The sequence below is a fragment of the Anastrepha ludens genome, chromosome 4, assembly GCF_028408465.1.
Source record: "Anastrepha ludens isolate Willacy chromosome 4, idAnaLude1.1, whole genome shotgun sequence".
Lineage (NCBI taxonomy): Eukaryota > Metazoa > Arthropoda > Insecta > Diptera > Tephritidae > Anastrepha > Anastrepha ludens.
The window spans coordinates 29,057,221-29,345,578 of NC_071500.1; the positions used below are offsets into that span (position 1 = coordinate 29,057,221).

At 36.9% G+C, this 288,358-nt stretch overlaps 3 protein-coding genes across 3 annotated transcripts in view; 1 reads left to right on the forward strand and 2 right to left on the reverse strand.

The window, feature by feature from the left end:
* The first annotated feature begins 26,457 nt into the window (after positions 1–26,457).
* LOC128861391 (neuropeptides capa receptor) lies at positions 26,458–177,520 on the forward strand. Its single transcript, XM_054099510.1, has 11 exons — positions 26,458–26,511; positions 34,172–35,107; positions 83,955–84,105; positions 108,834–108,924; positions 109,169–109,368; positions 109,553–109,723; positions 111,444–111,488; positions 134,402–134,546; positions 148,265–148,457; positions 150,954–151,064; positions 176,640–177,520. Exons 2-11 carry the CDS (start codon positions 34,412–34,414, stop codon positions 176,781–176,783), a joined length of 1,947 nt encoding a protein of 648 aa, XP_053955485.1. The 5' UTR covers positions 26,458–26,511; positions 34,172–34,411; the 3' UTR covers positions 176,784–177,520.
* A 50,782-nt stretch (positions 177,521–228,302) lies between these two features.
* Positions 228,303–236,587, reverse strand: LOC128861395 (gustatory receptor 5a for trehalose-like). The gene is made up of 6 exons (XM_054099515.1): positions 236,410–236,587; positions 236,102–236,296; positions 235,761–236,032; positions 232,465–232,619; positions 228,519–228,771; positions 228,303–228,406 (listed from the first exon to the last, which is right to left on the reverse strand). Exons 1-6 carry the CDS (start codon positions 236,570–236,572, stop codon positions 228,329–228,331), a joined length of 1,116 nt encoding a protein of 371 aa, XP_053955490.1. The 5' UTR covers positions 236,573–236,587; the 3' UTR covers positions 228,303–228,328.
* A 38,445-nt stretch (positions 236,588–275,032) lies between these two features.
* The window catches only part of LOC128861392 (gustatory receptor for sugar taste 64f-like), a 14,928-nt gene continuing 1,602 nt past the window's right edge, over positions 275,033–288,358 (reverse strand). The window contains exons 4-10 of the mRNA XM_054099511.1: positions 283,072–283,140; positions 279,342–279,533; positions 278,756–278,950; positions 276,360–276,631; positions 276,140–276,294; positions 275,764–276,016; positions 275,033–275,378 (exon numbers count right to left, since the gene is read on the reverse strand). Of these exons, the coding sequence (XP_053955486.1) occupies positions 275,256–275,378; positions 275,764–276,016; positions 276,140–276,294; positions 276,360–276,631; positions 278,756–278,950; positions 279,342–279,533; positions 283,072–283,140 (1,259 nt within the window). The 3' untranslated portion in view covers positions 275,033–275,255. The remainder of the gene's footprint in view (positions 275,379–275,763; positions 276,017–276,139; positions 276,295–276,359; positions 276,632–278,755; positions 278,951–279,341; positions 279,534–283,071; positions 283,141–288,358) is intronic.

Consider the following 288,358-nt stretch of genomic DNA (forward strand, 5'->3'; position numbering starts at 1 on the left):
CCTGAAGAAACTTCAGAATATTTTAATTTGAAAATTTTTGGCGGTTATAAAAGCGTCCTTCAAGAACGTAACAAAATTTTTTATTTATGAAAATGTTGATTATAGAGCGCGCTGCAGGCGATTTCTGGAACCTCCTTTAAAAAAAGACGATTTACGGTGTACATCGTAACTCAGGATTGGATTATCTGAAATCAAAAAACCAAACAAATTTTGTTAATATATCAGATTATCTAGTAATTAATCGTTCGGCTAATCAAAATAGTGAATTTTCACAAAATGGCAGCTTTTAAGAGGAATGATTTCGATTTTTACGTTAAAATTTGGCCGTAAATTGATTATAAAATGGAAAATAAGTATCAGATTTACAAAAGGAACGATTAATTACTAGAAAATGTATCTTTAAAGATTGAGTTAAAACGGTTGACCGATCAAACAAGCCATTTTCGAGATATCGTGTACACCGACTTGAAAAATGCCATTTTGAAAAAACACGTTTAAAGTTTCAATACCTACCTTAAAACGTGCCGAGGCATCTCTACATATTTAGGTATAACTCCGAAAGTATTGCTTAGATCTACTTCAAATTTCGTGCGTATACTTTTGAATATATGTACATTACAAAAATGCAATAAAAAAATCGATTTTTTTGAAAGTCATAACTGCGTATAACCCCTTAATCATTTCAAAAAGCGTTTGAACTTCAATACCAACAGAGCAAAATCTGGTCTAACCCTTAATAAAAAAGGTTGTAAAAAACACTTTAACACAATAAAGTTATCTAGTACAAGATCATGCAGGTTCTACTGTGATGAAGAGGAGTCTATGGGACACTTAATCACTAATTGTGAAGTCACAGGAGACTCAGAATCCTGGATTCGTAACTACTAGAGGAGGAAGAGCTACAATTGCTTCCCCCTAAGGAGCTGGTTCGATTCGTCGGTATACTAAATAATTATAATTAATTAATTAGGGGCGCACAATAGATCAATCTGGTCGCCCAACCACAACCGAACAACCATTAGCAATATTTTTTCGTCTTCTTAGAATCGCATCTCCTTAGGGTTTTGTAGGAACAAAATCAGGTTAATTTCAGGAAAAATAAAATTTTTATATTTTGGGCTTTGTTTTATGATAGTAAAATAGCCTTCAGGGATATTCGATACTTTCAGAATCGGTATCATATGATAGGTAAGAGTGCCCAGAATATAAAAATTTAATTTAAAGTAATTTTATCTATAATTTAAATAACAAACCAATAAGCCAGGTTAAACTAAATTCACTAAATTAACTTTAAGACTTAAGAAAATAAGGAAATTGAAACTCTTACAATTCTTTCCCATTTTAAGAAATATCTAAATAAACTGTGCCTCATAAAAAGTTTGAATGCAAACACAAGCCACGTCTATGAAAAATGACATATATATTTAATTATTTTATTTATTTAATACTTAAGCTCAAAATACACACAATTTTTCTTATTGCCTTTTACGAATCGAGGAACTGAGTAATGTTACTAATTTTTTGGAAACTCTATTTTAAAGAAATTTAATTTTAAAGAATTTGAAGAAAATTTGTGCACTGCATTGCCATCACAAATTCAGGAAGATATGCAATCAAACTGTATTGGCACCAGGTAATTCTTTGAATACTCAAGCGTACGAGTAGCTTTCCACTTAACTAAGGGGGCACGCCGAGTCTCCCGCCAGCCATTGTGAAAGAGTATTTTATCGTCCAACCCCTCGAATACACCCACATTCGCACTCACGTATTAATTGTTCAAATTTGTATATAAATTTCTACTTTTTGTGTATTTTGCAACATAACTTTAATAACACTGCCCTGCAAATTTCAATTTTTCTGATGCGAATAAGATGTGACCTAGTGTTCCCGAAGGGAATTTTCGCGCTGAGCACGAATCCGAGTTCAAAAATTTTCCATCACGTCAGGTTTTCAAAAAAAAGGGGGTTGAAACCCCTAAAAATAGCGTATTTGGCCATTTTTCAAAAATTGTGGAGCAGAACCCTGACGTGCTACGATCTTCGTTATTGTCAGTAATTGAAGGTTGAACTTTGCTCTTTGAAATAAGCCCAAACCCAAATTGTTCGCATGCACCCTTAGAGTAGGGGGTGTACTTATGTTAGGTCGTGTGTCAGACGATGTATTAGATTTGAAAATTTGAATTTGATTTTTTTTATTTCTTTTTAAATGGAATGTTTGACTTCAGATTTGTAATCAGCGACACTAAATACCTTAGGAACACTGCACTTTTCATTATATCTTATCTTGGGTGTAGATAAGTTCCTATGTTCATTTTTTTCTCTACCCCCGTAGACATAAGTACACCCCCTACTCTAAGGGTGCATGCGAACAATTTGGGTTTGGGCTTATTTCAAAGAGCAAAGTTCAACCTTCAATTACTGATAATAACGAAGATCGTAGCACGTTAGGGTTCTGCTCCACAATTTTTGAAAAATGGCCAAATACGCTATTTTTAGGGGTTTCAACCCCCTTTTTCTCGAAAACCTGACGTGATGGAAAATTTTTGAGCTCGGATTCGTGCTTAGCGCGAAAATTCCCTTCGGGATCACTAGGTCCCATCTTATTCGCAAAACCGAAGCAGGGCAGTGTAATTTGTCGTTTGTGAGCTCATCTGTGCGTATCGGCTCTTTGCGCTACTTTGTCTTATCAGTTTTTATAAATACCAACTAAAAGTTTGACATATTTGCAGAGAACTGCGCCGTAATCCGGTCATCCGTAAACACCATTTTGAATGACTCACTGGAGGAGTCCGACCGGTATTTCCTGAATAACTTTAGTAATGTTGGTTGCCAATGCCTTAATCGAAGCAACTCGAATTTACACTCCCCCACAAATGAAACTCCAAAGGTGTGATATCATACGATCTTATCTTGGTGGTCAATCCACTGGACTGAGACGAGGCATGAATAAGTCACCGAAATGATCGCGCAGTAAATTCATTGCTTCACGAGCTTTATGCTAGTAGCACCATCTTGTTGGAATCAAATGCTGTGGAGATCAACGGAGGGCTTCAATTTCCGTTTATCCGGCATCAAAGAGTCGTTTATCATGGCGCGATGCTACATTGGTATCAGCCTTATTTTGTGAAGAAATATTGGCCGATGATTCCTCCAGCCCATAGGCTGCACCAAAAGCTTGATTCAATGGACGTAATGGCTGTTCTTGAGTGGCTTCGGGTTGCTATTCAGCCCAATTATGGCAATTTTGCTTATTGACGTAGTCATTAAGCCAGAAAGGGGCGTTATCGCGCGATGAACACTTTTCACAGAACGCCGATTTTCGTAATAGAATTGTACAAATTGTTTACATTGTGGAGTCGTAAGTCTTTTCATGATGAAATGTCAATGAATACTAAAAAAATCATGTATTTAGTTTGACAATAGTCACGCGAGATAACTATTGGAAAAAGTACTTCCAATCTGATCACCCTTTATATTCCTGAAGTTCCTCATTCTCACCAATATCTTCAACCAATTTGCTTCTTCACCATAGATAGTTTTTCGCTCCCTCACAAAAATGGTACACAGATGTTTCCAAACCACTCCAAGGAGTAGGAGAAGGAATAGTGGGGCGTAGAGTAAACAAATCCCTAACGATTTTCCATGCGGGGCTCTTCGCCATAACGGAAACAGCGGAAATCATACCCAAAACAGCGTTCGAGAAAGTAAAAATTAAAATACTTTCGGACAGGCAATCGGTTCTCAAAGCCTTGAATAGCTTCACATTTGAGTCAAAAGTCCTAATGGAGTGTAACAATACACTCAACAAACTGGCCCCTCATAACCAGGTCTCACTCATTTGGGTACCTGGACATGAGGGACATGCCAAAAAAAGGACAGAGGGGCTATTTATTGGACCAACCCCATTCTTCGGATTTAACAAAAACAATATAAAACAGGAAGCCAAAAAATGGATCCAAACTAAAGCCCGAGAACACTGCAACGGCGCAAGCCACCTTAAGGGGTTATACGCAGTTATGAAGCAAATAAAAGACGGGTTGTCAAGGATTTATCCTGAAGAAACTTCAGAATATTTTAATTTGAAAATTTTTGGCGGTTATAAAAGCGTCCTTCAAGAACGTAACAAAATTTTTTATTTATGAAAATGTTGATTATAGAGCGCGCTGCAGGCGATTTCTGGAACCTCCTTTAAAAAAAGACGATTTACGGTGTACATCGTAACTCAGGATTGGATTATCTGAAATCAAAAAACCAAACAAATTTTGTTAATATATCAGATTATCTAGTAATTAATCGTTCGGCTAATCAAAATAGTGAATTTTCACAAAATGGCAGCTTTTAAGAGAAATGATTTCGATTTTTACGTTAAAATTTGGCCGTAAATTGATTATAAAATGGAAAATAAGTATCAGATTTACAAAAGGAACGATTAATTACTAGAAAATGTATCTTTAAAGATTGAGTTAAAACGGTTGACCGATCAAACAAGCCGTTTTCGAGATATCGTGTACACCGACTTGAAAAATGCCATTTTGAAAAAACACGTTTAAAGTTTCAATACCTACCTTAAAACGTGCCGAGGCATCTCTACATATTTAGGTATAACTCCGAAAGTATTGCTTAGATCTACTTCAAATTTCGTGCGTATACTTTTGAATATATGTACATTACAAAAATGCAATAAAAAAATCGATTTTTTTGAAAGTCATAACTGCGTATAACCCCTTAATCATTTCAAAAAGCGTTTGAACTTCAATACCAACAGAGCAAAATCTGGTCTAACCCTTAATAAAAAAGGTTGTAAAAAACACTTTAACACAATAAAGTTATCTAGTACAAGATCATGCAGGTTCTACTGTGATGAAGAGGAGTCTATGGGACACTTAATCACTAATTGTGAAGTCACAGGAGACTCAGAATCCTGGATTCGTAACTACTAGAGGAGGAAGAGCTACAATTGCTTCCCCCTAAGGAGCTGGTTCGATTCGTCGGTATACTAAATAATTATAATTAATTAATTAGGGGCGCACAATAGATCAATCTGGTCGCCCAACCACAACCGAACAACCATTAGCAATATTTTTTCGTCTTCTTAGAATCGCATCTCCTTAGGGTTTTGTAGGAACAAAATCAGGTTAATTTCAGGAAAAATAAAATTTTTATATTTTGGGCTTTGTTTTATGATAGTAAAATAGCCTTCAGGGACATTCGATACTTTCAGAATCGGTATCATATGATAGGTAAGAGTGCCCAGAATATAAAAATTTAATTTAAAGTAATTTTATCTATAATTTAAATAATTAATTTTAATATGATTTCTACCTCGTTCTTGGGGGACTGAACAACTTTAACCCACATTAAAGCCAAATTCAAATTTCTATCGTTTCCAGTGCGCAAATTGTTGTAGGCGATGCTTCAAGCAACAAGAAGAAATTTCTTGGGCACCCCTGCATGACTTTAATTCTATAATAAACAGAGAAACACAGAAATTCCGGGAACTTATAAAACGGTTTATATCATCTAGAATGATATAAAAATGCACTAAAGAAACCGTGTAGTATATATTTTTTATATATAAATAAAGTGAACTTACCCCATTTTCAAATATATATAATTAGTTACAAATTTAAGTTAAGTATGCAAATTTGAGATGATAAAAGCAATGAATATTTGAACATATTTTTTTGCAATGATAAATTTGTAATAAGAAATTTGTTATGATAAAAACAATGAACATTTTAATAGATTATATAAATAAAAAGTTCATATTAATTTGTATCCATTTATATAACGAAATTTTGTTTTGTGAAAGTGGACTTACACCACTTTCAAAGAAAAAGCTCAATTAATTACGTGAAATTATTAAGAGCATAAATAAAAGTTTAAAAACGACGCCCTCATGACAGATGGAACTAAAAAGTAAAGAGTAATCTTGAATATATTTAATTATACTGATTCTTTTATTCTGTTAAATGCAACCGTAATGTGACCAAAGTTTCAAAACTCTTGAGCTGAAGCGCACACAACTTGACGCACACCAGTGTATGGTTTGAACAATGGATTATAATAAATTGTATCGCAATCGACAGCTGTAAAAAACGATTTCCCACTTTTTGCAAGTGTTTAAGGCGACTTTAAGAACATACGCCAAAATAATGTGAAGCCATTAAACAAACAACTAACGTAACACATACATCACTTGTTCCACAGCACACAAAAAATATGTGCATAACTACAGTATATCGAAGTACATATGGACATACACATACTAGGTTGTTCAATAAGCTTTGCGGTTCGATAATAAAAACACAATTTTATGATTTCAAATACACTTTATTATACACTTCAATACACTTGCTGCAACGAGATTCCATTTTATGAATTCCTTCCCTGAGGCGAGAATTTAGATGTGGTGCAAAATACGCTTCCACTGCTGCAATGACCTCATCAATTCATAGAAAATGCTTTCAAAGCATTAATTTTTTTCGGGCTGGAAGCAAGTGGAAGTCGCTAGGGTCCAAATCTGTTGTTGCTCCAACAATTCGAACTTTAATTCCTGGATTTTAGCCATTATCCAAATGCGCTTGTAACACGGTGCATTGTACTGATGAAAAAGAATTTGTTTCTTTTGCGAACGGGGTCTTGTTTAACGAATTTTTTACTTCAACTTATCTCAAAAGCTTATAGTAATGTTCCAAAGTTATTGTTTTGCCAATTTGCAAGTAATTTACAAGCAAAATTCTTTTCGCAGTCCAGAAAACTGATGCTAATACCTTCTTAGCCGATTTCAGGTTCAGAATCAGGTTATCACCACTCTTTAACCTCTTGTTTTGATTTATGATCATGGTGATAGACTCGAGCGTTATTCATAGTGATGAATCGATGCACAAAATCCCTATCCTTTCGCAAATTCTCTAAGTGTTGCTGAGAAAATCGCTTTCGAATGTGCTTTTGTTCCATTACTAGCCAATGTGTCATTCATTGTGCACGCAGCCTTCTGAACTGTGTACCAACATAACAAAGAAAATTTAGTCTAGCAGCAACGCTTTCTCTTATCGAACCGCAAAACTTAAACTTACAACCTAGTATGTACATGCATACACATTAAAAATAACACTTGTTTTTTTAGATTGGTGCAAAAAATTTATTATTGTTATTATTGTTATTAGTGTTATTACAGAATCGTGTAAAAAACCATATACAAAGCAATTGGGTGTACGTTTAAATACAGATATACCCCAGCATCACGAGGTGTTGAAGTATGAATATTTCACAAAGTGAAAACCAGAGAGCTTTATTTTTAACTTTTAATTTAATTATTTATAGCATGTCATTTCCATTCTCTACGTACATAAGTCCAAATGCAAACGAAATGAGTTATGCAAATATTATAAAAATGATCACAAAAAAATTTAAAAAATTAAAAAAAAATTTAAAGATAGAATATTTTCATGCCCTCTCCGAGTCGTAACTATAAGTATACAAACAAAACATAAAGCCACAAATCTCGGCCTTTTTTCCTCGGCAGAGAAACTTCAATGTAAATTTTTGCATTGGCAAATAGTTTAAAAACCAATTGCAGTTCGAACATCTTATTAAATTGTACGGGTTTAGCCTTCCATTTGTAGGATTACATCAAAACAGAGCTTGACCTAAATACCATTCATAAGAGCACAAAACATGCCCTGAGTAGGGAAAACTTTCTACATTTCTCAGCTTTCGTTTTAAGTACCCACTTTGAGATAGATGAGCAAAGGGCCGAATAGATTCGACAATCGTAACCTAAGTGTGAACTCCAGTGCTGATGCTCTCATAACCCATTTCGACTTGATTTTATATTACAGTATCATATTGGGCCGAAATAATAACGAGTATAGAGTATAGTGGTCAATTTTTCAAAATAGAATTTCATTTATAATAAAAAAGTATTTTATGTTTATAGTTCCATATGTAGAAGTCTACGCAAGTGCAGAAAGTTACTGATCGCCATTCACTTGGGAGTGGCCAGGACGATTCTTCTGCATACCGTTCAAGCAGCTCACAACTTCCGGAATTAGCCCAAGTATCCTCTGCGTGGCTTCGGAAGACCCGTTCGGGAGTGATCTAACGTGAGAAGGCGAAGCATTCCAGGATAGCTGGTTGTGCGCTGGGTTTGGGACTCGCCATTTAACAATCCCCCCCAATGAAAACATACACAATTAGTAATTATTCATTTTAATTTAATGCTGAAGGCTTAATGTTTGCTTAATTATATGAACAGCGCAACAGATGGACTCTGGTCAATGGTAACGCCCAAGAAAGACAGTTCGCTTGGCCTTTTGGCTGCCAGTTACAAGTCTACCTGGCCAAGTACATTGATCAGGCACATGCGGGCCTGCGGCAATGTAGATTGCAGCAGTTCTTGCAAGTTTTCTATAGTAACCATGGCCGTGGTATTTGGATGTCTCGGTTGAAGTTGCAATAGTTGATGATGCGTCTGTTGATGATGAGTCTGTTGAGGATGCATCTGTTGGGAATGCTTTGGTTTAGGATGCATTAGTTGAGGACGCATCCGTTGAGGATGTTTTAAGTTGAGGAGGCATCAGTTGAGGGGTTTGCATTTCAGGCTTAAATTTTCGGTTTTAAAGTGTTTGGTGTTTGCATTATAAGTTTTAAGTTTTAAGTCCGAAATTTTGAATTCATATTTGACTTTTGAGTTATGAGTTTTCGAACTTTCAGTTTTGAATTTTGATTCTTGATTTTTGAGTTTGAATGTCGAGTTTTGAGTTTATGAGTGTTCGAACCTTTCTTATTTTTGTTTTGAGTTTGAGTTGTATTGGTTTTGACGCTTGATTTTTGAGCTTTGAGTATCGAATTTTGAATTTATGAGTGTTCGAAAGTTTCTAATTTTAGCTTTTGTTTTAGCTTTTGTTTTTGGTTTTTTTTTGTTAGTTTGCAGTTTGAGTTGTATTGGGTTTTGAGTCTTGATTTTAGGGTTTTGCGTTCTGAGGTCATGAGAGTTCGAACCTTTTTATTTTTATTTTGTTTTTGAGATATGAGTTTTTGAATTTTCAGTTTTGAGTTTTGATTCGAGATTTTAGAATTTTGAATGTCGAGTTTATGAGTGTTTGAACCTTTCTTATTTTGTTGAGTTTTGATTCTTGGTTTGGGAGTTTTGTGTGTCGAGTTTTGTGTTTATGAGTTTTAATATTTTTTTTTTAGTGTGAGTTTTGATTCTTGATTTTAGGGTTCTGACTGTCGAGTGTGAGTTTATGAGTGTTCGATAATTTTTTTTTGTTTTAGTTTCGAGTTAATATTTTTTGTTTGCTTAAACGTAGTTTTTTTGTTTTATTTGTTAACAACTATTAAACAGTAATTCAATTTTTGTGTCTATTAGTAGTAGTTTTGTGTTTGCCTTGTTATTTTACTTAACAAAAACGAAATTTGAAAATAACAACTAAGTTGAATTTCAGACTGTGTTTGCTTTGTCACCGTTATTGTTTCACTTCCTAATTTGTTGTTCTGATTAGTTTTTGTCCTGTTGTTTCATAATCCTATATAAAAAAAAGTTTGTTACTTTGTAATCAGTTTGCTAATTGTTGGGTTTTGTATTTTGTTTTTTGGAATGCGTTAAAGAGGAGTAGTTGTTTATTTGTTCTACACTACATCCTATTTATTTTTAATTTCATTAATTATTTGTTTAGTACTCTTGCATGGCTACTGAGTTGCTGATTTTTATTTTTTTTCATTTGAAAATTTTAAATTGCGCAATTTCTTTGTTTTCAAGTTGTCGAGTTTTCCTTTTTACTTTTTATTTTCTTTTGTTTTTTTAATCTTCCTTTTTTCTATTTTAATTGCACTGTTTGTATAATAGAAAACAGTTTGCAAATATTATTTAAATATATTTAAAGCGTGCGTGAAAGCAAACCATACATGCAAAATAAGTACTCAAATACGAAAGAGTAAGTCATATGCATAATAAAATTCCATCAATCCCCATTTGAACATGCAGTATGTCGAGAATGACGCTTGACATAGAAAACAAATTTAATTTTTCAACTTCAACTTTGACTTCTTTTTTGTGCTGATGCATATTTATTCACAGCATTTAAAGGGCATTAATAAAAAAATTAAAATTCTTTGATAAAACAACAGCTAACAACAAGAACAAATTCCACACTATATCCACACAGTCAATAAATTGTTTTTACTAACTCTAATATAGGCATTTTATTAATTACATAATGTGAATACGTAATTTTTTGATTAATTTAAAAATTGGTATGACAATCATTAGCTTCAATAACATTTTGCAGGCGCTTTTTCATGGAATGGAACAGTTTTGTATACGTATACGTTGGGGTCTTTTTTTCGTTAATTCCTTTCAAAGGCTGTGAATAGATATGAATCAGTATAAAAAAGAAGTCAAAGATTAATTTGCTTTTGAAGTTGTAAAATTAAATTTATTTTCTATATCAAAACCTATTCTTGACAAACTGTATAAGTATTTATGCTGCATTGGTTTGAAAGGTGGCATTGAACAGAACATGGCCTGGGCTATTTTATATCGTTGGTTTTATGCACTACATTCACCCTTGCCCACCTCCTTTCTTAGGTGTTTGGTTGAGCTCTTTCTTATGCTCGTATTTGTGGTGTGCGTTTTGATATTTTTCCTCCGAATGGCCGATGGTTTCTTTTATAAGGAACTTTTTCATGACAGGAATATTCTCAGCGGTCTGATGCATCGGCAGACCCATAAATCTATTATTTCTTATGCTAGAAAATAAAATAATGCGCATTTGTAATGCCAAGAAAAACAAAAATTAATAATAATTTCATTCCTCAACCCCAACAACCTTATCCTTCCAATCCTTACTTCCGCACCATGGTCAGCGCATTATTTGCATTGTGGCTGCTAAAACAAGCAAGAAAACCAAAGAAATACACACAGTTACATATTGCAACAGTGGCGCCAGCAAGAGGAAGCAAGCACACCAAATTTAGCGAAGTCCTCAACCATCTGTGTGATCCTTCTGTCAGCAAACTGTGACACACAGATGGCGCTTCAAGCAGTAAACTGAGTTTGTCGAGGACCTATGCTTCCGAGTGGGGTGTATAAGGAAAAAAAAGAAACAGTTTTAAGCTTAGTAGTGCGATTTATTATATAAAATTTGGTATGTTAATGTATTTGTACAATATGAGTAATTATTTTAGTTTCAGAGCAAAATAATAAACTTTATAGCTTACACTAAATTACAACGTTGCTAACTGGGGAATAAAAAAAATTAAGGCTTAGATTTTGTAGTGGTTATGCAACCTGTCTGGGAGCTATTACTCCACATAATGAGCGCTTGCATTATTTGTCGGTTGTTTGGCTGAGCGTCTCTTCCTATTTGTGGCATGCGTCTTGATGTCGTTTGACAAATGGAATATCATAGAGTTTTAAGCCGCCTCCGCACGGAAGATGGTTATTTTTGACTTTGACCTTTTTCATATTATTTGAAATATAACAGTTTACAAAAAATACTCGCAAATACTACGAGAATACTTGTAAGTCGCATTTGATATGAAAAACTAAGAAAACTTTGCACAAAAAGAGGGGAAACTGTAATAAGATTGTCTGCATTGCTATCTGGCTGATTTGCAAGGTATTCGTGATTTTGAAATATAAATGAAGATTGTAATGTTTATAGAAGCAGTCACCTTTCAATGCGGTAATAGTATTTAGTATACGTTTTTATGGCTTAAGAATTTTTCATAAGTCAAATAGTTGATACTGATCTTTTTCTTCTTGCGCGATAACCGCTTACGTGATTTTGGCCGAGTTTAGTAAAGCTCATGCAGGTCCAAACATCTTACGCAGAATCTTTCTCTCAAACACTCCACGCGTCGCTTCATCGGATGTTGTCATCGTCCAAGCTTCTGCGCCATACGTTGGGACGGGCATGATGAGAGCCTTGTAGAGTGTTAGTTTTGTTCGTCGAGGGAGGACTTTACTGCTCAGTTGCCTACTTAGTGAAAGGTAGCACTTGTTGGCAAGAGAGATTCTAAGTTGGATTTCAAGGCTGACATTGTTATCGGTGTTAATGCTGGTTCCTAAATAAACGAAGTCTTTCACAACCTCGAAATTATAACTGTCTACAGTGACGATACGCGAGTGCGCCGACTATTTGTTTGAAGACAGGAGGTACTTCGTGTTGCCCTCCTTCACCTCCAGACCCATTCGCTTTGCCTCTTTATCCTGTTTGGAGAAGGCAGAACAAAGAGGTATTTAAGGCCGATGATATTCGGCATACGCCAAAAATTGTACGCTCTTATAAAAAAAATATTGTTCCTGAGCGATTAAGTTCTGCGGCTCGTACGATGCTCTCCAACATCAGGTTAAAGAAGTCACACGACAGCGAGTCACCCTGTCTGAAACCTCGTTTGGTATCAAACGGCTCGGAGAGGTCCTTCCCAATTCTGACGGCGCTGCTGGTGTTGAGCAACGTCATCTTGCAAAGCCGTATTAGTTTTTTGGGGATACCAAATTCAGACATCGCGGCATACAGATAACTCCTTTTCGTACTGTCGAATGCAGCTTTGAAATCGAGGAAAAGATGGTGTGTGTCGATTCTCCTTTCGTGGGTCTTTTCCAAGATTTGGCGTATTGTAAATATTTGGTCGATGGTAGACTTTCCAGGTCTAAGGCCACACTGATAAGGTCCAATCAGTTGGTTGACGGTAGGCTTCAGCCTTTCACACAATACGCTCGCAAGTACCTTATAGGCAATATTTAGAAGCTAATTCCGCGGTAATTGGCACAGATTGCAGGATCGCCCTTCTTATGGATTGGGCAGAGCACACTTAAATTCCAATAGGTAGGCATGCTTTCCTCAGACCATATTTTGCATAGAAGCTGATGCATGCACCTTACCAGCTCCTCACCGCCATGTTTGAATAGCTCAGCCGGCAGTCCGTCGGCGCCCGCGGTTTTATTGTTCCACTCTATATGGTTCAAGCAGCTCATAACGTCCGGGATTAGCCCACGTATCCTCTGGGTAGCTTCCGAACAGTGAGCTCCGGGAGTGAGCTAACGTGAGAAGGCGAAGCACTCCAGGATAGCTGGTTGTGCACTGGGATTGAGACCCGCCACTTAAAAATCCTCCCCAATGAAAATAATTGCAAAGCCTCGGATGAGTTGATATTGATCACTTGACTCTAAATGTCTAGGATCTTTAAAGCTGCTACGAACTATCAAAATAGGAGTAAAGAGTTTTGGGTGTTTGACTGTGCCCCTCCTCTTATTTACATTGTGCGTCTTTACGTTGCCTACAGTTTTAAGCCGACTCCGAACGGCAGAGTTTTACCATTGCCTGTCGAGGGTCGACCGCTATTAGAAAATAACTTTCTATCACTTTGCTGTTTCATGCACGGAGATTCGAACCTATGTACTTCCAAATGGTAGTCAAAGCATTTGGTTTCGGCGGTCGTCGTTTTGAACATAAATCCAGGATAAAAATATCGATCCATGGCGTATGAGTAACATTTCTACTAATTGACTGAAAAATGGCAGATTTCAATTGCTCTCTAAAGAACAACAAAACCTGTAAGAGTGTTTTCACTCTGTAGAGCAATAAATTAAATAAAAAAAATTTTTTCTTAAAAGCTTATAAAATTTTAAACTAAATACATTTGCATTTACAGTTGCCTCATTTCATAATAAAATAAAAAAATAATTTGTCCTTCTCATTTATCTCATAAAAAGAGGTCATGTAAAAATATTATTTAGATGAGCTGAAACTGTTCACCATTCACATTCAAAATACGAATAGGGGCAAAAGGTGAAACAGCTGCAACTGATAAAAATTGGTATGCATCAGCAATTCGTAAGCGCAAAAACAACAACTTTTATGTGTATATGCACGTTTATGCTTAAAGTGAAATGCGTCGACTGCAAACAACTTCCAGAAATGTTGACACGTCACGCCGCTGTTGAATTTATTGCTCATTGCGGCAGTTGCAGATAAGTCGAATAGTGCGACACTTTCAAACAACAGTGACAGTCAGATTAGATAAGGGAAAGCAGTCGATAGTGCCAGCTATGGTAAAAATAACTACAACTGGCTCAGAAGCCAACAAAAAAAGCCAAAAAATTAGCTCATGCTTGCACACACACCCACACTGATACACATGCACATAAATTCATCTTTATAATCCGGCAAGAAAACCGTGGGATGAAATCACTTCAACCACTCACTGGCAATGCGAAAGAGTACAGAAGTTTTCGATGTGCGTCAGCGCAAAGTCGTAAGACTCGTAGCGTGTAGTGTGTGCTGGACTTTTCATACACAACATATGTATGTATGTGATGGTGATAATAAATGTCATAATTACGGTATTTACATTAGTTATAGAAATAATTTTACTTTTAGCATTTATGGAAAACAGAAGCAATTTAAGGAGAGAATTTTAGAGAAGTATGTAAATGTACAAATGGTTTATATTATTTTTATTATGAGGAAATTTAACACTGTGAACTGAAAGGTGAGTTATGTATGCCCTCTTTATGGATTCAGAGTATTTTTCTGAGCCATACTTCCGTAATCTTTAACAACTCCTACACAGATTTGAATATAAGTCCGTATGTACCATATAAGAAACTAGAAAGATTTGGGAGAAAAATGCAGAATTTAGATTGAATTCAGTTCAAATTATCTGTTAAGCATTAAGGTTATATACAGATAGAAGGCCGAAAAATCGAATTTTTTAGAATTTTTCTGCGAAAACTTTTTACTTAAAAGATCTTTTGAATTGACCACTATGTCTCTGAGCTGGATCGTCTGAAATTGAAAAAACCAAACAGATTTCGTTAAAGTAATGTTAAATCTCGTAATTAAATAAAGGAATAGACAAAATAAATTTTTGGGCAAAATGGCGGAATAACAAAATTAAAAAATCGATTTGTGAGCCAAATTTTCACCCTAAATTGTTTAGAAAAAAATATTTATCGGAAAAATAAAATCTTCGATTAGTTATTAAAAAATATATTATATTTAAGAAGCTCGTGTTAAAATTTGAGACTAATTGGTTTAGCCGTTTTCGAGTAATGTTGGTCATCGACTTTGAAAACACCATTTTGAGAAAAACGCGTCTAAAGTTCGACTTGTACTTTCAAGCACTCTTTCCAGCACTCTTTCAAGCATGCCTTTTCTAATTTGTGTGTAAATTCGAAAATATTCACCGGAACGATATTAAATTTTCTGTACGTATTCTTAAATACAATATATGTATATTAAGAAAAAAAATAATAAAAGAAAAATCGATTTTTTTTAAATTCGAACTGTACATAAACCCATAATTTTTTTTTATTATTATTATAAACATTTAAATATATACACGAGGTGTGCTAAAAGAAAGGTGAATTTTAGTTTTTCTCAAAAGATATTTTTTATTCATCAAATTGCATTTGATCTCCTTGAAAATAGTCCGCCTCAGATATAATACCCTTGTGCCAGTGTTTTTTACAATCCTCGAAACAGATCTGATATGCGCTTCATGGTATGTTCTTGAGCTCTCAGCAATTCGGTTTTTATGTCCCGTCCTTTCTTGGGTCTCTTCAATCTTGGGAACATGAAAAAGTCACAGGGGGCCAGATCCGATGAATGCGGTGGTTGAGGCATGATAACGGCGTTGTTTTTGGCCAAATAATCTCTCACAAGCAAAGCCGAGTGAACAGGTGCATTATCATGATGCAAAAGCCACGCATTTTTTGTCCCCAATACCGTGTTATTTTCGAGGTATTGCTTCACGCAAACGGCGCATAACTTCAATGTACTACTTCTTATTTACCGTGCGACCTTCTGGTAAGAACTCCTGATGCACTACGCCATGGTAATGACATGGAAGAAAACATTGAACAAAACCTTAACAGTTGACTCTACTGGACTCTTCCAATGGGACGATTGGGCTTTGGTTTCGATGTCATAACCATATATCCATGATTCGTCACCAGTTATGAGCCTTTCAAGCAAATCTGGATCATCGTTGACGTCATTCAACAATCCCTGAGCGATGCTCATGCGACGTTGGTTTTGGTCAAAATTCAGCAATTTCGGCATGAACTTTGCTGGTACACGCCTCATGCCCAAAATTTCCGAAAAGTTTGCATGACATGAGCCAACCGACACGCCGATATGCCGACATCCTCAGAAACTTCCCTCATTGTGACTCAATGATTCTCCATAACAATTTTCTTCACTTTCTTAACAGTTTCATCGGTTGTTGATGGTATGGGCCGTCCAGAGCGAGCGTCGTCATTCGCATCATCCCGACCCTCTGTGAAAAGCTTTTACCACTTGTAAACATTTGTTTGAATCGAAGTACTCTCACCGTATGCTACTGTCAATATTTCAAGTGTTTTTGAGCACTTAATTCCATTTTTTACACAAAATTTGATGCAGCTTCTTTGATCAATTTTTTTCGACAGCAGAAAATCGCTGAACACGTAAAACACTGGTTTTATTTATGCCTCTTACAAACTAACTAAGCCGGCAGTATTGCTAAACCATAAACATACATATCTTCGAGGCGAGTGTACCAATATAAGCGACATTTGAAAATTCACCTTATGTTTTGAACACTTCTCGTAAGTGTTGTAAAAGTGCAAGTAAGTTTTACGATTTGTTTAAAAATCTGTATATTTCGAGAATTATTAAAAATATTAACGACAGATGCAAGTAGCTACTTCGATAGCACGCGGTCGACGGCCATGAGAATATTCTTTTCACAGATGAGAAAATTTTTAGCGTTAAAGAAGTTTTTAATTCTACCATCGCGCCTATGTAATGATTTGATGGGGAGTATTTTGTAAAGGCGTTACATCTCTTCATTTATGCAAAAAAGGAGTTAAGATCGGAGCAAAAGTGTACCAGGAGGATGGCTTAGAAGGCGTGGTGATGCAGTTGAGCAGTATTCTCTTCAGCCGATGAGGCTAAAACCACCCAGCAGTGGCTAAAAAAACGATATTCGTGGTTTCATAACCGCGAGAGTTCATAACCGCAGAATCTACTGAATTTATTGGACTACAGTTTGTGGTCAGAATTGGAGAACATGGCTTGGCGAAGGCCTCAAACAAACATTGATTCGAGCAACGACGTCAATATTGATAAAAAAAATTCCTAAAAAATATCTATAAAAAAGGGTATTTGACGAGACTACTACCATAAAATAAATATATGACAGCACAGTTTTCGTCGTACTAAAAGCTAAAACAATTCAGGTCCAGCAGTTTTATTATAAAATGCAAATATAGCTACTTAATACTGCCGTAAGTTCTGTTACAGTTTAAGTCCGTTACAGATATGAATTTATAATACTTTTTTTAATGAAGATAGTTTTATTTAATGATGTAAATATTAAAAAAAAAACATATAAGCGATTAGGTCATTCAGCTATTGCAGCACGCACGGCTTGTATCGATATTGACGTCGCTGCTCGAATCAAAGTTTGGTGGAGCGAAAAAGGGGTTTTCTATTTGAATCGCAGCTATAAATATTAGCTAGCTTGAAATATTGCAAACGCTTTACACGCAACATATATCCTTGTAAGTTCGCTCTCGGTAGCTAACTTTGCATTAAGTAAACTAAATGATTTATTATTTTGATTTTAAGCTTTTAAGGGCTCCATTCGTCGACTTCGATTAACCGAAGATATGAAATTCGTTGAAAAACTAGTTAGCTAATTAAAAATAGTTGCATCCTGATGCTTATGTGCTCACAAAAAAAAAAAACAAAAAACGTTATCAAGTTTAATTTTAGCAAACAAACTCAAGGTATTTCTAAATTGTATTACAGCAGTAGTTATCTTTTCATATCAAGCGCGCTAAAGTATTCAAGTGCTCTTATAAAAAAAGCGGTACATAAATACTCGTAGCCATAGATACTCATACAGAGTGCATATTTACAGTGGTCACACAATTTATTCGTACACTCAGAGTTTATAAACAGATAGCACGATTTATATAAAAGAAAACTATTTGGATATATTCGTAGAAAATAACATATTTATTGAATATTTAAGAAACAAAAACTTCCTAATTCATTTCTGGAATTAGAGAACTTAAGGCAACAACGAAAAAAGGCACAGTTATATGCAAAAATATTATTCGTACATAGGCTTATAAAGAATATTTTATTAAGAAAATAATACAAAAAACGAGTATTCAGTACTTTGTTGGGCCGCCTTTAGCTTTAATAACTGCTTCCAGACGTCGGTGCTTACTTTTTACCAATTCTTTGATTTCATTAGCTGGAATTTTCTTCCCTTCAACACTTAAAGCTGCGTTTAATGACACCTTGATATTTTGTGCTTTCTAATTCTTTTTCTTAAGAGCTCCCAGATATGCTCAATTGGGTTCAAATGCGGTGATTGAGGTGGATTTTTAAGCTGCTTACAGTGGTAAATAAGCCATTCTTGCACGAGGTAAAATGAGTGTTTTGGGTCATTGTGTTGTTTGAACAAGAACCCTCTAGCATTCAGTCCAAGTTTAACGGCACTAGCATGCAAATTATTCTTCAAAATGCTTAAATACAGATGTTTGTCCATTTTATTATCAATAAAAACCATTTTTCCTACTCCAGATGCAACTATGCACCCCCAAACCACTGCATTTCCTCCTCAATGCTTACCGGTAGGAATACTATTTTTTCCATTCAGTTCTGTATTTTCTTTTCGCCAAACTTTTGGGAGGCCATCTGATCCGGAAACATTAAATTTTGACACATCACTGAATATGACGTTTTCCCAAAAAGAATCTGCCTCATTTACCTATGTATAATATATAGCGGTTGGTGAACTGCAATGTCTTCTTTTTATTAATATCTGAAATGTAGGTCTTGAGGCGTGCCACTCTGGTTTGATAACTACCGTTTTGCAGGCAACTACGAATTTATTTATTTTGAATATTTCGGCATAGTATCGCGGATGTTATTTTTGGATTTTGCGTGACTGATGCTACTTTGTTGCGTTCCTCATGTGGAGTCAATAGTTTTCGCCTTGCGGCTTGGTGGTGATTAGCTTCCAATTTACCAATATTCGCGTAATTAACAATAACATTTTGCACCGTAGAATACGTTTTTCCAATTGTTTTGCCGACACATGCAATGTTGCAGAATTATGGGATACAGATATAATTTAATATCTTTTGAGTAATGCAGTTGCGAAAACAAAAATATACAAAATATTGTATGATCGGTATACATTTGTAAACGAATAAGCAATAAAGAAGAAAAGAAGAAGAAACTAAAGTACTCATTGGCATAACCGGAGCATGTAAAGGGTGATTTTTTAAGAGCTATAAGAAAGTTTTTCAAAAAAACACACGTAAAATTCAGAAAAATTCATGAAATGTTTATTTAAATCGATAGTACAGTCCATATAATTTATTGTTTGAAGATTATTTAATGCAAATGTTGACCGCGACTGCGCTTCAAATGGTCCATCCGTTTAGTCCAATTTTGGCATACTCTTTCCAAATGCTTTAACGTTGTCTTCCAATGCGTTAATTGAAGCAGGCTTGTCTGAATAGACATAAGTTTTAACATAGCACCACAAAAAATAATCTAAAGGCGTTATATCGCACGATCTGGGTGGCCAATTAACAGGTCCCGAACGTGAAATAAAATGTTCACCGAACTCGCCTCTTAACAAGTCCATTGTTACGCGTGCTGTGTGGCATGTGGCACCGTCTTGCTGAAACCACATGTCATGCAAGTCAAGCTCTTGCATTTTGGGCAAAAAAAAGTTGGATATCATTTCGCGGTAGCGCTCACCATTCACAGTTACGTTACGATTCGCAGCATCTTTGAAGAAGTCCGGTCCAATGATACCTCCAGTCCATAAACCGCACCAAACTGTGACGTTTTCTAGATACATTGGTAGCTCTTGCAATTCTTCTGGCTGATCTTCACTCCAAAATCGACAATTCTGCTTATTTACATACCCATTGATTCAAAAATGAGCTTCGACGCTGAACACAATTTTTCGATAAAAAAGTGGATCTTCGGCCAACTTTCCAAGAGCCCATTCACCAAAAATTCTGCGTTGCGGTAGGTCGTTCGTTTTCAATTCTTGCACCAGCTGCATTTTGAAAGGCTTCACACCTAAATCCTTTAGCAACATTTTCCACGTTGTTGAGTAACAGAGGCCCAATTGCTGCGAACGGCGACGAATCGATAATTGATGGTCATCAATTATAACACTGGCCGATACAGCTGCGATATTTTCTTCAGTTCGCACTCTACGTAAGCGTGTTTGTGATTTGATGTCCAATAATGTAAATTTGGTTCTAAATTTAGTCACAGTAGCTCGAATAGCTGCTTCAGTGGGTCGATTATACTGACCATAAAATGGAAGAAGCGCGCGATAAACTTTCTTAACAGAACACGCATTTTTATAATAAAATTCGATGATTTGCAAGCGTTGTTCGTTTGTAAGACGATTCATGGTTAAATTAAAGACCAAACTGAAGATGTTTGACAGTGAAACAAAACACGAAACGTGCGTCAGCTGTTTAAACCAACTGTTTAAAAGGATAATAGCTGCCCTGAATGCCATTTTGCACTTATTTCCCATCAACTTTTGCGTTATTTCCATTGCTGCTCAAAGTCCATTTTTTTATTGCTTCAAAAATTCATTTATAACCTACAGAATATCTATCAAAATGATTAAAATTAAAGAATTAATGACTAAAAACTCTCTATAACGTCAATGAAGTGGTGAGCGTCGAACGAAAGCTTTAATTGTGTTTTTCTTGAAATACTCTTTTTCGGCGCTATCGAATATAACTGAAAAAGTAATCCAGATATCAAAATAAATATTTACAGGGATATTCCGCCCTTTGCATGTACTTCAAATTTTATATTAATTATCATTAAAAAGTGAAATTTTTTTATTTCTCACTTCCAATTTTCATTTTTTTGCTTTTTCGTTAAAAAGAGGTAAGTGCAAAGCGGGACCACTTATTTGAGTGAAAAATTTTTGTCTGGTAGATTTCAGTTGATTACACAAAGCTGCAAATTCCATGACGCAAATTAAAGCAGCCATGTTTAAGCAACAGTAGTGCCGCCATTTTTTGTTGTTTTTTCTTATTTCAAAAAAAAATTTTGTATACTTATTTTAAGATAATAAGCTCTTTTATTTCGAAAAAAAAAAGATTGAAAAATCTCGTTGATTTATTTATTTGAAGCTCTCACAGACATCTCTATCGCAAACTGGAGTTTTGGGGCCGTGCCAAAGCAATCTTGCGATGTAGACAGGATTGGAAGGAGGGAGGAATCTGTACCGAAGCTGGCACCTCTGCTGCAAAATGGAGTCGAAGTAGGATTTATCTCTAAATTAGCCAATTTATCTATGTTTCCTTAAAACTAACAAATACTGCTAGTGGTTTTCACGCAGAAGTCTTCGCAATTCTGCAGACATTCAAATGCTTAGGGAACGTGGGCACGAGGAAAAATGTTTCCGATAGCCAACATTTTTTTCAATAGCCGAGTCGCGATCAAGATGGAAGCGCAGGAAATATGGATCTCCATTTCTGAATGTGCCCAAGTGTACTAGACGGAGGACTCTAAAAGTTCTGGGACGCCAATTGTTTCGCTACCCGATCAAAGTCGCAGGCGTCGACGGACTGCCGGCTGAGTTATTCAAATAAGGCAGCCACGAGCTGGCAAGGGGCATGCATCAGCTTCTATGCAAAATACGGTCGGATGAAAGCATGCCTGCCGATTGTTTTCTAAATAACGCCTATAAGGGTCTAGCGAGCGTATTGTGTGATCGACTGAAGCCCACCATCAACCAACTGATTGGACTAAGTCTTGGAGAAACCCCATGGAAGGAGAATCGACACCCACCAGGACAGTTAATTTTGTTTTTGAAAGCGTAAATGAATTTATATATTTGGGATTCATTCTATCGGCGAATAAAGACTCATCAATTGGTATAGATGAAATCACTAAAGCGGCCCACAAGGCGTAGTATGGAAATACTTGTATTTAACCATATTTGACCTGGAGTTCAACCCTCTGCAACTCCTCATCAAACTATTTGATGGAACTCCATACGTTGTCCATACCCATTAAGCAGTGCCGGTGATGATAGCAACCACTGTACTAATGGAAAACTGGTTTAGATTGATAAGGAACCTACTTCTATGCTCATTTCTTCCAGGCATAATATGCCTAGTTACCTTTTAAGTGGACTTCTCGACCCATCTATTGTCCACCTATCGTCCACAAAGCGTATTTAAAGATAAAGAAATGGACACATTTGGGAAGAATTGATTGATTTAAGATCAGTCCCCTCTTAGCCGGCTCGTCAGCTGTGCAATCTCTTGTAATAATTATGTGGCAAAAGGAACTCAGACAACGTACGTGATGCACTGCATAGCCAGCTCATCAAGAATAGTATAAATTTAGACACTTTATGGCAACAGGCCAGTTCCTTACCCACAGCGCAGTCTCCTTTATAGCTATATAACTCAGTTGACGCTGCAATAGTCAGGCACTGCCTAGGTTAAGCTGTAGCATTTCTGCGTGGGAGCCACTAAAAAAAAAAATAAATAAATAACTGGCGCGTACACTGCTGTTAGGTGTTTGGCCGAGCTCCTCCTCCTATTTGTGGTGTGCGTCTTGGTGTTGTTCCACAAATGGAGGGACCTACAGTTTCAAGCCCACTCCGAACGGCAGATATTTGTATGAGGAGCTTTTTCATGGCAGAAATACACTCGGATGTTTGCCATTGCCTGCCGAGGGGCGACCGCTTTTAGGAAAATGTTTTTATTAATTTTGCTTTCACCGGGATTCGAACCCACGACCTTTCTGTGAATTCTGAATGGTAATCACGCACCAACCCATTCGGCTACGGCGGCCGCCTGGGAGCCACTACCGACCTTATTATTTAATGTTGAGCCATTATTGAAGTTAGCCACTGTCTCTAACATTAACCTTTTCACAACTTTATGGAATTCATTTGGGAAAACTATTTTCAAAACAGATTTGTGAATCAGTGTAATCTAGCTTCCTACATGTTTCCGCAAGAGTTCCGAGAAGGAAGTTTCGAGTGCCCAAATCTGAAAATTTCCAGTGTAGGCATACATTTTGCCTGAAATTTGCCATATATACCCATAGGAAAAAGAACTCTTAAAATCTCAAGACGATTGGCCTCACGCTCAGAGTATACAGCCAGGGTACTGTGCGAAGTTTGAAGCCTCATCTTTTACATATAGCCGTTTTGAATTCATAAAGCATAGTGACCGCTTTTATTTTATTCTTCGATATTCCGGTTGAATTTACGGTTTAAAATAATCCCAAAGTACTTTACCTCGATAGCAAGTGTAAGTCCCATACATCTGGCACTAGTTTATGCAGGTTCTGAGGAAGAGTTCATTCTCGCTGCGTACCAAGTAGCATTCACCCCCACCTTCTCTGAGGTTATTTACTCAAGGAGTAAGCAAAGCCCGATACAAGTGTCAGGGTAGTTGTTATTGACATTAAATCATCACATTTTAATCATTTAAAATAAGAAGTGCAGCCGGTAATTGAGACGATTTCTATTAAAAAAAGGCCGTTTACTTGGGCGTGAGTATTCCTGTTTGTATGTATGTACGTATGAGTATTTAACAAACACCAACGCCACGTAGCACGAGCTTTTAGCCGCAAGAGTATTCATTTTCATATTTATGATGCAAATATTTTTACGTACGTACGGACATACCTACAGTATGTCGCGCCCTAGTGGGCTACTGTACAATTTAAAATAAGTGCGCCAACATACAATTAAAATAATTAATGTACTGAGGGACACGAGGGTTTTTATCGCAATCCAATCTTTTTCAGATACTGAAAGTCGATTCCCAGTTTCGGAGGGCTTGCGTGGAAGAACAAAAAGAAGATGATGAAAATGTGATAAGATTGATTTAACTTCAATTCAATAAATTTTTCAAAATTAAAATTAATTTATTAAAACATAAACATTAATTAATAAATATTCCTCTAAAGTAAAACAGAAAAAAATTAAAAAATTAACAATTTTCTGTAGATATAACAACAATAAAAGTATTCTAACATAAATAACCTTCATAAAAATTACAACTTAAGAAACAGGCATGAAAATCAGCCTTTAACTCTTCTTCTGAGTTTTGTAAAGCTAGAATTCTCATTTTCCTTCATAGAGCTGGTGTAGCATTACTATCCAAGTCACTAACAGAAAAAATTATCAATGTTTTCCACAAGTGCAGTTTCACTAATTCAGATGTTGACACGAAATTAGTGATTAACATTTGCTTACTTTGGGGGTTACTCTTATAAATTGTTCTTGAAAATTCAAGAGAGTGCAGTAGCAGTAACTCTGTCCAAAAATAAGTTTGCGGTTCTCTTCCTAGTCGAAGCCATTCAGCAATACTTATCCCGCAAATTGTCCAGCTTCATTATTGTCACCATTAGAACTGCTACTTAAATGGTCTTCGGGAACGTTTTCCATTACTAATTCTACGAGATCCGCATCCGAAATTTCCTCATCGTCAAATAACTTTTGAATGTCTAGAATATTCAAATCACTAAATCTTTCGCCACCAATAGAATGAACTAAATCTAAAATATTCACATAAATATTTACAGTTGAAGTCGCGTTTCTTTCGACTATTCCTTCAGTCCATATGACTTTGCAGCAAGAATTTATTGTGGACGCCGACGGCTGATGCAAAATTCGTTATACAATTGAAAATAGGTTAGACTGTAATTCAGGTAGAGCGAATGAAGGATTTTCATCTATTTTTCTCAAAACATCTGCAAAGCTTCTTCTGCTAAAGTAAGCCTTAAACATAGAAATTATCCCTTGTTCTTGAGGTTTAATTACTGAAGTTGTATTGGGAGGCAAGAACTCAAGAAAAAGTGATTCTGCAGCATGACACCTGTTATTGCTTGCACTAAATTCTGTAGTAGATGTTGTTTGTTGCTTTTCTTTTAAAAAGCTAAAAATGTTAGGCACTTTTTATCTTCTCGAATTAGAATCTACCGGTGCTTTTTTTACTATAGTTCTCCATCCAAATTACCCGATCATTTTCTCGTGCTCCTATTAAATCATCTCGATGATATGTGCAACATATTGCGCTTAGAGTAATTCCCCTGGCTACACTTTTTCGAATAAAAGCTTCCATTCGCTATATTGTCCTAACAGTCGCCTCATTCATTTCATATTTTTTTGCTATGGATGTTGAGCCTTGTTTCATTTCAGTTTGCCTAAAACTTAATTTTTTCCAAACTGACTGTTTTCCCTTCCTTGGGTCTTATTTTTGCTTACATGATAGGTCTCTAATTAAGTCGAATCACTATTACGAAATATAAATATTTTTAATACTAAAAAACTGTCTTTTTCCGCTTGTTATTAGAATTCAATCAGAACAAGACTATGAAGTTTCTTTTTCTTCACGAACAATGCTTCCATATTAATTGCTGTTTTGAAAAAGTGTGCGTTTGGTAACTTTGGAAGGGCTTTCAAAAAAGTGCGTTCATCAATATGGTACTGATAAATTGCACAATGCAAAAGTATAAGAATAAGACCAATAACAATTTTTTGGTTGTGATTTAAAAATTATGTATTATTATGTAAATTATTAAAGGATGGGATAATTCGGCGCATTAACGGCATAGAACCTCAATTATGCCTCAGCGTCATCGAAAATTTGGACCATCGAATGGAGGAGTGCCGCCGTTGCCGCGGCGGCCATTTGGCCAATATTTTATTCCATTCGTAGTTGAGCCATACCAATATTATCATAATAAAGAGAAATGACAATAATTTCTTAAAAAAATTCTCTTTTATTCAAAATCAACACCGGCCCTTGAAACTTAACCACTCTTTAAAAGCGGAATCGTGCAATTCGAAAACCGTGCAAATCGAGGCACTGGTGTATACATAAAGACCAACGAATATCTATTATTCGAAAGTTCGCTTCTGTTTAGCCGGCAACTACTGTATCTGTCTGCCGCATATCTGTGTATTATACGGGAAAACTCACTGCTACGACACTTTAATTACATTTTAATATTTACATAGCAAGCGTACGACATTCTGCGGATTTTTTTATGACTCTTCAAAAAATAAACCTAAATAGAACAAAGCAGTTACTTAAAATGCGATAACCATTTATCATAGCCAACTTTTTTATCTCCGCACTTTTAATAGCTTCTTAATTGTTTCGACTCTCGGTAGCTGCGGCTGTGAAACTTGTGAAAATACTTGCGCATACTGAGGTATGTGCGCACATCTACTTGTTCCATATACATATATGTTTACATACAACAACAACAAACGTTTATCTCATCCAAAGCCAAAGTTAAGCGTCTTTAGATGCCGTAGACTGCATAACAATTTCTATTTGGTAAGATTTTTACAATCGAAAAGTATCCCTGAGAAATTCGCATGTACGCTTTTGCATTAGATGGTGCGCTAGCGTGGGCACGTACATATAATTTGCTCGTATGTTGGCGCTGAAAATTATGTTCGTGTACTTAAGTTTATAGTTAAATATTTTATTATGGATATTCGAAATGATTGTTAATGGTTCAATTGCACACAGCTGAGTTAGTGATTGAGTGGTGTGCGAGACTTGCAAGTTTGTCGATAATTCCACGCGCAGTGGCAGATAATACGGAAATTATTTTCTAAAAACTGTGAAGTGAAGTGTTTACTTTCTTATATACGAGTGCTGATACTCAAAGTGTATTCGTGTATGATGAATTTGCAGTAAAAAAAATACCAGAATTTATTGGTGGATAATTTTTTTCAAGAAAGTGGAAAAAGGAGAACGGCAAATTTTATATAATTAAATAATCAATACAAATCCTACATAAATTATATAAAATCCTTTGAATTCAGGTGGAGCGACAGTATATGGACATTTTTTATATTTTTTTATAACGGCATTTCAGTGTAATAATAAGAAATAGTAAGAGTTAATACAAATTATTAAAAATATTAACATTTTGACGTACGCCCAGCCTAGTCAAATTAAGAAAACTGAACGAAAAATTTAACATAGCTTAAAGAAAATTTCATATATAAAAGAAAGAAGGTTTTACGTCTTTAATAATAATAAACATTTAAATTATAAACAATAAGAACCAGCATAACTTATCACCAAAGCTCGTCACTGAATGTCACTTAACGCCACGAAATACATCAACAATACTAAACAGCGTTAAAAGTTACCTTAGAAGGTCATGCAGATGCTTTGAAATCAATCCAAACACTACCAACAACAAGTGAATACAAGTGTATGAATATATGTATGCATGTATGTTCGTATACAATTTTTGGAATTGAAAATGATAAGACTGTATTTAGTGTTTTTCAAAAACTAATGGTGTCGCGAGTCACCTTTTGGCATGCAAGGATGCAAATGAAATTTTGCGACCTTATTTCTGAACCGATTAAAAACAAAAAATGGACTCCTTCCTAATGTGCAAAAACTATGTCATCACATTATCTATTTTAAAAAGATTACAAAATGCCAATTGCAAAGAAAACAAATGTGCCTGAAAATGTGTAAAGCTAATACTACAGGTTCTTTCATGTTGGCTGCAGAATTCACGCAATAAATTACATATAAAAATGTATAGTGTACAAATATGTGTGTGCTACGAAACCCTTAAGAGGGAGCGTGCAAATCTTTGAAATAATTACCAAAAAATTTAAATGTTAAATTGCAATTATGAAAACCCGTATTCGCTTTTGCAAAATCAAAAATCATCTTTGTGCTAGCTATTAGATTTAGATTTGTGGGAGGGGGCTGGACAAGTTCAAGCCCTCAGTCAGGAGACCATTGTACTACAATAATATTAAAAAAAAATAGAAATTTCCCGCTCATAGATTTCCTTGTTTTATAAAAGCTTATATTGACAAGTGATACCACATCAGAAAATAGAATATTCGCTACTTATCTGCTCGCTATCTCTCTGCTCGGCTCACTTGAAAATTTGCATGCGAAAGCAAGAACAAATCTAACGATTGAAATTCGCCACTAGCAGGCGAATTATACCTCATAAAATTAGTATAAATCACTATCTTTATTATTATTATTAGTATTAGGCTACTGCACACTGCGACCAAAATAGATGTATTGTGCAAGGACACCCTATATTTTAAAGCTTTTTAAAAATTGTTAAGTCATTCTGGAGTTTCTTTTCCCATAGTTTATATGGAGGCACGGCAGTACCACCAAGGGGCTATAGCTGTTTTCTGCCTAGTGCAGGAAATTTACAAAAAATGTTCTCTGAATTTTCAGTGCCCATTTCACAGAATCGGCAGTTGATGATGGCCTTAGAGAGCCAATTTCGTTTAAGGGGTCCCGGTGGTCTAGATATTTCGATAATATTTCGAAAGTATAGGCTTTTAAGAATATACTGTTAAATTTTTGGAAGGATATTCCCAGTATTTTCGATTCTACAGCCGTTTTAGCAGGTAGAGTCAGATACGTCACGCGGCCACTCTCAAAACTTTAATCTCAATTATCTCAAAACTACTTTTTTCGGCTTGGTGTTGTCAAAAAAAGAAAACAACTATTCAACCAAATCGTCTGAAATTTTAATATGTTGTTCACAATCATATTATTATTTCAATTATTTATAATAGTATTTTTTTGGGTAAGAAACTGAAAAGACCCGATTTTTAGAGTGTCAAATTCAAAGCCGTACCATTTTGGCAATTTTTTTTTTATCCGAGTACGGGACATAGCTACATTAATAATTTTTTCGGTTTTTGTGTTTCAGATAAATAAAAGAGCCAAAATGGACAACACCATCCAATTTTTCGGGGGGTCAATTTCAACGCCATTTTTAAAATAAGAAAAACATTTTTTGCTTTCATTTTTGTATATAAAAGAAGTTTAATAAAAAGCCTAAAAAACTTAAATATCGTTTTTTTTCATTTTATATTGTAAAAAAATTCTTGCAAATACACTAAATTTTCGAGCTCTAGACAACCGGGCCCCTTAAGTGATATCTCAGGAAGAGAAAGCCCTACTCTGGGTTAGAAAGGTCATGTGATGAGGGACTTGGCTTCACTTGGTGTGACCAACTGGTGTCGGTTAGCACGAGAAAAAAATGACTGGTGCGTTTTCTTAAACTCGGCGAAAATCGCGTAAGTGATTATCGTGCTATTAAGAAGAAGATATCTCAGTCTACAGTGACCTGTAAAGTAACCGTTTAAAGGTCTTAAGTCTACTTTGCTAGGGGAAAGTGTAGCTAAAAAGGAATTCCTCTGTCCGGCGTTAGGAATTGTTTCGATTATCGCTGACTAATAGAGTTTCGCCCTCCCACCTCCTGAGATTTTCATTGATGTGACCCTTTGTAATTCCACAGAAAGTTTCAGGATCAATTAGAGGCATGTATGCCCCTGTTTTAGCTAGATGGTTTGCTATTTCATATCCCTCGTGTCCCAGTTTCATAGTTTAAATTTTGTTTTAAAACCATTTTATGGTCGATTTTTAACTCTTCAGCCATGCTACGACTACTAACGTGCCGGTCAACTGTGATTATTTCTGTGATTTTATCGACATTTTCGGTTGCGTGCCTGTCTGTGCGACGTACATTTTTAACATCAACGTACAATGCCTGAACGGAATCGACGAAACGAAAGTTGCACATCCTTAGCTGTTGCAGTATCGACACCATAAACATCATTCACAACTTCAGAGGTTTGGCTTGTATTTTCGCCTTGATCAAAGAAAAACTGTAAAACGTACCAAATTTTCTCTTTGTTGGTCTCCAACTCTCTTTGTTAACACACTGTAACTTACAACCGAGTGGAACGAACAAAAAACAGGAGAACAATGTTTTAGTGTGAAATGTCACGTTGTCGACGAGGATAAACTTTAAATTGTAATTGTAATTCAATTCGGTTGTAAACAAAAATAAACGGCAAATCCGTTTTCGGAGAAGCAGGTTGAAACACGAACCTTAATTGGATGCTTAACAATTCGTACCAGCAGAACACCAAGACTGACGTAAGCAACAATTCGCCCAAAAGGAAGATTATTCCGCGTATATTACGTTAGCCCAATTCCTTTCTGAAATTGCCTTAGCTCATGCAAGTCGTTTTTCGTTGTGTGATTATGAAAGCAGCGTTTTTTTTTTAATCCGTTTCAGAAGGTCTTCTGCATATTAACTTTCTCGAATCCTGTGTTTGGATACATTAGCCCTACTTTTCCTTAAAACTGCTTCAGCTTCACGCAACGACAAGTCGGCTTTGTCACAGGCAAAACAAAGATCTTCCAATATTGCGTTGGAGAGGTAAATTTTTCAAATATTTTACTTCAAATGCACATGACCTGTTTGGAGTTCTAGGGTGGTCAGCAGTGTTCTTCTTTCAAATCGTTTTCCATGGGCGGAACTCACTTTCTAAAAACAATGTATGCGTTCTAAATTTCTCACAAAAGTGACAAATTGCAGAGCGCGTATTGCGAAAAAGACACGCCAATTTTGAAGCATTTAAATTGCTTATAATGGAACTTTTAGTTTAAAACTTGTCGGTTTTCTTAGACAAATTGTGGATGGATGCTCGGTGAGACAATCCCGAGAGGAGTGAAAAATGTATTTTCCCAAAAGGCCAAGTAAAGTATTTCATCCGTTTCACACCAGTGGACTCAGTGCTTGCTAAAATTTTTTAATTCTCCGTCTATAGTATTTTTTAACACAAATAATAGGTTAGGTTAGGTTAGCTTGAAGCGGTTGTTCATTGTATGCTGCGTGGGGAACTAGCCCCTATTCCTTCCTGAAACTAATGTGTGCTATTAAAAAATTTCTCAAGATCGTTAATTTCGACAGAGCCGAGGTCTTCTAATTCGTTGAAGAAATGTCCGCCCCAAATGGCGAGTCTATGCCTGGATAGAGCAGGACAGTGACACAGAAGGTGCAGGATCGTTTCTTCCTCTTCCTCGTCTAGACAACTTCTGTAGAAGTCATGCGTTTGCACACCCATTCTCTGGGCGTGCCTACCGATTAGGCAATGCCCCGTAATAACTGAAATCAGTGTGCTAAGACTATGCTTATCTCGTCTTAGTAGAAGTTCTGTGCGTTTAGCATTGAGAGTCGGCCACATCTGTCGGGCTATTTTGCAGGTGGCTTCGTTACGCCATCTTTCATTCGATGCTCTTACAATTTCCTCGCGGATACGTAGTCCACATGTTTGCAAGGGTATACCTATATCATTGTCTTTGTACTCTCAATTTGGTACCGTCTCGTTAAGAGATGCGCGGCATTTCATGGCTACCTTGGAGGTTGTCGCCTGTTTTGTGAGGGATTTTATCGCCGCTTGGCTATCAGCGAAAATGTACCTGTTGATATCATCTCCACGTATCGCATCACACTGTACCAGTGTCACGGCTTTCATTATTGCCATCATTTCAGCCTGAAAGACACTACAGTAGTCGGGGAGCCGAAAACTGACACACCTCCGCCCACTCTGTCATCGAGCTTTGAACTATCGGTGTATACATGGATGGCCTCGCCCTGGCTTATGTTACACAAATAATAACATTAAAATATAATTAGGCTCTTAACTTGGCCTGCCTCATAAATGTCGTGGACTAGTAAAATTTATGAATTTTTCAAAGATCTGCACAAAACTTCACTTTTTTCGATGAAAAAGTACGCAACTTCTCTGTAAAATTGAAGCATAGTAAAATTTCTGCTTTCTTTACCTCTCCACCTTCCTTATAACTTACAACTACAACTCCGCACGTATTTGGTCCAAATTAAATTTATAAAAAATATCTCAACTTGCTTGCAAGTCTCAATTTCACAAGCAACAAGTTGATCTTAGAATGGCAGAAAGTTGAGAAGCAGTGGTATTTTATTTATCCAATTAACTGATTTTCCAATAAGGAGAAAGAAACGCACAATCGACTAATAATGGTCATATTTTCAGAGGTAAAAAAATATATAAAAGAAAAAAAACGGATACATAAAAAATTCAACCCACATGAAAAATTGATGTCGCAGGATATGAAACGGAAATGCGAATTTGTATTAGCAAGAGAAAACGCTGCGGGCGGTTAAGAATTAAATAATATTACTTTTAATGATGCGTACGTGAGCTGCCACTTATGCTTTGCGCCCAATTACACAGTAAAGTAATAATGAAAATGACTTTATTGTTTTTCAAAATTTTCTCCTTGGCAGTCAAAAAATTTCTGCATTCGCTTGAATTAATTTTCAAAAATTTTTTGCTACTCAGAAGGGAATACCCCTAAAACAAGCTGTTTAAAGGCATCAACAGCTTATTCAGCCGCTGAAAAACGTTCATCTCGCATTCGGTCTTTGGTGTTCAATTTGCTTTGAGGTGCTTTGAGTGCCTCGAACACCTTTTTTTTATTAAACTCTTCTTTGCTCACCCATAGCGTCGATTGCTGTTTTATTTCCTACTCAGGGCTCCAGGATTCGTCACCAGTTACGATGTCATAGAAGTGTTTTGAATCACCGCGGTTGAATTTCTTCAACATTTCCGTACACCAATCGGCAAGTGCCCTATTTTGGGCAATTGTCAAATTATGCGGTATCCAACGAAAACAAATTTTCTTCACGTCCAAATGTTTATGCAATATTGAATGTATGCTGGTTACACTAATGCCCAAGGATGTCTCTATCTCGCGTTATGGAACATGACGATCTTGCTTATCAATGGACGCACAGCTGCGACTGTTTCTGGCATAACAATCATTTTTGCACGGCCTTGAAAGTCGAAATTCACCTGCAAGGATCGACGCCACTTGTTTTAGCTGCGTTTCACATTGGCTAGATGTGATGCTTCAATGTTAAAAGTCTTGGAGCTCGGCCAAAAACCCAAAACGGGTGTAAGCGCCACATACAATATATACATACTCTATTTCCCTTCCGACTATAAGCCCTTTATCAAGCATATACAACTTCGATCATTATTCAACCAGCATCAGAAAAAGCATGTCAAAATATTGAAATCAGAACTGCTACGGGATGTCTCCCGATATCCCCCTGGGCTCACCTCCCAGGCACGTCAGGAGGCATCTCTTCAATTACACTAGCGAGATGTAGGACAAAATACAAACCAGCTACTGGGCCGGACAGTATACAGATAAATACTAAACGAAATTCATCGGGAGACCCATACCCCCTTCCTAAGCTGTCGACTCCTGAATGCTGTAATTGCAGTCACCTATTGCAGACGAAGAGCTTCAGCTGGCTCACGAGATTCGCGAAACTTTGGCCCAATTGTGTTCTGGATGTTAAACTCGTACTTAACTAGAATCGACCCCGACATACCCAATATATGTCCAGTATGTGAAGGCGCACTTCACAAAACTAACGGCCTATTCACATGCCCTATCAAACTCACCTAACACCACTCTCCCTTTGGATCCAACCTGTCGAAACAGCACGTTTTCTGGGTCTACCGTTAGATGAGTTATACGAAGACGACCGGTGACTACATCGCACTGACAGGGCTTAGAAAGTTGTTACAACAACAACACAAAATTTTAACTTAATGTTACTGAACTTCAACTTTACTGGCATCTACTTTACAACATCTAAGGAAACTTTTCGAAAGCAAACAGCACCATGACTGGAACTCTGCTAATGACTGGTACCAACAAGTAACCCATACAAAAACCCATAAACAGACTTTATAAAGAAGAAAAAAAAATAAGTTTACTCGATTTGCCGTCATAAATTTCGGATGACTTCATCTTGGGTAAGCAAAAACTACACACGGACTTATCAGGACCAACACCAACCCAACCATATGCATCCTCCTTTTTCGCCCAACACAAAGATAAGACAAATCTTGAGCAACTCAAAACCAATGGTCCACCTATTTTCCCCAACTTCCGGTTCAATATCTTTAATAAGCAAATTCCTTAGTATTTAAAAATCAACCTATACCATAGAATTTAATATAAAAAAGTCCACTATACACGCACTTTAAGTGAAAGGTTTCGATGCTATTGTTTTTTATTATAATTGGCTTATAAGATTTGCTCTTTTTTTATAAATAAAAAGTAAGTTTTGATAGACAATCGGAATGAGTTCCGTATTTTAAACTATCGGTTGGAGTAAAAAAGTTTGAAATAATGGAGTTCTCATAATATTATTATGTATTATTAATTTATTATAATACACGGATAGAGGTACTAAAGCAAAAAAAACTGTTTAAAGTCAGCCAACAATACATTTTTGGAAACAATATAAAAAAATAATGAGACAAGAGGTGCAACAATAGAACGCAAAGAAGAGTTAAGTGAAAAACCTTGTGAAATAAATTTCATTTTAATACTCACAGCGAAAAATAATAACCAAAATAAAATAGTGAAAATGAAAGACATAGGAAAAATTGTCAAGCAACTGAAAACCTAAAAATCGGCCGAAATGAATCTGTTTGCCCCAGTCGATACAAATTTAACCACCGATCTCCCCACCATCCATGTAAATGGAAGCAACTTTGCCCTCTCTAGTAATTTAATCAACGAACATCTCAACAACAGCAGTCTATTTACAGGCGGCGCTTTTTTGGGTAAACCCATTGTAAATAGTACAGATGCTGGCTTCTTCGACAACTACACATACATCAGCAATACCGATGAAAATACCTTCAACGAACTGATCAACAATTTCACCACCATCGCATATGACTTCGGCAAACAACTGCTAACCACATTCATCGATGCAAATACTAACAGTGCACCCGCCGCCAACACAACACACATCCCACCGTCACCAGTGTCTTCAGCGACTGGGCAAAATGCTGGTGATATATTTAGGGGTAACATAGAATGGCTGTTTAATGCCACAAATTCATCGTCACTGGATATAAATGAAGGTGAGCGTAGAGTTGGCAGTGATGTGATTAATGTGGCTTTAGTGAATGTAAAAAACACCAGTACCAGTACAAATGCTGATAACTGGGTGCCCAACACACAAAAAATATTTAATAATTTTGATGAAGCAGATGATGACGAATTTGGACCATGCCATCCAGAAAATCCGAATTTCAATTGCAGCCAGACTGATTTTGTGAAATTTTTGCTTGGACCGCAAACATTGCCGCTTTTTAAGGTGTTGCTGGTAAGTAGAAATTATTTTGATTATTGAGTAAAGATATAAGTACATACATGCCTATTTACATATGAATGGGTGCAAGTTGTGCAAGTAAAATCGCGAGATTTTATGAAAATTTTTTGCATCTCTTTCTGGGAATTTTAGTTTGATATTTTATCTGTACGTTGGGAAATTTTATCGGTACTGCGATTAAAATATGAAACGTCTGCTACTCTGTGTCTAATAACACTACGTATATCGTAATTTATTTAAAAGAGAACTGCTTGTATATTTATGGAATTCTTCTTTTTCACTTTGAAATAAACGAAAATACCGAAATAGTATCGTTTGGTTTGTTTTTCCCTTCTCTCCTCATGCATTTGTAAGCAAAAATGCAAATTTTGAAGTTGGGAACATCAATTAGAACTTCAACCACTTGCTTGAAGCGTGCATAAATTGTTTAAAGGACTTCCACTTGATTTCCTTTCCGCTTGTAGGTATGCAACAAGTTGAGTTTTTGTTTACCGTCGCATCTCTCAAATGTCTTATGAAATGCGTGAGAAAAATAAAATCAAGCAAAACTAAACATATTAATTGAAAATTTTTCGAAAATAAATTTCATGATAAACAGCAATAAATAAGGCACTTCTGCATTTTTGTTTATCATCATTATCATCATCGTCATAGCATCCCAGTTCGGGGTGAACCATTGCTTCCGTTACAATTCGCCTCCAAGTCACTCGGTCATCAGCCCAGATATGCCCATAGCTCCAAAGTCGCCTTCGATATCATCTCTCCATCGTTTTCGCCACCGACCTCCTCTTCTGTCGCCTTGTGGATTTGTTTCGCAGATCTTTTTTAGAGTGCTATCGTTGCTCATTCGTAAGATGTGACCGTACCATCCAATCCGTTGCTCTTTGACGTACCTGATTACATTTTCTACCTGATAAATGGGTTTAATTCGTCGTAGTACCGAATGCAGTAAGTACCGTCTTCAAGTCGTACAGGTCCATATATTTTTCTGAAAATCTTTCATTCAAAACAATTTAACTAATCGATTTTAGAACAAAGACTTCGAACCCGTATGTGAGTGTAAGCCTTATGACAGTTTTGTAAATCGTGGTTTGTGATTCCTGCAAAGTAATTTCGACTTCATCAACTTTGTATGTGCGAAGTAAGACGTATTTGCGCTTGTATCCTGGCAGTTCTGTTTATACAACTTTTTGAATATGCCATTAGCCCACTTGAATAGTGCACTGATTGTTCTAATTCCATTCCTCAACATTCTCTCGAATTTCTTATCTCGATCTAATAACCATGGCATTTAGTCAACATTCTTCAATTTTCGCATTTCCTTTACACTTTCTGGATTCAAAACGTTCTGCTGCAGTATTGGAAAACATAGTAATACCGTTGTCAATTTTGCCATGCTGGTCCGCTCGTTCGTGCGTACGATAACTCGAGCAAAAACCTGCGCACCTAAAGCCCTCACCTTATTTGAAATGGTGTTTTTTGGGTGTTTCTTTAAAAGCTTGTAAAACGAAAACGAAAAAAGGTTTTTTTTATTTTTGATTTGAGTATTTTATTTGCTGATCCATTATTAAAAAATAAAATTTTTTTTAAGCGTACGAGGTTCGTTCAAAAAGTTGTCAGCCTTCAAAAAATGGTCTTGAAAAAAAAGTTAGGTCGCTGGCGACACGAATTCCCGGACTCGCAGGTGTCTGAAATCAAAAAGACAAAAAGGATGTTGTTCAGTATGAATGTCGTATCGTGTGAACTTCGATCTTTAAAAGAAAAAAAATTCACAAAATGGCGGACGTTCAAAGATGTGAAACCGTTTTCTGACCCGAAAGGTCAGAAAAAACCACTAAAATATCTTTTTTTCAAATGATCGTAGTTCCCACGATAACAACATCAATTCTAAGTCATTTAAATTTTATTTTTTCACAATCAGTTCAGTAGAACCGGCTATATCTGTGATCATTGTCCATGTGAAGACCATTTCAAAAAGTTGGAAGGAATCTCGCATGACTAAACAATGGAATAAAAAATAAAATACTCAAAAAACATGAAAAAAAATAAACAACCATTTTTCCTCTCTGTTTTACACGCTTTCAAAGAAACATCCAAAACACCCCATTTCAAATGAGGCGAGGGCCCAAAGACGCCGCGTTTTATATTGTGCAATTTTTATCTCATTCCCGAGGAGAAACCTTACTCCATTCTGGGTGAAGGAGAAAACGACAGCCGCTGATAGAGGAAGACTGCAGTTGGTATTAGGTGAACAAATGAAAATGAGATGTTGTAAGATGGATGGATGGCGTATAAGTATGGATGGCGATAATATATATGGAACAAAAATGAAATGCCTTACAACCTCTTCTTTCAACAGTCACATCTCATACAGCCCAATCACAAAATACAATTCTTGGTTCACAAGTAAATAGACTATTTTCATACGCATACACTAACAGTTAACTAAAGAAAATTTTTTACAAGTTTAAACCAATAAACTACTTTGTTTACAAGCCATTTCGTATCGACTTGCCATAGTATTTTCGGCAATGGAAAAAATCAAGTATCGTGGGGTGATTGAATTTTTATTTTTGTATTTTTGGAAGGTTTAAACGCAACGGAAATTTTTAAAGGAATGTTGAAAGTATTTTAGGACTTTTCGCCATTAATTAGTACAGTAGAAAGTTGGGTTGCTGATTTGAAGTGTGGTCGCAAAAGCCTTGCAGATGATCCACGCCAATGATGTCCACCAACAGCAACAGCATCAGAAATTTAGTAGAAGCCCTAGGCATCTCGTTGGGTAGTGCCAGCAATATTTCGACTGAAGTATTGGGTTTCAGAAAACTATGTGCGCACTGGGTGCCACATTCGCCAACAGTGGAACAAAACCACATTCGAATGTGACTCACAACATTCCTCAGCAACATCTAGAGCGTTTACGAAAGGATGAAGTCAATTCATCACTATACATAGATGAGACTTGGGTCTATGCTAAATCAAAACAGGAGGCTAAGAATGGTGGGAATCTGGTTCTTCGGCTCCGAAATGACTTCATGTCCAGAAAACTAAGAAGGTGTTAGCGTCAGTTTTCTGTGATATGAAAGGAATTTGTTTGTGGATTACTTGCAAAATGGTAAACTAATAATTTTAGCGCTGCACTACTTTCAGTTTGTATAATAATTTTATTGTTATGTAAACCTTTATAAAATCAAATAAAAAAAGTAAAAAAAAAATAATTTCGGAATATTATTGTAACCTTTTAGACTAACTGAAGGGAAAAGTTTAGAGCATCCACCGTTTTCACCAGATTTGGACCCTAGCGGCTTCCATCTGCTTCTAGCCCGAAGGAAATGAATGCCTTGAAAGCATTTTCCATCAAGTAATGAGGTCATAAGAGCTGTGGAAGCGTATTGTGCACCACTTCCAAATTCTCACTTCAGGGATGGATTTCATAACTTCACATCTCGTTTTATCAAGTGTATTCATGCTCAGGGAGACTATATTATACTATTGAGTGTATTTCAAACCATAAAATTGTGTTTTTCTTATCGAACCGCAAAACTTATTCAACAACCTAGTAAGTTTATATGCACTCCCACTGAAAACTATCAATGATATGTAATTGATATGCAGTGAATAATTCATAAAATTTTATTTTCATTCATAAAATCGTCTGCAACCTTTTTAACACATTGAGTCACCAATTTGTAATTTTACCCTTTTCAACAATTAACTCTGAAGGGCAGTTCACAAGTTGTTGCACACTCAAGCTAAAATCAATTGCTGTGCTTGCAGGTGAGAAGTTTACAGACAGCAAATAGTTTTCGCAGACATTTGATTAAGATAAACGCTATTTATTACGTTTGTATGCAGGTATAGAGTTTTAAATTAAAAATGAAAACATAATAAAAATATAAAACAAAAATTGCTTTATTACTTTATTGAAAAATGAAATAGTTGTACTCAACCTGATGGCTGAAAATGATTGGATGTGCACAAAAACCAGTTTGCTAAAAATGTAATATAGAGGATTTGGATCTCTTCGTGAATAAAGTTTTTATATAATATTTATTATTTCTCAATAAACTAACTCATAAGGCAGATAAATTTTACCTACTTAAAAGTATAGGGTCGGGCACACGAAGAGTAACCAATTAAAAAGGCAGGCCATAAACTTAGTTTGAAAAATTACTTTTATTCAATTCAAAGTAAAAAATTTGTAAAAACAAGTGCAAAATTAAGAATTAATTTACTTGTGCTCGATATGACCAACTTTTGCCTTGAATATGCCCTTCAGACGGACCAGAAAAGAACCGCAAGCTGCCCGAATGTAACGTGCAGGTATTTCGGTCCACTCGCGGACAATGACTTTTTTCAGCACCTCGAGACTGTTGAATCTTTTAGATCGGACCTTACACTGCAAAATTTCCTAAATAGAATAATCGATCGGATTTGCGTCTGGTGAATTTGAGAGCCATTGTGTGGTCGTTATGAAGTTCGGAACGGTATTTTTACCCATTCTTGGTTCACTCGAACTTTGTGAGACGGTGCCGAGTACTGTTGAAACGTCCCTGGTCTCCCACCGAAATGTTTGGTTGCCCACGGCTTCAAAGCAACCTCCAGAATACTTTCCCGATAATATTTCGTATTTACCTTGACGCGAGGCTCGACGAAAACGATTGGAGAGCGCCCATCTACGGTTACAGCGGCCCAAATCATTACCTGTGGCGGGTGCTGCCTCCAGGTGACCAATCGATGACTTAAATTCTCGTATGAATGGTCGGTCAAATAAACCTTATAGTTTTTGGTGTTTACGAATTGCTCAATATGAAAAATTTTCTCCTCAGAAAACACAATGTTCGGGCATTGACCGCTTTCGGCCAAGCGAATCAACTCCTTCGCTCGCTCAAGTCTGACTTGTTGCTGCTTTGGTGTGAGATCATGCGCCTTTTGGATCTTGTAAGGCTTGACTTTGAGATAATTTTTCAGTATGCGGCGGATGCTACTGTCAGATATTTTCAGTTCTTTCGCCATTTGATTGGTACTTCGTCGGGGATTTCGCTCAAGTAACTTCCTCACTTTTTGAACCATTTCTCGTGACGTTGCAATCTTTTGATGACCACCTGCATGACGTTTCTCTATGCTACCAGTAACATTGTAACGAGTAATTGAGCGATGAATAAAAGCTTTATTTACTTTAAGGTGCTCGACCTCACGAACAATCGCTGGTTGTGATTTTCCAGCCAAATATAAAGCAATCACACCATTACATTTGAAATCCATTACTGATTTTCTTTTCTCGCGCATACTCCGCAAAATGTTTTCGCGCGCTTGTGCAGAATACTCTGGACTATCATTAGCCAACTAACAGACAGTTGATGTCCGCGCATCAGCTGCGCGATCGGTCTGAAGTTAGTTACACTTTGAATGCCGGACTCTGTATATTGAACTATCTTGAAAGCTACCAGTGCAAGGGAAGGAATCCGAAAACTTTCTTAAAAATTTTATTTTATCCCGTTTGCAAGTTAAATTTAGTTGCAAAGACTTTCTTGAATAGTCCTTGTTTGCTTTTAGCGCGCAATTTTCATACTAGAAATATAATAATCGCCTGGAAAGTTTCAGTTCAAACATTAGTATCCTTATCTGTCCGTTTTCAAAGGCATGGAAGAAAGTTTGGGGTTGGCGCGCGCACAACAGACGCCTACGATACCACCTAAAGCAACTTACACTGCGTTGAAAAGCAAATATTTACCTATTTATTTTCTCTGATATACTTTATTCAATTTCCCTACAACGGTTTGTTAGTATGCAAGCACATATATCTGTATTTGTAGGTATGTACATATGGTACATAAGCAGTTTAGTTTACCTAAGCAATTGTTAGCCGGCGAAACGTACGGTTAACTGTCGCAGGTAGGTGACACTTACAGTAATTAATTCAGTATACCAACTGCTGCATGTATGTATGTATACTCGTATGTATGTATGTACTACACATTGACTTAATTACTAAAAAGTGAAATAAATATTTGCATAAATGCTACGGAAACCGATGTCCACACCTTTTCCTTTTAAGAACCAATTTAGGTGAGATGTAAATGGAAAGGCTTATTAACTGCGTTGGTGTATGCATGAAAGTGTCTATGCATGTACCAATTTACTATATTTCACATTATAACCCTAATAAAACAGGCCGAAGAGGTCTCAACACTTCTACATTCAACCGGAATATTTCGTAATTCACGTGCAAGCAACTGAAAGGCAGCAATTTATGCCCGTTTCTGGAGATTGGGTACTTTCATTTGCCTACAGATAAAGCATTCACAATTTTCTTTTCATTCATAAAATCGTCTGCAACCTTTTTAACACATTGAGTCACAAATTTGTAGTTTTACCTTTTTCAACAATTAACTCTGAAGGGCAGTTCACAAGTTGCTTCACATTGAAGCTAAAATCAATTGTTGTGCTTGCAGGCGAGAAGTTTACATACAGAAAATAGTTTTCGCAGACATTTGATAGTGTTAAGATAAACGCTATTTATTACTTTTGTATGCAGGTACGAGTATAAATTTTTAAATTAAAAATGAAAACATAATAAAACCATAAAACAAAAATTGCTTTATTATTTTATTGAAAAATTAAATAGTTGTATGCCACTTGATGGCTGAAAATGATTGGATGTGCTTAAAAACTAGTTTACTAAAATATAATATAAAGAATTTGGATCTCTTCACGATAACTCTCGACACTAAAGCATTTGCGTTCACTCGATAACCTAAAACTCTGATCTTTATTACCTGCATTATGTCTAAGTCGTTGTTAAGCTCATACAGCTTATCTTCAAACTCTCAACAGCCGCTGTTGTCGCCATGCAAGCTGCTGTGACATGCAATAGGCCAGGTGGCTTATAAAGTGCATTTTTGTTTATAGACAGTAGAATTTACTCCTCAGATGCCTACACAACCTTTTGGAAGAGAAATTCCCTAGAACTTCAAAGTTCACAAAAAGTGCTTAAAGTGGTTGCCAAAAGAACAAAAGTCTCTTCGACTTTAAAATTATAGCTGCTGACAGTGCAGTGTGCGCCAAGACTCGAGCACGCCGACTATTTATTTCATGACCGAAATTGCTTTTCAAGGAGAGGTGTGCAAATAACTGCGAAACCTGCAATGGACTGTGAGAGTGTCCGTGAGCATTCTCAATTAACCCTTAGGAACGGTTATGACTTTCGCAAGCCTCTTTTAATTGTACTCCTCTAGTAAGGATTTCGCTTGGGGCCAGCCAACCTTCCTTAGCTTTAGCTCTGGTGTGTTGTCCCATAGCTAAGAATGCTGTAGCCTCTCTTGCCAATGTTTCCACTACTTCCCAGTTATGCTCCAGTATCCTGATGCATCCTCCAAATTCAGTTTCTCGATACATTCAAGTACTGGTAGGGACTAAAACTTACAGGATGATAGAGCCTTGAGTATCACCTGACTGTCGCCTGATTGAATGGTAATTCGCTCATTCTGGAGATTCCTGCCGACATTGATATCTGCCCGTAAACAGATAGCAAACATCGCCGCTTGGAAGATGACTGGAAAACTACCCGTCGGCACAGAAAGCTGGATATATTCCAGCGTCTTTGCCTTCTGGTGTCTTCAAACCATCTGTATATTAGTGCAGGATACACTTCTGGAGTTTCCTTTCACATGTGTGTGTACTCCTGTTTATCGTTCAGTTCAATTCTGAATTTCTTCTCAAATTTAAGTGCTACAGCTCAAAAAATCCTTACCAGCTTCAGGCTAAACAAGTCACACTGTAAGGAGTCATCCTGTCAGAAACGTCGTACGGTATGAATGGATCTATTGGTAAGTCCTTCCAATTATTGACGAAGCTGTTGGTATTAGCCAACGTTATTTTAAACAGCTGGCTGACTCTTTTTTGTATTAACGAAAGACTTGACTTAATGTGCCAGAAATGCTTGACACATCTGTTCGAAGGTAGTCTTACTAGATCTGTAGCTTCATTGGAATAAACTCACTGGCCCTCACATAAAACGATAGATATAATAAAATACGCAAAATCAAGATTATTAATTACACGGCACCCACTCATGGACTGGGTAGAGAAGACTTAAATGCCACTTCGAAGAAAATACTAATCACAAAAAAGCGTTTATGGAATGTCATTTTAGAGCAAACATTAGAGCAGATTTGCAAGCAAATGAGATCAATAATAGCTGGACTGTGCATTCCGCTCACATTACTCAAAATAAAGTGCAAATTTGGGTTACGTCGGTTGCTAATGAGTCACTCGGGAATTAGTGAAATTCCAAATGCTACAAATTCTGCTCTGTGAACATTGCCTATTTAGCATTGATTTAGGAAATACATTAACTTACTTGGAAGTAAAAATCGTCTTTACTAGTAAAATTAACTGAGATTACTGAGTCTATTCTCATTAAAAAAACGCAATTTAATACATGGGCTGGAAAGTCCCGGGCTTTCCTAATCAACGTGATTTGCATCAAAAATAACGCAATCATTCCAGAGCAGTTCCAATATTTCAATACCACTTTTTTAGAACGATGTATCTTTTGCCTCAGTTTCAACGATAACTTCTACATACGAGTGAAATTTCTTATCGGCGAGCATTTGTTTTAGGCTGCAAGCCAGTAGCCGCTGAGAGCCAAATCTGGCGAACACGATGGATGTGGGAGCATTTCGAGGTTCAATTAATGTAGTTTTGCCACCATTTTGAATCATCAACACCTTCTTGTTTTTGGTGAATAATAAGCAAACGGACACCCACTTTGTACAGAGCATTACTCACGCAATTTTCCTTTTCGCTTCTATAAAACGATTTTGTGGATTGCTTTGATGTTTTTGATTTTTTCTGGCATTACCACCTCATTTGGACGTCTACTGCGTTGTGCATCATCGCGTCTCTAAGACCTGTCTACGTTTGAAGCCAGGAAACCATCGTTTTATTGCTGTTTTCGATGGAGCGGAGTCCCCCATTACACGTTTCAAGCCTTTGCTTCGCTTGAACGGTATTTTTCCCATCAAGAAGCAGTGCAATATTAAAGCACGAATATCTTTTTGATTCATTGTTTTGAGAATAAAAAAAGTGGCGCCACTCTTAGCACTACAACTCACGAAGTAATGAATAGAGTATCATGAAATGTTCGCAGCCGTCTTTCTTAGGTTATTACTAACTGGAAAACAGGTGAATGTAAAAAACTAGTGCCATCCATGTGTTAGGCCCGGGACTTTTCAGCCCATGTGTTATATGTATCCGAATTTCTGCTAAACATCTCTAATTTGGGGCCAGTGTGCACTTATTAACTTAGGAAATTTATTGTTTTTCTTGTCTTGTTTTTTGTAATGGAACAACTGAACCGCACCTTCTTTGTAAACTTTTCTGTGAACTCAACCAGAAAGCGAATTTATTTTCAATATTTGAAGTTTGAGGCGAAGGTGCGAATTTCGTTTTGTGACCAAAGGCTACCTTTTTTTGTCTGCTTGTTGAAAGAAAATGAATTTCCATAAGCTAATTCATAGCATTTTGCCTCTTAAGGGGAAGAATATAGTTGTCATTGCTAAAAAGTAGAAAAACAATTTTTTTGTTTTTTTGCGTGATGGGTAGTGAAGAACTTAAGTGGTCGTACCGAAAGAAAATTGAAGGATTGGTTAGTTTGTTTGGAATGGTTTGTTTGTTAAGGTAAATTTAAAATGAATTTATGTCTCTACATTTACCCAATTTCTTTCTTTCATATAAAATTCTAGCGCTTTCTTTTTTTTTGGAATAAAATTTACACAATCAAAGAAATCAATATTGACTGTAGGTACATCATAATTATCAAAAAAAGAGTTAGAAGGAACCTCAGTTTTCTTTAGTTTATTCTATTCTTGTTTATTTAATTATTATTTGAATTATTTAATTAATATTTGAATACTACTTTTATATATTCGGTGCATCGATTATTTTAATTTTTTTGAGCGCAGTGGAATAGTGAGATTGTGTGTGCGAGGGCACTTTATGTTAGTGATGACGATTAGTGAGGGTTCTAAAAATTTCTCAAATTTTAACTTATATGAAATTTTAGGAACACAAACTAGTCATGCTCCAAAAGTCGTTGGAAGTAAACCAGTTTGGTACTAGCAAGTCTTTCTAAACGTTTAATTATACCACACTGTCTCGTCCTCGATATCAATACTTGTAGTAACGTCAGTTGCCAGATCTAATCACAACATTTCACAATTCTAAAAGAATTTTTCAAAATTTCGCGCCAGATGGCCGCCCTGTATTCAACCGCCCTCATGTTTCTCTTCATTACGTTTTGTTGTGCAGATCAGATCACACGTGCTTTTTTTTATTACTCAAGTGATAATTAAAACTTTATTAAATTTTTCATAAAAAATTGTTTGTGGAAAAGAAAATGGATGCTTCACAAGCAATTTTAGATGATGCTCTGCGTAGAATTGCGCAATTAGAGAGAGACGTGGAAAGTCGTAGAAACGATTTCCATGAAAAGCGTCGAAGCCATCAAACGAAGCGGCAAAATCGGCGTTCCGTTATTCGAGACTACAGTTCAAGCAGTCGCTATACGATGCAGCAGGCAAGCCGAGATTCTCGGTATAGAGGCTATGTACGTAGGCGTTATTCATCATCATCCTCTAGCACGGATACTACCCGTTCTTCACGTTCAAGAAGTGGCGAAAAGTCTATTAGAAATTCTGAGCATAATGACGGTGAGCGTATCGCGAGACGAACGACACGTCAAGAAACTAATCCCGGCGAGCGTCACCCGCGAGGTACGACACGGGAGTCAGGCAACTCACCTGACAATATTAATAAAAGCTCAAATTTACCGAACGAGTCACCAAGCGGCGCAGGCGTACAGCACGGATACTCGGGTACATCGCCAATGTCTCCAGGCCCAGAAGAAGGGTTCCCTGATTCTATGTTAGCGTACATTGGGCCAAACATTACAGCACTTAGTCAAGGGTTAAAAATAGGTCAACCAATTGCTGATAATTGGCTGGCGCTTGCAAGATCAGGACTGTCAAAAGAAGACGTTGATGAACTTTTAGGAAAATATCCAATACCAGAGAACTGTCCTGGTTTGGGCGGTCCAGCATTGAATCCGGAACTGAAATTAACCTTGGCAGCTCAGGCTATCAAAAAAGATAGCTATCAATTAGCGCTTCAAAATCAACTGGGGGCAGCATTGAGTGCTTTGGGTCAAGCATTTTCGAAAACATTGAAACAAAACCCAGAAGACGAAACAAGCAAAGCCATCAATGCAGCTCTTGGAGACACTGGCAGAATTTTAACGGATTTACATTATAAATTATCCACAACCAGACGCTCCTTTATCTTACCTGGCCTAAATTTGCTATCAAAAAACGTTGCAGCAGAGGGTCCAGTTGACACGCTACTATTTGGCGAATCGTTTACTGAACGAGTCAAGACAGCGTCAACGTTAGAGAAGGCAGGCAAAGATATGCTAAGACCGGCTTCAGGTAGCACAAAATCAGTAGTTCCGAAAGCAGTGTCGGGGTATACTCAGAAGCAATATTTAAACTCGAAACCCCCTGTCAAGAAGTACAACCAGAAGAAGAGTTACCAGACAGGGGGCAATTTGCCTCGGAACAAACTAAGTTACCATCGGGACAGCAAACACCGCAGCAATCACCGGCGCTAGATAAGGTAAGCAATACGGCAGGACGACTTAGATTTTTTATAAACCAATGGAGGCAACTCACCTCAGACGAGGCGATACTCCAAGTCATAGCTGGATATAAAATTCCATTCTCCTCACCAGTAAAACAAGAACAGGCACCCAAAGTACCTGATGTTAAGAGTGAGGAAATTTCTGACTATGAAGCAGAAATTAAACGTCTTCTTAAAAAAAAAGGCAATAAGTGAGTGTATTCCAAGTGAAGGCCAATTTGTTTCACCGTATTTTTTAATTGCAAAACCAAACGGGGGAAAAAGGTTTATTTTAAACTTGAAAAAGCTGAATGAATTTATGGTTGCTCCTCATTTTAAGCTTGAGGACTGGAAAACGGTAACACAGATAGTATCAAGAAATGCCTTTTTAGCTTCAGTCGACCTTGAAGATGCATATTTTCTGATACCGATTCATAAAGATTTCCGTAAATTTTTGAGATTTATTTTCGCAGGGCGACTGTTCGAATTCAATTGTTTGCCATTTGGCTTATCAGTGGCTCCTTATATATTTACCATGGTGATGAAGCCAGTCGTCAAAGAATTACGATCGAGAGGTTGGCAGTCAGTAGTGTATCTCGATGATATGCTGCTGTTAGGTAATTCAGAGGTGCACTGTAGGGACAACATTGCAGAGACGACATCACTCTTGCAGTGGTTAGGTTTCAAAATAAATTGGCAAAAATCTCAATTGACACCGTCCCCAACCTGCAAATTTTTAGGCTTTATAGTAAATACAGGCAACTTTTGTATAAGTCTTCCACTGGAAAAGCGTGAGAAAATCAAAAAGGCAGCGGAAAAATTAAAAATGATGCCTAAGGTGAAAATTCAATTTCTGGCCCAGTTTGTAGGTTATCTTGTTGCAGCTTGTCCTGCAGTTCAGTATGGAATGCTTTATACCAAACAGATGGAGAGACAAAAATTTTTGGCGCTCAGAAAAAGCGGTGGAGATTACCACCATGAGGTGCATATTGATTCGTATATACAAGTAGACCTAGATTGGTGGATAAAGAGTATTGATACAGCTTATAATCCTATCAGAGAAGGAAAGTTTGCCTTAGAAATTTTCTCCGATGCGTCGCTTTCTGGCTGGGGAATCGCGTGCGGTGGAAAACGTTCACATGGTTGGTGGAATGGCAGGGAAAAAGAAAGCCACATTAACCTGCTTGAGTTAAGGGCTGCCTTCTACGGGTTAAAATGTTTCGCAAAGGAGAGCCGGTCCGCTGAAATATTACTCAGAGTAGACAATTCAACAGCGATAAGTTATATAAATAAGATGGGTAGTATACAATACCCAAAGCTCTCGGCACTTAGTAAGGAAATCTGGCAGTGGTGTGAAGAAAGAAGGCTGTGGATCCAAGCAACGTACATAAAGTCATCGCAAAATGTTGAGGCAGATGAAGAGTCGCGCATAAAGTCAGATGAAACAGAATGGGAGCTTGCGGATTATGCCTTTAATGAAATTGTATTGAGGTTGGGTCAGCCAAGGGTCGATTTATTCGCAACTAATGTTAACACCAAATGTTCAAATTTTTTTTCATGGTTTCCAGACCCGGAGGCTTCCAAGATAGATGCCTTTACAGTAGATTGGGCTAATCTTGAATTTTATGCGTTTCCTCCGTTTGCGCTAATTCTACGAGTCATTAGAAAAATAATTACCGACAAAGCTGAGGGTATCTTGGTAGTACCAAATTGGCCATCACGACCGTGGTTTCCACTTTTCAATGAGTTGCTTATAAAAGAGCCAATCTGCTTTGAAAGAAAGATTAATCTTCTACGTTCTCCTTTCAGGGAATACCATCCCTCGTGGAAATCACTAAACCTAATTGCAGGCAGATTATCAGGGAAGCTTTTATCAAAAAACAAGCACCAATAGAGTCTTTATCATATATTTTAGCATCGCTGTCTGAAGGCACTCTGAAGCAATACAATAAACCAATACTAGCATGGTATGAATTTTGTCAAGTTAAAAACGTTTCCCCTTTTGACCCAACCGTGGCGGCTGTGTTGGAATTTTTATCACCGCTTGCAACAGGGGAGAATAAATATGGAACTCTTAATAGCTATAGATCGGCTATCTCATTATTGTCAACGTGGGATATTGGCAAAGATCCTACAATAAAAAGGTTTTTCAAAGGGGTATCAGTGCTCAAACCGCAACGTCCCAAATACAATCAGACTTGGGATCCTAATATTGTTTTAAAGCGCTTAACAAGTATGGGACTAAATGAGGAGTTGGACCTTGAAAATCTATCAAAGAAGCTGGCTATCTTGTTCGCATTAGTGACAGCACAAAGAGTTCAAACCTTATCAAAAATAAAAATTTCCAATATAAATGTTAAAACTGGTTTATTAGAGATAAAGATTCCAGATAGAATTAAAACCTCGTCGGTTGGCGGCATGCAACCTAATTTAGTCATTCCGTCGTTCACAGAAAATGAGAAAATATGCCCGGTAAGGACTCTGCAAACATACCTAGGAAAAACTAAGAGCTTGAGAAGTCATGGTGAAGATAGCCTGTTCATAACGTTAAAGGACTCGGAGACTTTTGCCCGTTTTTATCAGCGACCAATAGTGGAGGAAGCTAACTTTGCATTTTCCATTGTTAATGTAAAAATGAATAACTAGTTTGGAGTTTAATAAAAAAAAAAAAAAAAGCTAAGACAAATCGCTAGTGTTTGTAAATAACTACAAGTATTGATATCGAGGACGAGACAGTGTGGTATAATTGTACGATCAAACGAACTTACCTGAGTGAAGTTCGATCGTAATTATACTAGCTGCCTCGTCCGAAGATATCAAACCCTCCCGCCCTAAAATTCGTAACGAGGAAATGTTACTCCTTTGTAATTTTAGTAAGCCCCTGGTCGATTTGTCGTAAATTGTAAAATTAATGAAGAGAAACATGAGGGCGGTTGAATACAGGGCGGCCATCTGGCGCGAAATTTTGAAAAATTCATTTAGAATTGTGAAATGTTGTGATTAGATCTGGCAACTGACGTTACTACAAGTATTGATATCTTCGGACGAGACAGCTAGTATAATTACGATCGAACTTCACTCAGGTAAGTTCGTTTGATCGTACAATTTATCATCCCTACAAAACTCAAAAAAAATATTGTATTATTTAATGTCTTGAAAATTTTCAGAAAAATTTTCTACAGTTTTTCTGTAGGTGGCAATGAGGCTTGACGAGTCTCACTTGTGCAAAAACTATCACGGAATCAAATATCTACTCAGACAACCTAGTGGCAATCAGGGTCTTGGGATCGATGGTGGAGCACTTGAAATTAGTCGTGAAATACCTGACTTCACTTTCGAACGCATTTGAATTCTTTGATAAAAGGTTCATTGGTGTATCTGGGCGCAGCGACGTTGGGGGAAACTGTGAGGTAGATGAGCTGACTAGACAGAGGAACTGTGAGGTAGTTTCCCTCCGAAAGGAGAGTATTGGGATCTTCTTGACTACGTGCGACCTCCTCTTGGAAGGGTGGGCTTCGCGTTGATTGAACAAGCGCCCTGCAAGTGCACAAACTTGCAAGGTTGAGGCATGTAGATAGGTAGCGTTCGAAGGATCTTCAAAGTTTAACAAAGTCTCTGCACTCCAGTTTCGTTGGTGCATGGTATGCTTATTGTGAGAGTTGGCATTACTTCGAGTCCTTTTTGCGTCAGCTGTATGTAGAATTGGGTAGAATCACCTTCTCCTTAGCTTCCCAGTTCTCGCGGGTCTAAGATTGATGAATTTCATCAGCAGCATGAAGCGGCCATCCCGTCATATCCGTAACTCAGTCATCTTTCACTTGCCACAAATGACCAAGGCACAAATGACTTCTCCTTTTAGATCTTTAAATATTTCTTAGTTTCTCTTCAATGGTTTCACAAAGGATGAATATGATTTCTTCGTCGAAGTTTGCCTTCACTATGGTCAACCATTTAACCAATTTAAGCCCCATGTGCTCCGTAGTAGTAAAACTGTTGATCCCTCCATTTGTATCATCAAATACCCAGCAACCACCATGGCTTACCAACGGTAACTATTAGGTTGAGGAATAAGTTCGTAGAGCTTTTACCGAATACTTTTATTTAACCAAAAAAATGAATAATTATATCAATAAGTTAATCTATTATGTATTCGCCGTTACTGTTTATGACCATCCTCGACGAATTTGTTGAAATCGCCTGGTCTGGTGTCAAAGAAGTTGTTGAACCAGCTTTTAAGGACTTCTTTGTTATCGCAGGTAACGCCCTTCATATGGTTTGACAGGAATTGGTCGGTGCAAGGTCCGAAGCATACGGTGTATGCTGAATGACTTCCCATTTGAGCTCTTGGAGTGCCGCTTTGATGACTTGTGCAACGTGGGGCCTGGCGTTGTCGAGAAGGAGTATGGTTTGATCATGTCGATCAAGTCCTTTCAGTCGAATGTCCTCATTCACGCGGGCAATGTAGAGTTCCTCTTTGACCGTGGCATTCTTTTCGAACTTTTCCGTCGCACACCATGCCCTCCCAGTCCAACCAAATATATAACATGACCTTCTTTGGATGAAGATCCGGCTTGACTCTCAGCTTTGGCCTTTCTTCTGGAGCCACCCACTGATGTATAGGCCCCATTTCTTATCTCCCGTGACGATTCGATACGAAAAGCGGTGTTTATGACCACGTGTTGGTTGATGACGGGCGAGGCGCTGAGAAGTACATAGTTTGAAGACGACTTTCTTTGTTTTTTTTTTTTTGAGGTCGTGAGGCTAAATTTTTCGGTAAATGCCATTGAATGAGGGTGATTGGGAGTCGTTTTATGATAGCAGTTCATTCCGCATTCATTTCCTCCAATTCACGACTGGTTTGGCTAGCATTCTCCTTCAAAAGTGATTTGAGACGTGCCATCGACGTCGAAGCTCCCATTTTTGAATTTTGCAAACCATTTCCGTGCTGTGGACTCGGCTATGACACTTTTCCATACGCGTCGCAAATATCCTGGGCTGGTTCGGCAGCTTTTAGACTTCGATGAAAAGCAAAGAAGAACAGGTGTCGAAAATGTTGATTTTTGCCTCCTTTGAAATGGAATACCATTCTAAGCCTCAAAACTAAAAAAAAATAAGATGACTCAAAAATACAATTAACATAGTTTTGTAGAGGAGAAAGAGTTCTATCGAATGAATACTAACCCTTTGCGAAACAGCAAACAAATAGTTGTAAAATAAAAGAAAATGTATAAACGCTATGAACTTATTCCCCAACCCAATATAAAAAGAAACTGAAAAACGTTATTTATGAGTGAAAAAGAAAGCATATTTATTAAAGTTTGTATTTTTACTTTTCTGTGATGCACACATTTTAATTAAAATTAAATAAGTAATTACATTTCACTTCCTTCTTTCACTTTAAATCAAGAAAAAAAATTTATTGTAGCTCGTTGTGTTTTCAGACAGAATTAATTACAAATAATCTTCTGAAGAAAAATCTATGTACATTTAGACTTTGTGAAAACACGAGTAACAATTTTTTCTACAAGCTATGAATAGGTGAATATTGGAGCACATTGAATAGGTGCGTCCTTTTCATTTAAAATTCTTACACCCTATCGGTTGATTTTTATCGTCATGTATTTTGTCATTCAGAAAATATCTTCATTTGCAACCCTTGTAGACCTTTGTTAAATATATTTGTCTGAACCATTGAGGGAAAATATATTACTTTGGATATACTGTTTTAAATTGTGTAAAGGTTCTGAAATGAACAATGAATATTTAATATTTTCCACTTCTGTTCAATAAGAAGCTTTTACTTAGGTGGTTTTTCTCGCCCACAATCACTGCCACTTGCTTTGCAAGGGAGTCTGAGAAAGTGACTGTTTGCAAAAAGAGCTGCAAAAGTATACAGCAGGCTTTTTATGGCCAAAAGTAGAAGCTGCCAAAAATACTCAATTTAAATGTGCAATATATTGTGCAAATTTGTGTAAAAGGTAACGTAAACTACAATATTATTTGGGCTGTTAATTTTTTAAATCTAACTAACTAAGGAGCTATGGCAAATAAAAACATTTTCCTATTGTAATATTTATTAAACGCGGCGCGGCCATAATAAACAAATTTAATTAATATGTCCACGGGTATTAAAAGTTCAATACCAATTGAATTTAGCACACACAACATTACTTGTTAATGTTGAAATTCTCGGAAGGACAACAAGCAAACGTTTTTTTCTGGTTTTCTATTCTCTTCATTGTAATATGGACATCACAAACCTCTCAAACAGCCCGCACATCGTACTCTTTGAACTGTTTTTTTTTTTTTTTTTGTGTGCAAAAGGCTTTCTAATTATGTAGATTGGGCGATATTGAAATGGGGGTAATAACAAAATTATTTTCTTATTTATTTTTCCATGTGTCAGGGTAAATGACGTCATTTAAACAACCGCTGCGGAGTCGCCTGGTGGCAATAGACTGAAGGTCCAATTCTGCTCTGCTGCATAGAACAGCTGAATTTGAGCAACAATCTGGTTTTGCTTATTTTGGGCGTTTGGAAATCCTTCCACTTGCGCCATAAGCAATTGGTTACCCTTCATTAATAGTGCTTGCCTGTGACTTCATCTCCAGTTCTACCCGACTCATCCGACGCTTATCTCTGCCAAGGCTCGGAATGTTAGATTAGAAATCCCCGTATCTGCGCAAATGTTTTGTCCGTATTCCATTAGCACAGCACCAAGTGTCAATCATATCAGAGTTTTCTGCACTTTTGTACAGCTGTTCTTAAGCGAAGGCAAAGTCGTCCGCATATGCTTCTGTGTAGACTCCCGCATCATTTAAAGTGATGAGTAGATGAAAGATCACCATGCATCAGAGCAATGGAAACAGCACACCGCCTTGGGGGCAACCGCTATTAACCCCGGATGACACCAACAGATCTTCCTCACCTTGCACCGTAAAGATTCTTTGGGCCAGCATCGAACGAATCCAATTCACTAACACTCAGTCTACGCCGTGCCTACTAGCAGAGCAGCACATAAATACTATCAAAAGTGGCATTTTCAAACGCCCCTTCAATGTCCAAAAAGATGCCGATAGCGTAGTCCCTCCTGTAGATGGCTGGCTTTACTCTAGCAACAAGCTTTTGCAGAGCCGACTCGCTTCAGTCTTTCTTTTCATTCACTTCACTATCCGATCGGTTAGAGCTGAAGCTTCGATATTAACTTGGGGAGAGTGCCCGTTTCATGTGCGATATGGCATACTTTTGGATTAGCGCAGCAACTGGCCTAATACCAAGATCACGTTTGAGATCGTTACTGCGTCGGTACCAAGGCGCATCTCAGTACTTTGTTTTGAAACCAAGGTATTGCTGGTACTTGAGTAACCTCTTAGTTGCTTTCATATTGGTTTGAACATCTGATTATATAGCAGTACTTTATTGCATGTAGAAAAAGTAGATCGCTTGCTCGAAAAATGTACGCAAAACACAAACCAAAGGTATCATCGGCTTCTAACTTCAACTGAAATCAAAGGAAGGTCTCCTCTTTCCAAGCCTGAATATATTTGCGAACAGTGGTTGTGCTAAGTGAACTCGCGAAACTTAATTGCTACACCTCGCATACTTGTCTCTACTTGCTTGTATCTCAACATTTAAAAAATAAAATTCACTAAAAGCAGCTTCGGTTCATCACTGGTGGCCCCCAAACCGCTATTAGTTTGTTATAAAATTTTGCAGGCATAATATTTAGATATTTTCAATTAATTTCTTTTAAGGAGTTCGATTTTTGTTTTGTTTTTTGTATTCTTACCGTAAAATGTAAATATTTATTGTTTAGTCAGGACCACGGTTCGGAAGGTTCGTTTGTTTTTGTTTAGAAAACTTTTTAATTGCTACAATAGGCTGCTAAAAGCTTAGAGTATTATTTTTTCCTTTATTTTATTTTTTGCTTCAGGTGAGTTCAAAGCTTTTGGGAAGCACTGAGTATCCCGCAACAGAATTCATAGGAAAATTAAATTTGCAAGTTTTTTTGTGTTGATGTGAAGTGAACTTTTTGCTTTAGCTCAAGTTGGGTAGCGCACTAAAATTTCATTTTGCTTAACTTCAGCATAGATAAATGTATACCAATATGTGTGTGTAAGTAGGCATAATTACTCGTATTAAAGGAAGTATTTTCTTATAGTTCTTGCTCAACCTGCTTAGATAAAAGTATGAGAGATCTGTTTGAACACACATTTTTTTGGACATATTCGCATATTCTACTTCAGTTAAGATTGTATCTTGCTTTTTTATAACCGATAAAAATATGCATATTAAAATATAACATAAAATGTCATTTTGACAAAGAACATAAACTTTTAATTGTTTGGCCGATACTTTACGAGATATTTACCGAGAAAATAATGGATTTCTTTTTCACCCAAACTATAATAATATAAGGGTTTTCCAATAAGAGGTGTTATTTTGATATTCAAAGAAAAAAGCTATTTTTTAATATAAATGATCGGATGTTTATTTCATTATAAAGATGAAGGTATGCCGTTAATAGTGGAAAATAACATCAGACAAATGACCACCACGATCACGCTTACAGGACAATATCCTTTTCATGAAATTTTCCATAACCGAATTGCAAATTGGCTGCCCTATGTCCTCGATAGGCTCACGAATTCCATCTTTGAGGTCTTGAATTGACCCTGGACTATTGGCGTAGACCTTCTCTTTCGCGTGGCCACAAAGAAAAAAGTCACAAGGTATTAAATCACATGATCTCGGTGGCCAATTGTGATCACCTCTTCGAGAGATAACACAGTCCGGAAACTTTTCCCGTAAAAGATCAATGGTTTCGTTGCTTGTGTGGCACGTAGCGCCGTCTTGTTAAAAATAAACGTTGTCCAGATCAATACCATCCAATTTCGGCCTTAAAAAATTGCTAATCATCTCTCGATAGCGATAGATATCACCTGTTATTGGAAAACTCTTTACTTAGTCCTGTTATAAATTCTGTTGCAAGTTAAGCCCGTTATAGATATGAAATTACAATACTTTTTTACTGAACTCAGTTTTATTCAATCATGTAAATTAAATAAATTTAATTTTCCTTTGCTATTACACAAACCTTTAAACGATTAGGCCATTCAGTTATTGCAGCACGCGTGACTTCCATGGATATTGGCGTCACTGCTCGAACTAAAGAGTTGTTTGAGACTCTCCAAATTTCTATAAGATCTTCGACAGGCCATGTCTCCTATACTGACCACAAACTATAGTCCAATGGATTCAGATCTGCACTTTCCGACGGCCAATCTTCTGCGGCTGTAAACTCAGGTATATTGTTTTTTAGCCACTGCTGGGTGGTGTTTCCTCATCGGCTGAAGAGAATACTGCTCAATTGCATCACCACGCCTTCTAAGATATCCTCCTTGTACACTTTTGTCCCGTTCTTAACCTCCTTTCTGCAGAAATGAAGAGATGTAACGAATTTGGTTTTTATGGCTGCACTGGTTCGAACCACGCGACGACGACCACTTCTTTTTCTGTCTGCCACTTCAGACGTTTGGGAAAAACCATTGATCGAAATATTAGGATTTTTCAGTTGTTTGTAAACCTTAATTGCACTTTTGTCACTGCATTGCTATTTTCCATAGTTCCTCTCTTTATTGTTAACAAGCGAAATTTGCCACGAAACTGATAATGATTTAGGGGTAGATAATGCATCCGAACAAAAGCTGCAATAACGGAACTTTTTTCTGGTAATTTGTTTTCACTGTATGCCTTGTAAAATTTATCACAGAATTTATGGCAAGACTTAGTCTATATAAATATAATGGCTTTAGTCATTCTACGATTTCGATATCCATCATTCGCACCATCGCTTAGGCGGATGTTTGCTAGCAGCCTTCCATCCATTGCAACTCTAACCATTTGGTTAGCTCTCATTCATTTAATCTATTTGTGCCATTCTCTCCTCGTATTTCTTCGTTTCTTCTGTGATCGAGACTTATGTGTCCGCATGTTTATCTGAGCATCTGCGTTTTGGTAGTAGTAAGAGGAAGTTGGTTAGCTGCGGTGTCTGTGCGGGCCTCGATAGCGTGGGATTCTTCCCACTATGTCCCTTAAAGACAGAGACAGATATTAGCAAGATCCCTTTGCGATGTTATAGTAGTTCCCGAATATTGAATACTCATGACTTGACCACACTCCGTTCATACATAGCAAATTTGCACCTAAGATTATATTTTGATGTGGTCATGGATTTTGTTTTTATATCAGAGAAATCTACTCACTAACACCAATCTTATTCTAAACAGATGAGTAGAGTACTTTGATGAGCATCTCAATGGAAGCAACAAATCTGTAGATGTACATATTTGAGTTCTCAATTCCTGAACGCGATCCTGACTTAGACGAATTGATTTTTGATGATTCTGAAAGAGTTATAACCTACCTTAAAAATTGCAAGGCTCCAGGGGTGGATAAATTACCAACAGATATTTTTAAAAATATGTGCCAAACATCCCTGAGCAAAATATTCTACGTATTTAAAAAACTTGGTAGGATGAGCGTATGGCAGAACAAGAACACTCCACAAGAAGGGAGCCAAATTTAAGTGTGAAAATAATAGACCGATAACATTCCTTAATATTTGCGATAAAATATTCTCTAGCATGGCGACTCAAGCCACAGGTCGTGCTGTGGATGTATAACGTAGAGGTTCTGCCAATTTGAATGTATGGGAAGCTCTTCGGAAGGGCTATAATGTCACTAAACTGCGGAGAGTGCAAAGGGCTGCATGTATTGGCACCACCCTAGCTCTGCTCTGAATGTCGTTTCAATCGCTGCTCAAAGTGCAATCACATTACAGGAGATTGGCATCTGGAGGCAACCTCTCAAGGGACTTGGTAACATTTTTGGGCAGTTAACACCGTATTTCTATGACGAAGCAGATCAAATATTGTGGGTGTGCAGGTCACATTACACTGATCTGGATTCCAGGGCATGCAAACATAGGGCCAAATGAAATTGCTGATAAGTTTGCCAGGCAGGGGACAACTGAATTGGTCTCAGAGACGTCTTATTCCGACATCGGCATCATCCTGACTGTTGTTAAAAGGGAATTGCACAACTTATTGCTCAGGAAAGCGCAGACAAGATTCAGTCCCGTTTTTTCATGTGCTTCGAAACCCTTTGGCCCCAGTACGATAGAAGGAGGGCTCAGAAAGTTCTGGGGAATCCACGTTATTGAATTTCCAAACTTATCGATCATTAGACGATCGACACACACGCGCGGAAATGATAGGTTTGCCATTTAATACCATTACAGAGGCTGTGAGGACTTTTCAGATAGGGAGATTGTTGAGCATTTTCTCTGTAAATGTCCGAGTTTGGCAGTTAGACGGTTAAAATCACTGGCACTCCTATCTTCGTCAGCTTGGGGCAGTGCGCCAAACTAAATTCCGTCAAAAGCCCTGGTTGGCTATAGATATCTGTCGGTTGAAGGTCTCATGACAGTTTTTTTCGTGGGGAGTGCCAGACTGTTCCAAAATGGTAGGAATCAATCAGACTGATTAGAAATCAGCAAGGTGCACTACAGGCAAAAGTTTCGCACATTTCTAATATACTTTAAGCCAAATACTTGGAAAAATCCCACGAAAACAACAACGTAACGTCTATTGACTTCAAAGCTACATATGATAATATTATACGTACCCATCTCTTCGCTGCTGTGGACGAATTTGGAATGCCACAAAAACTTATTCGACATAGGAATTCATAACAAGACACGGCCTCGGACAAATTGTTATATCTCCTTGAAAAAGTAATAAGGGAAGCAGGCGTAACCATAGATTTTTCAAATCGGTAGAAACCCCGTCGTATGCAGATGACTTAGACATTATATCGACATCCCTTGATGACCTTAAGATTCCTTTATAGAAATGTATAGAGCCGCAAGAAGAATGAGATTATCACTTAACGCAGACAAAACGAAAGCAATGGGGTCAGCACCACAAGAACAAACCAAAGTCTTACATCAAGTCTCTATATTTTCGAAATTGTTCAAGAATTCAAATATCTCAGTGTCAAAACCGTCAATAAAAAAAAATTACGACTGAAATTGATCGAAAAGTTAACCATAAAAAAGGGCAATATTTTAGTAATGCGCTCATTTATGTGTAATAGAGATAAAGCGATAGCCCTAATTTCTAAGTTATGGATCCAATAAATCAAATTGGAATAGTGCAGCACGGGAGTGCACACAAACTTGTTTTCTTCACTCTGTTGGCGTCAACAAATCAATAAATTACTTACTTTTATATGCATACAAATTTAAGTGCAAATATTTTTCCTCTAAAAAGTTCTAATATATTATATTTATGTTGAAAACCACTTCTACTTGATTGGCAATTTCAAGTCGTTCATATTAAGCTTTCCACAAATAAAACTCAAACTTTTGCAATTGTACGAAATTTCCTTAAAGCATCTTAACAAATTTTTTATGGCGCACAAGTAGTTTGCATTTGCAGTGAAATCATTGGCAGTCAAATCATTCCAAGCAGACATGGCGATATGATAATGGCATCATGCTTTTATGCCACAAAATGGGAAAAACGAAAAATACATACCTTTTCCGAAATGGTCGAAAAGTTAGCCATTACTGGCGCGTAATATTCGTGACTTTTTTGCAGTAGTTTCATCTTAAGAAGAGCGAAATATGAAGAGCTACTTAAAAATTTACACGGTCGATCAATGTTTCCGAGCATGCTTTCTACCCTCCTACGGGGATGGCATCTTAAATTGTTCTAATTTTACAAATTTTTTAGCGCATTATTTTACTCTGGCTATTTTTGTGGCAGAATAAATTTGTTTTCATCAGCAATGGAGAAAAATATTAGAAAAATAATAAGCCAGACAACGCGAGGTCCGGTGGCTATGTAGTACAAATGTATGTATGTATGAAAGTAACTGACGTAGTGAAGAAAATCAGATATGTCGGTTCGTATACATTTACATTAGGGTGTGCTTATATTGTGCCATAGTTTATAGATATTCTGAACCGAAACTCAAATTATATTGTAAATGAACTTAATGTGTTTAAAGATTAAAGGAGTAACATAAATGAGGATTTTTGATGCTTTTGTAAAATCAGTTCTCTTGTATGGCAGTGAAACGTGGCACTTAAAGAAAACATCGGCAAGAAAACTGCAGCCATTTGTCTATACAAACACGGATTTGATTGAGAAAAAGTTAATGTAATAAAAAATGCTATTCCAAGGAACATAAACAAATTTATTGTATACTTACGAGGAAGGTTCTAGAAGTACCCTTGTTAGAAGTGATTTAAAAAAATTTTAATTTAATAAACAAATTTTTTATTTTATTTTTTCAATATTTCAGAAAGATACACTTCTCCCAACGCTCCGGCCATTTTTTAACCCCAAAAAAAAAAAATAGGATTTGTCGAAATCTCTAAAATACACCTCTGTGCGAGCCATTTCTTCATGTCAGGGAACAAGAAAAAGTCATAGGGAGCCAGATGCGAGTTACGGCAGCAATTCATAACGCAATTCATGTAGTTTGCTGGCGACAACTCCGGATGACTGTGCTGGTGCGTAATCGTAGTGAAACAGCACCTTCTTTTTCGCCAAATGCGCCTGGATCCCCTTCAATTTTTTATGAAAGCGATCCAATAACTCACTCTTTGAAAGAAGTTTTCAAAAATTTTCGTGCATTCACACCATGACTTTGTTTGCGAATTTCCTTCCCTATTTCTGACATTTAAGGGAATAATTTTCTTTGGCCATTCGTACGTTGAGCGCGAGCCCAAACCAAAGGGCATTTGAATAAAAGTACAAAAATGTAAATACGATGAACGCAAAATGTCAAAAAACCCTCGGTATCGCTGACCGTGTGATCATGCCTCCCCCAGTGATCATTCTTCCTTTTTCGAAAAAATCTATGACGCCGTCCGCAACCCAAAAAACCGTTTCTATAACCTTTCCGGCCGGTGGGACTGTCTGCGCCTTCTTTGAAGCAAATTCACCGGGAGAAATCCATTGTTTTGATTGTTGCTTAGTTTTTGGTGTGTTAAGATGAATCCAGGTTTCATCAATGGCGACAACTCGACGTTAACATTCCTTTGAAGCTCACTTAAAATGCTCCAAACACTGCTTCGGAGTTGTCCACCGCGAGCAATTGCGACACCTATCGGCCCGACTATTCTTTCATCACCAACTTATCATATAAAATATTAATTGCGGTTCCGGTTTGTCGATCAGCGAGAGTCATGTCGTGGACATTTTGAATGATTTCCTCGGTAACCACGTCTGTCAGACGTCCTGGTCTCACCTCATCAAAAACGGATGTTCGCCCACGTTTAAATTCGTTGAACCAATATCTAACTGTGGTCACATATGGCTGAGCATCCCCATAGACAGCATCCAACTTTGCTTTTATCTCCTCGCATTTTTTCACATCCAAATCCAAAAAGCGAATTACTGAACGAGTCTGTTCTTTCTCCATTTTAGCGAAAATCACGAAACATGTCTTACTCGATTGTCCAACTTCCCTCAGGAACGCCCACTGTTATCAAACAGAGGTACTTACTGAACCGCCTTCGTAAAATATGTAGGAAGAAACTGTCATTTACGGAAATCTTTTGTAGATAGACTAAGTTCTTAGTTACGATGTGGATGGAAATATTGGAAGATACCAATAATAATATGTACATATACATATATGTATGACTCATTAGATTTATAAGTCTGAAGTCTTCACATATTTTGCATTGGTTTTCTTAGGAAAGGTTATAAACGTCGATCGTAACCACTTTCCGGAAATTCGTTCGAATTATCTATATATGTAATTCAACAACACAAAGTCAAAGACTTTACCTGTACGTACTATTTTGAAGAAATTGAAAAGAACTTTGCTTTCGTTTCATCCTTAATATTGAGGAAAAACCCGACATTGCGTAATAACAAAGATTTTGGCAAGTAAGAATTTTAAGAAATGTACATACACACATACCACATATTTATGTACATATTATATTATATGTAGGTGAGATTGTGAAGGTTTATGAAGGTTATGTGAAACTTGCTTGCTTACTTTTGGGTGCGCCGCTCAGCATGCACAAGCGGTACACACACGTGTCTCGGACACTGTTTTGTTTTTTCAAGAAATCGGTAAGCGCCTAAACTTACAAATTTACATCACTAATGGCTAAATTTATTGTTTTACTTGTGCATTGATTTGCAAAAATATTCAGCAAAAGATCTTAAAAACACTCAAGGACCACAGCAATGGACCCAGCGGGTATACATACTTTTAGTTGAGTTTAGCTGTTCGTGTTTTGTTGCAGCTCAATAACGGCCAACGGGAGCAATTCTTATTAATTTTGTAATGGCCTTGTACAGAACTCTTTATGTATAAGTACATATGTGTGTATGTGTATTGAAATACATATTTTTAAGTACGTTTTTTGTTTCACTTAAGCTTATGATTATTTGGTTGGCCCTATACAGAATGAAACTACATACATAATATACATACATAATATACATATGTGCATAGGGCTATGACGCGCCGTCGTTTACGGTCATCTTCCAGGCACTGGTGTGCAAATACTTGGAAGTATTATTTTAACAGCAGGCAAATTCAATTGTTTAAAAAGAGCTTGGAACTTTCGCAGTAAAATTTAACAATTTTTGTTTCTCGAGTTGGGATACGCATACTTTCTTTTTTTGCTTGTGACATTAGCGAACTGAAATCGTAGTAGTATAATGTTCTTTATTTGATATATTTACAATAAATTACATAGTTTTCCAGTATTAATGTTGAAATTAAATACATTGAGTAACAGGAAATTATGTAAGATCTACTTGTATATGCGTCTGCAGCGACAGCAAAGCTGCGCTCATGGCCTTAGGCAGCCCTCCAATCACTTCAAGGGTAGTTGAGTCCCATAAATCAAGCCTGAACTATGTCGATACACAGGATATTGCTAACATGGATCCCAGGACACGTGGATATCGCGGAAAACGTGACATTTGACTCTTCAGCTAGGATGAGGTCAACTTCCTTGACACGGAGCACATTCTGCCACTCCTTTCTGCAACATGATGGTTAGCAAACGGGTTACTTCAACCCACAAGCAAGCTTGGCAGGCTGAGATAGGCTGCAAATGGGCAAAACTGATGTTTCCTGCCATGTCCGATCGACTGTCATAGATCCTCCTGTCGATAAGCAGAAGGGACTGTAGGCAGCTGGTTGGACTGATGACGTGTCACTTTCATCTCAGACAGTGCACCCTGCCCAACATGTGGAGAGGAGGATGACATGGCGGCCCACTTTCTGTGCCTCTGCTCAGCCTGTGACAACTTCAAAACCTACGCCTAGCCCTGTTTTCATTGCGTGCATGAGACGAGTTTCCACTGCACCAACAAGTAAGTTCAGAGTAATTTTAATTTAAGAAGAATATTTACAACAAAAACTAAGGATGAGAACTTGAGAAAAAAAATAAATTTTGGCTCACGTAAGAAAGTTTGACCTTTTCAGCTCAGACAGCAAAAGTTTTGTTTGGAGCAAACCGCATGCAGAGCTGCAACCACTAAATATGCGCTGCACAAGCAAACAAGGTAGAATACGCGTAATAATATGAGGACGCATATTATCTGAAGCAGCCGCAAATTAAACTTTTATTGAAGGAATATGGATACGCATAAATATTTGGATATCTTAAAGCGAAATTTGCTACAAAGTGTCAAAAAATTTAACATTCGGAATAATTTTCGCGTCTATCAGGATAAGACACGAAACAAAAAAGGGGCGATTGTACAGAATTGGCTCATTTGGAATTGCCCGCATATTGATCGAGCACCAGCGCAAAAGCCACATTTGAATAATATTGAGAACCTGCGGTCGATTCCAGATGAGAAGATTCGAAAACCAGAGACATTCTGTCACCGAACAGGCTTTAAATGAGGGATAGCAAAACATTTTTTCTGAATGTGTGAAATCGGTTCGAACTGTGTGTGTGTCTAGTAAATATTAATTTAATTTAATATTAGTTTAACGTTTTTATTGCTGTAATTGTTATGAGCTATGTTTTGTAGCACTGCACTATTTGGGTTACTCTGTTAGTTTGTGCTATGTTATGTTATGTTGTGTTATGTTATTATAAATCGTGAATATGCAAAATTATGTTTTTATTGTAAACAAAAGCATGTCATATTCTCAATTGATTTTGTTAAAAATGTGTTTTATTTTCCGTTAAACTCAATATTGTTTTCACAAATTTTACTGCATCGTTTGACTTTAGGCCACCGTTCGTGCAGAAAAAAAACGCGTAGGAACTTAATTTTTTTTATGCGGTAAAAGTCAGAAAAAACATTTAATAACACAAATATTTTTAATTCATAAAAAGGGATTACATACAATAAAAGGTGTTCAGATTGGAGGTACTTTTTCCAATAGGGGTTTTTTGACAGATCACGAATGACTTCTGTCAAACTAAATATGTACATAATTTTTTTTTTGGTATTCATTGACACTTCACTATAGAAAGACTTATCCCTCAACAATGTTTACAAATCGTACAATTCCATTACGAAAATCAAAACTCTGTAGAAAGTGTTTATTGTGCGTTTAGGCCAGCTTATTGTGTGCAGCGGTGAGGCCCTTTTTGGCTTAACCCTAGAAAACTAAACCCCGCCTCTGAGGCGCAAAGATTGTTATTTTTACGTATTTCATTATGATTGAATGCAAGTGGCAGCACGAGCTTTCAAACCATTGTAGTAGTGTCTTGTGTGAGTTTGTGGGCGAACATTCATTGCACAAAGTTTTTTTGTTACAGAGATATATTAATTCGTGTTGCCTGAGAGGCGAGGTTTAGTATTAAAGGTATTTTTCTGACTACATATTATTTGTAAATATTTCCTTTTTTTTTGCGATAGTAGCTATAATGTTAATGGCTTTTTCGTTTAGAAATGTGTACTTCTGACTCCCAAATAGAAAAATGGCTGGAGGAGCTGTCGCTAAATAGAAGCGAAATAGAGGACAATTTAGAAAAGGATTTTGATTCAGACGATAGTCTAATTGATCCAAACTTTCAAATTGAATCTGAAGATGAAATTGAAAATATAATTGTAGGCAATCAAGAATTGACTCCTGTTGCAGTTTCACCTATAGACGTACCACAAAGTAATGACCAGCCTAATGACTCTTTAATAATCAAGCCTTCCGAAGCTATTGTAAGAGGTAAGAACAATTTCATTTGGTCGACTGAACCGTCTTCTTCAAAACAAAGCTCAAGTAGAACTCCAGCGAGGAATATTGTTCATATTTTACCGGGATCAAAGAGAGAATTTAGGGATGTAACAAAGCTTTTAGAAAATTTTTCACACCAAATATAATTGAAGAAATTCTTCTGCATACCAACGAAGACATTAAAGTTAAATGCAATAATTACAAAAAACAAACCACAACCACATCATTAACTAGAACAGAAGAACTTCGTGCTCTCCTTGGAATTTTGGTTTTAAGTGGTGCGCTAAAGAACAACCATTTGTCAACTAAAGAGCTTTTTGATCCTTTGCTCTGCGGATCTAAAAATGTTGCTACAATGAGTATGGAACGTTTCAGATTTCTTATAAATTACCTTCATTTTGATGATCGGAACTTCTCGTGTGTTCCGATCATCAAAGAAAGACCGATAAATTTGCTCCTATTAGAAACATATGGGAGATTTTTATTCAGCAATGTAGAGATAACTTTAAACCGGGGTCATATGTGACAATAGACGAACAGATACTAGCATTTAGAGGTCGATGTCCATTCCGAATGTACATACCAAACAAACCAGCTAAATACGGAATAAAAATTGTGTTAGTCTGCGATGTCAGAACTAAATATTATATATGTTTCATGCTTCACTATATTTGGGAAAAAATTTTAATACAGTAGCTGGCGAACCGTTAGGTTCTTATTGTTGTAAGCTTCTCACTAGAACTATACATGGAACAAATAGAAACATAACTGTAGACAATTGGTTCACTTCCATACCATTAGCAGAACAGCTATTAGCGGATCCTTATAAGTTAACTTTAATTGAAACAATCAAAACTAACAAAAAAGAAATTCCAGATGAGTTCATGCATAATACATCCCGTCGTATTGGAACATCCATGTTCGGTTTCCATGATAAGTTAAGTCTTGTTAGCTATAAAGCAAAGCCTCATAAAACTGTTTTTTTAATATCAACTATGCACGACGAACCCACACTTAACTCACTATCAAAAAAACCTCTAATTATTGAATCCTATAATGCAACGAAAGGTGCTGTTGACACTTTTGATCAGATGTGTTGTCATGCCAGCTGCAGCCGCAAAACCAGGCGTTGGCCAATATGTATGTTTTACGGTATGATAAATATGGCAGTATTGAATAGTTATATTCTCTATGTTTCAAACTGTGACCAAAAACAAATAAAGCCAATGAGCAGAAGGGATTTCATGAAGGATCTTAGTAAGGATTTGTGCTGTGACTGGCTCTCAATGAGACTTCAAGAAAGACCATCTATGCAAAAACGAGTTCGTGAAGCAATAACCGACTCCATTCATAGCTCCGAAGAGCAGCAAGAAAAGTCTGAACCACAAAGAAAGAAAGCGAAAAGATCAATGTGGAATTACTGTCCATCAAGCAAGAAACGTATGAGTGTTTATTATTGTGCAAAATGCAATAGAACATACTGCCTGGAACATAGATCCCCAAATTGCTATACATGTGATATAAGAAAAGAGGTCTGAATTAATTTTTATGTATTGTACAAAACAAAATGTTAATAATATATTTGAAATTCTTTATTTTTATGAAACTTAGTACAAATAGCTATAAGAAAAATAAAAAAATAAAAAATTTAAAGAAAAAAAAATTATAAAATTTTTTCTAAATGATATCCTTGCAAAAAAAAAAAATTAAGTGTTAATTTAGTAAGTACATAATTGGCTTATAAAAACAATTTGATGAAACATTTTTTTTATATTATAGTTAAATACTCCAATTCTCAAGAAATAAAAAAGTTTTTCAATACAAAAACTTAACAAAAATTATAGAAGAATTTTGTTTTTTAAAATGTAGCCTGATAGGCGAGCTTTAGCACTAAGCGTTTAAAAAAAGGTTTAGTTTTCTAGCGTTAATGGCTACTTCAATAAGCAAAATTGCCATATTTGGAGTGAAGAGCAACCCGAAGCCATTCCAGAACAGCCATTACATCCATTGACCGTTTGGTGCGGAGTATGGGATGGAGGAATCATCGGTCGAGACGAGACTGAGGCTAATGTTATAGTAAATGGTGAAAGCTATCACGCCATGGTAAACGACTTTCTGATGTCGGTAATTGAAGCCCGTGATTTTCACACCAGTTGGTGCCAACAAGACGGCGAACGGCGCTACTTGCCATACAGCCTGTGAAACAATGGATTTACTACACCGTCGTTCCGGTGAGCAATTTAATATATCTCTCGTCTCGGACCAGTCGATTGACTATACACATCGTATGCTATCACTTCTTCGGACTTTTATTTGTGGAGTATGCAAAGTCTCAATGCTTTGTGGATAAACCAGTTTGAGGCATTGGAAGCCAACATTACTAAAGTTATTTACGAAATACCGACCGCAGTCCTTCTGCGAGTCATTCAGGTGTTTACGGGGGGCGAATTACTGCGCAGTTTCAGTCAACATTTGAAAGGAATTATCTTTAAAAAATAAATGGCATGAATAGTTCAATACAAGAATAATGAACGTTGCCCAATCAATTTAAATTTTCGTTGTTTTATTTCAATTTAAAATTCTATACCTCCTTTATGAACATATCTATAATATGTATGATTTTCCAATAAGAGGTGTTATTGGAGGTCTTTCTCCGTAAAATATCAATGGTTTCGTTGCTTGTGTGGCACTTAGTGCAGTCTTGTTGAAAACAAACGTTGCCAGATCAATACCACCCAATTCCGGCCATAAAAAATCGTTAATGACTCCGCCGGACCATGAACCGCACCAAACAGTAACACGTTGAGGATAGAGAGGCTTTTCAACAATAACTCTTGGACTTTCTGAGCCCAAGATCCGACAATTTTGCTTGTTAGCAAAGCCACCGAAGTGAAAATGAGCCTCATCACTCAAGATGATTTTTCGATGGAATTCCGGATCATTTTCATGCATTTCAACGACCCAGTCAGCAAAGACACGAGGTTGTTGATGATCGGCCGGCTTGAGTTCTTGTGTTAACTGGACTTTATAAGCCTTAAGACCCAAATCTTTATGCAAAATATGTTGTAATGACGTTTGTGGAATGCCTAATTCCAAAGAACGACGAGGAATGGACAAGTCTGCGTTTTCTTCAACTCTTTCGGCCACAACAGCAATATTTTCGCCTGTTCTTGAGCGACGCGCACGAGTTTTATTCTTCACATCACTAACTTGTCCTAACAGCTCGAATTTTTCCAATAATTTCTGTATTACGGTCCGACAAGGTGCTTCACGATGACCCAAAAATGTTCGAGTTTTACAAACAGTCTCTGCCAAATTTTCATCATTTTTATAGTGAATTTTAATAATTTCAATGCGTTGCTTAAGCGTGTATCGTTCAATTTTTATCAATGACTTAGTTTCTACTTGTCAAATATTAAAAAATGGCAGCTTCAAAAACAACATCTACTGAAATAGCGGGCTATTCAAAATAAGGTCTATTATTGGAAAAACCTTTATTTATGGTAATTTTTGTAACGCACACATTTTTAAATCAACTTAACTAATATGTCTCCTTCCCCGGTTTTTGCAGGTGATGGCAAATTTATCGTTCGTTAATGTTTATTTGCTGCTGCTTCTATTTACATATATACTTGGGAGAGAATTTTCGCTTACATTCTTAAATTGCATTGATGGCAGGTGATGGCTAATTTCATTTTTGTATACTGAATATTTTCTCTGCCATTAATTAGAGGTTTCACATGACGTACCACTATTTGACAGAATCGCTGTGTGTGTGACGTCGCATTTCTGCAATTTATTCATATGTTGGTTGTGCAATTTCTTCTTCTTCTGGCATTCTTGTTCGCATTTTCACATTTCTCTCACGCAACTGGGGAGTTTCGTAATCAAATTTCGTTTGGAATTTTAATAATAATAATTAGTACACACCCCATTCAATATTTTTTGGCATAATTTTTTGTTCAAAACAATTGGTTCATGTCGTAGGAGGGGTTTTTTGACTAATAAAAATATATCCTTACTTATATATGTTACTTGGAAGGAAATACCTAAGAATGCCGCTTGTGAGTTGTGAGTGGCTAAAACAAACTTGCTTGAGTATCAGTTCCTTCACATACAAATGTTTCGTTGGGCAACCAGCGGAGTTCTCTACGGAGAAGAGAAGTGGTGAATCGAAAGCTGCGTCTTTGAAAAGACGCGCCTAGATGTTCTTTCAAAATAAAACATGCAAAAATTTAGATTCTTTCAGGTTTCACTTTTTGTATTCAAAATACGGCTTTTAATAATTACATTTGAAACATGACATCATTTAAACGTTCACCATAAGCACGGCTACAGGTGAAATCCGCCAAACAGTCGATGCATGAATACCGAATTGTTGAGAACGTGGAGATATCGCTGTTGAATGTTGTTCAGCAACACTTTGCGCTGCAACAGCAATATTCTCAACAGAACGTTTAGTTTTTGATCTTTGGTCTGTCAGTCCTTTTTATATACTCGACAGAACCAGTTTCTTGAAATTTTTGCACAACCCTTTGAATTGTTGACTGATTCGGAAAAATCACAAATTTCGCGATATGTTGTTTCTAAAAATCGACACTTAAAAAGAACAGGCATTTATTTTTTGTACCACATATTTTATAAAAACGAGTTTTTTCTTTGGCTAGAAAGCGTGTAACATTTATTTGCTCAAATGCAAGTTCCATACAAAAATTTATACTTCTACCCACAGATAATTAATTCGTTGGCAGATGGTGACAGGTGACGACAGGTGGGAAAGGTACGTTTGTGGCATGCACATTTGTTGGCGTTTGGATGCAATGGCCACATCAGTTGGAGATTTTTTCTCTTCAATAGAGGTGCCACCAACGGGTGACACATAAAATTAAGAATTAACCTCAGAAGTGCATAGGTTCGAATCTCTGTATAACCAAAATGATAAAACAAGTTTTTTCTAATACCGGTCACCCATCCTTTATGCTGTTATGTAGAGTGTTTTTTTAGGCGTTTTGCAACTATGGTTTGACAGCTAAGAATGGCGAACTGTGTTTATATTTCCAGTCAATAAGGTTTGACAAGTCATCCTGAGTCGCTTAACGCCAAAACAACACATCCAAATTGTGGGAATTTATTTTCAAAGATATAAATCTGTTCGCGAAGCTCAAAGAGCGCTGGTGGCCCTTATTTCTTTCGAAATGAGGAAGGAGCTGCCGTTACGGTGAATGGCGAGCGCAATCGAGTGCTCAATTTTGATTCCAAAATTTAATCAGCTAAACATCAACTACATTTGGTTCCAACAAAACGGCGCAACTTGACATACAACGCGCCCGACAGTTAGTTTATAGCAAAATCGATTAATTTTTGTTCCTGTGATTCAATGTCTTTGGATGATAATTTATGGGGATATGTTAAGCCATGGGTTTACGCGCGCAAACCAGTAACTCTTGAGGCATTTGAAAACGCCATGCAGTCAGATTTATTGGAAAAAGTAGTCAAAAATTTGAATTTTCGAATCGACCATGCAACTCGTAGCTGCGGCGAACAAATGCCGGATATCGTATTCAAATAATAAATGCCAGAAATTATCTACCAGATTATAATAAATAAAAATGCATGCCAACAATATTTCTTTTTTGTATTATAATTTTAAGTTCTCAAGCTATTTAAAAACACCAGATACATGTAACCATCACATGAACATTCTTGTACTTAGGCCATCCTTAAAGTATGAAAAGTATGAAAAGAAAGCGGCGATGCATAAAATCATCGGAAAATACATTTTGTTACAGTAAAAGTAATAACTGAGGAATACCTTTTGTAAACGACAACAATAACCTAAGCGCAAACTGACAAGGAAACAATTATACTTGTAAGGCTTTCTATTGAAATCAGCATAAAGAATAATTGCAATTGTGAAAAATAAGGTATGCGTTAAAATGGTACTTTCAGCGGAAGCTCTACTATACTAAATATTTTTTTCTTTTCACAATTTTTGTTGTGAAAAGTATCTTCTACATGAATTGTATGCTTTCTTGAACACAATTATGTGTGTGGGTAAGCAACGGTGTATTCAGTATGTATTCATACCAATGGTTAACACAATGGAAGAAGAAAAGTTCCGACATTTATCTTTGCCACTACTGTGGCATTGATACTCATCGAGCAGGAAATGCTGCAGAGCCCGATTTATTGTGGGAAGAGCCAAATAAAAAAATGCCGCATATGTACCTAATGTGTTTGGTGTACTCGCATAAGCTGTACCTGCTGTTATCGCTAATCAGCACAGCCATTATTAGAGCATCACAAAATACATGAATTACTTATAAGAATTTTTCGCAGGAAAACGAAATGGTGATTTTTGGGTCTTTATTTAAAAGCGTGTAAGGCGGAAATGAAAAAAAGATTTTTTATTTTTGTTTTCAGTATTTTATTTCTTGATTCAATTTCAAAAAATAATTTTTGGTTTTGGCCGTACAAGGTTTGTTCAAAAAGTTGACAGTCTTCAAAACAGGTCTGCCAACATGACTGACAACTTTTTGAACGAACCTCGTACGCTTAAAAAAAAATTCATGTTTTAACAATGGAATAAAAAATAAAATACTGAAAGCAGAAATAAAAAATCTTTTTTTGTTTCCATTTTACGCGCTTTTAAAGAAACACCGACATTACATTCATTCATAACACCTGTTATTGGTTAAATTTTCATCTAAAAGAAGGAAGTTATTTACAAAAATTTCGCAGTTTGGTTTCTCTTGATCGAATACCTGTGGACTCCTCATCGAGTTCGAGAAATGAAGTATTTGCCCTTATGGAAGGCCGCAATTACTTTCTTCCCCTACGGGTTGTCTTTTAAACTTCAGATCATATCCTTTGACTTTATCTGCGCCATCATTTCCAGTGTATGACCGAGCACTTTCCAAGACATTGCAAAATTTTAATTTGATTATTATGCAATAAGTGTCACCCAGGTGTCAGGATGCAAGCGAAAGTATTTTTCAAACCTTTGCAGTAACTTTGATTGTATTTGAATACTAATTTCCGAAAGAAATTTTATGTTTTCGGAAGCGGGAATAAAATTACCAAAGAATATATTTTGTCCTCTTTGCCTTTAGAATTTCGAGATTGCCAAATGAATGAGTCTGCTGTTAACACCAAGAAGTCGTGTTTTAATATTTCGCTAGCTTGGCTTAATGGCATCGCTTAATTAAACCGCCTACCCCAAAAAGCACTTTTATTAACAAACTAGTTGATAACTAATAATAATATGAATTCAAAGTAAATTATATTTGTTTCTGATGAAGCAGTGAAAAATTAAAACACGAAATTATAATGCACGATAAGGATCGGAAATCGACTTCGGTCAAATCAGGATATTAAATTTTTCAGCAGTTTTTAATAAAGTTTGTTTGCTCATACTGTAACCTGTGTAGATAAAGAAAGTATATATATTTCTATACACATACATGTATTTCTATATATAAGTGCATATGTATGTGTGTCAGTGTATCAAAATGCACACTTATCTTTTGTGCTTGTGCAGAGAAGAGATTTCTTTTTGTTTGATATCCTAAACAAAGAATACAATCGAATACAATAATTTTGACTCACTCTTCTTCATGAGTAAGCACGCTAATTATTCGATTAAAATTTTGTTAGTGCATTGAATAATGATGCAGTTGTCTCTTCTTATAATACGAGTTTTGAAAGTATTAGTCCTTTTATTAAAAAAAAATAATAATATGTAATTTACTTTCTGCTCTGTTGTGGATACTGGCAATGAATCGGTTGTTAAAGAATCTAGAGGAGAGGGGGATACACAGATGATGTTGCAATACTAATAAGAGCGAAATTCCCAATAAGAGCGAAATTCTACAATACAATGCAAAACGCTTTGAACGATATAAACCGATGGGGCTGAATCGAGTGGTCTTGGGGTAAATCCCAACAAAACAGACCTAATCATGTTCACCAGAAAACACAGAATACCTGTTCTAAGCCCTTGGTGGAATCACACTGTCATTCGGGGAGGAAGCAAGCAATCTAGCTCTAGTATTAAATAGGAAGCTTTCGTGGAAAGAAACGATAAATGATAGGGTAAAGAAAGCAGCCACCGTATTCCATACATGCAAAAGGATTGTGGGATCAAAATAGGGCTTAACCCCGAAAATAATACACTGGCTATATACAGCAGTGGTAAGACCTATCAAGACATACGATGTCTTAGTTTGGTGGCCAACACTTGAAAAAAAAAACCAATGATGAAACGTTTAGAAAGTATTCAAAGGGGAGCTTATCTCTACATAAGCGGGGCACTAAAGACTACGCCCACGGTAACGAAGAAAGCCATGCTGCACCTATTACCGATTGTGGCCTACGGCAAACAACTAGCGGCGAAATCGGCACTTAGGTTAAAAGAATCTTCTTACCTAGCCACTAACAGGAAGGGTCACACAAGAATACTAGACGAATACCCCTTCTTACATCAAACGACAGATTTTTGTGAGTCAGTAGAGCTGCACTTTAGTACATCCTTTACCACAACTTTCCCAACGAGAGAAGATTGGGACAATGGGGTAATGGACAATAGATGTGGAATCAGTCTCTATACAGATGGTGCCAAGCTCAATGAACAAGTAGGCGGAGCCCTTCACTCTGAGGAAATTAGTGCCAACATTTCATTCCGGCTACCGGATCACTGGTAAAACTCTATCAGCTATCAGGGAAAGCCTGTTGGTCTTAGAGAAAAGTCTTCATACCTCAAGAAAAATAAATATATTATATTCAGATAGCCAATCGGCCCTGAAATTATTTCAATCACCTAATATAAACTCGAAGACAGTAAAAATTGTATCTCCGTTTTGACGGAACCATCATAGTACTGTACAATAAACCTGCTCTGGGCGCTGGGTCACAGCGACATAGTAGGCAACTGCAAAGCAGATGAACTAACGAGATAGGGTACCACAATGCCGATCTAACCAGATAAAGCGAATATACCTATATCTTTAGCAACTTGTAAGCTGCCAATAGGTAATCATACCATCAAAGCTGCCAACGTGCTATGGACTCAGTCCCTGACCAGTGCAACAAGTAGGATGACGTGGCCAGAATGGAACATGGGTCGTACAAACCGACTGTTGAAACTGAACAGGAAGAAAATGAGAAATCTTCTTGAGGTTCTAACAAGGCACTGTCTTATAGGGAGGCATGCGAGTAGACTGGAAGCACCCTATAACAAGTATTGCAGATGTTTAACGACATTGAAGAAGAGACTATAGAAGAAGAGAGACTGGGTAGAAGAAAGTTTAATATTCTAGGAAAAAGTTCTTTGAATAACTTTGCAGAAGTAGCCAATTTAAAAATAGCAAGTCTTGTTAGATACATCAAAGCCACAGGTTGGTTCAATGATTACAATGTAGAGAGAAGAGAGGGGGCAACCCTGGTGGTATCATAATGGACCTACATACAACAGGATTAGGTGTGTCAATTGACAACCACTATACCTACCTACCTACCTGTTTACCTAGAACTCATATATAATACTCAAACTAAAAAAAGTTTACTTCTTATTTATTTAGGTATTTGCCATGCAGATTCGTGTACTCACGGTATTAAATATGAGCCTACATATACAAGGTGATGTCCAAAATAAACAAGTCTGGTGTCATAAAAATGTTTTTGATGGCGCCATCTTTTTAATGAGTTAATGTGTTGAAAGTTTCATTCATAGCTGACTTTCAGTGAAAGTTTGGTGACATTCGGTTCAGTGGAAGCGAAGTGATTGCTTTTAAAGTGTCACTATGTTTGTGTTATCGGTACAAAAATGAGTTTCGAACAAAGAGCTAATATCAAATTTTGTTTTAAAATCGGGAAAATGTTTACCGAAACATTTGAATTGATGAAAAAAGTGTATGGCGATGATTGTCTATCTCATGCGAGAGCTTATGAGTGGTTTAAATGTTTCAGAGATGGTTGTGGGGACATAAATGACAATGAAGATACGGGCCGCCCAAAATCAGTAATCACCGAAAACTCCATCAAAATCATTGGTAATTTTATCAAAAATGTTGTGTATCGTTTGTTTTTACGATTCCAAGGGAATTGTCCCCAAGGAGTCATGCCAATGGACCAAACCGTTAATATAATTTTTTATCTTGGCGCTTTGAAGCGTTTGTTGCATCGCATTCGAAGAGTTCGCCCTGAATACTGCGAAAGAGGAAGCTGGCGCTTAAAAAAATAAATAAATAATTGGCGCGTACACTTCTGTTAGGTGTTTGGCCGAGCTCCTCCTCCTATTTGTGGTGTGCGTCTTGATGTTGTTCCACAAATGGAGGGACCTACAGTTTCAAGTCGACTCCGAACGGCAGATATTTTTATGAGGAGCTTTTTCATGGCAGAAATACACTCGGAGATTTGCCATTGCCTGCCGAGGGGCAGGAATGGAAAATGTTTTTATTAATTTTGCTTTCACCGAGATTCGAACCAACGACCTCTCTGTGAATTCCGAATGGTAATCACGCACCAACCCATTCGGCTACGGCGGCCGCCAGAAGGCATAGGCGTTGGAATATATGGCCCCAGAACAAGGCGTTCTGTGCTAATGGGTAGTCTTTGTGCTGAAATTAACTTAGGCATGAATCTCTAGAATGAACAAATTGCCATTCTGAGTGTCAGGCAGACGACACAAAAGGATTTGTCATCCAGTGAAATTAAGTCCTCACTGGTGCTTTATTGTATCGAGAAACGGAACGCACAATCGCAATCGGCTAATTTGTATCCCAGGACAAAGGAGTATAACTGGGAACAAAATAACGAACGCATTGTCAAGAGTACGAACATTAAAAATATAGGAAAATAATGTAATTGAAATAGCTTTTAATATTTTGGCTGCAGTGTCGCTTCTGGTGGAAATGCCCATACCGTGGTATAGTAAACTATTCACAGTAAGCGCTTTTCCAGCTACGTTTTCGTAGACAAATGACACCATCAGATAGATATGAATACAGCTGCAAGAAATTCGAATTTGCTGGCAATGAGAAAACTACGCTTTCGCTTTCATTTCCAACCATGGCTGTGAAATGCACGAATATCAAAGAAATACATAAAAATACATACGAGTGTGGGCTCCTGTATATTTATAAGTGTGTATTCAAGATATTATTAAATATAAAGCAGTCTTAACAAACGAACAAAAACAAACATTCGCATTGTAATATTGTACATACATATATAGGTACATATTTCCTTTACTCCCTGCAAACTGTGGTCTAACACAACACACTCAATAACTATTCCCAGCTGCTTAAGATACGAGTCGACATTCTCAAAAAAGAATCTCTACTTATTCCAGCTAATAGGGCATACCTAGGGGATCCATTATGGTTTTACAAGTAGGCAATTATTTAAATTTAGCCACTCAGACAATACTTGGAATGGATATTATTGCCATAACAGCAAAATGTTGCAAGTGTAGTGGCACGCTGATTGCGGTTGAGGAAACGTTTAGACGCCTCCCCAACCAAACGACTAGTTTTCACTCTTTATTATGACTTTGCGCAGTGGGAATGTTATTCCCCTAAAATTAATAGGGTGGAGTCTATGACATTAGTAGGATTATTCTTTAAGTGCTAACGGTGGCGATTAGGGAGAAGTAGTGTGTATTGTCTGTGTTATGCGCTAGAGTACATTTTCAAGTGTACAGGCTGTATTGCATTTTATATGTACCTTATGATCAGAAAGTACTGGGAATGTTTAATTTAAACGAACCGCGCACGTGGGAACCGGTCCATATTTTTTTCTTATGCTGGTAGGACTGTAAGACACACATCTGTCACTAATCACTTTTTAGCGCCAGCGGACCAATAGTGTCTGCCTGGCCGCCCGGAAATGTGGGCAAACAATTCTTGGATTTTGCATGATGATATCGCGCTATCGCACCGAGCCCAAATTGTGCTGGATTATTTGACCAAACACCAAGTAAATACCATCGTGCAAGCGCCGTACTCGCCTAATATGGCCCCGTGCAACATTTTTTGTTTCTCAAGTTAAAGTTACCACTTCGTGGAAGGAGATTTAAGTCGATATAACAGATCAAAGAGAATGCGACGAAGGAGCTGAAGGCCATGCTTCAGACGGGTAATATTTTGAAGGAGATAAAATAAATTTTCCTGAAATTTTACTCTGCTTTGTTATATTTAAACATTCCCGGTACTTTCAGATTATAGGTAAGTCGAAAGCCTTGGTAGTCCGGCTCTGTAACAAATTATAAATTAGAAATAAAATTTGTATTTAATCCTCAGATGTAGGATATAAACGTATCTGATGTGGTAATGGTATAAAACGGTATCACCAAAAAAATGTTTCAGTGTTGCCAAACAAAATTATTACATGTAAGGAGGCGCAAAATTCACTACTATTACTTTTGATTACTTTTTTGTATAACTGTTTTACTACACAAAAAATAATAATTTCGAGTGATGGTAATCTTTATTTTGACCTTTACCCACTCTATTGCTTGACTCTTTGCCTACTGCAGCTGTCTAGTTCACAAGTGTCAAATAAGAGAGTGATTAGAGTTATTAATTTGCATCTCTTTGTATAAACTATCTTATGTCGTACGCTTTATTGGTACAACTGTTGACAGTAGGTACTCATTTTTTTAAAGTAACGAAAAATCTTTAAATAATGTAAAATTATCCTATGAAGCAATATTTATTTCAATTTGATAGCTTTGATGACGAATTGCTAATATCTTTTATAAGCAGATGCAGGCTAGGTAAGGTTAGCCAGGTTGCTTGATACTCGGTGGCATTAAGGGGTTATATACCTTGTGTTTTTCAAAAAAATCAAAATAAATTTTATTTCTTTATCGTAAAGTACAATCCCTTGAGAACATTTTCCAAAAATTTCATAGAGATCTGAGCAATAGATCGAAAGTTACAGCGTTTTAAATTGTGCGTCGTCACGTCCTGAGCGTACAGCCTCATGCGGCGCTTGAAACTTTAAACGCGATTATCTCAAAAACGTGTTTTTCCAAAAATGCTTTTGCGGTGGACGCGATTGCAAAAAAAGTATTCAACCGATTTTTATAATTTTTTTTTTAAATTGTTCGTAATTGATGTCGCCTCTTAGTGAACGATCAACTTTTTATGTATAAATTTTTATTTTGCAGATATGAATTTTTTAATGCCAATTTTAGGACTGTAGAAGTGGAGTTTTTTAAAAACATGTTCCTATTTTCACAAAAATCAAAATATTTAATATATTGATCGTTCACTAAGAAGATATAACCCTATACTAATGAAATCTTTTCGATTTTTTGATTTCAGTTGACTTGGTGGACTTGAATCGCGTCCACCGCAAGCCTCTTCCAAAAAAAGGGTCTTGGGGGAAAACGCCATAACTCCGCCATTTTTAAATATTTTTACACAAGCAAAGCCTTTTTTTTTTCTTTAAACATTGTAATATCCAATAATAAAAACTTTTATACAATAAAATTATTGCTACATATCTTTAAAAAAAACCCAACTTTCGCTAATTTCACCGGACCACAAGGTATATAACCCCTTAAGGCTCATTGTGATATCTGCATCTGATTTTCATCCCCTAACTAAATTGCTTAAGCCATTAAGATCTTTTTAAGAAGAAAATCGCGTAAGCGGTTATCGCACGAATCAGGAAAAAGAAGAACTTGTCGCCCCAGTGGGTCATTTTGCAAATTTCCCAGGTCTTCAAAGAAATAATCGGCAAGGTATTCGGCACGGCTTCTTTGAAGTGCAGGACATTCACAGAGGTGGTGTTGTACCAACTCAATTTCTGCTTCATCTACACAACTCCTGCAGAAGTCGTTGGGCACCTATTCTACTAGCTCCAATTGCGTAGTGATCCGTTATAACACCTGTGAGGACGTTGGTAGTTGATCTATTGAATCCCAGCAGACATTTTATACTTTTAAGATTCAGTTTTGACCAGAGCGCTTTAATGACCTTGCAGTTAGTATAGTCAGATACCACCTTCTATAGAGGTGTAATCGTTTCCTCCGGCCATCAATCCTTAGTGGGACATAGGGCATCAAGATGTATATTCGTTGTAAAAAAAAACCACAAAATACTAAATAAACCATACTGACATTTTTACAGAAAGAGTACCTTATCTAGTTACATAACCTCAAATATAGCAAAAAAGTCTCGCTTAACAAAAAAAAACTCATAAATTAAATTGTACATAAGCATAACACATTTATTTAAAAAAAAAACGCACATTCTAAAGACAATTTGTCACGAATACAAAGTTCTTTAAGTAATTCAATAAGAATTTGGTGTCTTATTTTCTTTAAATGGGCAGTTTAGTGCGTTTTTATATCCAAAGCCAGGCAACACTGCAGTTGCGAGAGAGAGATTTGACTGCCGAAGGCAGAAGAACACCAACAACAACTGCAATCGCGGGCAATGCTTCCGTATGTTAAAAAAAAGTAAAGCTAAATAACACTGAGTGAATTATTGAACTTATTTTTAAAAAATGTATATTTTACAAAATTATAAACATAACATTTTAATTAAAACAGGCTAGAAATATGCCATGAAGGAAGAACTAAAACTCCGAGACTAAATAACAAAAAAAAAACGCTAAATCAAGTTACAAAAATGGTAATCTGGCCATACTGAAGCTAAAATCACGTAACTCATTGTCAAGTTCGCTGAGCGCAAAGTAACGGCACCACGATAGGCGCTATCTCATTATTATTTCCATCATGGCACCGCGATAGGCGCCATCTCATTATTCTCTCCATCATGGTATACAGTTCGTTTCGGAACGATTATGTTCTCTACCACTCGCAGAAGGTCGAGCTTTCCCTTGCACACTCATCCGCTCTTTCATTTCTCTTCACTACAAAGTGGGTGGGGCTCAAAAAAGTGTGGTGTTGTGTTGCTGGATGAGCGAGAGCGACCTCCTGCATTCTTTAACATATCTTGAATTGAGGCCAGTGCGTTATTTGCTGCTAGAATATCAGGGAGTCGAAATGAGTAATTTAGGGATAACTGTTCGGGGTACACTCCCCATCCATTGCCATTGTCCACCTTTGAGCCGTCAGTATAAATATGGGGACCACTGCCATTTGATTTGACTCTGGTCCGTCCATCTTTTTTGTCGCATATTCGTTTTTTGTAGACTTTGTTCAGATATGTCTTGTGAACCAGATAGTTTGTTTTCGATGCGTCTTGCAAGTGTTTCTCAGATAGTAGATGCAACTTTTACTGAAAAAGTCACTCATACCGTGAGGTCACTTGATCTTGCTGAAATATAGTTTGTGACCGCAGCGTATCGACTCGGTAGTATCGCATCAATTTGAGCGCTCCCATATACGGCAATGTTTTGTATTGGTCGCATATAGTACACTTTTAAACCGCTCCCATTTGAGGATAACTTTACTCCTTCAAGAAGAAAACTATTATTTGTTAAAAAATCAATGGTCAAGCACGGTGATGGATCAAATCAATTTATAGTCGTTATTATTGCCAAGTGTATTTCTATCGTGAAAAACTCCTTATAAAATGCCAACTGCCGGGCGGCATAAAGCTCTGTAGGATCCTCTATTAACGGAATAATTTCAAGGCGTGTAACACAAATTGCAGAAGAAGCTCGGCCAAGTAACACCCACCCAACAAATGTGTAGGCGCCAATTGTATTGTTTTGTGTGTCTGAGAAAATCGAGAAAAAGCAAAAACTCTGGGTCGAAAAATGCAATTCAATGACTCAATTAATTTAATTCCATTTATTTTTTGCATTTAAGATGGCATTCTACATAGTGTAGAATTTTGAAAAAATCGATTCTTTTCATATTTTCAAAGTTCAGATATTTAAGAATATGACATTAAGAAGATTTTTTAAAATTCCTATTATTTCATGAGTTATAGCCTTTTTCGTGATATGGCTTTGGTTCTGATCCGTCTTGTCTGAAAACTTTGAACACGTTTTTCTCAAAACTACTTTTCTGAACTGGCGGTGAGGATATCTAGTTCTAATAGGCCGATTTACTTAAATTTGGGGGGATGTTCTTTATAAAGGATGGTTAAATTTCAAGGGCCGATGTTGAATGTGAACCACACCTAAACGTCAATGGCACCGTTGGACTTCTTCCTTTTGGGTTATTTGAAAGAAAAGGTGTACGTTGATAAAACAGCAACAATTCAAGAGCTAAAGGTCGAGATAATTTGGCACATTAACCGCATAGAACCTCAATTATGCCTCAGCGTCATCGAAAATTTAGACCATTAGATGGAGGTATGCCGCCGAGAGCGCTGCGGCCATTTGGCCAATACTTTGACCCATACGTAATTGAGCCATACCAATATTATCATAATAAAGAGAAATGATAATAATTTCTTAAACACATTGTATTTTATTCAAAGTCAACACCGGCCCTTGAAACTTAACCACCCTTTATATTCGGATGACCCTAGCTCGAAGCTATAACTTTTCATTTAGTATTTAAAAAGTCGGAATTGTTAAAAAAATATGCAAAAAAATTGTTTTTTCAAATAGCCGTCATATTGTGAAACATTTTTTTTTAATTTGTCCAAGGCTCATTCGATAGCGGCATATATAATAATAAGAATCCGTTTGGTTTTTATTTTTCAGATCACCAAGAGGGTGTTTTTGTTTTGACCCCCTACTTTGACTGTGCATAATTTTGTCAATTCTAATTTTTTTTTGGGTTCACTTTTAATTAATAATCAATAGACAAATGATAAAAAAAGTGATAGTAAAATTTGTTTTATTTCCTTTGTACAGCGCTTCAAACACCGGACGAAATGCATGCCTCTACACTAGAATACCACCTTGATTTGATATAATAAAAAACTCCATCGATACAAATTTGCCATTTTCGCCGCTCTGCCATATGACAAAAGTATAAAGTTGGCAGTTTTTTTTTTGCATTCCGCCATGGCGTACGGCACGTATGTGGCGCCTTCGAGTCAAATATAATTTGTTTTGCTGTCGGTCAAATTTGTTGCCGCAACGGGCGCTACGGAACCACTGTGACGGGCCTAACGCTTCCCCAGACCAGTATTTTGCATTGATTTTTCACTGGTCCGCTGTATGAACTTGAAAATGGTATAGCTCAAGAATGCTAAGTTATGGGAATGCTACTATGAAGCTTTCACAGATTACTGAACACAGTTCAGCTATTAATGGCAAAAACAAGAAAACAGAGTTTTCCAAAAAAAAAATTAATTATTTCCAAAAAAAAAAAAGATTTTTTTAAATATATTTTATTCTAAAATATTAGGAAAAAATAAAAACTTTAAAAATATGAAGAATAAACGAAGATATTTGTCTTTAAAAACTCTTAAAAACTTACCAAACTTTCAACATTATTTCCGGCGGAAAATGCTGTTATCAATTCTGACGTGTTCATGAAGTTCTTCCGTTAAAAAATCCTTGTGAAATTGGTATTATTATTTCCGCATGCAATGCAATTTGGAAAGTTTCTTCTGAGAAATTGATACGAATACTTCATTTTATCGGAGGAAAGCATAAACTAAACATAAATAATTAAAGCGTATTATTAAATTGTTTTAAAAGAAAAATATAAGGAAAATGGGTACAGGGTCCGGCAATCGAAGTGTAGCCATACATTTAGTTTGGAAAATTACTTTTATTCAAACTAAAAAAACACAAAATGAAGAATCAATTAACTTTGCTCGATATGGCCACCAAGGAATCGCAAGCTGCCCGAATGTGACTTGCAGGTATTTTGGCCCACTCGCGGACAATGGTTTTTCTCAGCGCCTCGAGACTGGTGTATATTTTCCTTCGGACCTTGCTCTCCCAAATGGTCCAAAGAGAATAATCCATCGGATTCACATCTGGTGAATTTGAGAGCCATTGCTCCATGAAAACGATTGGAGAGCGCCCATCTGTGGTTACAGCGCCTCAAACCTGTGACGAGTGCTGCCTCCTGGTGACCAATCGATGACTCAAATTCTCTAATGAACAGTCGGTCAAATAAACCTTATCGTTTTGGGAGTTCACGAATTGCTCAGTTTGAAAAATGTTCTCCTCCGAAAATACAATGTTCGAAAGTTGACTGCTTCTGGGCTAGCGAAGCAACTCCTTCGCTCCCTCAAGTCTGACTGGTTGCTGTTTTAGGGTGAGATCATGTGCCTTTTAGATCCCGTAAGGCTTGAATTTGAGATCATTTTTCAGTATGCGGCGGATGCTACGGTCAGATATTTTCAGTTCTTTCGCCATTTGATTGGTACTTCGTCGGGGATTTCGCTCAAGTCGTTTCTTCTATTTTTGAACCATTTCACGAGACGTTGCAGTCTTTTGATGACCACCTCCATGACGTTTCGCGAATGCTTTCATTGTAACGGGTAATTGTGCGATAAACAGAAACTTTATTTACTTTAAGGTGCTCGAGCTCACGAACAATCGCTGGCTGTGGTTTTCCAGCCAAATATAATGCAATCACACTATTATGTTTCAAATCCATTATTGAATGAAAGTAAATTTTATATCTGTACTTATTAAAAAGAAACGAATTTCTTTACATATTCTTATTGAAAAGATGAGATTGAACGCCCACCAAGTGCATCCTCCGCCACATCACTTACGTATTAAACCACGCATTTGTACAATCAAAAGCTCGTAATGAAACTTAAAAAAAGTTGTGAATTCGATATTGGATTTGTTTTTAAAACTACTTAAATCGAATCGTCCAAATTAAAGGACGATTGCTAGGATTTACTACAGCAATGGAGTTCAGCTCGTTTTAAATATCGCTTTTTATTGAGTCCTTTCGTAATATAGCACATAACAGGGCTGCACAATTTTTTCAATTTTTTATACATACATATGCATGTATACTCTTGTAAGTACTCAGTCTCACTTTCTCTTATTTCATTTTCAGCTCACAATAATTTTCGGTGTCATTTTTATTACCGGAATGCTGGGGAATATTTTGGTGTGCGTTGTTATTATACGCCATCGCACTATGCACACAGCCACAAACTATTATCTATTCAGTCTGGCAGTGTCGGATTTAATTTATCTACTCTTTGGTAAGTGAAGCTTTCAATTTTTTCATATTTCAATTAATTGTGTAAGAGTGAAGCGGAAAAATATAAAATAAATTGAAATTTTACTTTAACTTTAGCGCAATTTATTTTAAATATATCAAAGTGATGTTAACGTGAATGATGACTTAATGAATGCTAGCAACTTGCGCAGAAATATTTAGCCAAATAATTTTAAGACTGAATATGCATTTCTTCTGTGTAGGTGTAAGCAATAGTCGTTATTTATATAAACTATCCCTTTATTGGAAAAAATCGTTCACCAGATATGTGAAACAAATTCTTCGTAGAAATTGATTAATGTACCCTACAACTTCCTTAGCTCTAGAGCTCTTACAGAGATCGTGATGTAGAGCTTTGCACTTTGGAGACACATGAGACCTCATAATTTAATGAAAAACACTTTACTCGCGTGCCCGGAAAGTTTTTGTGCGTTATGCTTTGTGTTCTTTGAATTTCACTAATCAAATTACAATTCCATCCTATAAAAGTCGATGCTTACTAATTAATCTAAAAAGGCTAGATATTCGAAGGAGTATTCTCTCCACCCATTTTGCTTTTCGATTTGATAAGTGCGGCAATTAACTCCTCATCGCTACTCGAGAAAATTAATTTCAATATTCCTCAGCGAAATTTATGGAGATATGATATTTTCTGATTAGGAGTGTTTAGAATTAATTCTGCTTCCAATGCTCCTACAGGGTGGGCCATATAGCGTTTGCTTTTTGAACCACTTAACTTTTTGAGAAAGGTAACACAAATGACATGTCAAATATGTCCATAATTTACTTAAAGGTTTGACATTTACGAAATGGGACGATATATGCTTGAACAAAATTGGGAAATATTGAAAACCTATTTCCAAAGTGGTGAGTCTTCTTCTTCTTCCGCGGTTACAGTAAATGGCGAGCGTTACCGTGACATGCTCAACGAATTTTTGTTTCCAAAAATTTAAGAGGATGACATGGACGACATTTGGTTTCAACAGGACGGTGCAACTTGTCACACTGCCAAAGTTACACTCGAACTTTTGGCTACCGTTTTTGAACTCCGATATCAATTGGCCGCTTCGGAGCTGTGATTTATGCTGTGATTGTGGGGAGCCGTTAAGGACAAATGCTATGCGAACCATTCAGAGACGATTGATGCTTTAAAACACGAAATCGAAGTTGCCATTCCTGAAATTGGAGCCCAAACAATCGAAAATGTGCTTAAAAATTGGGTTGATCGAATGGTCATTTGACTAGTTTTTTTTATAGCCGATTCAAAAAGCAAATTTTACATGGGCCACCCTATATTTGTAGAATTCTGAGATAATCTATTTCGCTTTCAAATCATATTGCCCTAGATTTTCGTTCAACAAAGAACCACTTCAAATTGTTATAAATGCATTGTTGAACTAAATTCTTAGTATTACGTAAAAATCTTCCTCTGTAAATTATAAGAAATATTACCTTTGTTTTCATTCATTACAATGAAACTAGTAAATTATAATTTTAATTTATTTTTTATTAAATTATTTTGCATTAAGCTGTTTTTCATAGCCTGTAAGAAATATTGTATTTTTAAGACTACCAATTGAATTAATAAATAAATCATAGCAATCGGTGGAAATTTCAAGGGATCGACGTTTGTGGCCCGTTTTAGTGAAGAGAAGTCAATTGAAAGTAAAACCAAAACGAAAGTGGTGCAGAAAATTGGGTTACCTAATTACGTACGCATTTATGTAAACTGTTTATGCAAATATTGAAACAAATAAACAACAGCAGCACAACATGCTAATGAAACAATAAATAATAAAATTAGCATAGCATAATAACAGGACTTGTAACTTTAGGCAGTAGACAGTGGAGGCTGCTCAAGACAGTAGATATTGTGGCAACATCCATTCATTCACCAACATTCTACTAATCAACACACACGTCATTTACAACAAAAATACACCAAGTTTAGCAGAAGAAATATAATCCCACATGGTAACGAGTGTACGACTAAAGGTGCGGGCGGGAGCAATTAGACACCTACACTCATATATTTGCGCCTTCTTCCTGCTAAATGTGAACTGACGTACTCGTACACTCAATTCCATTCACGTGTGCACATACAATACATTCACACATGTAATACAAATAATGGCTTACAAAAGTGGCATATTATTCGTAGAGTACACCGCTGCGACTTGTACTTGTTGTTGTTTCGGTATTTATGCTAATTGTTTCTATTTTTGAATAATCTGAATTTCACTGAATTTAGAATGGTAAATTTGCTCTGACAGCAATTTGCACCTTTGCATTATGTAAATTGAAAGTTATATTAATTTAAATGTAAATTGAAAATAATAAACAGAAATAAAGAACTCATATTGAGTTTTAAGAACACATGCATATGAAACGAGATGCCATTGGGGACTAGGGTTTCTCATTTCCCGCCACATAATGATTCCCGGGAAACGAGAATATTTCGAAAATATTCCCGGGATTCCCGGGAAAATCGAGTTTTTATATTTACTAATTAAAATAAATTTATTAATTTAAAAACAATTAAAAAATTCATTTTCACATATTTTATTCATATTCACAAAACAAAAAAATTCATATTTATTCAAATTCATAAAACAAAAAAAAAAGTTATTTATTAGAAGAGTTTTTAAAATGAGTTCTGAGACAAACTAGCGCATTAACTGAATTGTCGTTGAGTCTTGTCCTAATTTTGGTGACAAAAAGGCCAGCAGTCGAAAATACTCTTTCACTTTCCACTGAAGTTGGTTTAATGCAAAGAAGAGCATCTAAGAGCATTTTCAAATTTTTGGTTAACTTTCCACTAGCTTCAAATAAATTAAATTCTTTTAATATAGTCTTATATTCTGTATCTCCAGTACTTTGTTTTTTGGCGCTCATACTATTTATAGCACTTTCAAGCTTTCGTTTCAAAACATTCGCGGGCATTTCTGCTTCTATATTGTTTTCCGTTTCGGAAATCAATACGCTTTCTTCATTTTCAAGTACAGTGGTGTCTTCAAGGATATTAACTGGGAATAGGCGGTGTAACAATTCTTTAGATAATTTAACCATTTCAGACTTCGACGACATTTCAAAAAACATATCATCTTGATTGGAGTACAATAAACTTGAATTATTTAGGTACTTTACCAATGAAATTAAAATTTTGGATCTTCGAGTTGTCATACGGAATTTAAAATTTTGTAATAATTCTCGAGATATTGAATTATCTAACGCATTTAACGTTTATATTAGGAACGATAGTATTCCCTCACTCTTTATTAAATCCATATCACGTCGACATAATGCATCGGACGCTAATTTTACTGGACGTAAACAAGTAATTAATGTGCTTACAATTTGGAACAGCTGATCTTCCTTTTCAAGTAGATGTGTAGCATTAACTTCGCATAGACTTTTTTTAATCGGAATTCTTATTTGCTCAAATCTTTCCAACATATCTAATAAGCTATTCCACCTTGTCGTACAGTCTAATGATAGGTTTAATTCTTTACCATATTCTAATTTGACATTTTGCTGAAGAATTGTGTTACGTACTGGCGATTTTCTGAAAAATGATGCTATCTTGCGGATTTGTTTTATTGCATCCTGGATATGAGGTTTTAGATCTTTGAATTTAAGGTCACTTATATTTGTATCATGTTCATATGACATCCCTTCAAATGTTGTATTTTCGTTTTTGTCAAGACAATCATAATTATCAATGTCGCTATCATCATCTGAATCTAATAATTGGTCTACTTGGTGCTGCTGATTTTTTTGCAATAATAATTCTGTCTTAGTAGAACCAAAAAGGGTATCCAGAACAGCCAAATGAATCCCATGTGTGTAGCATTGTAAATGGAAGGCAGGAGCTAACTTTCCAAATTTCACCATAACGGCTGCTCCATCAGTTATGATTGCAATAATATCTGTAGATAAATTCAAGTTAAATTCCTTTAACCGCTCATTAACTAAATCTAATGTTTTTTCAGCTCCACAACTTCCTTCAATTCTTATTAATCCCAAATTTTCAAATATCCCACCATTGGACATAACATTGATATTCATGTATCTACGATTACGGCTGCTTGTCCACTCATCTACAGTTAAGCAAAATTTTTGATTTGCATTTAGAATAGTTGAAAATCTATATTTAAGTTTTGATTTAACTTCGGCATAATAGTTGAATATAAGATTCATTATGTGTGAAGGATTTTTAGGAAGAAAATATCCTTTCGCACAAATAGATTCACGAATGAACGTACTTTTCGAAATAACATTGATGGAAATTCCATCTACAGCTGCTAGTTTTGCAAGAATTTCTTCCAATGATTGTTTCTTTACATATTTTAAAATGGAATTTTGATTTCCTGAAATTGATTTATCAGATTTGTCCGGCGATGAAGTACTTGGAGCGTCGAATTTATTGTTCTTGGTAACCAAATCTATTCCATGTTGGATTTGCATATGACGATTTATTCCACTTGTGGAACCTCCCTTTCTCATAATCACTTGATTACATTTATTGCATTTTGCTTTGTCCTTATTAGTAGAATCAATGGTAAAATAAAATCTCCAATTTCTTTCTGACGACATTCGTATTTTTTAATAACCCTTTAATTTTAATATTTAAAATATCAGTGGAATAATAACTAATTGGTATTAAAATTCAATTAAACTTACTTTAATTCACAAAGAAATCTTTTAACCACTTTTAATATATAACTTTTTAAAATATAAAAAGTAAAGACACCCAAACGCTATGACTTTTCAAATATTTGTGTTGCACAGCTGTATAATCACGAAAACAAGAAAGTCAATGCTTGCTTAGCTTACTTTGTTTTTGAATATTTTTAAATAAAAAAAGTTATTTGAATTTTTCATTTTAAATGATAATAAATGTTAAATAATCCCGGGAATTTACGTTTTTTTTCGGGAAATCGGGAATAGATATTTTTGCGGATTACGCGGGATATCGTGAACGGGAAATCCCGGGAGAGAAACCCTATTGAGGACCTTCAGATTCATTTTTTTATATAAAGCCTTACACCTAAAAATGTTCTAATATTATTATCGGGAAGTTTGTAACACATGGGTTGAAAATTCCCGAGGCTAACACATCGATGCCACTAATTTTATTGCATTCACCTCTTCTCAGTTTGTACTAACCTTAAACAGACAGCTCTTAAAATCTCATGGTATTCTATTCATTAGTTCGTGAGTTATTGTGCTGAGAGTGGCGCTACTTTTATTATTTTCAAAACAATGAATCAAAAAGATATTCGAGCTTTAATTTTACACTGCTTCTTGGTGGGGAAAAGTATCGTTCAAGCCAAGCAATGGCTTCAAAAGTGTTGTGTGTTATGGGGACTCCGCCCCGCCAGAAACAACAATGAAACGATGGTTTGCTGACTTCAAAAGTGATCGTAGAGACACTGTTACACAACGCAGTAGACGTCCAAATGAGACGGTAACGCCAGAAAACATAAAAAATCCTTAAAATCATTTGAATGATCGGAAAGTGAAAAGCGTGAGTTAGATGACATCGTAAAGATATCAAAAGAATGAGTTTGGAAGTGGGTGTCACGCTCGCTCACTGTTAATCAAAAACCAAAAGGGGTTCAAGATTCAAAACAATGGCAAATATACATGAATTGAACTTTGAATTGCACCCACATCCAACCTATTTGCCAGATTTGGCTCCCAGTGACTACTGGCTGTTCGCAGATTTAAAAACAACTCTTGCCGGTAAAAAATTTCCCTCCAATGAAGAGGTTATCGGCGAAACTGAGGCATATTTCGAGGCAAAAGATAAATCGTTCTACAAAAGTGGCATTGAAATGTTAGACCGGCGCTGGAATGCTTGCATTGTTCTTGACGAAAATTACATTGACGAATAAAGCTAATTTAGGAAAACAAACCTATTTTCTTTGTTAGCTTCGTGACTTTTTAGCCCATGTGTTTAAGTGCTTGATTTTCATAAACCTGAAAGTTTTTATGTATTCTGCAACTCAAAATGAACTTCTAAGCAGAACTATAAATTATTACTTATAACTGTATAACTTTTCTTGGCAACTTCGAGAACATTTGAGCAGGTCTATAACAAAGTTGAATAAATCAAATTTAAAATTTTTTTGTATTTTTGTCTAATTTTAATTTTAAATACACCCAACTCTCTATTTTTCGCGATAATTTTTTACACGATTTTGAAATAACACGGCTCACTAATAATTTTTTTTACACGAAATTTTTGTTCTTGAACGAATCTCAAAAAACAAAAAAAATGCCTTATTATATAAAAAGTTTTGGTGTAGGATTAAGGGGTTATATACAGTTAGAAGGCCGAAAAAAGCTAATTTTAAAGAATGTTTTCCGAGAAAACTTTTAAATTTATTGATCTAAAACTTTGTACATATATTATGTTATCTTTTAACTGTGTTTTAAGACTAAGTATTAGTAAAAATATTTATTTGGAAAGGAGCTACAGCTGAGCTCCGGGAGCTCATCTCAAAAAAATACTTTTTGCAGTGACCAGGAGTATCTCTGAGTTGGATCCTCTGAAAAAACCAAACAGATTTCGTTAAAGTAATGTAATGCGGCCGCCGTAGCCGAATGGCACCAACCATTCGGAATTCACAGAGAGAACGTTGGTTCGAATCTCGGTGAAACACCAAAATTAAGAAAAACATTTTTCTATTAGCGGTCGCCCCTCGGCAGGCAATGGCAAACCTCCGAGTGCATTTCTGCCATGAAAAAGCTCCTCATAAACTGAAACTGTAGGTCCCTCCATTTGTGGAACAACATCAAGACGCACACCACAAATAGGAGGAGGAGCTCGGCCAAACACCTAACAGAAGTGTACGCCCCAATTATTTATTTTTTTTTTTTATTCTCAAATATATGTACATTAAGGAAATAAAATAGAAAAACTGATTTTTTGAAAATTCTTACTGTATATGTAAAACCCCTTAAGTAAAGATGCTTGCATACATACATACATACATAAATTCCTTCAAAAGGGATGCAATAAGCACATTTTAGAACTAACCAAGTTCGACTGTGCATTAAAATTTCAACGTAATCTGTAGGTTGCGTGTAACATAGCTGGATAACAAGTGTTGTACAAGGTGGCCCAAAATTAAGCAACAATTGTGTTTTTGAATACCTTTTTTACTATATAAAAAAATGTATATTTTGCCGGGTAGACATCTTTAGTCTGTTTGCTTAGCATGACAGTCTTGGGTGGACCGCTACTTTCTATTTTAACCTTAACGAGCTCTATTTCTTGTCTGTTTGTATCCTGCAGCCGTCTAGTTAACAAGTGTCAAAATTGATTAACGTACGACGCCATTTGCAAAAGTTATAAATGGCATCCAAAAAAAGCTATTGTAAGTGTTAAAAAATCAGAAGATAGAATGAAGAATAGAATGAATAAATGGGGATCATACTTTAAAAAATTATACAAAAATGACAGCACAATGATACCGAGCGCGCCATTCTATGATTATGTATCTATGTATGTAGAGATGTAAATATAATTTCTAAGAAGGTTGAACTTGCAATAAAAATGCTCAAGAATAAAAAAGCCCCTGGTCTTGACGGTATTGCAAATGAAATGCTTAAATATGGTGGAGAGTATCTTCATCAAGAGTTTGCACATCTTTTTAACATATCATTGAGAAATGAAAAAATACCACAGAAGAGGAAATCCAGCGTTATGAAACCAATTTTTAAAATAGGCAAGAAAGATGATCCACATAATTATCGGGATATAACCCTGCTAAGCTCAGTTAAAAAGCTTTTCAATAAGATTTTGTTGTCGCAACTCCGTTCTTACTTACAAGAACAAGAGGAGCAGTAAGGCGTTCATCAAAACAGGTCTACAAAACAATTGTAAGGCCGATATTGACTTATGTAACAAAAGCTCGTCCAGAAAACTTGAAAACGAAACAATTGCTGCTTACTACTGAAATGGGTGCCCTTAGGGCTATAGCTGGAAAAATTTGACTATACCACATAAGAAACGAGGAGATACCAACACAGACAGGAGTGACCGATATTGTAAAATTCGTAAGAGCCAGAAGACGAGCATGGAACGAACATGTGACACAAGCCCCTAGAAATCGGTTGAAAAAAAATAGCTAGAGATGGGATACCAGCAGGAAGAAGACGACCAGGAAGACCACCAAAACGATGGCCAGGAAATTGAATATCTACCTCAACAGAAAATTAATCACAACAATGATTTGAGATTTATGCATTAAATTGTACAGGAATGTACAACAATTGTGATTTCTCTAAATATTAAATTGTATCAATGCACGAGTATAATCGACGTAAACTTTGCATAAATATGTATGTATGTATTCTAATTTTTGTGTAAAGAAAAAGTTGCAAAGCCTATAATAAAAGATTTAGAAGAAAAAAATAAATCTTCTGATGGGGTGATTAATTTTGCACCCCTTCTAGATTCACACTATATACATTCTGCTACCTCAAGAATATTTTTCATTAGAGCTGTGCCGTTGCCAACAAATCTATAGCGTCTCAAATGGTTTTTCTATCTTATCATACTAAGCTTCTACAATTCTACGTTTTTTTATTCACTTTTCTTTCTTTACATATTTTTTCTTACCTGATCCCATTGGTCCTCTTAATGTACTTAAGTGACTTCTGCACTTAAGTCATTTAAATACAACAATTGTGCGTTCAAAGACTATGCCTTGCTTGTGTCTAGAGTATTATATAAAAAATAATTAAATAAACAAAATATTCTGCCACAAAAGCTTTCATCATCTCAATTTCCAGTTTTCACTCTCATAATGATTTCAAGGCAGCAGATAACTTTTCGCTATTTGTGTAAAATTTTCTCTGAACTAGCCGTGAGCCAACTGTAAAAGAACAGCTGTTGCAAAGAGAAAGAAGAAATATACTTTTCTGGCCGTGACGTAAAACTTTTCACATCTTGTTTTTTCGCCGTCAAATCAATTAAAATGTAAAGAAGGAAAGTAAATTCTTAGTTCTGGCATTGACAATTTTGAAATTCATAAACAGGGGAAATGAACGGAACTGTAATATGTAAAATCTGTATTTGTAGAAATAAAGAGATAATAAAATATATGCATGTAGCTGTAGTAAAAGGAAAAACAAGCTCAATTAAATAGAACAGAAAAGCAAGGGAAAACAAACTACGCTTTGAGCACAAAAGAGCGCTCACAACTTACAGAGATTTTACTTCTTCGTTCTCCATTCAACGGAAACTTCATTTTAATTCTTATTCATTCTGCTTGAAACTTTAGCATTCAAAATACCAAATTGCAAAACAAAATACATGTAATATTGTTGTTGATCTAGTAACAACACCTTGTATGAACTCCATTTTATAAGATTGGGAGATGAGAAACTCTAATGATATGAGAAAACGAACTGTAATTGAGATATACATACATATATATGTATATAGATGTGAAATCGTTCCAACTGCTGAATCAACTCTTTTTTTAATAAATAGTAAGAAGCTATTCACAACAAAAATGCATGATTAATTTTATGCCACCTAGTAAAGAGTGATCAATTTAGAGGTACCGGATTTCAAATTGAAATAAAACAATGAGAATTCAAATTGATCTTTATTATTTTTTTTTTGTAGAACCATTCATGACATTTATGTTTTGAAAATAATTCCTTTTCAATCTTGGCCGAATGGCTCATTCGAAGCTAATTTATCCACAAAGCATTTACACCTTACATGCTCCCACAAATTTCAAAGGTGTGATATCACACGATCCAGACGGGCAATCCACTTGACCGATACGAAAGATAAATTGCGCACCGAAACGACGACACAGTAAATTCGGGCTGTATGACAAGTAGTGCCGTCTTGTTGGAACCAAATATTGTGGAGGTCGCGGGCTTAAATTTTCGGTATCAAAAAGTCTTTTATCATAGCGCGTTATCATCCGCCATTAACTGTTACATTGGCGCTAGCTTCGTCTTTGAAGAAATTCTTCCAGCCCATCGGCCGCACCAAACGGTTGTTTTTAATGGATGTGATGGCTGTTCTTAAATGGCTTCGGGTGGCTCTTCAACCCAAATACGGCAAGGTTGCTTATTCACGTAGCCATTAAGCTAAAAATGACCTCATCACTGAACAAAATCCGCATCTTCGGACAGTTTTTTAAGAGCCCAAAGAGACCATTTGGATGATTGGCCGGCATCAAATCTTAGACTAGCTATGTATATTTTATACGCTTTATAAACAAGATCTTAGCGTATAATCGGCCAAGTAGTGCCAAAAGATAGGCGAAGTTGGTGAAATCGGTGCTGAATCTATTCTTCCGGGTCTTCGGTAAAACTCTCATTTACAGCCTCAATATTATCTTCTCTTCGGCCTGTACGTGGTCTGACAGGTCGAGTATCATTCAGTATTTTAAATTTTGCCGATGGTTTGCCGAATAGTGCGTTGGGTAAAAGGGTTATGTACACCATAAGTTGGCCTGAGCGAGCGCTGAACACTTTTCACAGAGCGTCTGTTTTCGTAATAGAATTGTACGATTTGTAAACGTTGTTGGTTCGTAAGTCTATTCCTGATGAAATGTCAATGAATACTTAAAAAAATTATGTATTTTGCTTGAATTATGTCTTTTTTAGTTTTGAGTCACGCGTGATCTGACCAAAAAACGCTATTGAAAAAATGTCTTCCAATCTGATAATCAGTTACATAAAAAAAAAGATCTACTTCAGTGTGAAATTTCAACTACATATTAGAAAAATGCGGCTTGAATGCAGATTTCTTGAAAAAAATTTCTCCGCTTAAGCACACGCAACTTATTGCACTAAAAACTAGGCTTAAAACTATAAAATCATGTATTTTATACATATATTCCCCACACTATTACTCTTATTGATAGACTGTACATACATACATATTTTCTGTGCTTTCTTTTATCCGAATTTAACCTGCCGTACTTATTTTGTCGTGAACTAAAATAAAAATTATTTTGAGTTGTGAAACGCTTGAGACTTTTTTTGTCTAGATGTGTGTACTCGAGTTTCCGTCTGCATACTTTCATGCATATTTGTGTATATATGTATGTGTGTACAAAAGGTTACCTAAGTGCTCACGTGCTGATGTGAGATTTATTCGCAACGTGGCGCAAAACGCAAACGAAAAACGCAATTTAAGAGATGTAAACAAATCATTAAATTCAGCGAAAAGCTAGCAAAGAAGCATGCACAATACAAATAAATAAATATGTACACATGTGTGTGCGATTCTACAAGCAGCAACAATAACGGCTGCAACGGTTACACTCATAAAAGCAAATGGTAGCAAATGTGGCCGTAAGCCGGCGGATAAGAGAAATAAATGCAGACTAAGCGTCGGTTTTCAATGGCTGCATTCACATATTCACATTTACATACGTACGCACATATATAAATCATACAAATATTTATTTTTATACCCGCGCACTTGTGCACTTGTGTTCACACAACTGTTGGATGTAACAGCACAAAAGAATCGATATACATATGTAAGCAAATACATACATATATAGCCGTGCATACGAGTATACATATATGCAAATGCTAGGCAAATATTAAAAAAAGGCTGTGCTAGTCATGATTTGACAATTAACAAAGGGCGCTCGGGCGCTCCGGATATCGATAACAAAACTTTAAATGCGTTTTCTCAAAACTATATTTTTTAAACTGGTGATCAGTGTAACTTAAAAACCGCTTGGAAGATTTCAATAAATTTTATACTGCTTTTGAAAAACGTAAAAAACTCGTGCCTGGTAGAAGGATTTTTTCTTTTTAATTTCGATTTTTTTAAACAACTAATTGTCGGTTTGTTTCTCGAAAATCTGAAAAATGTTTTCTGAGGCCGCCATACAGTTAATTTTGAGAAAAAAAAACTTCGATCAGACACCAGGTTATCTATTAATAAAACTAATTTCTCTTGTCCGATTGATTTAAGATGAATCTCTAAGAACTTGTGATGATCACCGCAAGGAACCTCTGGAGAAACGGGCTCCACACAAACAGCGTTAACTTTTACAATTATTAATTTTTTTTCGAAATTTTGGTAAAGTCAAGTCGAAACAAGCTGTATTAATGCAATGTTTTTATTTATGTAAAATAAAGCAATTGACTAGCAAAAAAAGTATTGAAAATCGTGATTCTTTTGAGCCTCTGACTACCCCTAACCCTTTAATAAAACTCACCCAAACTTGGGGCGTTCTGCATTGAATTGTTCTGATTTCAATATTTTATAACTTCGGAATGGTTGAATCTACTTTTAAAAGTATGAAGTACTCAATTCAGTGATTTTTTTATGAAAAAAAATATATAATATAATACAATTTATAAATTACTTGGAAGCTTTCCAATTAAAAAAATCCCTAACTTACAATAATTTTTCAACTCAGACATAAATTGGGACAGTAATGAAAATATGGAAATGAAGGAAAATTGATGAATTAATAGTGTATGCACTAATTAATGCTCCCAGACGTCGTTGCATGATTTTTGCTAAGTTTTATTGACATCTGTTCGCATATTTTTCCACACTGTTCCCTGTCCAGCGGACAGATATCTGTAAAATTTCGAAAAAAAATTTTTTTTTCATAAAATGTTAATATAAGAATATGTCAAAAAAAATTTAGAACGTAAATTTAAGTATTTTTTGTATTCCGTGACGACTCTATTCTTTGCGTTCGAGCGCTGGGAGAGGTATAGTTGCGTTGTATTCAAACTTTAGACGCGTTTTTCTCAAAACTAATATATATTTTTCGAATTGGCGTACACGATAACTCGAAAAGTTGTTGACCGATCCCCCGAAAGTTTTGCACATATCCTTTTAATGATATTACTTTCTATGTGAATTTAGAAGATTTTGAAAAATTTTCAAAAACTAATTTTTTCGAAGCAAAAATAGTAGGAAATTCGTCCCAAAATCCATTTTTTTTTTTTGAACCATTTTGTTCCGCGAATTTTTTTCCCCGCTTTTTGTGTAATTCATATGGAAATTATGACATTAATAAACAACAAAATTTTTGGATTTTTGAATTCACTGACGCCGATGCCCACCGATTGAGAAGTCCCGCTGCGTCCTTTCTGGAAGAATTAAGTGTACATCCGCCATTTTAAATGATTAAAATAAAATAAAAATTATATTATTTTAATGTATAAATAAACCGTATGCCAATTTCGAAAAAAAAATATAGACTTCTTCATTGTAAATAATTTTAACGAAAATCAGGGAAGGCCGTTTACTGGTATCTGTCCCTTTAATGACTGATTTTGGGGAATTTTCACCACTAATCTACCGTTTACGCAATTCTCTTTCAATTCGGGCTCACAAGCCCTCAATGGGATTGAAATGTGGGCTCTAAGAAGAATGGGGCTTTATCCATTGTAAAGTCACCATTTGGGTCGTTGTCGTGCATGAAGGTGAACCTTAGGTTAGGTTAGACTTGGTTGATCCTCTAGATCGCACATAGCCCACAAATTGATTCATAGTGATACCAAGTGTTAGTATGGATAGTATAGGTATTTTATATTTTTTGTGTAATACACAGTTTGGATAATTTAAGTAGGCTGCTAATTTTTCGAACTGCCACATTTTCTAATTTTGAAAATGATGTAGAACCTAAGCATTTATTCGTGTTTTGCCAAGTGTAGAGTAGGTGTTCCAGAGTTCCTCTCGCGTTGACTTCGTTACATATTGCGCATGCATCGCTCTGCATTAGCTTCAGTTTGGCCACATATGAAGGAGTAAGACAGTGTCCCGTCAGTATCCCCACTTTTAACCACCAAGTTTACACTCTCTCCTGGCAAGAGATAAAATATATTTTGTAGACCTGACGTTGTGTTTGTGCAGCATGATTTCCGCGACCCTGCACGCGTTTGCTCTTTCCCATCTTGATTTCGCTTCTTGAATCATTTGCTGCAGACTTCTTCGGAGAACTTTTTGCTACTAAATCTATTGGGTAAAGGTCGAGTATCTTGTTCAGTGCTGCTGTAGGAGTGGTGCCCATTGCACTCGTTATGCACAGCTCTGAAACTCTTTGTACTTTCTCCAATTTGTTAGCGAATGTCTTCTTTTTCAAACTTGACCACCATACTAGAACGCCATAGAGCATTATTGGTCTTACTACCGCCGTATAAATCCAAGGTGAACTTCGCTGGTAGCTGTAATTATTCGACAGTTTTCAATATTTTTTTATAACTCAGTTTAGTCATAGTGCCACTCGAAGTGTAACCAACCTCAGACCGCTCGTGCAGCTGATGCATGGATCTCAGCTGTCTCTTAGTTAGCTAAATGACAGTCCAGAGTATTCTGCATAAGCGCGCGGAAGCATTTTGCAGAGAGTAAACGCGAAAAAAGAAAACCAGTAAGGGATTTTGAACGTAACGGTGTGATTGCATTTTATTTGGCTGGCATTCACCACCAGCGATTGTTCGTGAGCTCAAGCACCTTAAAGTTAATAAAGCTTTTGTTTATTGCACCACTACTCGTTACAATGATACTGGTGGCATCGCGAAGCGTCACGGAGGTGGTCATCAATAGACTGGAACGTCACGTGAAATGGTTCAAAAAGTGTGGAAGCGACTTGAGCGAAATCCCCAACAAAGTGCCAATCAAATGGCGAAAAAACTGAAAATATCTAACCGTAGCATCCGCCACATACTGAAAAATGATCTCAAAGTATTTTCTGACGACAGAATTTTTCAAATTTAGCAATTCGAAAACCCCCAAACCAGGAGGGCTTATTTGACCTACCGTTCATATGAGAATTTGAGTCATCGATTGGCCACCAGGAGGCAGCACTTGTCACAGGTAATGGTTTGGGTCGCTGTAACCGTAGATGGGCGCTCTCCAATCGTTTTCACCGATCCTGGCGTCAGGGTAAATGCGAAATGTTATCGGGAAGGTATTCTGGAGGTTGCTTTGAAGCAGGACTCGGCACCATCTCACGAAGCTCAAGTGAACCAAGAATGGCTAAAAAACATCGTTCCGAACTTCATAGCGTCCACACAATGGCTCTCAAATTCACCAGACGCGAATTCGATGTATTATTCTCTTTAGGTTATTTTGGAGAGCAAGGTCTGAACTAAAAGATTCACCAGTCTCGAGGCTCTGAAAACAGCCAATGCCCGCGGGTGGTCTAAAATACCTGCAAGTCACATACAGGCAGCTTGCGATTCGTTTCTGGACCTCTCAAGGTCATAGTCAAGGCAAAAGGTGGTCATATCGAACAAAAGTAAATTTATTCGTAATTTTGTATTATTTTCACACATTTTTTACTTGGAATTGAATAAAAGTAATTGTCTAACCTAAATTTATGGGTTTTTTTAATTGGCTACACTTCGAGTGCTGGACCCTGCAGACGGATTGAGAGCTGCACCTTCCCTTCTCTAGAAAAAACTGCGACTATCTGACCCAAATATGTTGAGTTGCGATTCGTCGGTGCAAATTATGTTGCTCCAAAATTCATTCGGCTTAGTGACGTATCCGTTAGTATAATTCAACCTTTTACACGCATTTATCCTTGAAAGAAAGAGCTTTTTTTCTAGGAGTGTACACTCTGTGTTCTTAACTATGCGGAAACATTCTGATAGTTTGTGGTTGTATGTCCACAATTCACGAATTTTTGTGTGATTTAGCAAGTTTAGTTCCAGAAATTTTCGAGTTCATGTTTATTAAATTTATATTTATTCTCTTGGGCACATTTGAATTAACTATGCAGACTTTTCTAGTACCACTTTTTCTAAGAAAATAATGGTTTTCACTATATTTTTTCCGTATATCAAATACTGTCAAATTCTCTTTTTTCAAAATTTTCTGCGATTTACGCACACTTTTCCCTTCGGAATCGTATTTCGCCATAGTTCTTCTAATCACTCGAAGTTTGCTTATTCATCTTCACTCTTGAAAACTGACGTTGCAAAATGTGAGAAATAAAACTAAGTTCTGCAGTTCCATTATGTTAAAATAACGAAATACACATAGCTTACTTACATGTGCTAAAGGGTGTTCCCTTTTTTGTGTGACTTTGAAAAATTATACTATTGCGATTATTACTTAAATAAACGGAGTTACGCTAATATTAAAAGAACAAATCTGCATATTGAATACTTAAAAATTACATTTAATTCAACACAAATGATTTCTTAGAAAACTGTAAATAATTTCCTTATTACATATATTTGAAATTTTGAATATCAGTGCCGCAGTTTCTTTTTGGCTCACTGTACCTCATTTCGGCTACTGCAGAAGTTGCAAGAATGTGGAGGAGGAAAATTCTGTGAGACATCTTCTCTGTCACTGTCCCGCGTGGCATGCCACTAGGCTTAGATACTTCAGCTCATCATTCCTGAATGATATTTACTAGTTTTTTTTTTTTTTTGGTAGGTGGGAAGGTAGGGTTGAAAATGACTTCGCTCTTACAGTAACCGTCGTCTACTGCGTCGAGTGGTGTGGCCACTAAAGCAATCTCTCCTCTCCTTCTGGGGAGACACCCTTCCCGGGACTGCTTTTCGCATTACTTCGAGGGGGACCTGAACGGTATCGATAAAGACCCACGTCAGGGTCCACCATATTTGTAGTCCTGGCTCGTCTTCTTGTGCCTCTATCTGTGTGGCTTTGCTTTGTTGCACTGTGTCGGGGTCTATCTTTTTTTTTTCATAGAGCGTCCTCGATGTATTTCTTTACCGCGCTCCAGCTGTTTTCGCGTTCGGGCATTTTGCTGATTATGTTGCTTAGTGCGATGCCGCCAATCTGCTTCCTCAGTGCAGCTCTTTCCGCGAGCTATCTTTCATAACTATTTGGTAAAAAACGTGTGGTCAACGTCATCGCTCGGCACTTCGCAGTATATGCACTTGAGATCGATTGCCTTGCATGTGGTAGAGGTATATCCGGAAGTGCCCTTGGCCCGAGAGGAACTGAGTTAAGAAATAGTTCACTTCCCCGAAGTTCTTTTGGATCCACTTGCCTATTGATGGAATAAGTTTCGCCGCCCAACTACCACTCGGTTCAGTGTCTCATCGGCTTTGCCACCGCAGCTTAGTTTGGCATCTCCGTTCCGCTAGTGATGACGGGTCTCTTCTTGCAGTCCCCCACATCCATTCGTTCCCGAGCCATGAGGCCGACGGGTATCTTCCACCGCAAAGACCGCAGCGCCAGACGCTGAGTGCCGCTGTTCATTGCATAGCCTCCAGTGATTTGCGCTTGGCTTTGAAGTTTAGCACGATTCTTTATACTTCGCTGCCGTACAGGGGAATTGAGTTTGGCCCACTTAATCTACTTAGCGTTCCCGAGCCCTTTGCTGCTTTGTTAGCTGAATGCCGTATCTGGGCCCAGAGAGTAAGCCTGCAGTCAATTTGAATATGTAGTTATTTTACTACTTTTTGGGTCACTAAAGACGTGTCACCTATTTGCATGAATGATACTAATGACCTTAGGGATATACTCGTATAGTATGTAAGTGTCAGCCTGATCAATGGGTTTGCCTTAAAACAAAATGGTTTAACGAAGAGTAGCAGATAAACTGCTACTGTGGTATCACAATGGATCGACAACGGTCGAAGTGAATTAGTTTAAAGACGGACTGTCACTTCTACCTACTTACCCACCAACCTACCCTCCTACCTACCTACCTACCTGGTACATGTATTGCCTCCCATCTCATTTCAGTTCGACAAAAATATTATCGAGGTCGGATAAAACCGCACTCACTTTTTTGTGTGTTAAGACTAAAATTTTGTTCGTTTCTACAATGCTGCCGGCTATAAATTTCATGTGTTTGAGTTTATTTGATTCTAAAAGTTAACAACCAACGCAAATTACATTTTCCTAAAATATTCGCAGGTGTGCCATAAGTAAAGGGTTTTCCAATAAGGGCTGGTGGATGTTGAAATGGAATAAAATGGCGTTTGCTGTGTGGCACGTAGCGCCGTCCTGCTGGAACCACATGTCGTCTAGGTCCATATGGTTCAATATGGGTCATAAGAAATTGGAAGGACCACCACGTCTACCGAAAAATGGGCGCAATGCGCGCAACGTTTGCGTTAATGAACACTCCTTTTGATAATAAATTTTTATCGTTTGAACGTGCTTTTCAATCGTGGAACTCGCCATGATGATTTGGCATAAAAAACTGAATAATAAACAAAAGATTTGACAGATGTCACCAAAACAAAATCGACCCGCGCCAATTGAAAAACCCTTTATAAAGTTCGGCCCGGACCGAATTAGCCTTCCTTACTTGTTTATAGTACATTTTGCAAATCTGTCGCTGTTTTCCATTTGATGTACTACTTGCATAGTTTTTATATACAGCTGAGTACTTGTAAGCGCGTAAAATTTTTCACTTTACTTTACTTTCTAAAGCCGTTTTGCCTGTAGGGCGCCGGGTGACATTCAGTTTGAACACATACAAATACAGTATAAGTGTGGCTTAATGTAAAGAAAATAAGGAAAAAGAAGTTAGCTACATTTCTAGTATAAAAAATATATTAAAAGCAAAAAGTTAGAAGCTGAGTTTTATGTATTTGCGCGTGGGTCAACGACGTGTAAAAGTAAATGGCTGATAGATTTAAGTTCGGATTGAACCGGGTTTATCCTTCAGTAAAAGTTAAGAGAACTAAGAAAATAAACTTTTTTGTGCAAATTTAGCTTACATAACCAAATTCAGTCATTTTTGAGATGTCACCTTTATTAAATATTTATTTATTTATTCATTTAGTAAATCTAGAAATGCAAGGTTTCTTACAGACTACATAGAACTAAACACTGTTAGTTAGAGTTATACATATTTCGCTACTATTTAAACAATTCATTGAGTGATAATTTGAACTTAAATTTAGATAGCCATAAATCAAAAGCCAAAGAACTTCAACGCCAACTTCATTCAATGTTCTAATCAAAGGGGAAAACAGTTCTAACCCGCTCTGGGAAGAATAAACCATTACTCCTGAGTTTTTTTCGAGGTATTTTGAAACTGAATGCGCTCGAAGAGTAAAGTCGCATTTATGCAATCGAAAGCAAAATAGAGTGGAAAGTATACTTCTTCTACTTTGTAACGATTTTAAATTTAGTAATGAAAAGTATTCATTATATGAAGGAATCGGATCAGTGAAGTGTAAAGATCTGAGTGCAAAACGAAGATATTTCTTTGGAATGCGTTCACGTATGTTGATGTGTCACTGCTGATTTGACCTCCAGTTAAGTAAGTAGTGACTTCTAAGTGTAAGGATTAGTAAAATCGGACGCCGAATGGAGGCAAGTGTAGAATACGAATGACTAAGAAACTTAAAAGTGGAGTCAAAGATTACTCTCAAATTAGTAATTTTTCAAACTGCTCCGAAATATTTATTTAATACATTTAATACAATTTCGAAAGTGATAGTGCAAAGAATTCCATGTCTTGTCCAGCTTGTCTTGTTTTTCTCTTTAAAAGTTGCATTATATTTTATTCACAATAGAAATTAGCTATCGGCAATGTTGCCATAGAAAATTCCCCTAATCCGCTTAATTACACTTGATTCCTAAATAGTTAATCCACTTTAATTACACTTAATCCCTGAGATAATTCCGAATTAAGTCGTGAATCCCGATTAACGCCGCCGTCTGTCTACCCTATAAGCCAAGATCCTTACGTAAACTGCTCAACGTAGTCGGAGTACAGAGGCCAACAAGTTGAGAATGATGGCGAATTGACATTTTGGCGCTTCCTTCATGACTTCGCTTTACGATGTTTGCAAACTTTTTTTTTCAAATTAATTTCCACAACTTGGAAGCATTTTTCTAGCGTTACTGAGCAGAAATGTCAACCAATTTTGCCATTCTTAACTATCGAACTACAGTTATCGACATCGATAGTTTATATGCAGCTAGAAAACACCCGATGCAATGAAGTGTAACTTTGAAGTCGCTCAAAAATCGCGATGATTTTTGACATTTTTTTCTCATACGATGCTAAGTTTTTTCGGCTATTTGAATCATACCATAGGTTTAAAAATCTTTTAGTATGAAGAAAAAAATAATATAATATTTCTACTGGCTCTGATTAAAAAATTTAAATTTGTTTTTCTAAACTGGAAACATTTTTGTGAATTTTGGGTAACGTTTGGAATTTTGATTATAACCCTACAAGACGGTGCTGAGCACTTTCGACAAAATTTCAACACATTTACAAGTATTTTATTAGTCTTTAATACATGCGCATTATCAGAATAGCATATAGAACATTTTTTAATGGGGAAATCAAACATTTCATTTGAAAGAAAAAGGTCTCTCTTTTACCAATAGCAATTTCATATAAGTGAAAAATATATCCACTGTACTTTAAACGCCAAGGCAACTCATTTGTATGCTTATAATGTGGCTGCTCTGAAAAAAATTCTAGTGTGAGTAGATGCTTGGCTAACATTTGAAAATTCGTGAGTTTTAATCTGCGTGGATAAAACACCAATTGGTATGTAAAAGTTTTCTAATGAAAACAAAAAAATATAAATTTTATATATTTTTAAATAAAATATTTTATGACGACAAAAGCTCCTCAGTCTGAATCATTTTAACGAAAATGAGGAGTTTGTGCTGATTACTTTTTGCTAAGAAAATGAGTAGTTTGGCCCATCAGTGCTGATTACTTTTTGAGAACAAAAATGAGAAGTATGATTATTAGTGCTGAGAAGTTGTGATGACGACAATGAGGAGTTCAGTTGTCAGCAGTTATTACATTGTAAGAATAAAAATAATTAGTTGGCTTGCCTTTAGAGCATAGTAGATATATTTTTCAGTTATAAGAAATTGCTATTGGTAAAAAAGAGATAGAATATCACACTGACAAGGGGAAACTATCAGAACTTTCCCATGGCTAGAACGAAAATGTGTAATTGGATGAGGACAGTGATATTATCCTCATGAGTGCTTATATGATAGTCAGCTGTCTTATAGGGATGGTTTTCGTATACACTAAATTACATTGATATAAGAAATCAAAGAAAAAATTATCATAAAAAAAAATATGTATACATATCCCTATATTGTAATTATGTGAACACATACATATGTATGTACACACGAAGTTATGTCAACAAGTGTGGGTATGAAAGAAATAATAAAATATCAGGTAAGTCCATAAGTTCGTGCGTATTTTACCCATAATTTCACTTTTGTACGATTTTTGCATACAAAAAATTATTCGCGGAATATAACGGAACTATTTATATTTTCTTTGATATATTGCGCATTCAACAAGTGATTTTAATCGCGGATAGAAGCACGTGTTGTTAAAAAATAAAATGGAATCTTCGAACGCGTATAACAGGTATATTTTGTATTCTTTTATAAAAGTGGTAAAAACGCAACAACTGCTACTGCAGAAATAAACACTGTTCACGGAGAGGATACCGTGAGTGTAAGGACTCCGCAAAAGTGGTTTTCAAAATTCCGAAGTGGTAACTGCGTCGTGGAGAATGCCCCGCGCGCTGATCGTCCTGAAGTTTTTAACTCCGGCGCCTTGCTCAAACTCGTGGAAGCTGAACCAAATTTGACAGTCGATATGATAGCTCAGAGGTTAAATTCATCGCATGGAACAGTTCACAGGTACCTGGTTCAATTGGAAAAGGTTTCAAAGCTGGGAAAATGGGTTCCGCATAGACTTTCCGTCGCCAACCTTGAGCAGAGAGTGGATGTGTGTTCTCAGCTGTTGCAACGGCTTGAAAATGAAAGTTTTTCGAACCGTATCGTTACTGGTAATAAAAAATGGATCCTTTACAACAATCCTGTTCGCAAACTCCAATGGAACACCAGAACCGACCTCTAGAGATGGCCTTCAGCCCAAGAAGCTTCTCCTGTCTATTTGGTGTGATATGACCGGTATTGTTTATTATAAACTTCTGGAACCAAGACAGACGATAACTGTTGATTATTATTCCCATCAGCTAATGGCGCATCCACCATACTCTCCGGATATTGCACCTTGTGATTATCACCTTCTCCGTGGACTTCAATCCCATATGAGTAACAAGAACTACTCCTCAAAAGAAGCTATAAAAAGGGATATCGAAGCGTATTTTGGCTCCAAGGACAAATATTTTTTTGAGCAGGGAATTACAAATTTGCCTAAAGGTTGGGAAGACATTGTAAGTATTGAAGGAAAATATATTATTGATTAATAAATACTTTAAACATCTTTTTTATTAATTTTAAAACCACCTTTAAAAAACGCACGAACTTGTGGACTGACCGATACTTTTGAGCTTTTGTTTGATTCATTTGATGATATTTTCACATAAAAAATAATTTTTAATGAGCAAACGAAATTCGCTTATTTCCATTTCCACGAAAATCCTCGTAAGCGTGTTTCAGGTGGGTATCACAATAAAACTGTCAAATAAAAAATCGGTCAGAAAAATAGGCTGAGTTCCTTTGAAATATGCCGCTTGGATATAAGTAATCGCTGAGACGGAGGCGTATTTTGGAGAGTACGATAAATCATATTTTTTGCAGGGGTTAAAAAAATGGCCAGAGTATTGGGAGAAGTGTATCTTGCCACAAGGGGACTAAGTTGAAAAATAAAATTTTTTTTTGAAAACTGATGCCTTCATTTCTAACACGGGTACTTTTTAAACCCTCCTCGTATAGTATAATTTTCTTGGACTTGTTCACCCGCACTTTTACATTTGTGCGTAAAATTAATATTTCATTTTATTTTACTTTGCATTTTTTCCACTAGAGAGCTAAATATCTTAGTATTATCCTGCTTATGCTGTAACATTTCCTCAATGAGCCATCTACTATCTACTGGCAAAAGTGGGCAGCCAAAAGGTGTAACGTACTTTTCAAAAAAAAAAAAAAAAAAAAAAGAATACAATGAAAATATGCGTTTCTATTACACAAAATGAAAACAGTACCTAATTATTGACAAAGTTTCGTTGCTGCAGTGAAAAGCTTTGTTCACTTTGAGTAAATTCTCAAGTGGCCGCTAAAGTGTAGTTGTTGCTAATTAGTATATTCATATTTACAGCATTCTTTTGTTACATTTGCAATACTCGATTAGGTGAGACTGGCTGTATTTCTCTGTAAATGGAAACATCGTAATATTTCATGTATTTTTTTTTTTGTTCTTCTTTCTTTGTTTCTAACTTGATTGTTATCTTCGATAGTAAAAGTACTCGCTTTACGTTGAAAATAAATAAATAGAAGCGAAGGAGAAAATGATTTAACAAAAACGAAAAACAGTTCCACCCATACTTTCACGTTTCAATATTTCCCATAAGCCGATTTTGTAAATTTTTTCAACTTTTTCTGCGAATTTTCATTTTCTGCTTTACCTTAATGGCCTCAAAATGCTTTTCGCAAAATGGCACCTTAAATAGTGGGGGCAGCAAAAAATCTCACTGGATTCGTATCAAGTGAATAGCGTACGGAATGATATTTTTGAACAAATAATAGCTTACAAGATGAGTTGTGGGAGCACTCCAAATGTTGCACACCGCCCACTCCTGCCTTAAGTGAATATGAATGGAAAACATTATGATCGGACCAAGCGAGGGTGTACAACGATTCAGCACGACGAGGATATAAATATTAGAGTGTCCATAACTTAAGTCTAGGTTTTTGCCCGGATATATCAATCAGTTTTTCCTGCAATGTCCACGGGTGTCACATTTAGCATAGCGTTGAGTGCTAGAGTAGGAGTGATCCACTGATTCCAATGAGATCAGATCTTTGAACCCTGCAGCGAGTTCCACCATACAAGGACTCTGCATAACAAAGCTGGATTTATAATTGTGAAGTGATCGATGAAGTCGTTGCATTTACAACAACAACATCATTGCTAGCAACGTTAGAAGAGAGGGAGGCAGCATCAGCTTCTATGTTAGAATCATAAAAAATAAGCTGCGGCTTTCGAAAGTATTGTATAAAGTGGATTTTGTGCATCGACTCATCACTATGAATAACACACGAGTCTATCACCGTGATCCTAAATCAAAACAAGAGGTTAAAGAGTGGTGCGAACCTGGTTCTTCGGCTCTGAAACGAGTTCGTGCCTAGAAATCGGCTAAGAAGGTAATAGCATCAGTTTTTGGGGCTGCGAAAGGAATTTTGCTTGTGAATTACTTGCAAATTGGCAAAACAATAAATTCTGAATATTATTATAATCTTTTGAGAATAGCTGAATTAAAAAATTCGTGAAAAAAGACGCAGTTTGCAAAAGAAAAAAATTATTTTTCATCAGGACAATCCACCTGGTCACAAGTGCTTTTTGACAGTGGCTAAAATCTATGAATTGGAGTTCGAGTTGGAGCATCCATCGCATTCACCTGATTTGGCACCTGATGAAAGTCGCATCTGTTTCCTAAACTAAACAAAAAAAAAAACATGCGTGGAAAGCATTTTCCATTAAATGATGAGGCCATAGCAGCTGTCGAAGCGTATTTTGCAGCCCTTCCAGATTCTCACTTCATTGATAAAATTCATAAATTGGAATCTCGTTGGAATAAGTGTTTGAATGTTCAGGGAGACTATACCGAATAATAAAGTTTGTTTCAAATCATAAAATTGTGTGTTTCTTATCGAACCGCAAAACTTATTGAACAACCTAGTATTCAAATAAACTATACTTGCACACACCTACAGCTACAGAATGTTAAAACGAAGATTTAATTTTTTTTATTCTCATCCTCATAAATCAGGTTTGCCTGCGGAAATATTCTTATATTGGCACCAATATCCGTACTTGTTTGGATTGCCCTTCTGTAAGATGCGCGCTTATATTTCAGAAGCGTAAGTACTTAAAAATAATCACGTTACATCTGCATATACATATATACGATTACATCCGCCCCATACGCACCTTCACTTGCTTGCATGCACTTCCACTCATAAATGCACGCGGAAAGTAAATATAATTCATTCACAAATTAACAGTTGTTAATATGATGTTGTTTTTATTGTTAAAACATTATTTTTGTACTTTTTGAGATGTGCAGTTGCTATTTGTGTAACTTCTTTTTGTATTTGTTTTCAGTTCGACGTACGTCTCCGTACTCACCATAGTCGCGTTCTCTATGGAACGGTTTCTCGCCATTTGCCATCCGTTGCATTTGCATGCGATGATCGGATTAAAGCGCGCTGCTCGCTTAATTGCCGCCCTTTGGGTTGTCAGTATGATAAGCGCCATTCCATTTGGTATACTCACGGACATTCAGTACTTGGTTTATCCCTTAAGTAAGTATATATAAATAAATAAATGCAACTGCCTCAGCTACCATAGCCGATAATCCGATTTTCTTTAGATTAGACTTTACAAATTTATTGCTGAATATTTATATTAAATTATTTTTTAAGTATTAAGGATTAAATCTGCCATATTTATGTGTATAAGTAAGTTTCTCTTTTTTTCTCCAAACAGCTAATGACACAATACCAGAGTCCGCCTTTTGTAATATGGTCCATTATCCTAATAATTTTCCATTATTCGAGCTATCGTTCTGTGTATTCTTTGCCATACCGATGTTAATCATAATGATCTTGTATCACATGATGGGCGCGCAGATACGGTTTAGTGCAACGCTGCAATTGGGTGAGTAGATCAACTAAATATTTACTGAAATATATGTAGGTAAATCGGCCATCATTTCCAAATACCAGTACACGAGCAACAATTAAGCAATCGGCTTAATTGCATGAGAAAATTTTTATATGAAATAAACCTATAATCTTTACATCCGAGGCTTTGTTGGATTTTATGATGGGGAAGGAGTTTAACGTGGGGAGTCTCAAGCCTAGCGCACATTCAGATATCCTGTGTTGATTCGCCTTCTCTCACTAGCTCGCTCCCAAACGGATGTTCGGGAGTTATACAAAGGATACTTGGGAGAAGCCGGTAAGTTGTGGGCTGCTTGAACTGTATACAGAAGAATCGTTCTTGTTACTCCCAAGGGCATGTCAATGTGGGACTTTCGCCAATTGCGTGGACTTCATCCGTAGACTTGAAAACCAACGGATAATCTCTCTTGCCAGCAAGTGTTACTTTGGACTAAGCAAGCAATTGAGTAGTAAAGACCTCTAGCGACGAATAAGACTAACACTTTATAAGTGTCTCATTATCTCTGTTCTATTGTTTGCGCAGAAGCTTGAGGTATCCCTTAGACTGTTTAAGAGAAAGATTTTTTAAACCAAAGCACCTTGGTAACTGCGAGTATCGTAGGCGATGGAACAATGAACTGTATGAGCTTTACGACGAAATAGACATAACGCAGCGAATAAAGATCCAGTGGCTACGCTGGCTGGGTCATGTCGTCCGCTCTGGCTCTGAAAGATTTCGATGCGGTACCAGCTGTTGATAGCTGAGCAAGAGGAAGGCCTCCTCTGAGAAGGACTGACCTCTGAAGAAGGGCTTGGCTTCACTTGGTGTGTCCAACTAGCGTCGGTTAATACGAGAAAGAAACGACTTGTCAAACTCGGTCAAAATCGCGTAAGCGGTTTTCATGCCAACTAAGAAGAAAAAAAAGATGCCTATATTGTAAATGGAGTTCCATCTGAAATAACGAGTCCACTGAAGTTTCGTAAACAGCACCAGCTCGTGAGCATTCTCAGTTTAGCCTTGATTTTATGAGTATTATGAGTATTTCAAACCTCTTTTGGCTATATTTCAAACCTCTTTGGCTATATTCGGATTTCGTAGCCCCATAGTTTCGCGCTAGCAAGCCTACCTTAGCCTTACCTCTTCGCTCTTAAGCTTCTCCTTGATGTTGTGTTGTCCCATAGCAAGATAGGAATCGGGTCCTATTAGCAACGAGGCCGCAGCGTCACTCGCCAATGCGTCCGCTACTTTGTTTCCAGTTATACCCCTGTGTTCTGGGACCCATATTAGCCGGCTGCGATTGTGCGTTCCTAGTAGATTTGGTTTCTCGATACACTCACGTACCAGTGGCGGCCTAATCTTACAGGATGATAAAGCCTTGAGTGCCACCTGGCTATCGCTCAGAAAGGGAATTCGCTTATTCCGGAAATTTCTTGCTAGGCTTATGTCTGCACATAGACAGTTGGCACACACCTACGCTTGGGAAATGCTTAAAACCTATTATAGTGCAGGGCAGAATTGTGTATGGTGTTGATTTTAGCCGACTGCTTATGTAATGCTGTATACTTATTTGAAAAATTACAGACATAATTTAAAAATAACCTCTAGTTGACTTACTTTTGTTTTTCATATCTTTAATTCCTCCATCATAATTAACAGTTTAATCTTTTAATTAATATATTAATTCTGTAAACGTTTATCTCTTTCTTTTGTGCAGGCGTTCAACGAGTGCAATCGCGAAAAACTGTTATACGGATGTTATGTAAGTGTAAAATAAATTTTTCTCTCACACCTCTACTCACACAAATAAGCAATGTACTCTGCAACGAACCACATCAAAATGGTAGTAACCATGATGGAAAGAATAATGAGGTGGCGCCTATCGTGGTCCCGTTACTTTGCGCTCAGCGAATTTGACAACTAGTTACGTGATTTTAGCTGCAGTATGGCCAGATTACCATTTTCGTAACTTGATTTATCATTTTTTTTTTGTTATTTTTATTATTTTTTGTCTCGGAGTTTTAGTTCTTTCTTCATGACATTTTTCTAGCTGTTCTAATTAAAATGTCATGTTTATAATTTTGTAAAATATACATTTTTTAATAATTATTTAAATAATTCACTCAGTTTTATTTAGCTTTACTTTTTTTTAACATCTGGTGGCATTGCCCGCGAGTGCAGGTGCTGTTGGTGTTCTTCTGCTTTCGGCAGTCAAATCTCTCTCTCGCTACTGCAGTGTTGCCTAGCTTTGGATATAAAAACGCATTAAAATGCCCATTCAAAGAAAATAACCCAACAAATTTTTATTGAATCACTTAAAGAACTTTGTATGCGTGACAAATTGTCTTTAAAATGTGCGTTTTTTTAAATAAATGTGTCATGATTATGTACAATTTAATTTATGAGGTTTTTTTGTTAAGCGAGACTCTTTTGTTAAGGGAACGACTTTTTTGCTATATTTGAAGTTATGTAACTAGATAAGGTACTCTTTTTGTAAAAATGTCAGTATGGTTTCTTTAGTATTTTCTGGTATTTTCTTGTTTATTTTTACAATGAATATAACTCTTAATGTCCTATGTCTCACTAAGGATTGATGACCGGAAGAAACGATTACACCTCTATGGTTTTAATTCGCATTCAATAAATTCAAAGGCTTTTTAAAATGTGTAAAAAGGTTTTCAATCTTAAGAAGAGTTGGGAGTGGGGCATTTAATATTTTTGCATAACCTTAAATGGAGCCAAAAATTAAATTTGCACTTTCAAATTATCAAATTTTATAAGAGTAAAAAAAATTTCATTAGCACTAAAATCTTCTCAGAGATCTGGTCACATTGCCCATGATTGCGGTTATTGTTGATGTTTATGAATATTCGTTTCTTCTTTGAAATGTGCGTTAATAAAAACAAACGGTAATAAACGTTTTAGTGAATATTTACGCAAAAATAAGATAATTCGTGAAAGTGTACTCGTATAAGTGAAAAATAAGAAAACATAAAATGTGCAGTGAAAAATTGTGCTAGTAAGAACCTCAATAAAGCGTGTGATATAAGCTTTTTTATATTTCCAAAGGATGAGGCGCTCTGCAAATAGTGGATGCATTTCTGCCGGCGAGGAAATGCCTTCAATCCAAAAACGAGCTTTATATGTATGAAGCATTTTCCTAGTGATAGCATTGAAAACCAACTAATGTTCGATATGGGTAATGTATTAATGTGTAGTTTTTAAAACTTACAGTTTCGGTAGCTTTAAATGAAACGCAAAAAGAAACAAACACGAAACTTCAAAATTTTCGCATTTTCGGTATAAAAAAGCACTAAATTTATTGCGAAGAGCAAATGCTTGGCAATACTGCACAACTCAGCAAACGTGACGTCACGTACGCTCTGATGGGCGCAATCTTGTTTCTATCATTCTTGGGTAGTAACAGCAGTAGAGCAGCTACTTTGACTCTCTTCTTGTTTTATATCTTCCTCATACTGTTAATCAAGCACAAAATACACGCAATTGTGGTTTTTTTTCTACTGCAGCAGCCTTACTGAAATGCCTTGAGACCTGAAAAAAAATACTGTGCTTATTTAAAAAGCGATGTTTTTCATCTTATAAGGGATTGTGTCCAAGACAAAAACATGCTAAAAGAGACACACCTTTAAGTAGATGTAGGAACTATGGAAAGTAGAGCGAGATTGCTCAGCTTCTCTCCCACTATCACGCGTAATGTAAAAGCACCTGGAACATCTAGGGCTACCATTTTCAACTGACCCTATTCAGTGAGTGCAAATCAAATTAAAATACTGGCTGGCTATCACTGACATGGAGTTGTTCAGCAAGGATGTTGAACGAATAACACTTAGCTGTGGCAATAAAATGGGTATAATTTTTGGTAATTTCCACCCGCAGAACACTTTTTATTGGGTTGGGGTATAAGCTCGTAGCGTTTTTACCGAAGACTTTTACATAAACAAAAAACAATAATTTTATCAATAAGTTAACCAATTATGTATTCGCTGCTGTTTACAACCTCTTTCCACCTCTCGACCAATTTCTTAATGCCGTTCCGCCAAAAATCGCCTTGTCTGGTGTCAAAGAAGTTGTTGTGACAGGTTTTAAGGACCTCTTTATTATCGAAGGTAACGCCCTTCATATGGTTTGACAGGGAGCGGAAAATATGGTAATCGCTAGGAGTAAGGTCCAGAGAATACGGCGGATTCTGAAGTACCTCCCATTCAAGTTCTTGGAATGCGGCTTTGATGACTTGCGAGTTGTCGTGAAGGAGTATGGTTTGATCATGTCGATCAGGTCTTTTCAGTCGAATAGCCTCAATCACGCGGTACAGCTGGGTACCTCTTGACCGTGGCATTCAAGAGACTCCCAACCAGACACATACGAGGTGTGTTCAAAAAGTATGGCGAATTTTGTGTTTTTGCAAAAATTATTTATTTATTCATTAATATCTATTTAGTCCCCTTCAAACTAATCTCAATTAGATATTATGCACTTGTGCCAACGTTTTTTCCAATCTTCGAAGCACTTCAAAAAATCATTTTTTTATCTTGTTCAGCTCCTCCTTCGATGCCTTTATCTCGTCAATCCTAGCGTAGCGTCGTCCTTTTATGAGCCTCTTCAGTTTCGGAGCCAGAAAAACTCACAGGGGGCCAGATCTAGGGATTACGGTGGCTGTACCATCACAAGTGTGTTGTTTTTGGCCAAAAAGTCGCACACAAGCAACGATGTGTGAGCAGGGGCGTTATCGTGATGCATCAGCCAATTTTTGTTCTTCCACAAACCCGGGCCTTCGCGCATAAAAAAAACAAAAAAATAAATAATTGGCGCGTACACTTCTGTTAGGTGTTTGGCCGAGCTCCTCCTCCTATTTGTGGTGTGCGTTTTGATGTTGTTCCACAAATGGAGGGACCTACAGTTTCAAGCCGACTCCGAACGGCAAATATTTTTATGAGGAGCTTTTTCATGGCAGAAATACACTCGGAGGTTTGCCATGGCCTGCCGAGGGGCGACCGCTATTAGAAAAATGTTTTTATAAATTTTGCTTTCACCGAGATTCGAACCAACGACCTCTCTGTGAATTCCGAATGGTAATCACGCACCAACCCATTCGGCTACGGCGGCCGCCCAAATTGCGCATAACTTGCAGGTAATATTCCTTATTGACCGTTTTACCCTGCGGCAAGAACTCATGATGCAGAACGCACCTGCAATCGATGAAAACGGTAAGCAAAACTTTTACATTCAACCGAACTTGGCGCACTTTTTTGGGTCGTCGCGGACAGAGTCCAACATCTCATTAGCAATATTCATGCGATGCTGCTTTTGGTCGAAATTGAGTAGTTTTGGTATGAATTTTTCAGCGACCCTTCTCATGCCCAAATCGTTGAAAAAAATCGAATGACACGAGCCCATCGATCTGTCTAGGTCCTCAGCAACTTCTCTAACGGTGATTCGACGATTAGCCAAAACCATTTTCTTCACTTCATTAATTTTTTCGTCTGTTGTTGAAGTGCTCGGGCATCCGGCACGCTTTTCGTCGTTCACATCTTCTCGGCCTTCTGAGAACATTTTGTAAGACGGATAAACGCTGCTTTGGTCCAAAGTAGCTTCTGCCTATGATACAGTCAACATTCGCTGCAAGAATGCATCGGCGCACTTAATTTCGTTTTCGCACAAAATTGGATACATATTCTTTGATCCATCTTTTTAAATAGGTAAAAATCGAAGACGAGCCGAAACACGTGCAAGCAAAGCAGCTGTCAACAATTAACTGAACATTCAAAATGGTCAAACTCATCGGCATGAGTGAGAGACATGATCATACGTATCCTGCGAAAATTCAAAATTCGCGATACTTTTTGAACGCACCTCGTATCATGATTTTCTTTGAATGAATATCCGGCTCGCCTCTCGGCTTTAGCTCTAGGAGCTACCCTCTCCCTTCTTTACTTCATATTTATGTATAGGCACCATTTCTCATCTCCCGTGAAGATTTGGTTCAAAAAGCGCTGTTTATGACTGTGTGTTGTTCGATGGCGGATGAGATGCTGAGAAGCAATTTGTTTTTTTTCGTTCAGCTCGTGAGGCACCCAGGCATCCAGGTTCCCAGTTTTTCGGTAAATCCTATTGAGTGAAGGTGATTGAGAATCTTTTTATGATCGCAGTTAATTGTTCTGAGAATTCAAGACTGGTTTGGCGACCGCACTCCTCCAAAAGTGATTTGAGACGTTCTTCATCGAATTCAGAACGTCTTCCGCTGCGGGACGTGTCATTGACGTCAAAGGCGCCATTTCGAAAATATTGATTATTGCTCCATGGGTATTCTGAGCAGTTCTGCAGCGCTCAACATTATTACTAATGAAATTTAATTCGCGCAAAGCGCGAGTAACGGGAGTATTACTGGCATACTTAGTTTTAAAGTTTTCCCCATAAAAAGGGTAGAAACCTCCAGGAGATCACTGGAGAGTATTAAATCGAATCCTTTCCAACAAATACAAGTACGGACAATCAGTGGCTCCAGTAAAAATATTTTCAATAAACCACAGACACAGTACAGCTCTACGAAATTCTAAAGACTTGAGACTGAGGTGATGGAGTGTGATAAATAAAGTTCAGAGATAGAAGGGCATATTTGAGTAAAATTGGGTGCATAAGCTCAATTCTATTGATGGGTTGCTGCCTGCATGGCCTCCAAATAAAAGCAGCATATTTTAGATCAGACCTAACAAATGATGTATAGAGCAACTTGATGGCATAGGGATCAGAGAACTTAAGGGCATTCCATCTGATGACTAAAGATTTTGAAGAAACATGAAGAAAGATTTTGAAGTAATATATTTTATTTATAGTTATTAAAATAAAATTCGTTACCAAAGACAACGGCAAGGTCCTTGAACTCACTAACACACTGAGGGGCACAAGTCGGGATGCTGTACTTAGTACTCGTACACACAATGCTAGATGTTGTCGAGTAAGTCAGTTGATAGCACTTGTACAAGTTCAGCGAAAGACGTGAATTCTGGCACCACAAGTAAAGCCTGCTAATATCGGCTTGAAGATTAATGGCATCCTCTTGAGTATTGATCAATATTGCATGCATGAATATAGAATATTTCGATAAATTGAAACTTGAGGGCAAAAAACATCAGCCGTGATTCTAACATCTAGCTTAAAAATACTCAGCGAAAATACGCTAACTATTTAGTTCTCTTCATAATTCGCATGCGGGTCTGTCAAACGCTCCAGGCGTTTTTTTTTATTGCCGAAGATTTAGTATATCGCTAATGATTTATGGAGTCGAGCCTACATAGAACATTTTGAATAAAAACAAACTCCATGATAGAACAGAACCCAACAAGTGCTTCCGCACCGTTTTATTGCGACATCCTCGTTACCAACTTGTTTAACTCCTCTGTATTTTCTGACGGAATTTTTGAGTGATTTGCTTTAAAATTTATTTTTGATGTCAGGAGTAATAAGTTCTTTTTTCTTTTATGTGTTCCAAAATGAAAATAAAATATTTAAAAGAATTAAAATATTTATTTTCATTCTACAAATTTTGATTCAAACGCTTAATTTAGTTCATCATCCGTCATCCCCACAAATTAATTAATACTACAGATTCCATAATTTATACGTGCATTAAAATTACAATACTTTAAAGGCACTTTTTAGCCATACATACATCTGTACGTACTTACTTTAACTTTGTGGATTATTTATAATGAATTTACACTACCAAGTAGTTATATGGGCGGAAACAATTTTGAGATTGGCATTTCAGTATTCGTAAGTTCACAGAGCAACACTTTTCAACCATAATTACATAATAGCCTGAAAGCAAATATTCTTGAATAAGTATGCCACAAAATAATTATACTCGTCTGTATGCATAAATACATACAATACAATTTTACTTCTGCCCAACGTTGAAATGAATTACTAGGTTGTTCAATAAGTTGTGCGGTTCAATTAGACAGGGAGTTGCTACTAGTCGTTTTTGTTCCTTGTTATGTAGGTACAGTGTACTCTCTCCTGACGGAGCCCTCTTGCGCGGACAACCCTCTTATAACAGGACGAGGACACTTATTTTCCACTCCAAAGGGTATTTTAATTCCCCATAACCGGACAGCCTAAGATTTACAAGTTCAAGTAAAAACTTAGTGAACACGAGCTGGCAAAAGTCAAACTACTTGCATCATAAAAACAAACCCAAATTTTACGTTTGTGGCACACTGGTGTCACTTCGGATAGAAAAAGGAGTCTGCTAAAGCCCAAAGGTATTAATATTGAAAAATTGTTCTACGAATGGCTTGTGAAGGCACGCAATAAAAACATTCCTTTGCCAGGCACACTTATAAGGAGCAAAGCCAAAGAAATTTCACAGATTCTCAATTACGACGATTTTGGTGTATCATCCATCAAAAGTTTTACCGAAAAAGTGCCATATTTGATTGAAGGATATGATTCGCGAAACATTTATAATTCAGATGAGACTAGCTTATTTTTCACAACATGACCCGATAAAACCTTCGCACTATAAGGTGAAAAATGCACAGGTGGAAAAATGGCCAAGGATAAGTTCACGAGTTTACACTGCGTCAGTATGGCTAGAGAAAGATAACGCCTTTCTGTTATTGGGATCTCTGCAAGACCTCGGGCATTTCGCCACATAAATTTGAGCAATTTATCCGTTACGTGGCCATCAAATAAAAAGGCTTGGATGACAGATTTTCTCGTGCAGTTCCATAAAAAAATGCAACTTCCAGAGCGAAGCGTCGTTCTATTTCTAGATAATGCGGCGTCCCATCTTCGTGATTTAAAATTCAAAAATGTCAAAGTTATTTTTCTCCCAGCACACACAAGAGCCCCTTGGCCAAGGCGTTCTAAAAAACTTTAAATTCATTTATAAATCGTTTTTTTTAAGACACAATTTGTTTCGGATGGAAGAGACAAATTTTGCAATGGAGTTGCCAAAATCAATTTATTAGATGTTGTTTATTTCATGCACAAAGCGTAGGAGCAAGTTAGGTTAGATTTGGTTAAATGGCTGCCCTAGCTAAGGGCTCACTTGGACAAATATTAAAAAATCGTCCGTTGTGGTGCCATACATGGGAGAGGAGAAAGGAGAAGGGAAGGAAGAAGGAGCCTTGGGATTAGAGACGATGATGACCATACATTTTACGACGTCGCCGACGGTGGTTGATTTGCGTTCGTAGTTAGCCGCAACAAGCTACTGATGAACTTCACCATATTTATGGTATTTACACCGGCTATATCCGCAGGCGTAGCGAAAAAGTGAGAGCCCAGATGTCTGAGTCTTTGCCAGACGAGAGTAGGGTAGCTGAGAAGAAGGTGTTGAGATGATTCCACCTCGTCCTCCAGACAGTTTCTGCAGAACGGACTTGAGGCAATCCGAAGTCTCACCGCATGAACACCTAACGGGCAATGTCCGGTAAGGATGCCCACCTAATTCGAGAACTGGGGCTTTGTTAGCCTTAGGAGTTCCCTTGAGCGTCCCCGATCTACCCGTGGCCTGAAGGATCTCGCGACCCACGTTTGCGCACTAGCCCAGCGCTCGCTGAGTTGACTCGAGGCCCATTTTTCCAGGAGCAGACCAGGGGAACCCCAATTCTCTCATTTCGCGACGAAACTGTCTCCAAAGTTCCCTGTCTAGCCAGCTCATCAGTCCAGCAGTAAATATTTACTTCCTTTACGGTAATTACCGAAGTACGCAACCAGTCCACCGCGTCCTTAATTGCGGATTCCTCCACGTAGGAGCAAGTTAGTCCACAGGCAAATCAAAAGTGTTTCATTAAAGCTGGGTTTGGGAAAACAGATATTCACATACATCTTCAAGATATTGAAATTAAAGGAAAAACTCGCCAAGCTAAAATATCTGACTTTTTCAAATCAATTTGAATATCTTGCATAATAAATTTGGTTTTTTAAATGATTAAAATAAAAAAAGATGTTTTATTGTAATATATATTATTTCAATGTATAAGCAAACTGTACGCCAATTAAAAAAAATACACATTGACTTCTTCATTTTAAATAATTTTAATGAAAATCAAGGAAAATATGACCGTTTACTGGTATCTGTCCCCTTAATTATTCAAAAACATTTGATGAAAATCCTTCCTTTGTCTTCTATGCATATACATCTATTACACATTTTTATAAACTCTTTTTTATATAATATTTTTCTCATAAGCTGACTTATGAGCGAAAACTTTCACTGTCCCTTAGGTGTCCGCTTAAGGGAGAGTACACTGTACACTCTTCATATGAACGTATGTGAAGTTACATATCAATCTGTCAATTCATTCCTTGTTCATAAACCATTTAATATGAACGTGTCAAAGTATTTTCTACAATGGAAAAATTAAGTATCGTGCACTGAATGCATTTTTGTTGAAAGTATATACAGACTTTTTACCATCAGTCAGTACAGTAGAAAGATGGGCTGCTGATTTGAAATGTGGTCGCAAAAGCCTTGCAGACGATCCACGTCAATGACGTCCAAAAACAGAAACAACACCAAAAATCATAGAAAAAATTGGAAAATCGTTGCGAGTAGGGAGACTCTCTCACGACTGAAAAAGTAGAGGGTAGAGAGTGAGAGAGAAAAAGTAGCAGTAGTAGAAGCCCCAGGCATCTCGTTGGGTAGTGTAAGCAATATTTTGGCTGAAGTATTGGGTTTCAGAAAGCTGTGTGCGCAATGGGCGCCGCATTCGCTAACAATGGAACCAAAACACATTCGAATGTTACTTTCTCAGCAACATTTAGAGCGTTTTCGAAATCGATAAAGTGGATTTTGAGCATCACTAGATCACTATGGGTGAGATCTGCATCTATTAACATGATCATCAATCAAAACAAGAGGTTAAACAGTGGTGTGAATCGAGTTCTTCAGTTCCGAAACGAGTTCGTGTCCGGAAATCGGCCGAGAAGATGTTAGCCAGTTTTTGAGATGCTACAAGAATTTTGTTTGTGGACTACTTGCAAAATACAATAGGTTGAATTAAATTGGTATTACTTGGAAAAACAATAAATTCTGCATATTATTGTAATCTTTTAGACCAGCTGAAGGAAATAACCGTGAACACAAATCCGGGTTGCGAAAGAAAAAAATATTTTTCATCAGGAAAAATTGCATTATTCTTCAATTCTTTTAGTGTCACAAAAGCATTTCGACAATGGTTAAAATCCATGAATTAAAGCTGGAATTGTTGGAGCATCCACCATCTTCACTATATTTGGCCCCTAGAGACTTCCATCTGTTTTCAGACCTGAAAAATTCATGCGTCAAAAGGGGTTTTCATCAAGTGATGAGGTCATAACAGCTGTGGAAGCGTATTTTCCAGATGGTAATGGTAATGGTTGTACGGGTTAGGCTAAGGCCTTTATGGCCTGCGACCAGATTGATCTATTGTGCGCCCCAAATTACTTAATTATAATTATTTAGTATACCGAGGAATCGAGCCAACTCCTTAGGAGAGAGCAATTGTATGTCTTCCTCCTCTTGTAGGTACGAGCCCAGAATTCTGTGTCACCTGTAGCCTAATGCTTCACAATTGATTGTTTCCTAGACTCCTCTTCTTCACGGCACAACCTACATGATCTCGTACTAGATAACCCTATTGTGTTAAAGTGGTTATTACAGGCGAGCTGGCCTGTAAGTGCTGCACAGAGTAATCTGAGACCCTTTTCATCAAGGGTTATATCAGATTTTGCTCTGTTGGCATTGAAGTTCAAAAGGTTATTGGAGTGATTAAGGCCGCTTGTGCCATTCCAGTATTCCCTGATTTTAGTTTCGATCCATTTTTTGGTTTCCTGTTTTATATTACCCGCGAAAAATGGGGTCGGTCCAATAAATAGCCCCTCTGCCCCTTTTTTTAGTCTGCCTTCTCGTTTCCTTCAAGTCCCTCATGTCCTGGTACCCAAATCAGTGAGACCTGATTATGAGTGGCCAGTTTGTTGAGTGCATTGTTGCACTCTATAAGGACTTTTGACTCGGATGTGAAACTATTCAAGGCTTTCAGAATCGATTGGCTGTCGAAAAGTATTTTAATTTTTATGATTTCCACTGTTTCCATTATGGCGAAAAGCTCCGCATGGAAAATCGTTGTATCTGTGTTAGTGATAGGGATTTGTGTTCGCTAGGCCCCACTATTCCTGCACCTACTCCTTGGAGCATTTTGGAACCATCTGTGTACCATTTTTGTGAGTCATCACTTATCCATGTTGGATTAGTCTTCCACTCTTCCCTAGAAGGGAAGTTAACCACGTATCTCTTTATAAAATTGAGTGCAGATTCCTTGTGGTCATTCGCCTGGTATATGCATACTGCATGCTGAACCCTGTTCAAGATATTGAGATGCCCAGTAAGATCTCCTGGTTTAAGTTTTTCTTTCATATGAAAAGATAGTGCTTGCATAGTAGCTTTCTCCTATATTGCTAAAAGCGCTTCCATGCCAGCAGTTGGGGTGGTTCTCATGGCCCTGTTATGCTTAGGCACGTCAACATTTGACATAGCAGTAGTTTGTTTTGTTCTAGCCCACCACACCAAAGCCCCATATACAGGGTTATTCAATAGGTGCGCTTCAACTTTTTTCCGATAGTGAGGGCGAACGACGCAATATTTTTTATTTTTCGCTTGTCATTTGTAAACTTCATTAGTATACATTTCATCATGGAACGCTACACACTTGAGCAACAATTGCAAATCGTGCAAATTTTTTATGAAAATAATCGTTCTGTTGCTGCTACTTTAAGAGCATTACGGCCATTTTACGATCCATTTAACAAGCCGTCCCGTTTTGGGGTTGTGTGAAGTCAATGGTCTACAGTAACAAGTCGGCGACGATTTGTGAGCTCAGAGCCAATATTGAACGCGAAATTGCTGGAATTTCGGCCGATTTATGCAAAAGAGTGGTCGAAAATTGGGTTCAACGATTGGACTTCGTAAAACGTGCACGCGGTGGTCATGCAAAAGAAATCGAATTTCATACTTAAATGTATATGTTCAAACTCGATAATAAAAAAAAATTAGTTAAAAAAGTCAAACCGTTTGTGTTTTATTCAAAAAAGTTCAAAAGTTGAAGCGCTCTTACTGAAAAACCCTTAGTATGATACAATAGGCCTTACCACATGGGTGTAGATCCAGAAGGTAATCTTTGGGTTCAGACCCCAGGATTTACCTAAGAGTTGTTTTGTTGTCCAAAAGCTTTTCGTTGCCTTTTTTACCGAATTGCGGGGGGCCTCCCAGGTGAGTTTTTTATCCAAGATAATTCCTAGATATTTAACCTCTTCAATCGGAGGTACGTCTATTCCATTTATTCCCAGGGTGGGTATATTTAGAACCCTTTTCTTGGTAAATGGGATAATAGTGATTTTGGAAGGGTTGATTGATAATCCCAGTCCTTCCAGAATCTTACTTCACTGATGAAATTCATTAATTTGCGTCTCGTTGGAATAAGTGTTCGAATATTCAGGTAGACTATACTGAATAATAAAGTTTGTTTCAAACCATAAAATTGTGTTTTTCTTATCGAACAGAAAAACTTATTGAACAACCTAGTATATGCCTTTGCCATAAAGTTTTGTAGTCAAATTGTATTATCAAATGGTGGCACGATTATGGCCAATAGACAACGTGTGAAGAGTTTGTTTCCAAGGTTGAATTTACAGCACTTCGCAATATGCGAGTACAAGCATATGAATATATTTGTTAACATATACATAGGTACAAATGTAGATATGTATCCACAAAAGTACTTAGAATTAAATATTTTATATTTCATGCGATAGTGAAAGCAAGCTTTGTAGAAGCACATTCGTATGGGCCAACGCGCATATATACGCCTGTACAAATATTATAATATTCCTTCGTTTAGGATAAGCTCGAAGTGAAGATAAAAACAGATTAACAATTCTGCATTAAACTCTATTAACAAGAAACCACTCTAGGAGAGAATAGGAGGAGAATTTAAATAAATTTCTGTATTTTATTTCTCGTCCGCTTTTATTTGAGCAAAGCTGTGGAGCGGATAATCTGGCATTAAGCTCAGGCTTGTCGATTGAGAAAAGATTCTTACAATTTGAGCTGATATCTGACACAAAACGACACAAAAGAGTTTGGAGAAAATGTGGTGCTTAAAATACCGTTGGGTAATACCAACAGCTTCGTCAGTATTGGGAAACCATTGATACCATACGTGATTTCCGACAGGATGACTCCTCAAAAAGTGACTTGTTTAGCCTGAAGCTGAAAAAGATTGCTTGAACTGTAGCACTTAAATTAGAGAAGTGCAGAATTTAACTCAACGATAAAGTAAACTGGAGTACACCTGTACTTGAAAGGAAACTACAAGAGCGCTCCCTGCACTGGTACACAGATGGTTTGAAGATACCTGAAGTATCGTTATTAATAGGACCTGAGGCCTTCATTGCTATGGTGAGGCATTCACACCATTACAGTGAACGGCTAAGGCTTAGGATAAGGGAGGTTAGCTTGCACCAAATTATGGGGCTACGCGAGGCGAAATCCTTACTGGGGGGAGTACAATTAAAAGAGCTTTACGAAATCCATAACCCTTGCTAAGGATAAACTGAGAATGCTCACGGGCAGATTGCGTAGTATCTGCACACCTCTCCTTCAAAAGCAATTTTTGTCATGAAATAAATAGCCAATGTGTTCGAGTCTTGGCTCACACTTCACCATAAGCAGCTATAATTTTGAAATCATAGGAACCTTTGTTCATTTGGTAACCAGTGTTAGCGCTATTAGTAGTGCCAACCTTGAAGTTGTAGTGAAATTTTCTTCCGGACATTCCACTTTAGACTGTGTAGGCATCTTAAAACAAAAATAAACATAAATGTCAGCCTGATCAATGGGTTTGCACTTAAAACAAAATGGTTTAACGAGGAATATCCCATAAACTGCTGCTGTGGTATCACATTAGGTCGGCAATGGTCCAAATGAGTTGGTTTCAAGACCGTCAGCCACATCTACCTATCTACTTAAATAGTTCTGAAAAATGGAAGTATCAGGAAAATCACACAAGCTCATTTTGTTCACACCTCTTCAGAAGTGTCAACACATCAAGCGTTTACGGGAGTTTTTTAGTCTGTGGCTAAATTTATGGACCAAATTTGTTACCGGAGAAAGTTCGGTAAAATAAACAGGTCTATGTATGGGCATGAAAAGATGCAGCACTGATTGGGTCAAAAAATACCTCACTAATTGATTCGTAAGGAAAAGGAGTCAATATTACCAAATAAACTAAAAAAAATGTCGTTAAAGAAAGAAGGTTGTCCGTTCATAAAAGTCGTGTTGCAGTGCCTGTCTTGTTTTGCAGAAGTATGGCCTCGAAAATTATCCGAATAATTCAAATTTAAATCTACATATATATATAAAGGGGCTTACATCCTACACTGGGTGATTGGCCGAGCTCTACTACTTCTTTCGTAAAACCTGTAAAGAATCAGAAGTTGAAAAGAAACCTTTCTTTAGCCGGAGCTCTGTAAAGGCGAAACTATTTCCTTGACTAATTCACTCACTGAAGAACACTTTAGCATCAATATTGAAAGACAATCGTTATTCATATTTCATACAAATTTAATATGCTTTTTTTTATAATTGGTGCTTACTCCCTTTATTTGGTGTTTGTCTGAGCCCCTTCTCCTATTTGTGGTGTGCGTCTTGATGTTGTTCTTCAAATGGGTCCCTCCGCCTACGAACGGCAGTTGGTGTTTTATAAGGAGTTCTTTCATGGCAGAAATACACTCGAAAGTTTCCTGATAAAACAAACAGAAACCTTTTCCATTAATTTTACTTTTCTTGCTCGCACCACTACTTGTATTACGCCGCTTTCAAATCCTCTTCATCTTCTAGGGCCAAGAGCACGTGTGCAGGTTCGTTTATATCTTGTTTCGAAAAGCCTAAGGCAAAGGCGATCAATTCATATAATAGTAAAATAAAGAATAAATTTCGTCCATTAATTTATAATTATTAGGATTTTAATAGCAAAAACAGATCTTGTTTCGAAAACTTTACGTGACGACAATTTTTCACCTCAGATTTGTGTCGAAATTTATTCAAGAACATTAGAATCCGGTACTGTGTTATAACTTTCTTAAGGCATTGCCGTGAAGAAAAATATGAATTCCGATACATTCCTGAGTGCATGGCTATACTTGGCCATTTCCGACTGGGAAATTAAAAACTAATGTAGCACAAGGAGCCGACGTCCTTTTTCTACTGCTACAACAGTACATTGTCTGTAAGCACTTTTGATAAGACTGTATAAAACATTCTTCATACTTCAAATCGCCTTTCAAAGCATGAGAATAATAAGGTGAATAGCTTAGCAAATCCAGCAGAATTACTTATTTAGTGAATTTGAAGAAAATCCTTTGCCATAGCCTTAAGCGCGCTTATGGCCTCCTTTTTATTCATTTTAGAGATGCATAATTTTAATATTTTCCTTTCTTGTATGTTCCTAATCCTACAGCGCTGCCTTCCATATATGTATGTATGTATCTATGTATTCCATATTTTGCAGAAGACCGGTACTTCGTGGCATATCACACCGAAGTTTCTTGCATTACATGGATTTAGATACACCGCACGAAAAACCTATGAGACCAAGATAATTGACCATAATCAAACAATAAACTGTACATATATTAAATCAATAACAGAAAAAAGTCTCAATACCATTTGATTGGCACACTTAGACCTTTCATATGTCTATTGGTGATGCCACTGGAACTGATCCTTACCCTATGGGTTCCTTTTCAAACCATCCGGTAAAAACGATCACAGCTTCGTTAGTTTTAGATGCGCTATTTCCGCTACATCAGTTAAAAATGCCATATCAATAGTGCAGAGCCTCCTTCTCGCTAAGCTTTCACACTCACATAAAAGGTGTCTAACTACTTCCTCTTCTTCTGTATTAAGATAGTTTCTACAGAAATCTGCCTATTAGATAATGACCAGTTAAAACCCCTATCAGTTTTCTTATAGCTTCTCTGTTAAATCTTAACAAGCTTTTTGATCGACCGCTGTTCCATTTCGGCCATGTCTGTCTGCTTAGTTCGTATGTTGAGAGGTTTTGCCAACTTGTATTTACCTTTTTGATGGTTTTCCTATCTACAAGTGGCTATAGGGATGAGTATCAGCGTCTTGTCCGGTTGGAGATCGAGCGTTGTATCGGTACGAGCACGTTCATCTGCCTTGCAGTTCCCTGCTATATTCCTGTGGCCTGGCACCCAAATAATGTGTACTTTGCAGTATTTTGATACGTCATTTAGAAGTTTAAAACATTCTATGACTTTTATTGCGCTTGACTGTTCGAGTATATGAAAACTTCATTTGCGGATAATACTCTCGTTTTTATTACCGTAAGTACATATACAAATACACTGCAATGATCAGGTAGGCGAAATGATTGGCGAGTTCATCGGAGTAAACCCCTCCACCTACTCTGTTGTCTAGTTTTGAGGCATCTGTATAGATGTTTATATCATTTTCTCTAACAATAAGCCCGTTATCCCATTCCTCTTCAGAAGAAAATACAGTGACGTAGGATTTATTTCAGTTGATACCCTTGGTCTTACAGAAATCCGTTGTACCAGGAATGCAGTGGAATTTTTCGAAAATTGAAGAGTGTCCTCTCTGGTTTGTTCTGAGTAGACCGATTTCTCTTAATCTGAGAGCTGCCTTGACAGCTGTTTGGTAATAGGTTAAGCATAATGTTTAGAGCCTCTGTGGGTGTGGTCCTAAGGGCCCCTCAGATGCAAAGACTGGCCTCTCTTCGCATATGTACCATGGTTTTTTTGATATATAACTTTAATATGGTATCTCACAACGCAAATTATTCTGCATTTATTGCTGCTATTTTAGTAACGTGAACCACACGACACAAACAGGCGAGATTGACTTTTGCAGAAAAGCCAAAAACAATTTTTGGGAAATCGAATGGGAAGAATTATTTTTTTCGATGAGAAGAGGATGAAAGAGAATGGCTCGTCATTTCAGAGGGATTCTCTCATATTTTGGACAGCCAGTAGTGCCCAACCCAAAACGAATATTCTTAGTCCTGCCATAAGTTCTGTTACAAGTTTAGTCCGTTATATATGTGAAATTATAGTACTTTTTAAATGAACTTAGTTTTATTCTGTCTTTAAAATGTAGTATTAAAATGAAATAAATACTGATCTGGATTTCTAGAAGGTCAACCTTCTGTGGCTATGAACCCAGGAATATTGGTTTTTAGTTACTGCTAGGTGATTTTCCCTTTTTTCCAACGCTCCCCATTGGAGAGAGTACTGCTTAAATGTTACACCATACCTTCGAGGACATCCTTCTGGTATACTTTTGCTCCGGTCTTAACCCTTTTTCCGCAGAAATGAAGAGATGTAACACTCCCCGCCGAACCATTACGAAAGCTGGATGGTGACCAGGTTAAGCCCTTGGAATAACATTCTTTGCGTCTGAAGAAGCTTTAACATGGAATTTGTCGTTTTGCTTATTAAAAACTTCTTCAACGGTGAACATTTTCTCATCTGTGAAAAAAATATTTTCATGGCTGCTGATCACGTGCCACCGAAGCAGCTGATGGCACCTGTCGAGCCTAATTTTGTCCAAAGATTACCAGTTGTACGACGGGAGGCTTTCATGTGGAGATCATCTCTAATTAGTCTAGACATTGATCTGGTCAATACATTCCTTTCCCTGCACATGATTTTATACTTTCTAAGGGCATTTCTGCGAAATCTTTCTCGAACGGCTTTTATGGCTCCACTGGTACGAACCACGCCAAGACGACCACTTCTTTTTTTGCTCAATTCAGACGTTTGGGAAAAACTATTGATCGTGCGGTATACAAATATTCTCGAAATATTAAGATCTTTTAGCAATTCCTAAATCCCACTTGCCCTGTAATCTCTTTTCTAATGCAATCCTGCAATGCGATTTTAATTAGCTCCCCACTCCATTGTTTTTTTTTTTTTTTTTTTGTTTTTGTCGTTTATTTCTATCTATTTCGTATCTATTTTTAAAATAATAAGCAAATTATCTAACTATTAACAATTTGACTTATATTATTGAGCTCCATTGAGGTCAATAATGATATATATGTATACTACGATTAATGTACACTTATATTCAGACTTATGTGTTAGATTTTAATACATTTTAATATTAGATTTATCTATTAGGTTCTAAATGGAATGTCTAATACATGATGTCTTTTAAGTCTATTAATTTCATTAGTTTCATCAAGTAATGCAATTGCTAGCGGGTTATCGTGATAACTTAATCTCTGTAAATATTTTGTGGTAATTTTTTTAATTTCATCTTTTATAAAGGGAATTTTTAGATCAGTATGTATGGCTTTATTTGTGACGAACCAGGGTGCACTTGTGATAAGCCTTAAAGTTTTTGACTGATATCTTTGCAGAATTTCTATGTTAGAATTGCAAGCAGTTCCCCACAGTTGTACTGCGTAGGTCCATACTGGCTTTAGTATAGCCTTATATATTAATATTTTGTTATTTAGATTAAGTGTTGATTTTGGTCCTAGTAGCCAGTAAAGTTTGTTTGTTTTTATCTTTAACTGGGATTTTTTGCTTGAATATGGCATTTCCAGGTTAGCCGTTTGCCCAAATGTATGCCAAGGTATTTGACCGTATCATGTTTGGGAATTATATTACCATTTAGATAGAGTGAAGGGCATTCTTTCCGTCTCAATGAAAACAAAACATGCACAGATTTGTTTGTGTTAACTTTTAATTTCCATCGGTCCAGCCACGTCTGTATCTCATTTAGTTCTATCTGAACTAGATTGGTTGCATCAATTGGAGACGGACTTGAAGCTAGTATAGCGGTGTCATCAGCGTATGTAGCCATTAGGACATTTTCGGTTTCGGGTATGTCAGATGTAAAAATCGTATAAAGTATAGGACCGAGTACGCTACCCTGTGGTACTCCAGCTTTTATGTATCTAATATCAGTTATTTCTTCATTTACCTTAACGTAAAATGATCTTTCGGTGAGGTAAGACTTTAGTGTTAAATAAAATGGTGCAGGAAGTATTTTTTTTTAATTTATATAACAGGCCTTGATGCCATACTTTGTCGAATGCCTTTTGTACATCCAAAAATACGGCTGAACAATATCCCCTTCGTTCAAAGGAGTCGGTTATGAAATTAACAACACGGTGACATTGTTCAGGTGTACCATGGTATCGGCGAAAACCAAATTGATGTTCGGGTATGACCTTATTTTCTTTCAGTATTGGGAATACTCTGCGCAAAAATAGTCTTTCGAATATTTTGGAGAATATTGTCAATAAGCTGATTGGTCTGTAAGAGGATATTTGATTTTCAGGTTTTGCCGGTTTAAGGACCATAACTATTTCGGCGCACTTCCACTGTGTAGGAAAATAGTTTAATCTTAATATTGAGTTATATAACAGAGTTAAGAACATAACTCATTTTTTCGGCAAACACTTGGCTACTTTGGCGTCAATTTTATCATATCCAGGAGATTTGTTGTTACACAGGTTTTTAATTTCAGAGCGAATTTCATTCGGTGTAATATGTTTGATCGGTAGAGATAGTTGACATGGGGTATCGAGAAACGCTAACACATCATCATCGTTGTTGCTTTGGTTTATAAACGGAGAAAACATTGCCTCTAAATATCTAGCGTATGCATAAGCCTTACTCTTGTCTGTCCTACACCAAACGTTGCCACAATCTTTTATAGGCGCATTTCTCTTTTTGGGATGTTTGAGATATTTTGTAGCATTCCAAATCTGATGATCATCAACATTTCTATCGTTTAGGCTGTGTATATAGTCTGATACTGATTTATTTCTAAATTCGTTTAGTTTTTCTTTGACTTCAGTTGTTGCTTTATTTAGAGCAGTTTTGTCTCTTGGATTCCTAGTAGTTTGCCATTTTTTCCGAAGGCGTCTCTTATGCTTAATTAATGCTCTTATCTCTCCACATACATGTATACGGCTACGATATTTGATCTCATTACCTTTTTGGGGAGTAGAAAAAAAGGCCGCTTCATGGATTTTATTTGTGAAATATTCGACTGCATTATCTAGCTCAATTGTTGTTTTAATTGAAATATTAAGTTCCAAATTTCGGGTTAGCCAATCTTGAAACATTTTTATTTGACTCTTACTAGTTAATGTTTTGTATTTCTGTTGCCGTAGGCTAGTTAGAGAGTCGTAACTGATAATGACTGGAGAGTGATCTGAGCTGAGTTCTTCAGAACTGACAACTTCCAGTAATTGGGCTGGGATACCATTGTATACAGCAAAATCTAATAAATCCGGAATTTTCGATGGATCACTCGGCCAGTAGGTAGGCTCCCCCGTCGACAACGTTTTAAAATTATTTTTAACAATACATTTATAAAGCTCTCTTCCTTTTGGTTTAGGAGTACGTGACCGAGCTCCTCCTCCTATTTGTGGCGTGCGCCTTGATGTTGTTCCACAAATAGAGGGACCTACAGTTATAAACCGACTCCGAACGGCAGATATTTTTATGAGGAGCTTTTTCATGACAGAAATACCCTCGGAGGTTTGCCATTGCCTGCCGAGGGGCGACCGCTATTAGAAAACTATTTTTATTAATTTTGGTTTCACCGAGATTCGAACCAACGTCCTCTCTGTGAATTCCGGATGGTAATCACGCACCAATCCATTCGGCTACGGCGGCCATGAAGGAAAGGAGTAAACAAGGGGGAAAAAGATATAGAACTTCTAGACGAAGTCCTTATTACTTTTTTTGATGGTAATTTCGATGAAAAGTGCATTTTCCGGCATGACAACGCAACCTTTTATGCTTCTTAAGCACGAAAAAAGTGTTTAGCAAGGAAGAAAATACTAATTTTAGAAAAGCATGCTACCTTAACCAATACTTTCTCAATCGATTTTCAAAAATGAAAGACAGGTTGATAGCGCTAAGAACCTTAGAAGTGCGACTACTGTCGAATTCTCAAAAATGTATACAAATTTTATAAAAAAAATGCTTCAAATCGATGCCCCAGCCACGATCTTTCAAAAGAGGATCCAACACAAATTACTACGCTTCAAATTATAAACTAACCCCAAGAATTCTATTCGTTTCTTTTAAATATAGTAACTTTGGTATTCCACTTCTTTCCCTTCTACAGATTTTACTTTTCTTAAAAATTAATTTAAATTTCGTGAAGTGTGTGCTTATTTCTAGATATATCATTAAAAGTTTAAATATTAAAAACATAAATTGGTAGTCCTAAACTGATAATAAAAATATAAGAAATTGAGTTGCTCTTCAAATTTTTTCTTGTGGTGTAGTTGCTTTTATACCCACACATCTCTACGTGTTTGTGCATTATACGCGTACTTACACTTTAATTTGATATTAATTTCTGCGTACGTCTACATATTTTGCTTCCCTATATTTTTGCGTATACACATGTACAGATGTACATACCTGTATATACTATTGTACATGTAGTCAATATGGTTTCAAAATCGCCTCATTGCATATTTTAGGTGTCTGGTACTTCTAGCACACCCACATATTTATGAAAATGTGCATATGTATGTATACTATGTGTATGTCCACACATATGTGTATAAGCGTCTGTAGACATGTGGTGGTTTTATGAGGTAAAATGATTCTAAAACCTTTTTTAAAACATTTCTAAGGGCGCACTCGACCAGAATATAAAAACTAAAAAAAACTGCGCACAAATTTAAATATCCATTCTACGAAAAAAGTTGCATGGAAATAAGCCTGCAGAAATTTTCTAATAAATAAATATTAAATTTGAAGTTTTTCACTAACCTGGATTTTGATTTACAATGGCAGAATCATTCCCCTGTAACAGCATACAAAATAAGGGAATGTAGCAGGAGAAAAAAACCATATAAGAGGAATTTTTTCAGCGGGAAAATGAAAGCAAACAAAATTCTGAAAAGTGCGCTTTATTGTACATTCGTAATCTTTGGAAGTTATTTTTTATTTTAGTACAAAATAAAATGGAGGTTTGAACCGCATTGAAGTGCGCTACGTGGCCGGCAGCACTTGAAATATTAAATTCAGCATGAACAAGAGTTTTGATTGCACTTGTTCACCAATTGCCTAAGCATATACATATATTTTTGTAGAACCTGTCCGTATTTTAAATAAAAAACCTACGAAATTCTTTTTATAAAATAAAATAAGTAATTACATGCAATATGGCCAATGGCCGACACTGCAAAGAAAAGAAAAAAAGTCAAAGTGCTAGAATCAGTTCAGACCAGACTATGCCATATGTACCAGCGCATATTTTAATAAAATTTTTTAAGTGCATTTTTGGAATCAAACAAATTCGTAGACAACAAGAGTTATAACTTTACATTTTAATATTAACATACATATAATATAAAAAAGCGGGTGTGGTTTTATCCAACCTCAATCATTTTTGCAGTCTGTGCCAAAAGACAAGAACCGGTTTTTTTCTTGAAACTTCAGGATATATTTCGTTCTGCTTTTTGCTGCATAATAGTCCCACTCAAGGGCTACGACACCAGTGCTAGCCCAGGTTAGTGTCGTTCGAAACTTTCCCGTAAACGCAACCAAGCAAAAATGAGTGAGAAGTACGCGAAGCGTTTTGAGGCGGTATTTTTATGCACGCATTTGAAGGGCCGAAATTATCGTACGCCGCAGCTGCAATAGTAATTAAAAAATCAAAAAAGTTTGTTGTGATGTGGAGTCAGCGGCATAAAGTGTACAAAAATGTTGATGACTTTTCCGAGCGCACAATTCTTGCTAAAACGGGAATAGATGTGATTATCAACACCATCGAACGTCGACTCAAGGAGGCGAACATATCATACCGTGCCACATCATCAAAACCACTACTCTCAGAAAAACACATCGAGAGACAACAAAACAAGACCAGTCCCCAGACGCCAGCCCCATTGAAAATATGTAGGGAACTTTGAAAACGCATCTTGCCGGCAAGGCAAAGGTGGTCATATCGAGCAAAACTAAATTGATTCTTAATTTTGTATTGTTTTCATACATTTTTTCTTCTTCCAAACTAAATTTATGGCGTTTTTAATTGGTTACAATTCGAGTACTGGACCCTGTACTAAGCACTAGCAGTTGAGTTTAAAAACTGCAAGTATTGGTAGTTGTCATGGAGTGCAGTTAGCGTGGGAGTCGTGTGTTAACTTGTATGTATGTATATTGAAGCGCTTTGGAATAAACAACGATTTTAGCTTTTCCATTCTATAAAGGGGCTTAGCAAACTATATATTTTGGCTTTAATCTCGAGAATGAAATGAGTAATTTCCTATTGGTCTTGTGATACGATGCACCTTTTTCTGTTATAGTAAATCCATGCAAGTGAAAAATACATCTGCGTTACTCTAAAAAGGCAAACCAGCTGCTGACTAAAACCAGCTCATTATTGCCATCACAAAACACCTCAGTGCTTAAAGTGATCAGTAGTGTCTGTAGGGTACCAAATAACTTATACGAACATATTATACTTACATCCATATATCTATAATTATACACATTAGTTGTTTACTATTGTATAAAATACTTCTATCGCTTCTGCATCTCCCCCTTTATCTTTGTTTAAAATGTCTCTTGCAGTTGCTGTTGTCGTAACATTTTTCATATGCTGGCTGCCTTTTCATCTGCAGCGACTATGGTTTCTCTATGCCAAAGAAAATTACTATTTTCAAGAAATAAACGAATGGATGTTCTCTATAGCCGGCTTCACCTACTATGTGTCGTGGTAAGTATTGTGATAAAAAATTATTTTATGTCTCTCAACCTTTTTTAAAGCAGCGTTTTCGATTTCTTTTTATTTTTTTGGAACGTCTATTTTGGGGCTTTTTCCAATTAATGGCACATAGATATGTATGTATATCGTGAGCAGATCTACAGACCGACAATGAAATACGAAAAAAAGTGAAAATATTCGACCACTAACAAATATTCCACATTTTCAGTTGTTTTTTTTTTTTTTTTTTTTGTAGTTGAAAAAATTGTTTTCTTGTCTGGAATTTCAAATGAAACTTTGATTATATTTTTGCTAACTTTTAAGTTAGATGACTTTCGACAACATCGTAATCTGCAGACCAACTCATACGAATACATTCATTTTGATGTTGCTGCAGGTAGTTCTGGCAAATTTTTCATCAGGTTAAATTTCGGTAGAGCCCGCCGCCAACAACATTTATTTTACGATTAAAATTCTTTATCTACCCTGCTAACCCAGTGAAAGAAGAGAAAGCTGTAAGTTTTTTGGTCAATCACCTTTTTTTGCCGAGACAAACTCAGACAACATTGAGTCCATTGTACTCTATTCGGGTTCCCTTTTTAATTTTCTTTAAATCTACTCGACCTCCGAAGAAATCTGAGTAGATCTTGTGGTGCCAAGGAGCCAAGCTGGTCGCTTCTTAACACAACAGTGCCATAAAGGGATTCGAGCGAAGGCCAGGCAGACACAGAAAGTTGTTCGCCACATGCTGGGCAGAGTGCACCGTCTGCGATGCCTACCTTTTTCATGTCCTTCGCCCATAGAAAGTGGTCTATCATCAATCAAACCAGCTGCCTGCAGTCCCTTCTGCTTAATGACAGGAGAATCTGCGACAGTCGGTCGGACATGACAGGTAACATCAGTTTTGTTCATCTGCAGTCTCTCTCAGCCCGCCAAGCTCGCTTCTGAGTCGAAGTAACCCGTTTGCTAACCGTGGCTTTGATGGCTACAGAAGGGAGTTGCAGAACTGGCTCCGGGCCAAAGGAGTCAATCACCTTGCACAGATGAGTTGTATTCGACGTCTTTCATTTCAATAAAAATTGTTCAATTGTATGAAAAGGTTTAAGAAGTGTTTTCGTCCTCTGATAGGTTTCCTTCATGTTCGTTGAATGACCGACTGAAATAGATGGTCTTTAGTCTTTTTACATTTTCCTAATAGCGGTCGCCCCTCGGCAGACAATGGCAAACCTCCGAGTGTATTTCTGCCATGAAAAAGCTCCTCATAAAAATATCTGCCGTTCGGAGTCGGCTTGAAACTGTAGGTCCCTCCATTTGTGGAAAAACATCAAGACGCACACCACACATAGGAAGGAGGAGGAGCTCGGCCAAACACCTAACAGAAGTGTACGCGCCAATTATTTATTTTTTTTTTTTTTAGTCTTTTATGAAGTGAAAGAATTTTTACACTATAACTCTTTCCAACGTTCCATCGCTAGTATGTTTGATTTCGCTGAATGAAGTATAAGTCCCTCTCCGACACACAGTCGGTGCGCGAAAGTTGGAAATTTTCATCTGTAGTCCAAGATCGTATACATTTCTTCTTTATCTTAGATTTGAAATCTTCGCCAATAATCTAACACTTTACTTTAAGTAAGAAATGATAAAATTTTTTCAACTTCAGGGTGGGCCAAATAAGACCTACTAATGTTAAACACAAATAACTTTTAATAATCATTTATTTTGGTTAATTGTTTTTATGCATTGAATATATTTTATGGAAAGTATATACATATGAAATATTACATCAGACAAATGTCCACCATTTTTCTCGATGCAAAGATTGGCTCTTTTTAACGTTTTCCATTACACCACATAATGTTTCTGGTTGAAGGCTCAGTATTTCGTCTCGAATATTTTGCTTCAGCTGTCTGCTTTATTAAGATATACTTTGTCTTTTAAATATCCCCATAAAAAGAATTCGGGCGCAGTCAAATCTGGCGAACGAGGTGGCCAAGGGAAATCTGAATTTTTGGAAATCAGACGTTCGCCAAAAATTTCACGCAGCAGGTCCATAGTTTGCCTAGCAGTATGCGCAGTTGCTCCATCTTGTTGAAACCGCAAATTAGGATACTGCTCCGCCATTGGCCGCAAAAAGTTTTCAATCAATACTCTGTAAGAAGCTCCTGAAATCGATTCCGGCGTTTCATCCTCATTTTCGAAGAAATATGGACCGATAACTCTAGTGGCCGTAACACCGCACCAAACAGTTCATTTAGAAGGGTGCAACTGATGTTGTTGTGTTGCCGTTGGATTTTCAGAGCCCCACAATCTACAGTTTTGTTTGTTGACATAACCATTTAAATGGAAATGCGCTTCATCCGTCATCAAAACCTTATTTAAAAAATCAATTTGTGTGGCTAATTGTGTAAAACGAATAGCGTATTGTAGTCGTTGTTGGTGGTCTTGCGGTAGCAATGCTTGCACAATTTGAATTTTGTATGGATACATCTTAAGATCCAACTTTAGAATTCTACGCAATGTCGTTCTGGAAATGCCCAATTGGCTGGAACGACGGCGAGTTGAAGACAGATGGATCATCTGCACCATTCTGCCGCATAGTGGCCACGTTGTCTTCAGTGCGAATATTTCGCTGGGCACCTCGTCCAGGACGGTCGGCCACTGAACTGAGTTCCTCAAATCGACCGATCAAACTCCTAATTATGAAGGCTGTGGGAGCTGATCTGGAATTAAAATGTTGCCGATATTTACGCGACGTTAAAACAATTGATCGTTGACAAGAATAGAAAAATTTGATAATTTTAACGCGTTGTGTTATACTGTAGGGTTCCATAATAAATTTCGAAACAATTCAATTATAATCTAATATACAAAACGAGAAAAATAAATATGTCAAAAAATAAAAAAGTTATTTGTGCTTAACATTAGTAGGTCTTATTTGGCCCACCCTGTACAAAATGTCAACCAAAAATGCACAATTTTCGAAAGCAGTTCGTATTTGAAGTTTTTCGATTTTCTTCTTTTGTAAACTGACTAAATTTATATTAAACTAGGACTTATTATATAGTGTGTCAGGAGGCTGGATTCGATTTTAAATTTAAAGGTTCTCCTTAACCACTGAGCTCAGGATGTCGCAGTGGACGAGTGAAATTTTTTTTAGAAATTGTATACGAAATGTTTTCCTAATTTGAAATTCCCATGTACGCTTTTATGCTGCAGTTTCACACGGTAGCACGGATCCAAGATGTGCAATATTCTATAACTCTGCTGTAAGCATTCAATCGAATTTAAGGATTATGTTGACTTTCAGGTCATCAATCGCTGGCGGTTTATACCTCTGTAGAGATTTGTGACTTCGTAAAAATGTACACGAAAAAGTCTAAAGGTTCATTTCTATCACCTCCGCATTCTTCAATCGTTATATAATTTTATTATTTCCATGTACTGCACAATCGAGTAACTTGAGATCTCAATTTTGTATTAAAAACAACAGATTTTACAGACACCACCAAAACGTTAAGATGCAATAGCCTGTCAACAACGATCCATCTCTGGCGTCCGGTGGTAGAATCAGGTTTTAAATTTACGGTTTCTCTGAACCCGAATCTCGTAGTGCACGTTCGCAGCTGAACCGTACTTCAAAGCCAATTATTCGTGTGCACTGTGCGTTGTAAATTTTTTTATCATACAATATTCGTCATTTTGGGGAAGCCCCAAGTGAAGATTTGATTCGTTTATGGGCGCGAAAGTACCGGGCAAACAGCACACGACTGTGACTCAGATGGGCATCGAGAACAAATTTACATGATAACTCGCGTTAGTCCACGCGCAAGACAACGACTGCTCTAAAACTTCCAAAAACTATTGTGTATGAAATATTGAGAAAGAACTTAAGATTTCACCTCGCAAAAATTCCAATTTTTCAACAGCTTAAGCCCAACGATTACAATTTGCGTAAACTTGCTATACAACAATGGGGTGATTTCCTACGGCAAACATAATTTTTTTGGAGTGATGAAGCCCATTATCATTTAAATGGTAGTCAACGAGGCAAAATATCTTGGAATAACCCTTGATGCTAAACTGCGTTGGATGGCGCATGTCAAGAAAAAGCGTTAAGAGCTGCAGTTAAAAACAAAAAAAATTCTTTATCTTATTGGCAGATACTCTATTGTGTCAACAAACAACAAACTGCTGCTATAAGTTAATAAATTATAAATTTATTTTAGTTTTTTAAAAAATATTTAAGAGCTGAGCTCTTTATTCATTCAATTATCTTTTTACACTGACCACTTAAAATTACAATACCTCTTATAAATAGTCTTAAGCTGGTTTACATGATTCTTATTGATCAGCATTTCTTATGCTGGTTTACATATTTATTTGTTGATCAGCATTTCTTATGCTGGTTTACATGTTTATTTGTTGATCAGCATTTCTTATGCTGGTTTACATATTTATTTATTGATCAGCATTTCTTATGCTGGTTTACATGTTTATTTATTGATCAGCATTCCTTATGCTGGTTTACATAATTATTTGTTGATCAGCATTTCTTATGCTGGTTTACATATTTATTTATTGATCAGCATTTCTTATGCTGGTTTACATAATTATTTGTTGATCAGCATTTTAATTATTTGGCACAGTAAAGTAAGCATAAATGATTTATAAGCATTTAGCTGCAATGTAAGCAGTCATGAAATATGCTGACTAAATATTGAAATATGATAACTGATATGAAATAACTAAATATTGAAATACGAAATCAGTACAACGAACTTGGTTAAATATGCTGACTAAATATTGAAATATGAATATGCTGACTAATATTGAAATATGAATAAATGTTGCATTAACTCTTCCCCTCTTAAAAGCGATCGTCCTCGAGCGTTACGTGTTGTAGTTGAAATATGGTGCTGTATTATTCGTGTGGTCATCGTATTCTGTTGACTGTGTGTTAGCCTCTTCTTGTGTAGTTTTCATTCTTTCCAATGCATTATTGATTTTTTCACTTAAGATTCTAAAGTCGTCATAATCTGGGCTTCCTGCAAGCCATTTCCAAGCAGTGCCTAATATTTTAATTGAGCGTTTATTTTTATTATGCTTTGGTTGTGTTTTTAATTTATCCAAATTGTTCTGGATGTTTTCAACTTCGTGTTTTAGGAAAGGAAGGAGTGGGTTAGTGTTAATTATTTTTTGCTGTATGGTAGTGTTAAGGTAGTCCAAGGTTTCTTGGTATTCGTCTAAGTTAATAACGTGTACGATCCTATATGTTCCAGTTTGTAGTCTTGTCCATCCTGTATTAAATGTAACTAATTGTGCGTTCGTCTTCTTCAAACGTATTCCGTCCGTCTATTCGTTCGCTAAACAGTCTGTCAACTAGTTGTGTCTCATATTGGTCCATAGACCTCTGGTTCGCTACTGTTGGTGTGTTGGGGGCGTTTAGGACAGGGGGTCTAATTAGGTTTTCGGGGTTGGTCATATTTTTTTCTAATTTAGATATTACTTTTTCTTAGATTGTAAAAAATTCTTTGCGATTGTAGAAATTTCCTTAAATTTGTCTAAAATGTTTTACAGATTTTCTAATCTAATCTCTTTTTTTCTTCAAATTTTAACTAATTTTATTTTAATCAATTACTTAAAGTTTCAGTTTTCCTGATATATTTTTTTTTCACTTTTGTATGTAAATTTAGTTTTAGTTATTGAATTTTTTTTTTTTTTTTTTTTTGATCACTTTCACTTCTTAATTCTAATTTTAATATATTTCTAATGAAATTTTAATAAAAAAAATTTTAGTGTGTCTTACATTATTAGTAGGAATATCATCCTTTCTGGAACCTCGGGCGGCTAGTGTTTGCTTCCACTCCCCTTTTGCTGCTCTACTCAGGTGCCTCGTTTCCCGTGGATTTTTTTGTTGGTTGGACCAGTAGATGTCTTCTCCTTTTTTTTCGCTGCAGGCTATCCTTGTAGTCCGAGTTACGCGATTTTAAAGTTATGGGTCTCGGTCGGTTGTCCTGCGGTTACGGGTGATTATCTGCGGCGGGCTGCTTTAGGCCGACTTATGCGGAGAAAATAATTTGTTTTTATTATTTTCACACTCGTTTTTTTTTACCGATTGCGGCGGGCTACTTTAGGCCGACTTATGCAATTTTACTGGGACGTTTACCGACTGATCCTTTTGACACTACTGGTCCCTGCTCGGGCGCCAGTTAATAAATTATAAATTTATTTTAGTTTTTTAAAAACTATTTAAGAGCTGAGCTCTTTATTCATTCAATTATCTTTTTACACTGACCACTTAAAATTACAATACCTCTTATAAATAGTCTTAAGCTGGTTTACATGATTCTTATTGATCAGCATTTCTTATGCTGGTTTACATATTTATTTGTTGATCAGCATTTCTTATGCTGGTTTACATGTTTATTTGTTGATCAGCATTTCTTATGCTGGTTTACATATTTATTTATTGATCAACATTTCTTATGCTGGTATACATGTTTATTTATTGATCAGCATTTCTTATGCTGGTTTACATAATTATTTGTTGATCAGCATTTCTTATGCTGGTTTACATATTTATTTATTGATCAGCATTTCTTATGCTGGTTTACATAATTATTTGTTGATCAGCATTTTAATTATTTGGCACAGTAAAGTAAGCATAAATGATTTATAAGCATTTAGCTGCAATGTAAGCAGTCATGAAATATGCTGACTAAATATTGAAATATGATAACTGATATGAAATAACTAAATATTGAAATACGAAATCAGTACAACGAACTTGGTTAAATATGCTGACTAAATATTGAAATATGAATATGCTGACTAATATTGAAATATGAATAAATGTTGCATTAACTCTTCCCCTCTTAAAAGCGATCGTCCTCGAGCGTTACGTGTTGTAGTTGAAATATGGTGCTGTATTATTCGTGTGGTCATCGTATTCTGTTGACTGTGTGTTAGCCTCTTCTTGTGTAGTTTTCATTCTTTCCAATGCATTATTGATTTTTTCACTTAAGATTCTAAAGTCGTCATAATCTGGGCTTCCTGCAAGCCATTTCCAAGCAGTGCCTAATATTTTAATTGAGCGTTTATTTTTATTATGCTTTGGTTGTGTTTTTAATTTATCCAAATTGTTCTGGATGTTTTCAACTTCGTGTTTTAGGAAAGGAAGGAGTGGGTTAGTGTTAATTATTTTTTGCTGTATGGTAGTGTTAAGGTAGTCCAAGGTTTCTTGGTATTCGTCTAAGTTAATAACGTGTACGATCCTATATGTTCCAGTTTGTAGTCTTGTCCATCCTGTATTAAATGTAACTAATTGTGCGTTCGTCTTCTTCAAACGTATTCCGTCCGTCTATTCGTTCGCTAAACAGTCTGTCAACTAGTTGTGTCTCATATTGGTCCATAGACCTCTGGTTCGCTACTGTTGGTGTGTTGGGGGCGTTTAGGACAGGGGGTCTAATTAGGTTTTCGGGGTTGGTCATATTTTTTTCTAATTTAGATATTACTTTTTCTTAGATTGTAAAAAATTCTTTGCGATTGTAGAAATTTCCTTAAATTTGTCTAAAATGTTTTACAGATTTTCTAATCTAATCTCTTTTTTTCTTCAAATTTTAACTAATTTTATTTTAATCAATTACTTAAAGTTTCAGTTTTCCTGATATATTTTTTTTTCACTTTTGTATGTAAATTTAGTTTTAGTTATTGAATTTTTTTTTTTTTTTTTTTTTGATCACTTTCACTTCTTAATTCTAATTTTAATATATTTCTAATGAAATTTTAATAAAAAAAATTTTAGTGTGTCTTACATTATTAGTAGGAATATCATCCTTTCTGGAACCTCGGGCGGCTAGTGTTTGCTTCCACTCCCCTTTTGCTGCTCTACTCAGGTGCCTCGTTTCCCGTGGATTTTTTTGTTGGTTGGACCAGTAGATGTCTTCTCCTTTTTTTTCGCTGCAGGCTATCCTTGTAGTCCGAGTTACGCGATTTTAAAGTTATGGGTCTCGGTCGGTTGTCCTGCGGTTACGGGTGATTATCTGCGGCGGGCTGCTTTAGGCCGACTTATGCGGAGAAAATAATTTGTTTTTATTATTTTCACACTCGTTTTTTTTTTACCGATTGCGGCGGGCTACTTTAGGCCGACTTATGCAATTTTACTGGGACGTTTACCGACTGATCCTTTTGACACTACTGGTCCCTGCTCGGGCGCCAGTTAATAAATTATAAATTTATTTTAGTTTTTTAAAAACTATTTAAGAGCTGAGCTCTTTATTCATTCAATTATCTTTTTACACTGACCACTTAAAATTACAATACCTCTTATAAATAGTCTTAAGCTGGTTTACATGATTCTTATTGATCAGCATTTCTTATGCTGGTTTACATATTTATTTATTGATCAGCATTTCTTATGCTGGTTTACATAATTATTTGTTGATCAGCATTTTAATTATTTGGCACAGTAAAGTAAGCATAAATGATTTATAAGCATTTAGCTGCAATGTAAGCAGTCATGAAATATGCTGACTAAATATTGAAATATGATAACTGATATGAAATAACTAAATATTGAAATACGAAATCAGTACAACGAACTTGGTTAAATATGCTGACTAAATATTGAAATATGAATATGCTGACTAATATTGAAATATGAATAAATGTTGCATTAACTTATATAATCAAATTTTTAAACTGGTCTGGACGTAAGGCATTCAGCTATGGGGATGCTCAAGCGAATCTTGCATGACTATTATCCAACGATTCCAAAATAAAGTATTGCGCAACATCGTCAATGCTCCATACTATGTGAGAAATCTCGACCTCCATCGTGATCTTGGTATGCTGCTCGTCACTGACGTGGCGAAAAAGTATGCTATGGCTCACAGACAACTTTTAGGTACACATGTCAACGCTGAAGCATTGGTTTTGCTCCAGCCAAATACTCATCGTCGGCGGCTCAAGCGTAAAACAGTTTTAGATCAGATGGGCACCCAGTAGCAGCTGTACCTTATATATTTACACATTCATTATGAATTTATGAATATTGAGGCAGCTTAGTTTTTCTTTTTTTAATATAGGTATATGTTCAATAAAAATTGCTTGTTAGTATCTTTATTTAGTTGTACTAGTTGTACAGTTGTTGTTCTGTTTATACTTTAAGATGCGTTAATAAAAAAAAAATCATCGAAGGCTAGTAATTTCTGTTGACGGTGTCTCTTGTCGGCGTAAAACGTTTTTAAAAAATAAAATCCACCCTTGTCATCTTAGTAAAAGTTATTGAAATACACTTTTATCATTAGTAATTCTCTTTTAATTTAGCTTTTCATTCCTAATTCTGCAACCGGACACCTTGTACATGCATACATATATGACAAAAAGCGCAAGGCAATGCCTTACAATAGCTTTCAATCGTTTGGCCCCGAGATATGAACCATTAGACGTAAAAAGTTCAAACCACTGGTTTAAAAAAAAAAAAATCGAAGGATCTTGTTCGAAAGAAGCGATCATCGTTTTCTCATATAGTGACCCAAAATTACCCTAAAACCCATTTTTTTTGTATGTGCATTCGATTCACCAAAACTTTCAAAGTAATGTAAAACTGAATGAACTGAAAGTCTGAATGTGGGCGTAGAATGCGGCATTTTTTTTGTTTATACTCGAGTATGGATATACATACACGCATACATATCGCACTTGTTACGTTAAAGCGTAACAACTCAAAATCTGAACATTTTCAGTAGAGACGAAAAACTGTTTCCGTAAATATTAATAATATAGGTATTACAAGGGAAAAAATATGTAATTGCACGAAAATATCATTAACAACAATATAACGGTTGTTTCATTCTTATTTGTTTAGTAGTTGCGCTAAAATAACTAATTTTTGAGTGGTTACTCTTTTCCTTTTCTTTTTGAGTTGTTACGCTTTAACGTAACAAGTGCGTTATATTTTCTTGTATGCTAGCAATTAACAAATAATAATTACCAAGTAACGCTCCCTGCTAAATGAATATATTTACAAATGGCTTTTTCATGTTTGTAGCGATAAAACCGTCTAAATCTCTTTATCGGTGCAGGAAAACAAAATTATGCGGTAATAGTAAGCAAACAAAAACAAAACTGTGTAAATATTAGAGTATTTTTTTTTAAGGAACTCTAATCGTTATCTCTTATCATTATTGTACACAAACCCGCATTTGTAGTTTATGTCTGCTTGTATTGAAATATGGAAAATGTTAAGAAATTTGATTGTTGTAGCAAAATATTAGTGCGGAGAAAAAGAAATCCATTATTTTTGGGTAAATTTCAAAACTTTATTTAAGCTGCTTCGAATTGTCCGATCTGGCTCGAATATGCACCGTTTTGTTGTATAATTTGTACCTACTTTAATGTCAGCAAGGTTCTTTTGTATCTTTGGTCCGACTTTATAATGAGTTGCTTGCGTATAGCCGAACACTAAATTCAGATCTCTACTGGCAACAACTGGTCCGCTTGAAGATAGCGATTGACCAGAAATTGGCCAATAGAAGAGAGGTTCAATCAAGATAACGCAAGGCCACACACGTCTGCAGTGATTAGCCAACAACTCCGGGAGCTTGGTTGGGAAGTTTCCTTAAAAGCGTGTAAAAGGAAACGAAAAAAGATTTTTTATCATTTTCAATATTTTATTTCTTGATCCATTCTTAAAATTGTTAAAGAAAATAATTTTTTTTTTTTAGCCATACGAGTTTCATTCAAAAAGTTGTGAGCCTTCAAAAATGGTCTTCACATGGGCAGTGGGCAGAGATATAGCCGGTTCTACTAAACCGATTTTGATCAAATAAAATTTTAAATGATATAGAATTGATGTCCTTATGGTGTAAAATGCGATTAATCGAAAAAAAAAATGTTGAAAATGTTGTACTTTTTTGTAGTTCACACGATAACGACATTCGTACTGAGCAAGAACCTTTTTATCTTATTGATTTCAGACAGCTGTGAGTGACTGAATCCGTATCGTCATACCTTTGACGTGACAACTTTTTGGGCAAACCTCATCTGGCCGAAAAACTTTTTATTTTTTAAGATCAAGAAATAAAATCCTGAAAAAGAAAATAAAAATCTTTTTTTGGTTTCCTTTTTCACGCTTTTAAAGATACACCCAAAAACCACTATTTGAAATGAGGCGATGGACTTAAAGGTAGCTTTATAATGCCTGTCTCGCAGAAGTCTTGGCGAAAAACTCTAGCAATCGAATTTCACAATCTTCTCTTCATATCAATTTCTCATCACTCAGGAAGTTTTGCAATGAGCGCAAAAGGTGGTAATGGCTTAATGCCAGGTCCGGACTATTTGGTGGATATATTAAAACTTCTCAACCAAGCTCCCGGAGTTTTTGGCTAGTCACTACAGACGAGTATGGCCTTGCGTTGTCCTGATGGAACACAACACCTCTTCTGTTGGCCAATTCTCGCCATTTCTGGCCAATCGCTAGCTTCAAGTGGTCCAGTTGTTGACAGTAGAGATCTTAATTTAGTATTCGGCTATGCGCAAGCAACTCATTATAAGTGATTCCTTTCAAGCCCCACCAAAGACACAAAAGAACCTTCCTGACCATTAGTACTGGTTTGTCCACCATTTCATCTATTTCATCACACTTTAACCACAATCGTTTTCACTCAATACTGTCGTATGTGACCCGTTTCTCATCACCAAGTACCATCCCTTCAAGAAATCGGTCGATTTCATTCCGCTGGACCAAGGCTTCGCATATGGAAACTCGATCCATCATATTTTCTGTTGTTAATTCGTGTGTCACCCAAGCATCAAACTTCTTTTCGAATCCAGCTTTGCGCAACTGGTTTAAAACTGGGCGACATTTTCGTCGAGAAACCTGTCTGTGTGGGGTCCATCTTTACATCAAAAATGCCTCAACGGAATCGACGAAACCAAAATTGCACGTAATTTGCTGTATCGGCACCATTAACGGCATCCACAACTTCCGCGGCCTAGCTTTCATGTTTGTCTTTCAAAGAAAAAACCTATAAAAAGTACCGAATTTTCTCTTTGTGCCTTTGGCTTCCATTGTCAACATCCTGTAACTCATAATTGAATGAAGCAAACAGCAAAAGATTGTTTTAGTGCGAAATGTCACCTTGACAACGAGCATAAACTTTAAATTGTTTGATCGTTATTTTACGAGATATAAATCACTACAGCCATCTATCGAGAAAATAATGGATTTCTTTTCTATCATATTTCAAAATTCAAGAAGGGGTGAAGTCTTAAGTTCTTTCTCAATATTTCATGCACAATAGTTTTTGGAAGCTTTAGAGCAGTCGCTGTCTTGCGCGTGGACTAACGCGAATTATCGTGTAAATTTACGAAAGATACGATCAGAGGATCAGGAAAAACTTTAAATCTAAAACCTAAGCCAGCAAACGCCAGAGGCTAATCGATGTTGGCTTTGGCGGCGTCTGTAAAATCTGTTGTTTTTAATACAAAATTGAGATCTCAAGTTACTCAATTGTGTGACAGAAATGAACCTTTAGACTTTTTCTTGTAAATTTTTATGAAGTCACAAATCTGTACTGAGGAATAAAGTGCAAGCGATTGATGACCTCAAAGTCAACATAATCCCCAAATTTGATCGAATCCGAACACCTGAGTTATAGAAAATTCGGCCTCTTGGATCCGTGTTGCCGTTTAAAAATGCAGCACAAAAGCGCACATGGAAATTTTAAAGAGGCAAACATTTTCGTATCCACTTTATTAAAAAACACTAAAATAACAAATTTTAACAATTTTTTATAGGCGACTCTCTTCAAGGTGGTCGCATTCAAGCAACAACACACATTTTTAAATTAGTACTGTCTAGGGAAAGAGAATAAAATATTAAAATAAATGGCAAATAGACAAATTTATTTTGTCGTACACTCACAACACAACAACAACTTCCCGTCATTCCGTCTCACAGACATTTCAAAATTAGATGCGAGTGGACGAACAAGCAATCAACTACTCTACATAATTACACACATACATAATTTTTTTTTTGGAGCCTGCTATCGGCTCATTTTCTAATTAGCTAGCTAGGTTACGTTAGCATATCGCTTAAGCATCTCTGTGCATTCAAGTTTTTTGGCGCGCATAACTCGAACGTTGTGAGAAACGCATTGCCCCCGGAAAAATCCACAACATAAAAAAAATAAACTTGAACACACAAGAATTTTTTTCTTTTTTTATGGGCATCAGTTTTTGAATATTCGTGAATACAAATTAAAAGAGAAGATTAAATAACTACTACTGATTTGCAAACATTTTACGAGTATACCAAATTTCCGGAAAAGTGCATTTTTTCCATTAGAATTCATTTGCAATTTTCAAAGCGTTCGCGGCGCGGCTAAATGGCAAATAAAAAACGAGGAGTCAGCTCTCTTTTTGCTCATTAAAAATATGTACGTGTGTACGTATGCGAAATAGCGAAAAAGTATACGAAAAATCAAATATTGAATGAGGCTTTCTGAAATACTAGAACCAAGGTATTGACACACTCGCAAACAGATTTATGTGAACACATACATACATACATAAGTATGTATATATATATATATATATATATGGCAACGCTGAACTTTTAAATAACAACCACAACAATACTAACAAATTGCTCTTCTACTCCACTTTTTTCTTCTTTTACTCCTCGCATAAAATACAAATTCAATGGTCACATGGAAATAAAGTACCATCAATCCCATACTGTACAATGTGATGTCGCATCGCTACCGCGTGGCTTTTAAGGACATACTTTGGGGCAAACGAAAGAGCGCATACTACAGAAATGGCTTTACCAAAGACCAGTCCAGCTTCCGAGAGACGACGATGGCATCCAGCTTAGGTGTCGGCAGCAATAGTGCATACGATCGAGTGCATTCAGTAAGTAGATGAATTTGTATAAATATAAAATATAAATGTGCACGTACAGGTAAATGGAGTATTTTAGGTTAGTAACGGGTGATCAATTTAGAGGTATCGGATTTGGAATTGAAATAAAACAAAGAAAACTCAAACTGATTGGGCAGTCTTTATTATTTTTGTGTAGAACCATTCACGACATTTATTTTTTAAAGAAAATCCATAATCCCTTTCACAAGTTGGCTACAACTGCGCCGTAACTCGGTCATCCGTAAACACCAATTTTGAATGACTTACGACGAAATGAATAATTTTCTCGCCATTGAAGAAATAAGGGCCGATGATTCGTCTAGCCCATAGGCGGCAGCAAGCGATTGTTTTCAATGGATGTGAAGCTGTTCTTGAATGGCCCAAATACCGCTGAACAAAAATCCTGGACTGAGCGCACGAGTAATAGAATTGCACGATTTGGTCACGTTGTTGAGGAGTTCGACTTTGAAAGATGAATGATTATTGAAAAAAAATTATGTATTTAGTTTGACAGTGGTCGCACGGGTTCTGTAAAAAAACCCTTTTGGAAAAGTACCTCCAACTTAATCATCTTTTATATAGAATTATGTAAATAGGATATGAGAGCTTATATTAGGGGTATTCATTTAACCGCTTAAACGCCACGCAAAAGTGGTTTACTTACGAGCTCATAAAAAGCTGTACTGTTGACAGTTATATTTTCGAGGTTGTAAGAGACTTCGTTTATTTAGGAACCAGCATTAACACCGACAATAATATCAGCCTTGAAATCCAAGGAAGAATCGTTCTTGCCAACAAGTATATTACTTCTTTAGATTAAGTAGACAAAAGAGTAGTAAAATCCTCTCTCGACGAAAAAAGCTAACACTCTTCAAGGAAATCATCATGTCCATCCTAACGTATGCCGAAGAAACTGGGACGATGACAACATCCGATGAGGTGAGTTCGAGAGAAAGATTCTACGGAAGATTTTTGGATCTCTGCACGTTGGTGACGGCGAATATCGCAGGTGATGGAACGATGAGCTGTATGAGCTTTACGACGACATAGACATAGCGCAGCGAATAAAGATCGAGCGGCTAATTTGGCTGTGTCATGTCGTCCGAATGGATACAAACGCTCCGTCTCTGAAAGTATTCGATGCGATACAAGCTGGTGGTAGCAGAGGAAGAAGAAGGCGTCCTAGACGTTGGAAGATCAGGAGGAGAAGGACTTGGCTTCACTTAGTGTGCCCAACTGGCGCCGGTTAGCACGATAAAGACACGATTGGCGCGCTTTGTTAAACTCGGCCAAAATCGCGTAAGGGGTTATCGCGCCAATTAAGAAGAAGTGTCGCGATAATTAGTATTCCAAGGAAGGAATTACGAGTTATGTATTGTAATAGATAACAAAGTCCATAATAATAGAAGTTTATTCGACTTTTTATTTATTTTTTTTTTTTAATATTAATATATTTCATTCATTGTCCTTTTCTGCGAGTTCCACCAGCACATTTCGAAAAGAGCACCGTCTCTACTAGATCGTTGTTGTGCATTCGCTCAATGTGACCGCTGAACTTTGTCGATGTCGACGCGCAGCTCAGGGTTCCATCTTCCATCTTGTGTAGGTATGTATTATTCAAGCGAAGTGGGCCATAGATCTTGTGAAGAATTTTTCTCTCGAAAGCTTTTATTAACCACCCATCGGTGTTCGTCAATATACAGGACACTGCGCCATCTAGTAAGACCGGAAGGATGAGTGATTGACAGAGCGTTTTTTCGTGCGCTGAGAGAGAGCTCTGCTTTGTAGTTGGGTACCGAGCAGCACCTGTTGGCAAAAGTTATTCTTCGTTGGATCTCTTGGCTGATATTGATGTTGGTGTTAATGCTGGATCCTAGGTAGACAAAATCCTTAACTACGCGGAACTCGTAATTGTCAATCGCAATCGGCTGTCCAATACGCGTAGACTCTTCGGTTGTTGTCGCAAGATCCTTTTACTTGCCTCCACTTACCTCAAGACCCAATCGACGGGATTCTTTTTCACGACTGGAGAAAGTTGCACTAACTGTTAGCTAACTAATGCTAATAATATCGATATCATCACCTTTATTAAAAGCTGTAAAGCACTTTTGCAAATCCATGAACAAAAGGAATGATAGCAGCGATTTTTAATGTTTCACTATTTCGTCAATTACGAGTTTTAGAACATTTCTGTCAGGCACAAAAGACTATAAAAAATAACGAAGTTGTCTGGTAGAGAATAAAATATTAGCTATCAAGTGGACTAAATTAAATACATTTCGAACGAACTATCCAGGCTCCGTACTTTTTTACCAATTATTGCGATTTTCAATTTATATAACCCGCGAACTATAAGAATAAAACCTTTTCAAAAGCGCAAGTGTTGCATATTTTTTACTATTTAATTCTTCTTTCACTCTATTTCTTGTCATTGTAATTATGCTTTTCTCCAAAGTAATGCCATTTTAATTTCATCTATATTTTTAGATACGAGCGCATTCAATGCGTCATGCGAATAATATCAACGATCGTAATTCGGTTAAATCCAAAGCTGCGCTATGGAAGAAGGATGCAGACTACACGATGCCCCTAAAGGCGGTGAGTATCAAAGAATAAGCCCCGCTTAATTATTTTCGATCCTACACCTTATTGTTTCCATGCAACTACAAGAAAGTAAATATTCGCCAATTATACCAACACTATAAATAATTTGTAAACACTAATATAAAAAACGGATTGTATTATTGTACGAGTATATGAAGCCAAACAACGCCACACTCATGCTTACACGTCTAAATCAAAGGCAGGCTTACAACATTCCGACGCCACACAGTGGGGATTTTTTACCAATTTTAATCATTTTTATCTTAAAATGCTCGTAAATGATTTTAGAAGAGATTGTCTAGGCCCAAATCAAGTCGGGATTGCAAAAAGTATGTACATTTTTGGAGCTGCTGTGCCTGAATTCATTGTAAATTTGTCGTTGCGGGGTTAAATTGAAGGTCAGTTCAAGGTCAAACACAAAATGTTCACCGGAAAATTAAAAAAAAATTGATATAATATACATATATGTTTTAGAGTTGCTGAGTCCGAATTCGGTATCAGTTTGTCCTTGCGGGGTCAAATTGAAGGTAAATTTTATTTATTTATTTATTTATTTATTTATACAAATAGTACATAGTAAGACTAAGGTCTTTTGATAGTACTTCAACAATATTAAAAAAAAAACTGGAATGTTTTTAACATACAAGTTTCTTAATCTAAATTTTACACCAGTTCATTTACAAATCAATCCAATATATTTAACTTAACTATAATAATAAGAAGAAAAAAAAAAGCAGTAGGAAAAGAAAAGAAGGATTCAGAAAAGAAAAAGAAAAAAACAAAGGCAGTACAAGTAATTAGAGAATGTAAAGAGAAATGTAATGCGCTACTTTAATGCAATCAAATACTTTTAAAATAATTATAGACTTGTGCCCTGAAGTTAGATCTGTTAAGTCCAGCCTTCACAGGTAATGAGTTCCACACTTTAATAGCGTTAATGAAAAATAATCTAGATGATGGTAGGTAATTAAATTTTGGAACGATGAATTTGTTGTGTCTGCGAGACCTTACTGGTATCAACTTCTCTGTCAGATAGGGAGGAGACCTGAATAATATAAGTTTGCACAAAAATATGCAATTCCTAGCAGATAAATAGCTATTAAGGCAACAGCCAGATAACGTTAAATATAGAGAGAAGTCTTAATGACAGGAAAGTGTTCATTTTTGAGGGGTACTCGTCTCGCGAAGACAATTTCACCACAGACACATTTTTCAACAAAAATTAACAGTGAGGGGCTGAATTATGTAAATTTAGCAGCAGTCGATAAGAATTTGTTGGTGATTAGAAGCAAAGAATGCTAGGTAGCTTTTTAATATGACCTATATATTTGAATTTCTCCAAATCATCCAAATTATGTACATATGTTATGTCTGTCTGTCTGGTGTCTGTAAAACTTTGTTGAATTCCCTTCAACTGAATCAAAATCCTCTATAGCAAACGCTTCATTACCAGGCGCACAGGAAGATGGCATATGCAAATGTAAATTTGTGAATTTATATACATTTGCGCATATGTATATGCTGTGTGTATGTGTGCTCACCAGCCACAGCTCAAGATAAAACGGTAAAACTTCGCAAGAAATCCAGCGCGCACTCATGGCGCACCGCATATTCATAGGCACAGCATTGTACATATACACATATTTACGTACATATATTGATGCATACATATGTACGAAGCCGCGGGCACTCGACTTGACAAAAATTGAAGATTTATCAAATATTGGCAAATAGTTCTACGCGAAATATTCCAATATTGACTATTTTCGAATTGTCGAGAAAATTGGCATATGGGCGGCTCGTTTTATGAATGAAAGTTCTTGCTCTTAGAACTATGAGCTCGAATTTATCAATGAATTTTTTGAAGATGAGTTTTTGTTGCACAGTACAATAGTTGAAACTGTTCGGCGCCGCCGCGACTGTTCAGCGCTATGGCAACTAGAATGATGGCCGCTACGCCTGCGTCTATGACTGCATTTTGTTCTTGTAGTCGCTAGGCATAACATTGTTTTGCTTGAATTCAATTCACATATTTATATTTCCATATGCCATCTTCCTGTGTGCCTGGTAATGAAGCGTTTTGTATACAGAATTTTTTGATTTGATCAATTGAACGTACATATATATAATATATAGTTAGGGCATCAAGTGTGCATATACGCATATGCACATACGTCGATGCATAAGCAGAAGTTGTTTTAGCATTTGCAGGAATTCGATCATTCAAATATTTACTCCCAAATTATTGCATGAAATATGATAAGGCGATGCTCGTGAGGTATGTAGGTCATGTTGCTTCAGTGCATACATATGCGTGCAACACTATTTATTAAAGATGCAATTGAATTTAGTTGTCCCATATATGCAAATACGTTTCTTTGAAGTTTTCCTTTATTTATTTTAAACTTTTATACTATCTAGAAAATGCATACATACAAATTTATGTACAGTAGCGTGCAATAGTGAGCACATGTTGGGCGATTTAACTTTAAAGTCTCTGAAAAAATCTAAATCCACAACTTAATGAAACAAAACTTTCAGCATTTATCCGTTGCTTAATTCTTAAAATAACGGCTTAAATAAAAACATCAAATATAAATGTAGGAATGGGAAGGAGGCAATAATATAAAAAAGTACGTATTTACTCAGTTTTGCACGTCTGACACTCATGGCTAAAAACTAATAAATTTTAATAGTTAATCCATAGGCCTTTATTTTTTCTTAGACTTTTAATGAGTTTGGGCATACTTTCGACAAGATTCTCGATAAATGTGCCCGGAATTTGGTTCCACTCCTGCTGTACCCGGTCCCATAGCTCTGTTATGTTCTCCGGAGCCCTGCGATATTTTTCCAGCCGCTGTTTGGTTATTGCCCACAAATTTTCAATTGGATTTAGATCCGGACTTTGTGCAGGCCAATCTATTACCTGAAAATTTTGTTGCGACAGCCATTCTTTAACAATTTTGGCGGTATGTTTGGGATCGCCGTCTTGTTGGAAGATAACTTCCTCTTCTAGGTAAGCGCTCATATCAACAAATTCTGGCAAATTAGTCTGCAATAGATGTAAGTAATGTTCTTTTTTCATAATACCATTAATTTGAACGAGTGGTCCTATGTGCCACCAAGTGAAGCAACCCCACACCATCAAATTACCACCGCCATGTTTAACAGTTGACTTCACGTGATACCTTTGGATCCTTTCTGTAGGTCGGCGCTAACAATAGCTTATTCTGTCGGACTAAAAACGATTAATTTTTACTTCATCCGACCAAATTACCCGTTTCCAGTCTTCAACATTCCAATTTCTGTATTTTCGAGCAAATGCTCGATGGGCCTTAATATGTTTGAGCGATAACAATTGATTTATACCCGATTCTATGGAATGCTCTACGCGCGGTCCACTCGCTGACTTTCTTTTTCAACATTGCTGCAGCCTTCCTTGGTGTCACAAAACTGTTTTTACGTACTTCTTGTACCATAAGGCGTGCGTCTGAGTCAGAAAGAAGTTGTGGTCGACCTCCAACATTCGGTGCATGCGCTACATTTCTTCGCTTCTGTACATTAATAACTGTGCGTTGGCTAATATTAAATGTTTCAGCAATTTTTCTGGAGGAATTTCCACTATTAGTCAAAACCACGACGCTGTTTTCGAGCTCCACACTTATTTTCATCATAATTGATATTAATATTAATCAAAAAGCGATTGTCTAACTTCGAACACCTTTCTACTACTAATAACAAAAGTAAAAACACAGTAACATGAAACAAAAACTATAACGGTATATAATTACAACTGTACTAAATGTTACAGCTCCTTTCGGTTTACATAAACAAAACGTGCAAAACTGAGTAAATACGTACTTTTTATATTATTGCCTCCTTCTTATTCCTACATTTGTATTTTTTGTTTTGTTTTAAACCGTTATTTTCAGAATTTAGCAACGAATTAATGCTGAAAGTTTTGTTTCATTAAGTTGTGCATTTAGATTTTTTCAGAGACTTTAAAGTTAAATCGCCCAACATGTGCTCACTATTGCACGGTACTGTATATTATTATTCCCTGTAATAAAATGTAAATTGAAAAAGATTTGGTTTGCCAAAGGAACAAATAAATGCATGTTCAAATGTAAATACATATGTCGATATACCAAAACACTTGTATGCTATGAATTAATTTCGACTCAAAAAATTAGTAAAAATTTTCATCAAATTTGTTTAGTTTTAAATTTACTAAAACGCACATACCAAAATGTGAGAGGCCGTTTTATAATGTATTTTTTTAAATTAAATCAAAATATTAAAGTTACTTTGATTTGATTTGGCGCATATAATAAATTCAATCATTTTTTCTTCATCACCTTTGTTTGAAAATACAAATTGAATAAATTTTCGTTTACCAAGGGAACATAAAAATGCACAAGCAAATGCCTTGCAAAATGCCGTCGGCATTCGTCAATTTGATTTCATACAGAAACCAAAAACTGAGCAGAGCCAATGTACTTGTACATAATTCACTGTAATCAGCCCTGTTAAGAACTTCCCCGCTGTCGAGTTAAGCGAGGTGAAATAGTGTTCGCGGTTTCACTTCATTTTTGACAATTCACACTATTCGTAGCTCGTGAGAATTCTCTATATTTAGCCGAAATAGTGTTTAAGCTTCAAACATAATAATTTGTGATTCACTGAGTCAAATGCTTTAGAAAAGTCAAGTAAACAAAGTAGAGTCAAGTCTCCGTTGTCAAAACTAATTCTAATGTCGTCCATTATTTTAACCATTGCAGTCGAGCAACTGTGACTTTGTTTAAAGCCAGATTGTAGTGGAGAGAGTAGACGATTGTTCTGTACAAATGATGAAATTTGCGTGGCCATCAAGTTTTCGCAAACTTTGGAAAATGCGGGCAGTATGCTGATAGGTCTATAGTCACCAGCATAAATAGCATTTGTCTTTTTTGCGACTGGGAAAACTATAGCCTTTTTCCATGCTGCTGGGAAACATGAACTAGTCAAGCAATGGTTTATTATATGGGTAAGGGGCCCTATTATATATTGTATGACTATACGGATGAATTTTAGCGAAATGCCATCATCGCCTACAGCATTAGACTTTATTTTGGATAAAGCTTTCAGGACATCTACTTCACTAACGGTCAAAAATTGAAACTGTTCTTTTAGAGTAGCACAAAGTGAGGACTCTTTTAAAATAGGAGCACAATTTGTTTTCTTACCAACACTAATGAAGTAGTCATTGAGTTCATCAAGGTCAATCTCACATTTGGAACTTTCCTTGCCATGGATTTTAAATTTTTTTAGGTTGCGCCACAGTTCTCTTGTTGGAAGTGACGGATCAAGTTTTGAGTAACTGTACCAACGTTTCGCTTGTCGTATTATTGCAGTGGTTTCATTTCGGACTACCTTGTACCGACGCCAAGAAGTATCCGTCAAGTTTTCTCTCCACTTAGCATAACACTTGTTGCGCTTTCTAATGGCAGCTCGAACTTTCGAGTTGTACCAAGGACATGAACTATTTAAAACATTTACAGAACGAAGCGGAACATGCATGTTAAATATCGAGGATAGGTTATGGTTGAGGAAGTCAAGTTTATTATCAACAGTACTAAGAAACCAACATTCATTCCAATTTATAGAACCCATGTCTGAATACAGGGAATTAACATTCAACGATTTAAAATCACGATACTCGTAGGTGGCACCTAAATTTGGACGATTCATCACAACATCTAAAGTACAAAATATTAAGTCATGGTCGGAGATAAAGTCAACTTGGTCGAATTTAAGAATATGTGACAAGTCACATGTTATAAAGTAATCAAGAAGACTAGGTTGTGAGTTATTTGAATATCTCGTTGGTGTAATTCCGTTAACAACACAAAGTCCAGCTGTTGCCAACTGGTCGAATAGTTTACTACTACTAGGCTCATTTTTTAAAATGTTAACATTAAAATCACCACCCAACAGGATACGTTCGTAATTTAAGACAGATTCAGACAGGTCAACAAATAGTTTATCAAGAGCAATACTTTTGTAAAAACGGCGGTTCAGCGGCTGACATACGTAACCGGATATCGAAAGCTCGCGTAGTGTTTGGCATGCTTGATAAAGTTTGGAGAGCAACGCATATAACGAGGCGCACGAAACTGAGAATCTTCGAGTCCAATGTGAAATCTGTCCTCTTGTATGCATGCGAAACGTGGAACGCGTCAACACGTGACATACAAGCAATGCAAGTATTCATCAACCGCAGCCTTCGCAAGATCACGCACATTTTTTGGCCTAACGTCATATCAAACTCCGATCTGTGGACTATAACGAAACAGATACCAGTCTATCTCGAAATTCGACGCCGCAAATGGAAATGGATCGGTCACACATTTCGAAAGCCATATGGTGATATCACTAGAGCAGCCCTGGATTGGAACCCCCAAGGCAGCCGCAGACCTGGCAGACCATCTAACACGTGGAGGCGACTAGTAGAAACAGAAGTGCAACAAGCAGGCCGCTCCTGGCGGCAAATAAAATTCCTAGCTTCTAATAGATTTAACTTTAACTTGTTTATTGAGGCCCTTTGTTCCACCTAGGAACCACGGGAAAATATATATATAATACTTTTGTTAGGATTGTAAACACATGCAATTAAAATTGTATTCATGCCATCAGATACTTCAGTAAATATATATTCATTTTCACCGTTATTTGATTTTGCTATCAGTTTAAATTTCGAACTTTTTTTGCAGTACACTGCAACTCCCCCCCCTTTTCTATTAGGATTACGATCGTTTCTCAATAAATTGTACCCATTTAAGGAGAGGTTGAAATCAGGGAGGTCATTATGAAACCAGGTCTCTGAAACGCAAATTACATCGACTGCAGAATCTTCAAAAGTGCCCCTAGTAAAATCGAGTTTTTCTTGATTTAGGCTACGTGCATTAAAATGTACTACATTAAAACCATCATTTTGTTTGCACATAATATCAATGAGAATTTTCTTATTTTCATTAACGTTCGAACTCAGGTCAAACATAGAATATTCACCGGAAAATTAAAAACAAAATTGAGATAAGTCTTTTTGGAGCTGTTGAGTCCGAATTTATTGACAATTTGTTCTTGCCGGGTCAAATTAAAGGTCAGTTCAAGGTCAAATATAGAATAGTCACCTGAAAATTTTGAAAAAATTGGTATATACGTTTTTGGAGCTGCTGAGTCCGAGTCCGTTGTCAGTTTGTCCTTGCGAGGTCAAATTGACTGAATTAAGGTGAAACTTCTTTTGAACATGAAAGTCAGCTAAAGTTTTGAAAAAAATTCACACTTTCTTTTAAAAATAGAATGCGTTTAAGTATATTTTAGGACAACCCTTTATTTGTTCCCGTTCCGCTGTCAGATTTCCCTCTATAAGAGTGAATAAATTCTAGATTTTCCTTGAAAAACTTAGTTTTTAAGTTTTTAGATATTTGGGGGATGATTTCCACTCTTAAGGGGGGCTGGAAATTTGCGTTCTTGCGCCGATGTATTACCGTTGATCGGAACTACAAAAAAATATGTTAAACCGAATTTGGGGTATACTTTTCAAGGGTGTGTTTTGATATAATAAAAAAAATTTAATTCGGACTTATATAAACTCATTCAAAAGTATTTATGAGCATTTCAAGAAACTGAAATCGGTCTATAATTGTCTTCTCTAGGATTTGTGAACAAAACTTGTCGAAAAATCTCCATTGTGAAGCAATGCGCATGTCTTTGCAATGGCTAAAAATGCCTTTAAAGCCAAACGTTTTTACCCACTTCATGTCAAATCCGCTTAATGCTTGACACGAACAACATGCATGCAGAACTGTTTTAAGCCTGATGAGCTTTGTTCTCATTCTAATAGCATCTGAAATCTTCTTACAAACTTTTTCAAATCCAGTGCTTTTAATTCTTCAATTTATCTGCTGCTACTTATTTGCTAAAAGGAGTAACAGAAAAAATATATTGAACAAAAAAATTGAATTTTCATTCTACTATTTTTCCATTTTTCTCTGGCTTTTCTGAATAAGCGAATTCTGTGCTTGTTAATTCTAGCATTCTTACGCTTGTCGCACGCGCATATACCTACGCTCATAATTATGAAAGTGGTCTAAATAAAAATTTAAAAATGAAAAATAGTTTACCAGTTAATTCGCACCACATTACTTTTAACTAAATTTTTTCAAGTAATTTTTACAATATCATCAAAGATGAACCATTAGATTTTGATTGTGATTTTAATTACTAATTAGAAATTATTTAGTGTTAATTTTGAAAGTAGTCCAAGTGAAAAATGTAAGACAATTATATGAACATAACTTGAAAATAGCGCTACATAATAAGCCGATGAATGATAACCAAACAATAACAGAAATGCCAATTCACTCCTGCTTATCGAACGATATAATTCAGTTAAGCTCATCGGAACTAATTATTGGCAGCAAATAAGTGAATAACAACGTACTTAGTATGTGAATATGTCAATTGTTATGCGGATATGATGAGATCTGGCGATATTATAAGACCACGTAATACTTCCAAGAAATGGAAAAAGTAAGACCTTAAGATGAATCTTACCAAGACTTCTCTATTAATTTAGAAACCCCAGAAATGGTGCAAGATAAAACAATAGAAATGGTTCATATAGAAAAAGATAAGAAAGAAAACACACAACAAATGTAGGTAGCATTATTCAATTATACAAGGTTAAGTAAAGTTTGACAACTGATTTCGGATGCTACTTAATCCATTGATGAAATTTGGAAGCAAGGGAAAATAGGGCATAAGTTTATCCCCTTTCTGAAAATGTATATTAGTAAAAAATTAAAAAATAAAATAAGCCATAGAATAATTTTATGTTATTTTATAAGTGGTACTTAATTATTTATATTTTTAACTTAACTATTCCCATGGATTTGTGTCATATTATATATATGTAAATGATCTAAATCAAAATTCGTTTAAATAAAACTACACTTTTCAAATAAAAAAGAATTTACTCTGTTTGCGTAGAAGCGTCAACTAAATGAGGGGCTGTCTCAGGCTCATTCCAACAATGCAAAATTTTGATAAGCATCGGAAGAGCATCACTATACAATTTAGCCCTTTTCCGATCTGGTCCGATCTCGAAATCCTTTGTCAAAAAGTGATACATGCAAACTTTTTCGCCTGGCATCAACGAAGTACTGCATGATTTTACCCAATTTTTTCTTTTCACTTCGTCTTTGGGAACATGAACAAACTTAACTTTTTCTTTTGTCCACGTTTTGTGGCACAAAACACAGCTTGGTTTTGGCATATTTCGTCTGTTAAAAGATTCAATCCAAGAATTAATAGTAAAGAAAACACAGGCATTTTTGATAAAATCTTCCCCGAAAGATGTTAAGAAAAATGTAGTGTTTTGAGTGTTTTCCTTTATTGTATTTTAAATATAAACAAAGTATTCTAAAAATCTCAATTTTATTAATTTACTTAAAATGTTATTTCACGAAAAATCTGAAGCTATTAAAACTAAAGCACTTCACGAAATCTTTTTTTCCGTTTATTTTCTTATTCTTTGGCATTTTTTTTCTTATAATTTACTTAAATGATTACTAAATATATTAAGCCGATAAAGCAATTTTTTTTTTTTTTTGAAATGTCAAACTGTTAAAAACTTTGTAGACCAGAAATATTAATACATAGCAACAATCGTATGTTTCTGTGGTCAAAAGATGCTAAGCGTCAGTGTTATTTTTTGTCACAGAAATCATGCTTACGTGGATAAATGCCTGTTATTTAAAACTGGGTTCTTTTTTTTTATGAAACGCAAAGTATTGGTGGCAGCAACGGGCTCTAATCACACTTGTGCATATAAATTTTAAGCAGTTATTAACAAAAAATCAGATTGATAATCTGCAACAAAAGACTTACCTAAATGTGGCTATGTGGCAGCTATTTACCAATGTAATTTTCACAATGATTTTCACAGAACTTTCAATAGAATTGAAAGATGTGAAAGTCTAAGCAAAATGGAATAGGCCAAACAGTATTGCCTGCTAACTTTTTCAGCAAAAGTTTTAATTTCTACGCTTTTGAGTACTTTTTCTTTACAATTTGCTCTGAAATAAAAAGGAGCTTTTCCAAGAGGACAACACGGATTTATTAAGTAGCTTCAAGATGGCTAACACAGGGTGAAAATTAGGCTACTTACATCACCTTTAATTATTGCTTCATGTGGAGGTAGTTACCCGCAAAATCTTAGAAAAATGATGGCAAATAATATATAAACGACACAAAAATCAAAACTTGTGAGTGCCAACATTTGATAAAAATGAGGATTGTTTTTCCTCAAAAATATGGATTTGCGTCCCGAAAAAACGGCCTTTGCGGCAAGTCATGCTTCATTATTACTTTTCAAAGAAAAGTGCAGCTGCAAATACAGTGCAAATACAACTTGTTAAGAGTGGTTTCGACGCTTCCAAAATGGTAATTTCGACGTGAGTGATAAAGATCGCGAAAGCGCACCGAAAAAATTCGAAGATACTCAACTACAACAATTATTGGATGAAAAAGCATGTTGAACCCGTGATTATATGTGTAAAAAGTTGGATGTTGACAGATCAACCGTCGGTAAACGTTTGCACGCGATAGGAATGGTCCAGAAAACAGGTAACTGGGTGCCACATCAATTGAAGGAGAGGCATATCGAGAGACATTTGTTGATGTGTGAGATGCTTTATGAACGGCAGAAAAGAAAAGGTTTTCTGCATCGCATTGTCACTGGCAATAAAAAATGGATCTATTATGATAACCCTAAGCGTCGAAAATGTTGGCATCTGCCAGGTACCCGAGGGTGAAAAAATATTTATGCTTTAAAAGTTATGTTGTACATCTGTTGGCAACAGAAGGGTGTCACATATAATGAACTCATTATGCCAGCTGAAACCATCACAGGCGATCGTTACCGACTGCAGCTAATGCGTTTGAATCGAGCTCTCAAAGAAAAGCGACCGGAATGAAATGGTAGACATGACAAACTGATTTTGCTGCATGACAACACCAGGCCACACGTTGCTAAATCGGTCCAGAAATATTTAGAGGGACTGAATTAGGAAATCTTGCCCTACCGCCGTATTCCACGGACATTTCACCTTGGGATTACCTTATGTTCCGATCAATGCAGTCAGCTCTTATTGGGGAGCAGTTCATTTCTTACGAGAGCATCGCAACTACATCTAATTTTTCTCAAGAAATAATAAGTTACAGCTATTGATTTGCAGGAACTTTTTTTAAATATTAATAAAATTTCTGTAGGACGATTAACTCGTACTTTGAATGCTGTAACATCTGGAACTGATCGTCGTGGGATTATGCCTAGATCTTCACAAAAGAAAGAAGAAATGAAGGTAAAAGCTGTACGAGAACATATTTTAAAATTAGAGCGAACGTATTTTGTTTCAACGAAATCAGTAGAGTCAGCAAAAAGTATACTACAAATTATCACGTGCGAATCTGTTTCTTGGTTGATGTGATTTTTGAAGCATGAACCTGAAAAAATGTGCTACAAAACTCTTTAGATGATTCTAAATTCCACCTAAGAAGGAAATACCAAAAATACGAGGAAATGTTGGACTACTTCCATTATGCAACACCTCCAGACCAGTAACGAAAGAAAAACGTACGGATGTGCTTACTGCCATACTAAAACTTAGAAACTAAGCAAAGAATCTTACAAGCTCGAATGATGAAAATGAATCGCATTTTAAAATAATTAATAAGTAAATAATAACTTATTTCATTAATTTATTGTTTCAAATAAAACTCGAAACAAGAAATATATGATAGAGACCTCTTTCATAAATATGGGAAAATATATAGAAATTAATTTACTTAATATTCTATTGTAGTGTATAACAGAATGGGCTGAGTTTATCCAATATCAACGTCGTTAGTTAAGTTAAGTCAAGGTAAATAAGTAAACTAAATTGAGTTGAAATAGATTAAATGAAAAGGTAATAAATATGTAAGCGAAAAATAATAATCCACAATTTCCAAAATGAAATCCAATTTTCGCTCAAAATTTTCTCATTTGACAATCCTAGAAGTCAAAGTAAAGGAAACTAAAGGCAGCGCGATGTTTTTTTGCCTAAAAGCATTTAATAACTTAATTCCTTAAGCAGTTTTTCATGCACTTAACAACGCAATTACGCCCCTTTTACACATATGTATTGTACATACAAAACATACATATGTATATAGGCCAGTACATACATATGATTTACACTTAATTTGCTAAAAGCTTTTCGGATAAGCTGCTTTTCTGCCACTTTCCGTGTGACTTCTGACTCTTTTTTTCGGTAACTATACAGTCAGAACTAAAATCCGATTTAAAATTTTGTGGAGAAAAATTTTGTTTTCGAATAAAATGCTTACGTAAGATAATACAATTAGAAAAATTAGATTGAAAAACAAAAATGTACGAAGTCCATATAAAGGGTTTTCCAAACAGAGGCGATTTTGATATTCAAAGAAAAGTACTATGTTTTAATATAAATGATCGGATGTTTATTTCATTATAAAGAGGAAGGTATGCCGTTCTTCTTCTTCTTAATTGGCGCGATAACCGCTTACGCGATTTTGGCCGAGCTTAACAAAGCGCGCCAGTCGTTTCTCTCTCGTGCTAACCGGCGCCAATTGGACACACCAAGTGAAGCCAAGTCCTTCTCCACCTGATCTTTCCAACGCAGAGGAGGTCTTCCACCAGCTGGTACCGCATCGAATACTTTCAAAGCCGGAGCGTTTGAATCCATTCGTACGACATGACACAGCCAACGAAGCCGCTGGATCTTTATTCGCTGCGCTATGTCTATGTCGTCGTAAAGCTCATACAGCTCATCGTTCCATCGCTTGCGATATTCGCCGTTGCCAACGTGCAAAGGTCCAAAAACCTTACGCAGAATCTTTCTCTCGAACACTCCAAGTGTCGCTTCATCGGATGTTGTCATCGTCCAAGCTTCTGCGCCATAAGTTAGGACGGGCATGATGAGAGTCTTGTAGAGTGTTAGTTTTGTTCGTCGAGAGAGGACTTTACTGCTCAGTTGCCTACTTAGTCCAAAGTAGCACTTGTTGGCAAGAGAGATTCTAAGTTGGATTTCAAGGCTGACATTGTTATCGGTGTTAATGCTGGCTCCTAAATAAACGAAGTATTTTACAACCTCGAAATTATAACTGTCTACAGTGACGTGGGTGCCGATACGCGAGTGCGCCGACTGTTTGTTTGAAGACAGGAGGTACTTCGTTTTGTCCTCGTTCACCACCAAACCCATTCGCTTTGCCTCTTTATCCAGTTTGGAGAAGGCAGAACTAACACCGCGGTTGTTAAGGCCGATGATATCGATATCATCGGCATACGCCAACAATTGTACGCTCTTATAAAATATTGTGCCTGAGCGATTAAGTTCTGCGGCTCGTACGATGTTCTCCAACATCAGGTTAAAGAAGTCACACGACAGCGAGTCACCCTGTCCGAAACCTCGTTTGGTATCAAACGGCTCGGAGAGGTCCTTCCCAATTCTGACGGCGCTGCTGGTGTTGAGCAACGTGATCTTACATAGCCGTATTAGTTTTGCGGGGATACCAAATTCAGACATAGCGGCATACAGGTAACTCCTTTCCGTACTGTCGAATGCAGCTTTGAAGTCGACGAAAAGATGGTGTGTGTCGATTTTCCTTTCATGGGTCTTTTCCAAGATTTGGCGTATTGTGAATATTTGGTCGATGGTAGACTTTCCAGGTCTGAAGCCATACTGATAAAGTCCAATCAGTTGGTTGATGGTGGGCTTCAGCCTTTCACACAATACGCTCGCTAGAACCTTATAGGCGATATTTAGAAGACTAATCCCGCGGTAATTGGCACAAATTGCAGGATCGCCCTTCTTATGGATTGGGCAGAGCATACTTAAATTCCAATCGGCAGGCATGCTTTCATCCTACCATATTTTGCATAGGAGCTGATGCATGCACCTTACCAGCTCCTCGCCGCCATGTTTGAATAGCTCAGCCGGCAGTCCGTCGGCGCCCGCGGCTTTGTTGTTCTTTAGCCGCGTTATCGCTATTCTCACCTCGTCATGGTCGGGTAACGGAACGACAATTCCGTCGTCAACGATTGGGGTATCGGGATCTTCACATTCTCTATGACATGCGCAGCTGTCACCGTTTAACAGGTTCGAGCAGTGTTCCCTCCATAATTTAAGATTGCTCTGTACGTCAGTCACCAGATCGCCGTCTTTGTTCTTACAGGACAACGCCCCGGTCTTAAAACCTTCTGTAAGCCGCCGAACTTTCTGGTAGAATTTTCGGGCGTTGTTCCTATTGGCCAGCATCTCAAGCTCCTCGCACTCACGTATTTCGGCCTCTCGTTTCTTCTGTCGGATAATACGTCTCTCTTCCTTTTTCAGCTCTCTGTAGCGATCCCACATGGCTCGCGTTGCGCCCGATCGCAGCGTGGCTCTATAGGCGGCATCTTTTCTTTCGGCGGCAGCATGACATTCCTCGTCGTACCAATTGTTTTTTCGGGCTCGCCGGAATCCGATTTCTTCTTCGGCGGCGGTACGTAGGGAACGAGAAATGTTGCTCCATTGCTCGCGCATGCCGGTGTGTTGGGCAGTGCTCTCCGAGAGCAGGAGTGAGAGTCGAGTGGCGAATCTTCTGGCTGTCTGTTGTGATTGCAGCTTTTCGATGTCGAACATTCTTTGCGTAGGTAGATGTACGTTTTTTGCTGCACAGAGGCGTGTGCGCAGTTTGGCTGCAACAAGGTAATGATCCGAGTCTATGTTGGCTCCTCGGATCGTACGTACATCTAATACACTAGAAACGTGTCTTCCATCTATCACAACATGATCGATCTGGTTTCGCGTTTTTCGATCAGGGGACAGCCAGGTAGCTTGGTGTATCTTTTTATGCTGGAATCTGGTGCTGCAGACTACCATGTTTCGGGCCCCGGCGAAGTCGATCAGCCTCTGTCCGTTACCGGATGTTTCGTTGTGTAGGCTGAATTTTCCGACTGTGGGACCAAAAATTCCCTCCTTGCCCACCCTGGCGTTGAAGTCGCCAAGCACGATTTTAATGTCGTGGCGGGGGCAGCGCTCATAGGAACGTTCCAGGCGCTCATAGAAAGAATCTTTGGTCGCATCGTCCTTCTCTTCCGTCGGGGCGTGGGCGCAAATTAGCGAGATGTTAAAAAATCGCGCTTTGATGCGGATTATTGCGAGGCGCTCGTCCACCGGAGTGAACGACAGTACTTGGCGACGAAGTCTCTCTCCCACAACATATCCGACACCGAATTTGCGCTCCTTTACATGGCAGCTGTAGTAGACGTCGCAAGGTCCTATGTTTTTCTTACCTTGCCCCGTCCATCGCATCTCTTGGATGGCAGTGATGTCAGCCTTTACTCTCACGAGGACATCAACCAGCCGGGCAGAGGCACCTTCCCCATTAAGGGACCGGGCATTCCAGGTGCATGCCCTCAAATCGTATTCCTTATTTCGTTTGCAGGGGTCGTCATCAGTGTTGGAAGTTCTCATCCGAGGCTTTGTTGCTGTTTGTATGCCGTTAATAGTGGAAAATAACATCAGGCAATTGACCACCACGACCACGCTTACATGACAATATCTTTTTCATGAAATTTTACATAACCGAATTGCAAAGTGGCTGCCCTATGTCCTCGATAGCCTCACGAATTCCATCTTTGACATCTTTGAGATGTTGAATCGGCCCTGGGCTGCTGGCGTAGACCTGCTCTTTCACGGGGACCCAAATGTGTTAAATCGCAAGATCTCGGTGGCCAATTGTGATCACCTCCTCGAAAAATAACACGGTCCGGAAACTTTTCCCGTAAAAGATCAATGGTTCCGTTGCTTGTGTGGCAAGTAGTGCCGTATTATTGAAAATAAATGCTGTTCAGATCAATCCCGGCCATAAAAAATCGTTAATCATCTCTCGATAGCGCAATCCATTCACCAATAACACCTGTTATTCGAAATTATTTATTGAAAATCGTTCCCTCTCACCTCGATACGAGATTTTCAGGTCATTGACCGGAATGTCATTCAGGATGTCGGTACAAGCCTTTTGGATGGCCTCTACGGACGCAAAACGTTTTCCTTTCAAGGCCAAATGCAATTTTCCGAATAGCTAGAAGTCACAGGGATCCATATCAGGCGAATACGGTGAGTGATTGATGGTTAAAATGCGATTTCTAGTCGAAACATCAATCACAAGAGTAGATCGATGAGATGATGCTTTATCATGCAATAAGCGCCTGCTTCCTCCTTCGCGGTATTCAGGGTGAATTCGACGAATGCGATCCAACAAACAATATAGAAAATTGCATTAACGGTTTGGCCCGTTGGCACGAACTCCTTGTGGACAATTCCCTTGGAATCGTAAAAACAAATAAGCATCGACTTAATGTTTGACTTTTCCAAACGCAATTTTTTGGGTGGTGGTTCGTCTGGGGCCTTCCATTTGGCACTTTGACGCTTAGTTTCAGGTTCATGTTGGAAACACTATGTTCACTAGTTACACTGTTGTAAAGGAAGCTCTCGTCTTTTCTCGCCTCTTTAATGAGATCTTCGGAATGTTAAATTCTGCGCAATTTTCGGTCCTCAGTTAACTTGTGCGGAATGAAACGTACACATACCTTTCGAAAGCCCAAATGATGAGTTAAAATGCAATGGATGTTTTAGAGATATTCAACTCCGATTCCATGATTTTCACCTATGATTTCGGTTAATTTTTGATAAATTTACGAACAATTGAGAAGGAGTTTTCGGTGATTACTGATTTTGGGCGGCCCGTATGTTCATTGTCATTTATGTCCCCACAACCATCTCGGAAACCTGTACACCACTCATGAACTCTGGCACGAGATTGACAATCATCGCCATACACTTTTTTCATAAATTCAAATGTTTCGGTAACCATTTTACCGATTTTAGAACAAAATTTGATATTAAATAGATCTTCGAAACTCATTTTTGTACCGATGACACAAACATACTGACACTTTTTTGTTTTTTTTTTTGGTGGGTGAGGTAGGATTCAAACTGTTAGAGCGACCGTCGTCTACTGCGTCGTGTGATGTGGCCACTAAAACGATCCCTCCTCTCCACCGTCAAAAGCATTTTTATGACGCCAGCCTTGTTTATTTTGGACTTCACATTGTATATCGAACGCATGTAAATATTAGCTCTTTATCATAATTTCTTCTTTAGATAAGCTCCGTATGCTTAACAGTTTACACCAGCTCAAATAATATGTATAACCATTTGGTTAATGCAGTTCTTTGTACTCTCTCTTTTTTATTTGTAAGATTTTCGTGGTAAGGATTCCAAGTTATGCAACAATAATGTATGAGACTGCGTAACAACGAAACATACAGCGCTTTTAAAGTCATAACTTACTTCATTAAAGGGATTAAAGCCGAATGCGACAAGTCTCACCAGGCGACTCTGCTTTGCACGAGCCTTTTCCAATTTGTTACACCAAGCGATGATAGGGTTCCGTCGACATGGTTCTTCCTTCGGAGTCATGGGCTTCTCCTAGGTTATTGCCCTAACCTTCTTTGCTGGAGCTTCTGCATCCACACGCTCGATGGATATAGTGAAGCGCATCGCGCTGGCTGGGCTCATACAGCTCGTGTTTCTATCGGCAGTAGTAGTTATCGCCAACAGGAAGAGGACCGAAGATTTTCCGAAGTATCTTTCTCTCGAATATCCCAAGAGCGACTACATCAGTCTGTGGCACAGCGTCACGGGTAAGATGAGCGTCGTGTAGAGTGTTAGTTTCGTCGAGCGAGACAGGCCTCATCTAAACATTTGCTTACTGAGACCATAGTAACACTTATTAGGAAGCATTATTCGTCAGTTTATCTCAAGGCTGACATCGTTTATTGTCACGGCGATGCCAAGATATATAAATTTATTGGCAATTTCGAAACTATAAGTACCCGCTGAAATGCTGGATTTATAACGCCTGTATCTTCTCTAGTGGAGCAAATACTTCATCTTGATGCTTTTCCAGGACTTAGCTTAGTGTAAAGATCTGGTAGATGGTGTCCTTTCCAGGTCTAAAATCACACTGATAAGATCCAATCAGTTACTTAGCATATGCCTTTAGTCTTTCACACAAACGCTCGACAAAACCTTATATGAGATGGCGATTAGACTGTTATTAGAACAGAGAAATCTTCGGATTTCCTACGAATAGACTCAATCATTGAAAATGCCTTAGACACACTATGGTCCACAAAAGTTCGCTCCAATCGAAAAAGGCAAACATCTATAGGGTGTTTCTTCAGATAAATGAGAACTATCGACATCGATAACTATGGTTTGACTGCTGAGAATGGTAAACTGTGCTGACATTTCTGTTCATTCATTTAAGGATTGGGAAGCCATCAAAAATCGTTCAACCCCAAACAAACCAAATTAATTACTGAATATTTCGCTTTAAAAAGTGAAGTAATGATATTTTATTAATAACTCAGTATATAACTATAAGGAATTAGTAATAGTACACATTAATATTTAGTAGGTCCACCCTTTGCTGTGATAACAGCAGTAATCTTCTGGGGCATGGTGCGTACAAGCTCTGCACATGCGGCTGTATGAGTACTTATGACACTCCACCCGTCAGTTAAAGTATTTTTCAAGGCGGTTTGCGATTTTATGATGTGTTCCTTTATATTACATTACGTTTTAAAATAGTCCACATGTGCTCTATTGAGCTTAAATCTGGGGACTGCGCGTGACAATCCAGGAAAACAATGTTATTGTCTCTAAAACAACGCATCGCAGTCGCTAAATTGCGATTTGGGGCTTAACCCACCGTTGAACACCCGGGTCTGGCCAGGCTTTTTCGACTTTAGTCGAGAATTTAACACATTTTTTTATTACAGCTAACGACTAGATCATCCAGGTAGCTTCCCAAAATTTAATTTTCCATTGATTTATGGATATAACATTTTAAAAAGGTTTCTCAAATAGGACCAAAAAGGGCCAGACCCGGGTGCCCAACCGAAGGTTTTAAAAAAGCTATCCAACGAAGGGTTAGCAGTGGACACCACGCAATTGGAATGGTATTCCTCGGCAGCCCGTCGCCTCGCAATTGTCATACCAGGCGTTCCAAATACCTGCAGGAAAGGAAATAAAACCATTTCATAAGATTTGTGTTATTTCTTCGAAATTGAACTAGGGTAAGAAGCTATGGCTGTTGATTTTTTAAAATGATGTAAACTAAACCTCCCTCGAAGTTCGATTCATCAGACCAGAGAACATTCGACGAATCTTCTTCCGTAAAATGTTAGTATAGAATTTTCGTTTTTTCTGAAAGCCACGGCTTTGCATGTTTTTAAACCTGTTTCCAGAAGCCTTCTTCTATCGGTTCGAGCACTAACACATTTTCCAACTTTTTCCCACAGGGCAGCTGCAAGGGTAGAAGAGGATTTTTTACGTTTCTTGAGAGACTCGTGTATAAGTTTTTGGACTTCCCATGCACAAGTGAGACCTTTTCTGCCATTTCTTTACTTATTATAGAGGGATTTTGTCTCCGCAAATCGCTTAATAGCACATTCGACTGCGCACCGCGAACATCCTACCAAATTGGCAATCTCAGCCTGAGATTTCCCTTCTTCACTTGAAACTTTCTCACTCTTTTGTCGTAACAAAGTTCACTCTTTTTAAGCATATCGATAAAAAGAAATTATTTATAACCGCTAAAAATTATTCACACATTGACTACCAAATTTAAATTGCCAAAATATTTTTAAAACATCTTTCCACTTGTAATCTTTCAGACTTTAAACTAAACCAAACATAATTATTCAAATATTTCTGTACTTTCCATTTCTAAATTTTCAACTATTGAAAGCACATTTGAAGCGAGAAAGTGAAAACAATACTGAACTAACAAGCATTGAAACAGAAAGCGGTTTTGCTTAGTATCGTGCAGCCGCATTTTATATGTATTTAACAAAAACAAAATCCTGGCAGCTTAGTTTTGAATCAATTCAATTGCCAATGAAATAGAAACAACAAAAATTGTTCATCCGGAATTAGAATATTGGAATTTCACATAGAGAAAGCCATAATTTGGCTCGAAGAAAATTGTGGCTACGGCTCATCGAGCGCACAACAATATTTACGATGAGACTGTAATTAGTGAACGAATGTGTCTTGAGTGGTAGAACGCTTCAAGTGCGGTTATTTTGGTGTCGGAAGCCAGAATGGGATTTAATGCTTTAGATTTGATGTGACAAAGTCGGTGTCATATATTACGAACTATTCAAACTGGGTGAAACCATAACAGAAAACCGGTGTAGGGCATAATTAATGCGTTCGAAAAACAGGACAAAACTATCTTGCAATATTCGACCTAAAAACGCAAAAGCGCTTAATATATACTGAGAAACACTCAGTGGGGTCTTATTCACTTTTGGCTATCATTTGCTTCGATCGATAGGCCATGCATTAGCGGATTAGTATTTTCGCACTTATGAAGAGTCGAAAAATGAATTGCCTCAAAATACGACGAATTCATTTGGTACGGAACTCTTGCATTATACGAAAATTTACCAAAAGTGGTAGCGAACGAAAAAGTAATAAAGAGAGTTCAGACAGGGTGACTCGCTGTTGTGTGACTCCTTTAGCCTGATGCAAGAAAAGATCGTGGGAGCCGCAGGCCCAATTGTTCAGGCACAATTTTTTATAAGAGCATAGGTACAATTGTTGGCGTATGCCGATGATATTCACATCGTCAGTGCAACTTTGGACTAAGTAGGCAACTAAGTAGTAAAGTCTTCTCTCGACGAACAAAACTAACACTCTACATTCTAACGCATGCCGAAGAAACTTGGACGTTGACAACACCCGTTGAGGTGCCACTTGGAGTGTTCGAGTGAAAGATTTTTGGACATTTGCACTTTAGCGACGTCGAGTATCGTAGGTGATCGAGCAATAAGCTGAATGAGCTTTACGTCAACGTAGATATAAGGCAGCAAATGAAGATCCAACGGCTTCGTTGACTGGGTCATGTCGTCCGAATGGATACAAATGTTCCGTCACTGAAAGTATTCGATGCGGTACCAACTGGTGATAGCAGAGGAAGAAGATGGCCTCCTCCGCTTTGGAAGGATCACATGGAGAAGGACTTGCCTTCACTTGGTGTGACCAGTTGGCGCCGGTTATATATATAATTGGCGCGTACATCTTTGTTGGGTGTTTGGCCGAGCTATTTTTCTATTTGTGGCGTGCGTCTTGATGGGTGTTCACGTGATAATTCGTCATCTTAGCGCAACACACAAATTTACCAATTTTGTCACCAAATGAAATAGCCTAGTTGATATTACTACATAAGTTTTATAAGGAAATCTATGACAAGTGTAAAATTTTTTTGTTGGTTGATCGATTACCACCCCACTTGTGCGTTGTAAGCTCGAGTTAAGTTATATCCGCAAAGTTGTTGTGCTAACTTTAATCAAGGGCAGATCATTTTCTATGGTCTTTGAGAAGGAACATACAAACATATAAATACATGCATATGCATGCATTTTATTACATAGGTATACAAATATGCATATACTTTTCTATATGTACATATATAAGCACATACAAACATACATTCCAGTTTATTTTCTGCTCCATCAATTTAATTTTAGCTTTTACTTCGAATCAGTAACTCATGGAACTTATCATAATGCCCGGCAGCGACAAAAACGGAATGTTCTTTGTGCCATATTTCTTTAATATAATTTGTACAATGAATTTCTTCATCATCTCCCAACCTGCAGTAACTCAAAAATATAATAGCATTCAAGCAAAAAAGTAAAGTAATGAATAGGGAAGGCGAAATATCTACCAAAATTAAATTTTAAGCGCTTATGGATGCTTTACAAAACGTAAAAAAATGATTTTAGTAAGTGGCAAAAAAATTAGTATACAGGGTCCAATACTCGAAGTGTAACCAACTGTCTGTTAGTTGGTTAAATGACAGTCCAGAGTATTGCTAACAAGCGCGTAAGTAAACGCGAAAAAGAAGCGACTTGAGCGAAATCCCCGACGAAGTGTCATTCAAATGGCAAAAGAACTGAAAATATCTGACCGTAGCATTCGCCGCATTCTGAAAAATTATCTCAAAGTCAAACCTTACAGGATCCAAAACGCGCACGAATTCACACCAAAGCAGCAACAAGTCAGGCTTGAGAGAGCGAAGAAGTTCCTTCGCTTGGCCGGAAGCATTCAATTTCCAAACATTGAGTTTTCTGTCGAGAAAATTTTTCAAATTGGGCAATTCGTTAACTCCTAATACGATAAGGTTTATTTGACCTACCGTTCATACGAGAATTTGAGTTATCGATTGGCCACCAGGAGGCAACACCCCCCACAGGTAATGATTTGGAACCGCAGATGGGCGCTCTCCAATTGTTTTTATTGAGCCTGGCGTCAAGGTAAATGCGAAATATTATCGGAAAGTATTTTGGAAGTTGCTTTGAAGCCGTGAGCAGACAAACATTTCAGTGGTAGAAAGCTCGATTGAACCAAGAATGTCTAAAAAACAACGTTCCGAACTTCGTAACGTCCACACAATGGCTCTCTAATTCTCCATACGCAAATCCCATTGATTATTCCCTTGGGATCATTTTGGAGAGCAAGATCCAATTTAAAACATTCACCAGTCTCGAGGCGCTGAAAATAGCCATTGTCCGCGAGTGTGCTAAAATACCTTCAAGTCACATTCGGGGAGCTTGTGATTCGTTTCTAGACCATCTCAAGGCCAGGTCAAGGCAAAAGATGGACATATCGAGCAAAAGTAAATTGATTCTAAATTTTGTATTATTTTCACACATTTTTATCTTTGAATTGAATAAAAGTAATTTTCCAAACTAAATTCATGGTATTTTTAATTGATTACACTTCGAATGCCGAACCCTGTAAGTAAGAATTAAAAAAAATTTAAGAATTATTTTCATCAAATAAATCGGAAGGTGTAACACTTTGTAAGGGGTGTTCAATTTGGAGATCTCGGTTTTGAAATTAAAATAAAACAGCGGGAATTCAAATCGATTGGGCAATCTTTCTTACTTTTTTTGTAGAACCATTCATGATATTTATTTTTTGAAAATAATCCCTTTGAAATGTTGGACGCAACTGCGCCGTAAAACGGTCATCCATAAACAACAGTTTTGAATGACTTGCTGGAGGACATCGGGCCCTTTCTCGTGAGTAACTTTAGTAATGTTGATTTCCAATACCTCAATCGAATCTGGCTCATCCATAAAGAATTTATACTTTACATACCCCAACAAATAAAAGTCCCAACGAGTGACATCACACGATCTTGGTAGCCAATCCGCTAGTCAGAGGCAAGAGATAAATTGCTCACCGAAACGACGACGCAATAAATCCATTATTTCACGTTTTGTATAGCAAGAAGCACCGTCCGCCGTCTTGTTGGAGCCAAATGTTGTGGACATCACAAGCTTCAATTTTCGGCATCAACGACGATAGCGATCGCCATTCACTGTAACAGTGGCGCCAGCCTCGTCTTTGAAGAAATACGGGCCGATGATTCCTCCAGCCCATAGGCCGCACCAAACAGTTGTTTTCAATAACTGTAATGGCTCTTCCTGAATGGCTTTGATCTGCTCTCCAACCCAAATAAGGCAATTTTGCTTACTAACATAGCCATTAAGCTAAAAATGGGCCACATCGCTGAACAAAATTCGGTTGTCCTGAACGCGCGAGGAACACTTTTCTCAGAGCGTCAGTTTTCGTAATACAATGATTCGATTTGTAAACATTGTTGAGCCTTAAGTTTTTCCATGATGAAATGTCAGTGAATACTGAAAGAAATATGTATTTAGTTCGACAGTAGTCACGTGTGATGTGTCAAAAAACCGCTGTTGGAAAAAGTTCCTATAATCTCAAATTCTGTCTAATAGAGTCGTGACCAGCAACGAACAAACTTAGAGTTTTGTTATGAAAAGTTTAATTCCTGCTAAATGGGCGTGGTGTCATCTTCGCAGTACGTTAGTTTTAGCAGAAATTCAGTAAGCGTACGTTGTTTTCAAAAATGAACTCCGCGCAGGAAAAACTATTTGAAGCAGTGTTCCTCTGCGTTATGAATTGCTGCCGCACCCCACGTATTCAGCTGATCTGGCTCCCTGGAATTTTTCTTGTTCCCTAACATGAAGAAATGGCTCACGAGAAAAAAACTGAGTTCAAACGAGGAAGTCATCGCCGAGACAGAGGCGTATTTTGGAGAATTCGACAAATCCTATTTTTTGGAGGGGTTAAAAAAATAGCCGGAGCGTTGTTGAAAAATAAAAAATAAAAAAAAAAGTTTGAAAAAATGGTGTCTCCATTTCTAACACGGGTACTTACTAAACCTCCCTCGAAAGTAGTGATCTTCTTTTAGAGCAATAATAGTCTAAAGTCAATGGTCAACAATGGCCGAAAATTATCTAGAAGTCGGTCTGTAAAAGAAAGTGAGATGGAACATTTTTTGGAACATCTGATTTGGATGGTGAAATAATTGATTTTGATGACGATGTAGTGTCCTAGACTTCTTTCAACGCTGACTGTATGTGCAAAAAGAAAAAATACGGGAACAACACTGGATAAATTTCACCCAATCACTTTTTTTTAGTTCTGCATAAACTCGATGCGCACCAATTACTGAGGACTTATGGTGCTCACACTCACCAACGTGTACGTACGTCCGTCTGCCCGTATCCGCAGACACGATGAAACTAAAGAGAGCCCCATGAAAATGAATTCTCACCACCGTTCCGTTCCGTATTATCGTACATCGTTGTTTCATCGTGTCAGGTGATACGGGCGTACGTTTATCCTGGTGAGTGTGATCACCATTACTGCATAAATTCGAAGAGTAAAGTCGGCGTTGCTAAATTCCTTATACAGTTAACGGTATATTTCCAGAAGCTAGAAATGCACAAACCACAACCCATCGAACAGTTTGTGGATTGACTCACACCCTAGTATGGCTACAGCAGGTTAACCCTGTGCTGCTAGGATTAAAATAGAACGGCATGCATTTGGACTTTTGTCTTGCCCTAATAAAGATAAAGAAAAATAAATTATATGCGTACATATATTACGTATGAGCGGCATAATGAACTTTCGTTTATTTGTGCAATCATTAAATTCCTATTATATCTCTACGAACCAGGTGGAGAAACTTTCTTCTAGGTAGAATTTCTTGCTTTATATATGCACACATACACACCTAAGTACACGCATGCATATATATACACACACATATACAAATACACATATATATCCATTATCTATAATTGGCGTTACATCCTTTGTTGGGTGTTCGGTCGAGCTCTCCTACCGATTTTTGGTTTGCTTCTTAATGTTTTTCCACAAGTGGAAGTTTTTTATATTAAATATGTACGAATTTAATTCAAATCGAAGCAATTTGTTTCTTCTTATTTTTAAGTATTTAATGCATTTTTTCCTTTCCTTACTTTTATGTCTGAAGGATGCGCCGGAAAACACATTGAAATTTAGCAAAAATGTGGTAGTAATGGTGGACAATGGCGGCACCAATGGACGTCTGAAAGTATTAACCGAAAACGAAGCTGAGGTATCATTGATGACTAAAGATAATGAGACTTGTATTTAAATACATTTCAAACAGACGCAAGAAGACGTATGTATGAATACTAAAGAAACGACGAAATGCTTTGAGGTGCTTTTAATACACGAGTAGATTTGTATTTGTAAGTTAAAAATATTGGCCAAGGGCAAATGGTCTTCAAGCGTCATTACGCAACTTGTAAAGCAACGGAATTTGTTGAAGCAAACAAAACAGGGTACTGTGTAAATGTAAATGTATTTGAAATAATAATTCCTCTTTGTAAAATATAAATTACTGTGCGGCTAAGCAAGTACAAGATGGCGCAAAACTAATTATTCGATTTTATTTTTCAATAACTTTTTTATCAAACTAAAAAATAAGAGTTTGGGGAAAAGAATTTTTTTTTTTAATTTTTACGCGCTCCAGCACTTGTCTGTTTGTGTACTGCAGCTGTCTAGTTCACGAGTGGAAAATATAATTGATGTACAACGCCATTTGCAAAAGTAAGGGTGATTAATTTTGCGCCACTTAATTAAATGATGTCAAATTACGATTCTAGAGCTCTATCCACAAAATTTGCATTTCATACAACCTCTAAGAGTACTCAACTCATGGTTACTAACATATAATTTTAGATTACCTGCATACTTTCCGTGCTGTTCCGCACTGATACATTCTTAAGGCCAGTTTTTCAATTGTAGTTTTACCGTACTTAATTAAATTAAACATCCCATTTTGTAATGTCAATTGTAGTTTATTATTTTAGTAATTCAGATACGATGCGTGCAGCAACCATCATTTCAAAAAAAAATTAATAACGGCATTTGCTGTTTAAAATAAGTAAGTCGGAAGTAAAATCGGCTATTAGGTTAGATAAGGTTAAACGGCTGCCGTTGCGTGGAGCCCGCTTGAACAAATATTCAAACTTCGTTTGTTCTGAGGAACTCGTTTGTTCAGCGGAAAGGAGAAGGGAGGGAAGAATGGGCGTTGGGATTAGGGAATGATGACCATGCACTTAAGACGACGCCGAAAGCGTCTAATTTACGTTCGTAATTCTCGATGAATCTTTGCCCGACGAGGGCAGGGTAGCTGAGACGATTCCTCCTCGTCCTCCAGACAGTTTCTGCAGAACGGATCGGAGGCAATCCCAAGTCTCACGGGCACTGTCCAGTGAGGATGCCCGCCAAATTCGAGAGCTGCGGTTTTGTTACCCTTATAAGTTCCCTCGAGCGTCCCCGATCTGCCCGTGGCCAGAAGGATCTCGCGACCTTGCACGTTTCCGCACTAGCTCAGCGCTCGCTGAGGTAACACGCGACCCATCTTTCCATGAGCAGACCACAGGCTCACAAGGGAAGCCCAAACCTCTTATATTGCGATGAAAGGTTCCTTGTCTAGTCAGCTCATCAGCCCAGTAGTTTCCCTCTATGCCCCTGTGACCGGGAATCCAAATGAGGCTGATATCGAAGTATTCGGATGCAATCGAGAGAGAAGCTAGGCATTTCCCGGCTAATTGCAGCTTGGCTGTCTGAGTAAATATTTAGATACTTTACACAATAGTGGTCCGGAAGCCTGAATTTGAGCTTGATGGGTGGTTCCTCACTGAATACTCCCTCATCAACTTTTCCGTCTAATTTCGAGCCATCCGTGAACATGTTTGGCATGCCTTGTTGCCAAAAGGAATACGAGTGGAAAAAGTTATGCTCGCACTTAGCGGAAATTTTTGGGAATTCACTTCAAACAAAAAAAAAAAATCTCTTCGCGAAGTTCATAGAGCACTGATAGCATCATCGGTCCGTATTCCTTTTGAAATGAAGAAGCAGTTGCCGTTACAGCGTATGGCGAACGTTATCTAGCCATGCTAACTGATTTTTTGTTTTCAAAAATCAATCAGCTGAACATCGAGGACATTGGTTCTAACAAAACGGAGCAACTTGCCAAACATTTATTTCAAAATCAATTTGTTGACAACTTTTTTCCAGCAGTGGACCTATTAATTGGCTCCCTCGTTCGTGCGATTTGATGTCTCTTCACTACTTTTATGAGACTATGCTAAGTCATTGGTTTATGCGTACAAATCAGCAACTTTTTAAGCAATTCAAGCCAGATGATTTATTGAAAAAAGTAGTGAAAAACTTGACTGATCGAATGGACCATCTAACTTGTAGCCGCGACGGACATACGCCAGATGTCATATTCAAAAAATAAAGGTCATGAATTATCTACCAGATTAAAAAGAAAGTGAAAATAGTTTTCTTTTGTATTGTCATTTTAAATTCTCAAGCTCTTAAAAATCACCCGATATAATTTTAAGTTTTCATCAAACGCTTGCTGCAGTTGCATTCGAAGCGTGCACTAACTCAGAAACGAATCAATTGGGAATTTAATTCATTGTAAACAGAAATTGTTATCCTCGTTGGCTTACCATCGTTGGCCACAACGCGGGTTTAGCATCTCAGATTCGGTTTCAAAACGCAAATCTAACTCGAAAGTAATTGCAGTCATTTCACTTGCTCTAAAAGGCTGAATTTCGGAGGCACGCGCATAATAGAAGAAAGGAAATAATTTTGCTCTTTTTCTGACTATAAACAGATTTTTCACATTTGAATTGATGAAATGAAAATAATACAATAGCACTTCTAATTATTATGGAGGTTGAATTAGTTTTAAAGGTTTTTTTCGAAGATTTGGGGCTTTATTGTGAAAAAACGGTACAAAATATTTTATTCGAAGTATTGGCCATCGCTAGCTACAACTTTCGCCCACCTTTCGGGCAATTTCCGGATGCCGTTTCTCCAAAATTCTGGCCGCTGCTTGGCTATCCATGACTCAACCCATATTTTGGTAGCCTCGTACGAGGAGAACCGCTGGTCCGCCAAATCGAGACTCATATGCCGGCACAAATGATAATCGGAGGGAGCTATGTCTGGACTATACGGCAGGTGGGGTAACACTTCCCAGCCAAGCGTTCCAAGATATTTTTTGACAGGTTGAGCAACATGCGGCCGAGCGTTGTCATGTTGCAAAATAACCTTGTCGTGCCTTTTTACCGTTTCCGGCCGTTTTTCTTTCAATGCCCGGCTTAAACGCATCAATTGCAGTCGGTAACGATCCCCGTGATTGTTTCGCCCGGTTGGAGCAGCTCAAAATATACGACGCCGACCTGATCCCACCAAATGCAGAGCATGATTTTCTTGCCGTGAATATTCTGCTTGGCCGTCGACGTTGATGCGTGGCCGGGCAAACCCCATGATTTTTTTTTTTTTGCGTTTTGGGTTATCGTAGTGGATCCATTTTTCGTCGCCAGTCACCACCCGATGCAAAAAACCCTTCCGATTTTGTCGCTCGATCAGCAATTCGCACGTAAAAAGTCGCCGTTCGACGTCGCGCAACTTCAACTCTTACGGGACCCAATGTCCTTGCTTTTGGATCATTCCCATCGCTTTTAGACGCTTGCAAACTCTTGATTTATCAACGCCCAATAATTCAGCAAGCTCTTCTTGGATTTGGCACGAGTCCTCGTTTACCAATTCCCCCAATTCCGCGTCCTCGAACTTTTTGGGCTGGCCAAGACGCTCCTTGTCTTCGGTGTGAAAATTACCACTTTTGAATCGTCGAAACCAGTACTCACATGTTGAAATCGACGGAGTATGGTCTGGGTAGGCCTCCTGCAGCAATTCACGGGCTTGGGCTGTATTTTTTTTCAAATTGAAGCAGAAAAGCAAAGCTTCCCACAAATTGCGTTTCGACGGCACGAAAGTTGACATACTCGGAGCACGAAAACACTGCGTTTTTTATACTTCAGCGAAATGGCAGATACTGATAAACAAAGCGTAGGGATGAGGCTTTGTCATGAATATATATTCAGTATTGCCAACGCGATAAAGTGATAAATAGCGCCATCTGTGTGTCACCTTTAAAACTAATTCAACCTCCCATATTATTATTATTTTCCAGGCACTTTGATTTATTCTATGATTAATATATCAATAAAAAGAAAATTGTATTGTATTAAAAGCACATACATTTCAAAATAATCCATCCAATCCATCCAATAAATATGTATGTATGTCAAGATTTCAAGCTTGAAGAATTAGCCACTACCAAGAAACCTTCAAATGACTTGTTGGGACCATATCGTACGTTGCATGGCACAGTCTCCATTCCAGGGGTTAATTGTCTCAAGTAAAATTGTGAAAGTTCGCATAAGATATTTTACTTCTAGTATTTTCTAATCCACTGAACTCAATATCCATCATTATATGACAAGGTTGGCCTTGAAGCTCCTTGATAGCCTGAGCCATTTTTCAAAATTTGAAATTTTTCGAGAGCCGCTCTTAAGGGGTTAGGGGTAGTCAGAATTTTCAAAAAATCGATTTATTTTTTTGCATTTTCTTAAAGTATAATGTTTTAAAAATATTGTGTAAAAATTTGAAGTGAATCCGACAAATACTTTTCAAGTTATTCAACAATTAACAAAGGGCGCTCGGCCGCTCCGGAGCCGATAGCAAAACTTTAAATGCGTTTTTCTCAAAACTATGTTTTTCAAACTGGTGAACACTATAACTTAAAAACCACTACGTAGATTTCAATAAAATTTATACTGCTTTTGAAAAACATAAAAAACTTGTGCCTGATCGAAGGATTTTTTATTTTTTTCAAAAATTTCGATTTTTTTTAACAATTAACTGTTGGTTTTTCCCCGAAAATCTGAAAAATATTTCCTGAGGCCGCCATTTTGTTCATTTTGAAAAAAAAAAAAAAAAGCTTCGATCCGGCTCGAGATTATCTATCAATAAAAATAATTTTTCTCATCCGATTGGTTTTAGATGAATCTGCAAGGACTTGTGATGTTCACCGCAAGGGACTTCTGGAGAAACGGGCTTCACACAAACAGCGATAACTTTTGCAATTATTAATTTTTTTTTTGAAATTTTGGTGAAGTCAAGTTAAAACATGATGTTTTTATGCTATGTTTTTATTTTTGTTAAATAAATTAATTAAGTAAAAAAAAAAAATTCGTGAAAATCATCTTTTTTTCGGGCCTCTGACTACCCCTAACCCCTTAAATGCGTATGCGAAAAAGGCATTAGATAAATTTTTTTTTGCAGAAATTGTGTATATTGAAAATATACATTGATTTTACTTCTCTTGATAATTCTTTAAAATTTAGTGAATAATTGGATACATCATTTTTCAGTAATTCTTTGAGATGTGTGCTTAGTTAATACTAATCGGTGTTAGGATTTCACGAATTTTAAAGTGGAATAAAATGATTCGGTTGGTCCGAATATTAAAATTTACTTTAATTCAAAATACTTTGATTCTGGTACCTTCTTAATTCAGGATTGTTCCATTTTGGTAGAAATTTCCGAAACTCAGTAATCGACGTCGGGATAAATTTTAATTGTAGAGCTTGATCTTCTTGTAGAGCTTCTCTATTAATTTTAATTCTCCAGATGCTTTTTTGGTCATAATTATTTTGGAAATGGAAAACTCATCTTGAATTTTGTTTATTCCAAATGGATTCAGAAAAAAATCAAGATACGATTTAAAATATTTCATGTCTTGAAATCTATTTTGGAATTTCGTCAATATTCCATCTAGCTTTTTTATATACTCGTTGAGGTTTTCTTATTTAATATTGGAGCAAATGCTTTCAATTTGAGGAAAACAGAAAACTGTTTCGCTTTTAATGTCCTTTTGAAAAAGTTGTAATTTAGTTTGAAAACTAAATATACACTGTCTGAGGTCAGATATTATTTGATCTTTCCACATTCTACTTCTCTAACAGCATTACAACGCGGGGTGCGTCAAAGTCTCTTTCACAAAGATCCTCCAAAGTGGTGGATGTTGAGTTTTTGCTTCGTAGTTACGCATTCCCAAGTCCTTCAGATCGTTTTCCCTGCGTCTGCCCATCGCTTCCTTGGTCTGCCTTTGGACTTTACCTCCATTAGCTTTCCTGTCATGGCTTTCTTAACACCACAGTCAACAGGCATACGGGTTACCTTATGCGCTATTCTTTCGCACTGGGTTGGGCTACTACAACCTCAAAGTGGTGGAACAAAGTAGGAATAGCCTCACCACCTTGAGTGAAAACCAGAAACTTACCCTGGGTCCCGGTACATCGAAACATTGAAAGTAACGAAAAAGCAGATGAACTGGCAAAAGAGAGAGCTGCCATGAGTAACCTTCTTGCAGAATCGGTACTCACACCATTAGGTGCAGTTAGGAATATAATTTCCCAAAAATACCCAATCGCGGGTTTTAGATGGAAAGACCAGACGAACTGGCTTGATCTATCGGAGAACAAGTACCCAAAGAGGGTATCCTTCACAATACATACTGTCACAGTTGTAAACAACCGGAAAAGAAAAAGGAAACAATCTTCCATTTCCTCTGTGAATGTCCTGCCCATGTAAGCCCTGGGCCAACCGCTGTTCGAAAATCTCAAGCAGCTGTCTGGCTTAGACGTCAACAACCTAATAAGGTTCTTAAACCGCACAGACTGGATATAATCATGCTGTAAATAACCGTTAAACAAGTTGGTAACGAGGATGTGGCAACAAAATGGTGCGGAAGCGCTAGTTGAATTCTGGAAGAAGCACCACTTTAACCAACCATCCTATGCGCAGCGCTCTAACAAAACACAGCTGTCTCATACTGAGTAAGATCGTTTAGTTCCGAGTTGTAGCGGATTATTTCTTAAAATTTTTCTTTCTATGACAGCAATCAGCGTGCAGTCAGTAACTTTAATAGTCTATACCTCACATCCATTGGTTGGCTAAGGGTGTTGTGCATAGTTAGCTTTGTAGTTTTAGACAAGAACCGGGTGGGTGTTGAAGAAGTTAAGGTGGGCATAATACGTCGCCTGCAACTGTAAATTCAGTATGCAAATGTTCCATGATATTAGTCAAAAACATTAAGCCTCCTTGGCACCCGTCATCGTCTAATTCTGAATCGGTTATTCGCTTTTCTTTTAGAAATGCCGTTATTGTATAAACGAATCAACAAGAGGATTTAGTATAGAATTATTGTGAGACAATTCATTCGGAGAGACGTAACAAATTCGTAACAATATAATAGACAAAAATGAAGAACAAAAATGGGGGAATTTATGGAGGGCCTCAAATAGTCCTTTTAAGAGCCGCAGTTTGCCTTCCTCTGCTATGTGCGATAAATTCCCAATAATTTCCTACTGTTTCATATAATTATGTATGCACAGTTTGTCCAAGCAGTGTTTTGACATCTACTAATCTGTCGAAATTCAGACATATATTTTTAGGAAATATGTACAATAATTGCAGCTTAAAGGATGCTGCTTGCTCGACGTATATTGATTTAAGCTCAGCGGTGCATTCTCGTCTTATTGATCCACAACGAAAATCTTGAAAAATGATTCTAATCCAGTATGAATGGCCTAATTCCACTAACAACACTAAAAGTGTCCAAAATATCAGTGGCAATCCGCGTTCTGCGAGTAAATATATTGATTTTTTCTTATTTTTAGAAATTTTTTGGGTTTTCTCGCGCGGTATACTTTCCGCTCACACCTCTTGTTTCGTTAGCTCTTTGATTGTGGTAATTTGTTTTATTTATTTTTTTTGTACTTTGACTAAGAAGTTTGTTAATCTGACAAATGATGCTTTGCAACACGCGCCCGTGTTTTTTTCTTCTGCCAGTGAAAAGGGTGATGTAAATAAAAGTAAATTAAAATAAAGTGTATTTAAAAATTGAAAAAATGTTGACTAGCTAATTGTAGGTACCATAAAATTTAATTTGTAAGCCGGTGGCGGCATAGTTGGAAAACCAAAGTATTTGAGTGTTACTCGCTACTGTGCTTTAGTGCTACATTGCACCAACACATCGATGAGTTCTCTACGAACGCTCCTACTATGCAATCGGTATGTGGACAGTTGTAAACTACCCCTCCTGTCGTTAAATACATATATTCCATAATAAGTATGCTATGTAAATAACAACAAAAATTTATGTTTGTATGTAAATACTTTTAGCGAATTAAGTATTTTATGAAATTTATTAGTGTTTAAGTCAGGAAAGAAAACTTGTAAATTTATGTATTAAATATTTGTATGTTTGATCTACACATTTGAAACTACTCAAGAATGCTGAAGAAAATACTTGTAAGCATCCTTCCAATATGAAAATGAAATCAACGACCGTCCTTGTCTTGCGTCCATTGCATGAGTATGTGTTGTGTTGTTGTATTGTTATGTTTCTAGCTTCATTCGATGAAAAATACAGCGGCTGTGAGCTGCATAACATCTTCAAGAGCAACCAGACATGGCGAGGTAGGTGCTTTAAGCAGAGCTACTCAATTGAATAATTTCGGAAAGTAATTGCTGAAGTAAGACACACAATGCATGCAAAGCAGCTTTCCGAAAGTAACTGGCAAGTAACTTGCAAAAATAAGTTAACCCTCTGAAATTACTTTGACATTGCAATAGTCAACGCATTCGGAGTGCTTTATGTGATCGGTCGTTTTAGGTATGAATGCTTATCTGTTATGGAGCGCCTTAATTTGTTATTAAAATACAAAATAATATGATTAAATTAATAAATATATATACAAATAAATAAAAATATGTATATTAGGGGGGGTCGATTTAAAAATCACTTATTGCTTTGTGAAAATCGTATTCTAGGGATCAAAATAGGAAACTTTGCCGAAGGAACCATACCTCTAAAACGAATTCTGATGCCCCCCAATTTGGGTCGAACGAAAAATCCCACTTCGACCCATTTAGAGTGCTCCAATCGAGTCCAAATGTATGACCGACCCCCATTAACTTTGGACGGCCGATCCACCCAAACCAGTGACACACCCCCTGGAACTCCCCTGGGGGGTTCCCCATACAATCATTTCAAAATATCACCATATTTTTGGCTTTTACATGAGAAAATAAACTGAAAAGTTCGACCCAAATTGGGGGACATCAGAATTCGTTTTAGAGGTTTGGTTCCATCGGCAAAGTTTCTTATTTTGATCCCTAGAATATGATTTTCACAGAGCAATGGGCAATTTTTTTGCCTCCCCACAAATCGACCCGGCCTAATATATTATACACAAATAAATAAAAGTATGTATATAAAATTTATTTGATCACAAACTGAGTATCAGTGCAACCTTTCGCTTGCTTCATCACTGTAGTGTCTTTCAGGCAGAAGTTATCGCCATAAGAGAGGGTTTATTGCACTTAGAGAAGAGGCCCCTAGTTCCGAGGAAATATACGTATGTCTACTCGGATAGTCAGTAGGCTCTGAAATCGTTAGAGTCAGTAAAACCATCGTCAGAAGCGATAGTAGAATGCCGCAATTTCTTATGCGAAGCATCGCAAAAATTCAAAATATAGTATACCTGATCCGGGTGCCAGACCATGGAAGTATAGATGGTAATTGTCAAGCAGATGAGCTTGCAAGAGAAAGTAAAATACGAAATATTCATCCAGATAATATACTAATACCGATTCCCTTAGCGACGTGCAAATGATCAATAGATGGACACTATATCAATGCTCCTAATCTCCGTTGATGGCAATCACCTTTTTGCCAAATAAGCAGACAACCTTGGCCAGAAAGGAAGCACGGCCATACAAAATCACTACTCAATCTTAGGAGATAGGTTATAAGAAATACAATAGGAGTACTAACAAGTTATTGTCTAATTGAAATAAACTGAGAGTACCACATAATGACTTTTGTCGAAGCTGTCAAGATACTAAAGAGGAAACCGTTAAACACCTCCTGTGTACATGCATTGCTCTATATATAAAGGGCTTTCTACGCTCGGATTCGCCTCTCTTGACAGTATTGAAAAGATCTCTCAAATAGGGATGCCAAAATTAACAAAATTTGTAAAATCCACAGATGGGTTCAGAGAATATTCAATAGAAAAACGAACGCGCTCTAGTGGCATCACCATGGGCCTATATGTGTCGGATGACAGCCACTAAATCTACCTTTTTTTAGGGTAGGAGGTTAAAATCAAAATGTCTGATACATTATCAAAGGGGTCGTCGCCCCAGTGTTATGTGGGTAACACTATAACCTTCCTCCTCCTCGGGACTGCTGTAAGCATTTCAGCAAGGTGGAGCCGCGTTATGCCTATAGACACCGCTAGGTAATTACATCCAAATCCCTCTATTGTGGATGTATGGAGATCTTACGCCAGCGATAGTATCCACTCTTCCCACTGTTCGATAGGTGGTTCTGAAAGAAGTGGGACATCGAAAAATTTGTGATAGTGCAGTATTTACGAACTCTGTCTTGTCTTCTGTCTCGTGTTATTGTTAGTGATTGCTCAAATGTCAGCATTTGGCGTCGTCCTGCCCAGAAACACCAGAAACAGTTCATTTCATGTCGTACTTGCAACTGTACCTGCTGCTGGTCGGCCTTGCGCTCAATGAATTAAAGTCGTACCATTATTTTTTCAGTAAACACCCCAACAGCGAGATGTCATATTAACTGGCTCTTCTCATCTTCATTGCCACTCGTACATTGATCGCTTTCTCTCTCGATGCCTTTTTCTGCTGCCGTTGGTTGTGCTCCTTGCTCGCTATAGAGACGGCGAAGCTCTCCTTCTGGCATATCAAGTGGTAATTTTCCGGCTACAATACATATTGCGTCGTCTAGCCTAACCTAATTTAACCTGATCATACACTGGTCAGGTTGGTTGGGAAAATCTCAACTCTGTAAGCATCGCTGAAACTCTGCATTGCTGAAGCAAGATGACTTATTTCGAAATTTTGGCACACGTTTCTCTGAAGAAACTGGACTTTTTATTTCCAAAGGTGGGACCATAACACAACGGGCGCACGCCTAGAAAGAAAAGAAGAGCAGAAGAAAGAAATTCACTGATTATTTTATTTCATTTTACTTTTCTGAAACCCAGCTGGTCCAGCTTTAAGCGTTAACAATAAATAATATATAATAATTAATGTCAAATGTTAGGTACTCAAAAAGGGCTACCATTTGGTGACTCAGTGCGAGAGGAAGATATGCCCCGTTACTAAAACCAGACACATTAAAGAATATGGTATACTTAGAATTTCAGCAAAATATCTGCTTCCCGAAAAACTACTTTTTATTTAGAAGTAATCTCGATGTTTTAGTCAACAATGTTTCAAAGCAATACATGAAAGGGTTGGGTGAAGTTTTCAAAAAAAAGGGAAAGTTGGTAGTGTAACGCCAGAAAAGTACTTCCAAATTAATTCTCTTACCCGAAATTAGTTGCTGAGGACTTTTTAAACTACCTTCCGGGGATTTACATAAAGTACTGTAAACAGAGAAAGCAATTAGTTGAGAAAACTACTTTCCTTGCTGCTTTTTTTGTCTATTGGGTTACCTGTGTACAAAATTTCAATATTTTTAAGCTCATTTGTTTAAATTTAGCTACTTAAAAATCTTCTCTTTTCTGTTCTAACAAACCTGTATCTATGCACTAGTATTTATTTTTAATAATAGTATTATTTTTGCTATAAATACCTGCTTTATTACTTAAAAAACGAGCGCAATTGCCAATTTGTGTAACTAATTAATAAGTCTTGCAACTCGCTACATTAAACTCTATGAAACGTTTATAGAAACTTTAGATATAAAATCAAGTTTTAAGATACATTTTCACACAAATAGGGTACATAAATATAAGAGTTTACACATAAAACCATAGAAAAACATTCAATTGAAAAAAGCTAAATACGAAGTTTTAAACTGACAGTTTACTTACCTATGGCAAGCTGTGAATTTGTATTAATATTTATATGCACGTTTACATATGTATGTGTAATATATGTGCTTAAGTGATACATGTAAGTGAATAGGTATTAAATTTACACAAAGATCTTCTACATTCATATTTTTAGTAATTTGCGAACTGCGTGCATACGCACATATCCACCCTGTAAGCAAGGCTTTCAATCCAATTTGTGAAAGAAAAGAATTTATTTAAAATTAAAATCCACCTACGTCAGATAGGTGTTTTTTAAAGTCATGCATATGCTCGAAACGGCGTTCACGCTTAACTACAGATATGCCCGCCAATAGCCCAATAGCCCAATTCCTATGCAATTGTTTTTGTACTTTCAAAACGAAATCAACTAAATTTTGCTAGCCTAACATACCTGAATATCATATTAACAGTAGCATTAGCTTTATTAGGAATGATGAAAACATTTTCTTCGCGATACTTTCAGGCACAGGCCGAAGCTGGTTGTAAATAAAAGAGAAGCAATTAAACAAGTATTTGAAATATGCACGAGTATTTGCTGTTTAAATGCTAAAAAAGCAAACCAAAAGCTTTGTAGATGAACTTCCTTACATAAAAATGCAGGCGCTATGATAGCCAGCTACGGCTTATGTGAATGCGCTTGCTATTTCAGAAACTTAATCGAGCTCTAAGAACTGGGGGTAGCCGAATAGGGTGGTGCGTGATTACTATTCGGGGTATGTAGATTCGAATCTCCATGCATGAAACAACCAAATGGAGAACAAGTTTTCTTTCTATTAGCGGTCGCCACTCGGGAGGCAATGGCAAACCTTCAAGTGTATTTCTCCATACTATGAACAAGATCATCATAAAAAATATCTGCCGTTCGGAGTGGCCTAAAATTGTCCCTCCATTTGTGAAAAAACCACAAGACGCACGCCACAAATAGGAGGAGGAGATTGCGCCATTTATTTGTTTATTTTTTAACAGAGCTCTAACTGCTGTTCAGTTCAGTTTAGAAATAGGGCATAAAAATTGCAAGTAACTTGGTTTTGCTTGTTAAACAGTTGTTGATTTTCAATTCTTATGCGAAATTAATTGTATCACCTTCAAAGTAAGTTAAATTCCAAGAGATATGATATCCTGTTTTTAAGGCTAACTAACCTTAGCTGTTGTTATGTTTATAATAATAAACTAAGTATATATCAGAATCAAGTTTTAATTCACCAGCTTGCACAGACATACAAGTAAAAGTAAGCAGAAGGAAACCATGAATGAAATGTTCTCATCGTATATGTACTCGTCTGTATACATTTTTCATCATCATTTTTCCACAGGGCCATTTTTCTTCTTACAAAGAAACCGCGTTTTTTCCCCTCAAAAATGTCAACATAATTTCCATGCAGAACAACGCAATTATTCCAGCGCCACTCTAACATTTCAATATAACTTTTGTAGAACGATTTATCTTTTGTCTCAAAAAGGGCCTCAGTTTCCACGATAGCCCCTTCATTCGAGCAAAATTTCTTGCCGGCGAGTTTATTTTTAGACCTGCGAACAGCCTGTAGTCGCTGGAGCCACATCTGGCGAATATAGTGGATGTGGGAGCAATACGACGTTCAATTCATATAGTTTTGTATTAACAGTGATCAAGCGCGACAAACACTTTGAACACAGTTTTCTCATAGTCAGTTGCTCATGCAATATAAAGCCAACGCATTCTTTTTATATCTTTACGATGTCAGCTAACTCACGCATTTTCACTTTGCGCTCATACAAGACGATTTTGTGGATTGTTTTGATGTTTTCTGGTGTTACCGCCTCATTTGTGCGTCCACTGCGTTATGCATCATCGGCGTCTCTACGACCACGCGGCCACGTTTGAAGTTAGCAAACCATTGTTTTATAGTTTTTTTTTCTGAAGAAGCGGAGTCCCTTTTGCATTTTGCACGCCATTGCTTCACATCAGCGGTATATTTTCCCATACAAAAGCAGTGTAATACTAAAACACGGAATTATTTTTGATCCATTTTTCGGAAAATAACAAAAGTAGCGTCACGAACTAATGAATAGAATATCATGAAATTTTAACAACTGTCTTTTTAAGATTAGTACTAACCGAAAAAGAGGTGAATGCAATCAAATTAGTGCCATCGATGTGTTCGGCCCGTGACTTTTCTGCTATAAGCTTTTATGTTTTTATTCTATAAAATTGTAAAATGGTAGACTAAATTTCAAGGCCCTTCTTTGCAAAATTACTTATAAAGAGTGAGGAAAACCTAAATATTATAAATATAATCTTTCAAGCAAAATATACATACATATGTCCGAACAGCTTTGTTTGATGTAACTATCGGTGTTTGCGCCGCACGGCGCATTAAAATTAAATTTATAGCTGCATTTTTCGGATGATGTTCTCTTGTAATCTTAAAATTCTAAATACCACATCCTTTTCGCACTCAATGTTTATATATTTAATACACCGCATGATTCTTAAGCAATAACTCTGGCGTAGCAGCATAAAATCTTTGCATTAAGTTCAGCCTACACAAAGTGTTTTTAAAGCAAATATTGGTGCATAATTTAGAAGTAAATTCCACACAAAAAGAAGCAAATATTCAAGTATATGCTTATTATTTCAAAGTTTTAGTGTGGTAGCTATGTATATATATAACATAAAGTTTAAGTAAGTATATGGTAAAACTCAATGTACACTAAAATAAGTGTCTCAAACTTGAAGGGTTTCATTAAACGAGTGTTTCGAGACTATTCAAATTAAAAGCAAAAATTTGTCGATATTTTATGTGTATATATGTATAATGTATATGTATGTCAAAAATGCATTTGCGGAATGCAGTACATTAAAAGTAAACAATTAAGTGAATTTGCCAATACAAATATATGTATATATGTACCAGTATATGTAAGCAATAGCTAAGAATTTCCTCTGCATATATTTAGCACATTTAAGAATTTATTGTACAAGTCATACATGCAGAGATTCAGTGACAGTAACTGCATTGTGTCAATATATTTGAGTTTATAAATATATGTATGTGCATATATGTGCATTTCGAGAGAGAAGTTACGAAAATGTTGCTAGTGCGCATACGTACTATAGTATGTTGAAATCACTGTCGTGCGGATGCATGTGAAATGTTACGTATACGCCGTGCTCGACACAAGGATTTTAAATACCATATTTGAGTTATTGACATATTTAATATTCGAAAAACAATTTTATAATGATTTGCTTTACGCTTAGTCACAAAATTTAGCAACGAATTTAAATTTATCAAAATATATTATTATTTTAGACACACAAATACTTATTTTCTAGCAATTATTTATTGTTTCTGGTTTAGTATTAGCCATAAGATATCCTGCAAAAAAACTGTATTTCCTCATTTGCAAAATATTTTATATGCGATCTCTTTCACTTTTACCGAGCTTAGTAGAAAAATTGTACAGTACTTTTTTTTTTTTTTTTTTTTTTTTTTTTTTGTAATTGTATCTCAGTAGGTGTCTAGTGTTTTAACAACTATATTTACGAAATCATTGAAAAAGAATATCTTAAAGTTAGTCTTATACCAAATAAACTTGTATTTGCTTAATTTATTATTACTATTACTTTTTTTGAATTTCATCAAATAATATATCAATGTATAAGCGAATGCGTGTCGCATAATAATTGTGATTGAATGTGATTAACTGAATATGTTAAAAGATATTAAGAAAAAATAATGCTTATATATAATTGGCAAAAATTTAGAGATGAGCCATTTTAATTGTTTGGAAAAAAGACTAACTTATAAAAGAACTTGCACTATGTATACCTGTTCTTATTTAAAATATATTGTATATGTATGTTGAGCCAAAGTAAGATGCATTGCAGGCGAAAAAGTATTATTAGTTATAAGTGAATCAAAATTCATAAAAATGAGTTATATGAATAAAAATTAAATAAAATGCAATAGTCAGCAAAAACAAAGTAGTTTTAATGGATAATGGATTAATATTTCAAATGGATTACAAGCAGATTCTTATAATTTCTTTCGAGTTTCAAGGATTTTATTTGATATCTAAGCAAACCACAAATTTTGTGAATTTCTAAATGCTTACAGGCACACGATATAAAGGATGATCAGATTGGAAGTTCCTTTTCGAAAAGTGTGTTTTTACTGATCACGCGCGACTATTGTCAAACTTAATACATTTTTTTTTTTCAGTATACATTAACATTTCATCATAGCAATACTTGCGCCTCAACAACGTTTACAAATCGTGCAATTCTATTACGATAATCAACGCTCTGTAGAAAGTGTTTAGTCCGCGCTCAGGCCAATTTATGGGGTACGGCAATGAGGCCTATTTTTTTTCTTAATGACTACGTCAATAAGCCCTGTTTGTACTGTGCAGCAACCCAAAGCCATTTAAGAACATCCATTGAAATCAACAGTCTGGTGCGGCCTAACGACTGGAGAAATTATCGGCCCATATTTCTTCAAAGACGAGACTGGCGCCAATGTAACAGTGAATGGCGAACGCTATTTTGCCCATGATAAACGACTTTTTGAGGCCGCAAATTGAAGCCCGTGATCTGTAAAACATTTAGTTGCAACAAGACAGCGCTATTTGCCATACAGCCCGTGGATAAGTAGATTACCCATCAAGATCGTGTGACCTTTAACACCTTTGGCCTTTTTTATGTGGAGGTTCGTAAAGCCTAAATACTTTGTGGATGAACCAGCTTCGATTGAGGTATTGGAAGCCAACATTACTAAAGTTATTCAGGAGATACCCACCGAAGCCCTTCAGCGAGTCATCCAAAATTGATGTTTACTAATAACCGAATTAAGGCGCAGTTATGGTCAACATTTGAAAGGGATTATCTTTAAAAAATAAATGGCATGAATGGTTCTAGAAAAAATTAAATATTGTCCAAGCAATTTGAATTTTTCGTCACATCGGATGAATTATATAAAAAGTGCAACTTGCAGCCAATGACCAGTCATATAATTATGAAAATGGAGGTGGATTGGTCACACACTGCGAAAAAATGCAACGGAAAACTGTTGACAGGCTCTTGATTGGAACCCGAACGAAGCCGCAAGAGGAGTTCTCCTATGACTACATGGAGAAGATAGCTGCAAAACAAAATCGATAAGTGCGGTAAATAGTGGAATACTTTATATAAAATTGCTGGCCAAGAACAGGACTAGGTGGGAATGCCATAACGAGGCCCTATGCTCCCAAGGGAGATAAAGGAAATTATGATGACGATGACGTCGCATAGGGAAATACTTCAAAAAATGTTCCTTGGCAGTTTCATATTTTGTGAAGTCAGTAGTGTGTAACGAAGTTGCAAAATGAAGGCAAAAGGAAATAAAAATTCAATACATTCTTCAGCAGCAATTAAAAGGTGGAGTAGAAAAATACGTATTGTTATTAGATCAACACAGTTTCGAATGAAAAAGCAAAACAGTAATTCCAACGATTCCATTCTCGGAGAGCAATAATGGAGTAGGTCGATTACCTTGTGGAAATAAAGCAAATAAAGCCTCCACATATTTTACTTCATCTAATATTTTAATGTGCTTGCATTTATCAAGGATAATAGACTACCAGGTTTGGCCTTAAGCTATGGAGAAAATCGAAATTTAGCGAGTAACTTCGGCCGCTACGTAACCACGTACTCGTACTTTAGCAGAATTCGGTCCGCGTATGTCACACGTATTCACAAACTCGTCCACTCGCTCGTAGTTCAGACGGCAACGAAGTACGAGTGGAGTCCAATAAGTACCCGTGTTAGAAATGAAAACAGCTTTCTTTGAATTTTTTTTTTCAACACAGTCCCCATTTAGAAAGATATATATATATATAATTGGCACGTACACCTTTTTTGGGTGTTTGACCGAGCTCCTCCTCCTATTTGTGGCTTGTGTCTTGATGTTGTTCCACAACATTGTTATCATCTCCAGCGCGTGCTATAACTTTGCCTCATTAACAATTGTGAAATACTCGTCTTCAGCGAATCGATTACTTGCCGATGGCTTGCGTATTCTAATTATTTGGTGGATGGCCTTCTTGTTGGAATGGGAAATGTTCAATCTCATCACGGTTATAGGCTTTTTAATACTACAAATGGGTTCAGTAGCTTATCGCAATGCTATCTTCATCGAATGGTATCGCTCTTTATTAGCGCGTTTGATGCGCAGTCGATAGGCTGATCTAACCGTCGAAACAGGCAACGATAGTGGAGAGGCTGGCGTATCGACAAATCGTCCGGCAGATGCTATTTAAGCCATTGCAGCTGTAATCGCCGAAATATGAATTGTTGCGATATGTTGAATTATAAAAAGTAATCGTTTAATTAAATAATATCTAAATGCATCTTGTGGAAAAGTGAAACATATTTAATAGTTGCATTTTTTTATTTATTTAACATTTTAAAAAATGCATTCCCTTTCGTTATTTAAATTTAAAAGTTGCAAGATATATTATTTACCTATCTGTGGCGCCTTTAAATAGGAATTAAAGGGTTTGGTTAAGTCGTTTCTAATTTACAATTAAATTAAACAAAATCGTTAACTAAGCAATATTAATATCCGATTTGGCATTAAACAAATAGCACTTAGCCCACAATGTATAGACCCACAAAGAAGTCACACGTAAATTATTATTATTATAAAAAACGAACTGATTTGGCTGAAATAAGGTAATGTTTGACTTAAGATTGATTAGTTATTAACGAATTGTGAGTATACATTATACGGATTGAGAAGAAATTAAAATAAAATAATATTAAAGCAAAAAAAAAAAAAAAAATGGAGGGACCTACAGTTTCAAGCCGACTCTGAACGACAGACATTTTTATGAGGAGCTTTTTCGTGGCAGAAACACACTCGGAGGTTTGCCATTGCCTGCCGAGGGAAAGATAAAGATAACCTTCTTTTAAGTGGACACAGCATTTCTTAACCCTTCAAAAAAATAAAACTTGTCGAACTTTCCAAAATACGCCTCTGTCTCTGCGATGACTTGACTCCTTTTAATTCGATGGCCTTGTTTGTTTTTTTCACGCCATTTCTTCATGTTAGGGAACAAGAATAGGTTTCAGGAAGCCAGATCGGGTGAATACGGGGAGTGCGGCAACAGTTGTTAACGCAATGCATGCAGTTTGGCGCCGACAACTTCGGATGAAAGTCTGGTGCGTAATCGTGGTGAAGCAGCACTTTCTTTTCCGCCCAAATGCGGCCGTGTCTCCTTCAAATTTTGTGAAAGCGGTCCAATCGCTCACTGCAGAATTGTTCAGTCATCGTTCTTCCTTTTTCTAAAAACTCCATGAGGTTGACGTCGTTCGCATCCTAAAAATCGTCACCATGACCTTTTCGGACGATGGCACTGACCTCGCCTACTTTGGAGCAAATTTACCGGAAGGAATCCATTGTTTTAATTGTTTCTTGTGTAAAGATGAATCCAGTTTTCATCAATGGTGACAACTCGACGCAAACATTCCTTTGGAGCTAATTTTGGAGCTTAAATTGCTCCAAACACTGCTGCGAAGTTAACAGCCATATGCGCTGATTTTCCACCGTGAGCAATTGCGGCACTCATCGGGCCAACAATTTTTGCATCGCCAACTTATCATGTAAAATATTAATTTCTGTTCCGGTCGACACATCGGTGGCCTCGGTTACTTTGCGCACTTTCGTTCATCGATTAGCGAGAATCATGCCGGGCGTCCTGATCGCTCCTCATCAAAAACGAATATTTTCCCACGTATAAACTCGTTGAACCAATATCTAACTGTGGTCATAGATGGCGAAGCGTCCTCATGGATAGCATCCTGCTTTGCCATCCAAAAACAAAAATCGAATTACCGAACGAACTCTTTTTCCATCTTATCGAAAAACACGAAACACGTCTTACTCGAATAGCTGCCAATCCTAACTAACCTATCAATCAGTCTGAAATAGCCGCCGGACATATAGTATGCCGGATATGGATGGCTAAAACTATCCTCCCCTTCTTCTTGATTGAAATACAGCTAACAGGTGCCAGTTGGACACCCCAAGGGAGGAGGATCAGGTGGAGAATCTTACCACAGCTGATATCGCATCGAATACTTTCAGAGCGTTTGTATCCATTCGGAGGGCATGATCCAGCCAACGAGGCCACTACATCTTTATTCGCTGCACTATGTCCATGTCGCCGTTAAGCTTATACAGCTCATTGTTCTATCGCCTACAATACTCGCCGCCGCTAACGCGCAAAGGTCCAAAAATCTTCCGCAGAATCTTTCTCTCAAACACTCGAAGGGGCGTCTCTCATCGGATGTTGTCATCGTCCAATATTTATGATGGAATATGATGAAATTATCTACCAGATTATAATAAATAAAAGTTCTTTCCAACAATATTTCTGTTTTGAATTATAACTTTAAGCTATCAAGCTCTTAAAAAAGCACGGCAGCTGTCAATTATGATCTCTCTACACCTTCCAGATATGGGTTAATCATTCCGCTATATTGGATGAATTGCATTAGCCATTTGCAGAAGTCGGGAAAACTGAAATCATATATAAGCACATTCGTATGTAAGTATTTTTGTACCGAAATCTGCATGTATTAATAAATTTATAGACTTATGCATATACATACGTATGTATGTATGTACACTATACGACTTGCGCCTCCATGACACATTTTTTTCATTCTCCTCTCTTAACAACATTTAAAAACATGGTATATATATAAACATATTGACGCACCGCATATTTCATATATACATACAGCCATTTCACCCGATGAAACTACATGTCAATGTCAAAATAACTGTGAACGAATTCAGCTGCAAGGCAAAATGGCAGAACGAAAACTGTGACAATTGTTAGCGACATAAAAATCTACAAAGCACAGATATGAGATAAGTACAGGGCTACGGGGAAAGCCGCATTAGATACTTAAGAACATTATTATTTTGGTAATTTCTAATTCATTTGATTATATAGAATAACAAATGCTGCCCAATCCTTAACCGTTTTCCAGATATTTGATTTTAAATATTATTTAAAAAAATTACTGTTTTGCTGGTACATTCACTTTTCCTTAATGCTAGTTCAAGGGTCCGATTTGGTCGTTATTTGACCTACCTGAGCACCGACATCCCGCTGAATATTATTAAAGGGGAATTACACAACTTATTTTTCAGGAAACTCTTTGACCCCAGTACAATAGAAGAAGGACTTAGAAAGTCCTGGGGATCCTTGTAATTAAATTTCCAAACTGGTAGATGCGCTTATCGGTCATTGGACGATTAACATACAGGCAGAAAAGCTAGGAGACTACTGAGCAGTTTCTCTGTAAATGACTGGTTTTGGCAGCAAGATGGTCTAGGTCACTGGATACTCCTTTCTTCGACAGCCTGGGGCATTGTTCCAAACTTATTTCCATCAACCTTCTCCGGTACTTCAACAGCTCTGGTAGACTGTAGATATCTACCTGTTGGAGGTCTCATAATGGTATCAAAACGGCGCCTTAGTGCCACTTGGGGAAGGCCAGAGTGGTACTTCAACCATTTCACCTACCCACCTAAATGGTCGATTTTTTCTGTTTTTAGATGAATGCTATGTCAGTTAATAAAAATCATAAATAAAATTTAAATGAAGTCCTGACATGGCTGGTTGATAAAGTTTTCAATTTACGATGTTTTACTAAGAGTTTCCTACTTCAGGTCATTAAAAAACAAATTAATTAAAATAGTTGAGCCCGTAATCTGCCGCAAAAATTCATATACTTATACAGGTATAATTGGCGCTTACAGCCTTTATTGGGTGTTTGGCCAGATATTCCTCCAAATTGTGGCATGTCTTGATGTTTTTCCGCAAATAAAGGGACCTGTGGTTTCAAGTCGACTCCGAACGACAGATGGCTTTTTACGAGGACCTTTTTCATAGCCCGTGCTTGCCGAGAAGCAATCGCTATTAGAAAAAAACTGTTTCTATCATTAGGTGTTTCCTGCCACAAGGTGCCGAAACCTTTCGTTAGAACCCTGCGGCATACCGTAGGTAACGACACGAGTTAAGCAGAAGAGTATGAAAAATTCTTCCAAAACCTTGGAAAAGATTTCTAGCTGAAGGATACTATAACGTCAAACATACTCATTGGCAACCCCGTCTTTCTACTTAAAAAATTCGCGGACTATTGAAAGCCATCACGAAATTCAACCTCACCACAGTCTCCTCAGGTTCTCCAACGTATTGGCCTACTGACACAAATAAAATGCAAGATCTCATCATCTCATCATTTTGTGTAGCGAAAGGTGTTCCAGCTAGTGAAGTAACCCCCAGCTCATGTTATGAACTATCCTCCGATTACTCTCCCGTAATTGTCACATTAAATAAAGGTTCAGCTCAATCACTTGCCCACTGCTGCCTCCACAACAGTAAAACCAACTGGACGTATTTCCGAACCAATATTACGTCAACTATTAACTTAAAACACCCACTTTAGAGCAATGAAGGCGTTATAAATGCTGTCTAGCATTTCAACGAAATATCCAACATGCAGCATGGAACTCAACTCCCTGTCTTACCAAGCACCACACACATATCTCTTGAGGGAAAAGAAAAATTGAAAGAAGAACGATAAGCAAAACATGGTAAAAAATCAGAGAACAAAAAGACACTTAACTCACTTACCCAAGAACTCAAAGAACACTTTAAAAAGGAGCACAACTCTCAGATCCAGAACTATCTCAGGAAACTTGATGCAACCTCTGCCATACTTACTCTCTGTGGAAGGCAACAAAAAATTGAAAAGCGCCATCATCAATTAAAATGGAGACTCATAAAAGGCAAAGACACATTTGCCTGTCACTTAACCCGCGTGTTCTGCCACCACGAAATCGAACCATCTCCAAGCACTGCTCAAAACGTAAAAGATGTCCTAGAACGCACACACCAAATGGGCCCGCCCATAAAAAAATTGCACGAAAAATGAAGTTAAAGAAACTTAAAAAAAGGAGGGCCCCTGGATATGACCAGGAGAAATACTGAAACAACCTCCAGAAGAAGGACTCACTTTCCTTACATTATCTGGTTGTGTTCTCCTCAATGGAAAGCAGCTAAAGTAAAAATTATCCTCGAACCAGGTAAAAGCGCTGAACAAGTCGAATCATATCGAGCCATCAGCCTATTGCATATTACCTTTAAAGTAATGGAATCTCTTTTTCTCAAAAGAATGATGCTTATAATTGAACACCAAATTATCACTTCGGTTACAGGAAAAAACACAATACCCTCGAACAAGTTCATAGGCTCATAAACAGCATACAAAAAACATATGAACAAAAAAAAATTGCACAGCGGCTTTTCCCGATACAACTCAAGAATTTGACAGTGTCGGGCATGATAGTTTACCCTACAAAATAAAAGACACTCTCCCAATAAACGATTACATATTTATTAAGTTCTACGTCGAAAATTGACGTTTCTTTGCCAAACAAGGTAACGAACAGTCAGAACTATGTAAAATTTCAGTTGGTGAATCCCGAAGCAGTATTATGGGCCCCATCCCATACTTACGAACCACCAGCTTCTGAAGAAATAATATTCGGAACGTTTGCGAATGACACTGCCGTACTCACAATTGTCTCCACTCCGATGTGGCCTCCCAAAAACTACAGAAAGGACTTGATAAAATAACTTACTGATTGAAAGAATGGCGCATTAAGACAAAAAGAGACAAAATCTTCCCAAGTCACTTCTACACTGAATCGAAAAACTTGCCCACTCGTTAAGATCAATAATATAAGCATCGCCCAAACTAACGTCACAAAATATCTCAGCGTGCATCTTGATAGCAAACTCATATGGAAAACCCATATTTTCACCAAAAGGAAGGCTCTAGAATAGAACTCAGTAGCCTATATTGGTTAGTACATTAAAATTTTCATGACATATGGCATTCAACTTGGGGGCACTGCAGCTTACTCCAGCATCGAAGTACTTCAAAGATTTCAGTCAAATGCACAAATTTATCGTGATCTCAAAGTAGCCACAATAATTTAAGCAATAAACAAATATGCCACATCACACAACACATGACTCCGATCGCACTCAAAACCTCTCGCCACAGAAATAATTGCAAATCCCATAACTATAGCCAGACTCAGGAAAAAACCCATAAAATACCTCACAGGATAATAAATTAGTCTGAATTATAAGGTATCTAAGTTTTTAGGACGATTTTCCCGGTAAACCCTGTATATGTACATAAATATGTACAAAAATCGCAAACTACAAGGACGCAAATCGCCATTTACTCAGCAGGAATTTAACAAAATTAAAAAGATTGCATATCTTTTTGGATTTTTTGTTGCCCTCGGGGTTTTAAAACATATTTCGCTTGGTCGTGAGGCCTTCATTCAATTCCGATTTAATAATATTGAAAACTTTTCATTGCGGAAATATTTAAAAATAATTAAAGAAACTTTCACAGGCCGAAGTGACAATCGAATTAACACAAAATTTAATCAAATGAAATACACTTTTGATTACTTTTATTTCTACTTTATAAATACTCAATATAATGAATGATCCTTTAACATCAAATAAACTAAAAGTTGGTGTTAAGTTAATAAACCATCACAATTTCGTTACAAACTTAAACAAAAATTGTATAAGGGAAAACATTCAAAACTTTCAAAGACATTTAAGACGTAAACAAATTAGAATGTATGCATGCCTACATAGCTGCTTTGAAAATAATCCAGACGGATTAAAACATACAAAAGTTGTTTATACATTTTATTTACATTTGAGTTTCAGTGCAACAACCCAGTAAAACATGGAAGTATGAAAATGTATGAAGAGCTCAATACTAAGGTGAATACCATCAAATTTTCTTTTTCCTTTTTTCCTTTTATTACATGTCGCTGGCGTTGGAAAATGAGTGCTTTCCACCTCAAGAAATCAATAAATTAAAAGTAGATTCCTCGCCATTACTTTCCCGTCTACTTTTTAGGTTTCGGCTGTGGTTTTTAGGTTAGGCAATGTTCAAAAGTTCTCCTGTGGGGCACACTCAGGCTCATAGCCCATTGTGATGTCGCATGGTAAACTTGTCCTTACCTCTCCTAAAACCAGTGATGCTTTTCGAAAACTTTAAAATACAGAGCTGTAGAACTGAGATCTTCCAGTTCTTTAAAAATTTGTCTAACTAAAATATTAAATCTACGTCTCGATAGAACAGGACAATGGCACAGAAGGTGCGAGATCGTCTCTCCATCTTCCTCATCTAGACAGCTTCTGCAGAAGTCACGTGTTTGCACACCCATTCATTGGGCGTGTTTACCTATTAGGCAGTGCCCCATTATAGCTGAAGTCAGTAGGCTAAGGCGGTGCTTATTTTGGCTTAGCAGAGATTCTGTGCGTTTAGGTTAGGGAGTCTGCCGAAATTATCTGGCAATTCTGTAAGTGGCTTCATTAAACGATTTCCTCAAAGATAAATAGCTTACATATTTGTAAGGGTATGCCCCTGTCATTGGCTGTGTACTCATCGGTCAATTTGGTGCCGAGCCTCTCTAGTTCATCAGCTTTGCAGATACCCTCAATGTCGCAATGACCAGAAATCCTTGTTGCCATTAGGAGAAATGACTCAACTGTCTCGTTAAGAGATGTGCGGCGTTTCAAGGCTGCCTTCGAGGTTGTCCAATCCTTTGGGATTGGGTTTTTATTGCCGACTTGCAACACACTGTAACAGTGTCACGGCTTTCATTACTGCTACCAATTCAGCCTGAAAGACACTAAAGTAGTCGGGGAGCCGAAAAGTGAAGAAGATCCACAGATATGCGGAATATACTCCTCCGCCCACTCTGTCCTCCAGTTTTGGGCCATGTGTGTATGCATAGATGAACTCGCCTTGTCTTACATCGTCTAGTTCCCACTCTTCCCATGAGGGTAGGAGAGTCGTGAACGTTGTAATAGCAAGTGTATGTGGGAGTGCATAGTCCACCAGTCCGGGAAGTTCCGAAATGTCAGCCATGATTTTTCTGTGAGCGTAGTTCGTGATTGGCCACTTAGTTAAAGTTTTCAGCCTTGTCGCCGCATTGCGTGCGCTAAATCTTGTCTGCAGATCTACCGGAAACAAGCTTAATGTCGCATATAATGCTTTCGATGTTGTGGTGGACATCGCACCGGTTATAATAGGAAAGATTCGAGTCTTTGAACCTTATCAACTCATTTGATGCTCACACCCTTCTCAAGCGCATTCCAGAGAATTGGTCGAACTACCAGTGTTGCATTCTAGGTTCCAGTCTACAATTTCTACAATTAACCTTCCACAGGAGTAGAAGGCCGCCATAGCTTTGCGTGCTCTATCTGCGACTGTGAGCCCCAATTTTGTTTCCTCTCCAGTACAAGGTCTAGATAGCCCTTTCTGTTACTCTAAGGGATTTCCCACCTGGAGATATTTGTTTAAAAGCAGTTGTTTTATGCTTTCTAAGCAGTATCGACATCTAATTTTTAATATATTTAGTTTTCAACATAAAGGTAAAAATTCGTCACATATTTTCCATATAATTTTCAGATTTTAAAATAGAATTGTTTGCTGGTTCCTGGCAAGACGTATGGCTGCGCACAGATTCACAATGGTATTTGGATAGCTAAGTTCTGCACTTTTGGTGACTTCTATAAGCCACACAATGCAATACTTTACAAACAAATGCGTTGTTTAAGCAGCCAATACTTTAAAAATAAATTGCCTAATAACTCCTTCACTCTGTTCCTCAATTCCTGAGCTGTTAGATAAGCGACAGTCAAGCGTTTAATATGCCTTCCATCATCATACAATTTTATATTATTCCTATGCTGCTAAATTACATTTAGTTTTATCACTAAAGCACTTATCTCTGCAGTTGCCTTAATTTTGTTTATCAATTTTGCACTTTATACAGTAAAGTAAATTGACAAAATATTATAATCAACAGATTTCACGCCTCAACAAATTTCACGTAATCACACCGTCACATGCAAAAATATTGATGAAGACGTAAGCGTGTAGGTAATGAGTTTAATTTCTCAAAACGATTTTTTTTAATCTAACATAAAAGGCACTGCAAACATACAATTTGTAAAGTGACATGAAATTCAGCTTGAACAAATTCACCGAACCACGAAAAGATCGTTTTAAGGTAAAACTAAGACTCGTGAGCACCTTCCCCATCGCTCTTCCACCTGTACGCAAATTAGTGTACCTATCTTCTACATGAATCTCTATTCTTTAGGCTATGTGAAACTTTCGAGGATATTTCGTTCATAGAAAAACTCCTGATGAAAACCAGTTTCCGCTTTAAGATGACATAGAAAACCTCAGGCTCCTCAATTTGTGGAACGGCAAACCACAATTAAAAATAACACATGAGCTGAAAAGTTCCGGACAAGTTTTGTTTTTTGCTTAGAATAAGCCTTATTCATGAATGTAGTGAATGTCATCAAGAACAACGCAATCATTCCAGCGGCGCTCTATTATTTCAGTACCACTTTTGTAGAATCATTTGCCTCAAAGTAGGCCTCAGCTTCAGCTATAACCTCTTCATTCGAGCGAAATTTCATACCCGTGATTTTAGTCTGCGAACTGCCAGTAGTCGCTGAGAGCCAAATCTGAGGAATACGGTGGATGTGGGAGCAATTCGGAGCTCAATTCATATAATATAGTTTTGCCATTGTTTTGATTCACTTGTTACTGACTTGCTTTTGGTCAACATTGAACATGCGCGGCACCCATTTCAAGCAGAGTTTTCTCATAGTCAAATACTCATGCAATGTAAATCCTAGTCATTCTTTTGATTTCTTTACGCTATCTATCAGCTAACTCACGGAACTGCACTTTTGGATCATTCAAAACGATTTTGTCGATTTTTTTGATCTTGTCTGGTGGTACCGCCTCATTTGGATGTTTACTGCATTGTGCTTCATCGGGGTCTCTACGGCCACGTTTGAAGTGAGTAAACCATCGCATTATTGTTTTTTCTGATGTAGCGGAGTCTCGATAACCCTTTTCAAACCATTGCTTGGCTTTACCGGTATTTTTTTCCCATCCAGAATCAGTGTAAAATTAAAACACGAAAATCTTGTTGATGCATTGTTCGGAAATTAACAAAAGTAGCTCACAAATCAATGAATAGAATATCAAAAAATTTGAACAGCTGTCTTTTTAACCGCTTTTTAACAGCTGTGCTAACCGAAAAAGGGGAATGTAATAAAACTGGTGCCATCTATGTGTTAGGTCCGGGACTTTTCAGCCCATGTGTTTGAAGCTTAGTCTTAAGCCACGCAAAGAATAATGTGTTTAACAGTTTATCATTAATATATATGTACATATTTAAATAAATACAAATATGTATATATGGCGGCCGCCGTAACCGAATGTTTGATGCGAGACTAATATTCGGATGTGCGTAAGTTCGAATTCCCACGCATCGAACAACAAAAGGATAGAGAAAGTTTTTTTAATAGCTGCCGCACCTCGGCAGGCAATAGCAAACCTCCGAGTGTACCGCTGCCATGAAAAAGCTCCTCATAAAAAATATCTGCCGTTCGCAGTCGGCTTAGAACAGTAGGTCGCTCCATTGGTGGAAAAAGCATCAGGACGTTCACCACAAATAGGAGGAGGAGCTTGGCCAAACAACCAAAAAGGGTGAATATACGAGTACATAAAACATTTTCTAACTTTTCCTACCATAACGTACGCATAACTTCTCAACCTCATACAATTTATCATAAAAACGAGACGCACTCACAGCAGGCTATTGAAGTGCATGTGTGTGTATATGTGTGCGCAATGAAATCACTTATCTATTGGCGCATAGATTCCTCGCTACCTTGCCTTGATGTAGCTGATTCCATATTGTCACAACAAGCTTATTTGTAGGTATGTATGTATATATAACCTCTGTAGTACACCCACCTATACTTATGTGATGAAATGTAAATATTTGTGGTTGACTTTACGAAAACATGTAAGCGAAGGAAAAACAGTAAAAACCATCAGACTTTAACGCCCTTCTGCACTTGAGCGTCCGAAGGGAAGAAACCTTATTAACTTTATTATTTTTCTTTAATAGCAGCAACTTGCTTTTTTGGTGCTGTACGCATACGTATGTATCTTTTCATTATCTTATTTACGTGAGTATTTATGTGCACACTTACACACTTATATAAGGATGCCGTAAGTCCCCTGTGTACAATAAGGAAGCCTTGCAATAACATATTGCTAAGGGCAAGGAAAAGCTGTCCAACACGTATCGCCTAAATTAGTGTTTATTTCTGCTGAAGAAGGTATTTCTTGGACAGCAAATTAGTAAGTAGAGTGAATTTACTGATAGCCAACAATGTACTCGTACCTAACTTAAGCCCTAATACGTATATTTAGGACAGTCTCCGTAAATCTGGAATATCCAAATAATGTAGGGAAGTCCAAAATTGCTAAAAACAATAATGTACTTTAACCATTTAAGGTATGAATTAACAAAGCGTGGAAAAAAAATTGTGTTATTAAATTATCAATATATATTAAAATACATAGGCCGTATATAAAAACTGGTTATAAAGTATAGTACAGTTGAAAAGTGTAAAAATGATTATCCTTCCTTTTGATGCTTACTGCACATTGTGGTCTGGGGAAGTCATAAGGACTTTTTTTTCAAAAATACATTTGGAAATAAACTTACAAAGGACTCTGATGGTTCCAAATTGCCTTACAAAGGAAACTCCTGGTAATAATTATTTGTATTATGGCACAAGTTGGCAGTTAAGCCCGATTCAATAACTCTGAGTTATTTTCAATAAGGTCCACTCAAAGATAAAGCTTATGTGAATAAACCAAAAACAAGCTTAAAAGTTTTAAAGCTTTAAAAGATAGCATTCGACCCGAAATTTCTTAGAAAGAAATTATGTATGCTTTAATTAGTACTGTCACCAATCAAGTATCTTTGTTTTTGTTGTAGGTACGTCTTGCTTCAAACATACGTAAGCTGCGACATCTCTCGAACGAATAGTTCATATTATTCTTTTTTTTGACAAATTATGAGCGGTTACGTAAAATAATTTTAGTTGCTTCTGCGTAGCAGTACCAAACGATGATGTCTTCCGTTTTCTACCTCGGCAGAAATCGGCCTTGGCTATTTTTCTGGCCAGCCTTCAATAGTGAAGCACAACCCAGAATATGTTGCATGTTTGCTTCAATTTGATCCTAAGACAAAGTTTTTTTTCTGTGCAGCAAATAATGAACCAAGAATATTAGGTTTCCTTACTTCCTTTAAAAGGACAATCAAGGGCATGATATTATGGCACGTATCATTCGACTTAAAAGCATTGAGTAAGTAGTATAGAGAGACACATTCGCGAATAAAAATTATGCAATAACAGCATGAAAAATATGTTGTTTGTCTCTTTTTCATAAAGTAAGAAGTATGAAAAGAATAGGATGAGAAATCACCGTGTCGAAAGGCGGCCAACGTTGGCTTTGCTCGTAGACAGTAAAGAAGGAATAAGGACTCCATATAAAAAGTGGGAAAAAATAGGGAAAAATACGTATTAAATAACAATATGCATAAAAGTGAGTTGCTTAGTGGTCTAGAGTACGCTAAAGTCGAAAAGCAAATTTGTTTTTTTTTTTCATAAATTTTATATATTCGATGCAATTAAGTCTAATTAACTGTTAATTAACACTTTTCTGTTCTGCAGCATTCCCACAATAACAAATACACAAATCTATATTTCGGATAAATTTTTTTTGCTTTCTGCTCTCTCAGAAAGCTTTGCGCTGCGAAGCAAGTGTTGGGCCCGGCGCTCAGGAAAACGACCCGATTCGCTAAAATTGCTGAAGAGTTCGTATTTGTTGTTATAAACAAAATGTATATGTAAACATAGATGCAGTACATGCAAAAAAAAAATACAACCCGCACTCTTGTTTCAAAGTAAATTTCTAACTTCACGGCTATACTTATACTTATTTTGTATTATTTTTTTATTAATTGTATAACCTCATTCTTATTACTAATGACTGAACCAATTTTCAAAGCACTTTTGCAACTCTGAAGTGAACTCCTCGATAAAGAACTGTTTAGCGAGCTTCAACAGCTTTTTCAGGCGCTGTAAAACGTTGACTTCGCATTTTATTCTTCTTGGTCGGGAACATATACAAAATCATTAGTTGTCAAATCAGAACTGTAAGACGGATACTTCATTATCTCGATTTTTTGAGCGTTCAAAAACTCCCTTGTGTAAACCGAACGCCAGAGCACGTGAAGGATGATTCGTATTCGACGATTGGGTTTCCTTAATTCTTCGAAAACATCTGGCCAACAAATACCTTTCACTCAATTGTCTATTACTCAGAATTTACTGTTTTAAGTTTCTCATGTCTAGAATTTCCGAAAAAATAGGTGAACATTTGCTTTGAAGTGCTTCTTCCGCGAACACATTTTGTTAGAATAAGCTCGTTTTGGAACACCCAAAACGTCGATGGCTTTTTATTTCGGTCTCATATGCCGTAACGCTGTAGTAGAAGTGTTTTGAGCCACTACGACGGAATCTTGTCAGCATTGCTTTATATCAATCGCCACGAATCTTTTTTTGTTGAGTTCTGGTTCTTACGGTTGTATTGCTTGACGTAAATCAAATTAAAAAGGAGAAATAATGAGGTTCTCCGCGGCAGCGCCCCATACCGCAGTAAGGCCATAGTTACTGTCGAAGGAGGCCTGGTGTTCGAGAGGGAAGCTCGGTTAGTGATGCACATGTTTTAATTCCCTGCACCATTCAGCCCTCGGCACGATTCCCAGCACATCTTGACTTGGGAATTGGTTGCGTTTTAGTTCTCTCCTTGGTTCATTGACCCTTGGTAAGCCCTTACACCGCGGCAAGGTATACAATCGTCGAAAGGGTATTTTTTGGGCAAACGGCAAATTATGCTGTATTCAACAAGAACAAAACTTCTTTGCGAACAAATGACCATGCAATATTGAGTGTATGCTGGTTCCACAAATGTAAGGATGCCTCTAGAGCTAAACTGCTCACTCGAATACTTCATTGAAATGCAAGATGAAGTAAATATTCATCACTTATGATAAATCCCAACTTATGTAATTTTTAGTCTCCGTGCACTGAATATAGACGCGGCAATGATTCAAGAAGCGAAGACAAGAAAAGAAACCAGCTCATGCAGGATTGAGAAAATCATGCTACGCAGACGCAATGTCAGATCTACAAACTACATATATTATATCTCTTACTTCTTTTTGTCTCTTTTTCCTTGCTCACTCCTCTTAGGAGCATAGAGCCTCGACAAGATGTCTTGAGTTGGTTTCGTTAATCTATTTTGATTTCAAACAGGGCAGGATGATTAGCCTGCCGCTACCAGTCCAAAATAGTTGAAATGCCCACCTGTCTTTGCTTAAGACACCGCTAAATTTAGTGTGCCTACGCTATTACCGCGCCAGCAAGAGGAAGCGGGCAACCGCACCTTCAAATCTGACTTACACACATCAATTCTCACTCCTCCTTTTTATTTATTGAATGGATTTGAAATAGTAAAGGGTTTTGTATATCTAAGAGCCGTAAATGAACAAACAACAAAAACCAATTATCTGTCTAATTATATCCAAATAACTTTGTAACGCAATAGCCTAAACGCTCGCTAAATCAAATAAAGCGGCAATTAAAATTATTAATATTAATTAGAGCTAAAGTTCTCAGCAATACTAAAAATCCTTTGTGGATTAACGAAGTCGAGTTAGTGTAGGCAGCAGAACGTTGAGTATGTGATTTTGTCATAAAAAAAAGATTAATAGCATAGCGAATTAAGAAGTAAACTCGTAGCTGCAGCCTTAATACTATTGGCTGCTAGACGAAGAGGAGGAGTGCCGTAAGAGATATTCGATGAAAAATAACGTGGGATTTCCTTGGGTGCCTTTTTGTTGCTCTTGCACTGCTTTAATCTCAGCACAAACCATTTCAAAACGAAGATTTACATGAGGATTAATGTGAAAACTGATTGATGGTAACAGATTTCTTCTTATAAAAACGTGAACATACATATATAGACACACAGAAGGAAATAAATGTATATAAAAAGTTACACACAGTGACACATTTTTGGATAATTTATGATCAGAAATAAAATGAATGGACCATGATTTTTGAATTACAGCATCGAAAATAATATTTTTCTGGTATAAAGAAGCACCGCACAGTGGCACTTACAAAGTAATGTAAATTAATTTCTTAACTAGAAATGAAGTTGAAGAAAATTGTTCAAAAAGTTTTTCTTTCTATTTATTAGGTTGTTTTCGTAACTTTATTGGAAATGGTCCAACAAGCAGGTAACTGGGTGCCACATCAATTGAAGGGGAGGGATGTCGAGAGACGTTCGCTGACGTGTGAGATGATTCATGAACGGCAGGAAAGAAAAGGCTTTCTGCATCGCATCGTCACTGGCGATGAAAAATTAATATTTTATGATAACCCCAAGCATCGAATATGTTGGAGCCTGACAGGTGAACCAGGTCCATCGACAGCGAAAAAAAATGCATACTTCACAGGTTATGTTGTGCATCTGTTCAGATCAGAAGGGTGCCATATATTATGAACTCTTTAAACCATCTGACACCATCACTGGCGATCGTTACCGACTGTATCTAAAGTGTTTGAGTCGAGCTCTCAAAGAAAAGCAGCCGGAATGGGACGGTAGACGCCAAGCCACACATTGCTAAATCGGTCCAGAAATATTTAGAGGGACTGTATTGAGAAATCTTGCCCCACCCGCCGTCTTCCCTAGGCATGACACCGTGGGATTACCATCTGTTCCGATCAATGCAGTCAGCCCTTACTGGGGAGCGGTTCACCTCTTACGAGATCATAGCAAGCTGGCTCAATGAATGAGCCAAGTCAAAAGAACTCGAAGTTTTCGCCAGACGAATCCGTATGCTGCTTCAAAGATGGAGTAAAGTTGTAGCTGTAATTCAAGAATCTTTTAAAAATTAAACTACTGTCAATAGGAACAAAGAGGATATATTAATGTGGTCAATAAAATAGGTGCGAAATAGAAATAGATAAGGTACAAAAAGAACTTTGTGATTTTAAAACAATGCTGTTTTAATGATGGAAGTTTAATCAATGTCAATAATCAGTAATTAATTCTGTGTCCAACCCGGATGTCAATGACTTTTTTATTCGATTTGACACAAAATTGATAATCAGGTTTCTGTGGGAGTAGAATACCTTGATTTTTTGCCACAATCCTTTTTATTTTTGAATGTTTCCTTCCCGATTCGCTTCTATAAATCTCCCCTAAATTTTTCAAGAGAGTTAGGTAGGCCGAAGTTGCTGACAAAAGTTTAAACTGCTTGTTAAAACTCACCGGAATATATATCGCTTCAACTTCAACAACAAAAGCGACCTTTGTGGCCCATGTGAGATCTATTCAGATCAGCCAAATATACCTAACCTAACCTAGGTAGGGTAACTGGTTTGTTCAACACATAACTTGAACATTATTTTGTAGAAACCATTCTCATACTAACATTGAGGAGTCTTTTGGTTCATTATCTTTTATAAAAAGCTACCAAAGTGGCATATTCTCCTCAGTAATTGTAAATAAGTGTGTCCATTCTATTAGTTATAACGTAAATAGCATACTCAAATCAATTGATCTCCGCTTGCAGAGCGGAAAGAAAGAAATTCATATTAATTATTAGTTATAAACTGAACTAAATAATTCGCTACTTACATTGCATTCAATATTGTTCATTTAATTAGTTAAAATGCAAGCGTTATCCGCAAAGTTCCCATATTAGTGGCCACACATGAAAATAACCGAGCCTGTGCCGCCAATATTACGGGTCTTTTAAATTCACAACGAGGCAGTGATGTCACTTTGTAAAAAAGCAAAATTCCACTTATAGTTTACATTTTTTATATGATTCCAAAACGTGGTTTTAACCCTTGGTATGAACTCATAACCTCAGATCGCGATAAATGAAAACTGGGAGAACCTTGTCTTGATCCCAGAAGACTCAAATAGTTCTCAGACAAAACAAATACTGGAGTCGGTACGGGAATCTGTGCTTCAAACTCGAAAAACTACGAGCCAAATGGCAAATAGCCCAACGTCTTTCAAGCTGAAATTCAAGCAATTTCAATCTGTTCGAGAATAAATCATGTGAGAGGCAACAAGTGTACACACATAACTCCATACTCGAACAATCCATCTGCATTGAAAGCACCAGCTTCACATTTTGTTGAATCGAAACGGATGCCTTAACAATCTAAACAAGCTTAGTGCGACAAATAAAATGTACTTTTCTGGATTCCGGGTCACACTGAAATAAAATGTAATGAATTTGCTGATGAACTCGCTAGGGCCGGCTCGCTAGGTTTTCTGACAAGTCACTATTACTTACCATCTCTCAAAAATTCACATCGGAGATGTGACAGAGTATAAACTGAGTGTAAAGTTTAGGCTCTGTATGCAGGATGATGAAACCACAGAGCATACCTTTGGCAATTGTATTGCTTTGGCAAAAATAAGACTGCACATCTTTCATCGAGATTGAATGGATCCTTACGAAATCAAGAATGCTCCTGTTGCAGATATTCTGAAATTTGTCCGCAAGGTGGAAAATTTACTGAAATAATTTGGCTTTCAGCCAAGCCTGAGCCGGGAACATCTAGGTTAAATAGAAGCTCATACTTCTAAAGCACGCATTAGCGCACAACAAGTCCAAGTGTCGAGCATTGGGCACACTGCAGTGCAAATATTATTGTATTATTGTTTATCCATTGGTCAATTCAGCTACAGTGGTCGCCGTTTAATTTACCTTTGAGTAATTTGATAAAGTTTCATTTGATTTGAAATCGGTTTCGTTTGTCAAAAAAAAGTGCGTGTAGCGTAGTACACATAGCAGAAGTGAAACTTTCAAGGCAGACAAAGAAAGAGGTAGAGACCCGAGAGAGAATGAGAGAGAGAGAAAGAATATATATCTTAATAAATTCACAACATTTGCAGAGAATACAAATAGACAAAATTTACAAAAAAAGCATACAGATTACGAGTACTATCCAAATAATCTCCCTAAGCTCAAGGATGTGCATCTTTCTCACTCACTTGTACACTTAGTGTTCACTTATACACACATACATACATAGTTATATACATATTTATATAAATTATACTAGTCCATTACTAAATATATGTAAGGTATAGCTCTCTCTTTCCTTTTCCTCTACCTTATATCTTTTTTCTCTCCCGCGGAACGAAAATGCCCAAAACGTTGCATGGCCTTGAAATTTTACTCTCCATTCTCGCTCGTCCATCGACGTCTAAGAAGTTTCACTTCAAAAATTTGGTATAACTTAATTAACCAATTATTCGCAAACTCCTTGGATGGCACAATATTATCATCCACATCCATTCTAGTAGGTGCTTGGAATTTATAAAAATTTTCTGGAAAAAAATGGATCAGTTCAAGGCGGATCCTTAATTCAATTTGTAGTGACACTGGCATAACATAACGGAAGACGCGAGTTCACAGAATACTAAGAAGAAGTCTGAAGTTAAAGCGATGATCTTCAAAAAATTAGGAATAACTTTTACCACAGTAAAATGTTGCAGCTTTTCTAATCCCAGCTTGGGTTGGCAACTAAGTAATTGCGGATTTTTTTAGAAAATCAAAGAGAATTTTTTCTTCGAACTAAATAATTTTATTCTGTAATGTATTGCCCATTGTGATCAATGACCTTTTGCCATCTTTCAGGCAGCATCATAATCCCACGTTCATAAAACTTCTGGTTTTTATTAGCAAAAAACTGAATCAGGTACGATTTGACATCATCAGCTTTATTGAAATGTTTACCATTTAAGGAGTTTTGTAAAGATCGAAACAAAAAGCAATCAGACGGTGCAAGGTCAGGACTATATGGTGGATGTGGGAAAACATCCCAACCAAGCTCCAATGATTTTTGCCGAGTGGCCAAAATGTGTGTGTCCTTGCATTGCCATGATGGACTACAATACTTTTTCGATTTGTCAATTCGGGCCGCTTTTCTTCAACTGCATTGAAATGGTAAGAGTTAATCAGTTCGTGAGAAACCCATGTATCGAGTTTTTGAACATAGCCAAGTGGTTTTAAGTGATTTTCAATACATGTATGTGATACATAAAGCTTCTCGGCAATCTCACGTGTTGTACTGTGACGATCCGAATCGATTATTGCTGTGATTAGGGCGTCATCAATTTCCACTGGACAACCAGAGCGTTTTTCATCTTTGAGTGAAAAATCACCAGAACGAAATTTGGCAAAATAATTTTGACGCTGCTGTTCTTACAAGGCTTCGTCACCATAAACAGCACATATCTTTTTATGAGCTTGAGATGCGGTTTTCCCTTTGCGGAGATAAAAACGCAAAATATGACGAAAATGTTCCTTTTGATTTTCCATTTTTCAACGAACGCCAAAGGAAAGCTACGCAACCGATCAAAATACTGTTTTTACTGATTGACAGTTGAACTGCCAACTATCAAATAACAAAATGTGTGCAAACCTAAAAGTTCAACTGAAGCCATCTATGAGCGAAATCCGCAATTCTTTAGTAGCCGCCAACCCAAGGAAATAGCAATTGTAACTTTTTTAAAAGAGTAAAAATAAGTTTAAAAAAAAAAAATTCTTTTTTTTCCAAATGTACCTGCGGATGAGTACAAAAACTTTGAATTTTTTTTTTAATATTAAAAATTGTGATTTTTCATTAACTTTATTTTTATGTGACCCTTACTACTAATCACAAACGGACCACTGTGTGTTCCCTATACCAAACAATGCCTATTTATAACAGACTCGCATCTATAATTTAACTTCGGTTATCAGCATGAGATTGAATATATTATATTTATACATATAAACATATACTCGTTTGTAAACCTATCGATTCACATGCGGTAAGGGATGAAAGTCACATGCAATAAGTGCAGTACGAGATTGGTACAGATACGAGTTTCGGCTCTCTGCCTTTCACCGTTTGAACACTTTTGTAGATATTTTCTAGACTTACTGGGACATGCGTTGGCTTATGATGCTGAGTTGACAAATTTTGTATGGATTCTAACGATTTATTAATATCTTGTCACATTTCCTGTCAAAATTTAATTACCATAAAATAATGAGACGCGGAAAATGTCAGGTACCAAATTTATGGTCGACATCACAAAAAAACACACCCATTAATTTTAATGGGCCATATTATATGTTCACATTGTCCACATATATATAATATATATACATATATGCACATAAAGGCACATTCTTATATTTATTTTGGCTGAGCGGAAGTTTGATCTATTTATGAGCTAGCGGCATAATAGGGTGACAAATCTGCCAACCGCCAAATCGTTCGTGCATGTGAAAGCTCTGCTTTATTATTGCTCCCCAAGCATAAGTCAATAAATTATGATTCTGGTATAGAATGAAACGTATAAGTATATAAATACTAATACGAATATAAATCTCAACGAAAGGGAGAAGACATTTATATGCATGAGATTTTACCAACAGGCATCTATGATACTTATCGATAGTTCAATAAAAACTTGAAATTGGTATAAAGTGCTTACAAAAATTTGTGCCTGCGTTTAAGCCTACAGTAAATAATATAAGTATGATACATGGGCCATATAAACCTAGATTTTATGGTATGCAAATGAACGTGTGTAGGTTATTAATTTCCTCACTTTTATGAACAGCTTGGTTTTAAGACATGGGCAAAAAAGTTCCTAACACATAGAAACAAAACAATGCCAGACTACGTAAATTAAGCGTCGAAATGCTCCCACATAAATCTAATTCGCCAGCGACTACTGGCTGTTCGCAGACTAAAAAAAATCGCTGGTAAGAAATGTTGCTCGGTTATCGCTGAAACTGAGGCCTATTTCGAGGCAAATCGTTCTACAAAAGAGGTATTGAAATGTTAGAGTGGCGTTGGAATGATTGCGTTGATGAAAAAACATGTTTTCTTTGTTAGGTCCGAGGCTTTTCAGCCCATGTATACTAGACCGGAGGGAAATACGTAAATTTTTTCAAATCATATCGTAATAGCATGGAAAAGTTTCTACATATCAATACAAATTCAGAAAAAAAAACGAAATTTCAAATCGGTTAATATCTTCCGTTCGCGCGTTGCATTTAAAATTTACAAATTTTATCCCAAATCTAGCTGATTTACGAAAACTTGTAGAAGTCGTAAATGATTAAAGATCGAGCTCACTTTCAGCATTGAGTAGTAGATTTTTAATTCACTAATCTATCCATTTCAGTGGTTCTGAGCGATCAACTTTCACCAATTTTACACCAAATCTACTAAGGAAGCCTATGAGGCTTGCGTGAAAGCGGCTTACGGCTACTATAACACGTCTGTGCTTTAGATTGTCTTCCACTTGGTTACTTGTATTCCATCGTCTTTCTTTTCATTTTGCTTTTGATTTTGGCATACCGATAAACGAAGTGCACAGAAGAGCTAGTACTCTCTGGTCATTACCACTCTTGTCGAACAGCGCTGTTTAGTCAAAAAAATGTCTATTCGATGTTCTCTTAAATTACATAGTTTACACAATTACTTAACATTAAATCGCTTTAAACATTTTAATCATGTCTCTTACTCGTCTCTTACCTGCCCATTTTTTGGTGCACCTAAACCACTGCTGTCATCGGACCTTCCCACTAATACCGGCATTATACAATGTTGGCAAGAAGTGAGGTACAAAATGACAGTAGAATCTTCTGCTGCCAGTTCTGGTCAGAAGTTAAGCTTCACAGTTGTAGCAGATACTGTAGCTCATCAGACTGAGTCCCTTTATTCCAAGGCTTCGATTTCAATAGTTCCCAACACAAGAGCTATACAAAAGATCAAACATCTACATGATCGATGCTACACTATTCGTAAATCTTATTCAAGGGACAAAGACACACCTGAGAAACAAAAGAAGTACAATGATTTTATTGAACAATCTTCAAGTACATTATTTGACATTTCGTCCTGCAAGTGCGAGATGACATTCAATTGCTTTTGTCAAAGAAGCTTTGATAAGTGTATTTGTCCCAGGCTGGTAACTATCAACTGCACATGCCCTAAAGAAAGAAAGATACCACCATTAGAAATCAAATTTCTATATGCTCAAAGATATCTCGGGGAATGTAAGATTGGGACAGTAGATACCAAAGAAACTCAAAAGCTTACATTAAAGTTGCAGAAAAAAGCTCGTCACTTAAGTCAGACCAACTTACCTGGACCTTCTTGTACTAGCATTGATTCTGAAACAGAGATAACTCCTGAAGTTGACAATGATAAGAATGATCCCGATTTTCAGACCCCACGCTCTATTTCCTCTCAGTCAGCAAGTTCAAAAAATGCAAAGATGCGCTTATCACTTCCAGCAACGGCTTTAACAAGTGATCGTTTTGGAGTATCTGATAGAGCAGCCGCAGCTATTGTGTCTAGTGCTTTAAAGATGTTGGTCTTATAACGGACAAAGATACCTCTTTTGTTGTTGATCGAAGCAAAATTAGAAGAGAAAAAGAAAAATGTAGACTAAAACTTATCGAATCGGTGAATGCAATAGAGCAATTAAACGATCCGATGTGTGTGTATATTGATGGCAGGATGGATGACACTTTAGTTTTAGTTGAAAAAGGAAACAAACGTTATCAATCTATAAAAAAAGAAGAGCACATTTCAGTAATAACAGAACCAGGCTCAAAGTACCTTTGCCATTTAGTACCTACTTCAAAAAGTGGAAAGGACACAGCATACAGCATTGCAAATTATTTTGAAGAAAATGGTATAAATCAATCTAAAGTTGTAGTGATTGGATGTGATGGTACGTCAACAAATACTGGGTGGAAGAATGGTGCAATAAAATTCATTGAAACGCGTTTAAAAAGACCAGTACAATGGGCTATCTGTCTCCTCCATTTTAATGAATTACCTCTGAGGCATCTAGTGGAAATACTTGATGGTAAAACAACAGGTCCTCAGTCTTTCAGTGGGCTTCTTGGCAAACAGCTGGCTCAATGTAAATCTTTGTCCATCGTTGCTTTTCAGATGACTGAATGCTCTCCACGAACGCTTGACGCCATAAGCTTAAGTAAAGATCAGAAATACTTACATGACATTGCCATTGCTATTGATGCTGGTTTTTGCTCCTCAGATCTAGCAAATCGAGATCCAGGACCAATATCACACTCTCGTTGGTTGACAATTGCAAACAGGTTGCTACGACTGTACATTTCTTTGCAAGAGCCATCCAAAAATCTCATTCAAATTGTAAAATACATTTTGACTGTATACGTACCTCTATGGTTCGAAATCAAAACAAATTCTTCAATAGTTGACGGACCTAAACATATTTTAGAATGTATTAAAAAATGTAGAATCTTATCTTCAGAAGTCCAGGCAGTAGTTCATAAGGTCATTCAAACAAATTCCTTTTTTGCCCATCCAGAAAGCATTCTTCTCTCGATGGTGGTAGGTGACAGAGAGCATGTCCGCGATCTTGGATTGAGGCGAGTTCTGAAAATAAAAGAAATCCCTTCAAAATACAAAAATATTAAAAACTTTTTGGTTCCTAAACTAAACTTTGAAGCAAATGAATATTTTGAATTAATTAATTGGTCTGGAATGAAACTTACCTGCCCCCCAATTTTAGACAGCCTTTCTTCTGAAGTTATCTTGCAATTAATTTCTGATAAAGAAAAACCAAAATTAACCATAGATTTAACAAATATTCCATGCCATACGCAAGCTGTGGAGCGTTGCGTGAAACTAGTAACTCAAGCGTCCTCAAAAGTGTATGGGAACGAGAGACGTGATGGGTTTATAAGAGCAACACTCACTTCTCATACAGTTAAGCCTCAATTTGACACTAAAGCAGTCACTCCCGAATAAATAATTTGTCATCTTTTGTTGGTTGGTTGGGAAGGGAGTGGGTGGAACTCGTAGTACAGTCACCTTCACGCGGTGAGTTCTGAGTCGTCCAAAAAGGGCGGGCCAAGAGCTGTACAAAACTTCTTTAAGACAGTGTGGTTAGTGGGCGCGCTAAGAGGGGAATAATTTATTCTACTTATATACTCAAGAAGACTTATACAAAAATTAAAATAGAGAGACTAACCACCCGCAATTACGTAAATTCATACAAAAAATGGCATTTTCCACTTCTTTTCAGAGGCTGTAGGGGCTTTGATAGAGCGCTTGACGTTTTTCTTTTCAAACTATACCTGATGTTGTAATAGTCTACAAAAAATGAACTTTATCTAACACCATTTCCACCTCTTACAATTTTTCGAATATTTGTTCAATTTATTATAAAATTTGTAAATTTTAAATGCAATGCGCGAACGGAAGATATTAACCGATTTGAAATTTCTTTTTTTTCCTGAATTTGTATTGATATGTAGCAACTTTTCCCTGCTATTACGATATGATTTAAAAAAATTTACGTATTTCACTCCGGTCTAATGTATACAAATAGATTCAACGTTCTGAACGTTTTATTTTCATAACGGTAGCTAGCATTTTTTATTATAGCAGAAAAGAGCGTTGTGGAGAGTGGACGGCCTGATCCAAAAGCAGTGGCTTATATCCCCACCTACTATATACCCAGTGAAAACCTTGTATACCTATTTTCAAGTATCGGTTTGTTAGTAAATATCTGATATTCTATAGAAAGAGAAATAGAGAGGGAGAACCCAGTTATTATTATTATTCTCTATGGTTCCAAGGAGCAACAAAGGGCCACAATAAATCCCTTCCATTTAGATCTGTTCTGCGCCAGTCTCTTAGCTTCATACTAGGTTAACTTCACGGCGCGAGTTTCCAAATACAACAATCATCTCCAAGTGCTCAATGGCCTTCCTCGTCTACGGTTGTCTTGGAGTTTCTAATCAATAGCGGCTCTTGTTAATTGATCACATTCTCTACAAAGGACGTAGCCAATCCAATCCCATTTCCTTCTACAAATCTCAAAGAGTATTGGTGTTTACTGAGTTATTCTCCACACATCAGCATTCGAGATTGTGTTTAGCCAGCAGAACAGTGCATTTATATCGGCCGCCGTTGCTCTCCATGCCTTAAGTTATAGGGTAAAGATGCAGTGACATAGACCACCTGCTTTGTGTGTTGCTTTTCAGACTGATACTTTTCAGACTGGACGTAATGTGTTTTTTTGATATCATCGCGCAAGCCACCTGTCACCGAGGTGATGGTGCCTAGATAGCAAACAGATTGCACTTTCTTTAGCTGGATACCACCGATCTCTCTGGTTTAAAACCAACCCAGCTTTAGCGGCGGACCCCTGCGCCGATTGGAGTTGTATTTCCATTTTGGAAAAAGTATACCATAGTAGGCAAATATGTATGTATATCCGCGTAGTCGGGGTCAACAAGCCAGCTCTGCAGGTCCGAGGAAATCCCACTGCCGGTTCTTGTCATGTTCTTGTTAACGACGTCAAAGTGGTTGTTAAAGAGCAATGGTAATGGTATGCATCCTTGGTGAACGCCTGCTAAAACATTCATACTAACACCTGGGTGTTAATGATATGATCCTACCTTGGCGTGGGGTGCCACAACGTGCTCGATCAGTTGACACTCAAGAGCGTTATGAGGTACAAAGTGTCGAAAGCTTTTTGAGAGCCGATGAAATCGATGTAAAGTGGGACTCTCCATTCAAGAGGTTGTTCAAAAATTACTTGGAGATTTTTTATGTTATGAATTAAATCCCTCCTTTGGGATTTTAATGATCACGCCATCTTTCAGCCTCTCTATAAAGTTACCAGTGTCCCCGAACATTTCGAAAGAATTGATCGCCGGCTCAACCTCCGAGATATTTGAAAATTCTTGGTACACTGCACAAACGCAGATTTTCTCGGTATTGTGTCCAAATGCTGCTTTTCTGCTGGTGTAACAAGTTTGTCATCCGAGGTTTTTTTTTGGCAATAAAGACATATTTCTGTTTTGCGTCATCCTTTTCATCGTTTTAAAAAGGTCCCGGGAGCGGTTAGTTGCAGCAGCTGCTTCGCTTCTCTAACAAAATTTTCTGTATATTTACGCTTATCACCCCCTGCACTGCGTTTTACCTCTCGATCAGTTTGACTATAGGACTTTTTTCGTGCCGCCTTAGAGTTCCGCGTTTTAGCTGCATTCAACGGATGTTTTTCAGGCTTTCGTAAGCATATGAGGTACAATGTCTTGTCTGAAATCCAAATATGCGACTTTTTTCAAGATAACAACTATTTGAAGGGGTGATACCCATGTAACCTTGGGAATGTATTTAAGAGGAAAAATGGTGCCCCCAATTACTAAATGGTTGCCAGAGCGTAAATCCGTGATAATTTCACCATTCTTAGTTATTCTTCCGGTTCCATGGCATCCCATAACATGCTATAGATTCCTGTTGTTTAATATTGATATTATTTTGGGTACATAATAGCACTTACACCCTTTTTGAGAGTTTCGCCGAACTCTTCCTCTTGGTGTGCGCCTTGATGTTGTTCCACAAATAGAGGAACCTAAAGTTTTAAGCGACTCCGAATGGCAGATATTTTTTATGAGAAATACACTCGGAGGCTTATCATTGACTACCGAGGAGCGACCGCTATTAGAAAAAACTTTTCCAGCATTTCATGCATGGAAATTTTACCCTACGCATTTCCAAATGGTAGTCACTCACCAATCCATTCGGCTACGGCGACCGCGGCTATCACCCTTCGCTCGTTGGCTCATCGCACTGCACGCAGGTAATATTTCAGGCGCGGATGTGGAACCTTGCTGTAATTATCCGACCAGAGATCGGCTTTTATTCTATTGGCGCTTTTTGTGCTTGTTTTGAGAATAAGAAATCAACTTCTCTCGCGCTGGGCTGATTATTGAGTTCCGCATTTTGCTCGCCTTCTTCTTTTGCAAAGGCCTAGAAAGCTTAGTTCGTAATACAGGAATTTCTTTCATATTTTCGCCCGCCAAATGCGTTGGTTCCAAAGGCGTTCTAATATTCCATGTTCCAAAGCGTGTTCTTGATTCGATTTCGACATTTGATCTGTTTGATATTTTTGTTGCGGTTACTGTAATCCGGTTGTTTTAAGAGAAGTTCAGTTGCCTGGACGCCTACAGCATTGCCTTTGCGCAAGCTCTTAAGGTTAGAATGTCGATGATGGCACGCCAGAGCATCATTCGAAGCTTGTACCAGAAAGAGCTTGACCCTTCCTTGTAGTAGGCTTCTTGTAATCAGACTTCGTTTTTTGCGAATCTAAGCAAGCTCTGAAGCTGTAACCCCGAGAGGCATTCTAAAATCTCATATTGTAAAGCTCCTAAGAATTTCCTTCGTGTTCTAGAGTATTCCTCTCTTGTTGGTTCATTACAAAATCTGCAGCTATCATTGTTTGTAATTCCCATCTTGTATGCGTGTGCTGCTAACAAATTGTGGCCTGTATACCTACGATAGTTCTACTTTGCTTTTTAGAGAGGGCCTAGCGCCTTTATCGGCATTCTGTGTACACATGAGTTTTGCGGTTTTACAAGTGGTTAGATTATTCAACCTCCTGTCTATCCGTGTTTTCATGCCCGCAGCGATGTGTAATCGTCTGTCTGTGGCTAGTTTCTCTATGGCTTCTCTGGTCCTAAGAACGTTTTTAGATGAAATTTCAAATGAGTTTATTCTTCTGTGAAACTACATATTAATTTTTGTGATCCTGAGAAAGTTTCGTGTCTACGTTCATCAAGTTCTTCTCCTTTTCCTCAACTTGTGAACACAGGAAACTCTTTCTATCGCCAAGTAAACTACAAACGATTCATTTCGCAAATTTCGATTTATAACTAAAAAAAAGTATCAAAACTTTCGCACATGAAAAAGTAATCAAGTCAAACATTGTCCTTTCCGAGCCCTCGACATACCATATTTTAATTTTGCGTTTTCAATATTGGAAATGCTCCCTGGTAAGCATTTTCTCTTTGCTGCCGACCACTGCTTACCATGAGAAAATTAAACCTTACCTAGTAAGTCCCAAATAAACTGAATAGCAGTAAAAAATCAAAGCTTTATTTTATGTAAGAATAAAATTCATATATTCCACCTATGTATATATATGTACTTGTATATGCAACTCGCGAAAAAAATTTAAAACCTGTACATTTTCACCAGTTTTGACTATTTCTCCTTTTTCCTTGTTTAACAAATCATTACGTATGCATGCATGTAAATCCAAAACTCAAACTTTATACAAACATTACAAAAATTCGCATCAATATTTCAAACTTTTAAATCAGAATTAAAAAAATTAACTGTGCATGCAGTTTTATAAGCCATTAAATTCCAGGAAGCTGTTTTTATGAGAGAAAATAAGGCAAACCGACAGTGAAAGAAATGATAAAAAATCAACCGAAAGTGCCAAATTTATTACATTTATTACTGGGCATCACCGGAGCATTTAGAACTAGTCCCAGTGCTGCCCTTATTGTCGTTTTTCACTTACTCCCATCGACTTTCACATTATTTCAATAGCTGCAATCCATCTAAAGTGCAATCAAGTTAATGAAGTTGGCCTCTTGAGGGTCGCGCCATGGCAATCTTTCCAAGTAGCCAAGATTGGAACAAGGAAAAAATCTGTACCGAGACTGTTACCTCTGTCTTCATTGACGGCCACAAGACGGAATCAGGAGTCCGAGCAGGGTTTTCTCTAAACCAGCCAAATAAATTTATCTATTTTCTTAAAAATGCAATATGCAGAGTTTTTCAAGCAGAAGTCTTTGCGATTCTGCAGGCATACCAAATACTTAAGGAACGTGGAAGCGAAGAAGATATTCACACTTTTTCCGATAGTCAAGCTGCGATCAAGGCTTTGACCACGCCATGGTGTAGATCCAAATTCAGATCAACTTCTGTGAACAAGAAATCAAATCGCTTGGATGTGCAGGTACTATTTCTCTGGTCTGGGTTCCAGGACATAGACACATAGAGGGAAATGAAAATGCTGATGAGCTTGCCAAGGAAGGGTTGACTGAATTGGTCTCAGAGATTTACCACCCAGTCATCGGCATCCCTTGACTGTTGTTAAAGGGAAATTGCACAACTTATTTCTCAGGAAAGCATAGATCAGATAAAGCTCCGTTTCTTCGTGTGGTATTTCGAAAACCCCAGTATAATAGTCGCAATACGCAGATAGCCCCGAGGACTCCACGTCACTCAATTTAAAAATTTATAGCTGTGCTTTCCGGTCATTGGACGATCGGCACTCACGCAGAAAAGCTGGGCTTACCGCTCAATTTTGTAGAAGCTCCCCCATTGTAGAAGCTGTGGGGACATTTCAGAAAAGGAGACTATGGAGTAGACTCTATACATATCTGTTTGGCAGCAAGATGATTTTAGTCACTTCTTCGATAGCCTGGGGCAGTGCTCCAACTTAAATCCCATCAACCTTCTCCATTACATCGACATCTACGGCCAGATATCTGCCATTAGGGTAGCTGCGTACCCAGTTATTATTATTTTTTAATTCTGATTACATTTTTTTTTTAATTTTGATAAAAATCGGTCAAATTTTCATAAATTTCAATTCAAGTTCAAAGTTAGATTAATATGGGATTTATTATAGAATGAACTTTGTTTCCATATAAAATTATTTAAATAAAAAAATAAATAGATAAATAATGAACTCTTATCAAAGGAATAAGAGCCATATTTTTTTTCACCCGCTCTGTATATATTTATAGTAACCGAATGTAGTGCACATAGCAAGTGAACTTTAATACACTTTAACAGTATTTATTTTCTGATATTTTCTGTTCTCAGAGTGCGAAGCCCACCATAAAACTCATGCACATAAAAAAATGCAAAAAGTCGTGCTGAACTGGTTGCTAAGTTCAGTAAAGTGATAGATACCGCAAATTGAAAAAGTTCGCCATATCGATGCAAAAATTCAAGTGGTAATTTAATGAATACAATCGGATTAGCATCGATATAAACAATTTCCATTTAATCTACTTTAGGTCACTCCAATGACCATAACAACGTTTATCCTCATCTCGCTGAAAATGTTCCAAATTACTACTTTACCTCATCAGGCATTTAAAGCACGCATTGAGCAATTGTTTGTGGCAACTTTTACTTGAGTGAAGAGTTGAAATGTTTTGTTTATTACTTTATAATGCCTTTTCTGCTGCAACTATAACACTACATTTACTCGTTTACTGTACTGTTGCCAATTGTTGTGCAATACTTCAAACAAACTTTATGGAGTACAATGTATGCAGTGGCTTTATTTTATACTGTATCGGGTGCAACAAAAAACTCAATGCTTTAGGCTACAAATTTTGTGACCGATGGTACTTAGTTTCGGAATAAGTTCTTAGCGCTTTTATATTTGTTTTTATTTTACAACGATTTGTTTGCTGTTTGGCAAAGGGTAAGTATTCATTCGGTAGAACTCTTTTTGCTCTACAAAACGATGTTAACTGTATTTTTAAGACATTCGTTTTGAGTCTTAGAAATGGAATTCCTACGAGACAAAAATCAACATTTTCGACACCTGCTCTTCATCAAAGTTAAAGCTGCCCGCGACATTTGTGACATCTATAAACAAAATGTCATAGGCGACTGTAGAGCACGGAAATAGTGTGCAATGTTCAAAAATGGTAACTTTGACGTCCATGATACGTGCGGCAGCGGAAACCCTTCTGAATTGAATGCACGTCTCAAATCACTTTCGGAGGAGAACGGTCGCCAAACCAGTCGTGAATTGGCGGAAAAAATGAATGGCGATCATAAACGATTCTCAATTACCTTCACTCAATGGGATTTACCGAAAAATTGGGAGTCTCGGTGCCTCAAGAGCTCAACGAAAAAAACAAAGAGATTCGTCTTCAAATTGATTCTCAAGATCTCGTCCGCCATCGAGCAACACGCAGTCATAAACAGCGGTTTTTGTATCGAATCGTTACAGGAGATGAGGCAATCAATATGAAGCAAAGCAAGAGTAGGTGGCTTCAGGAGATACACCAAAGCCGAGAGTCAAGATGGATATCCATCAAAAGAGGATCATTACATACTTTTGGTGAGACTGGGAGGGTAAGGTTGCATTGAGAATTGCTCGAGAAGAATACCACGGTGAACAAGGAGCTCAACATTGCCCAGCTACACCACGTGGATGAGGCTATCCGACTGAAAAGATCTGATCAACATGGTTAAACCATACTTCTTCGCGGCACCGCCAGGCCCAATGTTGCACAAGTCGTCAAAACCGCACTCCAAAAGATCGATTGGGAAGTCCTTCAGTATCCGCCGTATTCTCCGTACCTTGCACCGATCGATTACCATCTTTTTCGCTCCCTGTCAAACGATATGAAGGGCGTTACCTTCGATAACAAAGAGTTCCTTAAAAACTGGCTCAACAACTTCTTTCACACCAGACCAGGCGAGTTTTGGCGGAACGGCTTCAACAAATTGATCGAAAGGTGGGAAGAGGTTGTAAAAAGCAACGGTGAATACATAATTGATTTATAACTTAATATTTTAAAAAAATTATTGTTTTTAGTTTAAATAAAAGTCTTCGGCAAAAACAATAAGTGTACGCGTGACTACCATTCGGAAGTGCGTAGGCTTGAATCTCCGGGCACGAAACACGAAACGCCTTAAAAGTGTAGGTCCCATTTGTAACAAGACGCACGGCGCAAATAGGAGGACGTGCTTGGCCAATTACCCAAAAAGGTTTGCAAGGGCCAATTATACATAAGTACATTCATGCCACTGCCCGTGCTGCTCCAACCTTATGTTTCGTAGCCAAAACATTTGTTTCCTTTCCACTCCCAGTTTGCCCTCGATTTTATTTTGCACAATCAGTTGCAAAAACTTATATTTAGGACCAGGCATAATAGGACCAAAATATGCGCTTTTGCTGCGTAAAAGCTCTCTATCCTTTCTAGATTTCGTTAAGACTTCTTTGTAAGTAACTTTGTCTGTCCCCTATATTTCCATCATACGCCGATAGCATCACATCTTAAATGCCTATAATTTGTTTATACTCGTAACCTTTAGTGTCCATGCCTCCACACCGTACAAGAAAACAGACCAAACGTAACATTTAAGGTACCGAAGACGTGATTTCATCTTCAACTTTCCTACAATTGAAGAAAACTTCCATCGTTGCTTCAATCCGATAGCAAATTTCTCTTTCATTTCTCCATCTTTCGCTAAGATGGATCGGATTGTCATAAATGTTTGAGTGATTTGTTGAGAGTTCTTTGAAACAACCATGAATTTGGTTTTTTGGGTATTAATACTTAGGCTGCATTGCAGACTTTTTTCGCTGACTGCTTTAACAAGATATTCCAGGTCATTAATTTCTTCAGTCAATATTTTTGGTGCTATCGTCAAATCGTATGCTATTTATTATTGCGACGTTGACTTTTTTACTCCTGAGTTGATTTATGCCAAAGCCTTTTCAAATATATATTCCGAGTATAAATTGAAGCGCATTGGTGATAAAACACTCCCTTGGCGAACTCCTCTCTTCATTGCAGCATCACTCGACACATCATTTTATAGTCCCACGTTCGCAGTTTGGCACCAATACAAGTGGGAAATACACCTTATTCTTTTTCATCAATGTTTGTTGTGCATTCCTTATCAAAATCAATTGCATAGTCAATGAAGCAAATATCTTTCTGGGCGTCTTTACAATTGTTTACTATGTAGGGCTTGACGGCTGAACAACACTTCGCGCGTTCCCATAACTTTTTTGTACGACCCATTGATGGTCTAGATTTTGTAAATAAACGGTTGTGAAGGATCTTAAGAAACATTTTGAAGCCATAACTGATGAGTCGATAATCAACGCATTTGTTAGGTCTGGTATATATTTTATAGTGGTATACAATGGAATAAATCGATCTAGTCTTAAAAAATCTGTAAGGCGACTGACGTTTGGTGCGTTTTGAAAGTTAGACCTTTCACCACATCTTATTGTAAACGAGCTACGACGTATAAAAATCGCAAGTAACATATAATATTTTTTATTTTATTTACTTTTTTGCGTATTTTTTAATACTTCAGTAGGCGAGGTGAACCTATTGAACACAACTCTCTTCAATGGAGAGCATCCAAAAAGACAAAAACCACCCAGCAGTGGCTAAAAAGCAATATTCCTGGTTTCATAGCCGCAGAAGATTGACCGTTTGGAAGTCCAGATCAGAATCCATTGGACTACAGTTTGTGGTCGGAATTGGGGAGCATGGCCTGTCGAAGACCTCACAGAAATTCGGAGAGTCTCAAACAATCTTTGGTTCGAGCAGCGACGTCAATATCCATGGAAAATTGATTATTTGAAAACATCTTTACACCCCAAATATAATACGATACTATTTATGTTATAGCTGGCTCCGAAGTGAAGCCTGTAGATTATCTGGAAAAATATCTACTAAGTTATTTACCCTCGTTTAGTTGCCTCAAAACCCACCTATGCAAGAGCAGACTACAAATAACCAAAGTTCACTTTGATAACCAGTTAAGATAGTTGTATACTCGTATGTATGTATGTAGGTCTAAGAAAATCCCGTTATCTGTATGTTTCAATCCCATCCTCTCGACAATATATTTGTGAAATTTATGTTATCTGTAATATTATTAAATTTAACTCATTTGAAGTTTCTACAAATACTCACGCACATATTCATATTGTTTCAATATCACAAAATCGAATTAAAGTAAAAAGCAAAGCAATATTATTCCGCAATTGTATGTTTAAAAATATCCAAAGCCAGAAGTTATATAAAATATACCAAGTCAAAAGTTAATTGCAGTTCCATAAATTTTGGTCTTCGTGAAATTGTATAAGCACCAGTTCATAGGTTACGATTGTGCCAGCGACCTGGAAAAAATATATAAATTAGAACGCATTTGCCTTATTTAAATACATAGTATACTAGTATATATTAGTTTATGAATTTTTTTGTGTATTTAAAGTAAAGCCAGGCTCTTACAGTCAACATAAGCCCACGTGTAATATTGAAGTACTGCAGCCCAGTCAGTGCCACCTTATCCATGGATATCTCATGCGCAAGGCGATCGACTTCAGCGCAGTAACCTTCTTTGGGCACTTGTTTGATAATTGCTAGTGGTTCACGCGAACGATCATTAACTTCGGAGAGATACAGTGAGACGGCCAAAGTGCGTCCCAAAAGAAAACATAGTGAGACATAAAAGTAGACCAAATGGGCAGTAGATGGCATTGTGCTGAGGGAAAAAACAAGTAAAATGGTTAATGACATTAGCCGTATCACATTCAGAAAATATCACACAAACTTGATTATATACGTTTGAAGAGCTTATAACTCTTCTTTAGCCGTGGATGTTCAACTTTCTCGAATTCATACTTAAGATGCGTTAAATAGCTATTCCAAAGTACAAATTTGTGGATACTTTTTGTAATAGCCAATCTCTTTGGACGTACTTGCGAGCTTTACAAACCACATTTAACTGGGTTGCCAAAACAAAAATACTTTCAATGAGACAATTTCCTACATTTTTTGTAAGGTCATTCTGTACACGCCTCTGTCTATAATTAAGATCAACACAACGCAGTTAGTGGAAGGGGCATTGTGAGACATTAAAATAGCTATTAATCAGGAACTGGAAATAATTGTATCCATATATCGTAAAACCGTTTCGCATATACACAAAGCCTAATGGGTTTGTGAGTGACTACCATTCGGAATTCAAAGAGAACGTAGGTTCAAAGCTCGGTGAAACACCGAAATGAAAAAAACATTTTTCTAATAGCGGTCGCCCCTCGATGGGCAATGGCGAACCTCCGAGTGTATTTCTGCCATAACAAAGCTCCCTCCATTTGTGAAACAAAATCAAGACGCACCCCAGAAATAGAAAGAGAAGCTCAGCCAAACACCCAAAAAGGGTGTACGCGCCAATTATATACATAAAGGTTTACTGATAATGCAACGTGAAGAAAGTAATGGCAGTCTTCCATAAGTTCAAATACATACATCAGCTCTCGAATTCGATGAGGAGTCCACAGGTATTCGATTAAAATAAATCAACCTGTGAAATTTTTTTAAATAACTTCTATTTTTTAGAAGAAAAGTAATATATATGTACATAGTATACTACCGTGGCGGACTTATAGCAACTGAAGTGATTTTGTACTTGAATAACGATGATAGAGCATTGGTGGCTTGTACCGTTTTCCTATTATAAAAAAAATGAAAGAAGAAAGACGTTTTCTTTTGACGGAATAGCCAATCGAGCGACAAGGCAAAATCTCAGTGACGGTAATTTTGAAAAATTGGTTTTAGAAAAAAGCAAATAAGAATCAAATATATTATATTTTGCTAATCTTAGTGCGGTATAATTAGAGACTTGTGCTGAAAATTATCGTTTACATATTTTGAAAGCATTTCCTTATACTGCTTCAGCTCATAAATGTAATCTTAATTTTCATAGCATTTCCAAAGTTTTTAATTTAAATTTGCTCAACGATTTTTTTAGGCAGCTTTGAAATTCCTTCTATCAACTGTAGTCACCTTAAAAATAGTAAATGGCTGCCTGAACCTTCTGGATTTAGTATATGACAATTAGGTGTAATTTAATAAAATAGTAAAAGTGCAAAAAATGTAAATGAAATCCCTCAAATGTTGTCAAAATATTGCTTTGCTATCGTTTCGTCGTGGCCTGCAAATCTTTTTATATACAAATTTTCAGCTCTAAAAAAATAATATTTTTTGTATTGTCGACCAAACAAAATCAAAGTATTTTGAATTTTAAATTTGTCATTCAAAGTAAATTAATAATTTTTTTCTCTCAGAAATAAAAATTAGTTTTTGAGTTTAATTTTTTTTTGTTTGGGGTCAAAAAACTCAAAACGCCATACATCCACCGTGGATTAATTCTGCTTCTATTTTAAACTATACACTAACGGGGACATCCAGCCAACTTAGCTTTTGTATGGACATATATATATGTATATGTATATTTATGTGTATACGCATAAATAATTAGCTCTTACAACCTTTCTGAGTGTTTGGCCGAGCTCCTCCGCCTGCTTGTGGTGTGCGTTTTGCTGTTTTGCACAAATTGAAGGGCCTGCCTCCGAACGGCAAATGATTTTTTATTTATTTTTTATGGGAAAAATACACTCGGAAGTTTGCCATTGTCTGCCTAGGGGCGACCGCTATTGCAAGAAAAGGTTTACTATCATTTGGTGTTCTATGCCCGGAGATTCGAATCCGGGCAATACCGAGTGCTAGACATGCATCAAACCAGTCCACTACGACGACCGACTTGCATAGTTATAGAAAACTCACAAACCTGTAAAGTTTTCACCGGACCAATAAATGTGAACCTAAGAATGATAGATCGCTTTGTTTGCTCTCACCGAAAGGTTTATTAGTATTCAAATCCTTAAGGATTTACTCATAGCAGTCAGACAACAAACACTATTTTCGCCGCTTTTCATATTTTTAAAATTAAACCTCTCATTTTATAAAAAGGTATACACAATTAAATAAATTTATAAATTTCCATGACACAGTTTTTGCTATCCAACAGAAGCGCTAAGAAAATAAATGAAACTGAACACTTTCTCAAAACAACAGAACGAAAGAAGTGGCAGAGAAATTTCTTGAGTTTAATAAAAGTCGAAAGTTAACAACCTTAAAAAATAAGATATACACATTTTTTTCGAAAAAGTCAAGGGGTTTAATTAGTCATCCTGATGACAAAGAAGTTTTCCTCGGCTCATGCAATCAACGTAAAGAGATTTATCAGAATTAGCGACCTCAAACGGTCTAATGGTTAGCCCATCCAAGAGCGAATTAGTTTTGTTCACTAAAAGATATAAAATACCGAGGTTTCTGTTACCGTCTATTCATGGTATCGTCTATCGTCTCGGCATGCCTCTGGACTCAAAGCTTTCTTGGAAAAGGAATGCCGAGGAAAGCATGGAGAAAGCTTTTAACGCCCTCTTCCTGTGTAAGAGAGCTCTCGTGTGGTGGGAGGCGGTGCAGACACAATCCTACCTAAAGAAGTGCGTATACCACGCATTGTTACATACACATATGTTAAAGAGATAGCGACCAAATCTGCTTCAAGGATCAGAGCAGCAGCCATGCTAAAAGAAAACACGCACGATCACGCATCAGATTTACTATCTGTGGAACACTTGCAAGATGCATCGAAAGCAGACTATCTGGTTGCCAAGATAGATCTGAAAAAATACTGTAAAATAAGAACACCCGACAGAAAGAATTGGCAAACCAAAGTCATATCAGATGTGGTCACCATATTTATACTGACGGCTCAAAGATGGACAATGGCACTGGATCGGGAGTGTGCTCAGAATAATTATCCTTAAATTGCTCTTTTAGGTGACCAAAACCGAAGTAGCGTCTTCCAAATATCTTCGCGATTATTTCTTTGTCTCACTGGAGAAACCAGTTACCTTCTTAAAAAGATCTAAGTGGTTTAAGCAACTAGAATCATAGAAATCAAATGTAGGTATCATAATAGGCCTTAGGGACTACGAGTGTCTTGTCTTAGACAAGCAACATGGCTAAACTAATCTAAGGTATTAAATTATGTACAAGCCTTTCAAGAACTTTAACGTTTTCAAAACGTTTTTCTTTTTACAGCAAAAAGGTATATTAACGTCAATAGAGTCCAATTAGAAATTGTAAGTTGGCGGTTTTGCTCAGCGGACGAAGCTCTCCGTAACAATGTCCAAGGAGTCCTAGCATTCACTTTCCAATTCTTCAAGTGTTTTTTTTTCGGAACTGAACATGAACTAATTATAAGTTTTCATATTTTCTAGATCAGGCAACTTTTTCTTTATACAACTCAAAAAAGGTAAAAAAAAGTTCCCGCACTTTGGTTCCACCGCGTATTTTTTGCCTATAAATGTTAAATGTTACCTACTTCATGCTCTTGAGCAGTTGTATGCACACAAAATAAAGATTATTCGCAAACGAAAGCATAATTATGCCGGATACAGCAGCATCGACTTGCTCGATTAGATCACAAATTAGACGATATTGCAGACGTGTTCGTGTCCAATAGGATTCAGGCATTATCTGAAGCGAAAAAGCGAAAATAAAATTCAATACTCCAAGAAAACTACACTTTCGTTTAAATCTTTCCAACGCCTTTAATATGTAGCTTATTTCTACCAAGAACTTAACTGATCATGAACTTAATAGCCATTTGTTCGAATTTCAGATTTACTGCCAATAGACGGCTACCAGGGATGTTTGAATTTTACAGATCTATTCTGAACTGGTAGCAATTTTTTTTAAATTTATTTATACCAGGTATTCATATTTAAACCTGCCAATTATGTTACCTTCTTACATGCACACAAATAGTGCAGTTGTTGTGAAAAGTTTTCTGTGTAATCTTCAGTTCCGGGGCAACGGAATGCTTGAGTGCTCGCAACCTTTCGACAACTGGCGTAACATAATGAGATCGTTAAAATTAACGCTTTGCTGTTTCATTCGATAGTGTATTGATCCATAAATAACAGAATTTTTTTTAGCCGCATGTCCTGACAATACACCTTGGTAGTAGGGGTACTGAAGAATATATTAAATTTTATTCTGTTTTACTTTGGTTTTGGAACGCTGTAACACACAGCCTCAACACCAATAACACAACTGTCAACAAAGTTTTTTGGAAGCGTAATGTCACCTTTGTAGTCTAGCGGCCTCGGTAGTCTAGCGTAAGTGCACTAGCCTGTCATCCCAGAGGTTGTGGGTTCGAATCCCACGTAAAGCATGGTCCTCGCACTTTTCCAAATTTACCTACTTTCCCTCTTTCTAAAAGCAAAAACAATCTTATTCCTCAACCCAATAACTTATCCTTCCCATCCTTACTCCCGCACAAAAGTCAGCGCATTACTTGCATTGCGGCTGCTAAAACAAGCAAAAAACAAAAGAAAAACCCAGAGTTATTCAATGCATCAGTGCCGCCAGCAAGAGAAAGCGGGAAATCGCGATAATAGCGCAGCGAGACCAAATTTAGCGAAGTTCTCAACCAACTGTGCAATCCTTCTGCCAGAAAAATGTGAAACACAGATGGCGCTCCAAGCAGTAAGAAGGCGTTGCTCCTAAGCAACGACAGGTGGACATTCCCATTATTTAGGACTGATAGCGGCAGGCTAATCCCCGACCCTGTCAGAAATCAAAATAGATTAACGAAACCAGCACAAGACTGAGCCTTGTCGAGGCCCTATGCTCCCGAGAGGAGTGAGTAAGGAAAAAAAAAACACCAGTCTAACGGTTAGACGCGATAGAAGTGAAACCTTCCGTAAAACAAACTGAGAGAGAATAAGACGAAAGCACCATTAGGAGCAAGATAATTATAGGTTCATTATAATATTGCTATAAAGTTCATATATTATTTTCTTCATTTTATTATTATTCATCCTCAATGTTTTCAATTTCAACAAATGATACGAGTGGCTTATGATAGCTAAAATATGATACAAATGCTTTGGTTTCGATGTTGTCAACATGTCTTTGAAATACCGCGTCAATGGTTGTTTTTGATCGTGTTGTCGATTCAGTGCGATTGTTACACATTTTTAAATTGAACGTTGTATTGAGAACGGCAATTAAAGGAACCGCTGTGTCCAATGCAAAATTTACGTTAAAATCGCCACTTAAAATCATTGGAACTTTATTGTAATCTTTTCTAAGTATCCGCGATACTTCTGGTGTATACTTTATTAAATTTTCGTGAATGAATTCCCTGATGCTATTTATTGATTTTTTTTTCTGTCGATATTCACGACACTTTTCTGCATTATTTTTCGGCATAATTGCGGTAAATATTTAAAAATGAAAATATTTACGAATATAAAAATACACACGCGGTTGCTATTATGAGCGTCCCCAGCAAAACCTGCGTGACCGAAACTCTAACACAATTACGTTTTTTTGAATGTTACAAACACATATGCACGCAGGTTTTGCTGGGGCGTGACCGAAACTCTAACACAATTACACATATGCACTCGTATTTGTTTGAAAATCGACTTTTTTTTTTCGTTCTCCGTCACCTTTGGAAAATGTGTAAACAGTAAGCAAACTTTATTCATATATTTTTCCTCATTTTTGCATCAGTAAAATTAAACAAACGCCGTAGCCGAATGGGTTGGTGCGTGACTACTATTCAGAATTCACAGAGAGAACGTCAGTTCGAATCTCGGTGAAAACACCAAAATTAAGGAAAACTATTTTTCTAATAGCGCTCACCCCTCAGCAGGCAATGGCAAAACACCGAGTGTATTTCTGCCATGAAAAAAAGCTCCTCATAAACATATCATAAAATAAAATAAAATAACTGTATAAAAAAAATTTTTTTCTTGTGATTCGAACCAAGGATTTTGGATCGGAAGCTCACATTGCTAGCCGCTCGGCTATCGCGCCATGCTGTCGGCGCTGGCCTAAAAGTTATTTAGTTCGTCGCTACGTGTATATGTAATATTCGTAGCCAAGAGTGTCGCTTTTTTCGTTTCACTTTTTCTCAAATCACTCCCAACGATTCTAAAGAAGTTTTCACTTCAAAAATATCACCTTTGTATCCTATAGTATGGCGCAGAAGCTTGGATAATGACAGCATCCGATGAGGCTTCTCTTGAGGTTGGGGACGGCGAGCATCGCAGACGATAAAACAGTGAACTGTATGAGCTTTACGGCGGCATTGATATAGCACAGCGAATACAGATCCAGCAGCTACGTTGGCTGGGTCATGTAGTCCGATACAAACGCTTCGACTCTGAAAGTATTCGATGCGGTACAAGCTGGTGATAGCAAGGGAAAAGAGGGAAGTCTTCTCTGCGTTGAAAAGATCAAGTCGAGAAGAACTTGGTTCCACTTGGTGTTTCCAATTTGCGCAGATTAGTATGAGAATGAAACGACTGACGGGCTTTGTAAAAACTCGACCAGAATCGCGTAAGCGACTATCACTCCAATCAAGAAAAAGTTATAACATCTTTAAGCCGCTTTATAGTGTGATCCGATGCAGTTTATTTATCGCGAGCCATTGCTTACTAACTAGTGGAAAAGTTTCAGAACTATCACTTTTTCCCCTAATATTTAATACGATTAATGGCAATTAAGTTCATGGAAGTTTGGATATTAAATGCAATGTTTGACTACGGTAAAGGCTAGCTGTAGATACGCTATTATTTAGATACTCAAAAATCATATTACCTGCCCTTTTACAAGATACAAACTCCGTTGCACCTGTCCGAACAAAGACGATAGCCCGATGCCTATAATCATCAGGAACACATCCATATAACTCCAGCCGAAAGTCATGAGAACATTTAAAATTTTCCCCAACCACGCCAGCCAAGTTGAATACGTGAAAACGAAAAATATTTGTGGAAGAACCAACATGAAATACGATTCGATAGGATCGCCACGTGAAGGACAATAATTGGCAAAGTGAATAGCTGAAATGGTACTTAAGAGATGTTCAGCTGAAATTGAAAAATTGGACCGTAATTAATACAAATAAGAGTTTCTAGCAAATATAGTCAGCCACTTACTAAGCGACAGTGCAATCAGTACAAAAGTCACCTTATGGACGCGTACCGATAATGCCTCACGCTTGCGCCAGGTCTGATGGGGTGGCAGTTGTTGCTCCACACGCTGCCACTTACGCATTAAGTGCGGCCATTTGGCGGCTAAGCGGAGAAAGCCAATTGAAGCCACAAATATATTTGCATGAAATATTAAGGGCTCTAAATATTTATTTGAAAAGGAAAACATTAGGAAAAGTAAAGAGAAAGGCACAGAGCAAAAGAAATTGACATTAACCTACAAAACTTATTAGTAACTGTAAACTTCCACTAACCGATGTTCCGCACATCCAGTACACCTTTTACAATCATATTTAAGGTCAACCCGGTATCTGCGATGGTTACCAACATATACAACAGGCAATACCAAGTACGAAAGCTCTTCCAGCGGAAGGATAATCCTCTCGGCGTGTCAGCTAGAATGCCGCGCACCGGCATTAGGCAGAAGCACTGGGCAATGACGAGCACTGAAATTAGAAAAATATAAAGCTGTGCATATACATAAGTATGTGCATGCTAAAGTAGTTTTTCGCTTTTAAATCAAAATTTTTACACAAATGACGGCATGCCTATATTGATTTCTGAGTTACAACGCTGGCAGATGGGCGAATGAGCTATGAAGTGTGCCTATATTTGTGCCCCTCAAAAACTGGTTAATTTTATGTTTTTTTACTAATATGTATGTTTAAAACTGTGAAACTTTTGCATATATGAAAAGGCAATAAATGTGATAATTTGAGTAACATGCGAAAACAATTTATAACTTTCAATATTTAATTTCGTAATGGCCGCTGTGCCAACGCATATAACCGAGACTGTCTCAAATAATAATTGTTGACAATAAAGAAAAAATACTAAAAAGATTTATTATGAAAGTGGCAATAAAATTTTAGAAAAAATATGTGTATAAGGTGGTTAAATTTCAAGGGCCGATGTTGAATGTGAACCACACCGAAACGTAAATTTTTTTTCTGCATTGCATTTGACATTTTTCAATTTCAACCTAATTCAATTTGAACCATGGAAAGATACATAATCGAGCGACGCGTTAAAGTTATTCAGGATTATTATGAAAACCGGCGTTCAAATCAAAATGCATATCGCGCACTTCATCTTCAGTGATGAGGCACATTTTCATCTCAGTGGATTCGTCAATAAGCAGAATTGCCGCCTTTGGGCGAACGACAATCCAAAAGTGACTGCCGAAAAACCAATTCACCTACAAAGAGTGACTGTTTGGTGCGGTTTATGGGCCGGCGGCATCATTGGGCCGTATTTTTTCCAAAATGGGGCCGCTCAGGCAGTTACTGGGAATAGGAACTTTTTATGGCCCGAATCGGAAGATGTGGATGTGGACGATAAGTGGTTTCAACAGGACGGTGCACTTGTCACACAACTAACGCAACAATGGCTCTTTTGCGCGAAAAATTTGATGACCGAATAATATCACGTCGCGGCGATGTCAATTGGCCGCCAAGATCATGTGATTTGACACCGTTGGACTTCTTTCTTTGGGGTTATTTGAAAGAAAAGGTGTATGTCGATAAGGTAGTAACAATTCAAGACCTAAAGGATGAGATAATTCTGCACATTAACGGCATAGGACCTAAATTATGCCTCAGCGTCATCGAAAATTTGGACCATCGGATGGAGGTGTGCCGCCGAGGCCGCGGCATCTATTTGGCCGATATTTTGTTCCATATGTAATTGAACCATACCAATATTATCATAATAAGCAGAAATGGCAATGATTTTTTATAAAAATTTTACTTAATTCAAAATCAACACCGGCCTTTGAAACTTAACCACCCTTTAGATAAGGAACTATTTGCATTTGGTGGTTTTTGGAGGTGTGCCGCCGAGGCCGCGGCGGCCATTTGGCCTATATTTTATTGTATACGTAATTGAGCTCTACCAATATTATCATAATAAAGAGAAATGACAATAATTTCAGAAAAAAATTGTATTTTATTTAAAATCAAATCAAAAACAAAAAAGCCAAATGAATCAAATTGCAAACTTTTTACGAAAACTTTTGAATCAGAATTTTCAGTCGTGTGGACTTCAAGTTAATTTCATCTACACTGATTCACTGTCTCACCGTTATAGATATGAAATTATAATATTTTTTTAATGAAGCGAAATTTGCCACGAAGCTGAGAATCATTTAAGAGTAAGCCAAGCATACGAACAAAAGCAAAAATGAAGGCACTTTTTACTGGGAATTGGTACTCGCCGGAAGCATTGAAAAAATTTTCACAGAATTTATGGCAAGACTAGGTATACATGCATGATTCAGTTATAGAAGGTTAGGTAAGTAATGACTGCTGGGCCATTTACGAAGGATGGAGAAAGAGGGAAAAATGTTTTCCCCTTCTTGCCTACAGGTACATAGTAGAAAAGTACGTGAAGTAGCTAACTAGTCCTGTAATAAGAGAAAAACTAAGTATAAAAACCATGTAAAATTTGCTTTTTGAGTCGGCTATAAAAAAAAACGAATCGATATTTTTTCAAACTCTTTTTTTTATTTTGAAGATTGAACATTGTCATTTATGAATGAAAAATAGGTAATATCGTTCAAATGACTGCCACGACTGCCCTTACAGCAGGCAATTCGATCAACCCAATTTTTAAGCATATTTTCGATTGTTTGGCTCCAATTTCATAAATGGCAACTTCGATTTCGTGTTTTAAAGCGTCAATCGTCTCGGGATGGTTCGCATAGCATTTGTCCGCAACGGCTCCCCACAAAAAATAATCCAATGGGCTTAAATCACAGCTCCGAGGCGGCCAAATGATATCGGAATTTCGGCTGATTATTCGGTTTTCAAAAACGGTAGCCAAAGTTCGAGTGTAACTTTGGCAGTGTGACAAGTTGCACCGTCCTGTTGAAACCAAATGTTGTCCATGTCATCCTCTTTAATTTTTGGAAACAACTCTTTGAGCATGTCACGGTAACGCTCGCCATTTACTGTAACCGCGGCTCCTCGCTCATTTCCAAAAAAATGGCCCGATGATGCCGCCAGGCCAAAAACCGCACCAAACAGTGACTCGTTGTGGATGCATTTGCTTATCTACAGTAACGTGTGGATTTTCTAAGCCCCAAGTCCGACAATTTTGTTTATTGACTTAGCCACCGATGTGAAAATCAGAAAAGAAGAAGAAGACTCACCACTTGGAAATAGGTTTTCAATATTTCCCAATTTTGTTCAAGCATATAGCGTCCCATTTCGTAAATGTCAAACCTTTAAGCAAATTATGAACCCGTTTGACATGTCATTTGTGTTACCATTCTCAAAAACGGGTCCTTAATATTAGTAAGAGTTAAGAAAATGTATTCATATGGTCTAAAACTAAAACATCGAGAAATTTCATATATTGATCATATAATCCACTTTTAGTAAATGTGATTGTAAATTTACGTATATATGAATAGGAGTGGAAATATGAGGAAAGTGGGTGCACTTGCTCGTATAGGTGTTGGAACGCTGCACTTATTCGGGCAGATTTCAAAAACCTGTAAACCAAAAATCTTAAAAATTGTTAGCTCACAAATATTTCACTACAACTTACGTGGAATTGTAGACGTAAAGCGCGAGGACTTGCTCGTGTAGGTGTTGCGCATGCGGCTGGAATTTAGAATAATGTATATTGGGCAATATTTGGCAAACTATTATGTCTTTATTAATAAAACTTGGTGGAGATGTTAGTGAGGTGTTAAGGGAAATAATAATTTCGTAATTATTTGCCTTCAAAATGCCCTCGGGAACTTCACTGTAATTTGCCTCATTGCACTATATATTTTTTAACACTTCACTAAAATTCACCAAATATACACTCACACGTGTTTTTACTTACTTTTATCCTTATGAGGGTTATTTTTTTGAAGCGCGGCCGAAGGCCGCCCAAGCTAAAAAGAGTTCTACGCAAAAATACTGCGTTAATTAATTTAATTTAATTTTAATTACTTTATAATTTTTTGTGATACGCTTAATATCATTGTTTTTAAGTTTCGATGATTTGTATGTTTTTATTTTCAAAAATATTTCTCAACTTAAAATTACAGCAAAAAATACAGCAGTTTTACAATGAACCTTCCACTCAATATCCCTGCAAACGAACTTCGTTTTCATTTCAGGTGTATGGCAACACCAACTTTTCGCTAAATTAGAGAACTTTAACATTAAATTACTTAAAAACTACAAGGCTCCGGCAGGTTCGGTTTTTAGTTTTAAGATGGGGATACACCCCTCTATCCCCCCTTTTAACCTTTTTTTCAAAGCGATATACATTATACTAAAGTTTTCCTGCGAATGCATCTACACCGGGTAAGGTATCAACGTGGACAGCCAGTTCGGAAGCCAAATTGATTTCAGTGGTAGCAGCTCTAGGCACATAATGACCGTCACATGTCAATCACTTAACTAGGTTTTGCACCATCATACACAGCTCGCTCAATTTCATCTATGAAGTTGCCAATAGCGCCACAGGTGACAACGATAGAAATACGCGCATACTTGCCTTTGCTTCTAAAAACCACAATGATCTGGACTTACGTGTATGGAAATTCATAAACCGGTGGTTTTCTGCAGCAGAAAGCCGACTCCAAATAATCGACTATCCCCATATGTAAGACCTAAATAGTGGAAAACGACATTAATTTACAAAATAATTAGCTTTTGTTATTGAATGATACTTACTTGAACATTTACAAACAGATATATGATTTTGAACGAATAATAACAAGGCAAAGCTTCAAAGTGGAAACGGTGTTGTCGACCATATAACTTGCACCAAAAGTTTAATTTTTACTACAATTTAAAAGTTTTTTCATAAAACATGTACATATATTGTAAAGAAGCAACATATTTTCAAATAAGGGAGCCGATTTGTCAAGAGTGAGCGAGAAAGCTGCTTACTTACCTAACCTTCTATAATTGAATCAGGGTACACATGCATGTGCCATCCGATGACTTGGTTATTATTTTCGAGCATTATAAATATGCTTCCGGGAAATTTGTAATAATGTACTCTATGTTAGTTTTGTTGTATTATTTTCATTTTTCTTTTTTAAGAATAAAAAGAAAAAATATATTAAAATAAATTTAGTTTATACACCAATTTTATTTTTTATTATTGCCCTTTTTTAAATACCAGATAATAAAAATAATAAAACCATTTCACGAAAAGAATAGAGTTGCTAAAAAATTCATACTCCTATTACCAAAACTGTGTTCAGAGACTAGGCAAATATTTTGGTTGTTAAATTCCTGCTAACCTCCTCCTTGTTGCCTTTGTAAAAACCACTCGCGCTTCCTTGCATCATGTTAGCAAGAAATAACAGTTGACTGGTGTTAGTATTTTTTGAACTAAAACAAATTTTTAGCATTGTTTTCCAATAAAAAGTTTAAATCCTCACATTTTTCACTGCAGTGCCTTTTCCAATTTTGCTGGGGAAAATTAATTTGAAAATGCAATTCTCCTGATTTTTTGCAATCGTGCTAGTTACTTTTTTCGAAGTTCATTGTTGGAAACTACTTGGGAATTTTATTCGCGCAAACATAAGCAGCTATAGCTGAAGTATAGTATTAATCTGCGAAAAATTTGTTGTCTAGGCAGAACAACAGCAGCGCAATCCTGCACTCAAACCTACTAGTTCTGAATTGCTTTCATATCACTTTGCTTTGCTGCTAAAGTGGTTCCTATTATACCTCCAATGGAAAGGTCAATTTACGAAATAGTAAACCCACATAGCATCAGAGTCATACCAGTAAGTGAAGCTATTAAAAATAAACAAAAACAATCAGTCCAGTACTGAATATTTTTTCAACTCAAGAAATTGGTATTTACAAATTTTTTAATTTTTTTTCGTTACATTTTTAAAATTGATATACATATATATTATTTAATGAATGTCAGCCTATGCAATTAAACGAACTATTCAGCCTCGCCAAAAAACGGTCGAAATGAAATGGGGATTAACGCTCATCGGTGCTATGCAGTCAACTTGCCTGCTCTAAATTTAGTAGGAAAGCACGTGGCCGCCGCTTCAGCGCTTAGACTAAATAGTATGGCGCTATGGAATACCCGGCGTTTCAGCTACGCTTCTATACTACAAACTATGAGTAGTTATAACTAACAAATCGATTACTCTTTCCCTAAACTCACCAACGACAGGCTCTTCATAACCAACATCCCATCAAGGTGAGAGTGGCCAACTCAAAGACTATGAAGAAGAGGGGAAGGAAACTTTTACACGGATGGATGCAAGCTAGAAAATAAAGTAGGCTATAAAGTTTTTTCAAAATAATTAGGAACAGAATTATCTGTGCGACTTCTAGACAACTGTAACGTATATATACTAGGCAGAAATCTTAGGCATAAAGGGGATAACTGTGTACCTTAACACACACGCCGTAACAAAGCCTGCGTTGCATATTTTCTCGAATAGCAAGATGGCTATCAAATCAATGGAGACAGCATTGTTTTCAAAGTCAGTCTTCCATGGGTTCCGGGACATTTTGAAGAAAATTCCAAGGCCGATGAACTAGCCAGAAAGGGTACTAATCTTCCACTGCTTGAAAACATAGGCAATATTGAAAATTGTAAATTATGGACAAAAACTAATAATCTCCAGGAGGCCAATAGGTCATGGAGAGCAAAAAATACAATACTTATGTTACAGCCAAGCTAATTTGAAAAAGAACAACTCGTGGATTGTGTTACCGGTCATTGGTAGGCACTATTCTAAGCTAGGCGTATTTTCTCATGAATACTGCAGAAGTTATAGAGAAGAGGAAGAGGAAGAAGGAGTAGAGCACTCGTCTGTAATTGTCCAGCCTTAGCTAGGAATAGAGCAAGGTTGTTAAGGAAATACTCTTTTGACTCTACTCTAGGATACCTACTCATCATAAGAGCGTCTAAATGGTTTCATTATGAATAAACACTGAGGTTCTCGTGTTGCACAGTGGTTGGCTATTCTAAACGGACTGCCACAAAAACCTAAACCTAAGCCTAACCAGCCTCTCCATCGGCATTATACCAGTTAATGAATTAGGACACAAGGAACAAAAGAAAAGAGATGATTGCGTACGTATTTATATCAGGTCAATTCTTATTGCGTTCATCCCTAATACGAGTATTCAAACCATTCTCATTTTTGGTAGGAGGAGAATATTTGCCTTGCTTATACCTCGAAGTGGTGATTTTGCTACTGGTACAAATCTACTCCCACCTTAACTTGTATGACTGCTTCCATTTAAACCAGTTCCTTCTTGCTGAGTAGTTAGGTTTTTTTCTACATCGAACAAGTATGCTCAAACACACGTACATATAGATAACTCATTTAGCAGGAGGTGCCTAACATATAAGCATGTTCGCATGATGGTATATAAGTACATATACCACATCTATTAAGCTTTTATGTATTTCTCCCCAAACAGCAAAATAGACGGCATAAGTGTTTTGGAAATGTGAAGATTTTCTTTAAGTACGTGTGCATTGTACCCCCATCAATGTCAATTTTAAGCTGATATGACGCGTTGGAAACTTTACATCTATTGATTAAATGTCAACTAAACTAGAACTAATAACTGTGGGAGAACTGTAAAGAAAAAATTGCGCACTTAAGTGGTTAAACATCTGTTTCAATAATAGTCTCTTCACCAGGGTTTAATTATGTGTGGAATATGTTTAAGGTTATTTGAGGATTGTAAGCTTAATACCGTTTTCGAAAATTTGAGACGTTAAGAAATAGAGAGCACATTTTACTAATAGCGTTCGCGGTTATGTAGAGTGGGCTTGCATGTCACTTGTATACAAATACGCTAACACCAATCTGCCGACAATTTTACAAATGTCAAAAGCTAAAGCGAAAGGCTATCATTGGGATCATTCAAAGGGCACTAAGTGAGCTCAACTCTTTGGCTACAGGCTGTGGCTTATGCTTGAACCCATGTAAACCAGAACTCATGCTCGTTGCTACTAGATACAAGGTGCCCAATCTTACCCTACCACTTATTAATTGACAAACTCTCTCAACTACACCCAGCGCAAAGTGCGTAGGTGTAATTTTGAACTCCACACTTAGCTGGAAACTGAACATTGATGGACGGGTAAGGAAAGCCGAGAGCTATTTTGCCTATGCCTGTAAGCGAGTGCTTGGAAGGGGTTGGTGCCTTCAATCCTAGTATGCTTTATGGCTATATAAGACGGTTATAAGACCAATTTTATCGTATGGATTGGTAGGTTGGGTGTTTGGCCAAGATTCTCTTCCTATTTGTAGCGTGCATCTTGGTGTTGTTCCACAATTGTTTGATTGTAGGCCCATCAAACAGTTTAGAGATGCTTAATGGGCTTAGAAATCGGTTTATAACTACGAACATCATTTATCCATCCACTTTTAAAACAAGGTGTGATGGTTGTAAATTTCATTCGTTTAAAAAAGTGTTCGCAGATAAAGATGTATTAAAAATAGTTTCAATAGTAATTACCAACGCTGGACAATTCTTGAGCAAGACAACTGAAAGACCGTCAGCATCTGTATGTGACGACGGTTGGAGAGAAGGCGTCCTCTTGAAAATGTCCACAGGTAAGATGTGCAAATTGCAAAAATTTTGAAATGAACTGTCTCTATCTATATCACGGATCAAAGGGTATGGGGCGTCTTATCAGCCAAGGCAGAATTTGGCACAAAAAACTTTGCAAATCAGCTAACTGTTTCGGCCACACGGCCACACTTAGAAGTTGGACTGAGAGCAGGGGAGTCTGTATAAACCCCACAAAAACTGAAATAATTCTGTTTACAAAGAAACATAGGCTCCTTATAATCTCCCCGGTAATTTTTAAGGGTGTGGAGATTCCTTTGAAAGAGAACGTCACGTACTTAGGACTCATATCAGACAGGAAACTCACATGGAAACCTAATATTGAAGAAAGTGTAAGGAAGGCCAACGTGGCATTATATACTTGCAAAAAAGCGGTCGGCATTAAATGGGGACTAACACCTTGTGTTACACATTGGCTCTATACTTCTGTAGTTAGGCCAATCATAATATATGAAATATTTGTAGCTGGCCATTTGTCAAACGGCGAGTTACGTTAAAATCATGACTAAGGCCCAAAGTACATCTTTTTTTCATCTCTGGCGCTTTAAGGACTACCCCAAACAAAGCGCTGGAAGAGCTAATCAATTTACCTGCACTAAATTTGGTAGAGAAATACTTGGCCGCCTCCTCGGCGCTCAGACTCAATAGTATGGCGGTATGGAAAGGCCGATGGTTTGGACACGCTTCTATTTGGCACTCTCCAAGCTGACTTATAACAGCGCTACACTACTCTATTCCTAGACTCACCTTCGACAGGCTCTTCAAGACGAGTATACCGTCAAGAAGGGAATTGCAGATAAAAAGGCCATGGAAAAGGGGGGATTCAATTGTTATACAGATGGTTCCAAGCTAGGCGATAAGGTTGGCTATGGAGTATTTGCGAAGGAATTAGGACTGGAGCTATCCATTCGGCTACCAGACTACTGCAGCGTCTATCAAGCAGAGGTTATAGCTATAAAAACAGTGGCTACATATCTAAATACGCAAGCCGTAACAAAAACGACTATAAATATATTCTCGGATAGCCAGGCGGCCATCAATTCAATGAATGCGGCTATACTAAGATCGAAGGTTGCACAGGAATGCCGAGCAGCCCTAAATGATATTCACGTCGTATTCAAGGTCAGCCTTATTTGGGTTCCAGAGCACAGAGATATTGAGGGAAATTGTAAAGCCGATAGGATAGGAAAGGTACTGCTCAGTGATAAAAGTATCAATGGAATACCTTTGGCCACGAGTAATCTAATAATCAAAATTATCCAAGAGGCCAATAGGTCATGGAAAGATGAAGATACATGTGTAACAGCTAGGCTCCTATGGCTGCAAATAAACAAGAAAAGGTCAAAAGAATTGCTTAGTCTCTCAAAGATTAGATATTTGGCAGGTATTCCCCGAAACTAGGACTTTTCTCCCATGAATATCGCAGAAGCTGTAGAGATGCGGAAGAGGAAGAAACGGTTGAGTATTTCCTTTGGAATTGTCCAGCCCTAGCTAAAATCAGAGCAGGTTGTCTAGGTAAATACTTTTTCAATTCTCTTATGGAGCTGTCTCGCGTGGGGATGGGATCAATTCTACGTTTCATACGAGCCCCAAAGTGCTTCCACGAAGGAAAGTAAATAGGGTTCCAGTGCAGCACAGTGGTATCACAACGGACCTGTAAGGTCTAAGTGAGTTGGTCGTACAGACCGACTACCACCATAACCTAACCTAACATAGTGGCTTCGGCAAGTGTATTTGCCAAATTTATCATCCAACATCCCCGTATACTCGAACTCAATTTTCTAGCTTTGATAAAATGCCAAACCGACTTTGGATTATCTTTGATGTTTCGCTCAATGCTAATCATATAATTTTTGAAAAGTAGATTATCTAAGGACTAAAATTTTTTTTGAAAGTAGTTTTATATTACAAAAAATGCCTGCTCACTAGTTGCTTTAAATTTTTTGAGGTATTTATTTTTAAGATTTTCAAATTTCTTGATTTGCGTTTTATGCCAAGCTGACTTATAACAGCGCTTCTTTTTTAAATGAGTATTATTAATGCAAAATGCATGCCTTATTGATATAAAATAAGAAAAGCAAATGCGAATATTCAAGTCAGACAATAATTCATCGCATTTCAATTGTAAAAGGGAATTATTTAAGTTGGCATAATCGGAAACAGTTTCATCAATACACGATAAAGGTAAAAACCCATAAAAATTTAGCTTAATATCTAAAGGGACATGATGAAAACCAGCATCGAATATTGGAGAAATACCATATGATATGCAAGAATTAATATTATCACTTACAAACATAACATCTAGCAATTTTCTTAGGGGGTGGTTACTCACGTCCAGATTTTTTAAAAAATCAATTTTATTACAGATTCTTATTCTTTATTATTTTAGCCGTATTTCTGTGGAAGTCGGTTGTAAAAATTCCCCATAGATACGAATTTATGGTAGAAAATGTAACTGCCTGACGAGAGTTTGATGCGCCCAAGCGAAATGCACTTGAAGGTTTAAACTCGTTTTTCTCGAAACTACTCTTTCCGGCACGGTCTACATAACAACTAATTTTTAATATTATTTGATGTGGTTTTTTTTAATATTAGAAAGTGTTTTCTCTGTAGTCTGTCGAGCTGGATTTTTGATATTTTTATTAAACAAATTTATAAACATAATTAATGTGTGACATTTATGATGTAAAACGCATGTGTCTGTCTACAACTACAACTTTACTTAATAAGATTTTTTTTTTTTTTACTTTTTACAGATCCATCGAGAATTCGAGGAGAAGTGATGCAGACCGTGGACCAATTTTTTTTTCATTGTACTTTGGGTCACGTGATTTTTTATATACTGATTTTTGTAAAGAAAAATTAAAATAAATTTTTTTATAGAGTTTAAGTACTAATAAAAAATGTATAACATTTTTTTATATTTATTTATATTGTTATCCCTTCTACCTATTGTATAATAACAGTTTTTCTTTTAACGCATTTTTGGCGCTGATGGTCGTATGCATCCCCTTAACTGATTAAAAATGTATGCTTAGGAGACTATCTACAAAGTAAGATTATAATTGAGTAGCGAGATTATTTATGAATTAATAAAAATAAATGTTTATAATTTTATTAAATAAAATAACTTAGTATTTCCTTCTTAAATATAAGCAAACAGCGTTGCATTTTTAATTTTTCTTATTGTTACCGCGCATTACTTGCGTTAGCTTCGAATTTTTTTGATAAAAGTGCTTGCTCTCATATAGATGGCGGGCGTTATGAGGTTATGGAAAGAAGATACCAAGGAAGGTGGGACGTAAACACAATGTCAGACTTCTGTTGCATGTTGAGAAATGCAGAGATTTGCGTGAGAAAAACTGATCGAACAGCAGAAAGAGTTGAAGAGAGTAGAAAAATATACCGTACCACTTTTTGATTGATTTTTTAAGTAAAAATTTGAAAATAAATTAATTATAGTTTGTTTTCTTATGAAAATTGCTAATGGCTCTAAAATATGCACGTCATCAATAAAAAAAATATCAATCTGCTAGGAAAAAGAACAAAGATGTATACAAATTATAAGCTCTTATTTCATATTTCTCAACTGGATCCTCTGAAATTAAAAAACCTAACAGATTTCGTTAAAGTAATGTTAAATTTAGTAATTAATCGAAGGAATAAGCAAAATAAATTTTTTAGACAAAATGGCGAATTCTCAAAATAAAAAACGATTTTTGATCAAAATTTCGGCCTTAAATTGCTTATGAAAAAAACAAATGTATCGGTGAGAAAAAATCTTCGATCAATTACTAAAAAATGTATTTAAGAAGTTCATGTCAAAATTTGAGATTAATCGGTTTAGCCGTTATCGAATAATGTTAGTCACTGACTTTGAAAAGAGCATTTTAAGAAAAACCTGTTTAAAGTTTGAAAAGCATTTAACATAGGATAAAAACGCATTTTCAAATTTGCGTGTAACTTCGAAAATATTCACCGGAATGATATTAAATTTTCTGTTTGTATTCTTAAATATACGTTTATTAAGAAAATAAAATATAAAAAATCGATTTATTGAAAATTCTATTGTAACTGTATATAACCAATTTCGTTTTTGACTAACTTTTTTACTAAATGGAAAAATGTAATTTTTAGTGACAGAAATCGTCATTTTGCCTTTACGAGCTCTATTGCTTGTCTGTTTGTATACTGCAGCTGTCTTTATATGTATACTGCAAGTATCAAGTATGATTGGCATACGATGGAATTTGCAAAAATTATAAATATATCGATAGGGTGATGCATTTTACGGCACCTTGTAGTAGTCTTATTTTCAGTCTGAGTCGTAGCCTACTTTTTCGAAGTAATTAAACTTGAATTGTGTCCCCATTTTGACACTTGATAAATTGAAATTCTCAGTACTTTACACTCCCGCCAAAGAACTTATACTGGAGGAGCATTCCCCAAAAATAAAGTCTAATACTATTAGATGCGACTCCGAACCAGACTTAACGAGAGGTAAAAGGCGCACAAAGGCAACTTCCTTCCATACTAAGTGCAAGGAATATCACAAGAACAAATATTCTAATACATAAATTAATATACGTACATATATTTGATGATTTTATATGTACATAAGCATGTATGTGTGTGTATATGAAACAGTTGTTCAATTAACTTACCCGGACCGACCGCTTCATGAAAGCTGCCATTGTGCAGGAAGTCTGTGCGAGTACCACGTTTAATGCCACCTTTTAACGGAATCCCGTTGCATGCAATGAAATAAATTACAAAAGAGTATAAAAGTTGAGTGTTTGCGACAAGCACAAGAAAAATATGCCAAAGTGGAAAGGTAAAAAGTCAAAGTTAAAAAGTGATTTCATAACTTTTCTCTGCCATCATTAATTACGTCCTAAACGCCAACGCACTGTGGGCCAGAAGACTCAAGTGAGCGGCAAAACTCTGTAATCCTTGGAAAAAGTCACTGTTCCAGCTAAAGAAAAAGTCGATGAGATATGGATATTACAACAAAAGTTTCTACTAACAAAACTGTTTTTATACTTTTCTGTGTCTATTGGAATACTTCTAGCCATGTGTGTAGGTGCGTATATGCACCGGATGCACTTATTGAAATGTGTGTGTGTGTGCTTGTATGTACGTATACATGTAAATCTCTACGTTCAACAGCAAAGGCAAAACAAAATGTGAAAATATATGAACAAATGCACAAATCGTCAGCTTGGAACGAAATGTTGCTAAGTTCACTTTTTCTTAAAAGATTTATCTTAATGCAAGAAGTAAGAAAAATAAAAAGGGCATCGTTTCTAAAATATCAAACTACAAGATTTAGCTTTTCTAACCATTTCTATTCTGTGATAGGCAGTGCTAAATATTCAGCCAGAATATGAAGAGTCTCGAAGAATACAAAAACTTTTCCTCAACGTTGTGGAAATCGATTCCTTTGGAGTTGTTTTAGCTTGGAATACACAAAATTTTGTATCAGTGTATTGCCCATGTCGCAGTGGCCAGGTACACAATGTGCGCTCACAATCGCAGGCTTTTTCAAGGTCAATGATTCGGGTGCAACAGAGCGTCGTATATTTTGTTCACGTTGCAATATTCGATGTTCACGTGCTCATGCTCAATAGAGCGCAGAGCACATCCGTCCTCCAGTACACACACATGGTTTCAGCAAGAAGGCGCCACGCCGCACATGGCCAGAGAGTCTAACAAACTGATAAGCCGTTTCAGTGGCATATCCTGCCCAGCCAGGTCGCTTGGTCTTTCCCCTAAGGACTTTTTTCTCAGGGGGTACCTCAAAACTAAAGTCTATGAAACAAACCCCGGGACCATCTCACTTCTCCTACGATTAACAAGAGTGTACTCGTATCTGACGTAACGGCTACCATTTAAAAGAGATTTTTCATAGTTAATTTCTGACCAACTGAGTCACAAAGTCAATTAAAATTTTTCTTATTTGTTTGTTTGTTCTATTGGAAAAATAAATAAACTACAAAAGTTCTTACTGACTAAAATTATAATCTCGATCAAAATATTTTGAGGCAAATACTAAAATAATATTTATATTAAAATTGATGTTTGGTTAGGGCGGCAGTCGACATGAGAGTAGCCAACTCACTTAACCATGTGGGTTCGTTGTGGTACCACTGTGTGACACGGGAATCTCAGTACTTATTTATAATGTAACCACTTAGATACTCTTATGAAGCGTAGGATAGGGGCTGACAACTCCATCGCAATCAAACTTCATTTTGCCTCAAAACCTTTAGGAAATTCTCGAATACAGAACGCAAACGAACTTCGGCGATAATTGCTAAGACTAATGATATCTAAATTGGTACAAGGAATGTAAGAACTATGTTTCAGAGTGGAAAACTGCGAGAAATTACGGACGAACTTAATAAGTACGTAAAAGACGTTACCGCACTACAAGAGATCAGACGGAGCAGACTAAGTGAAATATTAAAAACAAAGTGTATTAGGCAATGTCTGAGAAGACCAAGAAAAGCAGTGAATTGCAATAGGAACTTGCAACGGAAAAAGGTGGTCAGTGGCTTCCTGAAAGATCAGATCCAAGAAATCGAATCTTGCTCATCAGCCATTGATGCTAAAAAAGTTGTATCGAAATATCAAAGAACAAACGTCCGCCTTCATACCGAAATTGAATATTTGCCTCGATACGGATGGTACTGAGCTCCTAGAAACAGCAATCATCGCCCACAGGTGGCACGAGTATTTCTAAAAGTCGGTTAATAATGATACCAACTCGCATGGAAATTCTGGCGATGATTTAATAGAGCCATACTACACGACAGAATTTGATATTGCGACTCCAAATGAAGAATAAGTTAATCTACGATAGAAAAAAACTAAAAAACTTAAAAGCGAGCAGTGAAGACGGTACTACAGCTGAACTGCTGAGATATGGGGGTCCGACTATACTGTTGGTTCTAACAAAACTAGTGGAGCAAATTTGGTGAAATTAAACGATCCTTTGACGGTACTACAGCTGAACGGCTGAGATATGGGGGTCCGACTATACTGTTGGTTCTAACAAAACTAGTGGAGCAAATTTGGTGAAATTAAACGATCCTTTGGGACTGTCAATCTAACATAATATTCCCAGTCCATAATAAATGAGGTAAACGTGACTGCAACTACAGGGGAATCTCTCTCCTTGTCGAATAAATTAGTTCGCTTCCAGAAAGTATTCTTCGACACATTGCCCGCTGTAATTTTTAACTTAGTTTTGAAGTTTTTATCAAGTGCATCGACCCTGACGCGACTATTTTCTCTAGGAACGTTCAGGTCAGTGGCAATACAAGCAAAAATCTTGTCATGGACGTGTGTGCTACTGGTCTATAGAGCTCTGGGACAGTGCTATGTCTATTGACGCAACAGGTACTTAAGTCCTGGTTGCTATCACATGGGCATATGGAGGTTATACTAGATCTGCAAAAAATGGAATATCGGAAAAAATGTTGTAAGTAATACCGACATGTTTGTGATTTGTCGTCTGTTGTGACTGTCGTAGGCAGTCCGGCTTCAGTCGAAAGATGCTGTTGATTTCTTCGCTGCATGTTGCGTTGCCACTCTGTGTGTTAAAGATATAGCACTATCGTTGTTACAAAAATGTTTGCTACATTCCAGCAAGTATTTGAGGCGATTATCTAGGTGATTCGATTTTCCGGGCACTGTTGCCCACCCAGAAGTGTTTCAAGCGTTAGGTGCGCCTCTCTGAAACGATCGCAGTAGAAGAATACGAGTTCCACACTTTCAGTCGCGTTGTTGCAGTATGGACAGAACGAGGTTTTCTCCAAATTAAACCGATGAAGGTAATCCAAAAAACAAACGTGGACGCTCAGTATTTGAGTGGGATAGAAGCCAACGTCTCCATGTTTCATGGTCACTCATTGGCTAATATTTGAGATAAGCCTATAAGTCCAACGTCCGTTCCGTCCGAATCCCATCTGCTATGCCATTCTTCTATCAAATGTGGCCTGAAAAATAGACGGCTCAATTCATTTCCCTGAATATCAGCTGGTAGTTTGCGTCTCTTGAGACCGTTCTGTATCCACAAGCCACTGGCGTGCATAGCTATTTCCGAAAATTATAAAACTTTCGAAAGCGTGATTAATTTTGTGCCACTTCTACAAAAAAAAATCCATGAAGCTTACCTAATTTGATAGAGGAACTTATTGCAAAAATGTGTTCAAAGTTAAACATGCGTGAGGGAAAAGCAGATTTTATTTATTAAACGTTAAAACAATAATTTATTTAACATAACAAACTCGCAGTTTCAATAAGAAACCATTTTGTGAAATCATTGAAAAAAAAGGATACATGAAGATAACATCTTGAGTAGTAATTTTCAAAACAACATTGCTTAAGCATTCTCTGCTTAAATTTATTCCAGCTTTTCATTTGCGCTTTTGTTTTTCATTTCATTTCCTATCAGAACACCTTGTCTTGACTGCCTGCCTATAATCATCTTGATTGCAGCTTCTATATCTATCGTTTTATTGCCACCCCATCTTCCTGGCATGGTCTCCCAAAGGTCAGTGGCCGGTTATTGTTGAAGTATATTAATTCTGAAAATTTCTGTTCTTTTCTTTCTTTCTTAACAGCTCGTCAGTTTTGGATTTGCTGTAATCTGGTCACGTTTCCTTCGCTATTTTGCAGGTATCCCTATTGGTCCATTTGTCCACAGACTGCTTCTGGAATAGCAAGAAAATCTCCCTTCTGTAGACCCTTCAGGAGTAGCCCACTTCAGATATTATAGAGGAAACACCCTGTCTTGCCAGTTTATCAGCTTTCTCATTTCCTTCTATGTTCTTATGGCCAGATACCCAGATGAGGTGATGTATGTCATACGTGCTAAGGCATTTAATTCTTCTCTGCATTGTCTGACAATTTTTGAGTAGATTGTTAGTGGCTTGGTGATAGCTAAGATGGCTGCTTAACTATTTGAAAAAGTTTCAGCCCTCGTAAAAGAGGTGTCGCTGCTGATACTATTTTTGTGTTCGCTTCAGTAACATACTGGTGATTTGACGGTGTATATGTGAGGTCTCGATTGCAGTACTTGACATTCGTTTGAAGCGTAAAATCTTTTTTTATCTGACGTCAAAAACATCTACTTTCGTCCCGAAAAAACAGCATTTGTGGAAATTCATGTTTCATTATTACCTTTCAAGGGAAAGTGCTGTTGAAACGGGTCGTATATTGTTCAATATTTACACTAATCACACTTCATTAAATACAACTTGTAAAGAGTGGTTTCGACCCTTCCAAAGTGGTAATTTCGACGTGAGTGATAAAGATCGCGAAGAGGCACCGAAACAACTCGAAGAAGATACTCAACTGCAACAATTTTTGGATGAAGACGAATGTCGAACCCGTGATGATGTCTCTAAAGAGTTGGATGTTGACAGATCAACTGTCGGTAAACGTTTGCATGCGATGGGAATGGTCCACAAAACTGGTAACTGGGTGCCACATCAATTGAAGGAGAGGGATATCGAGAGACGTTTGGTGACGTGTAAGACGCTTCTTGAACGGGCGAAAAAGAAAAGGTTTTCTGCATCGCATCGTCAGTGGAGATGAAAAATGTACCTTTTATGATAACTTTAAGCGTCGAAAATGTTCGAGTCTGCCAGGTGAACCACATCCATCAGCAGCGAAAAAAAATATTCATGTTTCAAAGGTTGTGTTGTGTAGCTGGAAGGATCATCTGTTATGAACTCCTTAAACCATCTGAAACCATCACTGGCGATCGTTACCGACTGCAACTAATTGAAAAGAAAGCAGCCGGAATGAGACGGTAGACATGACAAATTGAATTTGTGGCATGACAACGCCAGGCCATACGTTGCTAAATCGGTCCAGATATATTTAGAGGAACTGAATTGGGAAATCTTGCCCCACCCGCCGTATTCTCCAGACATTGCACTTTCGCAGTCAGCACTTCTTACGAGAGCATCGCAAACTGGCTCAATGAATGGATCGAATCAAAAGAACTCGAATTTTTCGTCAGAGGAATCCGTATGCTGTCTGAAAGATGGAGTAAAGTTGTAGCATCCAATGGGGCATACTTCACTAAACATCATGTATTATTTAATTGTTTAAATAATTCGTAAAATTGGCCTAGAAAGGACGGAAACTTATTCCTATAGCCATACTTCCGACAGTTCTTGTGGATGATTTCTGATTATCCTGCAAGCTTCCCTTATCCCGTGAAGCTATGCTTAACAGATTCACCACTTAGTTGTTCCCTAAAAAACTTTGTGAGCTCCCCGGTTCCCCCACTTTCCCTGACACGAAACAAACACATTTACAAACACTTTTCTAAAGTGTTAAAAGTGAAACTAAAACTTTTTCTTAAAGTGTTCCTTAAAAAAAGTTAATTAATAACACTGATAAAACTTCATAATGTTGGTCAAAAAAATATATATTATATATTTACATAGATGATGTTGTGCATTTTCTGTCTAAATAAGTTACAACAGTTTCTGATATTGCCACTCATTCGAGTATTCTGACCCACAGTTCAACGTCGCCGTAATAGGGAAATATTAGTGGTATCGTGCGCGCTGTTAGTCATTTTTAAGGAAGCTGTAAAGGGTTGTATTTTTACTTACGCGTCTTCCACTGTCGATTCAACTTCGACCTATACTCGTTTACTTGCAGCGTCTTCGACTTCGGCTCTTGTTCGTTATCCAACTCAATTGTGGTTTGCTTTTGTGACTGTTTCTGTTTCGCAGCTATGATACTGCTAATTACATGGAGTCGCTTGTGGCGGTGTTGCGGTTTACTTTGCCATTTATGAGTGTTTGAATTTTATTTTTTGTATTAGTTTGTAAATCATTGGCGACAAGTGTAGAAATGTAAATTAGCATGCAGATGCATATCAAGCCCTAACTGCCAAAGGGCGTAAGCGACAAAATGCCAATTTTTTAGTAGACCTTTTTTTATTTTTTTATGAATGCTTTTGCCAAAACTTTGTAACGGTAATTTGTACAGCTTGTGTCTATGGTAGTTATCGATTTCGATCAGAAAATCGAACTTTTTGTTGGTTATGCTCCCTTGGCGGTTAGGGCTGGTGGGTATGTATAGTAAAAAAAGTTTTAAAATGAGCGCGAACAAAGTTGAAAAGGTGCAAGGAAATGCTTAAAGTGTCGCTAAAAAGATTATACGTATATCGGGTACGTACCTACATATCTAATTAATAATAAGACAAATAATTGTCAAATAAATACCTATAGAATTGGACAGTTAGACTTGACCCGCGTAAAGCAGCGATGCAAACTTGGAAAATCAAAATTTGTTTCTTTAAACTTTACTAAGCAAGTAAGTGCTCAGTTCGAACCAGTAAATTAGCATTATATTGTACCTATATTATGTTACGGTTAAATATTAAATGGATCGTCTTGCGAGGAGGTAAAATTGTCACATTCAGGCTGTTTAGCCAGCGTATAACTAACGGCACTTCTAACTTGTATTGTTATCAAATTGAATCTTAAAGTAAATCATAATGCTCACATGTCGAAGGTGTAATTGGTTTTTTTATGACAAAGCGACCTTTACTAAAAGTTTTTGCTATTAGTGGTCGCCCTTCGACAGGCAATGGCAAGCCGCCGAGTGTATTTCTGCCATGGTTCGGAGAAGGAGCGCCGATATTAGAAAAATACCGTTTCGATCATTTTAAAACCTCATGCCCACAGCGGGTTTCGAAAACGGTGGGCATTTCGACGAAATGGTGGGCACGCACCAATTAAATCAGTTACGGCAGCCGCCACTAGTAGACTTATGCATAACTAAATTTTCAGATTAATGATTAGTAGCATCCACATCAAGTTTACTTACTAAATTAAAAAAACAAAAATGTATATAAAGGGTCATCAGGTTGGAGGTAGTTTTACCAATAGGGTTTCTTTTGCCGGAAATTGAATCTCGTGACATTTGGTGCCAATAAGACGGCGAACGAGGCTACTTGTCATACAGTCCGTGAAACAATGAATTTACTGCGTCGTCGTTTCGGTGAGCTTTTTATCTCTCGTCCCGGACCAGTAGATTAGCCATCAAGATCGGGTGATATCACACCTTTGGGCTTTTAAGTCGACAAGTGTTATGGCTAAACCAGCGACGATTGATGGCAAGCTGAAAAAAACGCATGCGTGAAAGGCGTTTTCCATCAAATGGTGAGGTCATAACAGCTGTGGAAGCGTATTTTGCAGCCCTTCCAGATTCTCACTACAGGGATGGAATTTATAAATTGTATTGATGTTCAGGGAGACTATACGGAAAAATAAAGGCTATTTCAAAGCATAAAATTGTGTTTTTCTTATCGAACCGCAAAACTTATTGAACAACCTAGTAACAGGCGCATCTCATGAATCAGTAACTACTTAGACAATTTTATCAATTTCCGTAGTGCCTACTGATGATCTTATCATTACGGTATTTGAAATATGTATTTTTTTCTTGAAGTGTAAAGGAATATGGAAAAGTAAGACAATATAGAAAACAGAGTAAACGTCGTCGTAAGCAGCGAGCGTTTATTAGCCAGGTAGTTTTTTTTTATGGGGATTGCAGTTGTTATACAAGTCCCATATCTATGTATATTAGTATACTAGCGAAAACCTGCCCGTTCCGCTGGTCGTCTTTAAAAAAATCTAGATTAATTAATTAAACGTGGAAAAAAAATACTCACTTTTTGTTTGCTTGAAAATCAGATCAGAAAGAAAGTTTGAGCGCGTCGTTGTTCCGTTCTGCATTTGCATAGATGCGCTCCACTTTACGCATAAACAATAACATCAATCGTATGATAGATACACTTCGTCGTGTACGAAAAAGCGGAGAAGGAGAAGAGAACTGTTCTATTCCCCTCCGCTTTAACCCAGCTATGTGTTCAGGTGCAAATGACTTTTTTGCGTGAAGTCTGATATAAAATAAGTTATATTTACTCTTCTTAAATTTATATAAACTTTTCCAGGCGAAGTAAAAAAAACTGACATATACATATTTGCTTCAACCGTATATTTGTGAGTACACAGGTAATACGTAAATATATGAATGATATAGGTAATATCTCATATTAGCATAACCTTATTGCAAAAAATTAAGGAAACGATCACCAATCACGCCGGCAATGATACAATGATTTTTTCACTATAACTGACTTCAGATTAACGTTTTTATAATAAGCGTATATGTAACATTTTAAAATTTGTTTAGAATTTTTTTTTTAATTTTTAATAATAAGTGGTCTTCCTCTTCCTCTTCCTGTAGCTATTCCTTTTCCTCTTCCATCTCCAGCTCCATCTCCTTTCTTTATCCCGGAAACGGGCAATAAAAATTACTTCACTTAAAAGCTTCCATCAACAGCTTCCATCTGATACCCATATTGTACAAACACATCCAAGGGTACCTTGGTCCACTTTTTCGGCTATATCTCGAGACCCTGGTCACTCAGAGATCTAAAAAATACTCTGTATTAAAGCACTCATCAGTAGCTTTGATTTGATACCCACAATGTAAAAACACATCCTAGGGTTACCCGGGTCCTCGTTTTGGCCTTCGGCAGCGCCACCTGGTGGCGAGTGGAAACAATAAGCATATTATACTAACCTATATATACCAAATTTCAGAATAATCGGCCCAGACACACAGTGCATAATTGGAACATTTGTGTTTTTATTTTCAGCTCTTCCAATGAGTAGTTGTTGTTGTTAGATTTTAACCGTTATGGGCTCATTTGAAAGCTTACACATTAATTATATAATATATGTACATTTGCATTCAAATAAACAAGCTTGTTTGCGTAGATATGGTACTAAACGTAACTTATGCTATTTATGTTCCATTTTTGCACCTTACTGTATATACATAGGGTTTTCCAATAACAGGTGTTATTTTGAATAGCCCGCTATTTTAATAGATGTCACTTTTGAACCTGTCATTTTTTGATATTTGACAAGTAGAAACTACGCCATTAATCATAATGGAATGATACACGCTTAAACAACGCATTGAAATTATTAAAATTCACTATAAAAATGGTGAAAATTTGGCAGAGGAGTTTCGTAAAACGCGAACATTTTTAGGCCCTCGTACAGCAAATTGTCGGACCGCAATACAAAAATTGGTAAAAAAATTCGAGCCGTTGGGGCAAGTTAGTGATGTGAAGAATAAAACCCGTGCACGTCGCTCAAGAACAGCCGAAAATATTGCTGTTGGAGCAGAAAGTGTTGAAGAAAACGTAGGTTTGTCCAATCCTAGTCGTTCTTTGGAATTAGATTTGGGTCTTAAGACTTATAAAGTCCAATTAAAACAAGAACTCAAGCCGCCCGATCATCAACAACGTCGTGTCTTTGCTGATTGGGTCGTTGAAATGCAGGAAAATGATCCGGAAATCCATCGAAAAATCTTCTTGAGTGATGAGGCTCATTTTCACCTCGGTGGCTTCGTCAACAAGCAAAATTGTCATATCTGGGGCTCAGAAAATCCAAGAGTTATTGTTGAAAAGCCTCTCTATCCTCAACGTCTGACTGTTTGGTGCGGTATGTGGTCTGGCGAACTCATTGGTCCCTGCTTTTTTTGAAAATGAAGCTGGAGCAACAGTTACGGTGAATGGATTGCGCTATCGAGATATGATTAACGATTTTTTATGGCCGAAATTGGATGGTATTGATCTGGACAACGTTTATTTTCAACAAGACGGCGCTACGTGCCACACCAGCAACGAAACCATTGATATTTTACGGAAATATCACCTCTTATTGGAAGACCCTTTATGTTTATATAATTGGCGCTTACAATATATTTGGATGTTTGGCCGAGCTGCTACTCATATTTGTGGTGTGCGTCTTGATGTTATTCCACAAATGGAGGGGCATACAGATTTAAGCCGACTTCGAAGCTCTGATGGTTTTTTATGAGGAGCATTTTTATGACTGAAAAACACTCGGAGGCTTACTATTGGCGACCGCTATTAGAAAAAGATGTTTTCTTTATTTTGGTGTTTCACGGAGATTCGAGCCGATGTTCTCCGAATTCCGAATGGTAGTCACGCACCAACCCATTCGGCTACGGCGACCGCCATGCTAACCACAGACTATTTTAGAGATCAAAAAAATTTATGAAAGTGACGTTAATGAAATTTGGCCACAACTGTTACATAGTTATTGAAGTTTTTTGTAAGGAGTGCAAAAGTTTCTGTGAAGAAGTTATCGTATTTTTGAGCTGAACTTTCTTAATGTTCAATTAGACCGTGGTACTTAAATGCGTATAGATTAACCCTAGCTTGTAAGATGTAAAGCGGAGGTTTTTCATAGTAGTTTTTTCCTTCGAAAAAAAGAAAAAATCGTTTAAAAAACCGAAACCGAAACCTGTGTTAAATATATAAATATAATGATGTAGAATTAAGATTTATATCATATTCTATAAATTGTGCGATAACATAAATATTGTAACGTTTTTCTACACTTAATAAATTCTTATCTTTTGTGAAATCTTATCGAATTTTTTCGAATAGATGATAAAACAAATTTGTATCAGAATAGGTAATTAATTTAATCGGGCAAGTTCTGTAATTTCGTTCTCAGTCGATTGCAAATGCCCGAAAATTTCAACGGGATTCACTCGGAAGTGAAATACCTAAAAACTGATGAATGGAAACTTTGATATAAAAAGTTACATATAACACTTAAGTACCATTTTTCGTCATCACTTTGTGGCGCCTTCGTAAGCTGCTTCATTTTAAGGTAAGTCCGCGTATGGCTCAAAAATTTTCAGTTTACGAGTATCTGTGTTTTGCGTTTACTGTAACTTCAGAGGCTGATACATGCAAACATACTCGTATGTCCAATAGACGTTGCCTGGTCTATGGGCCTATATAATAAATATGTAAATTATACACTCCACCACTTTTTATGCGTATAATTATTTTCATATATACTCGCATATGTATATATGGAGACACAATTTTTATATAGTTTAATTCAATGTTTGACTTAAAACATTTGCTTTGATAATTAATCACAAAAAGGTATAAATAAACGACACATTTGCTGAACAAACGGATAAGCTACCACAATTATGAAACTATTTCCGGTGGCAACTCCCAATCTACAATTTTGCGTGTTAACTTCAGTTAAGCTGCTAGTGCCTGAAAACGCGTCGAGCGTTGATAACTGTGTTGTCGCATTTAGTTTGTTTTTGCTTTTATATAGGAACAAATTTACTATTACATTTAGTGGGCAAAGAAAGCAAGCGCCCGACCGTCATTTATCAAACTCATTTATCGCATAATTAAGGTTTTTGTTTTGCTCACTCAGTCCCTATAGGTACTGGTATGCAAAAAAACTGAACCTTAATGAAGTTTTGCATATTTTTTTAATGGTGCTAACTTAGTCAACAAATGGGCAAGTTTCTCCTTTTCCTTGTTGTTCCTCGCACTTGAAAATAGGATTTTTTTCAAAAATAGGACTTGTCATTTTGTTTGACGTTGCTCTGCGCTCTACTCCTGGAAGGATGGGATTTGCACCAACTCAGCGAGCGCTGGGCAAATACACGAACGTGTAAAGTCTCGAAATCCTTTTGGCCACGTTTGGATAGGAGGCGTTCGAGGGATATTCTGAGGATGACAAAATCTCAGCTCTCAAATTTTGTTAGCATCCTCACGGCGCACCATCCGCGGGGTATACATGCCGGGAGACTCGGAATTACTTTGAGTGCTTTTTGCGTCAGCTGAAGGGAGAATGAGGTGGAATCATCTCAGCACCAGCTCCTTAGCTACCCCGCTCTCGCGGGACTAAGATTTAAGCATCTTGGTTCTCACTTCTTTTCTGATAAACTTCATAAAACGGCTAACACAACCGCAAATTAGTCTCCGTTCATAGTCCACAAATACTCAACCCTTCTTTTCGTCCTATCGTTTTCTCCCTCACCTCTTTTTCCCTCTTGCTATGGTAGCACAAAGGATGAACCAAACTTCTTTCATCCAAGTGGGTCCAATCTCTGGGCAAATATTACAACCTAACATAACTTACCCCTAAAGACTTAAGGGATCCTGATTTAATACTTCACCTTTATTATTCCGCCATGGTTAAGCCCAGATAAATAAATATTTGCTTTACCTCAACGAATTACCAAATAGATTTATTTTTATGTTCTTAATTTATATGTTTATTTTATATTTTAATATATATAATAATAATATTTTATATTTTTACATAAAAATATGTAAACTATTTTCTTCTTTCTTGCATCAAAATAGATAAAAATGTATTTCACTGTTCTTCATTTTCTTTTTCCAATATAAACGTTTGAACAGCATTGTCCATTAGAATTAATTTTGGTACATTAATATTCATGCGACCCCTTGATAGCCCCAACCGCAACGCTCTATGCGAAATTTTTCGATTTACATTTTGCGTTCACTTGGTGCCTTGCCCAGTAATGAGCTTTTAATTGCCATTTGCAATTAAGTGCCAACGAGAATTTGGTTTCAAGTGTTTTTGACACTTGACTATGGAAAGAAATAAACCCTGAATTTTTGTTGGAGTAGAGCAAATAATTTTGAATGGAAAAAATTGAAGCAGTTTATACACTTGAAGAGCTACATAGTATAGGGATTTTTTTAGATCTTGAGCTTATATGGTTTTAATACTATGTCCGGCATATGTCCGTCGCGGCTACGAGTTGCATGGTCCATTCGATCACTCCAAATTTTGATTATTTTTCCAATAAATCTGGCCGTATGGCCTCAATGGTGTCTTGAAAATTGCATTAAATTGTTAAGCGATTGTTAAGCGCGTTGTATGGTACCAAATGTTGTCGATGTTTAGCTGATTCATTTTTGGAAACATAAATTAAGTTAGCATGGCTCGATAGCGTTCGCCATTCACCGTAACAACAGCTTCCTTCCTCATTGATGATACCGCCAGTGCCCTATGAACTTCACGAACAGATTTTTTTTTTTTTACAAAGTAAATTTCCACAATTTATAAGCGTAGTTCTGGCTTTAACGGTTCGTGACGAAAGTAACGACGAAAGTACCTGCCATCAAGGTAGAAAGAAAGGATTTCGCAATAATTCCTGGGCAAAATCAATTTTAGTTTGTGGAGTAAACCCATATGCCCAACTTTGTCAAACGCCTGCACGACGTCAAGAAACACCGCTGCGCAAACTTTATTTTCCTCTATCGCACACTCAATGGTTCTAACAACCCTGTGAACTTGGTCGATTGTAGAGTGATTTTTTCGAAAGCTAAATTGGTGCGTTGGAATAACTCTCTTCTTTTCTATAATCGACAACATCCGAGTGAGCAACTTTGTCGCTAGAATTGACGACTTTTGCTTGAGTCTTGGCGACAAAAAAAAAGTTTTGATGACAAAAATGATTTAGCGACTTATCTGGCGACTTTTGGAGAGCAAATCAAAACCGTTTTAGGCAATAGATACTTTTCTGTCAACTTGATTACCCGTGAATGCCCTTTACCTTCCATACTCTAGAGTAACAATTTACTGACTTAGCTAAAATATCGCAATCCGTCGCCATTTTTTTTTTTTTCAAATGAAAATTTTCGAAATTCCGTACGTACAACGATAACTGCATTTATACAAATTAACAAGCAGTTTCAATTTTTAATTCCACATGATCCGTTTTTGAGTAATCGATGCGACCATGGAGGAGTAAATGCTCCACGATATTGTTTATAACTTTTTTTATAATTTAATATTTTTCCATAAAAATTTAGAATGACAGTCTTTAATGGACACTTAATAAAATAAAAAAATCCGATCCACAAATTCCTTCATTTTCCCCCTAAAAAAATCACTTATTTCTTTGGCTGTCACAGTGGTGTTCCCCCTTAAAGCGTAGCTTTTTTATGCCACTTTTTCTTTACTATGCTTTGATATATTTTATAAATCCATTTCAAGACTTTAATTAATAATAATATAGTAAATTGTTGTATGATTTGCCTAGTTTTATTATAAAAGCGTAATAGTTAATATTATTAATTTTATAAATTTTCAAATTTCCATTTGAATCGAGTATTAGATAAACTTTGTAAACAACTTTTTCAACATTTCTTGAATCACTCATGCTTTCCAATGATATTTTAAAGACACAAATGTCTTTCAGACACAAATCAACAAAGTGTTAGAAAATTTAGTAGATTTATCGAATCATAATAAAAAAAACCAGTATTCCAGGAGATTGAAACTAACTTCCGTTGATCTCAAATTTCAGTAGAGTTGGTATTACTGGTTTAATTATTATTCATCTAAAAATTTTAAGTCCGCAGCTGGCCTCTTGTGCACCTCACAGAATGAAATTTAGGATCCGCCCCTCATGGAGTTAGCGACTTTCTAGCGACTTTTGATATTGGCCCTAGCGACTCAGATTTATTGGCGTTGGCAACACTGCACAAATTGATCAATTGAGACAGACAAGTAACACAATTATTGGGCAATCTCTGAAGAAGTTCGGCAGTTATGAGGTCGAAACCAGGCGTTTTTTGGTTTTAATTTTGAAAATTTCGCTCATTACTTCTTCGCCACTAACAGGCTCAATGCTGACATCACTTTCAATCCAATTTGACGCGATGTCAATATCTTCAGATCCATCATTGACAGAGAAGGTTTTTCAAATGAAAAAATCTTCGAAAGACTGATTCAAATTCTAAGAGAAACTAAAATTTTTTTGTTCAAATGAAAAAGTGTCTCTAAAAGTCTGACTCAAATTTCAAGCGAAACTAAATCTGTAGCGGAATTCACTAATATCTATGTTTTAACGATTTTCAAATTGTTATCCTTCCTCAACCACAATTTTAACGACTTCCCTTTTCGGTAACCCATTTCATCGATAAGACCAAATCAGTTATTTTTGTTAACAAGTCGATTATCGCAAACTAAGTGACAATAATTTTGGTGGCATTATAACGAACGAGAAAACAAGACTTAGTAGATTTTATTAAAACGGGTATTTGGGTTATGATTTATCGATTGGAGCGTGCGATTTTTTAATCAACCATCCGCGGGTGAGCAATGGAGAATATCCAGTCGTCCGTTATCCGTAGCATAGACGTATAACAGCTGCAATCAACCGCTCCATGTTTTGCACAAAAATAAGGTTTCCTAAGGCCCAAGTGGAGCGGCAAGCTGCAAAAGAAATTTTTGATTGAGTTGCTCGACTATGCGCGGCTGTTTTTATTTAAAGCTATATATAATAATATATTATACATAAATATGTACAAAAAGTATTAAGTAGATATTTATTTTAAATAAACAGTTATTTTAAATATTTAACTTACGTTGTGCAAGTACAATTGAAAAAACACTCAAAATTGAATTTAACATCTTCTTTCCATTATTCACTCATTTTGATATTTAATTCGAGAGAGATGCCATCCATTCTCTATCACACTTTGAATAAATAGAAGAAGGCAGATTTAGTGCCAGTTAACATCAGTTTGTAAACAGCACAATCGTGAGTGCAAACGACAAATACTGTAGACAAAAATCACAATTGTGGAAGCGTTTCAAGTTACTTACAGTTCATTACTTTATTTTTCGCGATTTTGACAACCGAATGACGTAATCTCTTCAAATCAACAAAAGGAAGAGAAATTAGTTGTTTGTGAATATTCTTTGAATAGCTTCGTAATATTGCGATTTTAAGACTTGCCGCTTTTAAATTAAACAAACTAATGAAAATGATGTGCCGCGTGTTGAATTGAAACCCGAATTATAACCTCCAAGTGCGTTTTATTGCGTTTTTGTCGATGACTCCATGGCATGAAAATGTGAAGTGTGTGTGGGTGCGCATAATTTCTTGTGTTTGACAATTTCCATTGCTTTCACTTATTCTTCCTCTTCACAAACAAGCCATTTTCTTCTCTTTATTTGCTTATCTGCATAGATGGAGTCGTTCAGCGAATTTAGAAGCCGAAATCTTCTTTCATTCTTGAGTAGTATGTAATCGTACATGTACTCGCCAATACCGTGCACACCACCATCTCTGGAAAGTGTGCGTTGAATAGCGTCTCTTGGAATTCTTTGCCATGTCGCTAATATTCGTCCTTTGTTGATTTCGCTTATGTAGAAGAGTTTCTGTTTTGCAAATATCACTCCAAAAAATGGAATCCGTGAGTTTCACCAGTTTGAAAAGCTCCTTTGCTTACATCTAGATGGCTTTGCGGTTTTACCCAGAAGTTTTCTTAAATGGGTAGATTTGTAAAATACATAGACTATCGTTTATTGCCTCACCAACTATGCTGGTTAAAGCCTGATTTCTGCAACTCCTCAAAAGTGATAAAGTGTACAATTTTCCGATGTAATAATTTTCTAATAAGACATTTTCGAAAGGATTTTTTGATAAACACTAGCAACCCGCAAAATCATAAAATTATTATTATCATAATATAAAATAAGCGCTGCAAATAAAAAGTTTATTATTACATAGTTAATTAATTATAATAAAAAAATAGTCCCTTAGGACACTTTCAAGTGATAGTTCCAAATGAACGCCAATAAGTGGTTATGTAAGTTAACACAGCGGTACTGGCATGGTGTTCGAGTCGACAAACATACATGTGTGTGATACATACATACATATATGTACGTTTGTACGGCGATGGCTGGCCGTCAGCATCGGTCAAGTCACTTTTGGTTATTGCCGCTGTGACTATCCCACACCTCGCTTGAGTACTTTTTTTGTATGCCGACGTTTCGCATTTTGCCGAAACGAATCGTGCGCATCATACAGCCGAAAGAGTCGTCACTAAAAAAGCACTTAAGCGCGGTTAGTTTTTAGAATAATTAGACAGTGTAAGTGACAGTGAAGTGTAAGTGAAGTGAAGTGCAAATAAAGAAAAAAAATGAAAATTAAAGTGTTTCATTTAACTGGCGCCCAACTCAAGTGGCTTAAGGGTGGTGTTACCCCTTAAATGAATGATCCCACAACACAAACATTACGGGTGTTTGAAAAAGTGGAGTGGAAACACACAACTCAATGATTTAATAAGGATTGATGACGGTATATGTAAAAAAAAAAAAAAAAAAAAAAAAACAATTGAAAGCCAAAATATTGTACTAACGTTTTAAGAAGTGAAGCTAAATGAAAAGCTGGAGTAAACAATTGTTAAGCAACTATGTTTTATTGAAAATGAAGTAATCAATTATTGAAGGAATGCAGTATTAAAAAAAAACTGAAATAAAATAAAACAGACTTAAATGAAATACGAAAAAAATAGCAGTCAAAATTAAATGAAATGAGGCCAAATAAAACTAATGAAAACAAAATGACAGTAAATTGAATTAAATTTCAAAATATTAATAAATAGAAAACAATAAAAGTAAATTAAAGTGGGGTGAACTGAAGTTGGATTAAACAAAATAAATGCAATGAAATGAAATTAGTGTTCAATGAGAATTTGGAAATTCTGTAGGGAGAAACCGTGTAGGGTTAACAAATTCGGCAAGAGGAGGACAAATACCAAAATTTATTGATGAAGTTGTGCTGAGAGAAAGACTCTAAATCAATGAAGGCAAAACAGATCTTGTCTTTCAAGTCGCATAGCTAAATCCCCTCATAATCTTCATACAGAGCTTGACGACAGATTTCATTTGCGTTCTTGCGTAGCATGTGCCCAATTCACCTCCACAAATAAAGCATAGTATAGCATTTTTGAACATTGAAAATTAATCATAATAATAATATAAATTAAATGAAATTAAATTAAATAAAATCAAATCCAGTAAAACAGTATTTAAAAACAAACACGACGAAATTAGACAATTTAAATAAAAGATGGATTAAATAAATAAACTTAAATAATATGCAACGAAATATAATAATAGCAAATGTGACAAAGTGAACTAAAATAAAAGGAAACCAATTAAAAGTGAAAAATAGATAGAAAAAATGAAAATACAGCTTAAATAAATTAAAATGGCATTAAATGATATTATGACAGAATGACAAGAAATAGAGGGTGGATTCGAAAGTTAAAAAGAAAAGCCAAATAACAAAATAAAATTGCATTGAGGTGGAATGAAGGTGGTCATTTATACTAAAAACTGAAAAAATTAATCAAATGAAATAAAATAAATCTAAAAAACGCTTAAAACTAAAAATCAATAAACTGCAATAAAAAAAGCATCACAAAATAAGCGAGCTGCAACAAAAACAATATACTAACAAACAAATTGCAGAAGCAAACGTAAAAGTGAAATATAGAGAAAAACAAAATGTGTGCAATAACTAAATTCACGCGAAAAATCCGACAAAAATTCTCATCGAAGGAATTATACTACATATAATTAAGAGGTGTGCGCAACAACACCGTGAGCAACAAAGTAACGAAAAAAATTTAAAATTAAATAAACAAATCAAAAAGTGACCTTAAGTGAACCTTAAGTAACGTGAAACGACGAAGTAAAAATGAGTGACTATAAGTGCGACTATAAAGCATAAGAATAAACCATCAAATATCAACGTGTTTTTCTAGCTGCAATGTTCATCACCTATTCTAGGAGTGGCGGTGCTCATAATTCACAGTGCACGTCTTCCAAAAATATGCACAGCGGATAGTCTATAGAGATTTATCCATATTTAGCTCTAAGCAATTTTTGTGTAAACAATCGTTTGATATAAATCTATGTATACTAAGATTCGTTAATAATTCCAACTTTTGCGTAAACAATCGTTTATTATAGATATTAACAGAAACATTTTTGTATAAAATATTAGAAGGTTTTGATTTAATTCAATATGGACCGCAACGCAGTGTTATCCTTAATAGAATCCGTGGTTGAAAACACGAAAGAAGAATTGCATAATAAAATTAAAGAAGTAACTAAAGCTTTCAAAAATCTTTCTCCTACAAAAATAGATAGTTACCCACCTGTTACAATAGTCCCTGGTGTGCTAAGCACACATACCGATATCGACCTAATTAAGTCGTTGCCAGAGTTCAAAGGCAACATAAGAGAATACCCTGCATGGAGGGCCGCCGCGAAATTTGCAATAAATTTTTACGTCGAAGGATCCGAGGCATATTATGTTGCGATTGGAATTCTTCGTAACAAAATTACGTAAAAAGACTCAATTTTTTTAAAGGTATCACAAAATTAGATAAGCCATTTTAAGTAAGGTCTATAAACGGTTTAAATAAGGTAGACGAAAAATGTCAGGTTTTTATATTGGGAGAAGTAGCTACCTTTTATATTTTACCCCAACTTAAAAGTTTCGATGGAATCATCGGGTATGATTTCTTAAAAACAATCGAAGCCCAAATAGATACTAAAGATAACCTTCTTTTCCACAAAAAAGGAAAAGAAGAACTTTATCACTTCTGCTGCCAAGAAGTAAATACTATCATAACCAATTTAAAACGCAACTTTTACTTTCTCATTCTGAATTTAATAACAAAAGCACAAAGATATTATTTAAAAAATTTCTCAGACCTATAATACAATTAGATTTAATTCTCCTGAATATCTTCTACAAACTCTTCGTAACTGCATTAACCCGGATGGCGTAAATGGAATATTTTGTGACCTTGATACAATAGCAAAAGTTCAATCCCTAATAATATCTAACTTCCCAGGCATTAAATGTTTGCACACGGAAAAGCTTGTAATTGACCTTGTTAATAAAGATGACCAGATAGAGACTGCAACCACCGAGCACAATAGAGCTCACCGTTCAATTAATGAAAATTATAAACAAATAATTAATGAATATTACTTTCCCGAAATAAAGAAAACCCTTACGACGATATCAAAAAACTGTAAAATATGTTTAGAAAATAAATGTAGACGACATCCACCCAAACCGGATATCGGAAAAACTCCTATTCCGGAATATCCAGGCGATATTCTACATATCGATATTTTTTCAGTCGACAAAGAACATTTCCTAACATGCATATGCAAATTTTCCAAATTTGCAATAACACTTCCAATATCATCAAGAGGTACAATAGACATAAAAAATGCATTGCTAATTCTACTCAACAATTTAAAAAAAACCAGAATTCTGGTATCGGATAACGAGAAATCTTTCCAATCAAACACAATATCTCACATGCTTAGAGATTATTTTCAAATAGAGCAATTTTTCGTACCGCCATTGCACAGCAAGAGCAATGGCCAAGTGGAACGTTTTCATTCCACCATAATAGAGATAGCTCGCTGTATAAAATCAGAGCAAACCATAACTGACACTACTGAACTCATACTGCTTGCAACTTATAAATATAACAACACGATACATTCCACTGTTGAAGCCAAACCAATAAATATAATCAATACTTTTTCAGAACTCCATTTAAACCAAATTAAGTCAAAACTAATTTCCGCTCAAAATAAAGTTCTAAAACGCGGTAACAATGATAAACGATTTTTCAAAGAAGGTGACGTAGTTTTCGTCCGACGTAATAAACGATTGGGTACAAAACTAAATAAAGTTTACATTCAGAACATAGTTCAAAAAGATTTGGGCACGGCCGTAATGATAAATGGTAAAAAAATCCATAAAGACAACATTCGCTAACTATATATTTTTATAAAATATTAATGTAAGTTGAAAAAATCAACAAAGTACAATACATTGACATTAATTAATCTTAATAGTAATACTATCAAAAAAATGTGAAAGCTTAAAAGAATTTGCAAATCGTTTCAAACCAAATGTTTCACCTGTAAGAAGAACAGCAAAATGTACAAATTTTTTTTATATAATGGGTACTATACCTAAAAGAAATACATATAATGTGTAGACGATACTTCAGAAAATAATTGTAAATATAGAAATAATTGTTGGAACAATATTTTTTTATAACACTAAAATTCACACAACTGAAATACAAACTTTGCCCTAATCAAATACATATAATGTATAGGCTATATTTTATAAAATAAGAATCTCACGAAGCAATAAATTGCTTAAAACAAATACATATATATTGTATCAGCAGTATCAAACAAACTATACAGAAACTTATAAATATATTAGTAAGGAAAATAATGATAAGTAAACATACCCACATATGAATTCGCATTACATAAATATTCAAATCAAATTTCTATAAAAAAACAAAACAAAGAAAAAACTCCTTACAAAATTGTAATACATACGTACTATATGTATTGAATTGAATTAATATATTGTATATTTTAAATTAAATCTGTCGGATCAGGGACGTTCCGAGCTTAAGAGGGGGAGGAGTTAACACAGCGGTACTGGCATGGTGTTCGAGTCGACAAACATACATGTGTGTGATACATGCATACATATATGTACGTTTGTACGGCGATGGCTGGCCGTCAGCATCGGTCAAGTCACTTTTGGTTATTGCCGCTGTGACTATCCCACACCTCGCTTAAGTACTTTTTTTTGGATGCCGACGTTTCGCATTTTGCCGAAACGAATCGTGCGCATCATACAGCCGAAAGAGTCGTCACTAAAAAAGCACTTAAGCGCGGTTAGTTTTTAGAATAATTAGACAGTGTAAGTGAAGTGAAGTGCAAATAAAGAAAAAAAATGAAAATTAAAGTGTTTCATTTAACTTGTACTCAGTCCTGCCATAAGTTCTGTTACAAGTTAAGTACGTTGTAGTTATGGAATTATAGTACCTTTTTATTTATTGTAATATATGTTTATTTATTTATTTTTAATGAAATTAATTTTATTTAATCATGTATAAATAAATATAACATATAAAAAATTTTAATATTAAAAAAAACTTAAATTTTTATTCGAAATAGTGACCATTTTCTTTACACAAGCCTTCATACGATGCGGCCGTTCAGCTTTGCAGCACGCACGCTTTCCATGGATATTGACGTCGCTGCTCGCACCAAAGATTGTTTTATACTCTAAAATGGTAGTCCAATGGACTCAGATCTGAACTTCCAACAGTAACAACAGTAATATTGCATTGCATGGCCAAATAAAAAAATTATAAAAAAGCAGTAAGCAACAAAACCATTTTCTCATCTTCGCTTTGGCGCACACCGAGCATATCCACAAGCAGCTTTTTTGTGAAAAGATCTCAATTTTGGTTAAAAAATATTTTTATATTAAAGTATTTCAAAAAGGGAATTAACTAATTTTATTAATGCAAAATGGACACTTAAAAATTTAACTAAATACTAAGACGAAAAATTTCAATCGATTGATTCGATTCCCGATTTTTTACCACATTTTTGGTATCGGCACATTCTTTTAATAGACTTCTTTCAATTATGTTAACGTTTACTATCCCGAATAACTAAGCTTTAAAATGCAAAAAACCACTTGCAACTCGGAGCATTTTGTGCGAAGTTAAGAAATTGTGCTCAGTTTAGAGGTATCGGAATTTAATTTGATATAAATCCACGAAAATTAAAAGTAAAGTATGTATGTACGAGGTGTATTCACAAAGTATCGCGAATTTTGAATTTTCGCAGGTTCGGCCAATTTGAATGTTCAGTTAATTGTTGACAGCTGCTTTGCTTCCACGTGCTTCGGCTTGTCTTTGATTTATACCTATTTAAAAAGATGGATCAAAGAACCTGTATCAAATTTTGTGTGAAAAACGAGATTAAGTGCGCGGATGCATTCCGAATGTTGACTGTGTCATACGGAAAAGCTACTTTGTACCAAGGCAACGTTTATCGGTGGTACAAAATGTTCTCGGAAGGCCGAGAAGATGTGAACGACGAAAAACGTGCCGGACGCTGGCATGCCGAGCACTTCAACAACAGACGAAAAAATTGATAAAGTTAAGCTCTTCGGAAGGGCTATAATATCACTAAACTGGGGAGGGTGCAAAGGACTGCATGCATTGGCATCATCAGAGCATGTAAAACTTGCCCCAGTGCTTCCCTGAATGTCCTTTTGCACTTACTTCCCATCGACTTTTCCGTCATTTCCATCGCAGCTCAAAGTGCAATCAGGTTAAAGGAGATTGGCCTCTGGAGACAATCTCTCAACGGACATGGTAGTATTTTCGGGCAATTAACACCGTATTTCTCCGAACTTCCAACAGATCTCTCTATCCGAAAATTAGAATTTGAGGGTGGTGCTAGAGCAATCTTTCCAAATAGGCAGGATTGGATCAAGGGGAAAATCTGCACTGAAGCTTGCCCATCTGTCTTCACTGATGGCTCCAAGATGGAATCGGGAGTTGGAGCAGGGGTTTTCTCTAAGCCAATTTATCTATCTCCTTTAAACTGCCGAACACTGCTAGTGTTTTTCAAGCAGAAGTCTTTGCGATCCTAAGGCATGCAAAATGCTTAGGGAACGCGGGAGCAAGGGAGATATTAACATTTCCTCCGATAGTGAAGCCGCGATTAAGGCTCTGACGACACCATGGTGCAGAATGAAATTAGTAAACTCATGTAAAGAAGAGATCAAATCTCTTGGGTAACATTTCAGGTAACATTTCTCCGATCTGGGTTCCAGGACATAGAAACATAGAGGGAAATGAAAATGCCGATGACCCTTCCAGGAAGGGGACTGAATTGGCCTCAGAGACCTCCTACCCGGTCATCGGCATCTCCTTGACAGTTGTTAAAAGGGAACTGCGCAAACAATTACTCAGGAAAGCGCAGAAAAATGGAGCTCCATTTCTTCATGTGCTATTTCGAAAATCCTTTGGCCCCAATACGATGTACGAAGGACTCAGAAAGTTCTTTGGACTCCTCGCCATTCAATTTGCAAACTCGTAGCTGTGTTTACCGGTCGCTGGACGATCGGCACACACGCGGAAAAGCTAGGGTTACCATTTAACCCCCATTGCAGAAGCTGTGGGGACCTTTCAGAGAAGGAGACTGTAGAGCATTTTCTCTGTAATTGTCCGGGCTTGGCAGCTAGAAGACTAAGGTCACTGGGGCAGTGCGCCATACTAAATTCAATCAATCTTCTCCATTATATCAACAGCTCTGGTTGGCTGTAGATATCTGCCTGGTGGAGATCTCATACTGGTATCTAAACGGCGCTTTAGTGCTACTTGAGGAGTGCCAGGTGCACTTCAACCATTTCACCTACCTACCTATTCCAAGCCTCTTTTCAAAGTTTGCAACCCAACCATTGGCGTGGAAGCCTCGTGGCTTTTCTTAAATTTTGGCATGTAATAGCCTAGCTTTCTCTTCTAGCATGGTACTTGTAATTGGCAAGTTGTTGACCCTTTGAGCCGCAAACCAATTAATTAACGCTTTTTCCATTTTTTGAAACGCAGAAAACGTAAGAGTTTTTTACTTCTTTATGGACTGTTCATTTTTTTAATACGAGTTATTGTTATGTGTTCGACTTGCATAGAGTGAAAGTTTTTAACTAACGCATTGATGGAAATTCCCGCATTTTCTTTGATCAGAATGTCAGCTTTTTCTCTTATCGTAAGCAGCGTAAATTTTCGCTTAGATGTTATGAAACCACACCATGCGAAAGTTAATACAAAATTGTTATTTCGTCATCAAATTAATTATACGGTACTTCCCTTAAACCCATTCAGCTGATTCAATTCAAAAAACGTCATTACCAGAATGACATCGACGGTACTTCGCCGAGCTTTATTCCCAAAAACGCAACGTAAAAAGAGCAAAAGAGAAAAAACAAAAAATGTTGCAAGTATTGAGTTAAAAAATTTTAAAGTAGCAAATACTGAGAACGCAATAAAAAAAAATTGTGTCGCAAGTATCGAGGTGTGCAAGTGTCGAGTTCCTACTGTATATACAGATATGTATATGTAAGTACTTATAAAGTGCTCTTTACCGAAAGCATGATTACAGATTTAGGCCATTATTAGGCTATTGCGCACTGCGACCAAAAGAGATCTGTTGTGCAATGCCTGTTGAGGTATCCTATATTTTAAGGCATTTTAAAAATTTTAGCACATTCCGGGGTTTATTGTTTCATATTGTAATTTATGTGGAGGCACAACAGAACGACCAAGGTGGTGCAGCTGTTTTCTGCCTAGTGCAGGACATTTACAAAGAATGTGCTCTGAATTTTCAGTGTCCATTTCACAAAATCGGCGAATGGCCAATTTTATTTAAGAGATTTAAGAGAAAATCCTCTGTCCAGCATTAGGAATTATTTCGCTAGAATTTCGACAATTTTCACCGAACTGGTGATGAACGGTTTTTTTTTGTACTTTTTATTTTCACTACAATATGAAAGTTGAAAACGTCTCAAGTTTAAAAGGTAAGGTAAAAAAGCGCGAGTCCCATAAAAGTTGTTAACTAATGAATGCCCTGCAACTAAGAGAGGTCAACGGTCATTTGGTGCAGAGGTTTGTTGAAAATGACGTCAATTTTAATTATTTAAGGTAGATTTCCATTCCATTTGTTTGTATTTTTTATTATTTATTCTCCAGCTGAACTGGTATGACTTTACACGCCTTGGGCCAATGACAGTATTTTTGCAATAACCTTTCGTTCTGCTCGCATAACAGGCTTGCCATCCATCCATATGTGTGCGTAATAACTATTATTGACCATCAGACTTTATCCACTTCAATGCGCACTACCATTGCTCGATGATGGCAAAGGACGTACAATACTGGCACAGTCGCCCAGTTTACTATCCTGATGAAATTGTATAAGCACCAGCTCGTATGTCACAATGGTCCCAGCAACCTACGAGTAATGAACAATAAGCAAGCAATAACAAAACTATTACATTGCACATAAGAAAACAGAAAGGCCAGACCAATTATTACTAAACTACACTATAATGAACTGATCGCTTAAAGCTAGATGACGCAAAGAAGAAGAAAACCAAAATTGCGAAAGCAAAAAGGCTTTTACCGCCACTACAACTCCTGGAAAATGTACGATAAATGCAGATATTGTTGATGGGAGGCCATGAGTTGTACATGCATATGTATATACGAGTATATCAGTACATCAGGTACACACAAAGATGAAACGTGGGTGCAAAAGTAAAAAATGAGCAATCGATGAAGTATACACGTGACCGGCCGTGAACAAACGACCGCAATGTAACATTGCCAGTACTTACACTCAGCACCAATTTCCGTGTGAGATAAAAAAATTTCATGCCACTTAATGCAACCAAATCACTGTTAATTTCCTCAGAGAAACGCTTCACCTCAGTGCACCACGACTCTTTAGGAACGCACCGTAGGACGCGCAGAGGTTTCCGAGACTCATCATGGATGCTGGCCGTATACAATGAAACGGCCAACGTGCGGCCAATAAGAAAGGAGAGCGAGAAGTAAAAGTAGGCGGCGTGTACGAATGAAGGCATTTTACTGCAATGAAAAATAAAGGATGGACGAAGATGAAAATTGTTGGGTATTGTTGGCAAAGGAAATAAATTACGTAACAGTACTTGTACATGTAGTATGAGTATGTAGATGTATAGGTAGACTCACTTGAGGCTGCGCAGCAGTTGCACACAAATAAAATACAAATTATTCGAAAAGGATATCATTGTGATGAGGGAAATGGCGCCATCAATACGTAAACAGAGCTCACACAAGTTCCGGTATTGTTTGCGACGAGTTGACCAGAAACATTCAGGCATTTGCTGTCGATAATGTAAGGGCAATTAAAATTGTGGAAAAACATTATACACAATAACACTTTTCTTACCATACCCTTGAATTTGAATAAGTTATCGTTGAGCTGCTTAAATTTCGCCGCCAATCCCAGACTAATAAGCATCACAAAACAATCCATGTAATTCCAAATGAAGGTGCACAATATATTCTCAATTTTTCCGTAAATACCCAAATAAATAGTGTAAGGAAAAACCAGGAAGAGTTGCTGGTTAGTTAGAAGGAAGAAGTCTTCAATTGGATCGTTGGTTTGTGAACAGTAGTTGGAATAATGTATATTGGAGATAATATTCATCAAGTGTTCGCCTGACAAAATGAAAATAAATAGACGTAATATTTATATGGACAAGTACATAGTTTTCTTCATGTAAATAGGTGTTGGTTATAATACTTCAGGGCTTTTGTTATGCGCGCTCAATTTTGATTTTTTTTTTTAGTACAAATGCACCTAACATTTGCGAGATGGCCAAACTAAGCGCATTCCTCAAAGTTACAAAACATCGCCAGACATTTTTGATTAACTATTTTGGTTTTAAGTTCATACTTAAGGATCTTAAAACCAGCTTGCAACACTGGACACTTTATCACAAGTACAGGGTGGTTTATGAGTGGCATCTTTTTAAAAATTCAAACAAATGAACAAAAATCATTTTTTTTTTTCTGTTATACATATATTATGGCTTATTTGGAAGAGCAAACATTCCAATTCTTTACGAAACACAACTTTATGTTGCTACCTAGGCTGCCTCTTCAGGCAAGCCAATTTTTAAAGATCTTGTTGACGGTTCTGGCACTATCTCACGTATGGCCTGCTCGTTATTCGCCTTAAGGGCCTGGATTGTTAGCATAACATCGGTCCTTCACGGTATCCGACAGAAGAAGATCTAGCGAGTTGAAGGTGCACAATATATTCTCTTTCGCAGCTCCGAGGTGGCCAACTGACATCGCCGTGATGGCTGATAACACAACTATCGAATTTTAATGATTTCACCACTTTTAATTTCGTTTCTGTTATGACTTCTATCATTAGAACAAAAATCAAAAAGTTCCCAGAACAACCGTCAGTTGGCGCTCCAACTGACTTGAGTTCTGTTTTTTTTTTTTTGTTTTTGGTAGATTTTCACATCTGTGACACCTACCAAAATTTTATCACCATTGGCATCGGCATTTGTAAAAGTTACTCCATCTTGCGTAAATCTAACTCTGAACGTGTTTTCGATTTTTTACAATCTCAAAAATGGATTTGAATTTGCAACAACGAGTTTGTATTAAGTTTTACGTTCAAACTGGATTCAATGGTGCAAAATCTTAGAAAAGTTGAGATGCTATTTCGGTAGTGATACCCTGAAGAAAACAGCCATTTACGAGTGGTATGAACGCTTCAGAAGAGATCATGAGCCCATCGAGGATAGCCAACGTTGCAAACTGTCGAGCTAGATCTTAAGAGCAGGCAGACGACTTTAACCTTGCTTATGGATCCGTTCAGGACACTGCAGATAATGTTTTGGGTTTGCGCAGTATTGCCGCAAAGAACTTTAATTTTATGGAAAAAGGGGAACGCGTTTAGACACGATTTCGCCAAAGACTTGATTACGTTGCGAGATGATAAGGAGAAGCAGTTCGCCAAAAGAGAAAAGTTTTGTTTGAAGACAACTCGTGGATTTTGCACCATCCCGTGAATCTACATATGCGTGAATTTTTGAACAAGAACGACACGAATGCCATCAACGGCCCTGTGTATTGAATTTAGGCCTCCTTTACTTCAAATTAAATATACTCTAAGGCAATTTTTTAGTAAGGCGTCTATTAAAAATCAAATGCGGCAATTAATTTAATTTTTCGTTTGGAATACCTATATCTGACGGTAAACTAGGTTTATCCATTATTTTGGTTATTCTGAAAAATATTTGAGCACGTCAAATCTGGCTGGTAAAATTTTCAAAAATGCGTTGTAACGTCATTTTCGGAGCTTCCACCCGTGCTTTCTCAAAATTCTGGCTTGATGAAAATTTTGAATTACCAGATGCGGATTCAGCGTGCCAAAATATATGGAAACAACTTGTTAAGCCCAAACAACAGGCAAAACATACCGCCTTCTTTATATAACCACCAACGTATTACTTCCTTCTTGGAGCTGGCTGAGTATGAATTATGAAACAAGATTTTAGCTAGAAAACGCAAAAAATATGCATAAAACAAAAATATATATATTTTTTTGAGCGATTATTTCCATGCTTGACTTGGCACAGGCTCTCACCTACTCACTTAAATGCAATTCAGTACTGTGCGAGTGGCCTGTGTACATATATACACATATAAATTCACTTACATTTCACCTACACATACCATTAGCTCGCAGTACTTCGGCCTCTCCCCCATTTACTTATGCGCTTAAACCTTCACTCAAATACAAATGCTCATCTAACTCACCGAGTGACAACATCATGGCAACAATTGTCACCATTTTAATCTTATACGCCAGACGTCCTTTTTCCATTTGTGTTAAATACTCGGGCAAATCGCTCTCAATCTCATACCAATACAATATCAATGCAGGCCATTTGCGCGCCAATGAGATAGCACTGATGCAAACCACAATAATAGACGAGCGAAATATCAGTGGCTCTAGGAGAAATTGCGAATATAAGAAGCAAGCGAGCGAGATTATATGTAGAAATTATTCAGCAATGAGGGCATTCGAAGAGCGAAGAACGTTTGCGGAGTGGTGCAGACATGACAAAGATAAATTGTTATGTAATAAAGGTAATATGCAATCTCACTGAAAGAAAATTATTTGTTATTCTTATACATCGTATGGTATGTTTACAAAAAATAAAAAAAAATCGCATACAAACAAAAATGATAGTCATCTAAATGTCAAACGTAAAGCTTCATTTACGTCTAGCCAAATAAATTTATTATTATTGTATCTGTGGTCAGTTGTGTTCAGCTCGTCCACACTCTCTCACTCTCTCTACTTATACACAATGACATATGTATATATTTAGTTACTTACCAACACTATTGAAGTTGATCGGTTTGTGTAGCAGTTTGTTTATTGAGAACCCCAAATCAATTACTGTCATTATTATAAATAATAAACAATACAGAGTCCGTATATTTGTCCAAGAGAATGACAATTGTTTAGGATGCGAGGCAGTGACTCCCTTAACTGGCATCACGGCAAAGAATTCCGCGAACAGCAATACTATTTGATAGAGAGTATTACAGGTAATAATACAATAATAAAAATGTATAAGCTGATTGATGAGAAAACACATTTATTTTATTTTTATTTGTACATAAGTGAATTTATTGCCCGACTAATCCGGACCAGCAAAGCGGTAAGCCGAGTTATTAGGTGAAATGAATTTCCCAGGAACAAGAACGAGACTCTACTCAACAGGTCAAACTCAGAGACAATAAGAGAACGAGACTCTACTCAACAGGTCAAACTCAGAGGCAATAAGAGAACGAGACTCTACTCAACAGGTCAAACTCAGAGACTATAAGAGTTATAACTTGTAACATCAAGGGACGGACAAAAGTTTAATACTGGCACATGAAAATTGGGCTTAGTATTTATCCGATGTCAATAATATTGGATCTAAATGAAGATAGATGCCAACATGTATGGAGAGAAGCGTGGGCGAATTTTATTGTCTTTATCGAGATGCTCGCACTTACCCAAATATTTGCGTGACCCCACCCGTTTTTTTTTTTAGTTTTAGTTGCGTCATATTTATTTTATTGAGCTCATCATTTATACCAAATGTGAGTACTTTTGCTTCATTTCAGCAGACATACCACATTCTTTTGGTATCAAAAACGTATCCCCACATGGGAGGTTGGTGTGATTACCAGCTAATTTAACCCCTAAGGCAAAGAGTAATAGCCTATCGAGTTTCATGGAAATATATGTATTTATTTTCGTTCGAGTTATCGTGCGCATGGATGAATTTAGCTAAGTTGATTCTTCTCATCTTTCTGAGCTTCTTAGTATACGAGGTTTGTTCAAAAAGTATAGCGAATTTTGAGTTTTTTCAAAAATGATTTATTTATTCATTAATGTTTATTTTGTCCCCTTCCAAGTAATCCCCATGAGATATTATGCACTTGTGCCAACGTATTCTCCAATCTTTTTTTACCTTGTTCAGCTCCTCCTTTATATCGTAAATCGTAGTGTAGCTTCGTTCTTTCATGGGCCTCTTCAGTTTCGGGAACAAGAAAAAGTCACAGGGGGACAGATCTGGGGAATACGGTGGCTGTGGCATCATTATTGTGTTGTTTTTGGCCAAAAAGTCGCGCACAAGTAACGATGTGTGAGCAGGGGCGTTATCGTGATGCATCAGCCAATTTTTGTTCTTCCACAAATCCGGGCGTTTCTAGCGAATTGCTTCGCACAAATTGCGCATAATTTGCAGGTAATATTCCTTATTGACCGTTTTACCCTGTGGCAAGAACTCATGATGCACAACGCCTCTGCAATCGAAGAAAACGGTGAGCAAAACTTTTACATTCGACCAAACATGGCGCGCTTTTTTCGATCTTGGTTGGTGTGCAGCTTCCATTGAGATTATAGAGCTTTGGTTTCTACGTCATAACCATAAACCCACGATTCGTCACCAGTTATGACCCTCTGGAGCAAATTTGGGTTGTCGCGGACAGAGTCCAACATCTCATTAGCAATGTTCATGCGATGCTGCTTTTGATCGAGATTGAGCAGTTTTGGTAAGAATTTTGCGGTGACCCGTATCATGCCTAAATCATTGAAAAAAATCGAATGGCACGAGCCAATCGATATGTCGAGATCCTTAGAAACTCCTTTAACGGTGATTCGACGATTGGCCAATACCATTTTCTTCACTTCCTCAATTTTTTCGTCTGTTCTTGAAGTGCTCGGGTGTCCGGCACGATTTTCGTCGTTCACATCTTCTCGGCCTCCTGAGAAAATTTTGTACCACCGATAAACGTTGCTTTGGTCCAAAGTAGCTTCTCCGTATGACACAGTCAACATTCGGAATGCATCCGCGCACTTAATTTCGTATTTCACACACAATTTGATACAGGTTCTTTGATCCATCTTTTTGAATAGGTAAAAATCGAAGACGAGCCGAAACATGTGCAAGCAAAACAGCTGTCAACAATTAACTGAACATTCAAAATAACCGAACTCGTCGGCAGGAGTACCAACATATCGCCACAAAAAAATTGAATTTCGAATATACGTAATCTGCGAAATTTCAAAATTCCCGATACGTTTTGAACACACCTCGTATATTTCTATGTGTCTATATCTATGACAGGCAAAAACGAAATGGTCGTCCTCACTTGGATTGAATCAGTACAACCATAAAAACCCTTTCGAGAAAGAATTCGCGGAAATCCCCTTAGAGAGTAGAAAATCATGTCCAGGCAAGTAAATGTGTCGACCAGATCCATGTCAAGACTAATTATAGATGATCTTCTCATGAAAGCATTCCTTCGCTCAACTGGTCATCCTTTGAAAACGCGCTTGAAGAAAATTAGACTCGACAGATACAAACAGCTTCTTCAATGGCACGCGGTCAACGGCCTTGAAAATATTCTTTTCGCAGATAAGTGATTGTTCAAACGACAAAATCCATGTTAAAACTTGTAAAGACGCAAACAATTTTGTTTCAAGGGCTCAGCGCGGTCACCATCCAGCCTCCGTAATGGAGGCGTTACATCTCTTAATTTTTGCGAAAAAGTAGTTACGACCGGAGCAAAGTGCCTTATAAGGCGTGGTGAAGCAGTTGAGTAGTAATCTATTCAATGGGGAGCGTTGGATCTTCCAGCAAGATTCCGCTCCAATCCATAAGACAAAAACCATCCAGTAGTAGCTAAAAAATAATATTCCTGGGTTCATAGCGGCAGAAGATTGGCCGCCTGGAAGTCCGGATGTGAATCCATTGGACTACAGTTTGTGGCCAGAATTGGAAAGCATGGCCTGTCGAGGACCTCACAGTAACTTGGAGAGTCTCACACAATCTTTGGTGCGAGCAGGGACGTCAATATCCATGGAAGCCGTGGGTGCTGCAATAGGTGAATGGTCTAATCATTTGAAGGCTTTTATAAAAAGCAAATGGTGAGCATTTTGAAGGAAAATTTAACATTTGTTTTTTAATACTTTTATGATTAAATACAACTAACTTCATTAAAAAACGTATTAAAACGTCATATCTATAGCGGACTTAACTTGCAACATAACTATGGCAGGTCCCAGTATAATATTTTTGTGCACGTAGAGAGCAATAAGAGAAGTTATCATCATCTAAAGATAGCGCTCCAAGAGACCTCCGAGGCATACATTTTTATCTTCTTTGCGTATTTCTCAAAATCACATTTACACATTTTTCTTATTACTCTATGCAACTTCATTTAAAGCACAAAATCAGGGCCGCGAATTGGTAGAGAAGCTGATTGAAATACTTAGCAAAGTGCAATTTCTTCTCAACATATACAAGGTGGTGCAATATTAATCCTCCAATTTTGTTCTTGAATAACTTTTACTAAATAAACAAATTATTTGGAGAACTGGAAATATTTATTTGGATCTTCTCGCGCTCCATTGCTCTCCTATTTGTATTGCTGCAGCTGTCTATTTCAAAAGTGTCAAATATGACTGATGTATGATGCCATTTTCTAAAGTTATAAATCTGCGGATAGGGTGATTAATTTTGCGCCACCTGGCATAAGCATACCGCCGTAGTTGTTAAATTTACCTTTGCCAACCGCTTGGTGAAAACTGCCATCGTGCTGAAAATTCTCCTTCACTGACTTCGCCAAAACTTCTACAAAGAAACAAAATTTTCTCAAAACTCAAAGTGAAAAAAACATAATGGAAATGAAGTCACTTGACTTGTTCGATAAAGTTAAAATCTTGAATTTATATACCCCCTTGATTGAAAAGTTTCCAGAACAACCGCCAGGTGATGTTTCTAAGTGAACTGATTTTTGTTAGGTTGACACATTTGCAACCTGCATTAGCTGATATTTGTAAAAGTTACGCCGTCTGGAATAAATCTACCTCTGCACGTGCTTTCGATTTTTTATAGTTAAAAAAATTGTTATTATTTTATAAGTACAACAACGAATTTGTATTAAGTTTTGCATAAAAAATAGATTCAATGGTGCGAAAACCTTAGAAATGTTGCGAAACTGTTTCGGTAATGAAAGAAAATGTTTTTTGTGATTAAGAGTGGCATGAACGCATCAGACGAGATTGTGAGTTTATCGATCGTTCGGATGACGAATAAAGTGGTAGGCCCTCGACATAGAAAATTGTTGAAAACATCAATAAGGTGAAAAAAAAGTTCATCAATAACCGCAGAGAGCAGGCAGGGGACTTTAGCATTGCTTATGGATGCGTCCAGAGTGTAGTTTATGATGTGTGTTCGGGTGGCGTTGCTGCAAAGTTGGTTCCAAAGCACTTGACTTTTATGGAAAAAGGGGGCCGCGTTAAAATCGCCAAAGACATGATTTCCTAGGTTGAATCCGACCCAACAGTCATCAAACGTTTTATTATTAGAGACGAGACTGGTGGGTATATGACAGTTTACGACATGCAATTCAGACATTAGGCGAGTGAGTGGAGAGCTCCGAATGAACCAAGCAAAAAACCAAGTTGTTTTCAGTCAAACAGGAAAACAATGGTCACGGATTTTATGAATTGTAACTGTACTACATACCGTGAATTTCAGCCAGAAGGTCGGACAGTTAATAAGGACTATTATTTGGCTGCTATGAGGCATTTACTTGAAGTAATTCGACAACCATAATAATGTACCGTCGCACAGGGTCATCATTACCCGTGACTTTTTGAGCAAGAACGAAGCGAATACCGTCCAACAGACATCGAATTCACCTGATGTGGCTCCCTGCAATTTTTCCCAAAAATCCCCTACGGGACTCGAAGAACATGTTTTATCAGCCGAAAGCAAGGTGCGGAAAAATTAAAGCCGACTCTGATAGAAAAACTGGATCAAAAGCTAGCAAAAGTGCGTTATTGTTGATGGGGAGTACTTTGAAGTCGATAAAATAACTTTTGCCGAAAAAACTTTAATTTTGATTTTCTGAATACATTTCGGGAACTTTTTGATCAAGGTGGTATATATATATCGATTGTCTCATAAAGGCCGCCTAATTTGAAAATAGTGTAATTTTTTTCGAGTTGCCAGTTTTTCAGCGTTTTCGATCGAAATCTATCAAATGTATGTTTAAAGATAATTTTAACACTAATTTAGAATTTAGTCAGCATAAAGCAGCTTCTCGCCGTACAGTGGATTCACCCCCACTTTTCTCACAATATTTTGCGAAAATGGAAAAACAGAATATACTGATATTTTATTTATTTTGTATTAAAAGAAAAAAAGAGAATTCACGCCGCAGCTTAAATGTTACAGTACCGCTATTCCCGGCGCGAGTTTCAACAAACGAAATTATATTTTTAGTATGCGAGAGTTTCTAGAGTGAGTTTGACATTAAGCAATATTAAATTTTATGTACGCTTGTTTTTTTCCTTTTTCATTCCTCTCGGGAGCATAGGGCCTCGGCAAAACTCTTCCATCGGGCACGGTTCTGTGCTGTTGTTTTTGCACCGTCCCATGAGATGTCGGCATCTGCTAGTTCGCGCCGAACCTTCGACCTTCTTGGTCAAACGGAACCTCTGCTCCCTTGCGGGTTCCAGTCCAGTGCCATTCTCGTGTTGCTATATGGTGGTTTTCTCAATGTGTGACCTATCCATCGTCACTTTCTGCATTCGTTTACGAACGATTGTAGCCTGTGTTTGATGGTGTTAGAGACCAGCCATGTTTCGCTTCCGTACAACAACACTGCCTTTACGTATGAGCCAAATATTGGTAGTTTAGTGCGTCTGGAGATTTGCAAACTCCCCCATACCGTATGCATTCGCCCGAATGTCTCCCTTACTTTGTTTAGCCTGCAGTTGGCATCTTCATCTGCTCCACCTTTTGCCGTGATGATGCAGCTGAGGTAGCAGAAGCTTTCAACGAATTTCACCGGGCTTCCGTCAACCAATATCTGCCTTGCGTTGTTGTGGTTAACTCTCATGGCTTTGGTCTTAGCGTTGTTGACCTCCAGTCCGACAGTGCGTGCCAGCGCGACTAGTTTGTCCGCCTTCGCTTGCGTGTCAGTGAGTTTGTGAGAGAGGAGGCAGATGTCATAAGCAAAGTCCAGGTCCTCACGATGTCTGGTAAATTTCTATACGATGCCTGTTTTGAGTAGGGTCAGTTGGCTCATGACGTCATCAAGGAAGATGGGCGAAGAGAAGGGGCGACAGGGGACAACCTTGCCTTACGCCTGCGTTGGTAGGGAATGGATCACAGATATTGCACCGATAAATGGTAAGATAGCCCATAATAAACCTTTCGAAAGAGCAAATAACAGAAGTTCCAGATTGCACCATCTAAATAAGACCCCAGCATTTTGGAGCACCGCACTTTTTGCAGACGAGGTGAAAATAAACTTATTTGGACCAGATGGCAGACATTTATATGATGCCGGGCCAATACGGAGCTCAAACCCCGAAATTTGCGAGTTATTATAAAACACGGCGCTGGCAACGTTATAGTTTGGGCATGCATGTCATCACGTGGAAATTTGACTTTTACCGAAGAAACAATGGAAAAATATCTTTATTTAAAGCTTCTGCAGCAATGCAAACTTGCCACACGACGACTTTAGGAATAGTCACTGGCCTCATTCTACTCCAACTTGTGACCAAACGGTCGCTAGCTAGTGCAGTCCTAAGGCTTCCTAATCTATTTCATCTTAAAGAAGGCAGTCTTACGGGGCATACAAGAATTCTGGGTTCAATCGTGAAACTTCCGTGGAGAAATAATGAAATGTCTTTAAAACAGATCGCACAGGTGTGGTTTACTGGTTGATCAAAAATGGAAGACGGCAGTGCTAGGGCTGGAATTGTCGAACCACACTTCAAGAAGACAATTACAAGGGAAAAACTACTGCCATTCAGGCGGAGGTCCACGCTTTAGAGCTATGTGTCAGGGAATGTCTTCGTAGAGGCACGCGTGGTGCCAATATCAACCGTTTGAATGAGAGTTAAGCAGCTCTAAAATCGCCAGATAGCTTCTCATTTGAATCAAGGTTGGTTGGGAATGTTTTAAAGTTCTCGAAGCTCTAGTGTCCAGATGCTTTGTTTCTCTGATGTAGGTCCCGGACATGAGGGCACGAAAGGAATGAAATTGCGGACACTATAGCGAAAAAGGGTAATGAACCGCTCTGCGGGATAAACAACAGCTTAAAAAGTGCCTTTTTACGAGAAGACTCATTGATCCAGAACGTATAAAGGTAGTGACAATCCTTAACCTTAGCAGGAAATGAATAAAACTGTACATTATAAACCCACTTACCACATGAAAAAAATGGGTGTGGAAGAAAATGATTATTGTAGACTCTGGAAAGAGGCACGGGAAACAACAGAACGTGATCTATGCGACTACTCAGCAGTGGCATGTCGTAGACTAAATTATCTGGGAAGCTTGGTTATAGATCCAAACCTCCTGATAGAAATTATGCCTACAACAGTTTTAGGATTTATTAATAGCCTAAAACTGCTTGAGCGGGCTACGTGGGTGCACAATATAACTTTTTCGGTCGCAGTGCACAAATAGCAATTTTATAATAATAATAATAAAACTTCTGCAAGAAAATTTGGTTCAAAGCGCTAGAAAATTACAAATAGAAGATGACTTTCGCCTTATCAAGATAACGACCCTAAGCACAAGTCATAAATAATAAAAACATGATTAATATACAAATGGCCCCTCAACGCTGAAACTCCTATGCACTCAATTTGAACGTCATCGAGAATTTGAGAATAAGAAAATATAGCATTCATATCAAATCTAATCGTAAAAATGCGATACTTGAAGAGTGGAACCAAATTAAGCCAGAATTCACGAAAAAATTGGTTGACTCCTCCATGCCACGTCGGCTTCAAGCTGTAACTGATAATAAAGGATACCCAACAAAGTACTGAAATACCTTAAAATTTTAAATTTAATTATAAATAAATAGTTGCTCTTTTTTAACTGTATCATTTAAGCCACAGCGTGAATTCTCTGTATGCTTTCGCCTTTTTTGCATTAGAATGAAATAAGTGGACACTCTTCATGTTCAGAAATGAAATAATATCGAATAATTCAAATATCTGCTTACTCTATTATTCCACTTTCGCAAAATATTTTGAAATACAGAAGACTTTACAAACAAATTGTAGCCGTATCAAATAAGGTGTGAGTGACTGTGTGCCAAAAATTTCATCAAAGTGAGTGGCACCTATCACGAAGCATCCATTTATCGGTTATTGTATTATTATCATTCCCGCTTTTTACGGTAAAAAAGAAAAACTTTTTTATTATTATTTAATTTCTAAACAGGCGGTCGTGATTGGAATTCTATGAACTGTGTAGGCACACCTAATTCACTGTTTACTCGAATTTGATTTAACACGAGTTAAAGAGAAAAATAGTATTATATTTTTAACACCAATTGTTTTGTTTTAACCAGATTTTCAATATTTTATGAATTTTTCTAGAATCCCATAGAACAAACAGAGTGAGATCTTTCGGTTCTGTGCGAAACGTTTCAATTAGTCTCAGGAAAAGTCTCTGAGACTCGGTAGATATATGATATGAATGATGAAGCAAAGAAAGGAGTAGGTGGCTCTAGGAGATACGTCAAAATCAAAGAAGATAATGATATGTGTTTGGTGGTCACGGTCAACAAGCAGCTCTGCATTGCACAGCTACATCGCGTGAATGAGACTATTCGAAAGAAAAGACCTGATCGACATAGTCAAACCATATTCCTTCACGAGGCCTCATGTTGCACAAGTCATCAAAGCTGCACTGAAAGAGCTGGAATGGGAAGTCCTTTTGCACCGACCGATTACCATCTTTTCCGCTCCCTCTCAAACCATATGAAGAGCGTTGCCTTCGATAACAAAGAGTTCCTTACAAACTGTCT

Coding starts and splice junctions, on each gene's coding strand:
- LOC128861391 (XM_054099510.1), top strand. CDS start 34,412: ATGAATCTGTTTGCCCCAGTCGATACAAATTTAACCACCGATCTCCCC. Junction 109,369..109,552: donor GTACTTGGTTTATCCCTTAA/GTAAGTATATAT, acceptor TTCTCCAAACAG/CTAATGACACAATACCAGAG. Junction 111,489..134,401: donor AACTGTTATACGGATGTTAT/GTAAGTGTAAAA, acceptor TGTCTCTTGCAG/TTGCTGTTGTCGTAACATTT.
- LOC128861395 (XM_054099515.1), bottom strand. CDS start 236,572: ATGCCGGTGCGCGGCATTCTAGCTGACACGCCGAGAGGATTATCCTTC. Junction 236,297..236,409: donor ACTGGATGTGCGGAACATCG/GTTAGTGGAAGT, acceptor ATAAATATTTAG/AGCCCTTAATATTTCATGCA. Junction 228,772..232,464: donor CAACTGCTCAAGAGCATGAA/GTAGGTAACATT, acceptor TTTTTCCCTCAG/CACAATGCCATCTACTGCCC.